Source organism: Bos indicus x Bos taurus, chromosome 17 (assembly GCF_003369695.1).
Source record: "Bos indicus x Bos taurus breed Angus x Brahman F1 hybrid chromosome 17, Bos_hybrid_MaternalHap_v2.0, whole genome shotgun sequence".
Taxonomy (NCBI): domain Eukaryota; kingdom Metazoa; phylum Chordata; class Mammalia; order Artiodactyla; family Bovidae; genus Bos; species Bos indicus x Bos taurus.
In genome coordinates, this window is record NC_040092.1 from 70779740 (window position 1) to 71068097 (window position 288358).

General features: G+C 37.2%; 1 protein-coding gene across 1 annotated transcript; it reads right to left on the reverse strand.

The window, feature by feature from the left end:
- Positions 1–17476: 17476 nt before the first annotated feature.
- TLL1 (tolloid like 1) lies at positions 17477–188432 on the reverse strand (the record flags this gene model as incomplete). Its single annotated transcript, XM_027513518.1, has 20 exons — positions 17477–20726; positions 21883–22133; positions 36332–36545; positions 64026–64153; positions 66968–67093; positions 74776–74956; positions 78021–78181; positions 80190–80315; positions 82189–82384; positions 93646–93791; positions 94985–95101; positions 98846–98948; positions 143912–144027; positions 155690–155814; positions 160827–160932; positions 167890–168068; positions 181532–181649; positions 182166–182318; positions 183822–183902; positions 188327–188432. Coding segments are annotated over 20 exons (2868 nt in total), but the record flags the coding sequence as incomplete, so codon positions are not given.
- Between the last annotated feature and the right edge of the window lie 99926 nt (positions 188433–288358).

Here is a 288358-nt window from a genome sequence, read left to right on the forward strand (position 1 = left end):
ATTTCCACATAAGAAGCAGTATCCACTGAAACCTGAAGTTAAGGAAGGGTTAAAACCCATCATCGAAAATTTAAAGGAGCAGGGACTATTAATTCCCTGTAACAGTCCTTGCAACACTCCTATTTTGGGTATAAAGAAATCGAATGGTAAATGGAGACTAGTTCAAGATTTACAAATAATAAATGAGGCTGTAGTTCCTTTACACCCCGTGGTGCCTAATCCTTATACTCTATTGTCTGAAATTCCTGAATGGGCCAAATATTTCTCAGTAATTGATTTAAAGGATGCCTTCTATTCAGTGCCTTTGGCAGAAGAAAGTCAATTTCTATTTGCCTTTGAAGACCCTACGCAGCCAGCTTCTCAGTTAACCTGGACAGTTTTACCCCAGGGATTTTGTGACAGTCCTCACTTATTCGGACAAAGTTTGTCACGGGATCTACAAAACTTTAATAGCTCTGAAGCAGTGGTGTTACAATATGTAGATGATATTTTGCTCTGTGCTGAGACAGAGGAAGCTTGTTCATGAGCCTCAGAAGATTTCTTAAACTTTCTGGCAGACTGTGGTTACAAGGCATCAAGAGAAAAGGCTCACCTTTGTCAACAATCGGTTACATATCTGGGCCTAATCATATCAGAAGGGACTAGGGCCATAGGCCCTGAGAGAATTAAACCTATACTAAATCATCCCCTACCTAGGACTTTAAGACAATTGAGAAGATTTTTGGGAATCACAGGTTACTGTCACATTTGGATTCCGCTTTACAGGGAACTTGCCTGGCCTTTATATAAACTTATAGCTGAAACTCAGCAGGCCCAAACAAACTGGTTTGGTCTCCAGAAACTCAAAAGGCTTTTAAGGTTCTTCAGACTGCTCTCCTGCAAGCTCCAGCTCTGAGCTTGCCCACTGGGTCAGAATTTAATTTGTTTGTCACTGAAAGAAAAGGTGTGGCATTGGGAGTTTTGACACAACCCCGAGGGCCTCACCAGCAACCTATTGTTTATCTAAGCAGAGAATTAGATGTAGTTTCACGTGGGTGGCCCCACTGCCTAAGAGTAATTGGGGCAGCAGCTTTATTAGCACCTGAAGCTTTAAAAAAAATTAATGGACGAAACCTTACTGTACTGACTTCTCATGATGTGAGTGGAATCTTAAATTCTAAGGTTATTATTTGGATGACAGACAGTAGGCTTCTTAAGTATCAGTCATTGTTGTTAGAAGGGCCAGTAACTAAGCTTAAAGTTTGTGGAAATCTAAATCCTGCCACTTTCCTTCCTGAGAAGGAAAATGAAACACCTGATCACGATTGTTCTCAATTCCTAACTTTAAACTATGCAGCTCAGGAGGATCTAAAGGATACCCCACTAGACAATCCTGAATGGAAATATTTACAGATGGCAGTTCTTTTGTTCAGGATGGAAAGCATAAAGCAGGTTACGCCGTGGTGACTGCTGAACAGGTTTTGGAAGCAAAATCTCTCCCCCAAGGAACCAGTGCTCAGTTAGCGGAGCCTGTGGCTCTGACCCGAGCTCTAGAGTTAAGCAAAGGGCAGCGGATGGGCCTGATAACCTATGTGAGCTTACTTCTGCTGACTCCAAATATCCTGAGTCTGCTGTTGGATCCTCAAGACAATGTCTTCCTGTCCTGGGCTCACTCCTATGCTGCATTCCACAATTGGTCTAACTGCTGGGTCTGTGGAGCACTCCCCTCTTCATCAGTGGAAGGCTTCCCATGGTGGACATCCCCACTTCAAGGAAAAGACTTTCTCCAAGTCTGTGAATACCTTTGACAACAATCACATGTGATGCCTCTTCTTCATCTGATGACATCTACCAACCCTAAAATGGACTGGTGCAACACTTTGTACTCTAACTATGGACATAATGTGACTTTTAATTTTGATTATACATTGTCTCAGTTCAATGACTATTTTGCTACATATAAGGTAAATAGGTCTAGATCTAATGGTTTTTTACCTGACGTTTATCAAATATGGGATGAGGTTACATGGCTAACTCCTGAAAAAGGACGTTTAATATCTACTGCCTCTATATGCTGGGAACAAACAGGGCCATCCCCAAAAGTTAGCCAACAACTTAATTACAATAATTCTTATTGTTTTGTTCTTGCTGTTTGCTCCCTGCATCTGTAACTGTATAACTGGATTTGTTTCTAGCCACATGAAAGCTTTTAAGTTACAAATGGTTGCTCAAACTCCTGCTACTGCTGTAGCTTCCTCCAGCTACTATTTGGGGCCCTGGATCAGATATCCTCAATATGAGGATTAGGAGAATATGTTGCCTCACCAATTTAGGGGACAATGTCCCTTGTCAGCTCGGAAGTAGTTATGGAATGAGAACAATGCCCCTTTTCCCTAGGCAACATAATTCTCCTAAAAGAAAAGGGGGGAATGAGAGAGTCAGTTCCTAGGCAGGTTGATAGGGAGTTTAGGGGTCCCCAAGGAGAGAGGGGTCTGGAATTCTCAAGGAGGAAGAAAGGACAAACTTTTTTCTTTCTCCACATTACTTAGGATTATATAACAATAATGTATCCTGCCTAAGGACAGTCTTTGGATTCAACCTTCTGTTATCTTAAAATGTAAATTATGGGAGTAGACCTGGTCTTTACAAGGATGTATCTTGCCTGAGGACAGTGTTATCTTAAAATGTAAATTATGGGAGTAGGTCTGATGAGGTCTTTACAACCTCCAGATATTCTTTGGATTATATAACTTCATTGTTAACACTAGTAAGCGGATATTCTTTCTGCCCCCTTCTGATGCCTATGTCAGAAGCTTTCTCTATCTCCTTTATACTTTAATAAAACTTTATTACACACACACAAAGAAAGTTTAATTACATCCCATTTGTTTATTTTTGTTTTTATTTCCATTATTCTAGGCAATGGGTCATAGAGTATCTTGCTGTGGTTTATGGCAAAAAGTATTCTGTGTTTTCCTCTAAGAGTTTTATAATTTATGGTCTTACATTTGGGTCTTCAATCCACTTGAGTTTATATTTGTGTATGGTATTAGGCCTTACAAATAACCGAGAAAAGAAGAAAAGTGAAAGACAAAGAAAAAAAGAAAAGATATACACATCTGAATGCAGAGTTCCAGTGAATAGCAAGGAGAGATTAGAAAGTCTTCCTAAGTGATCAATGCAAAGAAATAGAGGAAAACAATAGAATGGGAATGAGTAGAGATCTGTTCAAGAAAATTGAAGATACCAAGGGAACATATCATGCAAAGAATGGCACAACAAAGGGCAGAAACTGTATGGACCTAACCGAAGCAGAATATATTAAGAAAAGGTGGCAAGAATACACAGAAAAATTATGGAAAAAAAATTTAATGACCCAGTTAACAATGATAGTGTGATCACTCACCTAGAGGAAGGCATCTTGGAATGTGAAGTCAAGTAGGCCTTAAGAAGAATCACTATGAACAAAGCTGGTGGAGGTGATGGAACTCCAGCTAAGCTATTTCAAATCCTAAAAGATGATGCTGTTAAAGTGCTGCACTCAATATGCCAGCAAATTTGGAAAATTCAGCAATGGCTACAAGACTGGAAAAGGTCAGTTTTCATTCCAATCCCAAAGGAAAGCAGTGTCAAAGAATGTTCAAACTATTGCACATGTGCACTCATCTCACATGCTAACAAAGTAACAAAGCTCAAAATGCACTAAACTAGGCTTTAGTAGTATGTGAACTGAGAACGTCCAGATATCAGGCTGAATTTAGTAAAGGCAGAGGAACAAGAGATCAAATTGCCAACATCCGTTGGATCATAGAAAAAGCAAGAGAATTCCAGAGAAATATCTATTTTGTTTCACTAAAGCCTTTGACTGTGTGGATCACAACTAATTGTGGGAAATTCTTAAAGAGATGGGAATACCAAACCATCTTACCTGCCTCCTGCAAAACCTGTATGCAGGTCAAGAAGGCAACAGTTAAAATCGGACATGGAATTCTCTGTGTCTACTGGGATGATCATATGGTTTTTATCTCTCAATTTTTGATATGGTGTATCACATTGATTGATCTGCATATGTTGAAGAATCTCTGCATCCCTGTGATACAGTCTACTTGATCATGATGTATGATTCTTTTAATGTTGGATTCTGTTTGCTAGAATTTTGTTGAGGATTTTTGGATCTATGTTCATCAGTGATATTGATCTGCCATTTCTTTTCTTTTCTGGCATTTTTGTCTAGTTTTTGTATCAGGGTGATGGTGGTTTGGTAGAAGGAGTTTGGGAGTTTTTCTTCCTTTGCAGTTTTTGGAAGAGTTTGAGCAGGATAGATGTTAATTTTTCTCTAAACTTTTGTTAGAATTTGCCTGTGTAACCATCTGTCCATGGGGGTTTTGGTTGTTATAAAATTTTGGTTTCTGTGCTTATGATTGGTCTGTTCGTATTTTCTATTTCTTCATCGTTCTGTTTTGGAAAGTTATACTTTTCTAAGAATTTGTCAATTTCTTCCAGGTTGTCCATTTTATTTTCATATAATTGCTGATGCTGTGCTGATGTGCTCAGTCATGGCTGACTCTTTGCAATCCCATGGACTGTAGCTCATGAGATTCCTCTGTCCATGGAATTTTCCAGGCAAGAATACTGGAGTGGGTTGTCATTTCCTTCTCCAGGATAGTTGCTGATAGTACTTTCTTATGATCATTTGTATTTCTGTATTATCTGTTGTAACTTCTCCTTTTTCATTTCTAATTTTATTGATTAGGATCTTCTCCCCAAATTTTCTTTTTCTTTCTTTCTTTTTTTTTTTAATGAATCTGGCTAGTGCTTTCTCAATGGTTTATCTTCTCAAAGCACCAGCTTAGTTTTATTGATATTTGCTACTGCAACAGACTGGTTCCAAATAGGAAAAGGAGTACATCAAGGCTGTATATTGTCACCCTGCTTATTTAACTTATATGCAGAGTACATCATGAGAAACGCTGAGCTAGAAGAAGCACAAGCTGGAATCAAGATTGCTGGGAGAAATATCAATAACCTCAGATATGACGATGACACCACCCTTATGTCAGAAAGTGAAGAGGAACTAAAAAGCCTCTTGATGAAAGTGAAAGAGGAGCGTAAAAAAGTTGGCTTAAAGCTCAACATTCAGAAAACTAAGATCATGGTATCTGGTCCCATCACTTCATGGCAAATAGATGGGGAAACAGTGGAAACAGTGTCAGACTTTATTTTGGGGGTCTCCAAAATCACTGCAGATGGTGATTGCAGCCGTGAAATTAAAAGATGCTTACTCCTTGGAAGGAAAGTTATGACCAACCTAGATAACATATTCAAAAGCAGAGACACTACTTTGCCAACAAAGGGTTCGTCTAGTCAAGGCTATGGTTTTTCCAGTAGTCATGTATGGATGTGAGAGTTGGACTGTGAAGAAAGCTGAGCACCGAAGAATTGATGCTTTTGAACTGTGGTGTTGGAGAAGACTCTTGAGAGTCCCTTGGACTGCAAGGAGATCCAACCAGTCCATTCTAAAGAAGATCGGTCCTGGGTGTTCTTCGGAAGGAATGATGCTAAAGCTGAAACTCCAGTACTCTGGCCACCTCATGCGAAGAGTTGACTCACTGGAAAAGACTCTGATGCTTGGAGGAATTGGGGGCAGGCAGAGAAGGGGACGACAGAGGATGAGATGACTGGATGGCATCACGGACTCGATGGATGTGAGTTTGAGTGAACATCAGGAGTTGGTGATGGACAGGAAGGCCTGGCGTGCTGCAATTCATGGGGTCGCAAAGAGTTGGACACGACTGAGCGACTGTACTGAACTGAACCGATTGTCTCTTTAATTTTTTTTTTCCATTTATTTCTGCTCTTGTATTTATGATTTCTTTCCTTCTACTAACTTTGTGGTATTTTTTGTCCTATTTTTCTAGTTGTTTAAGGTGTAAGGTTCTGTTTTTTATTTGATGTTTCTCTTGTTTTTTTGCAATAGACTTGTATTGCTATAAACTTACTTCCTGGCATTGCTTTTATTGATCCCATAAGTTTTTAATTGTTGTGTTTTCATTGTCATTTGTTTCTAGGTATATTTTGATTTCTTTTTTTTTCCTTCTTCAGTGATCTATTGTTTATTCAGAAATGTATTGTTTATAGCTTCCATGTGTTAGTGTTTTTTGTAGTTTTTTTTCCCCCTGTGAAAATGAAATTCACTCAGTCGTGTCCGGCTCTTTGTTACCCCATGGACTATGGTCCATGGAATTCCCAAGGCCAGAATACTACAGTGGGTAGCCTTTCCCTCTTCTAGGAGATCTTCCCAACCCAGGGATCAAACCCTGGTCTCTTGCATTGCAAGCGGATTCTTCACCAGCTGAACCACTAGAGAAGCCCAAGTTAGCATCTCATAGCATTGTGGTCAGAAAGGATGCTGGAAATGATTTCAATTAAAAAAAAAATGTTTCAAGACTTGATTTGTGAGCCAGTATGCGATCTGTCTCAGAGAGTATTCCATGTGCACATGAGAAAAATTGAAATCTGCTCTTTTTCATGGAATGCCCGGTAGATATCAATTATGTCCAAATGGTCCAATGTATCATTTAAAGTTTGTGCTTCCTTAGTAATTTTCTGTCTGGATTATCTGTCTTTTGGCATGATTGAAGAATGAAAGTCCCCCACTATTATTGGGTTACTATCAATTTTCACTTTTGCCTTATGTATTGAGGTGCTCCTATGCTGTGTGCATATGTATTATAATTGTTATATCTTCTTCTTGGATTGATTCTTGATCATTATGTAGTGTCCTTCCTTGTCCCTTGTAATGCTATTTATTTTAAAGTCTATTTTATCTGAGTATTGCTACTCCCACTTTCTTTTGATTTCTGATTCCTCAGAATATCTTTTTCAAGCCCCTCACTTTCAGTCTGTATGTGTCCCAAAGTCTGAGGTGAGTGTCTTATAGACAGCATATATAGGTTTTGCATTTGTATCCATTCAGCCAATCTGTGTCTTTTGGTGGCAGCATTTATTCCATTCATGTTGAAGGTAATTATTGGTATGTATAATCCTATTACCATTTACTTATTGTTTTGGGTTTGTTTTTGTAGGCCTTTTCTTTCTCTTTTGTTTCCTGTCTAGAGAAATTCCTTTAGTATTTGTTGTGAAACAGTTTGGTGATGCTAAATTCTCTTAATTTTTGCTTGTTCATAAATCTTTTGACTTATGGACAAATCTGAGTCCATATTGAGTCTTAAAATCTGAATGAAATCCTTGGCGGACAGAATAGTCTTGGTTGAAATTTGTTTTTGTTTTTGTTTTTTTTTTCCTTTCATCACTTTAATTATACCCTACCCCTCCTTTCTGGCCTGCAGAATTTCTATTGAAAGGACAGCTGTTTGCCTTATGGAGATCCCCTTGTATGTTATTTGTTGCTTTTGCCTTTCTGCTTTTAATATTTGTTCTTTGTGTTTAATTTTCATTAGTTTAATTAATATGTGTCTTGGCATGTTTCTCCTTGGGTTTATCTTGTATGGGACTCTCTGGGCTTCCTTGACTTGGGTGACTATTTCCTTTCCCACTTTAGAGAAGTTTTTGACTATAATCTCAAATATTTTCTCAAACTCTTTCTTTTTTCTTCTTCTTCTGGGATCCCTATATTTCTCAAGATGGTATGCTCAGTATTGTCCCAGAAGCCTCTGGGACTGTCCTCATTTCTTTTTATTCTTTTTTCTTTATTCTGCTCTGCTTCAATCATTTCAATCAGTCTATCTTCCAGATCACTTATCCATTCCTCTGTCTCAGATAGTCTGCTGTTGGTTCCCTTTAGTGTCTTTGTAATCTCAGTTATTGTGCTGTTCATTGCTGATTGTCTATTATTTAATTCTTCTAGGTTTTTTCAAACATGTCTTGAGTCTTCTAGATCTGTGCTTTCAGTTTCTTTATCTGTTGGTCCATTTTATTTCCTAAGTTTTGCTTCACTATTACTATAATTAATTCTGAATTCTTTTTCATGTGGACTGCTTATTTTCTCTTCATTTGTTTGTTCTTATGGGTTTACACCATGTTTCTTCATCTGCTGTATTCATCTGTTGCATGTTTCTTTGTCTTTTCATTTTGTTTAATTTACTGTGTTTGGGGTCTCTTTTCTGCAGGCTGAAGGTTTGTAGTCCCTCTTAATTGTGGAGTCTGCCCCCCTCCATGGGTGGGGTTGGACCAGTGCTTTGTGAAGTTTTTCTGTTTGGGAAGATTTGTGTTTGAGATCTGATGGGTAGTGCAATGTTCAGTAGTGTGTTTTAGGGTGTCTATGGACTTTTTATTACTTTGAGTAGTAATAAAAACTTTTTATTACTTTTTATTACTTTTTGCTAAAGGCAGGGCTGTGTTTCTGTTTTGCTAAAAGTTTGGCATGAGGATTCCAGCACTGGAGCTTTCTGGACTTTGGGTGGGGCTTGGTCCTACTGTTGAGTTGGAGACCTTTCAGTGAGCTCTTGTCAATTGATGTTCCACATGATCACGAGTTCTCTGGTGGTCCAAAGTCTTGTACTTGTGTCTCCCACCTCAAGGGTTCAGGCCTGACTCTGTACTGTAGCACCAGGATTTCACAGGTCTCCCAGCACAGAAGATAAAACCCCAAGACTAAAGATGAAAGCAACAGTCAGTAGCCAAGAACACCCAAATAATCCCATACACTTACAAAGAGAGAGGAAGAGAGAAAAAAGACAAAAATAACAGTGAAAACAGGAGTCAAAAAATAAGAGATCAAAACAATAAATGAACCCATAGTAAAATGAATACTAAAAACAAGATCAGCAAAAATACAAAATCAAAAACATGGGGAGAATGCTATATAATTAAATAGTACTGTAAAAATAGGGAAAATAATAAAACGAGTTAATTTAAAAAGAAGATGTTCTAAAAATTGAAAAAGTAGGTTATAAAATAAAATTAAAGAAATAGTGAAGAACATGAGAACAACATAAAAAAGAAAAGACAGTTTTAAAAAAGATTTTTTAAAAAAAGGAGAAAAATGTATATAAAGTCATAGTTCAATCTCTGCCTCTCTAAGAGGCCCTCTAATACTGGACTGTTCTCTGGACCTGCTGTGGGGACAGCTCAGACTCTCATCTAGCCCTAGTCCTGTATGTACTTGCCTCCGGTATCCACGGTTGCCAGAGCTAGGGATTTTACTTTTGTGTGAATATTCTGTCCTTTTATGCATTTCATGGACACAGAGTCTACCTAGTTGGTCATGTGGATTTAATCTGCAGTTTATACAGATGGTGGAAGAGTTTTAGATCCTATTCTTTAACCACTCTGTCCTATAATTCAATTGTGTTTTATTTACACCTCTGCATGTGGGTCATCCACAGGAATTTACTCCTGAGTCTCCCCAGAGGACTTGAGACTGCCCCATTGAGGAGCAGGTGTGGAGGCAGCACAGATGCTTGGATTAACAGGTCATTAGCAGAGCCAGGTGGAGAAGGCCATGGCACCCCACTCCGGTACTCTTGTCTGGAAAATCCCATGGACAGAGGAACCTGGTAGGCTGCAGTCCATGGAGTCGCGAAGAGTCGGACACGACTGAGCGACTTCACTTTCACTTTTCACTTTCCTGCATTGGAGAAGGAAATGGCAACCCACTCCAGTGTTCTTGCCTGGAGAATCCCAGGCACAGGGGAGTCCAGTGGGCTGCCATCTATGGGGTCGCACAGAGTCAGACATGACTGAAGTGACTTAGCAGCAGCAGCAGCAGAGCCAGGTGTGCAGGGAAGCTGACAGCCATAGGCAGAGGGGATATGGTTCCATTAGAGTTTTCCCTAGCCTCTGTCCATTCTGCCCTAGTGAGGAATGAGCATGAAGGTGGTGCAACTGCTTGGATCACAGGGAACCTAGTGTTGCCAGGTACACAGGGGAGCCAGTGACCACAGACACAGGAGATAAGATGCTATATGAGCCTTTTTCTAGCTTCTGGCAGCAGTGTTCAAAAGGCTTCCCTGGCTGGTCCTTCTTTGTTGCTTGGTGCGGCAGGCACTCAAAGGGACCATCCTGGCTGGGGTCCTTCTCTATTGTTCATCACAGCAGGCACTCAAAGGGCCACCCTCTCTGGGGTCTTTCTCTATTTATCAGCTGCCAGTGCCAATGTGTGGAGAGAGAGAGAGGCTACAGTGATGGCTCCACCCTGTGCCTGACTCAGCAGTATTGCCTTGCCTCCATGGCTGTCCAATTTCCTCCAAGGGCATTCCCTGCAGTAATCTCCTCCCTCACATCCTGTTGGGCCATCTTCCTGCAGTCAAAAGCCATCCTTGTCCTGGGTTTTCTCTCCAGTCCCTATGCCCCAGCTTCCAGCCACTGTGTGTACTGGGGGACCTGCATCCCTGTCTGCAGTACGTAGGGCTGCAATACAGATTGTCTATGTGGTTCTCACTCTATTCAGACCATCACAGATCAGCTGCTTCACTTCCTAGTCCTTTCAAATGCCTCCCGTCTGTCCCAAACTATTGCTCTGATGTGGGGAATCTTACCCCCGCTTCAGTTCCTCCATTCCCCAGAGGCAGATCCAGTCCATACATTTTCCTACTCTTTTTCTCTTCCTTCCTTCATCCTACTTAGTTTTGCTTGAGTTTATATATTCCTTTCCAGTGGTCAGGGACTCTTGCCATCTCTCAGCTGGTGCTCTGTGAGATACTAGTCTTTGTTTTAAAGTCTATTTTGTCTAATATAGATATTGCCACCAAGTTTACTTTCAGTTCCATTTACATGGAATACCTGTTTTCATCTCTTCATTTTCAGTCAATCCAAAGTGAGTCTCTTGTAGGCAGCATATATGTGGATATTTTTTAAAAATTCATTAAGTCACTCTGTGATTTTTTGATTGGAGCATTTAGTCTATTTACATTTAAAGTAATTATTTGTAGTTATGTACTTAGTGTCATCTTGCTAATTGTTTTCAGGCTTGTTTTTCTTTTTTTAGTTTTTATTCCTTTCTGCTCTATTCCCTTGTGATTTGATGACTATCTGTACTTAGCATTGCCTTTGGATTCTTTCTTCTTTTATTCATGTGTATGTGTTATCCATTATAATTTGGATGTGGTCACCATAAGGTCATATATAACCCTATATGTGCTGTGAGCTGTGCTAAGTCACTTCAGCCGAATCCAACTTTTTGTGACCCTATGGACTGTAGCTAGGCTCCTCTGGAATCCATGAGTAATAACACTGGAGTGATTGCATATCCTCCTCCAGGCAATCCTCCTGATCCAGGGGTTGAACCCACATTTCTTATGTCTCCTGCACTGGCCAGTGGGTTCTTTACCACTAGCCCAACTGGGAAGCCCTGTAGTCCGATATATGGTTACATATATGATTATTTTAATATATTAGTTTGATACTTACTATGATAGTTTGATGTGATAATCTGTGTGATCTGGTGGTAGGGTGAAGCTTGGTGAGTAGGGCTGGGTTCATGACCTTAATAAAAGCAAAGGAGGATTCCCAAATTGTGCTTTCAGTGTCAATGTTTTACCATTAGAATGAGCTCACACATCTGTTTCAGTTTTCAGGTTCCCAGGAGAGTTCCATTTGCCTCCTAACCCTGTGGGAAACTTTCCAAGATCAGGAAATTGGTTTAACCAAGGCTTCTTTCAAACTTCTGCTTCTGCACTGGGTCTCATACCATGTGAGATTTTGTGTGTGCCCTTTATGATTGGAGCTCTATTTCCTACAGCCATCTGGCTCTCCTGAACATAAACTCCATTGATTTTCATAAACAGATAATCTGGGGGCCCATGTTTCTGGCATAGGACCCGCCAGGCAGGGTGATTTGATGTGAGTCTTAGAGTTTTGCTCTAAATGTAAGTAAAAAGATAGTGGAAAAAAATAAGGAAAAGAAAAGGATACTTATGTTAATACTTATCTCAAAATCCAAACCATGCTGTTTGGAAAAATGTTCTCAAAACGGTAAAATGCACATGTATTTTTGGTTTTTTGGCTGTACCACAGGGGCATGTGGGATGTAAGCTCTCCAACAAGGAATCAAACCCATGCCCCTGCAGTGAAAGCGTGAAGTCCTAATCACTGGACTGCCAGGGAATTCTGCACATGGATATTTTATATTGCAATTATGCCTTTCTGTTATTTACCTTTAATTAATATTAATATTTATCTCTGCAACTAGAATTTAACTTGCAAGAAAAAAAAAGATGGTGAGTTATTCCTTTTAAAATCTCATTAAAGTCTTAATATTTGACATTGTGCTAGTATTATAGGTGCTAAACAAATATTTGTTTAATAAATAAATGTCTATGAATCAAGGCAAATTGGAAGTGGTCAAACAGCAGATGTCAAGAGTGAACATCGACATTTTAGGAATTGGCAAACTAAAATGGACTGGAATGGGTGAATTTAATTTAGATGTATCTACTACTGTGTGTAAGAACCCCTTAGAAGAAATGGAGTAGCCATCATAATCAAGAAAAGAGTCCAAACTGGAATACTTTGATGCAATCTCAAAAATGACAGAATGATCTGTGTTAATATCCAAGGCAAACCGTTCAATATCACAGTAATCCAAATCTATGCCCCAAGAAGTAATACTGAAGAAGCTGAAGTTGAATGGGTCTATGAAGACCTATAAGGCATTCTAGAACTAACACCCAAAAAAGATGTCCTTTTCATTATAGGGGACTGGAATGCAAAAGTAGGAACTCAAGAAACACCTGGAGTAACAGGCAAATTTGGCCTTGGAGTACAAAACTAAGCAGGTCAAAGGCTAACAGAGTTTTGCCAAGAGAATCCATAGCAAATACCCTCTTCCAACAACACAAGAGAAGACTCTACACGTGGACATCACCAGATGCTCAACACCGAAATCAGATTGATTATATTCTTTGCAGCTGAAGATGGAGAAGCTCTATACAGTCAGTAAAAACAAGACCAGGAGCTGACTGTGGCTCAGATCATGAAATCCTTATTGACAAATTCAGACTGAAATTGAAGAAAGTAGGAAAAACCACTAGACCATTCTGGTATGACCTAAATAAAATTCCTTACAATTATACAGTAGAAGTGACAAATAGATTCAAGGGATTAGATCTGATAGAGTGCCTGAAGAGCTATGGACAGAGGTTCATGACATTGTACAGGAGGCAGTGATCAAGATCATCCCAAAGAAAAAGAAATGCAAAAAGGCAAAATGGTTGTCTGAGGAGGCTTTACAAATAGCTGAGAAAAGAAGAGAAGTGAAAGGCAAAGGAGAAAAGGAAAGATATAACCATTTGAGTGCAGAGTTCCAAAGAATAGCAGGAGAGATAAGAAGGCCTTCCTCGTTTCATATATGATATAATACATGTTTCAATGCCATTCTCCCAATACAGTATTGTAAAGTAATTAACCTCCAATTAAAATAAATAAATTTATATTAAAAAAAGAAAGCCTTCCTCAATGATCAATGCAAAGAAACAGAAGAAAACAATAGAATGGGAAAGAGTAAAGATCTCTTCAAGAAAATTAGAGATATCAAGGGAACATTTCATGCAAAGATGGGCACTATAAAGGACAGACATGGTATGGAACTAAGAGAAGCAGAAGATATTAAGAAGAGGTGGCAAGAATACACAGAAGAACTATACAAAAAACATCTTCATGACCCAGATAACCATGATGGTGTGATCACTTACCTAGAGCCGGACATCCTGGAATCCAAAGTTAAGATGTCTTATCAAGCATCACTACAAACAAAGCTAGTGAAAGTGATGGAATTCCAGTTAAGCTATTTCAAATCCTAAAAGATAATGCTGTTAAAGTTCTGCACTCAATATGCCAGCAAGTTTGGAAAACTCAGCAGTGGCCACAGGACTGGAATGGGTCAAGTTTCATTCCAATCCCAAAGAAAGGCAATGCCAAAGAATGTTTTACCACTGCACAATTTCACTCATCTCACATGCTAGCAAGCAATGCTCAAAATTCTTCAAGACAGGTTTCAATAATATGTGAACTTCCAGATGTTCAAGCTGAATTTAGACAAGGCAGAGGAACCAGAGATCAAACTGCCAACATCTACTGGATCATAAATAAAGCAAGAGAGTTCCAGAAAAACACCTACTTCTTCTTTACTGATTATGGCAAAGCCTTTGACTATGTGGATCACAACAAACTGCAGAAAATTCTTCAAGAGATGGGAATACCAGACCACCTTACCTGCCTCCTGATAAATCTGTATTCAGGTTAAGAAGCAACAATTAGAACTGGGCAGGATATAATAGACTGGTCCCAAATCGGGAAAGGAGTATATCAAGACTGTATATTGTCACTCTGCTTATTTAACTTATATGCAGAATACATCATGAGAAATGTTGGACTGGATGAAGCACAAGCCAGAATCAAGATTGCTGGGTGAAATATCAACGACCTCAGATATGCAGATGACACCACTCTTATGGCAGAAAGTGAAGAAGCGCTAAAGAACCTCTTTTTTTTTATATATTATACATGTCTCAATGCCATTCTCCCAAATCATCCCACCCTCTCCCTCTCCCTCTCCCACAGACTCCAAAAGACTGTTCTATACATCAGTGTCTCTTTTGCTGTCTCGTATACAGGGTTATTGTTACCATCTTTCTAAATTCCATATATATGCATTAGTATACTGTATTGGTGTTTTTCCTTCTGGCTTACTTCACTCTGTATAATAGGCTCCAGTTTCATCCACCTCATAGAACTGATTCAAATGTATTCTTTTTAATGGCTGAGTAATACTCCATTGTGTATATGTACCACAGCTTTCTTATCCATTCATCTGCTGATGGACATCTAGGTTGCTTCCATGTCCTGGCTATTATAAACAGTGCTGCGATGAACATTGGGGTACACGTGTCTCTTTCAGTTCTGGTTTCCTCAGTGTGTATGCCCAGCAGTGGGATTGCTAGATCATAAGGCAGTTCTATTTCCAGTTTTTTAAGGAATCTCCACACTGTTCTCCATAGTGGCTGTACTCGTTTGCATTCCCACTAACAGTGTAAGAGGAAGAACCTCTTGATGAAAGTGAAAGTGGAGAGTGAAAAAGTTGCCATAAAACTCAACACTCAGAAAACTAAGATGATGGCATCTGTTCCCATCATTTCATGGCAAACAGATGGGGAAACAATGGAAACAGTGACAGACTTTATTTTCTTGGTCTCCAAAATCAATGCAGATGTTGATTCCAGCCATGAAATTAAGAGATGCTTGCTTCTTGGAAGAAAAGTTATGACCAACTTTGCACATTAAAAAGCAGAGACATTTTCGGCTATGATTTGGGAGAATGGCATTGAAACATGTATAATATATATGAAACAAGTCGCCAGCTCAGGTTCGATGCACGATACTGGATGCTTGGGGCTGGTGCACTGGGACAGCCCAGAGGGATGGTACGGGGAGGGAGGAGGGAGGAGGGTTCAGGATGGGGAACACGTGCATACCTGTGGTCGATTCATGTTGATATATGGCAAAACCTATACAATATTGTAAAGTTAAAAATAAAATAAAATAAAAAGCAGAGACATTATTTTTCCAGCAAAGGTCCATCTAGTCAAAGCTATGGTTTTTTCAGTAGTCATGTATGGATGTGAGAGTTGGACTACAATGAAATCTGAGCACTGAATAATTGATGCTTTTGAACTGTGGTGTTGGAGAGGATTCTTGAAAGTCCTCGGACTGCAAGGAGATCCAACCAGTCCATCCTAAAGTTAATCAGTCCTGAATATTCATTGGAAGGACTGATGCTGAAGCTGAAACTCCAATACTTTGGCCACCTGATGCGAAGAACTGACTGATTGGTAAAGACCCTGATGCTGGGAAAAAGTGAAGGCAGGAGGAGAGGGGGACGACAGAGGATGAGTTGATTGGATGGCATTACTGACTGGATATACATGAGTTTTGAGTAAGCTCTGGAGTTGGTAATGGCCAGGGAAGCCTGGCCTGTTGCAGTCCATGGGATCATAAAGTGTCAGACATTACCGAACGACTGTATTGAACTGAAATAAATATCTATGTCTTTTGGTATACAAATCACAAAAAAATATTAGGAGACTCTTTATTCCCATGAAATTCAAGCACAACTAATAGGCATGGAGTGGTATAAAAGTGATTTTAACAAATTTGTTATATTCCTTTGAGAAATCTTTCTGTAATTTAATTTTTAATTATACCCCTCTAAGTAATGTCCACTAAATATTGTTTTAGGATAGATTGACTTATTGAAGCCTCATTATCTATAATCCTTTCACTCTATTTGTCCTTTTCAGGTGTTCTCATGTTTAAATAATTTTAATGGCACTCCTTTAAGTAGATCCCTCCTGCCACTCCAGTAAAAGCAAGAGAAGACCCAGCTGCCATTTCCTTCTAGCTACATATCTCATGATGCATATTTAGTGCTTGCTTCTGTTTTCATAGCCTTTAACCAAAGTATATTTCTACCTACACGTCTTCCAAAGTTAGAAGTTGAGATTTATTGCATTGACTTTTTATTCAAAATATTGGATAAGAGGGGGATTATATATATGAGACAGGGTCAGGGTCTTAAACAGTGTTTGGAATCACCATGTATTGACCTCTGCACCAGGTAGATGTCATGGTATTGACTAGAATATATGGTAAGCCTGAATTCAGTTTGAGTACACTTGCAGGGAGTGAAAAGAACGTAGGTTCAAAGCTGGACAATTTAAAAAGTACATGTCAAAACAAAGTTTGGAGACTAATAATATTTTACCATGTATAGCAGCCAGGCTTTTCATTTCCTAAGCTAATGACAAAATTTGTCAATTTTATAACAATAAAAATAAAAGACTAAGAAGAAAATATTTATAACCATTCACTATGCACCGATGTAAAAATGCATTCATAAAACACCTTTTCTTTCTCTATGATAAGCTCATGCTACCTATTTTTTCTTATCAAACAAAAAGCATCACTGCAGTTCAAGTTACAGATCTTTACATGGTAATTTATTTTTCCTGTTTTCTTCCTCCCATGGTAGATTTAATAAATGGCATTATATGTTTTCCTGTATCCAAAATATTCTTGCTAAATAAAAGTATAGTTAAATAAAATTTCCAAACATTTTGATAATTGTTTTAATTGAAAGTTCTTTCTAATTTGCACATGGCTGTAGTTTACCATTTTAAACAAACTGACAATTCAATGCTTCTTTTTAAAAAATTTACCCTTGTGAAGAATAATAAATGCTTTCAGATATTTTCTACATATGAGAATAAAATTTCATTATTTGAGGCTTATTATCAAAAATAGAAAAAATAATAATCAAATGAAAGACTAACATATTTAAAACATAATTGAACAGAATTTGAATCTGATATTGTGGTATACTGAAACTAATCCAAGGTAGCAAAAATTCAGTCAGTACAAGCAGAGGACATCTAGGGATTTTGGAAATAGAGCTGCTGTTTCTCATATATTTCTTTAAAAATATTGTTTGTGCAGTTATGTTAAGTCATGATCTTCTAAATAACTAGAGTAATATTCAAAATTGACTTTTAAAAATAATTTAATAAAATCATATTAAGTGGGAGCAGTTTTTTTATATGTAGAGTCAGTGAGGATTGTATAGGAGTTAGAACTTCAGCAAATAGACAGTATTAATACAACAAAGACTAATGTAGAAGTTGATGCAAAGGTTGAAAATAAATTTACAAAAGCTAATAAAATGCCTAGAACAGTAACTAACCATTATTACCACAATAACAATGAAGCTGTTTGTGTTTGAATTTAACAATACACCTAAGCCAAAGTTGAATTAATATAAAAATAATATGCAGTGAGCAGATATCATACATAAGGTACAATTTAAAAAATTAATGTTCCCATTGAAGACCTAAGTTATGACAACCTCTTTGAATGTGCCTTCTAAATACTTTACTTCCCAGTTGTGTGAGGGAAGCTCATTGAGGCCTTATAAGATATCAACCAGAAGAATATTCACAGTATTTCTTAAAAACACTACATTTTCCCTATCATATCAGGTAAAATAATTTAATGTACTTATTTTAACAAAACGCCCATAGTTACTAACTCCAAACTATATAGTAGCTTTTTTTGTTTCTTAAATTTCTAGCATTAACTGTGGTTCTTAAAGATATCTACAGTTGATATTTTAATTGTCATGCTATTACTGAAAGTAACCAAGTTTATTCTGAAAGTTCTACTGTAATTCACCTCTAAAACTGACTTTATGTGGAAAGTTTCAGTATAAAAATATATCTACTATATATATATATATATGTCAAGATTGATTCTACTACATTTTTAGAATAAGCACAGAGTTTTATATCAGACAATTTGAGTTTTAACATCTAACTTTACACTGTAACCCTGGGAACATTATATTCTTTCTTTATCAGACAATTTGAGTTTTAACATCTAACTTTACACTGTAACCCTGGGAACATTATATTCTTTCTTTGAGCCTCAGTTCCTAAACCATAAAATGAGACCATCACCACAGTTCTCAAAGGGTGGCATGAAGTTAAAAGAGCTCGTGTATGTGCTAACTACTGGGCTGGGCACAGCATAGTATACCAGGTTTAAATGTTTCTTCTTTTCTCCTCTCTTTCCTATTCCTAATACTTTGGCTCACTGGAGATTGGTGAAAAAAATATAGAAGAAGTTACTGGAATAAATCAGCTCCACTAAAAAGCTCCTTATATTGCAGGCAATATTTATACATTTCCAAAGTAATGTTCCATGAGATCAAAAGATTGTTTTTAAAAATGTATTTACATAATACAGTTCATACACAAGAAAAGATTTTCAAGGCAACAATGGAAAAAAAACAAGCTAAATCTATGTGTATAGTTTAATTTTGTAAAATGAAGAAAGATTTTTAATTTTATTAAATATTGAATGTTCATGGACAGACAACAGAACCAAAGCTACTTCATACAGCAATCTATATCAACATAAAAAAATATCAAAATAGAGTTTCTCTGAAGGAAGGAGCCTTTTTTAAAATGGGATTGATAATAATGAGAAATTCCAATTATTTGTCCATGAAACAGCTTATTAAAGTTGCTACTTCAAACAGGATTCTAGCAGAACTTGGCATGTAAATTTAAACTTATCAGCCACCCACTACTTTTCACCTTCTTGTAGCTTCACTCATTCAGACAATCTCACATATACATACATTAATATTTTAAAAAATCCTGGCTTCAAAGCAGAAAATTAATTTTCTACAATAAAAGTAGGTCACCATATTTATAGGTAAAGATCTCAGTCACAGAAATTAATTTTCCTCATAGAGATGCTAACTAACATATACTACTATACTCAACTTTTCAAAAAAGGTGTGTCTCTTAGGAGGATCTGCTCAATCATTCACAATAATTCTAAGGCATTATAAGCAGTTGTTCCACAGGACAAGAGCTACCCTTGCAATGACATACTTTTGATACATTTAGCAAGTCTTTAGTCTTCAAGTGCTACCAGCCAGACAGAGACATTTGTAGTCTACAGGTGGTTGGCTCAAAGGTCAAAAACTTTGTTTAAAAAAAATGTTTATGGAATAGCACCATAGAAAGTCTTTCAGAAACATGTCTTTTTTTTTTTTTTTCAACATACATTTTAAAAACCTGAATTCTAGGAAGAAAAAGAAAAATTTCAGTTCTAACAAGGCTTACCCACTTCATTTCATTAAAAAAAGAAATTAACCTTGACAACATCAACATTAACAGCTACAACAGATCAACAACAAAAGGGAGAATAGCAGCAGTAGAACTTGAGCATGAGCCATCTAGGCAGTCACTTTAAAATGATCCGGTTCACACCTGTTGGGAATTATCTCACCAAGTTCATAAGACATCATGAGGTCTCTTAAATTTGGTGTGAAAAGGCAGCATTTCTCACTGAAAGAATTAAGTTTACCGATAAACTGGGCATTTTCCAGCACTTAAATAAAATTATGTCTAGAATTAACTAAATGATAGACAATACTGACATTTCAAACTTGTCAAAGGTCAGGAAAATGAAATGGTTTCAAGATCGTTTATGTTTCAAAGAGGTAAATTTAGCCTGCAAGTGAAAATAATGAAGCTGAAATATTCCAGTTTCCAAACACTGGTCATACCCATATTTAAAGTATAAACCACCCTTAAAAGACTTCCACTTCACAAAAACTTATATGGATCTGGTTTACATTGTCTTTAAGATGCACAGTCAAAGCAATTATCCTAAGATTCAAGGAGAGAGTTTTCCAGTTTATAACCTGTAAGATCATTTTATTTCTCCCATATATTGAGAAATTGTCAAAAAGAACATTCTGCAGGGTCACAGACCCTGAAAGGAACTATTTGAAGTGTGAAGCATCTGTGTTGTGCTGTGAACAAATTGTGAAGTCTTCTTTGAATCATGATGCTCTTTCACCAACTTTATTTCTATTTATACTGTCAAGAATGGAGTTCAAATATCCTGGTAATGCTCATCAGGATTAGCTGGAAACTTCTCTTGTAGTGCAGAGATAATTCTGGTCTTGCAGTTTTCTTTTGCTCAAACTCATATGAAACGTTTGTGCTAAAATCTTCATTTAAAAAAGAAGTACATCTTCTCTGCATTACACACATTCCTTTATGTTCTGATGGAGGTTTTGGTTATTTTTTGGTATGTGTGGAATCTGGATATCTGATGCTTTTGTATCTTATATGAAATCCTTTCTTGCTGATTGTGTCATCAGTGTGAAAATGAATTAAAACTGTATCACCAATTGAATAGATTTCTTCTGGTGGCTGAAGACAAAGACAAACAAAGACACACAAACAAAAAACAATAAAATGAATTATTTTTTCTTCAATGTCATTCATATTTGGAAATTTGGTATAAAATTGAATCCTCCTAACAACCTTGAAAAGTAAATGAGTGACTTTATTTTACAGGTGAGAAAGCTTGAGTTTCAGAGAACAGATGATGTGCTCAAGATCACAAAGTTGATCAGTGATATAGCTGAGCTTTGAACATAATTAATTCTGCTTCCAAGTTCTGGAACTTGGTGTTTTCCCCCAAAATTTTAAACCAAGTCCCTTTGATTTACAAATAATTAAAGTGAAGCTCAGAGAGAAAAAAGAGACATTAAAATTATTTCAGAAGCTGCTCTAAGGCAGAGCCACTTCCTGAATCCAAATTGTCCATTCCTTCTTGTTTTAGTAATCTAAGTACTGAGAAGCACTTTCGTTTCATTTCAGTAGTAATTTGGACAGGAGTTCAATATTATTCAAATTCAGTATTATTTAAGTAACAGTTATTGGTAGACATTTGAAAAATTGAACTAAAGCTTTAGAACAAAATATGTATTCAGAAGAACATTTGATATTAATGTGCTGAATCCTGGGGGAAAGCATTGAGAAAACCTTAAGCTTTCCTTTTTCTTATTTATCATGTTGATGCCCTCTAACCTATTTTTGGTACTGTGTCCTGTGCACACTGCAGTGGAGCAACATTCAATAGGCTAAACCTCCACGCTGGTGGCAGATCCTGCCACCTATCAGATATATGTTGAGGGGGGATCTCAATTTGAATTGTGCATATTCTTTTTCTTCTATGCTTTAATTTAAAAGTTTGCAAAACTGTCATGGTGTGTGTTAAGGTATATTGCTTTTAGATAATTAAATATTTTGTGCAAAATTAAAAGCATGAATTAAAAAAGTTAGAATGTGGACAGTAACAAGAATTATAGTTACTGAATTCATCTGTCTTGTTCGATGTTATTGAGCAATTCACTAGCAATAGAGAAGGGAAGAGACATGTTGTAACTTATCAAGCCATTAATAATATAATGTCACATTTTTTTGTAAAAGCATTGCTGACTTACACATCTTACATATATTGATTCACCAATTTATAGGTATTTTTATCATGTCTATGGTACCCTGTTGGTACTGTATTTACCCCTGATCCACAGAATCGACCAAGCCCCACTGCTGTTGAATCAAGACCATCAAAGAGCTCAACGTAGTCATAGCCACAGTCAGCTTCTTCTTCCACTTCAAAAATCTGGAAGGATAATTCGAGTCGAGAGCCCCGTTCTGACACTAAGAGCCATTCACAATCAACTTGTCCTGGGTAGTTGTTATCACCAAACTGAGCATGTGAGTACAGATCTCTGGGTTTTGATTCCACTTTCAGTCTGCCACCACACTCTGCCCAAGGAATAAAAATGAGATAAGTGAGCTCAATGAGCTTTAACAACTCCAATTTCTCTTTTAGTGTAGTATAACCACTCTCTAACTTCTGTATTCATTACCATGGTCAGTTATGCTTCCCATATTTGAAGATTCCAATGATGTAGTGGATACTGATAGGCCCTAGGTTTGGTAGGCTGGGTTTGGTATTTCAGCTTCACACTTACTAGTTCAGTGACTTTGGATAAGTGACATCGCTTCTCTGATACATAAGGTAAAGTGCAGATGACAACAATAGTACCAATCTTAGCAGGCTTTAAGGATTTAATTAGCACATGAAAATCGCTTAAAACAGTACCTGCCATATAGTAACCAGTCAGTCCTAAAGGAAATCAACCCTGAATGCTGAAGTTGAAACTCCAGTGCTTTGGCCACGTAATGTGAAGAGCCGTCTCATTGGAAAAGACTCTGATGTTGGACAAGACTGAAGGCAGGAGAAAAAGTGGGCAGCAGAGGATGAGATGGTTGGATGGCATCACCAACTCAATGGACATTTCTTGTTGTTCATTCTCTCGTCATGTCTGACTTTGCAAACCCATGGATTGCAACATGCCAGTCTTCCCTGTCCTTCACTACCTTCTGGAGTTTGCTTAAACTCACATCCATCAAATCAATGATGCCATCCAATCATCTCATCCACTGTCACCCCTCTCTCCTCCTACCTTCAGTCTTTCCCAGCATCAGGGTCTTTTCCAATGAGTCGGGTCTTCCCATCAGATGGCCAAAGTATTGGAGCTTCAGTTTTAGCATCAGTAGTTCCAATGAATATTCAGGGTTGACTTCCTTCAGGATTTACTGGTTTGATCTCCTTGCTGCCAAGGGACTCTCAAGAGTCTTCTCTAGCACCACAATTCAAAAACATTAATTTCTCACTGCTCAGACTTCTTTATGGTCCAACTCTGACATCTGTACATGACTACTGGAAAAACCATAACTTTGACTACACAAAACTTTGTTAGCAAAGTGATGTCTGTTTATTAATACACTGTCTAGGTTGGTCATAGCTTTTCTTCCAAGGAGCAAGCATCTTTTAATTTCATCCCTGCTGTCACCATCTGCAGTTATCTTAGAGTCCAAGAAAATAAAACCTGTCACTTTCCATTTTTTTCCCCATCTATGTGCATGAAATGATGGAATTGGATGCCATGATCTTAGTTTTATGAATGCTGGATTTTCAAGCCAGCTTTTTCACTCTCCTCTTTTACCTTCATCAAGAAGCTTTTTAGTTCCCCTTTGCTTTCTGCCATAAGGGTGGTGTCATCTGCATATCTGAGGTTATTGATATTTCTCCTGGCAATCTTGATTCCAGCTTGTGCTTCATCCAGTCTGGCATTTTGCATGATGTACTCTGCATATAAGTTAAATAAGCAGGGTGACAATATACAGTTTTGACTGATTTCCAAATTTGAACCAAACTGTTGTTCCATGTCTGGTTCCAACTGCTGCTTCTCAACCTGCATACAGGTTTTTCAGGAGGAAGGTAAGGTGGTCTGATATTCCCATCTCTTTAAGAACTTTCCACAGTTTGTTGTGATTCATGCAAAGACTTTATCATAATCAATGAAGCAGATGTTTTTCTGGAATTCCCTTTCTTTTTCTATGATCCAATGGATGTCAGCAATTTGACCTCTGTTCCTCTGCCTTTTCTAAATCCAGTTTATACATCTGGAATTTCTTGGTTCACGTACTGTTAAAGCCTAGCTTGGAGGATTTTGAGTGTTACTTTGCTAGCATGTAAAGTGAGTGCAATTGTGAGGTAGTTTGAACATTTCTTTGGCATGGCCCTTCTTTGGGATTGAAATGAAAACTGACCTTTTCTTGTCCTGAGCCCATTGCTGAGTTTCCCAAATTTGCTGACATACTGAGTGCAGCACTTTTACAGCATCATCTTTTAGGATTTGAAATAGCCTAGATGGAATTCCATCACCTCCACTAGTTTTGTTTGTAGTAATGCTTCCTAAAGGCCACTTAACTTTACACTCTAGGATTTCTGGCTCTAGGTGAGTGATCACGCCATAATGGCTGTCCAGGTCATGAAGACCTTTTTTCTATAGTTCTTCTGTGTATTCTTGCCACCTCTTCTTAATATCTTCTGCTTCTGTTGGGATCATATTGTTTCTGTTCTTTATTGAGCCTATCTTTGCATGAAATGTTCCCTTGGGATCTCTAATTTTCTTCAAGTAGTCTCTAGTCATTCCCATTCTATTATTTTCCTCTATTTCTTTGCATTGTTCACTTAAGAAGGCTTTCTTATCTGTCCTTGTTATTCTTTGGAACTCTGCATTCACATACATGGGTGTATCTTTCAATGGATGTGAGTTAGGGCAAACTCTGGGAGATAGTGAAAGACAAGGAAGCCTGGTGTGCTGCAGTCCATGGGGTCACAGAGTCAGACACGATTGAGTGACTGAAAAACAACTTATAGTAGCTCTCAATGAATATTTGTTATTGTTATACATTATACTGTTTTCACTCTTAAATAACTGTTTTCAAGGACAAGAAGGTCAGTGTTCAAGTTAAATCTTAATATTTTAAGAACCCAGAAGCCAAAGTAATAAGAAATAACTGAAAAAATGAACAATATAAAAATCCTGTATGTGTATATGTGCCGTATAGAATTCTTTACATAGAATATACAGACCAGTATTACTTTACTTAGGTTGAATTACTTATCTAACTTGATTTGGAATAACATACACCCCTCATAAATTGTAGTTTATCTTGTAGTTCTAGAACATTATGAATCATATTTTTTGTGTTTAACAAACAAAAAATGCTCTTTCATAGCTTTTTCAGAGAGATATTAATAAACATATGATTTACCAGTTATTACTTCTGTCATTAGAGGTAAATATAACAAATATAATATATACCTGCATAAAATTTACAGTTAATGTATTTTAGAGAATAAAAGTTTTCAAAAATTACTCTTTGTAGCCTGGGCCCCCAAATTTTACAATGACTAGAGAGGAAATGAATGTTCAAACTACTGTAAACTTGTGCTCATGTCATATGCTAGCAAGGTTATGCTCAAAATTCTTAAGTTAGGTTTCAGGAGTACATGAACTGAGACTTTTCAGATGTACAAGTGGGTTTAGAAAACACATAGAGGAACCAGAGATCAAATTGTCAACCTTCTTTGGATCATGGAGAAAGCAAGGGAGTTCCAGAAAAACATCTACTTCTGCTTAATTGACTACACTAAAGCCTTTGGATGTGTGGATCACAACAAACTGTGGTAAATTCTTAAAGAAATGGGAGTAACAGACCACCTTACCTGTCTCCTGAGAAACCTGTATGCAGATCAAGAAGCAACAGTTGGAATCAGACATGGAACAATAGACTGGTTCAAAATTAGGAAAGGAATACGTCAAGGCTGTATATTATCACCCTGCTTATTTAATTTATAGGCAGAGTACATCATGTGAAATCCTGGGCTGGATGAGTCACAAGCTGGTATCAAGACTTCTGGCAGAAACAGCAACAATTTCAGCTATGCAGATGAAACAACTCTTACGGCAGAAAGCAAAGGAGAACTAAAGAGCCTCTTGATGAAAGTGAAAGAGGAGAGTGGAAAAAGTTGGCTTAAAACTCAACATTCAGAAAACTAAGATCATGGCATCTGGTCCCATTAATTCATGGCAAATAGATGGGGAAACAATGGAAACAGAGACTTTATTTTTTCGAGCTCCAAAATCACTGCAGATGGTGACTGCAGCCATGAAATGAAAAGATGCTTGCACCTTGGAAGAAAAGCTATGACCAAAGTAGATAGCGTATTAAAAAGCAGAGACATTACTTTGCTGACAAAGGTCCATCTAGTCAAAGCTATGGTTTTTCCAGTAGTCCTGTATGGATGGGAGAGTTGGAATATAAAGAAAATTGAGCACTGAAGAATTGATGCTTTTGAACTGTGGTGTTGGAGAAGACTCTTGAGAGTCCCTTGTACAGCAAGGAGATCCAGCCAGTCTATCCTAAAGAAAATCAGTCCTGATTATTCATTGGAAGGACTTATGCTGAAGCTGAAACTCCAATATTTGGCCACCTGATGTGAAGAACTGACTCATTGGAAAAAACCCTGATGCTGGGAAAGTTTGAAGGTGGGAGGAAAAGGGGACGATGGAGGATGAGATGGTTGGATGGCATCACTGACTCGATGGAAATGGGTTTGAGTAAACTCCGGGAGTTTGTGATGGCTAGGGAACCCTGGCCTGCTGCAGTCCATGAGGTCGCAAAGAGTTGGACACAACTGAATGACTGAACTGAACTGAAAGGGTACTAAAGAATCTCTTAATGAGAGTGAAAGAGGAAAGTGAAAAGCTGGCTTGAAAATCAACATTCAAAAAACTAAGATCATGGCATGTGGTCCCATCACTTCATGGCAAATAGATGGGGGAAAAAATGGAAACAGTGACAGATTTTATTTTCTTGGACTCCAAAATAACTGCAGATGGTGACTGCAGCCATGAAATGAAAAGACACTTGCTCCTTGGAAGAAAAGCTATGGCCAAGCTAGACAGCATATTAAAAAGCAGAGACATTACTTTGCCAACAAAGGTCCTTATAGTCAAACCTATGGTTTTCCAGTAGTCATGTACAGATGTGAGAATTGAACCATAAAGAAGGCCAAAGGATTGATGTTTTCAAACTGTGGTGTTGGAGAAGACTCTTGAGTGTCCCTTGGACAGCAAGGAGATCAAACCAATCTATCTAATTGAAATCAGCCCATATATTCATTGGAAGTGATGATGCTGAAGCTGAAGCTACAGTACTTTGGCCACATGATGTGAAAAGCTGACTCATTGGAAAAGACCATGATGCTGGAAAAGAATGCAGGCAAAAAAAGACGAGGGTGGCAGAGGATGAGATAGTTAGATAACATCACTCACTCAGTGAACATCAGTTTGAGCAAACTCCAGGAGATGGTGGAGAACAGAAGAGCCTAGCATGCTGCAGCCCATGGGTTCACAGAGTCAGACATGACTTAGTGACTGAACAACAACAGAGAGTAGATAAAAGTAGAGGATGCCTACAGTCTCCTCCAACCAACATATAAGCATGACTGGGCCTAGGGAGAAAAAGGAAATGATATGAAAAGTGCCATGAGAAATTAGAGTTTCATTCTGCCCTTATTTGCAATGACTGAGAGGTTACTGGGAAGCAGAAATTTCATTATGAAACCAGGGAAGTCCCCAGAAAAGTGGGATGAGTCGGGAGAGAACAGGAACAAAAATACAATGTGGAAAGATTTGGACAGATAAACCAATGGTTATTGAAACACAATTTTAACCCTGGTGTGGTCTTCTGTGACCAGACAGTCCTTGGCAGCACCATGTGAGGGTGAATTAGGATAGCTAAAACTCTTACTTAGATTTTTTCAGATTGGTATATGGTTTACCCACATTGTGGCTTGGTGATTTTAACTAACAAAATATTTCTGAATCCCCAAGATGGAACCCTATTCAGATGTGTCTGAATACAAGTAGGCTCAGCCAAAACTCTGGGCATTGCTACATACAACTGCACATTCAGAGACCTTGGTGTGACTATAGATGCAAAAAAATTCCAACTAGTGTTTCAGTCATGAGAATGCCTTCCGCATCATGTTAAATGATAACAACTATGTATAAAAGAATGAAATTAGAACACTTCCTAACACCATACACAAAAATAAATTCAAAATGGGTTAAAGACCTAAATGTAAGACCAGAAATTATAAAACTCTTAGAGGAAAATATAGGCAGAATACTCTTTGACATAAATCACAGCAAGATCCTCTATGACCATATCCTACAGTAATGGAAGCAAAAACAAAAATAAATAAATGAAATTCAATTAACCTTAAAAGCTTTTGCACAGTGAAGGAATCTATAAACAAGGCGAAAAGACCACCCTCAGAATGGGAGAAAAAACAGCAAACAAAACAACTGACAGGGAATTAATCTCCAAAATTTATAAGCAGCTCATTCAGCTCAATACCAGAAAAACAAACAACCCAGTCAAAAGTGAGCAGAAGACCTAAACAGATATTTCTCCAAAGAAGACATACAGATGGCTAAAAACACATGAAAAGATGCTCAACATGGCTCATTATTAGAGAAATACAAATCAAAATTGCCATGAGGTATCATCTCACACTGGTCAGAATGACAATCATGAAAATATCTATAAACAATAAATGCTGGAGAAGGTGTGCAGAAAAGGGAACCTTCTTGCACTGCTGGTGGGAATGCAAACTGATCTATAATCACTATGGAGAATAGTGTAGAAATTTCTTTAACAAACTAGGAATCAAACCACCACATGATCCAACAATCCCACTACTGGGCATATATACTCAGAGGAAACCATAATTGAAAAAGACACATGTACCCTACTGTTCATTGCAGCACTATTTACAATAGCTAGGACATGGAACAACCTAGATGTCCACTGGCAGATGAATGGATAAAGAAGCTGTGGTACTATTAATACACAATGAAATATTACTTAGCCATAATAAGGAACACATTTGACTCAGTTCTAATAATGCGGATGAACCTAGGGCTTACTATAGAGAGTGAAGTCATAAAGAGAAAAACAAATATTGTATGCTAACGCATATATATAGAATCTAGAAAGATAGTACTGATGAAACTGTCTGCAGGGCAGCAATGGAGATGCAGACATAGAAAACTGACTGGTGGACACAGTGGAGGAAGGGGAGTTTGGGACGAATTGAGAGAAACATTGAAATATATACATTACTATATATAAAATTAGATAGCCAGTGGAACTTTGCTGTATGATGCAGAGAGTCCTAAACTGGTACACTGTGACAACCTAGAGGGTAGGATGGGGTGGGAGATGGGGGGAAGTTCGAGAGGGAGGGGACTTAGTATACATACCTATGGCTGATTCATATTGATATATGGCAGAAACCAACACAACATTGTAAAGTAATTATACTCCAATTAAAAATAATTAAATTTAAATAAAAATAAATAAATAAATATCCCTTTGTCTTCCAGTTTGTAGGACGAGTGTCTTGCACAATCTATTGATATAGGTCCCATGTGTGCTTATAACCACCCTCTCTGGAAAGCTGGAAATCTTATCAGTCTTGGAAACTATCTCTTAAGTCCCACAGACTGGAAACTAAGCATCCTTCCTTTTCCACCATGGTGGGTCTCTTATCCCTAACTCCAAGAATTATTGTCCTCTCCCTGTGACAGAACTCTACAGCCAAATGGCCTGGATACAAATCTGAATTCTACTAGTCATCAGCTGTGGGATTTTGTCCCCCAGTTCATTTCTAAAGTAGGGATCATACACAGTACTCAAGTGATAGGATCTAGATGAAGAGCTATAGGCTGCTGCTGCTACTGCTAAGTTACTTCAGTCGTGTCCGACTCTGTGTGACCCCCTAGATGGCAGCCCACCAGGCTCCCCCGTCCCTGGGATTCTCCAGGCAAGAACACTGGAGTGGGTTGCCATTTCCTTCTCCAATGCAGGAAAGTGAAAAGTGAAAGTGAAGTCGCTCAGTCGTGTCTGACCCTCAGCGACCCCATGGACTGCGGCCTTCCAGGCTCCTCCATCCATGGAATTTTCCAGGCAAGAGTACTGGAGTGGGGTGCCATTGCCTTCTCTGGAGCTGTAGGCTAATACATGTGAAATTATTGAAATATATATGAAATTATTGAAAGATACCTGGCACGCAGGAAAAGCCACCTAAGAATACACTACCATCATTTTATTATTTTCCAGCGAGAACATCTAAATGGCATCATCTGTACTTCTAGGGATCCACTCAGGTATGAAAAGAAAAACCAGAAAAATTAAAAAACAATTTAAAGCACCATTAATCTGTTTTCAGAAAGGAAGAATTATCTTTTTGAAGGCCAGTAAAATATTTTGTGACAATATTTCTGAACTCATTATATAAATGTATAAATCAATGTAATTCCATTTACAAATACTTAATAAATTTGCTTTATTCTCAAAGTTTGATATAATTGAGTGATTTGCTTTGTTTACAATTGTCAGTACTTGCATTACTTTTATTCCACAGTGCAGGAAGAGGTGAACTGTGGGAGAGGTGCTGGCTTCTGTATGCCTACTTTGGAGAAACAAGGTGGCAAAACAAACCAGGATCCAGAGGAAACAATTCTCTGAGGGACCTAGTTCAGAACAGAAGTCAAGAAGGAAATGAAGTATTTGAACAAAATGGGGAAAAGAGACTTAACAAAGCCCTTGTGAATCTGAAATGTGAGGCTTCATTATTTGATTTTACTGAAAACGTCTAGAAAATGACAATACTCAAATGACTTAAACTACAATTAAGACTGACTTGAATTGTTTCAGAAAAGGTGACCATCATTTTAATTTGGAAAGACATTTGTTTATTTCCTGGTAAAGTTCCTATGAGGGCCTGTAATCTGACCAATAAATGCTTTTAGTAGGCATAGAACTATAATTTAATTTAGTTTTATCAACATAATTTCAAAGGTGCTGAATAGTATATTATTTGATTTTTAAATGTCATTGACAATTATGATGATGCTTTACGCTGCAGAAAAATGTCCTGCCAGACATGCAGTGTTTTAAAATATTTTCTTCCACACTTTTCCTCTTTTCCTGTACTATATATAGCCTTATCTTCTGAGAGAATACACAGGATACTTTTTTTAATTAAAAAATTTTTTTCTTCAATAGTTTATTTAATAATACCATTTCTTTTACCTGATTAAAATAAATTTGGACTTAGAATTTGAACCCACCTTCAGAGGAAAATGGCACCTTTTTCAATAAAGTCCATTTCCCACGGATTTGGAATGTATTACTTGTAAAAAGAAAAAAAAAGGAAAACCATAAAGCAACATTAATATTTATATTCACCTAATTTCAAAATTCATAGTGTTAGAAACTTTCCTTGTGGATATAATTAAAATTGTATATAGAAATATAAATTTGTTCAAGCAAATTAAAATGTATACTTCAGGGCCCATTAATAATAATTACATGCATTCTAGAAAGCAGTAAATAATGAATAAATGCCTTATACATTTAGCAAATTTGACAAATGTAGTATTGGACTTCACCCCACTCCAGTACTCTTCTTGCCTGGAAAATCCCATGCATGGAGGAGCCTGGTGGGCTGCAGTCTGTGGGGTCGCTAGGAGTCGGACATGACTGAGCACTTCACTTTCACTTTTCACTTTCATGCATTGGAGAAGGAAATGGCAACCCACTCCAGTGTTCTTGCCTGGAGAATTCCAGGGACAGGGGAGCCTGGTGGGTTGCCGTCTCTGGGGTCGCACAGAGTCGGACACGTCTGAAGCGACTTAGCAGCAGCAGCAGTATTAGACTTCACTGTCTTAACAAAAACCCACCGCAAATCTTAAATTTAACTTCTCAGTCTATAGCTGTCAAAAGGTAGATATTGCTTCTATTTTTTCATTGTCATTATTCATGTTGTTTAGTTGCTAAATTGTGTCCAACTCTTTCCCACCCCATGGACTATAGTACACCAGGTTCCTCTGTCCATGGGATTCTCCAGGCAAGAATACTGGAGTGGGTTGCCATTTCCTTCTCCAGGGTATATTTCTGACCCAGGGATCAAACTTGCATCTCCTGCATTGGCAGGCAGATTCTTTATGCTGATCCACCAGGGAAGCCCCTATTTTCTCATGAAGTGAAGTGAAAGTCGCTCAGTCGTGTCTGACTCTTTCAACCCTGGACTACATGGTCCATGGAATTCTCCAGGCCAGAATACTGGAGTGGGTAGTCTTTCCCTTCTCCAGGAGATCTTCCCAACCCAGGGATCAAACCCAGGTCTCCTACATTGCAGGCAGATTCTTTACCAGCTGAGCCACAAGGGAAGCCCCAAAATACTGGAGTGCAAAGCCTATTCCTTCTCTGGTGGATCTTCCCAACCCAGGAATCGAACCGGGGTCTCTTATTATTTTCTCATAAGTTCCCATAAAATTCCCATTTGTTTTGCTATGAATTATTAATACTCTACAGTGTCTATTTAAAGTACCAAATAAATATCTGATGAAAGACTGTGGAATAAATAAACTTGTTAAAGAGAAAGCTTTCAAAGAAATAAATAATAAGCAGTACATAATATTTCAGTATGTATAGCTGCTTGAGAGTACCAGTAAAAAATAAATCTACCCCAAAAATTCAAAGATAACTAGTTAAGTGAGAGTAACAATTTACACATGAAGAAGAGAAAGAAACAGATAATGCCAAAAATTTTGACAAGAGCACAAGTAAGTAGAAGTTGGGAGAGGATTCTAGTTCCAGCTGTTATTTTTTTGTGCTACTTTGGTAGTCATTAAGTTTTAGCCTCAGAAGCCTCATTTCTGAGATGACAGGACTGAATCAAACAATATCCAAGGCATGTTTTGCCTACAAAATAATAGTGAGGCTGCTTACATGGGTATTTGAATGGATATGGAATGAACAGTGAAGTAAAATGAAACTAGTCTGTTAGTTACTTTGGACAGAGGACTTGTATAAGGAAGCATTCAATCTCTATATATTGTTTCAATTAACAGTTATCCAGTTTTGTATTGGTTTTCTTCCTAGTCCAAAATGGGTATGTTTAGAGAAAATATACCATAGTAGAAAGTACATGAGCTTTGGACACAATCAGAATTAGGATGAAATCCCAGGTTTGAATTTTAGAAATTGTTGCACATTAATGTCTCAGATTTTAAATTTCTTTATCTGAAGATAAAGATAATTCCTACATCATATAGCTCTTTTGAGAGCTCAATGTATGTAGTTGTTAAGTGTATGTATGTGCCTGAAATATCAAGTGCATGCTACATATACCATTGGATTTCAATATATGATCTCTGTGATGATGTAATTAGAGCCTACCAATGAATTCTTAATGGTAATACATACACAGAAATAGCATCTATAGCAGAAGCCATGTAAATTAAGGAGTCATGGAGTTTTATAGTTGCAAGAAAACTTGAAGTTTAAGGTAAAGGCAAAGATAAAAAGAGAAACTATAAAAGTAAGTGACTGATGCTAAAGCTGAAACTCCAATACTTTGGCCACCCCATGCGAAGAGTTGACTCATTGGAAAAGACTCTGATGCTGGGAGGGATTGGGGGCAGGAGGAGAAGGGGACGACAGAGGATGAGATGGCTGGATGGCATCACTGACTCGATGGACAAGAGTTTTGGTGAACCCCGGGAGTTGGTGATGGACAGGGAGGCCTGGCGTGATGCAATTCATGGGGTCGCAAAGAGTTGGACACGACTGAGCGACTAAACTGAACTGAAGAGGAATTTATAGGTGAGTAAACTGAAGGTACTATATCAGCTGTTTCAAGAGTTTTGAAGCATATTTTTACATTCCATTCTTAGAAACTGTGACAGCCAGGATTATTTTAAAAATTATGCCATTAACACTATGATGTCAGAAAAATATTGATCAAGTAATGAGATTTCAATTTTTCTATTCCTTCAACATGTGATAAGTTATCAGGAAAGTAAAGAGTAAATGTCAAAGGCATAAAAAGTTCATTAATATGGAATATTTTTAATCCATGAAAGATTTTTCTCAAACCAGAATATTTATATTAATGATGAGAAATAATGACATTGTATTATTTTTGAGTCCAGTCATTACTAGCACGAATCAGATAAAATCCACTTTCTCACAAATAGACTTCAATATAAATCTGCTCATAGCAGAATATACTAGAGTGGAAAATAAAATTGAACAATAGAATAAAGTTATTATTTCTAAAATAGAATAAAAGTGAAAGAAAACAATAATCAAGAGAGCATGACAAACATTACTGCACGAAATTTTTTTTATGGATTAATTTGTAGACTGTTTTTTTTTACACCAAGAGGTAGCGCTCCTGGTAAAGAACCTGCCTGCCAAAGCAGTAGATGTCAGAGACTGGGGTTCAATCCCTGGGTCGAGAAGATCCCGTGGAGGAGGGCACGGAAACCCACTTCAGTATTCTTGCCTGGAGAATCCCCTGGCTACGGTGCTGCTGCTGCTAAGTCGCTTCAGTCGTGTCCGACTCTGTGCGACCCCATAGACGGCAACCCACCAGGTTCCACCGTCCCTGGGATCCTCCAGGCAAGAACACTGGAGTGGGTTGCCATTTCCTTCTCCAATGCATGAAAGTGAAAAGTGAAAGTGAAGTTGCTCAGTCATGTCTGACTCTTAGCGACCCCATGGACTGTAGCCCACCAGGCTCCTCCATCCATGGGATTTTCCAGGCAAGAGTACTGGAGTGGAGTGCTGTGGCAAAGCGCTGGACACGACAGAAGCCGCAGATCTCTCCTGGGGTCTCAGCAGTGAACGCACTGAGCCTGGCACCAGGTGTCGCTATAAGCTGAGCGACTTCAGTGAGTGTATATTTCAACTGAAGGATTTTAAAGGACACTCACTGCACTTTATGTAATATATTGTTAAATTTGCTCCAAATTAAAAGTTATTTTACATTTTTGCCTAAAATTTTTCATATTTGTCTAAATTATATTTTATTTCTTAAAAACTTCCATTATAGTTCTAACCTGTAAGGGTCAAATTAGAGATTAGGGTTAGGAAAAAGATGTATTGCATACCAAATAAAAGGGGGAAAGGTAGGCTCTGTAAACAGAGAGTTGAATTCAAAATTTGAATCACAAAAATATATTAATGTGAAAGTTAGCTAATAGGTAAAGCAAAAACTTTTAGTCACTCAGGATTTTAGCAATAACAAAATTTTTGAATTTCTAGCTATAGATTTCTATCTGTTAAATATAACATATAAATTGAATTTCTAAAGTTAGCATAGAATATACCATATAAATATTTAAGGTAGTTCTTCTTGATCATACCACATTGATAAAAATATTAATATGAAAGTTAGCTAATCATGTAGGATTTTAGCAAAAACAAAAATTTTCAATTTCAAGCTACAGATTCTATCTATTAAACACATAAATCAAATTGCCAAAATTAACATGGAATACACCTTATAAATATTAAGAGAGAGTTTTCTTGATCTTTGGGGCTTCCCTGACAGCTCAGTTTTTGATTATGAATCAGATCAAATTACTGTGTTTCTTTTAATTAGTGCAACAGCTACAAAGATCCAGTTTCAGTTTCAGTTCAGTAGCTCAGTTGTGTACGACTCTTTGCAATATCACGGACTGCAGCACTCCAGGCTTCCCTGTCCTTCACCAACTCCTGGAGCTTGCTCAAACTCATGTCCATTGAGTCAGTGATTCAGTCCAACCTTCTCATCCTCTGTCGTCCCCTTCTCCTCCTGCCTTCAATCTTTCCTAGCATCAGGGTCTTTTCCATTGAATCAGTTCTTCCCGTAAGGTGGCCACAGTATTGGAGCGTCTGCTTCAGCATCAGTCCTTCCAATAAATATTCAGAACTGATTTCCTTTAGGATTGACTGGTTTGATCTCCTTGGAGTCCAGGGGACTCTCAAGAGTCTTCTCCAGCACCACAGTTCAAAAGCATCAATTCTTCAGTGCTCAGCTTTCTTTACAATCCAACTCTCACAACCATACATGACTACTAGAAAAACCATAGCTTTGACTAGATGGACCTTTGTTGGCAAAATAACGTCTCTGCTTTTTAATATGCTATATAGGTTGGTCATAGCTCTTCTTCCAAGGTGCAAGCATCTTTTCATTTCATGGCTGCAGTCACCATCTGCAGTGATTTTGGAGCCCAAGAAGATAAAGTCTGTCACTGTTTCCATTGTTTCCCCATCTATTTGCCATGAAGTAATGGGACCAGATGCCATGATCTTAGTTTTCTGAATATTGAGCTACAAAGATAGGACTTCCCTTTTGGCTCAGCAGTAAAGAAGCTGCCTTCCAAGGCAGGAGATGCGGGTTCCATCCCTGGGGTGAGAATATCCCCTGGAGAAGAAAATGGCAACCCACTCCAGTATTCTTGCCTGGAAAATCCCATGGACAGAGGAGACCATGGGGTCACAAAGAGTAGGGCACAACTTAGTGACTAAACAACAACTACAAAGATGTTTAGGTAGGTTGCTACATGGTTCTCAAATATTTCATACAATGTTTCAGTGGGATTTCTTTTAATCCTGTTAGAAATACCCTGCCTTCACTAGAAGAGAAACTTGGTACTTACTCAGAAAAGAGAAGCATCACCTAATTTACTCACCTGTAGAATGTGCGGCTTGAAAACCTTTTCTTTGAACAGATGCATCAGAGACAAACCGAACAAACATGTTATTTCCAGTAGCCACAAGGGGCTCTGGTATCTTGTTCCCACACAGTCGTCCAAGAACTGGTGATTTTTCTGTTTCTCCATCAAATACTTCCAAGTGATCATAAGCACATTCTTGATGCTGCTCAATCTCAAATTCAGTAAAGGCCTATTAAGAAAGAAAAAAAAGAAAATTTATAAAGCCACATATCACTCAAAATGGGTTCTTTTCTTCGCAGCAGAAAGAGAAAGACAAATATTGTATATTAATGCATATACAAGGAATTTAAAAAGACAGTACTGATAATCCTACATGCAGGACAGCAAAGGAGACACAGATGTAAAGAACAGACTTTTGAACTAAGTGGGAAATGGCGAGGGTGGGATGATTTGAGAGAATAGCATTGAAACATGCATATTACCATATGTAAAATAGATGACCAGTGTAACTTTCGTGCATGAAGCAGGGCACCCAAAGCTGGTGCTCTGGGACAACCTAGAGGGATAGGGTAGGGAGGGAGGTGGGAAGGGGCCTCAGGATCGGGGGGACACATATATACCTGTGACCAATTCGTGTTGATGTATGGCAAAAACCAACAAGGTATTGAAAAGTAATTATCTTCCAATTAAAATTAATTAATTAATTGAAAAAATATGTTCAGGGTTTGCAAATGATTTAATCCATCTAGCACATTACTGAAAAGGGGTGTGAAATCAGTAGAATATTAAGTCTAGGAAGACATAATGAGGAAAACAATGCAATAATATCATGTGAAATTCTATTTGACTATTGCAACTAATTCTACTATTGCAATTAAGTCTACTCCAGAAATTAGACAGATCATAATAGCAAAATGATATTTTATTCTGAATTTATTCTTAATGTATTAGAAAATTTTATTTTATTTTATTTTATTTTTTATTTTTTTTAAGTTATATTTAAAATGTGATTCCTTCTGGTGTTGATGATCATAAACTGTTGAACATCATCATACCATTGAGCATTTAAAATAAAAAGAAAATCTCATAATTTTAAAAGTAAGTATTTTCACAAAAATTAAATACAGTAAACCTTAATAGAATACATAAAGGGGTTTTTCAGCATATATTTATTTAGATTTTACAACCCATATTATTAGAAAATAACAATATGTCTTCAAGATAGATTATTTTTAATTAACTTTTCAGAGACTTATTACACTTATTTTAATATTTGGAGTGTTACAAATTTTAGTATGCTTTTTTATGTGTAAATGTTACAAATTCTTAAAAGTTTATTAAATATTTAATATTAAATTCAACAACAAAGAGTTTAATTGAGATGGGCTAAAAATAATAATTGTCCAAACTATTAATAATTCTAGGAATTCTAGGTTATTTGTGACTGCCAATTAAAGCTTTTTCATTTCCTCTTCATGTGTTCAAGAAATAAACCATTAGTCCTACCTAAGTGCAAAGAGCAAACCTAAAAAATAATTTGGAGAAAATATGAAATAAGCTTGAAAATGTATTAATTTTGCTACAATCCCTACAGCATAAAATTTTGCACATAAATGTTTTATATGAATATTTTTAAATGCAATATTGTGAAGGGATCATAATTCTAAATTGAAAACACAATTTTATATTTTTCAAAGAAAAAAGTGACTTAAACTTGGGTCTCCCTCAGTGATGACCACATTTATCTATTCTGTTCCACACTATCACTTGATCTCACTTCTATCTTTAGAAGAGTAAGGTAAGAAATGAAGGAAGCAATTTATATAATTAGGGAGTAGGAGAAAAGAGTGAAGAGACAAAAGAAAAGGAAGACAGCTGATCTTTTATGTCTCATCCCACTGTGCCCTACTTAAAAATATAAATTAAAAAGTTATAACCAATAAGTGTTAGTGAATCTCTATTTGTTATTATGAGTAAAAGGAATAATCATTTCATTCATCCAATAACACCAGATAGTACACAAAGGATTAAATACAGCATAGAGAATCTCACTGGAAACAAACAATGCAGAAAAATATAGTGAACAAGAAGACTTTAGCCGTTTATTTAATTTGAAGCACAACATTCAAAGTGTGCACCACTGAAGGATTTGTCACATATTAATCTCTGTAATCTAGTTGCAGAGAATGAAACAGAGTAGAAACACAGTGCTTGGAAAATAGAAAACCCTGAATGGACTGTTGGCTGGATGTCTGGATAAATCTGTTCAATCATCTATCTAACTACCTAAACCATGTTTATGGGCAATCCAATGAGTGGAAACACCAAGGATATGGCAAACCAAAACTTTTGGTTTTCTGCCTCTCATAAGAGGGTAGTCAGTCAGTTTCTATTATCTTTGTGTATATATAAATAGTCTCAATATCAGTTTGTAACTCTTAATAAAACAATAAGAGAAAATCAGCTTAACTTCATCCAGAGGGTTGTTTATTTATTTTTTTAGCTAAATATGAAACCAAACTTCTAAATACTAAGAAAAATATTGTATAAAGAGAAATAACATCTGAAAACTGTTGCATGTTGAATAATTGTCTCTTTGGAATGGACTTTAGAAGCATTCATCTATAAATATAAAGAGCAGAGAAACCCACTGTGTAGAAGAGAAAACTTTAAGAATGATGGAAGTAATGACATTCTAAAGCTTATCCTATAAGTAAAAGTTAACAATAGGATCAGAATCTACAGATCACACGAGTTTAATCCATTGATTGGTCCATTGAACATGAAGTGAATGAGATAACTAATGGGCTACTTCAATCTCTAGTGAAATGCAGGATGTCTGGAGTAAATCATAACATCTGTTTTACAGAACAGAGCAATACCACAGAAGGTGGCATTGAGCTAGTGGGCTAGGGACTAGGCTGACACTTGATCTGGAACCAACTGACTCCAGGTTTTTATCAAATTACTAACAGAATCAGACTGATTTTGTAAGAGTCACATCAAGCAGTTTGTGTAGCTGATACATTTTCAGTAATGCAAATAACTCTCATTCATTAAAGTATTGATTAATTTTCCCCTTGGAATTAATAGCAGCTTGTAAGGTCAGTTGCAAAGATTGGGTGGTCCTTTTGTAGAAGCCAGCTTAACCCAAATGCTCTACCACACACAAGCAAAATGTGACTAATTCACATGCTGAGATCTCATAAATCTGCCCTGTAATATGTTAGAGACATACATGTAGAGACATCTCCATATATAGTGAAAAAGTGAAAGTGAAAGTAAGTCGCTCAGTCGTGTCTGACTCTTTGCAACCCTGTGGACTGTAGCCCACCAGGCTTCTCTGTCCATGGGATTCTCCAGGCAAGAATACTGGAGTGGGTTGCCATTTTCTTCTCCAGGGTATCTTCCTGACCCAGGGATTGAACCCAGGTCTCCCGCATTGCAGGCAGATGCTTTAACCTCTGAGCCATCTGTACATGCCATATATAGTGACTTTACCTTAATATGAAATATTTCTAGGCCATAGAATGGTATTATAAGAGTCCATGGAAAAATGGAAAATCTTTAAAAACTGACTTTAGAGTTCCCAAAGGTAAAGTAAGATACAGAATTTATTGTTTTATTCTATCACACATTCTGAGGCATGGATCTCTATGTCTAAATGATGCAGAATGTGAACATTTCCAGTCACCAGGAATCAATCCCATGGAAGTGTGCCTCCCGAAGTCTCTCAAAAAATCTCCCGAAGATTCTCAAAAAAAAAAATTCCCCCAAAGTCTTCAAATTTACAATGAAGACAGGATAGAAAATTTGATGTGTGGAGCTATAAGGAACTCTGATTGCTGCTGAAACACTGCCCTCATTTTGGGGGAATTTTAAATACCTTTCTTAAGCATCTGCACTCAGACTTTACAAGACAGTTTGGTATTCAAACATTTAAACCTTATTCACTCCATTATTATACTTCTATGGTTTTAAGGTTAATGATCCATGTTTTAGAGAGATCAAAATGAGTGAATGACAGTACATTCTAGTAAGAAATTCTAAATCATTTAAAGAGAATCATTCAAAAGAAACAAAATTAACCTTTCATTTTAAGCTCTGGAAAGAATAACTGTGCTTTTTTGGAACATTCAAGCAAGCCTAATCTACCTTCCTAGCTTCCAGCCAAGCTTCCATATACAGCCCTTTCACATGCACATTATTTTGCCAACAAATGTCCGTATAATCAAAACTATGGTTTTTTCCAATAGTCCTGTATAAATGTGAGAGTTGGACCATAAAGAAGGCTAAGCATGGGAGAACTGGTGCTTTTGAATTGTGTTGGAGAAGACTCTTGAGAGTCCCTTGGACTGCAAGGAGAACAAACCAGGCAATCCTAAAGGAAATCAATCCTGAATATTCATTAGAAGGACTGATGCTGAAGCTCCCATACTTTAGCCACCTGATACAAAGCTAACTCATTAGAAAAGACCCTGATGCTGGGAAAGATTGAAGGCAGGAGGAGAAGGGGATGACTGAGGATGAGATGGTTGGATGCCATCACCAACTCAATGGACATGAGTTTGGGTAAACTCTAGGAGTTAGTGATGGACAGGGAGGCCTGGCGTGCTGCAGTCCATGGGGTCACAAAGAGTTGGAATAAATGAGTGATTGAACAACAACAACAACAAAGAGCTACTTTTGCCTGAAAAAGTATTCTTGTCTGAAAAATCTCTTGGACAGAGGAGCCTGGCGGGCTACAGTCCATGGGGTAGCAAGAGTTGGACACAACCTAGAGACTAAACTACCACCAGAGGTATATTTACTGAAAATAAAAGCACTAGCTAAAAGATAAGGCCATTCAAAGTCTCTACATACACTCAGAGAGGACAGGATAATAAAATAATAGTGCTTAATGTGGAAATAAAATTTAGCCAGGGTGACTACAAACTTAGAGAATTAAAGAGACTGATACAATGTGAGCAGCTGTGAGATGAGATTCAGACTTCCCTGGTTCTATCCATCCTTTGTGTTTTCCTGCCTTTGATGAGACCTATCATTTGGTTTTCCTCAAGATATTGGAAGGATTAGAGGCCACTGGAAAACAATGGCACAACTGAATTAAAACTCCGGTCTTCTGACAACAGTGATCAAATACACTTATAACAGATTTATGGTGGAGAATGATATATCACTGCGAGTGTTTTGTTTTCCAAATATCCCACATATGAAGCTGTAAACTACAACTATATAACTTAGCAAAGCTAGGATACAATACATAAAATTAAAATGGTATATTAGCCTATTGCTATGTGATCCTATGCCTAGATCTTTTTTCAGCTGTTTAAAACATTTTTTTAAATGTAGAGTAATTTGGAATATGAAAAGTACCAAAAATTTAATGATCAGTAGAGAGAGACTTTCAGAACAAAGACATGGTAAAGCCAGGAATGATAGAACACTATCCCTTTATTCATTCAGAACTTTATCCCTTTTTTAATAGGGAGACTTTTTCCAAGTATCTTTCAGCCAAGGTTTCTTTTACATTTTTTTAATATAAATGTATTTATTTTAACTTTAAAACTATTATGATGCAGTTAGCATTTAATGATTAACACACACACACAAATACAAACTCCAAAAACAAGGCAAATATATTCGTTTCCTCCAGCAAATTTGCTCCAAGAAATTGTGGCACACTTAGGGGCTCAATGCAATACACTTTTATTGTTCTAGAACTGTGGAAGTCAGTAGTCTAAAGTGGGAGAGGAAGCACTGTGCTGCTTCTAGGGGTCCTTGGTGTGAATCTGTTTCCTTTGATTTTCCTCAGCATCTAAAGGCTTCCCTCATTTCTTGGCTCATGTTTGCTTCCTCCATGTTCAGATCCAACAGTATAACACTTGACTCCCTCTTGTAAGGACCCTTAAGATTACTTCAAGCCCATCTAGATATTCTAGGATAATCTTTTCACTTGAAGACCCTTGATTTAACCACAGTGCCTTTTGGCATTTAAGATAATGTATGCAAAGGTTCTGAGAATTAGGAGATGGTGATCTTTGGAGGATGGGGAACATCATTCTGCCTACCATAGAAAGTAAAGCCAAATTCTTTCACCCTCTGTGATTTTCAGGGGAAATGAGGACAAAAACTTATAATTTCATTTCAAACTTTTTTATATGTGAATTTCTTAACTCAGGTCAGCAAACTAAGTCCCACAGAAGAACTCTGAGTTGAAGCCTGATTTTTTATAATTAAACTTTTACTGGGACACAACTATGTCCATTAACATGTTGACTGGCTCCACCCATCAGCACACAGGGTACTTAAAGACTTCCTGAACCCACAGCCACCTCTGCACACAGCCCTGCCCAGCAGAGGGCCAGGGCCCAGCTCTACCTATCAGAGAGCATAGATGCCAGAAACTCACAATCCTATAACCTGTGGTCCTAATCTGTCACAGTAGGTCAAACCCTGCTCTGGGATCAGCTGGACCCCAGCCCACTAGCAGGCCAGTGCAAACTCTGGGACATCCCAAGAGCCTGTATCCACCTGTTTCAGGAACTGCCCTTTCTTCTCCTACCAGTGACCTTATATCAACTCTGGGATTCCTGGACCCTGGAACCAGAGTCCAGGGTCTGACTCTGCCTGCCAGTAATCCTGCACTAACACCAGGACCAGGTTTCACCCACCGGTGGGTGGGCCTCAGCCCCAAAGTCTTATGGACTCTAACTCTTTCCATCAGTCAGCCAGCACTAGCCTTGGGACACCCTGGATTCTGCAGCTGGCCACCTCATGACCAGGCCCCTGTGTGGAACAGCCAGCAGCCTCCATACAAGGCAGGCCCAAGCAATCAACCAGACCCGGGGTCAACCAAGCCTAACAGGCCACCCGCATATTCAGCCTGCCACAACTAGAAGACTTATACAGTCCTAATAGGGAGATACCCCAGAGCATACAGTTTGGGTGATGAGAAGGGAGTGCACTGCTGGGACACATAGGACACCTCCTGCAAATGGTCACTTCTCCAAGATCAGGAAACATAACCAAACTATTAGATACATAAAAATAGAGACAGCAACTTAGACAAAATGAAGCAACAGATGAACATATTCCAGATGAAGGAACAAGATAAAAATCCCAGAAGAACTAAATGAAGTGGAGCTAGGCAATCTACCTGAGAAAAGGTTCAAGGTACAGATTGTAAAGATGATCAAAGAATTTGGGAGGAGAACGATGCACAAAAAAAGTTAGAAGTTTTTAATAAGTTAGAAAATAATAAATGACAGTCAGACAGAGATGAAAAATATAGCTGAAATGAAAACCCACTAGAAAGAATCAAGTGTAGACTAAACAATAGAGAAGCAGAACAGAAAGCTGGAAGAAAGAGTAGTAGAAATCACTGGTAATGAACAGAGGAAAAAAAAAAGAATGAAAAGCAATGAGTACAGTTGAAGAAACCTCTGGGACAACATCAAATGCACTAATATTAGCATTACCATCTCAGAAGGAGAAGACAAAGAGAAAGGGGCTGATAATATATTTGAAGATATAATAGCTGAAAACTTTCCTAACATGGAAAAGGAAATAGTCCAGAGAGTCCAGGAAGTATGGAAAGTCACATATAGGATTAACCCAAAGAGGAATGCACCAAAACACACTGTAATTAAAATGACAAAAAGAAAAACAGAAAATATAAAAAGCAGCATGGAAAGGCAACAAATAACATACACAGGCCATGAAATTAAAAGATACTTGCTCCTTGGAAGGAAAGCTATGACAAACCTAAACAGCATATTAAAAAAAAGAGACATTACTTTGCTGACAAAGGTCTGTATAGTCAAACTATGGTTTTTCCAGTAGTCATGTATAGATGTGAGAGTTGGACCATAAAGAAGGCTGAGTGCTGAAAAATTGATGCTTTTGAATTGTGGTGCTGGAGAAAACTCTTGAGAGTTCCTTGGACTGCAAGGAGATCCAATGAGTCCATCCTAAAGGAAATCAGTCCTGAATATTCATTGGAAGGACTGATGCTGAAGTTGAAGCTCCATACTTTGGCCACCTGATGCAAAGAGCTGACTCGATGGAAAAGACCTTGATGCTGGGAAAGACTGAAGGCAAAAGGATAAGAGGACAGCAGAGGATGAGATGGTTAGATAGCATCACCAACTCAACAGACATGAATTTGAGCAAACTCTGGGAGATAGTGGAGGACAGAAGAGCCTGCTTGCTACAGTCCATGGACTTGCAAAGAATTGAACATGACTTATCAACTGAATGACAACAAACATAGAAGAGAACTCTCATAAGACTATCAGCTGATTTTTCAGCAGAAACTCTACAGGCCAGAAGGGAGTGGCATGATTTATTTAAAGTGATGAAAGAGAAGAAAAATCTATAGCCAAGAATACTCTACCCAGAAAAGTTTTTTTCCAACTTAATAGATAAATTGAAAGCTTTACAGAAAAGCAAAATTAAAAGAATTCAGCACCACCAAACCAGTTTTACAAAAAGTGTTAAAGGAAACAGTCTAGGTGAAAAAGACAAGGCCAATGCCATTGGCGGATTCATGTTGATATATGGCAAAACCAAAACAATATTGTAAAGTTAAAAAAAAAAAAAAAAAGACAAGGCCATAACTAGAAACAATAAAATTACAAAATGAAAAAATTTGATTAGAAGATAGAATGGTAGAAATAAATGAATCAGAGAGGATAAAAGAAAAACGAATTAAAAGAAATGAGGACAATCTCAGAGACCTCCAGGACAATATTAAACGCTAGAACATTTGAATCATAGGGGTTCCAGAAGAAGAAGACAAAAAGAAAGACCATGAGAAAATACTTGAGGAGATAATAGTGGAAAACTTCCCTAAAATGGGGAAGGAAATAATCACCCAAGTCCAAGAAACCCAGAGAGTCCCAAACAGGATAAACCCAAGGAGAAACACCCCAAGACACATATTAATCAAATTAACAAAGATCAAACACAAAGAACAAATATTAAAAGCAGCAAGGGAAAAACAACAAATAACACATAAGGGAATTCCCATAAGGATAACAGCTGATCTTTCAATAGAAACTCTTCAAGCCAGGAGGGAATGGCAAGACATACTTAAAATGATGAAAGAAAATAACCTACAGCCCAGATTATTGTACCCAGCAAGGATCTCATTCAAGTATGAAGGAGAAATCAAAAGCTTTTCAGACAAGCAAAAGCTGAGAGAATTTTGCACCACCAAACCAGCTCTCCAACAAATACTAAAGGATATTCTCTAGACAGGAAACACAAAAACAGTGTATAAACTCGAACCCAAAACAATAAAGTAAATGGCAACGGGATCATACTTATCAGTAATTACCTTAAACGTAAATGGGTTGAATGCCCCAACCAAAAGACAAAGACTGGCTGAATGGATACAAAAACAAGACCCCTACATATGTTGTCTACAAGAGACCCACCTCAAAACAGGGGACACATACAGACTGAAAGTGAAGGGCTGGAAAAAGATTTTCCATGCAAATAGGGACCAAAAGAAAGCAGGAGTAGCAATACTCATATCAGATAAAATAGACTTTAAAACAAAGCCTGTGAAAAGAGACAAAGAAGGTCACTACATAATGATCAAAGGATCAATCCAAGAAAAAGATATAACAATTATAAATATATATGCACCCAACATGGGAGCACCACAGTACGTAAGACAAATGCTAACAAGTATGAAAGGAGAAATTAACAATAACACAATAATAGTGGGAGACTTTAATACCCCACTCACACCTATAGATAGATCAACTAAACAGAAAATTAACAAGGAAACACAAACTTTAAATGATACAATAGACCAGTTAGACCTAATTGATATCTATAGGACATTTCATCCCAAAACAATGAATTTCACCTTTTTCTCAAGCGCACATGGAACCTTCTCCAGGATAGATCACATCCTGGGCCATAAAGCTAGCTTTGGTAAATTCAAAAAAAAATAGAAATCATTCCAAGCATTTTTTCTGACCACAATGCAGTAAGATTAGATCTCAATTACAGGAGAAAAACGATTAAAAATTCCAAAATATGGAGGCTGAACAACACGCTGCTGAATAACCAACAAACCACAGAAGAAATCAAAATTTGCATAGAAACGAATGAAAATGAAAACACAACAACCCAAAACCTGTGGGACACCGTAAAAGCAGTCCTAAGGGGAAAGTTCATAGCAATACAGGCACACCTCAAGAAACTAGAAAAAAGTCAAATAAATAACCTAACTCTACACCTAAAGCAATTAGAAAAGGAAGAAATGAAGAACCCCAGGGTTAGTAGAAGGAAAGAAATCTTAAAAATTAGAGCAGAAATAAATGCAAAAGAAACAAAAGAGACCATAGCAAAAATCAACAAAACCAAAAGCTGGTTCTTTGAAAGGATAAATAAAATTGACAAACCATTAGCCAGACTCATCAAGAAACAAAGGGAGAAAAATCAAATCAATAAAATTAGAAATGAAAATGGAGAGATCACAACAGACAACACAGAAATACAAAGGATCATAAGAGACTACTATCAACAATTATATGCCAATAAAATGGACAACGTGGAAGAAATGGACAAATTCTTAGAAAAGTACAACTTTCCAAAACTGGACCAGGAAGAAATAGAAAATCTTAACAGACCCATCACAAGCACAGAAATTGAAACTGTAATCAAAAATCTTCCAGCAAACAAAAGCCCCCGTCCAGACGGCTTCACAGCTGAATTCTACCAAAAATTTAGAGAAGAGCTAACACCTATCCTGCTCAAACTCTTCCAAAAAATTGCAGAGGAAGGTAAACTTCCAAACTCATTCTATGAGGCCACCATCACCCTAATACCAAAACCTGACAAAGATGCCACAAAAAAAGAAAACTACAGGCCAATATCACTGATGAACATAGATGCAAAAATCCTTAACAAAATTCTAGCAATCAGAATCCAACAACACATTAAAAAGATCATACACCATGATCAAGTGGGCTTTATCCCAGGGATGCAAGGATTCTTCAATATCCACAAATCAATCAATGTAATACACCACATTAACAAATTGAAAAATAAAAACCATATGATTATCTCAATAGATGCAGAGAAAGCCTTTGACAAAATTCAACATCCATTTATGATAAAAACTCTCCAGAAAGCAGGAATAGAAGGAACATACCTCAACATAATAAAAGCTATATATGACAAACCCACAGCTAACATTATCCTCAATGGTGAAAAATTGAAAGCATTTCCTCTAAAGTCAGGCACAAGACAAGGGTGCCCACTTTCACCATTACTATTCAACATAGTTTTGGAAGTTTTGGCCACAGCAATCAGAGCAGAAAAAGAAATAAAAGGAATCCAAATTGGAAAAGAAGAAGTAAAACTCTCACTATTTGCAGATGACATGATCCTCTACATAGAAAACCCTAAAGATTCCACCAGAAAATTACTAGAAATAATCAATGACTATAGTAAAGTTGCAGGATATAAAATCAACACACAGAAATCCCTTGCATTCCTATACACTAATAATGAGAAAACAGAAAGAGAAATTAAGGAAACAATTCCATTCACCATTGCAATGGAAAGAATAAAATACTTAGGAATATATCTACCTAAAGAAACTAAAGACCTATATATAGAAAACTATAAAACACTGGTGAAAGAAATCAAAGAGGACACTAATAGATGGAGAAATATACCATGTTCATGGATTGGAAGAATCAATATAGTAAAAATGAGTATACTACCCAAAGCAATTTATAAATTCAATGCAATCCCTATCAAGCTACCAACAGCTACAAATAATTTCACAAATTGTATGGAATTTCACAATTTCACAAATAAGCTACAAATAATTTCACAATTTGTATGGAAATACAAAAAACCTTGAATAGCCAAAGCGATCTTGAGAAAGAAGAATGGAACTGGAGGAATCAACCTACCTGACTTCAGGCTCTACTACAAAGCCACAGTTATCAAGACAGTATGGTACTGGCACAAAGACAGAAATATTGATCAATGGAATAAAATAGAAAGCCCAGAGATAAATCCACACACATATGGACACCTTATCTTTGACAAAGGAGGCAAGAATATACAATGGATTAAAGACAATCTCTTTAACAAGTGGTACTGGGAAATCTGGTCAACCACTTGTAAAAGAATGAAACTAGACCACTTTCTAACACCATACACAAAAATAAACTCAAAATGGATTAAAGATCTAAACGTAAGACCAGAAACTATAAAACTCCTAGAGGAGAACATAGGCAAAGCACTCCCTGACATACATCACAGCAGGATCCTCTATGACCCACCTCCCAGAATATTGGAAATAAAAGCAAAAATAAACAAATGGGACCTAATTAACCTTAAAAGCTTCTGCACATCAAAGGAAACTATTAGCAAGGTGAAAAGACAGCCTTCAGAATGGGAGAAAATAATAGCAAATGAAGCAACGGACAAACAACTAATCTCAAAAATATACAAGCAACTCCTACAGCTCAACTCCAGAAAAATAAACGACCCAATCAAAAAATGGGCCAAAGAACTAAATAGACATTTCTCCAAAGAAGACATACAGATGGCTAACAAACACATGAAAAGATGCTCAACATCACTCATTATCAGAGAAATGCAAATCAAAACCACTATGAGGTACCATTTCACACCAGTCAGAATGGCTGCGATCCAAAAGTCTACAAATAATAAATGCTGGAGAGGGTGTGGAGAAAACGGAACCCTCTTACACTGTTGGTGGGAATGCAAACTAGTACAGCCACTATGGAGAACAGTGTGGAGATTCCTTAAAATACTGGAAATAGAACTGCCTTATGATCTAGCAATCCCACTGCTGGGCATACACACCAAGGAAACCAGAAGGGAAAGAGACACGTGTACCCCAGTGTTCATTGCAGCACTGTTTATAATAGCCAGGACATGGAAGCAACCTAGATGTCCATCAGCAGATGAATGGATAAGAAAGCTGTGGTACATATACACAATGGAGTATTACTCAGCCATTAAAAAGAATACATTTGAATCAGTTCTAATGAGGTGGATGAAACTGGAGCCTATTATACAGAGTGAAGTAAGCCAGAAGGAAAAACATAAATACAGTATACTAACGCATATATATGGAATTTAGAAAGATGGTAACAATAACCCTGTGTACGAGACAGCAAAAGAGACACTGATGTATAGAACAGTCTTATGGACTCTGAGGGAGAGGGAGAGGGTGGGAAGATTTGGGAGAATGACATTGAAACATGTAAAATATCATGTAAGAAACGAGTTGCCAGTCCAGGTTCGATGCACGATACTGGATGCTTGGGGCTAGTGCACTGGGACGACCCAGAGGGATGGTATGGGGAGGGAGGAGGGAGGAGGGTTCAGGATGGGGAACACATGTATACCTGTGGCAGATTCATTTTGATATTTGGTAAAACTAATACAATTATGTAAAATTTAAAAATAAAATAAAATTTTTAAAAAAATGAAAAAAAAAAAAAAAGAAAAAATTTGTCAGTAACACAATAATAGTAACACCTTACTTACATCAATGGACAGATGATCCAGATGAAAAATCAGTCTGGAAACATTGCCCTTAAATGGCCCATTAGACCAGATCCATCTGAAAGCATTTTTAAGTGCACATGGAATATTCCCCAGGATAGGTCACATGCTGGCTACAAAACAGGTCTTAGTAAATTTAAGAAAATTGAAATCACATCAAGCATCTTTTCAGACCGCAATACTTTGAGACTAGAAATCAACTACAAAGAAAAAAACTACAAAAAAACACAAACACATGGAGACTAAACAATATGTGACTAAACAATTAGTGGATCTCTGAGTACTGAATTTCAAACTGATAAGGGTACACACACACTTGAATATGGTTGAATTTTTAATAAAAATTTAAAAATTAAATTATTGTCATATTATTGTATCATACATCATTGTTTATTGGCACTTAATAAAGTACTATGCCAAATACTTTGTGTACAAGTTCATGTCTATATACACAAAATCTGAGTAAGCAGCAGCTTCAATTTTCAGATGAAGAAATTAAGGTTTTAAAATGGTAAATATCTTCCAAGATAACACAACTCATAAGCAGAAGTGCTAGGATCTAGGCACAAGTCTTTGGCAACCAAACTATATGTTTCTAATCCCTCCATATTTCCCTGATGTATACATTTGCTTAATAGTTTATTTAATCACGGTAAATTTGTTAGGATTTTATTCTACTAAATGTTCCTAATCATAGTAAGAAACATTATTTTATATTTAAATTATTACATAAGTGTACATAGCAATTATGGATCTCTTTCTTCTCTGATGTAAGATGTTATAAGGAAGAATAAGATTTTTTTGTAGAGACAGAATGGCTGTGCTTGAAGGTAATTAGGCTGTCTGAGGAGGCCTTACAAATAGCTGTGAAAATGAGGGAAGCTAAAAGCAAAGGTATGACCTAAATCAAATCCCTTATGATTATACAGTGAAAGTGAGAAATAGATTTAAGGGCCTAGATCTGATAGATAGAGTGCCTGATGAACTATGGAATGAGGTTCGTGACATTGTACAGGAGACAGGGATCAAGACCGTCCCCATGGAAAAGAAATGCAAAAAAGCAAAATGGCTGTCTGAGGAGGCCTTACAAATAGTTGTGAAAAAAAGAAGCAAAAAGCAAGGGAGAGAAGGAAAGATATAGGCATCCGAATGCAGAGTTTCAAAGAATAGCAAGAAGAGATAAGAAAGCCTTCTTCAGCGATCAATGCAAAGAAATAGAGGAAAACAACAGAATGGGAAAGACTAGAGATCTCTTCAAGAAAATTAGAGATACCAAGGGGACGTTTCATGCAAAGATGAGCTCGATAAAGGACAGAAATGGTATGGACCTAACAGAAGCAGAAGATATTAAGAAGAGAATACACAAAAGACCTGTACAAAAAAGGTCTTCACAACCCAGATAATCACGATGGTGTGATCACTCATCTAGAGCCAGACATCCTGGAATGTGAAGCCAAGTGGACCTTACAAAGCAGCACTACAAACAAAGCTTGTGGAGGTGATGGAATTCCAGTTGAACCATTTCAAATGCTGAAAGATGATGCTGTGAAAGTGCTGCACTCAATATGGCAGCAAATTTGGAAAACTCAGCAGTGGCCACAGGACTGGAAAAGGTCAGTTTTCATTCCAATCCCAAAGAAAGGCAATGCCAAAGAATGCTCAAACTACCACACAATTGCACTCATCTCACACGCTAGTAAAGTAATGCTCAAAATTCTCCAAGCCAGGCTTCAGCAATATGTGAACTGTGAACTTCCACATGTTCAAGCTGGTTTTAGAAAAGGCAGAGGAACCAGAGATCAAATTGCTAACATCCGCTGGATCATGGAAACAGCAAGAAAGTTCCAGAAAAACATCTATTTCTGCTTTATTGACTATGCCTAAGCCTTTGACTGTGTGGATCACAATAAACTGTGGAAAATTCTGAAAGAGATGGGAATACCACACCTCCTGACCTGCCTCTTGATAAATCTGTATGCAGATCAGGAAGCAACAGTTAAAACTGCACATGGAACAACAGACTGGTTCCAAATAGGAAAAGGAGTATGTCAAGGCTGTATATTATCACTCTGCTTTTTTAACTTATATGCAGAGTACATCATGAGAAACGCTGGACTGGAAGAAGCACAAGCTGGAATCAAGATTGTCAGGAGAAATATCAATAACCTCAGATATGCAGATGACACCACCCTTATGGCAGAAAGTGAAGAGGAACTAAAAAGCCTTTTGATGAAAGTGAAAGTGGAGAGTGAAAAAGTTGGCTTAAAGCTCAACATTCAGAAAACGAAGATCATGGCATCCAGTCCCACCACTTCATGGGAAATAGATGGGGAAACAGTGTCAGACTTTATTTTTCTGGGCTCCAAAGTCACTGCAGATGGTGACTGCAGCCATGAAATTAAAAGACGCTTTCTCCTTGGAAGGAAAGTTATGACCAACCTAGATAGCATATTCAAAAGCAGAGACATTACTTTGCCAACAAAAGTTTGTCTAGTCAAGGCTATGGTTTTTCCAGTGGTCATGTATGTAAGTGAGAGTTGGACTATAAAGAAAGCTGAGTGCTGAAGAATTGATGCTTTTGAACTGTAGTTTTGCAGAAGACTCTTGAGAGTCCCTTGGCATGCAAGGAGATCCAACCAGTCCATCCCAAAGGCGATCAGTCCTGGGTGTTCATTGGAAGGACTGATGTTGAAGCTGAAACTCCAATACTTTGGCCACCTGATGTGTAGAGCTGACTCATTGGAAAAGATCCTGATGCTGGGAAAGATTGAGGGCAGGAGGTGAAGGGGACGACAGAGGATGAGATGGTTAGATGGACTCAATGGACATGGGTTTGGGTGGATTTCGGGAGTTGGTGATGGACAGGGAGGCCTGGCTTGCTGCGGTTCATGGCGTCACAAGGAGTCGGACATAACTGAGTGACTGAATTGAACTGAACCATCTTTATAAACTTTCCAAGTTATCTAAAATGCCTGGGACTGCTTCCTTATTGATGTGTCATTTATGACATCAACTTCAGGTAAAATACAAGATACCACTACAAAACTATTGGGAACTATACACACAGTCTTAGACCAGATACATTTTTAGGAGGTACAAATGTGCCTGGTCAAGCTACATTTTACTATTTGGAGAGCACTTTCAAGGAATGGAAAACCTAAGAATAGTCATATTTTTATTTGTAGAATTTCATATGAGAGAGGGACTATTTTAGAATTTTTTAAATGACACTCCTAGGCTCTTTGGATCCCAGTTATCTAGTTTACTGCATTTAAATGAAGATAATATTCCAGGGTCTTATAAGAGAAAGTATGTGCAAGAATACAAGAAATCCTCAAGAACTGATATAATCACTCATACACACAATTCTACTTAATTTTCATATTCTGCTTTATAACAGAAAAATCATTATTATTATTTTTTAATATAAATTTATTTATTTTAATTGGAGATAAATTCTTTACAGTATTGTATTGGTTTTGCCACACATCAACATGAATCCGCCACAGGTGTACAAATGTTCCCCATCCTGAACCCCCCCTCCCTCTTCCCTCCCCATAAAGACAAAATTTAATGAATATGTCCATGGGATTTCCCAGGCAAGAACACTCTCCAAGAAAGAAGACTAAACCTTTCAAAATTGTTTCAGCCATGAAATTAAAAGACACTTACTCCTTGGAAGGAAAGTTATGATCAACCTAGATAGCATATTCAAAAGCAGAGACATTACTTTGCCAACAAAGGTTCGTCTAGTCAAGGCTATGGTTTTTCCTGTGGTCATATATGGATGTGAGAGTTGGACTGTGAAGAAGGCTGAGCGCCAAAGAATTGATGCTTTTGAACTGTGGTGTTGGAGAAGACTCTTGAGAGTCCCTTGGACTGCAAGGAGATCCAACCAGTCCATTTTTTTTTTTCTTTTTTTTCCTTTCTTTTTTTTTTAATTTTATTTTATTTTTAAACTTTACAATATTGTATTGGTTTTGCCAAATATCAAAATGAATCCACCACAGGTATACATGTGTTCCCCATCCTGAACCCTCCTCCCTCCTCCCTCCCCATACCATCCCTCTGGGTCATCCCAGTGCACCAGCCCCAAGCATCCAGTATCGTGCATCGAACCTGGACTGGCAACTCGTTCCATATATGATATTATACGTATTTCAATGCCATTCTCCCAAATCATCCCACCCTCTCCCTCTCCCACAGAGTCCAAAAGACTGTTCTATACATTCTAAAGGAGATCAGCCCTGGGATTTCTTTGGAAGGAATGATGCTAAAGCTGAAACTCCAGTACTTTGGCCACCTCATGCGAAGAGTTGACTCATTGGAAAAGACTCTGATGCTGGGAGGGATTGGGGGCAGGAGGAGAAGGAGACGACAGAGGATGAGATGGCTGGATGGCATCACTGACTTGATGGACATGAGTCTGAGTGAACTCCGGGAGTTGGTGATGGACAGGGAAGCCTGGCGTGCTGCAATTCATGGGGTCACAAAGAGTTGGACACAACTGAGTGACTGAACTGAACTGAAAAGCAAAGGAGGAAAGGAAAGATATACCCATTTGAATGCAGAGTTCCAAAGAAGAGCAAGGAGAGATAAGAAAGCCTTACTCAGCCATCAATGCAAAGAAATAGAGGGTTCAGGATGGGTAACACGTGTATACCTGTGGTGGATTCATGTTGATATATGGCAAAACCAATACAATATTGTAAAGTTAAAAAATAAAATAGAATTAAAAAAAAAACATTAAAAAATAAATAGAGGAAAACAACAGAATGGGAAAGACTAGAGATCTCTTCAAGAAACTTAGAGGTACCAAGGGAATATTTCATGCAAAGATAGGCTCAATAAAGGACAAAAGTGGTAGGGACCTAAATGAAGCAGAAGATATTAAGAAGAGGTGGCAAGAATACACAGACGAACTGTACCAAGAAGATCTTCACGACCCAGATAATCACGATGGTGTGATCAGTCACCTAGAGCCAGACATCCTGGAATGTGCAGTCAAGTGGGCCTTAGAAAGCATCACTATGAACAAAGCCAGCAGAAGTGATGGAATTCCAGTTGAGCTATTTCAAATGCTGAAAGATGATGCTGTGAAAGTGCTGCACTCAATATGCCAGCAAATTTGGAAAACTCAGCAGTGGCCACAGGACTGGAAAAGGTCCTGTGAACCCCTTTGGGGTTCATTCCAACCCCAAAGAAAGGCAAATGCTGAAGAATGCTCAAAGTGCTGCACAGTTGCACTCATCTCACACGCTAGTAAAGTAATGCTTAACATTCTCCAAGCCAGGCTTCAGCAGTACGTGAACCTTGAACTTCCAGATGTTCAAGCTGGTTTTAGAAAAGGCAGAGGAACCAGAGATCAAATTGCCAACATTCACTGGATCATCAAAAGAGTAAGAGAGTTCCAAAAAAACATCTATTTCTGCTTTATTGACTATGTCAAAATCTTTGACTGTGTGGATCACAATAAACTGTGGAAAATTCTGAAAGAGATGGGAATACCAGACCACCTGACCTGCCTCTTGAGAAACCTGTATGCAGGTCAGGAAGCAACAGTTAGAACTGGACATGGAACAACAGACTGGTTCCAAATAGGAAAAGGAGTACGTAAAGGCTGTATATTGTCACCCTGCTTATTTAACTTATATGCAGAGTACATCATGAGAAATGCTGGACTGGAAAAAACACAAGCTGGAATCCAGATTTCCGGGAGAAACATCAATAACCTCAAGTATGCAGATGACATCACCCTTATGGCAGAAAGTGAAGAACTAAAAAGCCTCTTGATGAAAATGAAAGAGGAGAGTGAAAAAATTGCTTTAAAGCTCAACATTAAGAAAACTAAGATCATGGCATCTGGGCCCATCACATCATGGCAAATAGATGGGGGAACTGTGGAAACAGTGGCTGACTTTACTTTTCTGGTCTCCAAAATCACTGCAGATAGTAATTGCAGCCATGAAATTAAAAGATGCTTACTCCTTGGAAGGAAAGTTATGACCAACCTAGACAGCATATTAAAAAGCAGAGGCATTACTTTGTCAACAAAGGTCCGTCTAGTCAAGGCTACGGTTTTTCCAGTGGTCATGTATGTAAGTGAGAGTTGGACTATAAAGAAAGCTGAGTGCTGAAGAATTGATGCTTTTGAACTGTGGTTTTGCAGAAGACTCTTGAGAGTCCCTTGGCATGCAAGGAGATCCAACCAGTCCATCCCAAAGGCGATCAGTCCTGGGTGTTCATTGGAAGGACTGTGTTGAAGCTGAAACTCCAATACTTTGGCCACCTGATGTGTAGAGCTGACTAATTGGAAAAGATCCTGATGCTGGGAAAGATTGAGGGCAGGAGGTGAAGGGGACGACAGAGGATGAGATGGTTGGATGGACTCAATGGACATGGGTTTGGGTGGACTTCAGGAGTTGGTGATGGACAGGGAGGCCTGGCTTGCTGCGGTTCATGGCGTCACAAAGAGTCGGACATGACTGAGTGACTGAATTGAACTGAACCATCTTTATAAACTTTCCAAGTTATCTAAAATGCCTGGGACTGCTTCCTTATTGATGTGTCATTTATAACATCAACTTCAGGTAAAATACAAGATACCACTACAAAACTATTGGGAACTATACACACAGTCTTAGACCAGATACATTTTTAGGAGGTACAAATGTGCCTGGTCAAGCTACATTTTACTATTTGGAGAGCACTTTCAAGGAATGGAAAACCTAAGAATAGTCATATTTTTATTTGTAGAATTTCATATGAGAGAGGGACTATTTTAGAATTTTTTTAAATGACACTCCTAGGCTCTTTGGAGCCCAGTTATCTAGTTTACTGCATTTAAATGAAGATAATATTCCAAGGTCTTATAAGAGAAAGTATGTGCAAGAATACAAGAAATCCTCAAGAACTGATATAATCACTCATACACACAATTCTACTTAATTTTCATATTCTGCTTTATAACAGAAAAATCATTATTATTATTTTTAATATAAATTTATTTATTTTAATTGGAGATAAATTCTTTACAGTATTGTATTGGTTTTGCCACACATCAACATGAATCCGCCACAGGTGTACAAATGTTCCCCATCCTAAACCCCCCCTCCCTCCTCCCTCCCCATAAAGACAAAATTTAATGAATATTTCCTTGGGATTTCCCAGGCAAGAACACTGGAGTGGGTTGCCATTTCCTTCTCCAAGAAAGAAGACTAAACCTCTCAAAATTGTTTCAGCCATGAAATTAAAAGACACTTACTCCTTGGAAGGAAAGTTATGATCAACCTAGATAGCATATTCAAAAGCAGAGACATTACTTTGCCAACAAAGGTTCGTCTAGTCAAGGCTATGGTTTTTCCTGTGGTCATGTATGGATGTGAGAGTTGGACTGTGAAGAAGGCTGAGCGCCAAAGAATTGATGCTTTTGAACTGTGGTGTTGGAGAAGACTCTTGAGAGTCCCTTGGACTGCAAGGAGATCCAACCAGTCCATTTTTTTTTCTTTTTTTTCCTTTCTTTTTTTTTAAATTTTATTTTATTTTTAAACTTTACAATATTGTATTGGTTTTGCCAAATATCAAAATGAATCCACCACAGGTATACATGTGTTCCCCATCCTGAACCCTCCTCCCTCCTCCCTCCCCATACCATCCCTCTGGGTCGTCCCAGTGCACTAGCCCCAAGCATCCAGTATCGTGCATCGAACCTGGACTGACAACTCGTTCCATATATATTATACGTATTTCAATGCCATTCTCCCAAATCATCCCACCCTCTCCCTCTCCCACAGAGTCCAAAAGACTGTTCTATACATTCTAAAGGAGATCAGCCCTGGGATTTCTTTGGAAGGAATGATGCTAAAGCTGAAACTGCAGTACTTTGGCCACCTCATGCGAAGAGTTGACTCATTGGAAAAGACTCTGATGCTGCGAGGGATTGGGGGCAAGAGGAGAAGGGGACGACAGAGGATGAGATGGCTGGATTGTATCACTGACTCGATGGACGTGAATCTGAGTGAACTCCGGGAGTTGGTGATGGACAGGGAGGCCGGGCGTGCTGCGATTCATGGGGTCGCAGAGTCGGACACGACTGAGCGACTGATCTGATCTGATCTGATCTGATGGAATTGTTTTCAGGGAAAACTTCCTTTTCTTTGCTTTTATATAATAAAATACGTATAAATGATTTCTTATTTTTCCATGCAGCCTAACATAAGAGGAATAACTGTGAGTTGTAAAGAAAGCTCCGTGGCACACATGGGGCTACCACAGCTCTCTTTGTCGTTGTTGTTTTTTGCCTGGTCTATAAAGACACTGGAGAAGGCAATGGCACCCCACTCCAGTACTCTTGCCTGGAAAATCCCGTGGACGGAGGAGCCTGGTAGGCTGCTGTCCATGGGGTCGCTAAGAGTCGGGCACGACTGAATGACTTCACTTTCACTTTTCACTTTCCTGCATTGGAGAAGGAAATGGCAACCCACTCCAGTGTTCTTGCCTGGAGAACCCCAGGGACGGGGGAGCCTGGTGGGCTGCCATCTGTGGGGTCACAGTGACTTAACAGCAGCAGCAGCATAAAGAGACTAATTTGGAACTGAATATCTATCGGCAGCTCTTGAAATAATAGGATTAAGATATTTTAGAATTTTCTAAGTTTCCTTGGAATCTATTTTCCAGATTTAGTTTGGGTTCAAGTTCCTCCATTAAAATTAAGGATCTTAAAGAAATTAAGCAAAATGTATTTATTTTAAACTTGTATTTTCTTGATCAAATCTTCTATATAACAAATGTCAAAGCATATAGATAGGTGGTTGGTGGTTTGAATCTTATAACCAGGGTTAGCCAAATGTACATTGGCTGATATCTGCAAGAGATAGTGATTTCAGTTATAAAGTAGATAAGATTCATTAAAAATTATATTATAAACAAGGAGACAATAATAGCAAACATAAGGAACAATAATGCCAAAATGGCAAGAGTTAGAAGGTACAGCTGGAGAAGGCAATGGCAACCCACTCCAGTTCTCTCGCCTGGAAAAATCCCATGGACGGAGGAGCCTGGGAGGCTGCAGTCCATGGGGACACGACTGAGCGACATCCCTTTCACTTTTCCTTTCATGCACTGGAGAAGGCAATGCAACCCTCTCCAGTATTCTTGCCTGGAAAATCCCATGGACAGAGGAGCCTGGTAGGCTGCAGTCCATGGGGTTGCTAAGCGTCAGACATGACTGAGCGACTTCACTCTCACTTTTCCCTTTCATGCATTGGAGAAGGAAATGGCAACCCACTCCAGTGTTCTTGCCTGGAGAATCCCAGGGACAGGGGGCCTGGTGGGCTACCATCTATGGGGTCACACAGAGTCGGACACCACTGAAGCGACTTAGCAGCAGCAGCAGAAGGTATAGCATTAAAATAACACTTGTTGGTAGCAAATCTGTCACATACTTTCTGCTGATACTGATTGTTGAAGTGATACTGTGGGCCAGATTTTATATGAACATGATTAATGATGTAAGAGAGTAGAATCAATATTATGCTCTGATTCAGAAATCTCAGAATGACAAAAATGTGTTTTAGCAAATCTTTCAGGTAACTCTGATGCATGTTAATGTTGACAAAATCTGGCTTAGACTGCAACTACTTATACAAAATCACAAAGTCAAATACTTAAAAAGAGATAAGTAGTTGCATTAAAGCTCTTATTTTCCTTCTAAAAATTATCTTCTTAGCATACTAGCAGGTGTAATCATTGTTGACCAGACTGTTTCCTGATCTTCATGTGGAATATTTGCCTGTAATTTGTGAAGAAGCAGACTGTCCTAGAGTTGAAAGGGATGCTCAATAAGCTGACAGGTATATAATTATGTACAAATAAAATTATTGACATATTTTCAAGTTGATGTATATTAGAAGTTCTATTTCTTCTTGGATATATCATAGAATGCTGGGACTATTGTTATTCTACCCTACCTGTGCAAAGAGCCAACTCATTAGAAAAGACCCTGATTTGGGGAAAGATTGAAGAGAAGGGGATGACAGAGGATGAGATGGTTGGATGGCATCACTAACTCAATGGACATGGGTTTGAACAAGCTCTTAGAGACAGTGAAGGACAGGGTAGCCTGGTGTGCTGCAGTCCATGGGGTTGCAAACAGTCAGACATGACTGAACAACTGAACAACAACCTTACAAAAAAACCTATGTAAACAAAATCACAACTTTGCTGAACATATCAAAGAGCCAAAGTCACTAGCAATCCACTCACTCGCAGGCCCTGTCAAGCAAAGATGAGACACATACATCTGCTCACCAGTGACAGAAGACAGTTAGGGTGCCATATAATTAAGTTAGATGCATTTAGCTACAATTGTGATGTACTGTCAAGGTCAGGTGTGGAGTCGGATACAGCATCCTAAGATCTATAGACACAGGAGTTTTTACACACGTGCAGGCTCTTCCCCATGGACCTCAATCTCCTGCTCATGAGAAAGATGTGGGAAGAGCAGGAGATAGACAAGTACCTTCCTTCCTATTGTAGGCTTGGATGGGAAAGTGGTCACTTCTGGGAGAAAAGCATGAAGTTCTATTGCAACCCTTCTGTGGAAAATGAAATAAGCTTCTGGGGGAGGAATAGAAACCTGTCACTGCCAGGGCAAACATGTAGACTCCCTTTAGCAAGGTGAAAAACAAATGAACAAATAAAACTGGGGAAGTCTTGAACCCAGGAGCCTACTCCAATAATACCAGAGACCTTCTAACACATGGGAGAGGTAAAAAACAAAGAAAAAGACTCTCCCATGGAAGATCAGCCAGAGATATATGATGCTGTTTGGCTGTCAGGAACAGAAGAGGCAAGATCACTGGGAAAGGATATTTCTAACACCTAAAAACAGATCCTGTCTGAGGTGGAGAACCCCTTTCTCTCACCACCAGAGTACCAAGTACCAAGAAGCATGAAACTGCAGTCTTTCACTGGTTGACTGAAAAAAGTCTGGAGAGGTATATAGTTGTGGTAGACATGAATGAGGAAGCTAAAGCTAAAGATGAAATATTGAGAAAATGCATCTGAAATTTCAGCCTCCAAGCTAAAACAAAGGAATTAAAAGCCAATGGTCCACTGAAGGCAATCATAGGATAAAGACAATCCAAACTCAGCTGATTACTGACTATATTCACTCAGCAATATCCCTTCCCATGTACACATATTCACTAACAGCCTAACACAGCCTGAGCTGTGTCCATTTCCAGATGTAAAGTCTCTACTGTTAAATATATAATACATACTTGGTCGCTCAGTCATGTCTGACTCTTTGTGACCCCGTGGACTGTAGCCTGCCAGGTTTCTCTGTCCATGGTATTTCCAGACAAGAATACTGGAGTGGGTTGCCATTTTCCTCCTCATGGGATCTTTCCAACCCAGGAAGGGAAACCACGTCTCCTGCGTTTCCTGCTTTGCAGGTTGATTCTTACCTGCTGAACCATCAGGGAAGCCCCTTAAACACACATTATCTGATGATTAATAAAAAATTACATGACACACAAAAAGCCAAGGAAAAAAACACAGTGTTAAGAGAGAATATAATCATCAGAACAGACTCAAACATGGCTGCTATGTTTAATCTATCAAATGAGAAATTTCAGGAGAGAGAGTACTATAAATTGAATTGTGCCTCCTTGCCAAGTTTGTACACTGAAGCCCTAATCCCAATGAGGTCATAAGGGTGAGGCCTAATCCCACAGAGGTAATGTTCTTATAAGAAGATGAACAGACACAAGAGCCCACTTTCTTTCTCTGTCTCTCTTTTTCTCTCTCCACACACACACACACACACACACACACACAGAGGAAATGCTATGTGAGGGTGATGAAGCAACCATCTACAAGTGAAGAACAGAGGCCCCAGCAGACACCAATCCTCACAGCACTTTGATATCGAAGGCCTAGCCTCCAGATCTGTGAGAAAATACTTTTTGTTGTTTTAGACATTCAGTTTGTGATATTTTGTTATGGCAACCTAAGCAGACCAACACACATTGCAATTCTACTAATGAATCAAATGGAAATGCTAGAAATAAAAAAAGATAGATAAAGTTCACCTTTGACAAACTCATCAATAGACTGAAGACAGTTGAATAACAATCACTGAAATTTAAGATTGGTCTCTAGAAATTACTCAAATTCAAAAAGGGTGGCAAAAAATAACAGAATTCAAGAGTTATGGGATAATATGAAACAATATCACATATGTGTAAATGAGTTGCAGAAGAAGAGATAATAATGCAGGAGAATTGTGAAATAATGGGCAAGAGTTTTCAAAAATTCATGACAGATATCACAATGCTGATGCAAGAAATTTAGACTTCTCAAAAGGGCAAATTACTACACAGACAGACAACACTCCTAGATACATTATATTCAAAGTGCTGATAAAAAAAATTGTGAAAAAATTAGAGAAAAAAACCATAGAAATAAAATAAAGATTTACCACAGACATTAAAACCCATCATGAATGGTAAATAAAAGAGTCGGGAATCTAACATGCAGGTGGCGCTAGTGGTGAAGCATGGCTGGGAAGATCCATGGGAGGAAGAGATGCCCACCCACTGCAGCATTCCTGCCTGAGAAGCCCCATGGACAGAGGAGCCTGGCGGGCTGTGGTCCATGGGGTCACAGGGAGTCGGGTATGACTGAGTGACTGAGCATACATATTTAACATGCCATCTTAGAACTTTATACCCAAAGAAAATATCTTCAAAAAATGAAAATTTATAAACATACTCTATATAAAATACAAAAAGAAATTCTTCAGGGAAAATAAATATGATATGAATCAAAACTTGGATCTACATATACACACACAAAAATCTTCAGGAAAATCCATTTTCCCAACTCCCTTAGCTACTGCACTGATGAATGCAGCTTCTGTATCTCAGTCCATAGGCATCAGAGAGTGTTCCTCTCAACCAGGGCTTTGAACAGGACTGGAAAGCAATCAAGTTCCTACAGTGTTGTTATTTTAGCACCTAGGATCATTCCAAAGAATGGTTGAAATTAATTGATGTCTCTGTCTAGGAAGTCATTTACTGAGGTTTTACAAGTATGGTGATAGGAAAGAACTCCATAGTAGGAATATGAATGTCTCAATGACAGTCTCTAATATTATTATTCTTAGGCTGCATGTGAATAAAATACCTGTACTGGAAAAAACAAACAAACAAACAAACAAAAATCCTCACTGAAGAAAAGGATTCAAACAGAACTTTAAAATTAACTTTATGGCTGGATTGGCCCAATAAGCTACTATGGACTCGTAGCCTCATTCCTAACACAACTTCTTCGTCTTTATTATGGTTCTTGTTAGACTATCCTAAGCCTTGCTAGTTGGCATTCTTTCCTACTTTTGACAATAGCATAGTGCAGAAAACTGTCAAAATTTCTATATTCTATGATTCTGTTTCTTTAAACTGTACTCTTCAAGTATTCTGTAGTCTATTACGAAATATAAGATGTACTATCAGATGACCAGGACAGAAAGCAAGACTCAAAGAATATAAGAGAGAGGATGAACATTATATTCATTTTTGAATTTGGAAGAAGTCTAATGATATCAGTACTCATCTAAACAGGACAGCTACATTATGCAAAAATAACACTCCAGAAATCACAAGACAAAATTAGTTTTCTATTAAAAAGCACATATGCTTTGCATGTAGACATAGAATTGACACTATAGAATTTACTATGGTAAGTTGAAGTGAATACTTATAGTTTTCTTCTTGAATTTTTTTTTTGTTTACATCTCCATTTCAAAACATTATTTTCAATAACATATTAGGAAGTAAAACTTATTGTTTTGCAGTAACTTTGGCAATGCCTTTTAAAACTTCCCATCCAGGATAAGAAGACTGTATGAGAACTACACAGCTACCATTACTATCACTTTGATTAAGGAATCAGGAATTTAATCAATGTTAGTAGGAAAACATAAAAAAGTCTTTTCCATCTGTCTACTAATTCAATTCAATTAAATAAACATTCATTTTATTATTTTATTTCCACATACTAGCTGTGCATGTGCAAGACATTAGCAAGCAGCTTAACAGAAAAAGAGAAAAATGTGCTCACTTACTAATTTGACTCGATGACCAGGAGTGGCACTGATTTCCCATGTGCATTCTTTTCTGCTTGGGTACTTGTCTGGCCAGTTGGGACTAGTGATGAAGCCACTTGGACTGTGAATCTTCTGTTCACACTCAGCTGTGCCAATAACGATAGTATCAATTAGTGTGTAAATCTAGCCCAGGATTGGGCCATCCAGGAGGCAGCTTACTTGCACACTATCTTGCTGAAAAATTTTCCTGAATAACTAATCATCACTCTACCACTTATCATATTCATCTGCTTTGGCAAACATTTTGCCGCACATAATCGTAATTAGACAGTGACTGTTTTTGAATTCACATGAAAGTAAGTATTTATAATGAATTAGATAAATGCAATGAGAAAATGAATTATTTTTAACTGCTGGGTTTATAAGCTCAAAATTTAACAGAGTAATGTTATTGATAATCAAAGGTATCAACTCTTGGTATGTACAAAACATTTAATGCAATGTCACAACAAAAATCAATGGACTATGTCATTTTCAATTATTTTTCCTATTAACATAAACATCATTTATAGTTAACTAGGATCACTAAGCCACTTTATGAATCATATCTTTATATTTTTTCTCTCCCTTTGTTAAAGTATATGCTTGAATATCTAAATCATAATTTTAGCTGCTAAAGTAAATTCTTTGTAATTTCATCAAAGTAAAATGAAGCCCTGAGGGGAAAACAGCTACTAGCTTCAGAACTAATTTAGAAAACATGTCATTCAATTAATATGAAATTTCTTTTAGATATTACACAGTTTAAATAACTTCATCTTGGGGGAGGGCATCCAATATTGCTAATGCATGCGTGCACTGTTGCTTCAGCTTTGTATGACTCTTGTGGCCCTATGGATTATAGCCTGCCAAGGCTCCTCTGTCCATGGGATTCTTCAGGCAAGAATGCTAGAGTAGGTTGCCATTTCCTTTTCCAGGGCAGCTTCCTGACTCAGAGATTGAAACTGCATCTCCTGCAGCTCTGGCATTGCGGGCGGATTCTTTACTGCTGAGCCACTGGGGAAGACACAATATTTCTAATATCAAACTTCAAAACATGTAATACTGTGTCCTCAAACTGTGTTCTAACTATATAATTTATGAAGCATTATGCTGTGTATCCTGTGTAGACTGGAAATTATTTGTTGTATATTATGTCACCCATTCTAAAATATAATTAATTCTCTGAAAATTTCTAAGAAATCTCAGGGGAAACACTTTACTATATGAACAAAACACTTGTTAAATAGTAGTGCTGCACAATAAGGGTAAAATGACTGACACTACTGTGCTGTTGGTGCCTGCCTTCTTTCTAAACCCTTGCTTTAACTGTGCCAGCTTTCCACAGGGAATTGCATTTGTAACCAAGAAATGCAAAAAAAAAAAAAAAAAGATTGAAGTTTAGCTCGTTTTAAACAGCATAGGTTCATACAGCAAAACTTAAAAGTCTGAGTGCTGTCTTGATAAGGGTTTTCTAAGTTCCATTATCCCTGTCCTTGCCTTGCTCATATGAAATGTGGAATCTTCCAGATCCGGCAAATAGCCTATAAGACAAAGCCAAGAGGCTTGCTGCTGAAGTGTATAAGGTACAGAGTATCATAGCAGTAGTGAAACAAAATCCAGCCCCTTTACTGACAGAAAAGAGGAGTGTCATTAGGGGTGCCTGGAAATACTTCTATATAAAAGAAGTTTTCTAGAAAGTCCTTTCTTGAAAATATTTATTATAAAGAGAAACTTTGGATATCTAAATTTATTTGCTACCTGTGAGTCACTACATGCACACTCTGTAAACACTTTTTTTTTTCTAAATCATCTTCCATATCTCAAAATAACTGGGCCTATTCCCCAGCCTATTGATTTACTAGAATACCAAGTTTCACATATCAGAATCTCATTGGTTTATACATGAAAGTAAAAAGAGAAAAAAAAATCTTGCATATAATTCTGTGCAACGTCATTAATTTAGTGAAATAGAGGGGAAAAATATGATGTGACCATATTTGAATGAAACTAATGGAATGAGAGTCAATTCAGGGTATTCTGTAGGATTCAAATGTGCATACAAAGAATTACTATGTAATTGTGATTCTAGTCAGGCACCTACCACTCTACCTGTACTAATGACTAGTTATACACTTGTCTTAGTAATAAATCCAAGTTAAATAGAAAGCTTTATTTTCTTTTTAAACAAAATAGAAACAAGGAAGAAATAAAGGAAGAAAGAAATAAGATCTGAGTAACTATATCTTTTCCCCATGTAGCTCACACTGGCTGAGGAGATGAAGATAAATGTCTTTATAAAACCTTGGAATATAGTCAGAACGTAGGACCAAAAGCTGATAGGCTAATACTGCGCTACTAAGATGCTGTGTGTGTGTGTGTGTGTGTGTGTGTGTGTGTGTGTGTTGGGGAGTGGGGTGGGAAACCATGACTTCAAACTCTAAATGGCACAGTATTTTCAAATGTCTTTTTTATGGTAGGCATTTGAGTTTGAGATGCCTGGTATTTAAGTGACAGCATTCATGCATCACATATATAAGATATGTTGGGGAGGGAAATTAAACCAAATGCAAAGCATTTAGCAGCAGTTTAAATATGGAGACGGGTATGAGGCCTGTTATATGAAGACTGGTGGATAATGCAGTGCTTTCCTGGCTGCCAGACGGCATCATGGCAGCTCTTGCATCTGTTATACAGTTATTCTAATGCCACCTATGCATGATGTGCAGAACCTTGAGGTAATACAAAGTTTCCAATAGTGTGATTTGGATCTTTGAACACTGGGTGTATTTTTATTTTTGACATTTGAACAGTTAACAATTTCTACTCACTGATATGATTAACTCTACCTGGAAGCAGTGCTTTACCCAAATTGCATGAAGTTCTAGATATCATCAGAAAAAATGACCTTTCTTTCATACCTTCCTTGCAATCATGCTTATTTTCGTGCAGCACAAATCCATTTCGGCACTGACACAGGTAGCTTCCCATTGTGTTGACACACTCATGTTGACACCCGCCATTATCCTTAGAACACTCATCTTTGTCTAGCAAAGAGATAACCGCATAGATTAATAAGTAACTTTAAAAATGAAGGATATCAAAGGAGAGTCATTTAGTTGTAGTTAATATTGGCAAAGGGTAAGCTAAGTCACAGCTTTCCCTGTTCCCAAAATAAAGCCAAACAAAAAAATTATAGTGACTTAATTCTACCTAGTCCTTGTTTAGCTTGGAGCCTTGTGCCGTGAATTGAATTTCCGAGATCACTTACACAAGGATGACAACATGTAGTCCTCTTTCATTCCTCTATTGGAGAAGTTTTGAGTAGGGCAGAGGAAATAAACGAATCTTTTTCCAAATAATCCTAAAAATTTATTGTCAACTTTTAAAATCAATTAAAAATTGTGAATAATTTGATTAAATGCAAATAAGGGCATATAAATGGAGTGAAATCCTTCACTATGGCATGTAGACAGAGGCTAAACAAGGTTCCAAGATTTGTGTGCATTCATTTTTAAAAATCACTTGTTATAACTACTGTAGCTGATTTTTTCCATTAACTTTGCAGTTATGCTTAGCATTAATAAATCTGGATATTTTATAAGATTCCAAGACAGAAAAAGGCATCATTAGATTATCCTGAAGGAAAAACAATTAATATGTTTTAAATTAATCTACTCAAGCAAACCAGTTAATTAATAAGTAATTCCATAAAAGAGCTTTTAGTGTGCTAGAAGTAAAGGTTGCTGCTAAGTCGCTTCAGTCGTGTCCAACTCTGTGTGACCCCAGAGACAGCAGCCCACTAGGCTCCTCGGTCCCTGGGATTCTCCAGGCAAGAACACTGGAGTGGGTTGCCATTTCCTTCTCCAATGCATGAAAGTGAAAAGTGAAAGTGAAGTCGCTCAGTCGTGCCCGACTCTTAGTGACCCCATGGACTGCAGCCTACCAGGCTCCTCCATCCATGGGATTCTCCAGGCAAGAGCACTGGAGTGGGGTGCCATTGCCTTCTCCGTGAAGTAAAGGTTAGGATACGAAATATGAGCTCTAAGAAATAACCAACAAATTCACTACAGGGAAAAAATCCCAACTCTATTAGCAGGCAGTCAATTCAGTGAGAGGCATCAGCCACCACATTACATTGCTTAGCAGTCATTCCATGAATGGCTTGTCCATTAAAGTCAAAACTGGCCTCTGCTCCTGACACATAGATATGATAATTCTTCACTCAGACCTTCCCCACTCCCATAGTACAGTGAACAAAAAGCCACATGACAGTCACATCAGAGATTAGGCTGAATTCAAAAGTTACACCATCAATTGATTTTTTCTAGGGAGAGTTTGTGAGCTCATGGTGGCACACAAATAGCAAATACTATTTTTGCTTGTTTTATTTTATTTTATTTTATTTTTTTGCTTGTCTTAATCAAATCAGTATTCCCCCTATGGATATGGGTGTAGGAAAGCCATTTTATCCAAGAATCTGATACTAATATTTGTGAATACATTTATTTTTTCCCATTTTGGTGACTGATAACATGATATACCACATGCATGCTTCTGGGATATATTCATGCATTGGCAATATAGAATATACATATAGACAGTCTTGAAATTTTTAATAACATATCAGGATCAATATAGCTGCAGTTTAAGTGTTCTTTACTTGTCCTTAAGACTTCCATAACACTTTTAATACTTAATATTGAAGCTAAGCAAATAAGAAAAAATAAATAAAATAAAATTTATCTCTAAAAGAGCATCAAATATTAAATAAAGTGTATAAGAAATCAGAAATTAATAGAAAGTAGCCTTGCAAGATTAATTTTCAAGAAGTTCATAATTTGGAAGTACTTTTACCTTAACTGTGAAAACTACAGGTGATGTTTGTAAATGGCTCATGTGGAAAGGATGAGTGGAGAACTAGACTCCCTGCTCGCATGCTGTCACTACCCGTATTTCCTAGTTCAGACAATCAGGAGATGATTTATGTTTCTTATTTTAATATGCCTGTCCAGGGGCTGTTTACTTAAGATGGTTTGGAAAAATACTTCTTTATGAGTTGATGTCAAATACACTGCATCACTGTAAATGGGAAGAGCCAATTAAAAATTTTCTGGTGCTAGAATTACTCTGAAATAGATACATATTTCTTATAAAATATTTATCTAATGATTGTTTGGTAATCTTAAAATCTGATATAGTGAACTATGGCTGTATTCTAGGTCAACCAGATTTTTGAGAGTTAGTTGGATATCTAACAATTGTAAGTATTTTACATTTAAGAAATTAGTTTACATTTGCAATTGGCTGGTAAACAGGTTACTCAGTGAGAAACCTATCAGAGCAGGGACCACCTGAGTCATCCCTTCATTTGGATCTGTTAGACGCCATGCATGAGAGACAAAAAATGTTAAAAAAGAACACGGGTTAATATGCTAAATTTTTCAACCCATAGTCATTTTACAATGAAAATAATTCCAAAACATAGAATATTTCTAACATTTAAAGTTCCTCGTAGTATAAATATCATGTTGCTACATGATATTTCTAAGGAGAGTTATTTTCTTTAGATTTGATAGAACATAATCTGATTTGTAGTAATGGTAAGTACAGAGAAATAAAGTTGAAAGTGAAACAATTCATATTTGAATAATAGTTTTTGTAGCCAGATTTTCATATTTCTGTTGTGCTGGAAAAATAATAATAATTTAAAAATAATATTTAGAGGAGGAATAAGAAAATGAGGAACAAGAGGGAGAAGAAGATTTTATATATCATACTGTCTAAGTATCTTATTATTTTTCAGTGTCCCAATTAATTAATGTTTCCTTCTTCCCTACATCAAACATTGCTTAATATAATCAATGTCACATGAAATTAAGAGTTACCAAATATATTGCTAGAATATATGTGTAAGCTAATCTGAACTAAGCTAAAATTCAAACCTGGGCAAAAAAGCAGCATATAAAAGTCATCATGCCCAACAAAGCAGTGTATAAAACTGCCCACACACGCCAAATAGTCAATATGAAAAGAGAAAATTTCAGTAAACATTGGAATACTTGAAGTTATCCAGACTTCCTACATCACACAAAGAAAGCTATTTATTTAACTTAATGTCATTAAAGATGAGTTACACAAACATATTCTGAATTTTTTATAAAAATCATCAAATTTGAGGGAAAAACATTAGCAAATACAATTCTGTTTTCATTTTCTTTCCTTTTAATCTTCTTAGGACACAAACTACAAATATTTTGAACAATGAAAATCCCAAGGAAGAGAGAAGGAAGGAGGATACGGAGTTTTAAAAATTTCTCAGACTGTCTGCGGAATGAATTCAATAATTGATAATTCGGTCAATGATTCATTTGAAATTTTCTAGCATTTTCATACTGTCAGCATGGGATTTTAAGAACTGTTTTTATTAAAGAGAAATAAATGTTTTATTGAGTAGAAATCGAAACATTTAATTTTTAGGTGGAAATTAGCCTCCTTCTTTGGAATGGACATATCTGATTTCCATTCCTTCATGTTAGATAAAGGAAACGTCCATTATTAGGGAAAAAGGAGGTGGCATTTTCCCATCAGAGGCCTGCAGAGTATCTCTGAGACTATCAGAGACCATCAGTCTATGAATAATACATACTGGATGGAACTGAAGTGGCAACCTATATCAAGTTCTTGCAAGATTCAAAAATAAAAATTTTCTCTTTGCGGAACGCTTCCATGTCTGTAGGAAAAAGAAGTAAAGTGTCCACACACTAGACCAGAACAATATATGAGCAGATACACTTACAATAAATGCTCAGATATAAAACAAATATTGTACGCACTCATGTGTACACACATACACAATACCTCTCATGCATGTGTGCATGCATACAAGACACACAGTTTTCAACACAAAACTGTTGAAAAAATAATCACCTTCAAATGAGCTCTGATAAGCTCTGTTGAGAGCAACAATTCAGACAATTTTCTCTTTCTAAAATATGCAAGTATTTAAATATCATTAATCATGAAACTTGGAACTAGATTCAGAATCATAGAAGAGCTTTAATTGTGTTACTACTTGAAATTAATCACACTAATATTTAAAGTTTTGTTAGGATAATATCAGGTTGAATTTATTCTAAAAATATCTATGACCATCCCATGAGAAAAAAACAAAAAAGGTGTGTAGGAGAAACAGTGTAGAGAAATATCTATAAACACTGAAAGGTGGATAAGATGAGAATCAGGGCAGTTGAAATCACTTGAATATAGAGGAAGAAAAATCACACAAATCATTTTATCTGACTCCAATATTTGTAACAGACATAAAGGAACTCAGAGTCAAGAAATCCAGGCTTTAATGAGCTTATCCTTTAAGCCATCATTGCATCTTTTTACCACTACAGGGTTGCCTAAAGAAGGTGGAAGGTCTATGTGCAGCTCTCATTGCCTGAAGTTATTTGTTATATTATTTCCAAATAACGAACACTGTGATTAAAGTAAAACTCAAGCTTCCCAAATATAATTTTTACATGCATAAAATCCTACTAATATTTCCTTTAAGTTTAACCTATTTAAGGAAAAATAATTTTGTTCTTAGAATACAGTTAATTTTGCTTAATCACTTAAAGTAAGTAAACTATATCAAGTACACCTATGCAGATTTGCATAATTGTATTCAAATACAATATCATATAAAATTAAGTTAGGCTTTACTTCATATAAAGTAATTATTGTTATTTAGAAACAAACCTCATTCATTCAAGGAAAATAATGGTAATATAGTTGAACCAATGATAATATATTGTTGAACCAGCTATCTTCTAGAAAATGTCTATATTATTAGACATTTTGTTTGTTATATTCCAAAATACATAAAAATTTAATAGATATGTAATTCAATATCATTTTCAAATAACCTTAGTTTTATAGTCATAACTTCCTTATTTACTTGTACTATTTCATTACATTGCTTTATAACACACCCTTAATATCAGAAGTAAATAACACTAATTTTTGTAGAGGAGCTTATGGATATTTTGCTGTATAAAACAATAACTTCTAGATTTTCAAACTATAGCATGACTATTTTAAGACATTAAGAACTTATGCAATGATTTCTTACTTTGCTGAACATGAAAGTGACAGAAATCTGTATTATTTTGCTAATAAACTCTTAGAGTCATTCTTCTAATTCCATTTCTTAAAGTGCTTATTGAAAATCAAAGTTATGTGTAAACATTAGTAAAATCTCAATATGATTATTTCATTAGATATTAATAATTATATTTTAAAAATAATACTATAGTTTAATTTCATTTTATTCATTAAAAATCTAAGTATATATCCTTGTGTTTTTTCTCTTTTGATGCATCACTTAGTTGCAATAAAGCTAGAACATATTTATAAATATTTTTCCTTTCTATATAATACGAATTCACTTATAATAAATACTGTTTCTTTTTAAATTGAATTTCTTGATAAATTTCTGGGGAAAGTTATGTGGAAAAATAGCTAAACACTTCTCATTATGTTTTCATAAATCATAACCACTTCTGAACTTTTTAGAGAACTGGTTATAAACAGAACTACTTAAGATTATGTCTCCATAAAAAATTTCTGGATTAACATACACAATGCAGCAAATATTTATTCAATTGTCTATAAAATGTTACAAACTATAAAAATAAAAATTAGAAAATTTAACTCAATAAAAAACACATACTAATAGTATTAATTTGTATTAATACTTATGAACTAATCAATAGATGGATTTAAAGTTTCACAAGTTTCAGAATAATGTTTTTAAGAGGAATAATTTTGAAATTGGGAAATTTAGGGAATTTCACTGATGTTTACTTATTTTCTTAAAATGTAGGGGCTTTTAATCAAATTTCACCTCTTTAAGAGGGAATTTTTAATGTGAATTGGTTCAGTATAAGTCAGTCATGTCCAACTCTTTGAGACCCCATGTACTGTAACCCACCAGGCTCCTCTGTCCGTGGGATTTTCCAGGCAAGAATACTGGAGTGGGTTGCCATTTCCTCCTCCAGATCATTAACCTTATCCACTTCCAAAGTCATTGTATGAAAATATTGCCACAATAATTTTGTGTTGTTTTTACTAGGCTTTGATATATCTGATTAGAATGTATATAAAATCTAAGTCAGCAAATTTGGAAAACTCAGCAGTGGCCACAGGACTGGAAAAGGTCAGTTTTCATTCCAATCCCAAAGAATGCTCAAACTACCGCACAATTGCACTCATCTCACATGCTAGTAAAGTAATGCTCAAAATTCTTCAAGCCAGGCTTCAGCAATACGTTAACCGTGAACTTCCTGATGTTCAAGCTGGTTTTAGAAAAGGAAGAGGAACCAAAGATCAAATTGCCAACATTCACTGGATCATGGAAAAAGGAAGAGAATTCCAGAAAAACATATTTCTGCTTTATTGACTATGCCATAGCCTTTGACTATGTGGATCACAATAAACAGTGGAAAATTCTGAAAGAGATGGGAATACCAGACCACCTGACCTGCCTCTTGAGAAACCAGTATGCAGGTCAGGAAGCAACAGTTAGAACTGGACATGGAACAACAGACTGGTTCCAAATAGGAAAAGGAGTATGTCAAGGCTTATTGTCACCCTGCTTATTTAACTTGTATGCAGAGTACATCATGAGAAATCCTGGGCTGGAGGAAGCACAAGCTGGAATCAAGATTGCTGGGAGAAATATCAATAACCTCAGATATGCAGATGACACCACCCTTATGGCAGAAAGTGAAGAAGAACTAAAGAGCCTCTTCATGAAAGTGAAAGAAGAGAGTGAAAAAGTTGGCTTAAAGCTCAACATTCAGAAAACTAAGATCATGGCATCTGGTCCCATCATTTCATGGCAAATAGATGGGGAAACAGTGGCTGACTTTATTTTTCTTGGCTCCAAAATCACTGCAGATGGTGACTGCAGCCATGAAATTAAAAGATGCTTACTCCTTGGAAGGAAAGTTATGGGCAACCTAGACAGCATATTAAAAAGCAGAGACATTACTTTATCAACAAAGGTCCGTCTAGTCAAGGCTATAGTTTTTCCAGTGGTCATGTATGGATGTGAGAGTTGGACTATAAAGAAAGCTGAGCACTGAAAAATTAATGCTTTTGAACTGTGGTGTTGGATAAGACTCTTGAGAGTCCCTTAGCCTGGAAGGAGATCCAACCAGTCCATCCTAAAGGTGATCAGTCCTGGGTGTTCATTGGAGGGACTGATGTTGAAGATGAAACTCCAATACTTTGGCCACCTGATGCAAAGAGCTGACTCATTAGAAAAGACCCTGATGCTGGGAAAGATTGAGGGCAGGAGGAAAAGGGGATGACAGAGGATGAGATGGTTGGATGGCATCACCGACTCAATGTATATGGGCTTGGGTGGACTCTGGGAGTTGGTGATGGATGGGGAGGCATGGCGTGCTATGGTTCATGGGGTCGCAAAGAGTGGGACATGACTGAGCAACTGGAATGAACTGAAGATCTAAGTATTTGACAATTGCATTTCATAGGGCCATTATTATTAATATCCTAACTTTAAGTAAATAATTATTAAACTAGGATAAATGTTCATGGGTTCAGTGTACCTCCAAGCTCATTTATAGAAAACTATGAAGAATGGATAGCATACAATTTAAGCCAATCCACCTTGAAAGTCTGTAATACACATGCAACATGAGAATACTGATACCTGAGAAGAAATGTGCTTTGAAGCCCTTCTTGGATACAGTATTGTCAGATTTGAATTCTATTCTCATATTGTTGAAATGGGATGTGATCACTTCAGGCACTTCAGCACCACAATATTTGCCATGCAATTTAGACTCAGAAGAGAGACCACTCCAAATCTCCACATAATCATACTTGCATACCTAGAAATAAACAGGTTACTGTAATCACCAAATCTGAAAGCATCAGATAATTGACAGCTGTTTTTTAAAAATGTATTATGTTTTTCCCTTTTCACTCCTGTGGGTCAAACTGGATTAATAGGTCCAAATATACAGACTTCAGGAAAGCTGAGATGGGTGACGAGTATTTGTTTAACAATGCGTATGATTTGAACTCTCCACATTATGTGTGCCTTGTAATATGTCAACCTAAATTACTGGTTTTTTTGTGATATTAATTAGGTAATGAATAAGCAAAATGTTGCTAGGAAAAGTGAAATAAATTTTCTATCTATTTTGCTACCACTGCAACTTTTATTTAGAGAGGGCTCTGACACAAAAGTAGAATAATGTTACTGAGGTTAAAGCTGTTTCCTATTGGTTTTCCTTGTGGATATCAATATAATGAATGAAACAATGAAGTGATAACATAACCCAGTATTCTATAAGTCAAGATTTTGCTCATGCCTTTATTTTAAATAGCCAATAAGTTAAACTATGAAAATGCACAGAATTTTTTAACAACATTCCACACAGTAACCTCATCATAAATTTGAGATTTCCAGGATATGTTAGAGTCTGTAAAGCCTCCTTCCATGAATAAAGACTGCTACCATGAGAAAAATGTCTTCAACCACAATGCACCATTTATTTTAAAACCATCTACCTATCTTCCTTCTAAACATAAACTTCTATCCTTTGGAACTTTTACCAACTAGTGAATCAAAACGCCATTTCTGCCATAATTAACAGCTTTAGGGAAACTCAGAAAGTAGAAGCCACTCAATACTAAGCTCACATGACATTACAGAACTGGTAGGAAGAGTCCCATTTTCAAAACAGTGCTGCTCATGTGAAAGCTTTTCTAAGATTACTGTAAAAATACTTTTTTTAATTTTAATATTTCTCTAAATTTCAGATAATTATTAAATAAAAATGATGTTTCATGTGGATAAAGTATGTGAGAAAAATAAATTGCAGTAGTTTTTCCATCATAAAACTTATACATGTTGTGAAGAAGACCTCAAAAGGTCCCTAGAGGTCTAAAACTGTACAATTCTCTGAAACATCAGTTCATTGCATTTCAGACTTTAATTTCCTTAAGGGAAACACAAACGTCTGCACTTCTTTTCACCTCAAAGCCAGCTATTGTTTGTTTAGTTGTGAAGTCATGTCCAACTCTTTTTGCGACACCATGGACTATAGCCACTCCAAGCCCCTCTGTCCATGAGATTTCTCAGGCAAGAGTACTGGAGTGGGTTGCCATTTCCTTCTTCAGGGAATCTTCTAACTCAGGGATCAGACAGGTTTCTCCTTCATTGTCGGGTGGAGTCTTTACCGCTGAGCCTCTTGGGAAGTCCTACCTCAAAGCCATTAATAAGAGACTAAAAATGCACACAAATGCCTTCACTACTACAAATAAAAATTTTTAAAAATGATTAAAAAAGTAGGAAAAGTGGGAGGAGTAAAGAAGCAGCAAAGATACATATACAATACAAAATTATAGCATAAAACTCACAATTATTACCAATAATATTACCCAGGAGTACAGATACATTGGGCTTCCCTGGTGGCTCAGTTGGTAAGGAGTCTGCCTGCAATGTGGGAGACCCAGGTTCAATCCCTGGGTAGGGAGGATCCCCTGGAGAAGGAAATGACAATGCATTTCAGTATTCTTGCCTGGGAAATCCCAAGGACAGAGGAGCCTTGTGGCCTATGGTCCATGGAGTCACAAAGAGTCGGACACAACTGAACGACTAAACCACCACAGATACATTATATTTCTGTTCTCCACTTATTTGCAATCATTCAACAAATATACATCAAAGACAAAATACATTTTATGAGTGAATTTATCATACTTTTGAATCTTAATTCATTATAAATTGGGCTTCCCTGGTAGCTCAGCTGCAATTCAGGAGATCCTGGTTCAATTCCTGGGTTGGGAAGATCCCCTGGAGAAGGGATAGGCTATCCACTCCAGTATTCTTGGGCTTCCCTGGTGGCTCAACTGGTAAAGAATCTGCCTGTGATGTGGGAGACCTGAGTTTGATCCCTGGATTACAAATATCCCCTGGAGAAAGGAAACAGCTATCCACTCCAGTATTCCGACCTGGAGAATTCCATGGACTGTATAGTTCATGCAGTGGCAAAGAGTGGGCACAACTGAGCAACTTTCACTTTTACTTTTTCATTTTAAAATAAACAAAGAAAAAAAGTTTCTGGGATACAAGATGTGAAAGTTAGAAAGAGAAAAGGAAGCAAAGTACAAAAGCTCAAACAAACAAAAAAAAACTTTTGTTACATTTTCTCCGGACTTAAAACAATATTGACCAGTCATACAAGACACAGTTCTAAAAGTTGTCATTTCTAGGGTTGACATTCTGTTTGAATTTGGTGCTTGTGTACTAGCACATAGGAATTTTCAAATAAATGATTTCACTTGTTTAAAAGTGATCACCTAACAGAAAACTGGACTTTTACTATGGTAAACTATAAAGGTAAAGAAAGGAAAGATAGTGTCAACCAGATTCATCTTTTATTGAGGTTAAAAATTAATCTTTGTGAATCATAAGCATATTCATAATGCAAAACTAGTTATATAATGAAAATATACCCATTTCCACTAGTGAAATATACCAGGTTCTTCCAAAAAGGAATTTTTGCTACGATTCAACAAGTGAATTTTGGTTTGTTTTTCTAGAAAAGTCTATGTGACATGACCCTAATGTTTTAATAGTACTTCAGAAAATGAGGAAAATGCTGGGGAGTCATTTTCAATCTCCTAGAGACAGTCTAAATCATCCAGTGCCAACAGGAATTATAAGCAGTTGCAGAAATGAGAAACAGAGCAAAGGAAGACTAGAGTATCTATACTATCATATTGTTTCTTGTCTTCTTCTCTCCGTCTTTTCTGCCTCCCTGCTTCCCTCCCTCCCTCCTTCCATTCCTTCTTTCTTTCCTTTTGCCTTTCTTTTTTAGCTTTCCAGATCACCATTGGGGATTCCTAAAACGGTTTATAAAAACATATTTATTATTCACTTACTTCATTGCCTTCCAATTCAAAAAACTCAAACTTCACAGAAATTCTGTACTGTGTTGGTGCAACCACTTGCCATATACAGTGTTTGTTGGGAGGGTACTCCTTGGGCCATCCTGGAGTGGTTATGGTGCCATTCAGCTTCGTAAGAAGTCCGCCACAAGCCGCTGGAACGAAAGAAAAAGGAAAGTTTCTCCTAATAAATCTCTCCCCTTCTTAGCACCTTTCCACTAATAATTAAATATCTCAGCATTAAATTTCAACCATCTTCTGAATTTTTCAAAATCTAGAAAACTGCAGTCTTTAGTACAACAATTTGAATCATCTAATCCCATTTGTAAGTGTTATTTTGCAGGTTTGGAGCCAAGAAAGTGATTGCTGGACTACAAGAAAGTGATGGCTGAACTACAACATTTTAGGTCCTTTTAAAGTTGTCTGAGCAATATAAAGAAAACTGAGTGTCAGTTGTCTTATCTTTTATTTTTTTTAAATATAAGTTTATTTATTTTAATTGGAGGTTAATTACTTTACAATATTGTATTGGTTTTGCCATACATCAATATGAATCCACCAGAGGCATACACGTGTTCCCCATCCTGAACCCCCCTCCCTCCTCCCTCCCCGTACCATCCCTCTGGGTCATCTCAGATATAATATCTATACCATATGATTGCTGTAAGAATTCATAAAAATATATATAAAGAACAATACAGCCTATTGTAGTAAGACCAAAATCAATTGCTTATTTCTCCAAACTCTTTCATTTTTTTTTTCCAAGACAAGAAACTCTTAGGAAGAATTAGTTGAGCTAGAAGGCAAGGTAAACTATAGTAAATAGAGCGTATTTGTTACTCCCAAAACTCCATTTAAACTGGTTTTCTTTCCCTTTTGGGTGATCTATTTAAAAGAGGTACTACAAGGAGATCAAACCAGTCAATTATAAAGGAAATCAACCCTGAATATTTATTGGAAAGACTGATGCTGAAGCTGAAGTTCCAAATTTTGGCCATCTGATGAGAAGAGCTGACTCATTGGAAAAGCCCCTGATGATGTGAAAAACTGAGGGCAAGAGGAGAAGAGGGTGACAGAAGATGAGGTGGTTGGATGGCATCACTGACTCAATGGACATGAGTTTGAGCAAACTCCAGGAGATAGTGAAGGACAGGGAAGCCTGGTGTGTTGCAGTCCATGGGGTTGCAAGGAGTCCGACATGACTGAGCAACTGAACAACAACAACAGCTATTTATGTTACCTCTAATTCTTATTGATAGTGAGATTAGGAAAATTAGAGTATTTAAAAGCAAGTTAAGTGAAAGGAAGGACTTCCTTCATAGGTCCGTCGGTGAAGAACCTGCCTGCAATGCAGGAGACCCAGTTTCGATTCCTGGGTTGGGAAGATCCTCTGGAGAAGGAAATGGCAACCCACTCCAGTGTTCTCGCTTGGAGAATCCCGTGGACAGAGGAGCCTGGCGGCTACAGTCCATGGGATCGCAAGAGTCAGACACAACACAGTGACTAAACCACCACCATCAGTGAAAGGAATGTATTATACACAGTTCCTAATTAATTCCTAAGGAGTCAAGAGTTAGCTAAAGTAATTGGTCTCTTTACTTGCCTTTGTGTATATATGCATATATATGTGTATCTGTGTATGCAAGTCAACTAATATGATACTGGATGCTTGGGGCTAGTGCACTGAGATGACCCAGAGGGGTGGTATGGGGAGGGAGGAGGGAGAAGGGTTCAGGATGGGGAACACATGTATACCTGTGGCGGATTCATTTTGATATTTGGCAAAACTAATACAATTTTGTAAAGTTTAAAAAAAAAAAAAAAAAAAATAAAGATGTGGACCTAACCTAGGAAAAAAAAAGATTATCATATTTATACATATATTTTTAAAGCTACCTGTACTTTCAGGTTTACCATATTTGGCATATTTCTAAAGTGTAAAAATATTTATGTTAGGAGTCACATAGAAATAGCTACATAACTTTCTTTTTATCTTGTATGCAATATCCTCTGTTTTAAAGATACTATATTTTCTTTGTAACTGTGTCTATTTTATTCTTGCTTAAGAGGGAGGCAGAAAGAGAGAAAGAGAATGAGATTGCATGAGAGAAAGGCATGGGTAGGGTTTCAGGCAGGGAACACCATGTGCAAATCCAGCCCCACCTTCGCAGGTCCTTCTGTCGGGTCCCAGTTCATAGCCAGGCTCACAGGCGCACTGGTAGCTGCCCAGCGTATTCAGACAGTGCTGCTCACAGCCGCCACGGTCAGGCTTGGCACACTCATCTTCCTCTATAAAAGTGGCAACAATTAGAGACCAGCTATTTTGTTTTTATATACTAATGTGCAAAATTTTTTGAAAATGTGACGTTTAATAGTTTTTTTTTTTATAAGAAAATCTCTCATTGTGGTTTATTTATTTATTTATTTTTCCTAGGGAGATGAAGTAATTTTTTATTTTTTTTATTTTTATTTTTTAAATTTTATTTTATTTTTAAACTTTAATAGTTTTGAATGAAACTGAAACAATTGATTTCTTCAACAAAATAACAGGAAACACTTGCAAGCCTTTGATGGATGACATATAAGAATCCATGTCACTGCAACCTAAAAATTGTGTGAGAATCAGAAGGACTGAGCCAACTGATGATCACCTTATCTCAGACACAGCATGTGTTTTTTTCTGAATTTAAAGTTAAAGGAGATTACTACGACGTAGAGATTTTTCAGAATTAAATAGAAAACTTACTGAAAGAACATGAATTCATCTGTTCATTTCATAGTATAGTTTGCTAGGTAGCCTGAAAAATGCTTTTAGGAAATAGCATTATTAATAAATAAATTATGGTGGCAAACAATTAAAAAGGAAAAAAAAACTAAGAAAATTTCTAGACCTCTTTAAATTAAAACATTCAGTATTTTTTATATAGCAATGTTGATTCAGAAAATACATAATTCCATATTTTATAAACATTAATTATTTAAATTGTATGTGGTAACATAAAAAATATACAAAATAGACATGTGAAACATATATATTATTCTAAAAAAACACATGTGACAAGGTACTTCATAATCTCACTCTTTAGGAATAACCTACTCTGAATTAAGAAAACAGTAAAAAATATTCTCTGGAGAAACTGTGTATCATCCAACACTAAGCATTTTGATAACCAAATACAAACATCACATGAGAGACTCTTATAGTATGTTTCTTCTACTATAAAATATAACATGTGGGGAAGATTTAAAGTATGTAAATGAATATTTTAATTAATACTTTGGATACATATACCCTAAGTGCCAAGGTTCTCTGCCTTTCAATTCAAATGGTGAATAATACCCAGGGGAAATCAATTTGCTCTTCAAATAAGAAAAATGTCTAGATATTCTTCACACTTTGACATACACAACTGAATTCATCACTTATTCTTTAAAAGGTATCACAGAGGAAATTTATTTTCTCTATTAAAAGAATTTTATTCTACAATAACACAGTTAACCTAAATGTCTTTGAATTTTCAAGAAGCAAATCTGATACTATTATTTACACTGAAACAGCTTTCTTTTTATCCTACAGATATACATCATGCATAGGACATGAAAATAAAATAAAATGTGATTATACAATTCAAAATTAAAGATAATTAGTAATAATTCTTTGTCAAAAAGACATTTTAAGGGATCAGAATATCCTACTAAGGAGGCCATACATTATTTGTAATGTGGTAGAATGCTACTCGCTAAGGGATGGCATAAAAGTGCTGTCACCTGGAAATAAATTGATGAAATATATCTTAGTAATCCCCTTCTGGTTATAAACTTTTTGTTGATTATATTGCAAATATTTCCTCTTATCTGAATATCCCTTTCTGGATTTTGCTATTTTGACTGTTTCCTAAAAAACAGACGATAGAAAATCCTAATGGATTTCCTGTCCTGTGCTACAAATCTCCAGATTCTAGTTTTCTTTATTTTTTTAACCAGTAAACTTTTCCATCAAAAACCATAAAAATATTGATATATTTATGAAGACTGCATACTTCACCCTTCAGTATTACATTACTCTATTTCTTCCCTGCCTCAAAGCTAAATACATTTACTACATAATACTATATTTATTGTTGACAAAGTGAAGCTTACATTTTAAATGATTCTAAGTTACCTTTAAAAAAATTGGCAGCAAACCCTGCCTTGTTCACGGTTCCATCAGAAACAAACTTCATCCACAAGGTATTGGAGGTAGATCTGATATCTTCAGGTTTATCATAACCGCAAAAACGTCCTATCAAAGGACTACTTTCATTGGTTCCATCTCGAACTTCTAGGTAGTCATAGGCACAATTGTCATGTCTTTCAATCTGTAATAATAAAAATATGTGATCTATCTCATTAACAGACAAAACAATTTCTATAAGAAGAGCATTATGTATTCTCAGTGCCATGGTACTAACATGGCCATATAACAAATTATTTACACAAAAGAGAGCATTTCTGATGAATTGTGCATGGTAATACCATACTGTCCATGAATAAACGGTGTATTAATCTGGTAAAGACAGAGAAAATATCTATGAAAAAGTGCATCCACATGCATTAGGATCATAGAAGCTACTGCCTTTTAAAATGGAATAAAAACACAAGTAGTAATTCTTTGGAAAACAGAATTTTTAAAATTCCAGTTTTAAAATTATCATTAGAAATCTGGGCTAGATATCCTATAAGCAATGCATAATTTGTTCTGAAACATAACCAATAATTATAATAATTGCTCATAGCTGATCAACAAAAGCATTATTTTATCAATATGTTGCATAGTTTCAGGTTATACATATCTTTCTGAAGAAAAATCTGATAATATGAGACTACAATTCTTCTTAGTCTATGAACCCTTTATCCACAGTTAGCATAGCTGTGAGTGAGATGACTCCACTATGGAACTAGCACTAGCTGCCCTCTCAGAGTCACAGGGCTTGCTAAATGAGCCCTTTTACCCCGAATCTTTCCTTGCAACCTGTGCATCCTGGATGAGGTTAATCTCTTTCCTAAACAACTAAATGCAAATATTAGCTCAGACTATTGGCCTGTAAGGGGCTCCCCAGGTGGCTCAGTATTAAAGAATCCGCCTGCCAAAGCAGGAGATGCAGGTTCAGTTAATAGGTAGGGAGGATCCCCAGGAGAAGGAAATGGCAACCCACTCCAGTATTCTCGCCCGGGACAACCATGGACAGAGGAGCCTCGTGGACTACAGACCATGGGGTCACAAAGAGTCAGACACAAATTAGTGACTAAACAGCAGCACCTCCAGCAGCAGCAGCATTGGCCTTTATAAAGGAGTGACATTTGTTTTAGCCCTAAAATACTAAAAAAATCTGCAAATTGTTTTATAAATTATAAGACAATTTTTAAATAAATTCTTGCTTCTATATTTTATACAGAGTGAAGTAAGCCAGAAAGAAAAACACCAATACAGTATACTAATGCATATATATGGAATTTAGAAAGATGGTAATGATAACCCTGTATGTGAGACAGCAAAAAAGACACAGATGTATAGAATAGTCTTTTGGACTCTGTGGGAGAGGGGGGGGGATGATTTGGGAGAATGGCATTGAAACATGTATAATATCATATAACAAATGAATTGCCAGTCCAGGTTTAATGCAGGATACAGGATGCTTGGGGCTAGTGCACTGGGATGACCCAGAGGGATGGTATGGGAAGGGAGGTGGGAGGGGGGTTCAGGATTGGGAACATGTGTACACCCATGGTGGATTCATGTTGATGTATGGCAAAACCAATACAATATTGTAAAGTGATTAGCCTCTAATTAAAATAAATACATATATATATATATATAAATCCCCCCCCCAAAAAATGACTGACCCTAAAATCTTAGTAGAGTCAACTACTTATTAAGTATTTGAAGCTGGAAAGCATAGTCATCTACAGTTAATAAACCATGAAAAGTATCACATCTTTTCAACCATCATTCAACATACATTTCACTAATTTATGGAATTCTCCTATCACAAAACAAATGTCAGGGAACATGTTCATTCCATGAACTACAATCTGTATGCATGAAACTGGTGGCAGAGTTGGTTGAAGAAGTCATTTCCTGATTTGTCAGTACATTAGCAATGATAGTCTTCACATTAGGCAGCATGAAGACAAACAGAATATATTTTGAAGCAGATTTGGTTAGAACTAAGTACTGCATTTGCTGCTGTCCTTTTCCCAATCACAAATCAGGGTCATTCATTTCTTCATTGAATGTTCACTGCCTGGTTCTACGCTGGGCACTCTTCTCACTCAGTATGCATAGTGTGCTTAGTATACTTCTCACTGCTCAGCATGCATCATTTGTCAAAGTAATAGAGACTTGCAGTCCTGGAAATTATCCTGGCATGTAGAGAGCAAAGGAACAATAAACAAGGTAAATCATAATCATAAAATATTAGAAAGTAATATATTCTATAGAAAAACACAAAGTGAAAGAAGACAGGAAGCATGAAAATTGGGGGTGGGGTGAGTGAAAGTTGTGATTTTAAATTATACTATCAGTAGGAGTTCACTAGGATTCATAATTCCGGATTTTTCCATAAAAATGTACTCTCTTTGTATGTGGAATTATGGGAAAGAATTGGAAAGTATTTAACGTTAAAAATGTCTCACTTTTAAAGCATACTTCTGCGACAGTAGCTATTAAATAGGAAGGTGAGGGAGAGCTAGGAGTTGCACGAGGAGTGAATTCGTCACCAGGGGTGACAAGGCTATCTGACCAGGTAGAACATATCTTCTCTCAGTCTTTAACACACTCTCTTCAAAATCAGAATTCTCTATAAATATGAGGACATTTCCAGATGGCCAAAGGCTATTCTTTGGCTAAGGGGACATATAAAATAATATCTGAAACTTTCAAGGTATACAGCTTGATAGAAGAATAAGTGAAACTGAGCAGTAACAAAACTGTAGGGAAAATAACCAAAGTCTCAGCAAGCCAGCCTATCTTTACCTGCTTGAGCAACACAGAATGAACTGCTTGCAACTCATGAATCATGTTGGAAGTGGAGGAAAAGGTTATATCAGAAGAGGAAAGGGAGTGAGAACACACAGTGAGGAAAGAAGCTGCCTGCCAGAGAAGGTCAATTAATAGAAAAAAATCACATTGTTTCATATTAGAAGTCATACCAGAAGTAAAAAAAAAAAAAAAAAAAAAGGCTAATTAAAAGGCTTTGGGCTTTTAAATACAGTATGAAGAAAATGAGATAGACAATATTGAAAACAAATTACACTTCATCAATGATTACAAAGAAACAGGATAATGCATATTTCCCTGTATATAACACTCACTTTGTTCCTTTAACAGTTACACAAAAGTTCTCTTTAAATTTACAGCATATTCACTAGTTATACTTAGCAAAAATTTTAAATATTTTATATGATGTGAAGTGAAGTTGCTCAGTCCTGTCTCTTTGCAATCCCATGGATTTTAGCCTACCAGGCTCCTCCATCCATGGAATTTTCCAGGCAAGAGTACTGGAGTGGGTTGCCACTTCTCCAGGGGATCTTCCCAACCCTGGTCTCCTACATTGCAGGCAGACTCTTTACCATCTGAGCCACCAGAAAAGTCCATTTTTATATGATACACAAAGTGTAAATATCTCATGGGTAAAATGTATAAAAATGATCAATTTTAAGATTGATTCTACCAGTACTTATTTATGAATTACATGTTACTTACATATCAAGTATCATGCACTTGGTATCTTGGGTTAAACAATAGAAATAAAAACTATAGTCTCACATAGCCGATGCCACAGTTGTTGACCCAGATAGCTCACCTGTGACCTCCATGATTCCTGTTTACATATTTTTCTAGGTTAATTACATAAATCCTAATGCAATATCAGCACAATAAATCTGCTCTATTGGTGTTAATTACAATTAATATCTCTTTAGCTGTATCTGCATAGCAGTAATGATGGTGAGCACAAATGAGAGTTTGATTTATTTCATTTATGTTATTTGTGTGACAGTTTTAGAGAATGATGGTGGTAGTTTAGTCACTAAATTGTGTCCTGACTCTTGTGACCCTGTGTACTGCAGCCCTCCAGGCTCCTTTGTCCATGGGGTTCTCCAGGCAAGAATACTGGAGCGGGTTGCCATTTCCTTCTCCAGTATACAGAATAGATAGATATGTTCAAAGCTAAAAAGTGGATAAATTCCTTGATGTTACGTTACATTAGGGATAATGGGGAAAAGAACAGAAAAGTCAATAATTCATAAAGACAAAAAAAGAAAAAGTTTCTTCTTGCTTTGAAGCATGGACATAGTTCACAGATCTGGAACCTGAATGCAATGTTACGTACAATTACACATGTAGCAAATGTGATGATGATACGGACCTATTACAGACTTTAAGGTAATCAGAGCACAAACCGTATAGGAGGGTGGCAAGTTTATCTTAAAGTAAACAGACCTAATATGTATATATATAAAAAACAATAAAAGTGATATTAAGCTCTGAATATTTTTTTTTAGGAAACTGACATATAAATGGTACTGGAAGTAGATCCAATACACAAAGAAGGAAAAACAAGTACAAAGCTTAGGCACAAGAGATGGATATTACATTTCATTATTAAGTGGAGGGTCCATATCTTGACTGGTATGTTAGAGAAGAAGCATTGAAAAGCTAAGTCCTTTTATTTAGCAAGATCTGAAATCAATTAAATATAACTTAAAGTAGCCAGCCTCTCATTCAAACACTGCCAGCCAGTACAGAGCTCTGTGGTCAGTGATGCAGGGAGCACTAAGACTGAAGGAATGCTAACCCTGGAGCAAGATATCAGGCCCGGGCTTCAGGGCCATTCACACATTGTGCTTTCATTTTATAATCAAATTTCCAAATAAATTTGACATTCCAAAAACATCTACTGCAATATCTAGTTATTTGTAAAAACCTCTGACATGTCCAAATTTCCTAGGGAATAGTTTTAGTGAAAGCTTTCCCATACTGCTTGAAAAATTTAAAATAAAATTACCATATGATTCATCAATTCCACTTTCAGGTATACATTTGGAAAACTGAAAGCAGGGTCTTGGAGAGATATTTGTGCATCCGTGTTAATAGCAGCATTATCCATAATAGCCAAGGGGTGAACACAGTCCAAACATCCATCAGAGGATGAATGGAAAAGCAAACTGTGGACTATACATACAATGGGATATTAGCCTTAAAAAGGAAGGAAATCCTTTCATGTGCTATGGCATAGATGAACCTTGAGGATATTACAGTTAGTGAAATTTTAAAAGTCACACGAAATTCAAATACTGTATGATTTCACTTACACGAGGTACCTAGAGTAGTCAAATTCACAGAGACATAAAGCAACAGTGATTGCCCTGGTCTGGGGGGAGCATGGATGGGGAATTGTTGCTTGCTGGGTAAACAGCTGCAGTTTTGCAGCATGAACAGAGTTCTAGAGGTTGCTTACACAATGTGAATGTACTTAACACTACTGTGCGTACATATGTTATATCTATTTTACCGTGATAAGTCTTCAGTGAGTGGTAGGACATAATTTCAAAATATAATTAATACTATAACTACATAAATGATTAAACTTTTATAGTTAGTATAACTCAAAATTCTATACACTTGGAACAATTTTAAGTCATTAATGTTGCTTTAGGGGAAGATGTTAAAGAAAAGTATGACTAACAAAAACAATCAAGATTAGCATGTGTTATTAAAAATAAATTAATTTTAATAATGTGAAAAATAAAGTCGTGATAAAGCTATAACAAAAGGAATTTTAAATAAAAAGGAAAAATGTTTAATAGGATGGTTATTTTAAAATGTACTGTCATGTTTAATATTTTATTAGTTAATATTATTTTTATTAGTACATCTCCAGGATATCTTCCTGACCAACACTGAAGGATTGAACCTGGGTCCCCTGCATTGCAGGCAGATTCTTTACCACCTGAACCATCAGAGAATCCCTTATTATTACTATTAGTACTTAATGAATATTGCCAACTAAAAATTGTCACTTGCTATTGGCACTTGCCATCTACCTCTACAAGGATTAAATCATATGCTTCTGCAGCTTCTTATTTTCAATACTCTCTGAAAGGAGTTCAGGGTGGAGAGTAGAAACAAGTTACTCTGTACTTGAGGTGGGGGTAGGATGGTGGAGAACTAGCAAAGACAGGTCTTCAAATAGATGTTTTCAGGAACTGATTTTACAAGCCCAATTCTGGTATCTCCCCATATCTAGAAAAGCACTAAAATCCTTCATGGTGATGACTATTGCTCCTGACTAGCAAAAGCTTCATGAGACTAGTAGAAACCTTTTGGAAAATTGTGTGCTTGATTGCATGCATTCTCCCTTCACCAAAATAACATCTATGCTGACCTTTCCCCCTTGCCTCTTTGGAGCAGTCTCTCTCAGAGTCTGCAGTCCTAATTTTGCCCCCAATAAAACTAACTCACAACTCTCACACTGTGCATATTTTAAGTAGACAATTTTGACACTAGAGTGGAGAAAAAACAAACATGATTAAATATGTGGAAATCAAAACCATAAGGTGTGGTTAGGTTTAATTTCATATGATTCAGGTTTTTCAATGCTGCCATTTGAGTTTTTTTCTTCATGACACAGTATTTTTTAACTCACTCATAAATTTAGTAAAGAGTCATTGAAAATCTATAATGGCCAGATAATAAATATACACTTGATAGTATATAAACAGTGATAAACAAACAGACATGTCCCTGACTGATTGGCATTTATTGATTAAATAATACAAATGTACAAATGACAATAGCTATGAAGGGAAAGAATTTAATGCTATGAGAGAATATATATGCTTCATTTTGCTAGCAAGACAAAATGGGTGCGTGAGTGGCAGGCCATGGAATTGCACTGTTAATCTCAGTGCTACTAATTGAGATTTGTGTGACCTTGGGCAGGTTTATTTAATCTAATCTTTCAGAATAGACTGATAGCCTAAAGTATTCAATAAAATTATGGAGAGGTACTTAATTCTCTTTTATAGTTATTAACCAAAACAATGGTTAGGGAAGGCTAGTATCTACTCCAGTATTCTGGCCTGGAGAATGCCAGGGACTGCCTAGGCCATAGGGTTGCAAAGAGTCAGACATGACTAAAAGACTTTCACTTTCACCAATACATTAATGTATTATTAGCCAAATATCCAAAGAAATAGTGCAGGGCAAGCATAAAAATGTTAACTAATTAAGATCTCCTTGTCTTGGCTTCCTAGTTCACTCACAAAGATGAACCTACTTAATTTAAACTAATATAAAATATTTAAAGAATTAAAGGATTACTTTTAACTGAGTAATTTATAAAATACAGTTAACCCTTGCACAGTGTAGGAGTTAGGGGTGTCAGCCTAGTGCAGTTGAAAAACTGGAACGGCAATCTCTGCCTCAAAAATAAAGGAACTAATAAATGACACATTGAAGGGAAAGAGGCTGAAGCAGTTTGGAGATATTAGCCATTTATACCCTAGTTTTTTGACTTTATATATTGTGATCTCTAATCAAACACAAATTGCATATAAGTCGATAACTGTAGTTCAGACCTGTGTTGTTCAAGGTCAACTGTGCCACAAAAAACAAAAAACAAAAAACTTTTGTATGTGGTTTAGAAAGTTGCTAGTAAAGATGAGGAAAACTATTCCACACTATGGTTTTCAGAAGCAAGGTATAACCAAATCAGAATGTATAGAAAAACTGACAAGTGCCTCAAGTGTCATCCCACATAAATAAATGTATGTAGGGATTTTAATTAAACATAAGTAAGCTCTGGATTTGTTTCATTCACTTTCTGCTTTAGTGACATTTCTTTGAAGTTGTATTTATAGCCTCCCCAACTTTTTCTCTTATGTATTTCTGCATATTGAAAGTGCTCAAGTGAAACAGTAGTACCAAGCCTGCTTTACCAACACTACTGTTGAAAAGAAGACATGTTCTTCAAAATGATTTTAGACACTATTTACATTCATGTACAAATTCATTTCAGTACTGGTCTTAGGATCAATGTATTAGTAACTACTAGAGAAGAAAATTGTCCCAAAAGGTATGATTATAGATATATTAGGACTCTTATTACCACCCATATAGCGTCCTTTCCTGCTCAAACATACCTGAAATTCATTAACAAAAGCACTTGTTCAGATTTCTTTTGTATTACAATTAAAATCTAAGTAGCATTAGTAAAGGTGAATATTCATGACATAGATTCACAGAAAGGCATAAATAATAAACAGCGAGAAAGTTCTTTATAGTAGATTTCAGTAGAACTAGCTTATCTTAAGGGCCCTTTTATCTGAAAGGGGAGAGAGTAACACAGGGAATTAAAAAGTTATAAAAATAGAAAGTGTTTGAAAAACATCAAAGACTGATATCAGTAAATAAAAATGGTTTTGTCAGAAAAAGACATGAAACACTGAGAAACAGTAAAGACCATTTTTAAATTATACATTTTCAATATAAAATGTATAAACGGTATATTGAAAATATAATATGTAAACAAAATAAATTGATTTAAACAGATAACTGACTAACTGATACAAACCATCTAATGACCATTAGACCAAATTAAAAACATATACAGCCAATTCTCAGTATTCACCATAGTTGAGTTCAACTAATTCACTAAAAACACCGAGTTAGCGAATATTGATTTGTAGCTCCTGGGGAAATACAGGGTTATGTTCTTGAGAGGTTCTGGTCACAAAATTTTTGTAAACAAATCAACATTTAGCCTTGCTTTATGTGTGTTTCTGTTTAAAGTTACCTTCGCAGATATTCCAATTCATTAACCCTGAACTCAGGACCAGCAGTGCTATAACACGTGCCTTAAAATCTAACACAAAGATTTTCTCCATGAGGCATATGGACAGTAGTGTTTGATGAAACTTTAAGCAGAGTAGTGCTTGATATAACTCATGGTGTGAGAGCATCATCCTGGCTGTTGTGTGGGTGTCAGGATATGTAAGGCAAAAGTAGAGATGTGAAGAACTCACCAAGTTACGAAGCAAGCGGCTGTGATCAGAGCAGTGGTGGCAAGAAAGTAAATGTAAAGTGATCATATGTATAGGATATCTTGAATACAAAGCAAATGGAATATGTTGATGAACTGGCCTTGGGGTTTAAGAGAAAGAGTGGAATTAGAAATATTCCTTGAGGAAATAGTGACATGGGGAGTCCTCAGTGGCTCAGTGGTAAAGTATCTACCTGCAATCAAGGAAATGTGGGGTCAATCCCTGGGTGAGAAAGATCCCCTGGAGAAGGAAACGGCAATCCACTCCAGTATTCTTGTCTAGGAAGTCCCAGGGACAGAGGAGTCCATGGGGTTGCAAAAGAGTTAAACATGACTTGGTGACTAAATGACAATAGCAAAAGAGTGACATGCAGAAACATTAAATACTGAAATAGGAAGATGATTGGGTTAGTGTGAGTAAGACTAAACAATCAAAGACGGTGTTAGTGTTAGTCAAAGATAAGAGACCTACTAGACAATCAAATATGTCCAGTGTATAAATAAAGGAGGAAAAACATAAGGAAATAAAGCAAAATGAAGAAAGGACAGGGAACTGGAGATAATAAATAAAATATACTATCAATTGAACTATTATATGACATGACCTTACTTCAGTTTCAAAGCGTAGTAACAACTTATTCATCCACTTAATCAAGAAGTGTATATTAAATGACTACCATGTGTCAAGCATGGTTCTAAGTGCCTGAGGTATAAATATTTCCTATTTGTCCTTACATTATCCTATTCTTGAAGAATGCAACTCTTACTATATTGGTATATCGAAACAAAAAAAGAAACAAAACCAAAAAACTGCAAACCAGCTAAGCCAGCAATTTCTGCATCTCAGTTTTAGATGCCTCAAATGAATGCATTTGCTAACATCACTTCTGTAATAGAATTTTATAAAACACTGGAGTATTGTTGGAAGACAGTTCTTCTCAATGTTTTCAATAGCTCAAAATACATGTAATGTGGTCATTAGATAATTTTTCAGCGAACCAGTTGTTTTGGTCTAAAACGTGGGTGAATCCTAAAAAATTTTAGTACTCTTTACAATAAAATGGCTATTTCAATAATGTCTTCAATCCAATAAAAATTTAAAATTTAAATGTGAATCAAATAATCTCAGAACCAAGGCTTCCAAAAATGCAAAGTGGTCAGGGGCATAAACATCTTGATCATAGGAGAAAAGAGAATTTTTTTCATGATTAAAAAGAAATGAAAATTAAAGGTACAAGCAAAGGGGTAGAGAAGAACCAAAAAATATATTACAGAGATTACAGGTGAGGGAACAACATTTCTGGGCTTTCAAGTGACTCCTATATTCCCCTGGGGTTCCTGCTTTGGGGACTGAGACACCTCACATCACCAATTCAGTGGCAAGTACATCTTGACAGTAAGTGGGGTTCTCGGGAGACTTCTGATCACTCGGACAGTAAGTAGTACCTTTGCTGCAGCTAAGTCGCTTCAGTTGTGTCCGACTCTGTGTGACCCCATAGACGGCAGCCCACCAGGCTCCCCCATCCCTGGGATTCTCCAGGCAAGAACACTGGAGTGCGTTGCCATTTCCTTCTCCAATTCATGAAAGTGAAAAGTGAAAGTGAAGTTGCTCAGTCCTATCTGACTTTCAGTGACCCCATGGACTGCAGCCTACCAGGCTCCTCCATCCATGGGATTTTCCAGGCAAGAGTACTGGAGTGGGGTGCCATTGCCTTCTCCAGTAGTACCTCTAATCAGTAAGAAATAATCTCCGATAATGGCATCTTGATCTCTTCCTGGACCTACTGCCAACACCTCATCACTCCTACCTACTCTGCTTTGGGCTCTCAATTTCTAGCCTGATTCTATAATTTAAGCATACTCAGGAGTTCCGAACAAATTCTCATGTCTCTTGGCTTCTCACCTCTTACTCAGTTCTCCCCATCACACAAAAATGACTCATTAGCTAGCATAGTAGTTTGGATGCGGATTTTGCTCCAGGATTCTGATTGGCCTTTGGTTTATTCTGTCCTCATCTAATAATGCAATTTTGGTGCTGGTTTCTTCCTCAATAAATATTTTTGATGCAGTAAAAATCTCCTAAGAATATTTAAATCCCTGTTTTTGATATAATCAATTTTCTGCATAATAATAAAAAAGGTGTAAAATGGATTTTCCCCCTAAAGACAACAAAAAAAGATGAGCTACCTTTAGCCTCCTTCCTAGTTTAGAGGAGAAATAAGAGTTTTTTTTTTTTTTTTAATGGACTCTTCAAGCATTCTTGTGAAACAAGCCTGGCCATTTTTCAAAAGAAAGTATTGTCAGTACTTCAAACATTTTAATTCAAAAGCACAGATAATGTAAGCTCACTTTAATCTTCTTGAAAATGTCTGCAATGAGAGGAACAAAGGAAAAAAAAAAAAGCTCTCTTGCTCTTGATGTTGCATTTTATAGGCAATCTTTCTCTTCTTCACCGATTCCATAGTTCTTGCTTCCTTAAACGCACTGTCATTTATGGAGGATGTGCCCCACAAAGGCTGCCTGAAGGACTTTACCTCAAAGGCCTGAAAGATCAGGCCGACGTAGCAGTCTTCTGACACTGCTATTTTCCACACACATTCCTTCATTGGCCTGTAGTCATCAGGATAATTAGGAGACTGAATCTGTCCTTCATTTTTATGTATCTCACCTCCACAGATAGCTGAGAAAAGCAAAAAAATAAATAAATAAACCTAGACATGCCATTTCATTTCCATTTTCTTCTAAGATAGCATTTTAGTTCAGTGCCTATAGCTGAACATATAAAGACCAGGTTATAAAAATCAAGGTTGGCTGGTCACCAATACTTTTATCAACCAAGTATTTCATTGATTAAAAACAAAACAAAACAAAACTAGCCACTTAGCTATAAATATTAGATAACAGTCAGCAAAGGAAAATAAGATTTTTTAACCACTGTTAATTCACACCTTTACAAAAACAAGCCTCTCTGTTAGACTTTAAAAACTTTTTGAGATTTCAAAATTTATTCTATGTGAGTTTGCTCTGTGATTCCCTGAATGGCTTCTTTCGGTTTTTTGACCTCAGTCAGTGGAAGAGCTCATCAGGAGAGAAGCCCCACAGCACTCCCTGGGCCCCTGCTGTGAGCAGGCCTCTTGCGCAACATCTGTGGCTCCACCCAAGCCAAACCCTTCATGACCACACAGCTAATCTCTGAAACAAATGCTTCTGTTCTCTTAAAAGTCTAAGAGAAGCACAGACTGTCTCTCTTGTAAACTGCCTAAATTTCTGTGCTGTCAGAGGCAGGAGCAAAAAGGGTCATCTCCACCCATGGTCTGACAAGAAGAAGCACAATGCCAGTTTACTCTTTTAGAGACCTTATAGAACAAAGCATCTGGTAAATTCTTCTTGAGTTCTGACTCTCTCGTTTAGACAAAGCAATCTCCAGAACTGTGCACAATTATTTTCTATGCAGTTTCCTTTAACAGGACATTTCTGCAGTATAGGCATAAAATACACACAAACTCAGTACAAAGAGAAGTGGAAATTTCTTCATAATATTTAATATTATTATGAAAAAACAATCAAAGTTTAAGAATCCTGTGCCATTTGATGTTATTGTTGTTTTCCACACATCTCTAATGAGTTATTTTTTCCCCACACATCCCTGATGAGAACATTTATATATTACCACATTACTGGTACCAGAAAACAGGTTATTTTTGCATTTAAACTTAATGAGTAGTTTTATTAAAATCATCCCATGGACATCATGATGCAGTTTAGAAAGTTTCATAATTAAAATAAAATTACAATACTATTCAAATGAAATTGAAAGTACATTTCTGTTAAGAGGTCTAAGGAAAAGCCATCTCTAAGCACAAAGTTACTTGCCTTCATAGATTGCTGCAAAGCCCTTTCCCACCCAATTGCTGCTGCTGCGAAACTCAATCCACATTCTGCTTTCGGTAGAGGTAAGAACTTCAGGCAATTTGTCTCCACAGAATCTACCTAAAAGAAATAAAAGAATAAAGACAGACTTCTAAGTATGACTTTATTTTCTAACTGGTTTTCATACTACCTACAAATTACATACATAAAACCAGATTTGGTTCCTATCACCATGCCTAGTAACTAGAGCCATAGCTATGAATCCTTAATATTTACTTAATAAAGGTGTATAAGTAAAACTATTTCTTCTTATTTATTTATAGAATATCGGAACGTATCGCCCTTAGATTAAATGATTGATACCACTACCACTATCTGTGGAATTAGGAAACAGGTAGCTCAGAACATCTATTTGTACATGATACATGAGGGTAGGGAATATTATTCCACAGAGAAGAGAAAAGACCTCAAGTGATCCTGAAAAAATACTTTAACTGTCAGTCTGGTCATTAGTTGGGAAGTGACAGCTCAAGTGTAGTTCTTTGTTTAGCCAAGTTCAGTGGCCATTTGTCACAGAAACCTCCAGGCTGCCTAAGGATCTTAATTACTACATACATTCCATCCCATCTATAAAGCTATAACACGTAGTGTAGTACGCAGAATGGCAAACAGTATTAGAAGACTTGAGTATGAGTTCTGATATTTTTCTGATTGTGTACCCAAAGGCAAGTATAATACTGAATGAATATAATAATATCTGTCATTCCTTCTTCCCTCCCTCAACCCTCTACAAATATTCATTGCTTACTGTATGTTTGCTATTGTGCTCAAAGGTTTCATATTAATGGTAAAAAGGTAAATATGATAATACACATGAAATAATTCTACAAATAATAATATATTGTCATTCATTTTTGTGTATCCTTGTTAATGATTTCATATATAGTTTTAGTATATGAAAAAAGTCAAAACACATTTATACTAACAGCTAGCAGGCAAAAAAGAAAAAAAATGTCTTCCTAAATGGTATTAGGGGCATGTATTAAAAACTTAGGGCCATGTAAAAGAGAGTAATGTCTCTTATACTGCAATGTGTAGGAAAGGGAGGGGGAGAAGGATAAATTAGGAGTATGAGATTAACAGATGTGGATGCATGCTAAATTGCTTCAGTTGTGTCCGACTCCTTGTGACCTTATGGACTGTAGCCTGGCCAGGCTCCTCTGACCATGGAAATTCTCCAGGCGAGAATACTGGAGTGGGTTGCCATGCCCTCCTCCAGAGTATCTGTCCCATCCAGGGATCGAAACTGTGTCTCCTGCATTGAAGGCAGATTCTTTTCCACTGAGCCACTGGGGAAGCCCATGAGGCTAACAGATACACACTATTATAACATAAAATAGATAAACAACAAAGATTTACTGTATAGCACAGGGAACTATATTCAATATTTTGCAACAACCCATAATGGAACATAATCTGTAAAAATAATATATGTGTGTGTAGACAGATAGATAGCCAGATATGGGCTTCGCAGCTGGTGCTAGTGGTAAAGAATCTGCCTACCAATGCAGGAGATGTAAGAGATGCAGGTTCGAACCCTTGGTTGGGAAGATCCCCTGGAATAGGAAATGGCAACCTGCTCCAGAAAATGCCAGTGACAGAGGAGCCTGACAAGCTACAGTCCATGGGGGCTCAAAGAGTTGAACACAACTGAATGAGTTAGCATACATATATGTATATGGGCTTCCCTGGTGGCTCAGTGGTAAAGAGTCTGCCTCCAATACAGGAATTGGAGGAGATGCGGGTTTGATCCCTGGGTTGGGAAGATCCGCTGGAGGAGGAAATGGCAACTCACTCCAGTATTCTTGCCACTGGAGAAACCAATGGACAGAGGAGCCTGGTGGGCTGCAGTCCATGGGGTCACAAAGAGTCAGTCAAGCAACTTAGTGTGTGTGTATATATATACATATGAATCACTTTGCTATACACCTGAAACTAATACAATACTGCAAATCAACTGTACTTCAATTTTATTTCAATTCTGAATAAAAGGAAACTGGAAGACAGAAACCTGACTAAAAGAAAAAACTGTAATTCATATGAATTGCCAGGGTGTCTGTTAAAATGCCAAAGAAGGCAATGGCACCCCACTCCAGTACCTCTGCCCGGAAAATCCCATGGACAGAGGAGCCTGGTAGGCTGCAGTCCATGGGGTCGCTGAGGGTCAGACACGACTGAGCGACTTCACTTTCACTTTTCACTTTCATGCATTGGAGAAGGAAATGGCAACCCACTCCAGTGTTCTTGCCTGGAGAATCCCAGGGACGAAGGAGCCTGGTGGGCTGCCGTCTATGGGGTCACACAGAGTCGGATACAACTGAAGTGACTTAGCAGCAGCAGCTGTTAAAATGCAGTCTGTTTCAGAAGGTGTGGAGTGGAACCTGCATTTCTACATTTCTAACACCCAAGTACTCTGGTCTGCCAGTGTGGTGGCTACACTCTGAGGAGTGAGGTGTCAGAGGAAATAGTGCGGAAAGCTTTCCATATGAACACTGTGGTCAGACTGAACTAGTGTATTAGGCTATTATACCCTGCAGTATGTAATGCTGATGTTGCTGTAAAAAAGTGTTCTCGGTATTTCAGCTTTAGATTTGATTTTTAAATATGAATTTAATGAAATGTTTTATTAGGATCACACGTACATATCAATATATTATAAACAGCTTCATCTAGGCTAAGAAACTGGGGTTTCCCAGGTGGCCGTGTGGTAAATAATCCACTGTTGCCCGTGCAGGTGACACGAGTTCGATCCCTGGATGGGGACGGTCTCTTGCAGAAGGAAATGGCAACCCGCTCCAGTATTCTTGCCCTGGAAATCCCATGGACAGAGGAGCCTGGCAGTGGGATCACAGAGTCAGAGAGGACTTTTTAACTAAAGAACAACAACTACTACAAGGCTAAGAAGCTAAATGTTCAAGACAAGGTTTTCCTCAACCTGTCATCGAATTAGTTCAAATCTTTATGTTTCCTTATTTTTAAGCATTTCTACAGATGTATTGGATTTACTAAGGCTGCTATCACTTTTAATACAAATATGTTAATTCAGCAGGTTTTAGATGTTAAGAAGAAAAGATCTGTAGGCACTCAAAAACAACTGAGCAAAGCTACTTCTAAAAATAGAAGAGAAAGTTACAATTTCAAAAAAAAAAAAATCAATAGAGTAGATACTCACATGCTCACAGCAGCTCTCACCTTTAGCTGAAACAGAGGGCAACAGAAAGTGCCTCATGTAAGTTAATGTGTGGTCTGTGGTTAAAGGTTGGTAGGATACTTTGATGTGCACCAAATTTGAGCTACAATTTATGACACAAACTACATACACACCTTCTAAGCCACAAAAACCTGAGAGGCAAAACTGTGATGTCTACAGTAAGAACCAACATTTTTGGTGCAGAAAGCCAGCAGTTGAATGTGTACCTAACACCTCATGCTCTACTGCCTTAGCACAGAAAGAAAAACAAAACATATACACATATACACACAAACACACAATTTATCTGGTTTACCCATTAAAACTCTGATTTTAAAATTAAAAATATAGAATATGTGATGAGTATCCACTATAAGCTATTCTAAATCATCATGTTCAGATCCAAGCACCATCTCATAGTTGAAGCTGGTTTAAATTAATCTGTTGTCTATCTGTAAGTATTTTTGCTATGATTGAAAAAAGTATAATAAAAATTAAAATATTGGTCTCATGTACCTTAAACCCTAAGATGACTCTTGAAAGAACTGTCTCTGGATAAGACAGACTATATATATAGACACATAAAAAGGAAAATAAGAAAAAAAATCTCTTACCAAGGAGAGGTGACTTCCTCCAGTACCCATCTCTTACTTCAATATAATCATACCAGCACAAACTACTTTTGTATAGGTCCATTGTAGTAAAATTTAAAACAATCTGCAAAATGGAAAAAAAGAATACACAAATTAAAAGGATTATAATTTCATATGGCTAGGAACCCAGATCTACTGTGCAAACAGACTAATAGCAAATTCTTTTTTTTCTTCCTATATTAGTATCCAATATTTTTTATTTAATAAAACCTAAAAAAAAATCCATTTTCCCAACTTAATGTCTAACAATTTAGAAGCCCAATGCCAATAAATGAACTATACATTTCAGCAATTAAACCAAACTTCTATAAAGTTAACTGAACAATTGTGAGATGAGAAATCTTTATTTAAACATTTTATTCTGAATTTTCTTAGATAAACATGACAACTATGATTTTGTTATGACTGTGTTTTAATAATTTATTTCAGACATCTATAATTATGTTAAAATAACCACCATGAGCCATATTCCAGGAATATAATACCATTGTGTACTTGAAATGTTTTAAATACAGCTTTAGAATTAAAATTTCTCCATATAACTATAATCAAAGACAGATGTCACTATGCTTCTCTAAATTCAAGAACATATATTCAAAGACCTTTTAAGTTAGAAGATCTTGTACATGACCTTTTATTTTGTACTTTGCTTTGAAATGCTACTTTTCAAGATAATTCAAGGATAACTTAAGGAAAGACAGTTTTCTTACTGCTTTATAAAAAGACTTTACTTTTCAGATAATTAACATTTTTTCAGTTGATTACACCAAAAAGTAGAGGGAAAATGACATAAGAAATGTATATATCTGATGAGGTAAAATTCACTTGAACAATACTTTTTACATTGAAAAACTCATTCTAACTCTATTCTGCTAATAATATCTAAGATGCTTAGGGTGTATAGTGAATGCATTTTTTACGCTAGAAATCAAAATGGACTTTGGCTAAAAGTAAAAAATTATGAATGTTTGAAATACTTCTAATATAAAAATATAGTTTGTAACTGCATAACCAGAATGTTTTTGTGACAATACAAAATCTGAATATAGGAAGACTCTTAAGCATATGAAAAAAATAATGAGTCTTGAATTCCTATTTGCAAAAGTACTACAATTTTTGTGTCAGAAAGCATATACTTCTTTCTTGGCACACTATTTAACAGAAAGGTAAGTACAAACTGTTTCAAGCAATCCTCAACTAATTTACTTCTTCCTATAATGAAGATGGAAACAGTGAGAGACTTTATTTTCTTGGCATCCAAAATCACTGCAGATGGTGATTGCAGCCATGAAATTGAAAGACATTTGCTCCTTGGAAGAAAAGGTATGACAAACCCTGACAGCATATTAAAAAAACAGACATTAACTAGCTGTCAAAGGTCCGTCTAGTGAAAGCTATGGTTTTTCTAGTAGTCATTATGAATGTGAGAGTTGGACCATAAAGAAAGCTGAGAGCCAAAGAAATGATGCTTTTGAACTGTGGTGTTGGAGAAGACTCTTGGGAGTCCCTTGGACTGCAAGGAGATCAAACCAGTCAGTCCTGAATATTCATTGGAAGGACTCACTCATTAAAAAAGACCCTGATCCTGGGATTTGATTAAGGTCATACTTGAATGGTGTAGTGGTTTCCCATACTTTCTTCAATTTAAGTCTGAATTTTGCAATAAGGAGTTCATAATCTGAGCCAGAGTCATCTCCTGGTCTTGTAATTAAATTGAAGAAAGTAGGGAAAACCTTACTACTTACATGAGGAGGCCTTATAAACAGCTGAGAAAAAAGAAGCTAAAGGCAAAGGAGAAAAGGAAAGATATACCCATTTGAATGCAGAATTCCAAAGAAGAGCAAGGAGAAATAAGAAAGCCTTCCTCACTGATCAATTGAAAGAAATGGAGGAAAACAATAGAATGGGAAAGACTAGAGATTTCTTCAAGATAATTAGAGATACCAAAGAAATGTTTCTTTACAAGATGGGCACAACAAAGGACAGAAAAGGTATGGACCTAAAGCAGAAGATATTAAGAAAAGGTGGCAAGAATACCCAGAAGAACTGTACAAAAAAGATCTTCATGACCCAGATAATCATGATGGTGTGATCACTCACCTAGAGCCAGACATCCTAAAATGCAAAGTCAAGTGGGCCTCATGAAACATCACTACTAACAAAGCTAGTGGAGGTGATGGAATTCCAGTTGAGCTTTCAAATCCTAAAAGATGATGCTGTGAAAGTGCTGCACTCAATATGCCAGTAAATTTGGAAAACCCAGCAGTGGTCACAGGACTGGAAAAGGTCAGTTTTCATTTCAATCCCAAAGAAAGGCAATGCCAAAAATGTTCAAACTACCACACAATTTCACACATATCACATGCTAGCCAAGTAATGCTCAATATTTTCCAAGCCAGGCTTCAACAGTATGTGAACCATGAACTTCCAGATGTTCAAGATGGATTTAGAAAAGGCAGAGGAACCAGAAATCAAATTGCTAACATCTGCTGGATCATTGAAAAAGCAAGAGAGTTCCAGAAAAACATCTACTTCTGCTTTATCGACTACACCAAAGCCTTTGACTGTGTGGATCACAACAAATTGTGGAGAATTCTTAAAGTGATGGGAATGCCAGACCACCTTACCTACCTCCTGAGAAATGTGTATTCAGGTTAAGAAGCAACAATTAGAACTGGACATGAAACAACAGACTGGTTCCAAATTGGGAAGGGGTATGTCAAGGCTGTAAATTATCACCCTGTTTATTTAACTTCTATGCAGAGTACATCATGTGAAATGCTGGGCTGGATGAATCACAACCTAGAATCAAGATTGCCAGGAGAAATATCAATAACCTCAGATATGCAGATGACACCACCCTTATGGCAGAAAAAGAAGAAGCACTAAAGAGCCTCTTGATGAAAGTGAAAGATGAGAGAGAGAAAGTAGATTGAAAACTCAACATTCAGAAAACAAAATCATGGCATCTAGTCCTATCACTTCATGGCAAATAGAAGAGGAAACAATGGAAACAGTGACATACGTTATTTTCTGGGGCTCCAAAATCACTGCAGATGGTGACTGCAGCCATGAAGTGAAAAGCCCTTGGATCTATGACTAACCTAGACAGCATATTAAAAAGCTGAGACATTTTGCTGACAAAGGTCTGTCTAGTCAAAGCTATGGTGATAGTTGGACTATAAATAAAGCTGAGTGCCAAATAATTGATGCTTTTGAACTGTGGTGTTAGATAAGACTCTTGAAAGTCCCTTGGACTGCAAGGAGATCATACCAGTCAATCCTAAAGGAAACCAATCCTGAATATTCATTTGAAAGACTGATGCTGAAGCTGAAATTCCCAGTTTGGCCACCTGATGCGAAGAACTGTCTCTTTGGAAAAGACTTTAATGCTGGGAAAGACTGAAGGCAGTAGGGGGAGGTGACAATAGAGGATAAGATTGGATGGCATCACCAACTTGATGGACATGAGTTTGAGCAAGCTCCGGGAGTTGGTGATAGACAGGGAGGCCTGGGTGCTGCTGACTGAACTGAACTGACTGAACTGATGCTTGGAAAGATTGAAGGCAGGAGGTGAAGGGGACAACAGAGGATTAGAAGGTTGGATGGCATCACCGACTCGATGGACATGATTTTGAGCAAGCTCTTGGAGTTGGTGATGGACAGGAAAGCCTTTTGTGCTGCAATCCATGGGGTCACAAAGAGTCGGACATGACTGCGCAACTGAACTGAACTGAGAATGAAGAAACAACATGAACATAAATATTTTTATGGTATTTTATATCTTTGGAGAAGGAAACATAACCCACTACAGTATTGTTGCCTGGAAAATCTCATGGACAGAGGAGCCTAGCAGGCTACAGTCCATGGAGTTGCAAGAGTCGGAGATGAATTAGCAACTAAAGAGAGAGAGATTTTATATCTTAGCACCCCAATGATTATTGATGAAATTGTATGTCACAGTTGGTTTTAATTGCCAAATAAATAATCATTTCACAGTGGTAGAAAGTAAGAATTTGTCTAACTATAATGAAAATCGATTGCACCTTACAGTGGTATTAACATTTTACCATTAAATTCAACATTTATCAGTTTTTTTGAACATGTACTTTCTTGATTCCAAGTAGCGAAATCTATCAAGGGTGTGAAAATAGAGACATGATGTTGTTTAAATATAATAGAGTAGGCATGGCATAATTTGGTGTGTTTTAATAAAACTTTTCATTTATTTATTTTTATTTTAGTTATAGTTTTTCTTTTTCCTTTGTTTTTTTCTCTGATGTTATTAAGAATTTCCTAAATATCAAAGGACAAAAGACTTTTTTTCACTCTCTTTTTCAATAATTCTCAATACTTGATTACTAAAATGCATATTTTCTAAACTATTTTCCTGAAATATGTTTGCTCTCCCAACTCTGAATACTAATTCAACATTAGGTTATTCTTAGGATTTAACTGGAAAATAATTCATGGTTTCCCCCCTTAACTTTGTATTTAAGTTTGCTACAAATGTGGAATAATACCACTTTCTGATACGAAGTTTCATTCTCCATTTGTATTCTCCCTATAACAACCAGCAGGTTTCAACTATAATTGATGAGAACTTATTCATTATAGTAGAGATGGAAAACTAGAATACAGATACAAATGGTAGATCTCAAGGTTCTTTTGTGGCTTCCCTCTGGGATATAAAGGAGAGTTTTATAATGGCATGCAAAGAGTTTCAACTTCCTCCTTGGTGAGGAAAAATTCAGCTAAATTGGAGAGATGTGTATGATCAGAATTTACTCAAAATTGAAACAATGTGGTTGGATTGCTTACGATAGTTAATTTTTGAAGCCTGCAACACACACACACACACACACACACACACACGGTTGGAAGTGGGGCTAACTCTAAACAGAACAGTTTCCTATCTTGTTTTTAGTCTTCTATTTTAAACTCCAAGTACTGTGAAGGAACAAAACTGGCCTACTTAAATGTAAAACACAGAGTCCTTTAGAAGCAGAAAATGTAATAATGACAAGTTTTCTAAAGTCAAATCTTAGGGTTCTGATGCAGAAGTAAAACACTGGCCTTTGACTATGGTTACTAGCAGAAGCTATACTTGAATTACAAATCAAAAACACTTGAAAAATATTTGAGTGTTTTAAATTGTGCTATTTTATATAAATATGTTGCATCTTTTTTCAAACAATGATGAAATAAAAACTACCTAGCACAATTACATATATGTTTTATATGTATCTAGTTACCATTTATAATTTATAATTAATCATAGTTCCCTTGGAACGTGGGATTGAGGGAAATACAGGGGACAATTCTAAGATTTCCTGTGATCTATTTGGAGTCTTAGTTGGTATTCTACAAAGTTAAATGGATTCAACTGCGGTGGAGTTTGCTTATTAAGACTTTGTTTTACAATCCTAGAGAGTGAACTGTCTTGAAGAAAGGCAGATCAACAGTCAAGGGACCAGATGTCTGGAAGTCTCTAGAGAAAGATATAATCAGTGAACTGTTGTCAGCACAATTAAGATATTATTGACTACCTAAACAAATTCCATAAGCAGCATAAAAAGACCAATCAAAAAAAGATTTATACTTTATAGTGCTGAGGATGCTCCCCATTTTCAGCACTATAGAAATCTTGTCAATTAGACTATTATTAAATAGTTCTTTATAAAGAAACATTAGAATCAAAGCAGTAAAATAAAATTGATTTCTGGGCTCCATCCAAAAACAGCTTGGACAAGTCTAATAAACTCTCTAGGGGAGATAACTGTTTTCTACTCAGATATGAGACTAGGGGCAAAAGCAGTAAACTATACCCATGGGCCAAATCCAGCTTGCAGCCAGTTTTTGTAAAAAAAATTTTGTTGTACACATTGTTTATGACTGCTTTTATATAATAGTAGAATTAAGTATTTCAACAAACTGTATAGCTGACAAAGCAAAAATATCATTTTTTTACTGTATGTACTCTCTAAAAGATTAACCAAATTCTGAAATAATTAATAATTAAGGTTTTGTTCAGAGCTGAACTATATCATACTAAAGGGAAAATTTACATTTATTTTTATACTAGAAGTTGTTTGCAACTGGGATTCATAAAGCTGAGGTTCAAATTCTAGGTTCTCATTTTGCTAGTTTACTTAAGCTTTCTGAGTTTGAATGAATTCTTGTTATAAAATGGAGATCATCATATAAGACTGATCTCAGCAGAATTAAATCAGAAAAATTTAATTAAATAATGTGTAGAAAAACACTAAGGTAATCTAAATACGTTGTTAAGATTCTCACAGATTATTATTTTCATGGCACATATTTGAACATCTCTCACAATGTAACTCCTAAACAGTTCAGTTCAGTTGGTTCAATCGCTCAGTTGTGTCCAACTCTCTGCAGTCCCCATGGACTGTTAGCACACCAGGCCTCCCTGTCCATCACCAACTCCTGGAGTTTAACCAAACACTTACTAAATAAATAAAAGTATTAGGAAACAGATAGGAAATAAATAAAAACATTAATCTAATTTACCTAATTCAATTATGCTGGAAGACATAAAAACATTAATTTTAAAGTTTTGCAGGAAACTCTACGTGTTAAAGTAAGGGATTCTTAATCTAAAATCTAAAGAAGAATAGATAGGAGAATTTGAGGCCTTGGTTTAAGCCCCTGTTTTACAACAAACTAGTTGTATAACTCAGGCAGATGCTAATTCCATCAGGGATTCATTATATGACAGGTGAAAACCAGGAACTGGATTAGGCTATGAAAATAATTTTTTGCTTAAATGTATATGATAATATATATACATTTTGACATTATGATTTGTCATCACCAGCTGTTCATCAGAACATTTATTATACTTGCCTTTCCTTAATCCCCACTCCACCCCTGTACCTAATCAGTTGCCAATTTCTATAGATACTCTGCAATGCATTTGAAAATATTCTCCTACTTCTTTATCACTGTCAGTGCTCTCCATGCTTCTGTGAGTTAATCAATAGCTTCATAAGATATGTTTTGTTTTTCAGCTGTGCTCTTTTGCAATTTATCCTGTACTCTATTACCATTTTAATCCAGGTAAAGTTGAGTTCCCATCATGGTACTGGTGTTGGTGTTTGCATCCAGCCTTACAAATTTTTAAGCCTGGGCTCAAAGATTCTAGGTCATAATCTACTTTTGCTACCTCACTTTCACTATCTCAGAATCTTCATTCCACTCACCCCTGACTCTTGCTATTGGGTCCTGCCAAAGTACCCTGATTTGAGTATTCCTTTATTCAAGGTATACTTAATTCTACTTGGGATTCTGCTTCCCACTTTCCTATTTCTGGAAACTCTTCAAATCTCTCAAACTCTGAATTAAATAATATCCTCTCTTCAGTTGTGTCTGGATCTCCCAACAAGTTTTATCCCTGCAAATCCATGACAAGTTGAGTCTTGCTTTCCTTGGTTAGATTTTAGTTTGCCTATTAAGTTACTAGGCCTTTTTCTTGCTCTATGTTTATAAGATTCTTGATGGCAAAGATTTCTTTCACAAGCCAGAAGATGCATTTATTTTAATAAGATCAAAGATTTTTTCTATACCTAATAATTGCTAAATTTAAGCATTAGCCTTTGGCAATATAAATTTTATATTGTAAATTGACCATATATGTGTAAATCATTAGATTCTGTAAAGAGAGAGTTCTGCAAAATGAGAAGTCAAATGATAGTTTTTAAATAGGCTATACAGGGAAAGAAAAAAAAATTAACTCTAGTTAAGACAAAAGCAATATGCCCTTGTTGAAATGTCAATTGGTTCTAAGGGATGAAAGAATCGATGCTGTGTGCTTCTGTCAGCTCAATATAACTATGTTCCCAGAGGCACATTCTGGGCTACCTCTAGTATTTCCTGTACAGCATCAAGGACAGCCTGGGATTGGATAGGAACTTCTCAGGGGCTATCCAGGTGGCATTAGTAGTAAAGAATCTGCCTGCCAATACAGGAGATGTGGTTAGGTCCCTGGGTCAGAAAGATTCCCTGGAGTAGGAAATGGCAACCCACTCCAGTATTCTTGCCTGGGAAATTCCATGGACAGAGGAGCCTGGTAGGCTATAGTCCATGGGGTCATAAAAGAGTCAGACATGACTGAGTATACACACATGCACATCTTATCTCAGGAGGCTCAGTCCTAGCAAGACATATATGTACATCAACAATCTTATTAGTTTTTACTATGGAAAATAAACATAAAACTTAACATTTTAACTCATTTAAGTATACAGTTCTGTGGCATTAAGTACATTATTCACATTTTTGTGTAACAAAATTCTTATATAAAAATATTTCCCCTGCATATAATAATATATATTTATTGCAGAAATGAAAGGAAGAAGAAATAAAAACCTATCTATAAAACCAACAGGGAGAAATAAGCATTGTGTCAGTATATACTCATCTATAATTTTGTCTCTAATATATATAATTAAAAATAACATATTTTTAAACTGTATACTGAAAACTATAAGACACTGATGAACTAAATTAAAGATGACACAAACAGATGGAGAGATATTCCATATTCATGGGTTGGAAGTATCAGTACTGTGAAAATGCTACCAAATGCAACCTACAGATTCAAAGCAATCCCTATCAAATTATCAGTGGCATTTTTCACGGAACTAGAACAAATAATTTCACAATTCATATAGAAATGCAAAAGACCCTGAATAGTCAAAGCAATCTTGAGAAAGAAGAATTTAGCTGGAGGAATCAACTTTCTTGACTTCAGACAATACAACAAAGCTACAGTCATCAAGACAGTAACAGTTCAATTCAGTTTAGTCGTTCAGTCGTGTCCAGCTCTTTGCAACCCCATGAATTGCAGCACGACAGGCCTCCCTGTCCATCACCAACTCCTGGAGTTCACTCAAACTCACATCCATCAAGTCGGTGATGCCGTCCAGCCATCTCATCCTCTGTCATCCCCTTTCCTCCTGCCCACAATCCCTCCCAGCATCAGAGTCTTTTCCAATGAGTCAACTCTTCACATGAGGTGGCCAAAGTATTGGAGTTTCAGCATCATTCCTTCCAAAGAACACCCAGGGCTGATCTCCTTCAGAATGGACTGGTTGGATCTCCTTGCAGTCCAAGGGACTCTCAAGAGTCTTCTCCAACACCAGAGTTGAAAAGCATCAATTTTCGGAGCTTAGCTTTCTTCACAGTCCAACTCTCACATCCACACATGACTACTGGAAAAACCATAGCCTTGACTAGACGGACCTTTGTTGGCAAAGTAATGTTCGCTTTTCAATATGCTATTAGGTTGGTCATAACTTTCCTTCCAAAGAGTAAGCATCTTTTAATTTCATGGCTGCAGTCACCATCTGCAGGGATTTTGGAGCCCAGAAAAATAAAGTCTGACACTGTTTCCACTGTTTCCCCATCTATTTCCCATGAAATAGATGGGGACCAGGTGCCATGATCTTCGTTTTCTGAATGTTGAGCTTTAAGCCAACTTTTTCACTCTCCACTTTCACTTTCATCAAGAGACTTTTTAGTTCCGCTTCACTTTCTGCCAAAAGAGTGGTGTCATCTGCATATCTGAGGTGATTGATATTTCTCCCAGCAATCTTGATTCCAGCTTGTGCTTCTTCCAGCCCAGCATTTCTCATGATGTACTCTGCATATAATGTAAATAAGCAGGGTGACAATATACAGCCTTGATGTACTCCTTTTCCTATTTGGAGCCAGTCTGTTGTTCCATGTTCACTTCTAACTGTTGCTTCCTGACCTGCATATAGGTTTCTCAAGAGGCAGGTCAGGTGGTCTGGTATTCCCATCTCTTGAAGACTTTTCCACAGTTTACTGTGATCCACATAGTTAAAGTCTTTGGCATAGTCAATAAAGCAGAAATAGATGTTTTTTTGGAACTCTTCCTTTTTTGATGATCCAGCGGATGTTGGCAATTTGATCTCTGGTTCCTCTGCCTTTTCTAAAACCAGCTTGAACCTCTGGAATTTCACAGTTCACATATTGCTGAAGCCTGACTTGGAGAATTTTGAGCATTACTTTACTAGCATGTGAGATGAGTGCAATTGTGTGGTAGTTTGAGCATTCTTTGGCATTGCCTTTCTTTGGGATTGTAATGAAAACTGACCTTGTCGGGTCCTGTGGCCACTGCTGAGTTTTCCAAATTTGCTGGCATATTGCGTGCAGCACTTTCACAGCATCATCTTTCAGGATTTGAAAGCTCATCTGGAATTCCATCACTAGCTTTGTTCATAGTGATGCTTTCTAAGGCTCACTTGACTTCACATTCCAGGATGTCTGGTTCTACATGCATGAACACACCGTTGTGATTATCTTGGTCGTGAAGATCTTTTTTGTACAGTTCTTCTGTGTATTCCTGCCACCTCTTCTTAACATCTGCTTCTGTCCTTTATCAAGCCCATCTTTGCATGAAATGTTCCCTTGGTATCTCTAATTTTCTTGAAGAGATCTCTAGTCTTTCCCATTCTGTTGTTTTCCTCTATTTCTTTGTATTGATCGCTCAGGAAGTCTTTCTTATCTCCTCTTGCTATTCTTTGGAACTCTGCACTCACATGCTTATACCTTTCCTTTTCTCTTTTGCTTTTCACTTCTCTTCTTTTCACAGCTATTTGTAAGGCCTCCCCAGACAGCCATTTTGCTTTTTTGAATTTCTTTTCCATGGGGATGGTCTTGATCCTGGTCCCCTGTACAATGTCACAAACCTCTGTCCATACTTCATCAGGCACTCTATCTATCAGATCTAGTCCCTTAAATATATTTCTCACTTCCACTGTATAATCATAAGGGATTTGATTTAGGTCATACCTGAATGGTCTAGTGGTTTTCCCTACTTCAATTTCAGTCTGAATTTGGCAATAAGGAGTTCATGATTTGAGCCACAGTCAGCTCCCAGTCTTGTTTTTGCTGACTGTATAGAGCTTATCCATCTTTGGCTACAAAGAATATAATCAATCTGATTTCGGTGTTGATCATCTGGTGGTGTCCATATGTAGAGTCTTCTTCTGTCTTGTTGGAAGAGGGTGTTTGCTATGAGCAGTGCGTTCTCTTGGCAAAATTCTATTAGCCTTTGCCCTGTTTCATTCCATACTCAAAGGCCAAATTTGCCTGGTACTCCAGGTGTTTCTTGACTTCCAACTTTTTCATTCCAGTACCCTATAATTAAAAGGACATCTTTTTTGGGTGTTAGTTCTAAAAGGTCTTGTAGATCTTCATAGAACCATTCAGCTTCTTCAGCGTTACTGGTTGGGGCATAGACTTGGACTACGGTGATATTGAATGGTTTGCCTTGGAAATGAATAGAGATCATTCTGTCGTTTTTGAGATTGCATCCAAGAACTGCTTTCGGACTTTTTTGTTGACCATGTTGGCTACTCCATTTCTTCTATGGGATTCCTGCCCACAGTAGTAGATAAAATGGTCATCTGAGTTAAATTCATCCATTCCAGTCCATTTAGCTCACTGATTCCTAGAATGTCGACCTTCACTCTTGCCATCTCCTGTTTGACCACTTCCAATTTGCCTTGATTCATGGACCTAACATTCAAGGTTCGTATGCAATATTGGTCTTTACAGCATCAGATCTTGCTTCTATCACCAGTCACATCCACAAATGGGTACTGTTTTTGCTTTGGCTCCTTCCCTTCATTCTTTCGGGAGTTATTTCTCCACTGATCTCCAGTAGCATATTGGGCACCTACCGACCTGGGGAGTTCCTCTTTCAGTATCCTATCATTTGGCCTTTTAATACTGTTCATGGTGTTCTCAAGGCAAGAATACTGTAGTGGTTTGCCATTCCCTTCTCCAGTGGACCACATTCCGTCAGACCTCTCCACCATGCCTGCCCATTTTGGGTGGCCCCACAGGGCATGGCTTAGTTTCATTGAGTTAGACAAGGCTGTGATCCTAGTGTGATTAGATTGACTAGTTTTCTGTGATTATGGTTTCAAGACAGTATGGTACTGGCAAAAAAAAATTCCAGAAATATAGACCAATGAACAAGATAGAAAGCCCAGAGATAAACCCACACACCTACAGGAGGAGCATGGTAGACTGCAGTCCCTGGGGTCATGAAGAGTCGGACACGCCTGAGCAACTTCACTTTCACTTTTCACTTTCATGCATTGGAGAAGGAAATGGCAACCCACTCCAGTGTTCTTGCCTGGAGAATCCCAGGGACAGGGGAACCTGGTGGGCTGCCGTCTTTGGGGTCGCACAGAGTTGGATACGACTGAGGCGACTTAGCAGCAGCAGCAGCGTAGGTACCTTATTTTTGAAAAAGGTAGCAAAAATATACAATGGGGCAAAGATAGCCTCTGCAATAGTGGTGCTGGAAAAACTGGATAGCAACCTGTAAAAGAATGAAATTAGAGCATTTTCTAACACCATTCACAAAGATAAACTCAAAATGGGCTAAAGATTTAAAAGATCAGAAAGTATAAAACTCAGAGGAAAATATAGGCAGAAGACTCTATGACATAAATCACAGCAAGATCCTCTCTGACTCACCTCCTAGAGTAACTGAAATAAGAACAAAAATAAATAAATGAAACCTAAGCAAACTTAAAAGCTTTTGCACAGCAAAGGAAACTTTAAAAAAAAAAAAGTAGAAAAACACTGAGGAAACCAGAAGGGAAAGAGACACGTGTACCCCAATGTTCATCGCAGCACTGTTTATAATAGCGAGGACATGGAAGCAACCTAGATGTCCATCAGCAGATGAATGGATAAGAAAGCTGTGGTACATATACACAATGGAGTATTACTCAGCCATTAAAAAGATTCATTTGAATCAGTTCTAATGAGGTGGATGAAACTGGAGCCTATTATACAGAGTGAAGTAAGCCAGAAGGAAAAACACCAATACAGTATACTAACGCATATATATGGAATTTAGAAAGATGATAACAATAACCCTGTGTACGAGACAGCAAAAGAGACACTGATGTATGGAACAATCTTATGGACTCTGTGGGAGAGGGAGAGGGTGGGAAGATTTGGGAGAATGGCATTGAAACATGTAAAATATCATGTATGAAACGAGAAACCAGTCCAGGTTCAATGCACGATACTGGATGCTTGGGGCTAGTGCACGGGGACGACCCAGAGGGATGGTATGGGGAGGGAGGAGGGAGGAGGGTTCAGGATAGGGAGCACATGTATACCTGTGATGGATTCATTTTGATATTTGGCAAAACTAATACAATTATGTAAAGTTTAAAAATAAAATAAAATTATTAAAAAAATAAATTAAAAAAAAAAAAGAAAAGAAAAAACAACCCTCAGATTGGGAGAAAATAATAGCAAATGAAACAACTGACAAAAGATTAATTTCAAAAATACACAAGTAGCCCATACAAGTCACTACCTGAGAAACAAATAACACAATCAAAAAGTGTGAAAAAGACCTAAACAGACATTTCTTCAAAGAAGATATACAGATGGCTAACAAACACATGAAAAGATGCTCAACATTGCTCATTATTAATCAAATCAAAACTAAAATCAGATATTGCCTCACACCTGTCAGAATGGCCATCATCAAAAAATCTACAAACATTAAATGCTGGAGAGGGTATGCAGAAAAGTAAATCCTCCTGCACTGTTGGTGGAAATGTAAATTGATACAGCTACTATGGAAGACAGTATGGTGATTTCTTAAAAACCTAGGACTAAAACCACTATATGATCCAGAAATCCCACTAATAGGCATATACCCCAAGGAAACCAAAATTGAAAAAAGATGCATGTATCCCAATGTTCATTGCAGTACTATTCACAATAGCTAGGGCATGGAAACAATCTAGATGTCCACTGACAGATGAATGGATAAAGAAGCTGTAGTACATATATGCAATGGAATATTACTCAGCCAAAAAAAGGAATGCATTTAGGTCAGTTCTAATGAGGTGGATGAACCTAGAGGCTATTATACAGAGTGAAGTAAGTAAGAAAGAAAAACAAGTATCATATACTAATGCATATATACAGAATCTAGAAAGATGGTACTATGAAGTTATTTGCAGGGCAGCAAAGGAGACACAGACATAGAGAATAGATTTATGGACGTGGTAGGGGGAGAAAGGAGAGGCTGGGATGCGTGGGGACAGTAACATGGAAATTTACATTACCATATGCAAAATGCCAAAAGGAATAGCCAAAAGGAATTTGCTGTATGACTCAGGGAACTCAAACTGAGGCTCTGTAACAACCTAGAGGGTTGGGATGGGAAGGGTGATGGGAGGGGGATTCAAGAGGGAAGGGACATATGCATATCTATGATTGATTCATGTTGATGTTGGCAGAAACCAACAAAATTCTGTAAAGTGATTATTCTTCATTTAAAAAATAAATAAATTAAAAAATTTTTAAATTAGATCTTTTCATGCCCATAATTTTTAACCTGTTATTAAATTTACCAATAATTTGAAAACATAACCCTTTAATACAAGGAAATGAAGTCAATTAAAAAAAATAATGTTTGTAATAAGGGTGTCACAATATTTTAAAATAATAACTCTTGTTCATATTCAGAGAGATAAATTTAGTGACAGTCTTCTAATTTATACCATGTATTATTCCTTCCTCATAAAATAACTTGATAAAGAAATTATCAAATAAATGTTTCACTTTTACATTGGCCAATATGTATTTTTTTGTAAAATAGAACATTTAGTCCTTAGAAACTCAATCACTGCTCTCTTTTGCTTTCAAATTTTATTTTGTTTTCAATCTTTCATTGTTGTAAGTAGCTATACCTGCACATAACCAGATAATTGCTATAGGATAAATTTCTAGGATAAAGTGTAGGCATGTTTTGCAAAATGTGATACAGGTTACTAAAGTTCTACAGAAAGGTTATTTAAATGTTTAGTTCTAGGAGTTGGGTACTCTTACAATCATTTGATATTGTAATTTTATCTCTTCTTTGAAAATTTGATAAATGAAATACAGCATATCATTTTTGGCTCAATTAGCATTGCTTTGATAAAGAATGACAGTAAACAGTTTAATACATTGATTAAATATCTATTTACCCTGATACAATAAATATTCTACATTCTTAGTCATTGTCTAATATAGTATAAATCTTAATTTATAATAGCTCTTTACATATGTGTAGGTTTAATGTTCTCTCATCCATTTGTTTTATAATATTCTTCATTTTGATTTTAATATGTATGTTTTCAGTTTTGTAAAAAATTTAGTTGATGTAAGTAGCTCAAAATATTTTACACTTTCTTATTTTCAATTATGTACTCAAGACATCTTTTTCAAAATAAAAAACAAATCACTTATGCTTTCTTGAGAAAAAAAATATACAGTATAAAATGTTTGTTTTTTCAAAAATATTAAAATTATTTTATTCCATATTAAAATTATTTATGGAAATTTCAATCCCAAAGAAGGACAATGCCAAAGAATGTTCAAATTACCACACAACTGCACTTATTTCACATGCTAGGAAGGTTATGCTCAAAATCCTTGAAGATAGGCTTAAAAGTATGTGAAGTGAGAACGTCCAGATAGATGTGCAAGCTGGATTTAGAAAAGGCAGAGGAACGAGAGATCAAATTGCCAATATCTGTTGGATGATGAAAAAAGCAAGGGAATTCCAGAAAAACATCTACTTCTGCTTCATTGACTACACTAAAGCCTTTGATTGTGGAGATCACAACAAACTGTGGAAAATCCTTAAAGAGATGGGCCACCTTAACTGCCTCCTGAGAAACCAGCATGCAGGTCAAGAAGCAGCAGAACCAGACATGGAACAACGGACTGGTTCCAAATTGGGAAAGGAGTACATCAAAGCTGTATATTGTCATCCTGCCTTTTAACATTTATGCAGAGTACATCATGCAAAATGCCAGGCTGGATGAACCTCAAGCTGGAATCAAGATTGCCAGGAGAAATATCAATAACCTCAGATATGCAGATGCCACCACCCTTATGGAAGAAAATAAAGAGGAACTAAAGAGCTTCTTGAAGAAGGCAAAAGAGGAGAGTGAAAAATCAGACTTTAAAAAGCATTAGAAAAAATAAGATCATGTTATCCAGTCCCATCACTTCATGGCAAATAGATGGGGAAACAGTAGAAACAGTGACAGACTTTATTTTCTCGGGCTCCAAAATCACTGCAGATGGTGTTTGCAGCCATGAAATTAAAAGACATTTGCTCCTTGGAAGTAAAGCTATGAGAAACCTAGACAGCATATTAAAAATTAGAGATATCGTTTTGCTGACAAACGCATGTATAGTCCAGTAGTCATATATGGACTTGAAAGTTGGACCATAAAGAAGGCTGACAGCTGAAGAAGATGCTTTCAATCTGTGGTGCGGAGAAGACTCTTGAGAGGCCCTTGGACAACAAGGAGATAAAACCTAAAGGAGATCAGTCCTGAATATTCATTGGAAGGACTGTAGCTGAAGCTGAAGCTCCAATACTCTGGCCACCTGATGTGAAGAACTGACTCATTGGCAAAGACCCTATGCTGGGAAAGGATGAAGGCAGAGGGAGAAGGATGCCACAGAGGATGAAATGGTTGGATGGCATCATCAACTAAATAGACTTGAGTCTGAGCAAACTCTAGGAGATAGTGAAGATCAGAGAAGCCTGCTATGCTGCAGTCCATGGGGTCTCAAAGAGTTGGACATTACTGAGCAACTAAATAACAACAGCAAAATTTATTGAAAAATTATTTCCCCAATTTCTTTCAGAAATCATCTCTTTAAATGTGTAAATTACAAATCTAATCCCAGAGGCATAATTCTGAGCTTTTTAGGTTAATTCCAGAAGCTTATTTTGACATTACCACAGAATTTGAAATATGAAACAATTTTCTACGATCTTATAGTGTAATTTACTTCCTTTCATCAATTATTTTCCAACTTGCCTTGGTTATTCCATACCTTTTATTTTGTAAATAAACTCTAGAAAAATTTGGTCTGGGTATGAAACAAAATTCTATTGGAGAGTTATTTGGAATTACCTTAAAATTCTACATTAGTTTTGGAAAAACTGACAATTGTAATACATCCTACTATACAGTATATAGTTGTGTGTTAGTCCCACAGTAAAGTTTTCTGCTTTCTAAAATCTATTACATTTTAATATATCTGTTTTTATTTGTTCACCTCTATACCTGTTTTCTAGTTCATTCTCCTTAATTTTTGAAATAGGAAAACTGGTATTCTTTATAAGTAAAAACATGTAATGATTAGCTCTGCCAAATGCAGTCTATATAATATTAGGCAGATTATTCAATCTTTTCTTAGGCTTAATTTTCTTTATATGTAAAATGGAGATTGCTGCTGCTAAGTCACTTCAGTCGTGTCTGACTCTGTGCGACTCCATAGACCACAGCCCACTAGGCTCCTCTGTCCCTGGGATTCTCCAGGCAAAAATACTGGAATGGGTTGCCATTTGCTTCTCCAATGCATGAAAGTGAAAAGTGAAAGTAAAGTTGCTCAGTCATGCCCGACTCTTAGCGACCCCATGGACTGCAGCCTACCAGGCTCCTCCATCCATGGGATTTTCCAGGCAAGAGTACTGGAGTGGGTTGACATTGTCTTCTCTGAAAATGGAGATTACTGTCATACTAAGCTCACTGAGGTATGAATAGTTTAGAGATTTGGCATAGCACCTAAAAGCACTTAATAAAGATTAAGTCTATTTATTGTATTAAAAACAAAACATTCTAGTCCTAAACCATCTTTTCATTGTTAAATATATATTAAATTCTAGTGTTACCAGCATTATGGAAAAACTTTTCTTTTCCATTTTGAAATTATTGTGTCCTAAGTCGCTTCAATCATGCCCAACTCTTTGCGACTCTTTGGACTGTAGCCAGGCTCCTCTGTCCATGGATTCTCTAGGTAAGAATACTGGAGTGGGTTGCTGTGCCATCCTTCAGGGGATCTTCCCAACCCAGGGACTGAAGCCATGTCTTGTTTCTCCTGTGCTGGCAGGCAGGTTCTTTACCACTAGTGCCACCTGTAAAGCCCTTTAATATTACTATTTGATGAGCTAACTGATTTTATAAAAATGAATTACTCTGAAATTACTAAATAAAAACATTTGCAATTTTATAAACTATAGAGATTGACCTGATGATATATATAATAAATATATATAATCATATATAATATATATAGCATACATATGCTATATATATTATATATAGCAATAATGTGTTTGTATTTGTATGTGAAGCATTTCATAATTTTTTCATACGTGATATATGAGTGCACCTATCAAAAACATGTATAATATCATATATGAAACGAATCACAAGTCCAAATTTGATGCATGATACTGGTTGCTTGAGGCTGGTGCACTGGGACGACCCAGAGGGATGGTATGGGGATGGAGGAGGGAGGGGGTTCAGGGTGGGGAACACGTGTATACCTGTGGCGGATTCATGTTAATGTATGGCAAAACCAATACAATATTGTAAAGTATTTAACCTTCAACTAAAATAAAATAAATTTATATAAAAAAAATTTGACTAGCTTTGTCAAACCAATGAAAAGGTTACACACTGTTTCTACAAATAAATTTTATTATATTAGAAGTATCTGAAATTTTACAATTTGAAAAAATTTCATCAGTGATTAGCATCACTCTAAACAAGTTGTTAGCTTATTTTTATATTGTTATTAACTTATTGAATTTTTGCACTCATTAAATCAGTTTTGATAACTTGAATTTCCAGGATTCTACCCTAAGAAATACTATTTGCAGGGCAGGAATAGAAGTGCGGACATAGAGAACGGACTTGTGGATGCAGTGGGGGAAGGCGAAGGCATGAGGGACTGTGAGCAGCACTGACATATACACACTGCTGTGTGTAAAATAGATAGCCAGCAGGAAGCTACTGTACAGCGCAGGGGACTCAGCTCGGTTCTCTGTGGCCACCTAGAACAGAGGGTGGAGGTGGGAGGGAGACTCAAGATTGAGGGGGTGTGTATATACATATATATATATACACATACATATGGCTGATTCATGTTATACAGCAGAAACTAACACAACATTGTAAAGCAATTGTATTCCAATTAAAAAATAAAAAGTATTCCTGCAAATTTTGATTTCTAAGTTGAATATATAGCTAATTATATCTAATGAAATTATATTATCATGAATTCAAGTAGAATTTCTAAAATGGAATATAATATATATATAAAAATTGTAGAAGTGAATGACAATCCACTCCAGTATTCTTGCCTGGAGATTCCTGTGGACCTCTAGAAGAGCCTGGCAGGCCACAGTCCATGGGGTCGCAAAGAGTCAGGTTCAACTGAGGGACTAACACTATATTATATAAAAATATTGAATCACTGTTGTACTTCTGAAACACATAATACTGTAAATCAACTATAATTCTTTAAAATTCACATTTCAAACAGGAAAAATATCACTAAAACAAGCTAAACTGAAAAATTGAATCTAAAATATAAACTATAGATTAGACAAAATGAGATTTGATGGAAGTCTGAGATGCGAGAAGGAATACTGGATAAAAATATTTGGTAAATCTTCAATAAATGTTGTTGGGAAAAATAGATCTTTATATGTAAGAGTGGAGAAGGAAATGGCAACCCACTCTAGTATTCTTGCCTGGAAAATCCTAGGGACAGAGAAGCCTGGCAGGCTACATAGGATCACAAAGAGTTGGACACAACTGAAGCGACTTAACACACACACACACATACGTGTAAGAGAATGAACTAAGGCTACCATCTTAAGCCATACACAAAAGTTAGCTCGACAATGGATTAAAGACCTATACATAAAAGTCATAATACTAAACCTCCTAGAAGGAAACACAGGGGAAAATCTTCATTAAATTGGATTTGACAATGATTTTTTTGGTTATGACTCCAAAAGAATAGGAAACAAGCAAAAAATAGATAATCAGTACTACATTAACTAAAAAGCTTCTGTGAAGCAAAGGAAAAAAATCAACATTGTCAAAAGGCAACTACAGAAAACGACATAATATTTGCAGGTCATATATGTGGGGTAAATACATATAAAGAATATATGAAGTACTCATACATCACAACAAGAAAATTTAAATAATCCAGTTTAAAAAATAGGCAAAAGACTTGAAGAGGCATTTCTCCAAAGATGATGTACAAGTGTTGAATAAACAAAGATAAAGCTTTCAATCATCAGAGAAATGAAAATCAAAACCATAAGGATGGTGACTCACATCCATTAGGGTGGTGACTGTCAAAAGATATGAAAATAATACCTGTTGGTAAAGATTTGGAGAAACTGGACCCCAAGTGCACTGTTGGAGAGATTCTAAAATAGCGCAGCCACTATGAAAAACAATATGAAAGTTCCTCAAAAAATTAAAAATAGAACTGTCAAATGATCCATCAATCCCTGAGAACTTAATATGCATGCTACGGAGAGAGGCTGGAACCTGGACACTTTGCTGTAGTACTGAAATGCTTGTACCTGGACACATTTCTCCTTGAGCAACAAAATACAAAGAACCAATATAGGGCTCAAAATAACTGCATAAAAGTTCAATTAGGGCAATTTCTGGGCAAAGCATAAAAAGAGACCAAAAAGCCCAACTGCCACTTCTGAAGAGCCTAGAGCAAAAGCAGGGTACTGCATATGACCCCTGCACTCAACACCACCAGAAGCGGGGGGGCAAACCACTTAAGCCACCCCTCAGGTCTGACCCCTGGACACACTCCTACTTTCACTCCATATAAGTAACAAGCTTACATCCCCTTGGGGAATGAGCAAGCAAAGGAAGCTGTTGTTTGTTCTTGCTTACCTCTGCTGTAACAGGGGCCCATAAAGCCTTGCCTGAATTACTTATCTGGCCTCTAGTAGATTTCTACTTATGGAGGAAAGCCAGGAACTGTGGTAAGTATCACTACAACATGAATAAGATTTGAGGCCATTATGCAAAGTAAAATAAGCCCTCTACAAAAGAATAAACATGGTGTGACTTACTTATATAAGGTATATAAAGTAGTCAGATTCATAAGAAACAGAAAGTAAATCGTGCTTATCCTATCTGAGGGAAAGAAAATTGTTAAAGATGTTTCAGTTTTGCAAGATGAAAAAGTTCTGGAGATATGTTTCACAAAGGGTGTATGTAATTACCACGGCTTAATTGTATGTTTAAAAATGATTAAGGCAGCAATTCACATTGTATGTTTTTTTTATCACAAAAAATGTTAGGCAAATATCTGCATATAGTTAAATGTTAATCACAGAAAAAAAAAAAAACCATTTCATTTATTTCAAGAAGAAAAGAAGCTTGAAAACAAAACAAAACAATAGGATGTAACAATGTGAATCATAATCTTATTTTTAGAATCATTTAATGGCTTGGGAGAAGGATAAAGATACTAATTATATATGACTCCATTAAAAGAGTAGGCTAGTAGGAAAAGATACTAAATAACAGAATACACATGTAAAACTTCCAAACCAGTACAGAAAAGAAAAATATAATGAGGGAATTTAAACCATAATTCAATACATAAGAAGGCAAAACAGAAAAACAAACAAACAAACAAACAAAAAACAAAACAGCTGGGACACAGAGAATGAAAAAAGGAAGCCATAATACATCAATAACCATAATAGATATAACTACAATAAGCACTCTATTTAAAAACAAAACTTGCTCTCTTAGATTCAAATAAAAAAATAAAATCAAACTATTTTCTGTCTAAAAGTGACATACCTGAGAAATATATCTTGAAAGACTAAATGTGTAAAGTAAGATAAAGATATACCAGGTGAAACATTAATCAAAGGAAAGAAGATTTATTAATATCATAAAAACCAGAGCTTTAACTAAAACATGATTAATGATAGTTTCCTTATATAATGATACATTTTATCAGAAAACCAATATTCTAAACTTTAAGTATACAGTATATAATATAGTGTAAAATATTTTAGAACTGTTGTTCCTCAGTCACTAAGTCATATCCAACTTTTTGAATGCCAGTCTCCTCTGTCCTACTCTATCTCAGATTCGCTAAACTTCATGTCCATTGAGTTGGTTATACTCTGCTGCTCCCTTCTCCTTTTGCCTTCAATCTTTCCCAGCATCAGGTCTTTTTCAAGGAGTCACCTCTTTGCATCAGGTGGCCAAAGCATTGGGGCTTCAACTTCAGCATCAGTCCTTCAATGAATATTCAAGGTTGATTTCCTTTAGGAGTGATTGGTTTGATCTACTCCAGTTCAAAGGACTCTCAAGAGTCTTCTCTGACACCACAATTCAAAAGCATCAATTCTTTGGTGCTAAGCCTTCTTTAAGGACCAACTATCACATCCATACACGACTATTGGAAAAACCATAGTTTTGACTCTACCAACATCTGTGGCAAAGTAATGTCTCTGATTTTTGATATGCTGTCTAGGTTTCTGATAGCATTCCTTCCAAAACAAATTAAAATGTGTTTTAATTTCATGGCTGCAGGCACCATTCACAGTGATTATGGAGAATAAGAAAGTAAAATCTGTCACCATTTCCACTTTTTCCCCTTCTATTTGTCATGAAGGGATGGGAATAGATGCCAAGATCTTAGTTTTTTAAATGTTGATTTTCAATACAACTTTCTCACTCTCCTCTTTTACCTTCATCAAGATGATCTTCGGTTCCTCTTCACTTTCTGCCATTAGTGTAACATCTGACTATCTGAGGTTGCTGATATTTCTGCCAGTAACCTTGATCCCAGTCTGTGAGTAATCTAGTCCAGCACTTTGCATGATGTGTTCTGCACAGAAGTTAAACAAGGAGAGCAACAATATACAGCCTTGTATATTGTACTCCTTTCCCACTTTTGAAACAGTCCATCGTTCCACATCCAGGTCTAACTGTTGCAGTTTCTTGACCCTCATACAGGTTTCTCAGGAGACAAGTAAGGGGGTCTGATACTCCTATCTCTTTAAGAATTTTTCAAAGTTTCTTGCAACCCATTTAGTTAAAGGCTTTAGCATCATCAATGAAGCAGAAGTTGATGTTTTTTTTGAACTCCCTTGTCTTCTCCATCATCCAAAAAGTATTGGTAATTTGATAATTGGTTCCTCTGCCTCTTCAAAATCCAGCTTGTACATCTGGAAGTTCTTAGTTCACATTCTGCTGAAGCCTTCTTGTTGTTCAGTCACTAAGTCATGTCTGACTCTTTGTAACTCCATGAATTACAACACCACAAGCTTCTCTGTCCTTCACTATCTCCCAGAGTTTGCTCAAATCCGTGGCTATTGAGTCAGTGATGCTGTCTAACTATCTCATCCTCTGCCACCCTCTTCTCCTTTTGCCTTCAATCTTTCCCAGCATCAAGATTTTTTTCCAATGAGTTGTCTCTTCCCGTCAGATGGCTAAAGTATTGGAGCTTCAGTTCAGCATAAGCCCTTCCAAGCAATATTCAGGGTTGATTTCCCTTAGGATTGACTGGTTTGATCTCCTTCAGTCCAAGGGTCTCTCAAGAGTCTTCTCCAGCACCACAGTTTGAAAGCATCTTCTTTGGTGCTCAGTCTGCTTTATGGTCCAAATGTCACATGTGTACATGACTACTGGAAAAACCAGAGCTTTGACTACACGGACTTTGTTGGCAAAGTGAAGTCTTAGCTTTTTAATATGTTGTCTAGTTTTGTCATAGCTTTCCTTCCAAAGAACAAGCATCTTTTAATTTTGTGGCTGCCATCAACATCCACAGTGATTTTGGAGCCACAGAAAATAAAACTGATCTCTGTTTCCACCCTTTCCATTAGCTAGGAAGTAATGGGAACAGATGCCATCATCTGAGTTTTTTTGAATGCTGACTTTCAAGTCAGCTTTTTCACTCTCCTCTTTCACTCTCATCAAGAGGATCTTTAGTTCCTCTTCACTTTCTGCCACTAGAGTAGTATCATCTGTGTACCTGAGGTTGCTGATATTTCTGCCAGCAATCTTGATTCATCAAGCCCAGCATTTCATACGATGTACCTGATGTGAAGAGTTGACTCATTAGAAAAGACCATAATTCTAAGAAAGACTGAAAGCAGGAGAAGAGGACAACAGATGACAAAATGGTTGAAAGGCATCACCAACTCAATGGACATGAGTTTGAGCAAGCTCCAGGAGATGGTGAAGGACAGGGAAGCCTGATGTGCTGCAGTCCATGGGGTCACAGAGTCTGACACGACTGAACAACTGAACAACAACTCTGCATAGAAGTTAAATAAGCAGGGTGACAATATATACACCCTTGTTGTATTCCTTTCCCAATTTGGAACCAGTCTGTTGTTCTGTGTATGGCTTTAATATTGCTTCTTGTCCTGGATATAGGTTTCTCAGGAGGCAGGTAAGGTGGTCTGGTATTTCCATCTCTTTATGAATTTTCCACAGTTTGTTATGATCCCCATAGTCAAAGGCTTTAGAGTAGTCAATGAAGCAGAAATAGATATTTTTCTGCAATTCCTTTACTTTTCCTATGAACCAATGTATGTTGGCAAGTTGATCTCTGGTTCCTCTGCCTTTTCTATATCCAGCTTGTACATCTGGAAGTTATCAGGTCACATACTATTGAAACCTAGCTTGAAGGATTTTGAGCATAATCTGGCTAGCATGTGAAATACAGGCAATAGCATGGTAGTCTGAACATTCTTTGGCACTGGGCTTCTTTGGGATTGGAATGAAAACTGACCTTTTCCAGTCTGTGGATACTGCTGAGTTTTCCAAATTTGCTGACATATTGAACGCAGAATTTAAACAGCATCGTCTTTTAGGACTAAAAATAGTTCAGCTAGAACTCTGTCATCCCAACTAGCTCTGTACTAATGCTCCCTAAGGTGAGTGACCACATTATGTGGTTACCGAGTCATTAAGACATTTCTTATAGAGCTCTTCTGTCCCTGTCATGTCCTCACTATTTCTGTTATCATGCCCATCTTTGCATGAAATAGTCCCTTGATATCTCCAATTGTCTTGAAGAGATCTTAGTGTTTTCCATTCCATTGTTTTCTTCTATTTCTATGCATTGTTCTTTTAAGAAGGCCTTCTTATCTTTCCTTGCTATTCTCTGGAACTCTGCATTCAGTTTAGGGTATCTTACCTTTTCTCCCTTGCCTCTTGCTTCTCTTCCTTTCTCAGCTACTTACAAATGCAAAGCCTTCTCAGACCATTCTGCCCTCATTCATTTTTCTTGGTGATTTAGGTCACTGCCTCCTGTACAATGTTACCAACCTCTGTCCTTAGACCTTCAGACACTCTCTTCCAGATCTAATCTCTTGAAACTATTCATCACTTGTGCTGTATAATATAAGGGATTTGATTAGGATACCTAAATGGTCTAGTGGCTTTCCTTACTTTCTCAGATGGTAAAGAATCCACCTGCAATGGAGGTGACTCAGGTTCAATCCCTGGGTCAGGAAGATCCCCTGGAGAAGAGAATGGCAAACCCACTCCAGTATTCTTGCGTGGAAAATCCCAGGGACAGAGGAGCCTGGTGGGCTATGGTCCATGGGGCCACAAAGAGTTGGACACAACTGAATGACTGATCCTTTGCAATAAGGAGCTTATCATCTGAACAGTGGTCAGCTCCAGGTCTTATTTTCACTCTCTGTATAGAGTTTCTCCATCTTTGGCTACAAAGAACATAATCAATCTGATTTCAGTGTTTACCATCTGGTAATGTCTAAACAAATGGAGATTACACTGTTGTTTTTAAGGTTGCATCCAAGAACTGCATTTTGGACTATTTTGTTGACCATGAGGGTTCTTCCATTTCTTCTAATGGATTCTTGCCCAAAGTAGTAGATATAACGGTCATCTGAATTAAATTCGCCAAATTCCCATCAATTTAAGCTCACTGATTCCTAAGAGGATAGTGCCTCTCCTTCTTGACCATGTCTAATTTATCTTGATTCAAAGACCTAACATTCCAGGTTCCTATGCAATATTGTTTTTTACAGCACTTGACTTCACTTTCACCACCAGACACATCCACACCTGAATGCTATTTGCGTTTGGTCCAGCTGCTTCATTCTTATTGGAGCTATTTTTAATGGCCTTCTGCTCTTCCCCAGTAGCATACTGGATACCTTCTGACCTGGGGGGCTCATCTTGTGGAGTCATATCTTTTTGCCATTTCATACTGTCCATGAGGTTCTCCAGGCAATACTACTAAAGTGGGCTGCCATTTCCTTCTCTAGTGGACAATGTTTTGTCAGAGCCTTCATTATTATCCATCCATTTCAGGTGGCCCCACACGGAATGGCCAATAGCTTCACTGAGTTACATAAGCCCCTTCACCATGACAAGACTGTAATCCGTGGAGAGGAAAATTCTAAGTTGTATTTGACACATTTGTGGTCCCAATGACTGTAACCCATCTCCTCTGTTCATGGGATTTTCCATCAAGAATACAGGAATGGGCTTCTCTTTCCTTCTCCAGGGTATCTTCCTGACCCGGGGATTGAGTCCATGTCTGCATTGCAGACATCCTGCATTACAGGTGGATAGTTTACCACTGTGCCACCCAAGCTTCCCATTAAATCCGTAAAGACCAATTAATAAATCTAGTAAAAGTGGCAAATAATATTTTAATATGTTAAAACGTATCTTTCTACTATTTGATAGTTGAAGCAGTCAAAAGCAATACTATAGAGAATATAAAAATAGAATAAAAAGATTAATGTGACTGTAGAAAAGATCGTACTGAACCATTGCACAAAACACATTTTCAAGCAAAGATTTTTTGTGTTTTAATTATTATTGGTCAATTCCAATTTCATACTGTCAGCCTCAATATATTTCAAACACTGACTTCATACAGACTACAGTCTTTCTTCAAAAACTGACTAAAGAGAACTTGATAAGAAAAGGAAGACTGGGAAACAACTTATGTTTGTGAATAAAAAATATGTTACTAAAAATATGTGAGTTTAGAAAAAATATTAAAAGATGAAGCAGATTATTAAAATTGAAAACTAAAAATACTATATGTCAAGCTGATGAAATTCAGACAAAGTAGCTCATAAAAGAAAAATTTATATCCTTAAATATTTGTATCATAAAAGAAAAGGTGCTTGAAATTAAAACATTAAGCTTACAACCAAAGAAGTAAAAGTGATCCATTAATCTCTAGATTTAATGCAATCTCTATCAAACATCCATGACGTGTTCCCAGAGAAGTAGAACAAATAATCCCATAATTATATCGAACCACAAAAGACCCTGAATTGCCAAAGCAATCTTGAGAAAAACAACAAAGTTAAATATTTCACAATCCTAGACTAGACACAAAGCTACAGTAATCAAAACTAGTATCTGTTGCATTGGCACAACAGATATATAGAACAATGCAACAGAATGGAGAGCCCAGAAATAAACCCACATAAAGGTCAATTCGTCTCATAAAGGTCAACTCGTCAAAAACAAAGGAAGTGTGAATATGCAATGGAGAAAAAACAGCCTTTTCAATAAATGGTGCTAAGAAAACAAGACAGCTACATTTAAAAGAATGAATTTAGAACACTTCCTCACACCATATACAAAAAGAAGTTCAAAATATATTAAAGATCTAAATGAGAGGCCTGAAATCATAAAAATCCTAGAGGAAAACATGGGCCAAGCACTCTTTGACATATATAATAGCATTATTTTTTTGTCTGTTTCTTAAGGCAAAGGAAATAAAACAAAAGTAAACAGATGAGACCTAATTAAACTTAAAAGCTTTGCCACAGGAAAGGAAATAATTAAGAAAGCAGTCAATGTACTGAATAAATGTTTGCAAGTCGTACTGCCAGCAAGGGGTTAATATTCAAAATATATAAACAGATCAATACAAAAAGGCAATACAATCCAAAAATGGACAGAATCTTTTGACATATTTTTGCAAAAAAGAAACATAGATGGCACACAAGCACATGAAAGGATGCTCAATATCACTAATTGAGAAATGAAAATCAAAATTGAGATATCACCTCACACCAGTGAAAACGGGTATAGTCAGAAAGTCTATAAATAGCCAATGTTGGAGAGGATGTGAGAATAGAGAATCTTCTTACACTGTTCTGTGCGTGCACGCATGCTCAGTCGCTACAGTCATGACAGACTGTCTGTGACAAGGGACCATAGCCCTCCAGGCTCCTCTGTTCATGGGATTCTACAGGCAAGAAGACTAGAGTGTGTTGCCATGCCCTCCTCCAGGGGATTTTCCCCCACCCAGGGATAGAAACTGCATCTCCTGCACCGCAAGGGGATTGAGCCAGCAGGAAAGCAACCTACACTGTGGGTGGGAATGTAAATTGGTGCAGCCATTCTATTAAACACTAGGGAGTTTCCTCAAAAAACTAAAAATAGAACTATCATATGGTCCAACAATTCCATCCCTGGGTATACATCTGGAAAAAATGAAAACACTAATTTGAAAGGACACATGCACCTCAATGTTCGTAACAGCACTAATTATAATAGCCAAGATACAGCAGCAAGCCAAGTGCTAATCAACAGATGGATGGATATAGAAGATGTGCCATATATATGAATATTACTCAGCCATAAAAAGAATGAAATTCTTCCACTCGTAGCAACATGGTTGGACATAGAGAATGCTATGCTTAGTGAAGCAAAGTCAGAGAGAAAGACAAATATTGTATGAAATCACTTCTTCACGGAATCTAAAAAATAATACAAATTAATGTGTACACAAAAACAGAAGCATACTCACAGATGAGGAACATAAACTTGTGCTTACCAAAGGAGAGAGGGAAAGAAGGAAAGACAAATTAGGGGTGTGGGATATAAAGGTAAAATCTATCATGTATAAAAGGAAGCAGAAACGGTACACTGTACAGGACAGAGAACGGTAGCCGTTATAGTTTAATGATTTTAAGGCAGTGTGATCTGCAAAAATACTGTACGCTGTACACCTGAAACTAATATAAAATTGTAAGCTAACAATAACTCAATACATAAGTAAAAAGCAAAGACGTAAAGAAAACCAGAATGAGCATAAATGTTAAATGAAAGAAAATAAAAATATAAGAAAGAAAGATGAGTATGTTTCATTCACCATTTGTAACAATAAATTTGCTTATCATTGTAAACAATATTAAAAAACATAGTAGAAAACTGATAGTTTATTTTTTCCTATTTTTCAACATTTTGGAAAATACCATTTTATTAGTAATCCTGCATATAAGAAAAGTAAATAAACTTTGAATGCTGATGTTATGGGTACTGCAATTAGATACGAGAAACTTTTTCCAGATATTATCTTGCTTGTACTAACTGATTTAATTTGATTAATCTCATTCCAAAGCTTTCCATATTCTATAATGCTTTGTTTTAATAAAATATGTATATTGTGGAAACATGGATGGATCTAGAGATTGTCATACTGAGTGAAGTAAGTCAGACAGAGACAGACAAATATCATGTAATGTGGCTTATATGTGCAATCTAATCTGAATATAATTTATTTAAATTTAAATCAGATGATCATTATTTCTACTACTGTGGACAAGAATCCCCTAGAAGAAATGGAGAAGCCCTCATAGTCAACAAAAGTTTTGGTGCAATACTTGGTTCAGTACTTGGTGCAATCTCAAAAATGACAGAATGATCTTGGTTCATTTCCAAGGCAAACCATTCAACATGACAGTAATCCAAGACTAGGCCCCAATCATTAACGTCAAAGAAACTAACATTGACCAGTTCTATGAAGACCTACAAGACCTTCTAGAGCAAACACCAACAAAAGATGTCCTTTTCATCATAGGGGACTAGAATGCAAAAGTAGGAAGTCAAGAGATACCTGGAATAATAGGTAAGTTTGGCCTTGAAGTACAAAATAAAGTAACACAGAGGCTAACAGAGTTTTGTCAAGAGAACACACTGTTCACAGCAGACACACTTTTCCAACAAGACAAGAGACAACTCTACACATGGACATCATCAGATGGTCAATACTGAAATCAGATTGATTATATTGTTTGCAACCAAAGATGGAGAAGCTCTATAGAGTCAGCAAAAACAAGACTTGGAGCTGACTATGTCTCAGATCATGAGGTCCTTATTACAAAATTCAGGCTTAAATTGAAAAAAGTAGGGAAAACTGTTAGGCCATTCAGGTATGACCTAAATCAAACCCCTTATGATTATAAAGTGGAGGTGATGAATAGATTTAAAGGATTAGATCTGGTAGACAGAGTGCCTGAAGAACTATAGGTGGAGGTTCATAACATTGTAAAGGAGTTGGTGATCAAAACCATCCCAAAGAAGAAGAAATGCAAGAACGAAAAGTGATATGAGGAGGCTTTACACATAACTGAGGAAAGAAAAGTGAAAGGCAAGGGAGAAAGGGAAAGATATACCCAGTTGAATGCAGAGTTTAAGAGAATAGCAAGGAGAGATAAGAAAGCCTTCTTAAATGAACAATGAAAGAAATAGAGGAAAACAATAGAATGGGAATGACTAGAAATCTCTTCAAGAAAATTGGAGATATCAAGGGAATATTTCATGCAAGGATGGACAGAAGCAGTAGGGACTGAACTGAAGTAGAAGAGATTAAGAAGAAGTGGCAAGAATATACAGAAGAACTATACCAAAAGAGTCTTACTGACCCAATAACCATGATGCTGAAGTCATTCACCCAGAGCCAACTATCCTGGTGTATGAATTCAAGTGGGATTTAGGAAGGATGTTAAAGCTGAAACTCCAGTACTTTGGGCACCTGATGCGAAGAGTTGACTCACTGGAAAACACTCTGATGCAGGGAGGGATTGGGGGCAGGAGGAGAAGGAGACGACAGAGGATGAGATGGCTGGATGGCATCACTGACTCGATGGACGTGAGTCTGAGTGAATTCTGGGAGTTGGTGATGGACAGGGAGGCCTGGCGTGCTGCGATTCATGGGGTCGCAAAGAGTCGGACACGACTGAGTGACTGAACTGACTGACTGACTGACTACAAACAAAGCTAACAGAGGTGATGGAATCCCAGCTGAGATATTTCAAATCCTAAAAGATGGTTAATTCAGTTAAAGTGTTGCACTCAATATGTCAGCAAATTTGGAAAACTCAGTGGCCACAGGACTGGAAAAGGTCACTTTTAATTTCAGTCTCAAAGAAGGGAAATGCCAAAGAATGTTCACTACTGTACAACTGTGCTCATTGCACATGCTAGCGAGGTTAAGGTCAAAATCTTTCAAACTAGGCTTCAGCAGTACCTGAACTGAGAACTTCCAGATGTATAATTTGGGTTTAGAAAAGGCAGAGGAAACAGATCAAATTGTCAACACTCTCTGGATCATAGAGAAAGCAAGGGAATTCCAGAAAAACATCTACTTCTACTTCATTGACTACTCTAAAGCCTATGATTGAGTGGATCACAACAAACTGTGGGAAATTTTAAAGGGATGGGGAATACCAGGCCACCTTACTGGTCTGCTGAGAAACTTGTATGTAGGCCAAGTTCATATTCATTGAATCAGTGATGCTATCTAACCATTTCACCGTATGCCACCCTCCTCTCCTTTTACTTTCAATCTTTCCTAGCATAAGGGTCTTTTCCAATGAGGGAGTTTTTCCCATCAGGTAGCCAAAGTATTAGAACTTCAGCTTCAACAACAGTCCTTTCAATGAACATTTAGGGTTGATTTCTTTTAGGATTGACCAGGTTGATCTACATGAAATCCAAGGAACTCTCAAGAGTCTTCTCCAGCACCACAATTTGAAAGTATCAATTCTTCAGCCTTCAGCCTTCTTTTCTTTGTTTCTTTGGTCCAATTCTCACATCCATTCATGACTACTGGAAAAACCATAGCTTTCACTATATGGACCTTTGTCAGCAAATTGATGTCTTTGTTTTTTAATATGCTATCTAGGTTTGTCATAGCCTTTCGTCCAAGCAGCAAGTGTCTTTTAATTTCATGGTTGCAGTCACCATGCCCAGTGATTTTGAAGCCCAATAAAATATGCAGAGTACATCATGTATAATACCACACTGGATGAATCACAAGCTGCAATCAAGATTGCTGGGAGAAATATCAACAACTTCAGATATACAAATAATACCACTATAATGGCAGAAAGGAAGAGGAATTAAAGATCCTCTTGATGAGAATGAAAGAGGAAAGTGAAAAGGTTGGCTTAAAATTCAACATTCAAAAACGTTGGATCATGGCATCCAGTGCCATCACTTCCAGGCAAATAGAAGGGGAAAACAGTGATAGATTTTATTTGTCTGAGCTCCAAAATCACTGCGGGCAGTGATGACAGCAGCCATGAAATCAAAAGACACTGAAATCAAAAGGACTGATGCTGAAGCTCCAATACTTTGGCCACCTGATGTGAAGAATTAACTCATTGGAAAAGACCCTGATGCTGGGGAAGATTGAAGGCAGAAGGAGAGGGGATGACAGAGGATGAGATGGTTGGATGGCATCACTGACTCAATGGACATGAGTTTGAGCAGGCTCTTGGAGTTTGTGATGGATAGGAAAGGCTGGCGTGCTGCAGTCCATTGGGTCACAAAGAGCTGGGCATGAGTGAGTGACTGAAGTGAGTCTGAGAGGCAAGGGAGGAGGGATAAATTGGAATATTAGGATTGACATACTGAAGTGATTTAGCAGCAGCAGCACACATACTTCTATGTATAAATAAATAATTAGTATGGACCTACTGTATTGCACAGGAAACTCAATACTCTGTAATGGCCTATTAGGGAAAAAACCTAAAATAGAGTGGTGGAGATAACTCTGTGGAGTTATATAATAACTCTGTGGAGATATATATATATATATATATATATACACACACACAGAGTGTATATACAGTATATATATATACAGTATATATATATATATATATACAGTGTATACACAGTGTATATATATATATACACACACACACACAGTATATATATATATATATATATATATATATATACACACACAGAGTGTATATACAGTATATATATATACAGTATATATATATATATACAGTGTATATACAGTGTATATATATATATATACACACAGAGTGTATATACAGAGTGTATATATATATATATATATACACACAGAGTGTATATATACAGAGTGTATATACAGAGTATATACAGTCTATATACTGTATATATATACAGTGTATATACAGTGTGTATATATATATATATATATATATATATATATATATATACAGAGTGTATATACAGAGTGTTATATATATATATAACAGATTCACTTTGCTATATACCTAAAACCTACACAACATTAGTTGTGAACTGAACTAAACTGAACTGAATGATTTTCACAATATATTTTCCAGGGCTTATTCAAAGACTATAAGTAGAAATTGATCAACATCTATAACTTATGTTACAACATAGACTCATAATTCTTAAATTAAAAATAACTATATAAAGAATAACATATGCATTCATGTATTACATGTCTTTTGTAACTTTTTATGTGTAAAATCTATTTATGCTACACAAAAGTTTCATTTAATTTTCATTGTAAGAACAAACTTGTTGTTATCAAGAGGGAGAGAGAAGGAAGAATGAATAAATTATGGTATGGGATTAAAATATAAAAACTACTATGTATAAAGTTTAATAAACAAATAGGCATATTGTATAACACAGAGAATGAGAGTAATATCCTGCACAACTCCATACCCATCATACTCATAACACCACTCAATTATCAGGGATACGAATTTTTCTTTAACTGCATTTTCATTTTCACCAAAACTAAAATGCATTTGAGTCATTCCAGATGAACTAGTGAAAAACAAAGGACAAAAATAATTTAACAACTTATAGAAAGGAATCATTACAATCTTGGTCTGGAAAGATGTTTAAGAAAGAATCTAGAAATTAACATTTATTTATTTCACTTCTCAATAATTTAAAATTCTGTAACAAACAATCTGATAAAGGGAAGTTTACATCTTCCTTTTTAATCATTATATGTGTAATTTCATTTTCTTGCCTTAATGTGCTACTACTTCTACCAAAACTTTTTTTAAAAGGGTGGGGAAACTGGTGGACACACTTGATTTTTTACCTATTTCAAAAGAAATATTTTCAGAATGTCACCAATAATAATGGTGAAAATGAAAGTGAAAGTCAATCAGCCCTGTCCAACTTTTTGTTATCCAAGGACTGTAGTCTGCCAGACTCCTCTTGTCCATGGAATTCTCTAGGCAAGAATACTGGGGTGAGTAGCCCTTCCCTTCTCCATGGGATCTTCCCAATCCAGGGATCAAACCCAGGTCTCCTGCATTGCAGGCAGATTCTTTACCATCTGAACCACCAGGAAAGCCCAATGATAATGGTACTTGGATTAGGTTTTGTTGATTTTCTTCATAAAATTAATGAAATATTTTTATTTTTCTAATTTCCTGAGGGTTTGTCGTTGCTGTTAAATCATTAATAGATCTTTTTCTTGATTTAACTGAGATATTCATTTAACTGTGCTTGTATGTATGTACATATACATATAAACACAAACATATATATATGATATAACACACATATATATACATATCCATGCATATATTTGCTTTTGAAATATATAATAATAGTAATATATTTTATATGGTACTTATATATTTATAGATAGATACATATATACATATACATGCATAGATATTTGCACTTGTTTTGGTAATGTGGGGAGGATTTTACATACATATTCAAATGTGAGTCTGGGTTAAAATTTTCCTTTCTTACACTGTTTTTGTCATCAGAATGGCTATCAGGTTTTGCTAACTATATAAATTGTTGTTGGTGTTGAGAGAGTCATTTCCTAGGGAGGTTGATAAGAAGTCTAAGGGTCCCCAAGGAGAGAGGGGTCTGGAATTCTCAAGGAGGAAGAAAGGACAAACTTTTTTCCCTCTACATTCCTTAGGATTATATAACAATAATGTATCCTGCTTGAGGACAGTCTCTGGAAAAAGCCTTCTGGCTAATCCTATTATCTTAAAATGTAAATTATGGGGGTAGGTCTAGCGAGGTCTTTACAACCTCCAGACATTCTTTTGATTTACTGTAATAACTAATTAGAGAGTATATAACTCCATGGCTAACACTAGCAAGTGGGTACTCTTTCTGCCGCCTCCTGATGCTTATGTCAGAAGCTTTCTCTATCTCCTTTATACTTTAATAAAACTTTATTACACAAAAGCTCTGAGCACTCAAGCCTCTTCTCTGGCTGCAGATTGAATTCTTCTCCTCCGGAGGCCAAGAATCCTGGCGCCTTTGCGTCGTTCAGCAACAACCTTTCATCTTGGGGGCTCATCTGTAATTCTTCAGGACAAGGTAAGGATGTTTGGAGCTCAAATTCTTTGTTCTCCTAGTGAACACGTTTTCTGCCGTACTTTACTAAGTCTGCGGTGTGCTTGCATGAATGAATGAAATGCCCTGCACGAAGCAAATGAGGAGCCCTGCTCTGCGGTTCTGTGGCGACCTCACACGGCTTATGGCAAAAGCCTGTCGGGGGTTCATACTGACCTGCCAATGCCAAGAGGCACCCAACGTCTCTTTCAGGGACCGCCCAGAAATGGGCAAAGTGTGTGGATTGAATTCTCCTTTCTCGGTCAAACTTTTCAGTCTCTTTGACGATTTCATAACTCCTTGGAATTTAGAAGTACGAACCTAACCTGTCAGATCATAGACTTGTGATCTATGCTGTTACTGTGTACTGCTATTTAGGTCACAAACTTGGATTGGTAGTCAGGAAGCGCCTAGCCTTGTTAGGCATGGAAAGTTTGGAAGCTAGATGGAGCTCTATCTCCAAGAGCATCTCTGAGGCTAAAGTTTACTCAGATTGGAACTACAGTGGAGTTTTTTTTTTTTTTTTCCCTTTGGTAACGCTGGCTCTTAGTGGACCAGAGGAGACTCTTATACTGGTGTGGTGATGCTTAGGAGGCTCTCATACTGGTGTGGTGACACTTGGAAGGAACATCTCAATTTTATGTTCCAACCGGTCTTATTGTGGTCAGGAATATACTCAGGGTCGTGCACAGGCACTCAGGTGACGAAAGTTTCCCCCAGCGGTTTAGCCTGGGAGGCATTCTGGAAGGATACTCTGATTGCACCCCGGGTGGCATCAGAGGCAAGCAAGGTTTTAATGGTGAGGAGCTGGACGTCAGAGATGCCATCAGGTCTACCCCTGGTGCATCCCGACCCCGTCTTGGTGGTAGAACTGGGAGGGACGAGTATATCACCTGCATAGGTGAGGGACAGACTAAGTCTAACCGGGAAAGAAAAACTTTGGTGTAAAGTCTGTCTACAACCCCACCTAGAGCAGGGAGGGACGCCTCCAGTAGAAAGAGGGTGCTGGTCGCTTTTTTTCTCTCTTACAGATGGGAGCTAACAATTCCAGCCTCACTCTTTTGAACTGTATCCTGAAAAACTGGGATAGATTTGATCCACAGGGCTTAAAGAAGACACACCTGGTCTCCCTATGTGATACTGCATGGCCACGGTACCCACTGGAGGATGGCAAATGGTGGCCAGTTGGAGGGTCTCTTAAGTATAATACTGTTTTACAATTAGATCGGTTCTGTAGAAAACAGGGGAAATGGGTAGAAGTAGCCTATGTGTTGCCCTTTTTCTCTCTACAAAATATGCCAGACTTATGTCCTAAGGGTATAGATTTGGGTATGACTCCTTCAGCTCCCTCCTGTCCTCCAACTTTGCTAGATGAGATGGAGGACAGGAGACAAAAAGTTAAAGAAAAGCAGGTTTCTCCTAGGATAATATGCACAGAGCAGCCAGAGAGACTGAGGAATAGCCACACAAGCTTTTACTTCTTCATGAAGCACTCACCAGGAAAAATAATCAGTCTATGAGAGTCAATAAGCCTTTTTCTTATCAAGAAATACAAAGAATCAAGGGAGATCTGGGAGACTATTTAGAGGACCCAGAAAAATATATTAGAGCTTTTAAAGGTGTTACTCTGCTTTATGACCTTACTTGGAAAGATGTGATGTATATCTTGGGACAAACACTGACTCCCGACTCAAAGACTTGAGTTTTGGGGAAAGTGCTTGCTTATGGAGATGAACAGTTTGGTAATGAATCAGTAGGGAAGAGGGAGGACGAGATAGCCACCCTCCCCACTGGGAGTCAGGTGGTCCCAACTACAGAACCAGATTGGGACTACAACACAGCTAAAGGAAGATGGGATCAGAGTCATTTTGTCAGATGTATTCTTGAAGGACTGAGGCAGGCGCATGCTAAGCCTTTAAACTATGGCAAATTGGCAGACATAGAATAGGAGGAGAAGGAAGCTCCTGGTAAATTCCTAGATAGACTGAGAGAAGCCCTTCGCAGATTCACTGAGATTGATCCTGAAAGTGAAGAGGGAAAAGTGATCTTAAAAGATAGATTTCTCACTTAGTCGGCTCCAGATATCCGCCATAAGCTATTAAAATAGGACCAAATCAGTCTTTGGATAGTCTGTTACAGCTGGCTCAGACAGTCTATTATGGTAGGGAATATGAGGAAAAGAAAGGCAGAAAAAGACAAAGGAACAGGCAGAAGCCCTCGCAATGGATATGAGAACTATTCTTAAACAGCCTGAGAAAAATGCCCAGAGGGACCCAGGGGAAAAGGGATGGGCTTGCTATTACTGGGGAAAAGATGGGCACCTTAACCGGGATTGCCCTCAGGCATCTAAGCCGCCCCCGGCTCCATGTCTGGTCTGCAAGGACCACACTGGAAGAGAGACTGCCCTCACAGGCGTAGGTTTCAGGGGTCGGACTCTCAAGACAATCAGGACTGAAGATGCCCTGGGGTCCCCAAACAAGCTCCCATCCTAATTACACCTGAGGAACCCCAGGTATTAATAACTGTGTGTGTGTGGGGGGGGGGTGGCAATCAGTCAATTTCCTTTTAGATACTGGGGCAATTTACTCCGTGCTTACTGAAGCCCCTGACCCACCTTCTTCCCGATCCACTTCCATAATGGGACTGTCTGGATGAGCCAAAGGGTATTACTTCAGTTGTTCTTTAAGCTGTAACTGAGACTCTGCTATTTTCACACAAGTTTCTGATCATGCCAGAGTCTCCCTCACCCCTTTTGGAAAGGGATATACTGAGCAAAAGAGAAGGCAATGGCAACCCACTCCAGTACTCTTGCCTGGAAAATCCCATGGATGGAGGATCCTGGTAGGCTGCAGTCCATGGGGTCGCACAGAGTCGGACACGACTGAAGCGACTTAGCATACTGAGCAAGGTCCATTCCTCTGTTTTCATGAATAAGGAGCCTTCCCTTTCTCTCCCTTTAATTGAACAAAATGTAAATCCTAGAGTATGGGCTGATGGAAAATCTGTGGGTTGAGCACAAAATGTTATTCCTGTAGTTGTCAAGCTCAAAGACCCACACTTATTTCCACATAAGAAGCAGTATCCACTGAAACCTGAAGTGAAGGAAGGGTTAAAACCCATCATTGAGAATTTAAAGGAGCAGGGACTATTAATTCCCTGTAACAGTCCCTGCAACATTCCTATTTTGGGTACAAAGAAATCAAATGGTAAATGGAGACTAGCTCAAGATTTACGAATAATAAATGAAGCTGTAGTTCTTTTACACCCCATGGTGCCTAATCCTTACACTCTATTGTCTGAAATTCCTGAATGGGCCAAATATTTCTCAGTAATTGATTTAAAAGATACCTTCTATTCAGTGCCTTCTGGGAGGAAAGTCAATTTCTATTTGCCTTTGAGGACCCTATGCAGCTAGGTTCTCAGGTAACCTGGACAGTTTTGCCCCAGGAATTTCGTGACAGTCCTCACTTATTTGGATAAAGTTTGTCATGGGATCTACAAAACTTTAATAGCTCTGAAGCAGTCGTGTTACAATATGATATTTTGCTTAGTGCTGAGAAAGAGGAAGCTTGTTCATGAGCCTCAGAAGACTTCTTAAACTTTCTGGCAGGCTGCGGTTACAAGGCATCAAGAAAAAAGGCTCAGCTTTGTCAACAATCTGCTTCATATCTGGCCTAATCATATCAGAAGGGACTAGGGCCATGGAAAAACAGACTGGTTCTGAATAGGAAAAGGAGTATGTCAAGGCTGTATATTGTCACCCTGCTTATTTAATTTATATGCAGAGTACATCATGAGAAACGCTGGGCTGGAAGAAGCACAAGCTGGAATCAAGATTGCTGGGAGAAATATCAATGACCTCAGATATGACGATGACACCACCCTTATGGCAGAAAGTGAAGAGGAACTAAAAAGCCTCTTGATGAAAGTGAAAGAGGAGAGTGAAAAAGTTGGCTTAAAGCTCAACATTCAGAAAACTAAGATCATGGCATCCGGTCCCATCACTTCATGGAAAATAGATGGGGAAACAGTGGAAACAGTGTCAGACTTTATTTTTCTGGGCTCCAAAATCACTGCAGATGGTGACTGCAGCCACGGAATTAAAAGACGCTTACTCCTTGGAAGGAAAGTTATGGCCAACCTAGATAGCATATTCAAAAGCAGAGACATTACTTTGCCAACAAAGGTCCGTCTAGTCAAGGCTATGGTTTTTCCTGTGGTCATGTATGGATGTGAGAGTTGGACTGTGAAGAAGGCTGAGCGCCGAAGAATTGATGCTTTTAAAGTGTGGTGTTGGAGAAGACTCTTGAGAGTCCCTTAGACTGCAAGGAGATCCAACCAGTTCATTCTGAAGGAGATCAGCCCTGGGATTTCTTTGGAAGGAATGATGCTGAAGCTGAAACTCCAATACTTTGGCCACCTCATGCGAAGAGTTGACTCATTGGAAAAGACTCTGATGCTGGGAGGGATTGGGGGCAGAAGGAGAAGGGGACGACAGAGGATGAGATGGCTGGATGGCATCACGGACTCAATGGACATGAGTCTAAGTGAACTCCCGGTGTTGGTGATGGACAGGGAGGCCTGGTGTGCTGCCATTCGTGGGGTCGCACAGAGTCGGCCATGACTGAGTGACTTAACTGAACTGAACTGAACTGAACTGAACTGAAATCATTCCCTATCTATGACTTTAAGACAATTGAGAGGATTTTTGAGACTCACAGGCTACTGTGATTCCAGGTTATGGGGAACTTGCCCAGCCTTTATATAAACTTATAGCTGAAACTCAGCAGGCCCAAACAGACAAACTGGTTTGGTCTCTAGATACTCAAAAAGCTTTTAAGGTTCTTCAGACTGCTCTCCTGCAAGCTCCTGCTCTGAGCTTGCCCACAGGGTCAGAATTTAATTTGTTTGTCACTGAAAGAAAAGGTATGGCCTTGGGAGTTTTGACACAACCCTGAGGGCCTCACCAGCAACCTATTGCTTATCTAAGCAGAGAATTAGATGTAACTTCACGTGGGTGGCTCCAGTGCCTAAGAGTAATTGGGGCAGCAGCTTTATTAGCACCTGAAGCTTTAAAAATAATTAATGGATGAAACCTTACTGTACTGACTTCTCATGATGTGAGTGGAATCTTAAATTCTAAGTTTAATATTTGGATGACAGACAGTAGGCTTCTTAAATATCAGTCATTGTTGTTAGAAAGACCAGTAACTAAGCTTAAAGTTTGTGGAAATTTAAATCCTGCCACTTTCCTTTCTGAGAAGGAAAATGAAACACCTGATCACGATTGTTCCCAATTTCTAACTTTAAACTATGCAGTTCAAGAAGATCTAATGGATACCCCATTAGACAATCCTGACATGGAAATATTTACAGATGGCAGTTCTTTTGTTCGGGATAGAAAGTGTAAAACAGGTTACGCCATGGTTACTGCTGAACAGATTTTAGAAGCAAAATCTCTCCCCCAGGGAACCAGTACTCAGCACAGCTTGTGGCTCTGACTTGAGCTATAGAGTTAAGCAAAGGGCAGCGGGTAAATATCTACACTGATTCTAAGTATGCTTGTTTGACTTTACATGCTCATGCTGCAATATGGAAAGAGAGACAGTTTATAACAGCGACAGGAGAACCTATTAAACATTTCAGAGAGATCAAGAGACTTTTAACTGCTATATGTTGTCCTAAAGAAGTAGCTGTTATGCATTGCAAAGGGCACAGCAGGGATGGGAGTAAAGTAGCCAATGGTAATCAGTTGGCTGACTGTCAAGCCAGAAAAGCAGCACTTTAGGAAAGCCCTTCACTACAGACGCCTTTGATCTGAACAGGTCCTGTGGAACAGGAAAAACCACAATATATTGAGGAAGAATTAGGAAGATACGAGAAAAGAGGAGCAAAGATTACTGATAAAGGATGGTTACATCTGAGGATGGACAATTAATAATTCCTGAAAGTGCTCAATAGAAAATTCTTAAGGGTTTACACCAGAGTTTTCATTAGGGTGGAGAGAGTACTTACCAGATGGCTTCTCGTTTGTTTGAAGGTAAAAATGTAATGAAAACTCTAAAGAATATTATCAAAAGGTGTGATGTTTGTCAGAAAAATAACCTAAGGACTGAAAAGCTAGCAAAATCTGGGTTACAATGAAATGGAAAGTATCCTGGAGAGGACTGGGAAATTGATTTTACTCATATGCCAAAAGCTAATGGATATTCTTGCTTACAAGTTTGGGTGGATACTTTTACTGGATGGATTGAGGCTTTTCCCTGTAGTAGTGAGCAGGCTAAGGAGGTTATAAAGGTTTTAATCCATGAAATTATCCCCAGGTTTGGGCTGCCACAGAGGCTTCAGAGTGACAATGGCTCCGCCTTTAAAGCTGCTATAAATCAGGGGGTGTCTAAGGCTCTAGGAATAGAATATCACTTACACTGTTCCTGGAGACCCCAATCCTCAGGAAAGGTTGAAAAAGCTAATGACATTATCAAAAGACATATGTGCAAATTAACTCAAGAAACGCAGGACAATTGGATTAAAGTCCTACCCATAGCTTTAATGAGGGCTCGAACTGCCCCCAAAAAGGAGGGATTGTCCCCCTTTGAATGTATTTATGGAAGGCCTTTCTTATGCACAGACATTGTTATAGACCCCAAAGCCTTGGAATTAACTAATTATGTAACTCAGCTCTCAGCTTTTCAACAGGCATTAACAGAACTCTGGTAGATGGCTCCTGATCCAGCCTCTTGAATCAAGCAAGCCTCTATTTGAGCCAGGAATTGAGGTCCTCATAAAAACATTGGGGTTTGGGGGCCCATCCCTTGAGCCCCTCTGGGAAGGCCCTTACCAGGTTATTCTTTCTTCTCCTACAGCTGTCAAAGTGTGAGGAATTGATTCGTGGGTACATCACACTCGAGTTAAGAGGTGGCACCCTGACCAGAGCTATGTGACTTCATTTTATGTCTTTACTTTCTATGCTTTGACTTTGCACTTTTTAAATGGGCCTGATAATCTATGTGAGCCTATGTATGCTGACTCCAAAAATCCCGAGTCTGCCGTTTGAGCCTCAAGACAATGCCTTCCTGTCCTGGACTCAGTCCTACGCAGCATTTCACAATCAGTCTAACTGCTGGGTGTGTGGAGCACTCCCCTCTTCATCAGTGGAAGGCTTCCCGTGGTGGACATCTCCACTTCAAGGAAAGACTTTCTCCAAGTCTGCAAATACTTTTAACAACAATCGCATGTGATGCCTCTTCTTAAACTGATGACATCTAACAATCCTAAGATGGACTGATGTAACTCTGGACATAATATGACTTTTAATTTGATTTTAACTTGTTTTAAGGACTATTTTGCCTTGCATCTATAACTGTGTAATTGGATTTGTTTCTAGTTGCATGAAGGCTTTTAAGTTACAAATGGTTGTCCAACCTCCTAAGAGTGCCACAGCCTCTTCCAAATATTACTTAGGGCCCCTGGATCAGAGACCCTTAATATGAGGGTTAGGAGAATATATTGCCTCAACAATTTAGGGACCACACCCCTAAATAGCAGGAAGTAGTTATGGAATGGAAATGACGCCCCTTTCCCTTAGCAACATAATTCTCCTAAAGGAAAAGAGGGGAATGAGAGAGTCATTTCCTAGAGAGGTTGATAAGAAGTCTAGGGGTCCCCAAGGAGAGAGGGGTCTGGAATTCTCAAGGAGGAAGAAAGGACAAACTTTTTTCCTCTACATTCCTTAGGATTATATAACAATAATGTATCCTGCTTGAAGACAGTCTCTGGAAAAAACCTTCTGGCTAATCCTATTATCTTAAAATGTAAATTATGGGGGTAGGTCTAGCGAGGTCTTTACAACCTCCAGACATTCTTTTGATTCACTGTAATAACTAATTAGAGAGTATATAACTCCATGGCTAACACTAGCCAGGGGGTACTCTTTCTGCCCCCTTCTGATGCCTATGTCAGAAGCTTTCTCTATCTCCTTTATACTTTAATAAAACTTTATTACACAAAAGCTCTGAGAGATCAAGCATCCTCTCTGGCCCCAGATTGAATTCTTCTCATCTGGAAGCCAAGAATCCCGGCATCTTTGCATTGTTCAGCAACAACCTTTCAGTGTTTAGTGACTAAGTCATGCCCGACTTTCATAAACCCATGAATTGTAGCCCTCCAGGCTCCTCTGCCCATGGGATTTTCCAGGCAAGAATATTGGAGTGGGTTGCTATTTCCTTCTCCAAGGGATCTTCCTTACCCAGGAATCAAACCCACATCTTCTTCATTACAGGTGGATTCTTTACCACTGAGCCACCTAAGAAGCCCTAAGCATATAAAGAGTAGAGTGTATTTTTTATTTGATTCTCTGGAAGACTTTATGCAAGACTATATTTATTTCTTACTGGGATGTTGGGTAGAACTTATTCATGAAGCCATGTAGCCTGGGTTTTCATTGTCAAGAACTTTTTGACTAATAATTCAAATAAACAGTAATTTGATTTCTCTAGTGGTTATAGAAACATTCAAAATTTTAATGTCTTCTTGAATAAGAGCTTACTAAGTAATATTTTGTAGTGATTTTCCCATTTCATTTACATTTTCAAAGTTATTGGCATAATGTTCAAAATGTTCTTTTGGTGTCTAAAGCATCTATGGTTATAACAATCATTTTATGTTAATTACTGGATAATTGTGCTTTCTCTGTTAATCTTTTTTTCTTGATCTTTTTCATCCATTTCTCTAAATTGTTTTCTAAATCTAATTGTTTTCTAAATCTATTTTCTAAATTGTTTCAAAGTACCAACTTTGTCCATACTTTGTACATATAGTTTCATGCTTTTAAATTTATTTTTTATTTCTTCCTTTATGTACTATTCCATTTATTTTATTGCTCCTTTTTCTAGTGTCTTTATATGGATGTCTATCTCTTTAGTTTGGAGTATTTTTTATTTCCTAATATGAGTATATAAGTTTGTGATATTCCTTCTAAATACACTTTAGATATATCTTGCTGCTAAGTCACTTCAGTCGTGTCCGACTCTGTGCGACCCCATAGACAGCAGACCACTAGGCTCCGCCATCCCTGGGATTCTCCAGGCAAGAACACTGGAGTGGGTTGCTATTTCCTTCTCCAATGCATGAAAGTGAAAAGTGAAAGTGAAGTCACTCAGTCGTGTCCAACTCTCAGTGACCCCAAACTGCAGCCTTCCAGGCTCCTCCATCCATGGGAGTTTCCAGGCAAGAGTACCAGAGTGGGGTGCCAGGGCCTTCTCCATTGGATGTATCTTACAGACTTGCAATTCTCAGTACTTTTGTTATAATTGAAAATAATTTCTAATTTTTATCATAATTTCTTCTTGAATGAATGGGATAGTTGATATATATTTTTCAATTTTAATATGTGTGGGATTTTTCTAGTTATCTTTCTGATACTGATTTTTAACTTAATTCCATTGTGTCTGAGAATATAACTTGTATTATGTCAACCCTTTTAGATCATTTACTATTTTTTTCAAAATTATATCTTTCAAAAAATTCCTGGAGCTTGAATAATACCCATCATAAATTTTCTGAGCTATTCAATTAATCAAATAAGAATAAAAACAAAGTAAAATATATTTGAAAGAAGATGAACCTTTGCATCTGAGACTAAAAGAGAACAGTTGATGGGATAAACTACCTTCTCTCCTGGGGTCACAGAGACTCTCCAGATGCAGTGTGTATAAGATGGATAGCCATTTGGAAATCCTGGGGAGGAAAGATTGCCATTGGATTCTTGTAAGGTTTCTCCACATGCTGAAAGAAAGAAAAAAACAACATATGTTTGATTTTTTTTAATGAAAAAGATAAAATTATTCATTATTTTTTATAAGAGACATTTGCATCCCTAATGAATCTTGAGCCTTTTGGTGTTAGAGAAGGATATATATTTGTATAACACTTTTCCTTTATAAGTAATTTTTAAAATGTCTTTCTTACTAGAATTTCAGTATACTTAAAGGGATTGCTATAGCTAACCGTATAACAAGATTATGAGATAAATAACCTGATGAAACACAAAATTCTTCCTTATGGAGACATTTCTCATTCATTCCCAAGGAGCAAATAGCCAACTTATACATCACCCATACTCAGATTCAAGCCAGTGGGTACCTATTTGATGTGATTCTGGGACCTCATAAAACATTTTATTATTATATTTGGTGTACAGTGAAGTTAATTTTAATAATGAATATTGTATCAAAGTTGGGAAAAATAAAATGTAAATAATAATGAATAAATATGCCGTAAAAGTGGTGCCAAAATGACACACAATGAAATATTTTTTTCAAAATAAATTGGAATAAATTGAAACATAAAACATTATGGAAGACAAATTTTCCAATGAGATATAGATATTTATCTATTTTCTGTTTTCTCCCTATTATAAGTAGAAATGACTGGTAAAGCAATTTTATTTTTCTTTTACTACCCTTATCTACTGGAGAATCCCATGGAGAGGAGCCTGGCAGGCTACAGTCCATGGGGTCACAAGAGTTGGACACGACTTAGCGACTAAACAACCAAACAACCAACAACCCTTATCTAACTTCTTGGTAGTAATTATCAGTCATCTGATGTAGCAAACAGTCAGCTGTACGGCCTCAAGATCAGTATGACTAATATCTATAGGCCAATTCAACAAAGGCAAGGTCAGAGGATAATTAGCTCACTGGTTCAGCCAAGGTTTGTAGTCAGAAGCATTCTACAACGGACTGTCTTGTTGCTTTTGCAAGACATGATCTGAGTCAAATGAATCTAAGCTGATTTAAGTATCCTTAATTCATGAACAATTCCCATACACCAGTTAGTTTATATAAATATTTATATAAAGCTGTTTATAACTTTCATTCAACAGTTTGAAAGAATAACTCCTTCCTTCTGAAGAAGACTGAAATAGAACCTGATATATTACCATATTATAGAGCCAGCAGGTGAACTCTAGCAGGTGAACTCTTGTCTCATCAAAACAATACATTATAAATGGCTCTGCATATCTTGATTTAAATGAAGAAACAAAAATAATGGCTTGGAAGACATAAAATAGAGATGTAAAAAGAGTTTGATATGATATAAATATTTATGCAGCTATGAAATTAAAAGACACTTGCTCCTTGGAAGAAAAGCAGTGACAAACCTAGACAGTTTATTAAAAAACAGAGACATTAACTACAAACGTCCGCATAGTCAAAGCTCTGGTGTTTCCCATAGTCATGTATGGATGTGAGAGCTGGAACAATAAAAAAGGCTGAGCACTTAAGAACTGATGCCTTTGAACTGTCATGAGGGAGAAGACACATAAGAGTCCCTTGGATAGAAAGGTGATCCAACTAGTCAATCCTAAAGGAAATCACCCTGAATACTCATTGGAAGGACTGATGCTGAAGCTGAAGCGCCAATAGTTTGGCCACCTGATACAAAGAACTGACTCATTGGAAAAGAGCCTGATGCTGGGAAAGATTGAAGGCAGAAGGAAAAGGATAACAGAGGATGAGATGGTTGGATAGCCTCACAGACTCAATGGATATAAGTTTGAGCAAACTCTGGGAGATGGTTTAGGACAAGGGAAGCCTGGTATGCTGCAGTTCATATGGTCACAAAGAGTCGGACATGACTGAGAGGCTGAACAATAACAAATAGTGTTTGTACAACAAAATAAATTTAAAATAAGAGCAAGCAATATTTATTCTGATTAACAGGTAGATAGAAGCAACTTGAGAATAAAAGAAAAATGCTCAAGGTAAAAATATATAATCAGCACTTTTCATGAATCATCTAAGGATACTTGATAAATGTGACATTACAAAAACCCTTAGAAAAATGAAAATTTGTTAAGATTTATTAATGCAACCAATGTGCTTCTAATTATGATCAGTTTAGGTGCTAAATAGCCATTGGGGGATTTAGTGTGTTTCAATGAAAAAAGCTACAATTTACAGCAATTTAAAAATAAATTCTGTAATTCTAAGCCTCATAGAATGTTGGTACTGGATTTCCTCAAGTGGAATTAAAACAATTAACTCACAATTGTAAACAAACATTATTATACTGATAAAATGATAAAACAGAAAGTTCTCTGAAAGGCAAAAAAAATGAATATAGTTCAAAAATCTAACAAATGTATTATATAACACTTACTTATAATGCAAGAAGTGTGGACAACAATTGCCAAGTTGTAATCATTTGTGCATTTCCCTCAGTACATGTGGCTATCCCAGGCTACCTGATCCCTATTTCAGAAGATTCTCATAAATTTTCCTGGGCATTTGTTGATTCATGTTCAGGTATAAAAAATAATTTTATAGCTAAAACAACTAAAGGAAAATTAGCAAGGCAAAGATGGCACTACTAAGTTAAATACATAGTCTCTTCATTTACACAGTAATCTATTTAGTATATGGATGAGAACTGAGAAGTTTGACTCATGGCATAATCCCTTGTTATGTCATACAAGCAAGTCTCAAAACCTTCAACCTCAGTTTTCTGTTCTTTAAAGTGGCTATCTTATTAATATGTACTTCATAAAGTTGTTTTGTAGGGGTCAAGTATTGTGATGCCCAAAGTCCTCTATTTAACACTTAGATACCTCTGACACAGGTAGGGAAACTGTGGGCTTAATTTTTATAATGTATCTTTGAGCTAAAAAAAAAAAAACCAGTCTTATGTAAGAGAAAAAAAAACATACATATACAAAGAAAAATTATCATCATCTCCCAATAAAAATCATTCTAAAAACAATTTACAAATTGAATTTTCATCTCTGTAGGCAGATGACATGATCTTATATGTACAAAACCATAAAGATTCCACAGACAAAAAAAAAAAAAACCAAACTGTTAGAAGTAATAAAAACAATTATACAAAATTGTAGAATATAAAATCAATACACAAAATTCAGTTGCATATCCATTAACTATCAATAAACAATATGAAAATGAAATTAAGAAAATAACTCTTTTTATAAGAAACCCCCCTCAGTAATAAAATATTTAGGAATGAAAGAGGCAAAATAAACTTGAGGCAAAAGACATGAAGATTGAAGACTACTAAACATTGACAAAAGAACTTTAAGAGGACACAAAGATGTGTTCATGGATTGGAAAACTTAATATTGTTAAAATATTATCCATCCTAGTCAAAGCATGGATAAATTTCTAAAATTCAATGCAATCCCTATCAAATTCCCAGTGGCATATTTTTGTAGAAATGGGAGGAAAAGTCTTAAAATTCATGTAGAATCACAAATCCTAAATAGCCAAAACAATGTTGAGGGAAAACAAAAAAACAGAGCTAGAAGCTTCATTGTTCTTAACCTCAAAACATACTACGAATTAAACCAATACAATATTGTAAAGAAAAAAAATTTAAAAAAAAGTATGATACTGGCATAAGAGAGGCATATAGACCAATGGGACAGAATAAAGAGCCAAAAATAAACCCACACCTAAACAGTAAAATGGGATCTTTGATAAAGGTGCCAAGATCTTTCAATGGTGCAAAGATAGTCTCTTCTATAAATGGTGTTAGGGAAACTAGATACATACATACAAGAGAATAAAATTGAACCCATTTTTCCACTATCCACAAAAATCAACTCATAAGACTGATCTATACATCAGTGTCTCTTTTGCTGTCTCATACACAGGGTTATTGTTATCATCTTTCTAAATTCCATATATATGCATTAGTATACTGTATTGGTGTTTTTCTTTCTGGCTTACTTCAGTCTTATGGACTCTGTTGGAGAGGGAGAGGGTGGGAAGATTTGGGAGAATGGCATTGAAACATGTATAATACCATGTATGAAACGAGTTGCCAGTCCAGGTTCGATGCACGATACTGGATGCTTGGGGCTTGTGCACTGGGACGACCCAGAGGGATGGTATGGGGAGGGAGAAGGGAGGAGGGTTCAGGATGGGGAACACATGTATACCTGTGGCGAATTCATTTTGATATTTGACAAAAAAAATACAATATTGTAAAGTTTAAAAATAAAATAAAAATTTTAAAACAATCAACTCAAAGTGGATTAAAGATCTAAAAGTAAGACCCCAAATTGTAAAATTCCCAGAAGAAAAACATAGGTGAAAAACATCATAACAGAGGTCTTGGCAATGATTGCTTAGATATGAAACCAAAAGCACAGATAATAAGAGTGAAAATAGACAAGGGGACAACAGCAAGCTAAACAGCTATGTAGCAAAGGGAAGAATTGATAAAATGAAAAGAAATCTTTGGAATGGAACATTTGCAAATCATGCATCTGATAAGGGGTTAGTATCCAAAACACAGAAGGAACTTACCAAACAAACAACAAAACAAACCCCAAGTAACCAAATTTTAAAATGGGCAGAGGACTTGAATAGACATTTCTCCACAGAACACACACAAATGGCCAATAGATACATGAAAAAAGTGCTCAGTGTCACTAATAATCAGAGAAGTGAAAATCAAAACCACAATGAGCTATCACCTCACAATGGCTGGTTGGCCATTATTAAAAAAAAAAAAACAGAAATAGCAAGTGTTGGTGAGGATGTAGAGAAACCACTTTACACTACTGTTAGGAATGTAAAATGGTGCGGCCACTGTGGAAAACAATGTGGAGTTTCCTCAGAAATAATAAATAGAACTACCAAATTATACAGCAACTTTACTTCTGGTAATTGATGCAAAAGAATTGAAAATAAAGTGTTGAAGAAATATGTATACTCACATATTCATTTAAAATATTACTGAGAGTAGCCATAGAAACAAACTGTCTTATCATTAGATGAATGAATAAATAAAACATGGTGTATGCATACAATGGAATATTATTCGACCTTAAAACAGAAAGAAATCTGTCATGTGCTACAACAGGGATGAACCTTGAGGACCTAATTCTAGTGAAATAGGCTAGGCATACACAAAAAGACAAATATCACATGAGATTTCTAAAGAGATCTGCTGTTTAACAATGTGTACATAATTGACAGCACTGTACTGTACAATAAAATTTTGTTAATAGGACATATGTTATATGTGTTTCATCAAAATTTAAAATTATTAATAATAAAAAGTAAACCTAAATATTGTATGATCCATCTCACTTGTGCAACAGATGGTTCTCATGTGTGCTTTACCTTCCAAGATAGAAAATTGTTTTTGAATTATATAAATGCTTCTTGGATTGTGTGTGGCTGAGAAATTATTACAAATTCATATGTTATAATAACATGATTAAATTTATAGTTGTTTGTATTCCCATCTACAGATATTTTTTGTAGCAAATGTCTATAATATCCACCAGATATCAGGATTGAGAATAACTTTTCCATATTCTAAAAGAATATCTTTATAATGTTACTAACTCAAAAAAGTACAATAACTTGTAGTAGATAAATCTCTTCCCTCAAAATCTTGATAAACTATACAGTAGGGAAAGAAATAAAACTATATCTAAACAACTTAGCACTACCTAATTAACTTCATACATCCATTGCTCTCTCAAACTTCTAAATGTAATAAATAAAATATAGATTTAAAATGATTTTAAGGTAAGAAATGTTAAAATGAAATACTGTCATCTGAGCCATAATGGTGAAATTAATTACTGAAATATTTTAAAATATATTTCAACAGTAACTCCCTAGCCAAGTCCGATACCAGTTCCAAGAAGTCTTCCTCATTCCATGGTGCAGCTCAGTTCAGGTACCCCTCTCAGAACTGCTTTAGCATCCTTTTACTGATGAGATTTACTTCCTTGACAAGTAACATTGTCTGGAGAATTGTACAGATGATTGGCTATTTGTGTGCATAATCTGTGCTTCCTTCTACCTAGCCATAATATCTGGTGTAGTACCTTTCACATATTAAAGCAACTATTTCATTCATACAGCAACTACTTACTGAGCACTTAATTAATATTTAATTGATATGTAGATGCTGCTGCTGCTACTGCTGCTAAGTCGCTTCAGTCGTGTCTGACTCTGTGTGACCCCATAGACGGCAGCCCACCAGGCTCCCCCGTCCTTGGGATTCTCCAGGCAAGAACACTGGAGTGGGTTGCCATTTCCTTCTCCAACGCATGAAAGTGAAAAGTGAAAGGGAAGTTGCTCAGTCGTGTCCGACTCTTTGCGACCCCATGGACTGCAGCCCACCAGGCTCCTCCGTCCATGGGATTTTGGCAAAAAGTGAAGAGGAACTAAAAAGCCTTTTGATTAGGGTGAAAGAAGAGAGTGAAAAAGCTGGCTTGAAACTTAACATTAAAAAAACCAAGATCATGGCAACTTCGGGATGCCCCTGGGGCTCTCCTGATAGCTCAGCTGGTAAAGAGTCCACCTGCAATGCAGTATACTGACCCGACTCAATTCCTGGGTCAGGAAGATCCACTGGAGAAGGGATAGGCTACCCACCCCAGAATTCTTGGGCTTCCCTTGTGGCTCAGCTGGTAAAGAATCCTCCAGCAATGCAGGAGACCTGGGTTCGATCCCTGGGTTGGGAAAAAACCCTGGAGAAGGAAAAGGGTATCCACTCCAGTATTCTGGCCTGGAGAGTTCCATGGACTGTACTTGGGGTCACAAAGAGTCAGACATGACTGAGTGACTTTCACTTTCACTTTCATGGCATCTGGTCCTATCATTTCATGGCATCTGGTCCTATCACTTCATGGCAAATAGAAGGGGAAAATGGGAAAGCAGTGACATATTTTATTTTACTGGGTTCCAAAATCACTGCTAACAGTGACTGCTGCCATGAAATTAAAAGATTCTTGCTCCTTGGAAGGAAAGCTATGACAAACCTAGACAGCATATTAAAAACCAGAGATATCATTTTGCTGACAAAGGTCCGTACAGTCAAAGATACGGTTTTTTCAGTAGTATTGTACAAATGTGAGAGTTCGGCCAGAAAGAAGGCCGAGAGTTGAAGAACTGATTTTTTTGAATGATGGTGCTAAAGAAGACTCTTGAGAGTCCCTTGGACTGCAAAGAGATCAAACCAGTCCATCCTAAAGGAAATCAATCCTGAATATTCATTAGAAGGACTGACGCAGAAGCTGAAGCTCCATTATTTTGGTCACCTAATGTGAACAGCTATCTCATTGGAAAAGACTCATGCTGGAAAGATTGAGGATGGGAGGAGAAGGGGGCAACAGGGAATGAGATGGTTGGATAGCATCACTGACCCAATGGACAGGAGTTTGAGCAAACTCCAGGAGATAGTGAAAGATGGGGAAGCCTGGTTACTGCAGTCCATTGGGTTGCAAAGATTTGGACACATAGTGACTAAACAACTACAAAATACCCTGAGGGAAAAGTCTACTTCCAGTCCTAAAGATTACACTCTAATTGGGAAATGACAAGTGAATTGATGGTTTTAGGAATTAGACATGAAGGCCAGAGCAAATAGGGCATTTACTACCATGGGAATCCTGGGAGATCAGTTAGTTTTTAAGTAGGAGGTTACATAGAAGCTAAACCCTGAATATTAATTAGGACTTGGCCAGGAGTCAGTAGGAGTTTTCTGGATTGAAGAAGCAGCAGGAGGTAAGCACACTGTAGTGTCAGGTGCTGGATGAAGTAGAAGGGAGAAACTAGGCTGTAAGTAAAACACCTAGCAAAGAGGCTGGGAAGAGACAGGGGAAAGAAAACCAGTCTTTATGCTGAGAGAAGCAGAGTAGGATCTGCGTATTGAAGTGCCACTTGAACAGCAGTATGGCCAGAGAACTAAAGAGATGTAAGAATAGAGGGAAGAGGTTAATTAGGAAGCACTGTAGTAATCCAGACAAAAGGTGAGGATCCCTAGGATAGGGGATTCACTTCAAGAATGTGAGATATGTACCATAGCTTTCTTATCCATTCATCTGCTGATGGACATCTAGGTTGCTTCCATGTCCTGGCTATTATAAACAGTGCTGCGATGAACATTGGGGTACACGTGTCTCTTTCCCTTCTGGTTTCCTCAGTGTGTATGCCCAGCAGTGGGATTGCTGGATCATAAGGCAGTTCTTTTTCCAGTTTTTTAAGGAATCTCCACACTGTTCTCCATAGTGGCTGTACTAGTTTGCATTCCCACCAACAGTGTAAGAGGGTTCCCTTTTCTCCACACCCTCTCCAGCATTTATGATTTGTAGACTTTTGGATCGCAGCCATTCTGACTGGTGTGAAATGGTACCTCATAGTGGTTTTGATTTGCATTTCTCTGATAATGAGTGATGTTGAGCATCTTTTCATGTGTTTGTTAGCCATCTGTATGTCTTCTTTGGAGAAATGTCTATTTAGTTCTTTGGCCCATTTTTTGATTGGGTCATTTATTTTTCTGGAGTTGAGCTGTAGGAGTTGCTTGTATATTTTTGAGATTAGTTGTTTGTCAGTTGCTTCATTTGCTATTATTTTCTCCCATTCTGAAGGCTGTCTTTTCACCTTGCTAATAGTTTCCTTTGATGTGCAGAAGCTTTTAAGGTTAATTAGGTCCCATTTGTTTATTTTTGCTTTTATTTCCAATATTCTGGGAGGTGGGTCATAGAGGATCCTGCTGTGATGTATGTCAGAGAGTGTTTTGCCTATGTTCTCCTCTAGGAGTTTTATAGTTTCTGGTCTTATGTTTAGATCTTTAATCCATTAAAAAGAATACATTTGAATCAGTTCTAATGAGGTGGATGAAACTAGAGCCTATTATACAGAGTGAAGTAAGCCAGAAGGAAAAACATAAATACAGTATACTAACGCATATATATGGAATTTAGAAAGATGGTAACAATAACCTGGTGTACGAGATAGCAAAAGAGACACTGATGTATAGAACAGTCTTATGGACTCTGTGGGAGAGGGAGAGGGTGGGAAGATTTGGGAGAGTGACATTGAAACATGTAGAATATCATGTAAGAAACGAGTTGCCAGTCCAGGTTCGATGCGCGATACTGGATGCTTGGGGCTGGTGCACTGGGACGACCCAGAGGGATGGTATGGGGAGGGAGGAGGGAGGAGGGTTCAGAATGGGGAACACATGTATGCCTGTGGCGGATTCATTTTGATATTTGGCAAAACTAATACAATTATGTAAAGTTTAAAAATAAAATAAAATTTAAAAGAAAAAAAAAAAAAAAGAATGTGAGATAGATACCAAGAAGGCAGCAGGACTGATTAGTTGTAGGAAGTGTGGCAGAAAAAGGGGTGAAGAGAGAATGCCCTCCACAGTTTTGGCTTGGAACGATCTGTGTGTAGTACTGTCAACTGAACTAAGAAATGTTTTATGAACAAATGGGTCTGTATGAATAAATAAGAAAGTGACTATTTTTTTTTTTGCATGTTGGCAACATATTTGAGCCAAGAATTATATATAAACACATATAAGTGATATTCTCTTTGAAATTTCAGAGAATTACATCAGGAATTACAGATTTTCTGTAACTAAAAAGAACCTCATATTAATTTAAAAAATAAATTTAATGTTCAAGTGTTTAAAAAATTGCCAGTATTTAAATTCCCTGCACAATGAAACTGGTCTTCCATCCCTACAACCTCTACACAGATGTACATCCAATAGATGTAGATATTCTGTATATACACTGTATGTTTAACACCACTTTTAAATTTGTAAACCTCTATTGTGACTACATCTATGAGTGACTACACATACACTTTTACATAACATGATTCTAATCTTCAAAAGTCTCTTTATTTTTAGATATTTATTTTTTCTTAATTTCATTATGTTACTTTACATTTAATTGATGAAGATTTACTAAGAGAATATTAGGGTTGACAGTTGTATAGGTATGAAATATAAGGCAAAAGGTTATGGGACTATAGAAAAACTATCTTAAGAGTAAATGCAAATAAAGATCAGAAACTATATTAGAAGAGCTCAGTATCAGGAGTTTAGAAATAAAAAAAAAAATTAGATCAAATAATTGGAGAATATATTTAGAAAATGGGAGTCACAAGGGAAAAAAGGCCCCCAAAAAAAGAGAGACCAAGAGAACAAATGACTTATTTATAAAGACACACCACCACTCACACATCCCAGTGAGTATCTCTTTCACCAGCAGACTGCTGACTACTGGGATAAAGGGAAGATGAGACCATTTTCTGCCCCACGTGGACATTTCTATATGTCAATGAGCAAATATTACATTTTGTGAATGAATCAGCTACCCAATCAGAAAGTTTCCTAGACTGGTACCACAGTAAACTTAATTAATATAACTTCCCAATAATTAAATATATATAAATAAAATTTAAACATGAGAATCTATTTAAACTTCAATGATTAATTTACCCATCTTATCCTGAATGTCTGTATAAATTATTGGAAAAGCAGACAACTAAAACTTTTAGAACTATTTTACTATTTATGATATTAGTATCTGGAACAAAAACTGAATTTCACAGGTATTAGTTTCCCATAAATAACAACAACAACAAAAAAGAAAATGCTGTGTTAAGCAAAATTAAGCATGTATCTTTGATATAGGCTATTTCAAAGCATGTTGCATATACAGGAGGTACTAGGATATGAAGAAATTCCAATTTGAAAGCAGAATCTTTTTTTTTTTTTTTCCCCATTGGAGTATAATTGCTTTATCTTTTCTTTCTTAGACCAGTAAGGCATTAGTGATCCCTTGGAACATTAAGACCTGTCTTTAATCTTTTTTCACAAACGTATCTAATAGGAAACATATTAACAAACTAGCAAACAAACGTAAAAACAAACTAGTAGTTCACTAGTAACATGATTAGAACTTTGTTTTTTGCAACGAAGTTATAAATTCCACCTAATGAAATTTAAATTTATATACTGTTAATGATCAGTTCAGTCGCTCAGTCGTGTCAGACTCTTTGCGACCCCATGAATCACAGCACGCCAGGCCTCCCTGTCCATCACAAACTCCCAGAGTTCACTCAGACTCATGTCCATCGAGTCACTGATGCCATCCAGCCATCTCATCCTCCGTTGTCCCCTTCTCCTCCTGCTCCCAATCCCTCCCAGCATCAGAGTCTTTTCCAATGAGTCAGCTCTTCGCATGAGGTGGCCAAAGTACTAGTACTTGCTATAAAAGATCATTCAGGATAGAATTCTGAAGTTGAAATAAAGGATATTCTTGTTATGTTGGCAAGGAAACTCATAATTTGACTATGAAATCATGCAACTATTTAATAACAACTATATTTTCTTTATTCATTAAATTAAAAGAAATAAAGCTTACTATCCCTGCTTTTGAAATTTGATTTCTAGCAATTTGTTTTTAATTATACCAATGGGTATTCCAGAGTTATCTTCTATTTCATTTTATGATTAGTAACTTTGAACTGAGCATCTCAGTTACTCGCGAGCATGAAAAGAGACAAGTAAACAGCTGAGTTAATTGTGGCTCATTCATCTGGAAACGCACTATCAGACTCAATTATGCTTCTGAGTTTGGGTGGTGCAGTACCTGGACATCTATACAGCTTTCTTGCCTGTGCAATATCTCCTTTGCTTAAGCGGGTTCGCTGACCAATTGCTGGACGAATGCCATTATCATCACGTGAGGGGAGAATGGTATCCAGAAACATCCCCCTGAAAAAAAAAATCAGAAACAAGTCACACATAAGTCATCAAATTAAGACACATATGCCTTACAAATATATATATTTTTCAAACTCAAACCAATCAAAGGAGAAATATATCAGTGTTTAGATTTAAACTGTGTGTCCGTCTTTTAAAATACTTTAATCAAAGTAGAAGAAAATCATGTGCTAAATGTGTATGATGAACTTGGATTGGCGATCTATTTCACATATGGTAATATACATGTTTCAGTGCTATTCTTTCAAATTATCCCTCCCTACCTTCTCCCATAGAGCCCCAAAGTCTGTTCTTTACACCTCTGTCTTTTTTGATGTCTTGCATGTAGGGTTGTCATTACCACCTTTCTAAATTCCATGTATATGCATTAACATACTGTATTGGTGTTTTTCTTTCTGACTTACTTCACTCTGTATAAGCCAGTGCACTGGCATGACCCTGAGGGATGGGATGGGGAGGGAGGTGGGAGGGAGGTTCAGGATGGGGGACACATGTACACCCATGGCTGATTCATGTCAATGCATGGCAAAAACCACCACAATATTGTAAAGTAATTAGCTTCCCATTAAAATAAAATAATTTAAAAAATGTATATGGTGAGTATAAAGTTAGTGGTGGCATTCAAATTTTCCCTAGAAAAAGTATATATTTTTTTCAAAATCTAAAATTCATTTTTAAAATTTATTTTTAATTGGAGAATACTTACTCTATGATACTGTGTTGGTTTCTGCCACATATCAACATGAATTAGCCATACCTATTCTTGAATCTCCCTCCCACTTCCCAGCCCATCCTACACCTCTAGGTTGTCACAGAGAATTAGATTTGAGTTGTGTGTGTCATAAAGCAAATTCCCATTATTTTACATATGGTAATATATATATTTCAAAGCTACTTTCTCAATTTGCCACCCTCTCCTTCCCTCAGTTTCTACAATCTGTTCTTTATGTCTGCATCTCCCTTGCTGTGCTGCAAATAAGTTCATCAGTATCATCCTTTCTAGATTACATATATATGCTTTAATATATATTTGTCTTTCTAACTTACTTCATTACTTCACTTTGTATAATAAGCTCTATTATTATAATATGCTCTATAGTGAGGCTCCATCTCATTAGATCTGACTCAAATGCACTAGTTTTATAGGTGAGTAATATTCCACTGTACCACAACTTCTTTATCCATTCATCTGTAGATGGACATCTAGGTTGCAGCCATATCCTACCTATTGTAAATAGTGATGAGATGACCACTGGGATTCATGTGTCTTTTTCAAATATTTTTTCCTCAGTATATGCCCAGTAGTGAGATTGTTAGGTCATATGGTAGACTTATTCCTAGTTTTTTTTAAGGAATCTCCGAGCGGTTCTCCATAGTGGCTGCATCAATTTACATTCCCACCAACAGTGCAAGAGAGTTCCCTTTTCTCCACAGCCTCTCTAACATTTATTGTTTGTAGATTTTTTTAATGATGGTTATTCTGACCAGTGTGAGATGGTACTTCATTTAGTTCTGATTTGCATTTCTCTAATAATGAGGGATATTGAGCATCATCTTTTCATGTGTTCATTAGCCATCTGCATGTCTTCTTTGGAGAGATGTTCACTTTTTGATTGGTTTGTTTGTTTTTCTGGTTTTGAGCTGCATGAATAGGTTGCATATTTTAGAGACTAATCATTTGTCAGTTGTTTCATTTGCTATTATTTTCTCCAATTGAGGATTTTCATTTCACCTTATTTACAGTTACCTTCACTGTGGAAAAACATTTAGCTTAATTAGGTCTCATTTGTTTATTTTTGTTTTTACTTCCATTACTCTAGGAGGTGGGTCAGAGAGGATCTTGCTGTGATTTATGTTAAAGTGTGTTCGGCCTATGTTTTCCTCTAAGAGTTTTATAGACTTTGGTTTTATATTTAGATATTTAATCCATTTGGAGTTTATTTTTGTTAGGAAATGTTCTAATTTCATTCTTTTACATGTATCTGTCCAGTTTTCCCAGCATCACGTATTGAAGAGACTATCTTTTATACATCATATATTCTTGCCTCCTTTGTCAAAGATAAAGTGCCTATGGCTGTGTGGGTTTGTCTCTGGGCTTTCTACCTTTTCCATTGTTCTATATTTCTGTTTTTGTGCCAGTACCATATTATCTTGGTGACTACAGCTTTGTAGTATATTCTGAAGTTGGGAAGGTTGATTCCATTTTTCTTTCTCAAGAATGATCTGGCTATGTGGGGTCTTTTGTGTTTCCATACAAATTGTGAAATTTTTTGGTCTAGTTCTGTGTAATATACTAAAGGTAGTTTGATAAGGATTGCATTGAATCTGTAGATTGCTTTGGATAGTATAGTCATTTTCACAATATTGATTCTTCCAATCCAAAAACATGGTATATCTCTCCACCTGCTTGTGTCACCTTTGATTTCTTTCATTAGTGTCTTATTGTTTTCTGCATATAGGTCTTTTGTCTCTTTAGGTAGGTTTATTCCTAGATATTTTATCCTTTTTGTTGCAATGTGAATATAGCAATGATTTCTTGGATATGATACCCAAAGCATAGGAAACAAAAGCAAAAATAGGTAAGTGGGATTGCATTTTTAATTAAGAGGCTTGTGCATAGCAAAGCAAACAATAAAAAGAGTGAAAAGGAGATAAAATATTTCCAACATATATATATATATATATATTTCAGTCGCTCAGTTGTGTCTGACTCTTTGCAATGACATGGACTGCAGCACACCAGGCTTCCCTGTCCATCACCAATTCCTGGAGTTTACTCAAACTCATGTCCATTGAGTCAGTGATGCCATCCAACTATATATATATATATATATATATATATCTGATAAGAGACCAGAATACACAAAGAAATCCTACAACTCAACAACAGAAAAATGAAGTAATCTGATGAAAAAATAGGCAGAAGATTTGAATATATATTTTTTCAAAGATGATATACAAATTGTCAAGCATAGAAAAATATTCTCAACATGACTAATCATGCAAATCAAAACCATAATGAGATATTATCTCATACCCATTAGGGTGGCTACTATCAAAACTTGAAAAAATAGAAAAGAAAACATGTTGGTGAGGATATGGAGAAACTGGAACCCTTATACACTGTTGATAGATTGCAAAATAGTGCAGCATCTATGAAAAAATTGAGGTTCTTCAAAAAACAATCATAGAACTACCATACATTCCAGCAATCTCACTTCTCTGTATATATCCAAAAGAAAGGAAAACAGGCTCTTGAAGAGATATTCACATACACATGTTCATGGTAGCACTATTCACAGTAGCCAAGAGGTGAAAGCAACTTGGATATCCATGAACAAATGAATGAATAAACAAAGTGTCAATATATATCCAATGGAATATTATTCAGCCTTAAAATGGAAGGAAATTTTGCTGCATGCTACAACATAGATGAACCTTAAGGATTTTATGCTAGGTGGGGAAAAAACAACAGTCACAGAATGATAAATATTGTGCAATTTTACTTGGTACCTAAACTAGCCAAATTCATAGAAACAGAAAGTAGACAAGTGGTTATCAAAGGTTGGGGTAGGGGTGCGGAGAGTGGAGAGTTTAATGAATGGATATAGGGTTTCAGCTTTGCAAGATGAAAAGTTTCTGGAGATCTGTTTCATAACAATGTGAATGAACTTAATACTATCAAATTGTACATTTAAAAATAGATAATATGGTACATTTGATATTGTGTGTGTGTGTGTTAGTCACTCAGTTGTATCCGACTCTTTGTGACCCCATGGACTGTAGCCCACCAGGCTCCTTTTTCCATGGGATTCTCCAGGCAAGAATATTGGAGTGGGTTGCCATTGATATTGAGATTTCTTTATTATAATAAAAAAAACTTTCAAATACTTTGAAGGTGGTGCCTGAGAACTGTGCCAAATATTTCCTCTCCTGTAATTTTTATTTCACTGTATGTATGAGTTAATAATCATCTTTAAAATCAGGAAAAAAATGTGAATTGGATCAGTTCTTCTCACAGATACATACAGTTTCTTTCACTATAGGAATATAAGTTTATTTAGGAAAAGTGACTACCCAAATTTTGAAACAATAAGAAAACTGATATGTCAAGGCTAGTTGTCATGCAACACCAAGGTAGGTGTAGGGGGTGATAAACTGCATGAACCTTGTGGTTTATGGAAAAGCAACCATTTAAAGACACAAAAGGAGTACAGAATAAGGGAAAATGTGTGTTTCAGATTGAAACATTGCCTTTAAACATAAACATTAATGAGTTGTGAAATGCACATCATGATAAAAAAAGAATGAGTGGAATGGACATATGAGTGTAAAATGGGTATAAAATGGGAAAAAAAAGAGATGACTTAAACAGCTTCATATTACTTACCTGGAAACTATTGCCTTGATGATAACTTCTTTAGAGTGAAATAGATCAAAACTCAAATTTATTACACTCTTAAAATTAGCATTCAGTCACTAACAAAATAATTCTAAGATTAGGAAATGGCAGAATTCTAAATTATATGAAGCAAAATATCTTTCTAAAATGTTTTCTGAGAATTATTTTACTATAGCTATTTTCAAGTATAATTAGTACTTGAGCAACAGAAAATATACAATAAAAACACAAATCACAAAAAGAATATAACATTCCAATTCAACAACTGAGCTCTGTATTTGCAATGCCTAATTTCTATTAACAGTGCTTGCCAATTTAACATGCTGATTGGTTTGGTAATCATTTCAATTGAACTTTTGTATGATTAGTAATATTAAATAATTTATACCATTAAAATTTTTACTTTGAATATATTTTGATAAGAAATGTGTTTTTAAAATCTCAAATGCCTGGTATTGGCTATAAATACCAAGCAAGTATTTTTTGTACTCTACAGCAGCAATATTTAAAAGTTGTTCTAGTTCTATGCTAAGCCTACTTTGTAAGGAGCCACACAGAGGAAAGGAATTAAAAGTCAAGAGGTATAACCTGAGACTCCAACCTTGAGAAGGTGTTCCTAGCATAATGCATGATGCTGTCAAAATCATAGCTTTCTCCGAGTGAGTTCACTTCCGCAGGCTCCATCTTCAGAAAATTGTACTCTTGACCTAGGAATCAGGCACAGGAAATGTTTCAGAAACCTCTTAACAGACAGAAAAGAGAACAGAAGAACCCTCCCAGTCCTCTAACTCCTCTCTACCGAAAGCTAATCACTGAGCTTCATGACGCTGCATTTACAAACAAACACCAAGTACACGCAAAAGAGGACATCCCCACTCCAGTACTCTTGTCTGGAAAATCCCATGGACAGAGGAGCCTGATAGGCTGCAGTCCATGGGGTCGCTAAAAGTTGGACAAGACTGAGCGACTTCACTTTCACTTTTCACTTTCATGCATTGGAGAAGGAAATGGCAACCCACTCCAGTGTTCTTGCCAGGGACAGGGGAGCCTGGTGGGCTGCCGTCTATGGGGTCGCACAGAGTCGGACACGACTTAAGTGACTTAGCAGCAGCAGCAGCAGCGCCACAATGTACACTTGAATATCAGCCTAAAAGAATATTAGTGAATTTCATTAAGAAGTTAATTTTCACACTGTTCATGCAGTTCTTGAGGCAAGAATACTGAAGTGGGTTGCCATTCCTTTCTCTAGTGGACCACGTTTTGACTATGCCAAAGCCTTTGATTATGTGGATCACAACAGACTGTGGAAAATTCTTCCAGAGATGGGAATACCAGACCACCTTACTTGCTTCCTGAGAAATCTGTATGCAGGTCAAGAAGCACCAGTTAGAACCAGACGTGGAACAACAGACTGGTTCCAAATTGGGAAAGGAGTAACTCAAGGTGTAAATTGCCACCCTGCTTCTATAACTTATATGCAGAGTACATCATGGGAAATGCCAGGCTAGATAAGCACTAGCTGGAATCAAGACTGCCAGGAAAAAATATCAATAACCTCAGATATGCAGATGACACCACCCTTATGGCAGAAAGCGAAGAAGAACTAAAGAGCTTCTTAAAGAAAGTGAAGAGAAGAGTGAAAAAGTTGGCTTAAAACTCAACATTCCAAAAACTAAGATCATGGCAACTGGTGACATCACTTTATGGCAAATAGATGGGGAAACAGTGAGAGACTATTTTTTCTGGGCTCCAAAATCACTGCATATAGTGATTGCAGCGATGAAATTAAAAGACACTTACTCCTTGGAAGAAAAGCTATGACCAACCTAGACAGCACATTAAAACGCAGAGACATTACTTGGCCAACAAAGGTTCATCTAGTCAAAGCTATGGTTTTTTTCAGTAGTCATGTATGGATGTGAGAGTTGGACTATAAAGAAAGCTGAGTGCCAAAGAATTGATGCTTTTGAACTGTGGTGTTGGAGAAGACTCTTGAGAGTCCCTTGGACTGCAAGGAGGTCAAGCCAGGCAATCCTAAAGGAAATCAGTCCTGATTATTCATTGGAAAGACTAATGCTGAAACTGAAACTTCAATACTTTGGCCACCTGATGTGAAGAACTGACTCATTGGAAAAGACCCTGATGCTGGGAAAGATTGAAGGCAGGAGGAGAAGGGGATGACAGAAGATGGTATGGTTGGATGGCATCACCGACTCAATGGACATGAGTTTGAGCAAGCTCCAGGAGTTGGTGATGGACTTGGAAGCCTGGCATGCTGCAGTCCATGGGATCGCAAAGAGTTGGACATGACTGAGCAACTGAACTGAACTGAATAAGTTAATTTTGGCAAAAAGGTAGATTACCAAAAGCATACTTTGGATTTTTCTTTGTATAGTCTTTCACTTTCTCTTAATATTGTTTTTTAAAAAAAATGACTATTTTTTTTTCAATATTGTGATTATAAAAGCTATGCTTTTTACCAAATGAGTTTCCCACTCTCTCTTATGACTCTATTGGCTTAGATAAATAAATCTTCCTATTTGTATTAAATGATTTCTATGAAACAATGGGAAATATTATATGTTGTATATACACACATTTCAAATGTTTGCTATGTGAATTTGTCACTAAAGATGAAATAACAACAGAATGTTTCACTCAAAACTGAAACAAGATTCTCTTTGATGAAAAGGAAGCTCTAATCAGAAGGCTTTTTAGAAGAATATGCTTCCGGATTTAATTTTTCTTTTTTTACTTTTCATGACTGCCATTTTAACTTATGGACATCTTCACATTAATAGATTTCTCAATTGCCTCTTTGTATCTGTATTGTAATATTATTTCTTGAAATCTGAAAAGAACATAGTGTTAAATGTGTAGATCTACATTAGTGGTTCAAGAAATGTTTCCTCAGATAGAGTTTAGGTTTCACTGATCCATTTTTCACAATTTCAGCAGCCAAAGAAGGCTGTTTTTATGGCTCATTCTGAAACATCTAAATGTAAAGTTGAGGTATTAAGATTCCAAATTCAAGGTTGGAGTCCAGAACAGAACTATTACAATGTTTATGCAACTATTTAAATTTTATTCCAATTGTTATATTATTACTAAATCTGAAAATATCACATTAAAAAGTTTCCCAAAAGCTAATAAAGAGAGTGAGTGATGTACAGAGCATAATATCTTTGGTACGGGTGATAAGAAGACTGACATACTCAGTTCAGTCGCTCAGTCCTGTCCAACTCTTTGCGACCCCATGGACTGCAGCACTCCAGGCTTCCCTGTCCATCACCAACTCCTGGAGCTTACTCAAACTCATGTCCATCGAGTCGGGGATGCCATCCAACCATCCCATCCTCTGTCATCCCCTTCTCCTCCCACCTTCAATCTTTCCCAACATCAGGGTCTTTTCAATGAGTCAGTTTTTTGCATCAGGTGGCCAAAGTATTGGAGTTTCAGCTTTAGCATCAGTCTTTCCAGTGAATATTCAGGACTGATTTCCTTTAGGATAGATTAGTTCGATCTCCTTGCAGTCCAAAGGACTCTCAAGAGTTTTCTCCAACACCACAGTTCAAAAGCATCAGTTATTCTGTGCTCAGCTTTCTTTATAGTCCAACTCTCACATCCATTCATGACTATTGGAAAAAACATGGCTTTGACCAGACGGACCTTTGTCGGCAAAGTAATGTCTCTGCTTTTTAATGTGCTGTCTAGGTTGGTCACAGCTTTTCTTCCAAGGAGTAAGTGTCTTTTAATTTCATGGCTGCAGTCACCATCTGCAGTGATTTTGGAGCCCCCCCCCCCAAATCACTTAAGCATTAAAGATGAAACAATCAGCCTTAAGTTGTAGAACCTGTAGCCCAGAGTAAAGTGTTTTGTGCTTAGTCACTTCAGTCATGTCCAATTCTCTCTGACCCTGTGGACCATGGTCTGCCAGGCTCTTCTGTGCACGGGATTCTCCAGGCAAGAATACTGGAGTTGGTTGCCATTTCCTTCTCTAAAAGTGTTTTAGTTCACCTTTACAATGAATTCACACATTAAATAGTTTTCAGTGAACTAACAGACCAAATAATAAGATACATGTTCTACAAATCTCTGTGGCCATTATTACTCTTCTCAGGAAATACTTCACATTGTCTTTAACCTCTGATAGAAGCAAGTGTTATAACTCTACCCTTCATTAAAAAATAGTAAGTATATTTTAGTATATCCAATTCTAAGTGTGATGTTTATAAAGCTATGGAGCTGATTTTATTAATATTAACCTATAATCTACTGGATATTTCAACTTCTAAGCACAATATGTGAATATACTCCTTAAGTAAAGCAAAATGTTTCATAAAAATTTCTGAAAGTGGAACATGAAGCAACTTTAGTAATACCTTCTGAAGCATATAATTGAGCATTTACCACGTATGTGACATAGTGGTCAAAAAGAACACAGCCATATATGGACTCCGTAAAGAAAATTAGACTTATTTTAGGAAAGAAGGGAAAAGAAAATCAGAGATACAAAGCACCAGAGAACTCATCCTAAACAATTTTTTTTAAAAAAATGAAAAGCCTCATTCTTGAAGGCCTCTTCTAAAATGGCTTAAAACTAATCTAAAAGTAATCCAATCCTTGTACAAAACTGGCTCCTATCGTACATACTCACTAATTTTGCATATGAATGCAAAGCTAAAGTTGACACTTACCAGACATTGCCCTAGAATAACACTTGATCTTAAGTTTCTGAGTAAGTCACAGATCTGTTGAAAGTTATTCTCCAACATGAATTCTTTCATATTAGAATTACAATCAGCCTTCAGTATCTGCATAAGATTGGTTCTAGGAACCTCTTGGATACCAAAATTTGTGGATGCTTAAGTCCTTTATATAAAATGGTTTAGTACAATGAATAAATTTTGATTCAAAGGTTGGTTGAATCTATGGATGCAAAACCCTACAAATATAGAGGGCCAACAGTTCATACATACAAATTATTGCAAGTGAATGAGAAAAGTGAGAATAGTCACATGTTGAGAATATTGCTGAATCCAAAAATGGGTGACAAAATGTGCACAGAGTTCCAAATACTCAGAACATCTCACTAAATAAATTACTCTTTTCTGTTGACCTGAATAGTGACTCAACAACAACAAAAAAGAAAAGCCATAATTAGTTTAGCACTATGTTAAGTATTATATATTTACATGCTTTTTTATACATTTCTTGCTTGTTGTAGGTATGTAAATTTATGTTGAACCAGAGTCCTAATTTTAAGAGCAAGAAACATTCTTGGAAGTTACTTCCTTTATAAGTTACTTTGTCAACATAATAGAGGAAACTTAATAACTGTAGTTAACAGAAAACTTTTTCTCATTTAATTGGTAGTTGGAGTAATCATCAGAAATACTATTTCCTCTTTGTCTCCCAGTGATAAAAAAGTATTAGATGAACCTTGATAGCTGCTCAGGAGTTAGTCTTCCATACTGAGAGTACAGATTTTATTTACTTCTCTTTCAACACTACAGAATACTTCTTTATTCTTGAAATGATCTCTTCCCTGTAACATTACACTCATAAAATTTTCTCCTACCCCTTAGACCAAACTTAATCTTTTGAGAGATTTTCTCCAACTGTAACTTAAATGGTGCTATTCACCATATTCTACCTGAAATCTTATTTCCTTCTTTCTCCAACATTTTCCTAAACAGTCAAATCCTGTATCAAATTCCTTTCTAGATATGTCCTAAAGTCTAGATTCACCTTTCCTGTGTCTGCTAAATATCTCTACTTCATTCATCTGAAGGCTTCTCAAATTCAAACATATGCTAAATGAAATTATTATTTGTCTTTTCCCTCTTAAAAGTATGCTTTTTGTTTTATCCATATTTCTTGGCTTACTTCATTTAATGGTGCCGCCACTCACCCTGTTGCCTAAAATAAAACTTTGAAGATCTTCCTTCACATCCTTCATATAGTGCTTCTCTTAAAATATTTTTGAAATGTTATTTCCTCATCTTCTTGGTCTACACCACCCTAACTGAGGACTCAGTCACCTCTTGTAGACTACTTATTTAAGCTTCTAATAGGTTCATTCTCCCTACTCCCATAACCCCATTCTCAGTTAATAATACCTACAAGCTGAAAGAAATCTTTTTCTCTTTTACATCTGAACTTGTTCTGCTTTCAATCCTTTGATTATTCTCTAGTAGCTAGAGGATAAAATCTCTAGGATAAAAGCCAGGATAAATTTCCTGGCTTCTTATAGAAAATCCTTATGATCTAATCCCCTTTGGTAATTACCAACTAATCTCCCACTTGTAACTTACTATGCAGCCCTATGAGCAGATGAAAATAATCTAATTATCTGTAATTGTAGCTTTGATCATGATCCTTTTTTTTTTTTTTTTCCCCCAGTTAGATATTCCATCAGTCTTTTCTGAACTTAGAAACCCTTTACTTCTAAATTTCAGTTCTTTTGTGACATCTTCCGGCTTGCTAAAGCACATTTTGTCACACCTTGCTTGGACTGACAGTATTCTCAACATATGACTATTCTCATTTTCTCACTTGTTTACAATGTTTATATATATATATAGGCATAGCTACACTAAGCTCTGTAATTTTTATGAAGTATCTCCAATATCCAATAGTGCCTCAATAAATAATTGGTACAAATATGTTGTGAGCGACTAAATAGGTCAATGCTGTTAATCACAGGAAATTCTTAGGAATTCAATGTTTGTATTAATAACTTAAAACTGGCTATGAATAAGGAAATAACACATGGCCTGCAATGCAGGAGATGCAGGTTTGATCACTGGGTTAGGAAGATCCCCTGGAGAAGGAAATGACAACTCACTCCAATATTCTTGCCTGAGAAATCCCAAGGACAGAGGAGCCTGGCGAACTATAGTTCATGGGGTTGCAAAAACAGTCAGAAACGACTTAGCGACTAAACAACAATGCTTGAAATACACACAATCTTATAAAACAATTCTAAACAATAGGGGTTTTCTTTTGGCAATTGAAATGTGCTTATCTTTATGAATTTATGAAAGGTAAAACAAATGCAAAACTATAAATGAGGTTATTATTGCACATTAACTGTCAGAGGAAATTAAATTTAAATACATATTAACTACTGAACTACTGACACTTGAAACATTCTTAAGAATTTGTCTTTAGGGTAGTCAAGATTGAGAGAAAATCTCAAGAAAATATTTGGGCTATCCTGGAAATGTCTCACTTTACTAGAATTTTCTCATGGAACTATCTGTGATATAATATAGATTTTTATGGTAGCAGCACATTTTGTGACAAACCCTGGACCCTTTTTAAATCCCAACAACATAAGTTATAGAACTAAGGATAGAAAATGCTTTTTGAAAATTTAACAATATTAATTTATGGTTCACCATTTTTTTTGAAAGAACCAAAGATATAAAACAGATAAATCTTAAAAAAAAAAAAAGCAAATCTAAAAATAGCATAAGATCATTTGATTTCCAGGAACAAATCAGCACCATAATAGGTATTTTTTAATCAAGGAAAATGTTGAGCCACAATATCAACAAAACCATTCATATTTTGTAAGAAATTAAAATGTAAACAGTACAGTCCTATTAAAAGATGTTTAGTCAACCTCAAATCTGACTCCCTGTACAGCCCCTCACCTGGCTGGATGTTTTCCCGTATGATAGTCACATGGTTATCTCTGTCTGGCCGCGTGTGCTCATGCCAAAAGCCTATCACATGGCCCAGTTCATGAACGACGATTCCAAATTTATCACAGTTCTTGCCAATAGAGATTGCCTGAGGCCCATTTCCACGCCGACCTACATAGGAGCAGCATCTGGAATAAAGTAGAAAATGTGAATGGTGGTAAACAGGCTGATGACAAGTTAATTATAATAGGGTGAAAATTTGTTAAAATTTCTGGTGAAATATAAAGTACAGCACAGTCAGAGGTAGAACAGTTTTTCATTAATGAACATAGTCAATTTCTAGTAATCCTGGTAAATTTATATGACAGTCTCTAAATAATCAATTGCAGTGCATTTGTACTAATTTATATATTAGAAGATGTTGGATATATGCCTTAAATCATTTTTAGGAGTATTTAGAAGATAATAAGATAATAAAATACTTATGGTGATTAATGGCTATTGTGCATATAGTTAAACTCAAGACTTCAATTCACATTTATTTCTAATATAATTTTTGGTCCCCACAACCCATGTAAATCACTTAGGTTGGTTATCTAGCAACAATACATTATTTCACTATTAAGCATAAAAACAAACTTTATTTTTCTACTTTGAGAAAAACAATTAAATTTGTGAATGATGTTGGTTAATTAAAAAATGAATTATTTCTCCTCCTTACGGGAGAATTTTTTAAAAAGGAAAACTTTTAAAAGAAGTCAATACAGGAAAATTATTTTCAAGAGGCAAATTATCTAGGGTTAATGGTTGACTGGTGAAGAAAAATCAATAACTGCCAAATGGTCAGGTGTGATTAGTCCATTTCACTTTCTGAAAGAATGTCTTGGACTGTCAGAGTGTGAACTATCCAGAGTATCTTCCTGAAAACTTTCCTCAATTTACTGATATTTATACATATTCAATGATACTTTTCTACCCAAAACGTAGAAATTCCATTTTGTGTGTGTGCATACATGAAACGTGTCAGTGTGCATGAAAGAGTGTGTACACACATGCAAGCTTGGACACATAAGGACATTGACTCCAAAATAAGTTTTAAATGTACAATAATACAGTAACTACAACTAGAGCTATCAATAAAATTACACTTAAAACTTCAGCAATTAGGGTTTACATTATAATAGCTTATCTAAGAGCCACCCCTCTGGAGAGCTATACAGGATGTAAATAATTGGTCTTGAATAGATGGGGATTATGATGTGCCAGACACCAAAACCTTTTTCTAATTTTTTAAGTTAAAAGAGGAAATTGTTCAAAATTAATTTGCCAAAATATTATAAAATGCACGTCATTATGTTCAGTTTTCAGAGAAAGAACTTTTGATAGTCTTTTTGAGTGTTACAAATATTTGTCATTCCTATTATTTCTGTAGGCTTTAAATGATTAAATGTCTTACCTTATTCCTTAGTTGCTGTTCAGTCACTAAGTCATGTCCAGTTCTTTGCGATCCTATGGACTGTAGCACACCAATCTCCTCTGTCCTCCACTATCTCCTGGAGTTTGCTCAAATTCATGCTCATTGATGTTATCTAAACATCTTATCCTCTGAAGCACCTTCTTCTTTTGCCTTCATTCTTTTCCAGCGTTAGGTCTTTTTCAATGCTTCAGTTTTTCGCATCACTGGCCAAAGTATTAGAGCTTCAACTTCAGCATCAGTCTTTCCAATGAATATTCAGGGTTGGTTTTCTTAAGGATTGACTTGTTTGATCTCCTTGCAGTCCAATGGACTCTCAAGAGTTTTCTCCAGCACCACAATTCAGTTTTTGGCACTCAGCATTCTTTTTGGCCCAACTATCACATTTGTTCATAGAAAAACCTTAGTTTTGACTCTACAGACCTTTGTTGGCAAAGTGAAGTCTCTACTTTTTATTGTACTATCTAGGTTTGCCATAGCTTTCCTTCCAAGGAGCAAATGTCTTCTGATTTCATGGCTGCGGTCACCATCCATAGTGATTTGGGAGCCACAGAAAATAAAATCTGTCACTGCATCCAGTTTTTCCCCTTCTATTTGCCATGATCTTAGTTTTTTCAAGTTGAGTTTCAAGCCAGCTTTTCCACTTTCCTTTTTCACCCTCATCAAGAGGCTTTTTAGTTCCTCAAAACTTTCTGCCATTAGAGTGATATCATCTGCATATCTGAGGTTGTTGATATTTCTCCCAGCAATCTTGATTCCAGCTTGTGATTCATACACCCTGGCATTTCACATGATGTATTCTGAAAATAAGTTAAATAAGCAGGGAGACAATATACAGACTTGCTGTACTTCTTTACTAATTTTGAGTGGGCCAGTTGTTCAGTCCAATTCTAAGTGTTGCATCTTACCTGCATACAGGTTTCTCAGGAGACAGGTAAGATGGTCTGGTCTTACCTCATCTCTTTAAAAATTTTCTGTAGTTTGTTGTGATCCCCATGATCAAAGGCTTTAACATAGCCAATGAAGCAGAAATAGATGTTTTTCTGGAACTCCCTTGCTTTCTTCAGGATCCAATGAATGTTGGCAATTTGATCTCTGTTTCCTCTGTCCCTTTGAAAACCCGGCTTGTAGATCTGGAAGTTATTGGTTCACATACTGCTGAAGCCTAGCTTGAAGGATTTTGAGGGTAACCTTGCTAGCATGTAAAATGAGTCTAATTGTATGGTAGTTGGAACATTCTTTGGCACTTCCCTTCTTTGACATTGGAACGAAAATTGTCCTTTTCAGGTCCAGTGACCACTGTGGAGCTTTCCATATTTGCTGACATACTGAGTGCAGCACTTTAACAGAATCATCTTAACAGCATCATTTTTAGGACTTTAAAGAGTTCAGCTAGAATTCTGTCACTTGCACTACCTGTAATGCTTCCTAAGGCCTACTTGAATTCACATTCCACAAATCTAACTCTATGGGAATAACCATATCATCGTGGTTATCCAGGTCATTAAGAAATTTCTTGTATAGTTCTATGTATTCTTGTCATCTCTTCTTAATCTCTTCTGCTTCTCTTAGGTCCTTAACATTTCTCTATTTCATTGTGCCCATCCCTGCATGGAATATTCTTTTCAGTTCAGTTCAGTTGGCTCAGTCATGTCTGACTTTTTATGACCCCATGAACTGCAGCACGCCAGGCCTCCCTGTCCAACACCAACTCCCAGAGTCCACCCAAACCCATGTCCATCAAGTCGGTGATGCCATCCAACCATCTTATCTTCTGTCATCCCCTTCTGCTCCTGCCCTCAATCTTTCCCGGCATCAAGGTCTTTTCCAATGAGTCAGCTCTCCGCATCAGGGGGCCAAAGTATTGGAGTTTCAGCTTCAACATCAGTCCTTTCAATGAACACCCAGGACTGATTTCCTTTAGGATGGACTGTTGCAGTCCAAGGGACTCTCAAGTCTTCTCCAACACCACAGTTCAAAAACATCAATTCTTCGGCGCTCAGCTTTCTTTATAGTCCAACTCTCACATCCATACATGACCACTGGAAAAACCATATCCTTGAAGAGACGGACTTTTGATGGCAAAGTAATGTCTCTGCTTTTCAATATGCTGTCTAGGTTGGTCATAACTTTCCTTCCAAGGAGTAAGCGTCTTTTAATTTCATGGGTGCAAATCACCATCTGCAGTGATTTTGGAGCCCAGAAAAATAAAGTCAACCACTGTTTCCCCATCTGTTTGCCATGAAGTGATGGGACCGGATGCCACGATCTTAATTTTCTGAATGTTGAGCTTTAAGCCAACTTTTTCACTCTCCACTTTCACTTTCATCAAGAGGCTCTTTAGCTCTTCTTCACTTTCTTCCATAAGGGTGGTGTTATCTGCATATCTGAGGTTATTGATATTTCTCCCGGCAATCTGTACTCTGCATATAAGTTAAATAAACAGGGAGACAATATACAGCCTTGATGTACTCCTTTTCCTATTTGGAACCAGTCTGTTGTTCCATGTCCAGCTCTAACTGTTGCTTCCTGACCTGCATACAGATTTCTCAGGAGGCAGGTCAGGTGGTCTGGTATTCCCATCTCCTTCAGAATTTTCCACAGTTTATTATGGTCCACACAGTCAAAGACTTTGGCATAGTCAATAAAGCAGAAATAGATGTTTTTCTGGAACTCTTGCTTTTTTGATGATCAAGCAGATGTTGGCAATTTGATCTCTGGTTCCTCTGCCTTTTCTAAAACCAGCTTGAACATCTGGAAGTTCACGGTTCATGTATTACTGAAGCCTGGCTTGGAGAATTTTGAGCATTACTTTACTAGCACGTGAGATGAGTGCAATTGTGCAGTAGTTTGAGCATTCTTTGGCTTTGCCTTTCTTTGGGATTGGAATGAAAACTGACTTTTTCCAGTCCTGTGGCCACTGCTGAGTTTTCCAAATTTGCTGGCATATTGAGTGCAGCACTTTCACAGCATCATCTTTCAGGATTTGAAATAGCTCAATTGAAATTCCATCACCTCCACTAGCTTTGTTCATAGTGATGGTTCCCAAGGCCCACTTGACTTCACATTCCAAGATGTCTGGCTCTAGGTGAGTGATCACACCATCGTGATTATCTTGGTCGTGAAGATCTTTTTTGTATAGTTCTTCTGTGTATTCTTTTAACATCTCCAATTTTCTTAAAGAGATCTCTAGTCTGTCCCATTCTATTATTTGTCTCTATTTCTTTGCATTGTTCATTTAAGAAGACCTTCCTATCTCTCCTTGCTATTCTCTGGCACTCTGCATTTAGTTGGGTATGTTTTTTCCTTTTTTCCTTGCCAGTTAGAAGTAGTATTTCAACTTATTATTTATGGATCTATTATAACAGCTAATTATATATACTAAATCGATAATAGAAAGAAAAGTGAGGTAAGTGGTAGGGAAAAAAATCAAGGAATTGTATTTTTGCTCCCAGTTAGATTTTTTAGTAGCACATTTTAATTTATACCTACATAGGCAGCTCAGATGGTAAGGAATCTGCCTGCAATGCAGGAGACCAGGGTTTGATCCCTGGGTCAGGAACATCAGCTGAAGAAGGGAATGGCAATCCATCTTAGTATTCCTGCCTGGAGAATCTCATGAACAGAGAGTTACTTGGTAGGCAACAGTCAATGGGGTTGCAAAGAGTTGGACATGACTGAGTGACTAAGCATATATACATAGTTATTATTACGTACTGATATAGTAAAATATTAGATGTATCAAAATTTGCAAATTTTAGGAAGATTTAAACTGAAACATTTGGTACCATAAAACAATGATAATGAAACTGAAATATCTGAGGATCATAGAGCAACTAAATTACCTACATTGAGTCATTCTTGCTGGTTAAAGTCAGAGAAGAAAATACTTTGCAATTCAAAATCCAGGAGACAGATAGACAAGCAATGAAGTTGATTTTTTAAATCTAAAATGGTCAATTCTTTTAATCTGAAACATCTTTTATTAGCATAACTTTACCCATAAAATTTCTAATAAATAAAATGAGGTTTCATAATAGAAAGCAAAAATACATTTCACACTGGCTTTTACAATGGTCCTATGAAGAATGGGAAATGCATTGGTTTAGGAACAGAAGAAATCTAGATGCTCAAATGACTAAATAGCTAAATATATGCATATACAATTATGTATGACACTACAGGTTTATAAAAACATGGCTTTAAGTTGTCTTAGTTTCTTTCTAATGTCATCCAGATTTGATGCTGTTTTCTTGTACATAGCTTTTGATTTTTTTTATTTCAAATTTCAGTCTTCCTTTTAAAGCTTAGCCATTATAAGATCTACTTACCCTCTCAGAAAACTTTCACCACCTTTAGAAAAACCCACTAAGCCATAGAGAGTAAGAAGGTAACTCAAAACCCACTATTCTCTACTTTGACCTCAGACTAGTGGAGCAAAGTCAGTAAGTACAAAGGAAGTTCTCTATAAGCTTTGTGCCTTCCTCACAGCAGTCTCTTCTTGGCATAGATACAATTTTTAAATGTCCAGTCAGATTACTTCTGTGCTGAATATTATCCAATGAGTGTATTATAAATTGTGTCAACATTTAAAAATTATTGATTATTACCCCTCTCTAGGAGATAATTATACATCTCTACCCTGCTGACTGGGCTTAGTCATGTGACTTACTCTGGACAATGTCATGTGAGCACAAACTGTGTTTTTGTGTCTATCTCTAGAGATAATTTTTAAGAGCAAATATGGTTGATTAAATTGCTTCTATTCTTTCTGCTATGATTGCAATGTTCCAAAAAAAGGCTTCTCCATCAGACTGGATACTGTATTAAACCCTCTTAAGTGAGCTACAGGCAAACAATGGCAGACATACAATAAGAGTAAGGAGTAAGTGTTTTTTGCTCTAGTCACCGAGATTTGGGAGCTGTTAACTCATCATAAGGGCTTACCTGGTGGCTCAGAAAGTTCAGAATCCGCCTGTCAATGCAGGAGACTCAGGCTCAATCCTTGACTCAGGAAGATCCCCTGGAGAAGGGAATGGCAACACACTCCAGTATTTTTGCCTGGAGAATTCCAGGGACAGAGGAGCCTGGTGAGCTGCAGTCCATGGTGTCACAAAGAGTTGGATACAACTGAGCCTCTAACACTTTCAGTTTTCAGTTTTATCACATCATAAATTGCCTAAGCTGACTGATATAGGCTCTCTGTTTTGCTCAGAGGGAAATCTAAAGTACTTATATATATATACATATATATATATGTATATATATATATATATAAAGCCTATAAGATAATACAAAATCTTCACACATAAATATCTTACTATATATGTTGTTGTTTAGTTACTCAGAAGTATCCTACTCTTTGCAACCCCATGGAATGAAGCATACCAGGCTTCCCTGTCCTTCACCATCTCCCGGAGCTTGCTCAAACTCATGTCAGTTGAGTTGGTGATGCCATCCAACAATCTCATCCTCAGTCATCTCCTTCTCCTCCTGTCTTCAATCTTTCCCAGCATCAGGGTCTTTTCTAATGAGTCAGTTCTTCCCATCAGGTGGACAAAATATTGGAGCTTCAGCTGCCTCATCAGTCCCTCCAATGAATATTCTGGATTGATTTCCTTTAGGATTGACTGGTTTGATCTCCTTGCTGTCCAAGGGACTCTCAAGAGTTTTCTTATTCTCTATATCTCATCTCATGTTAGCATTCCTGTCACTCCACTTGAGCCATGAAGTTTCCTTGCTGTGTCCTGAGCATGCAGATTTACTCTTACTTCATAGTCTTTTTACAGTCTTTTTCTTTTGTCAGGAACTCTGTTTCTCAGATATCCACATGGCTTGTTTCACTTTTTCAAATTCTATACAAATACCTTTCCATCCCACTTTCACTACTTTTCTTTTGGTCCTAGAATTTATTGTCTATTAATATATTTCATATTCCATTTATGTTCATAGGTTTTTTTGCCTGTGTACAAAAAATGTAAGCTTTTTGTGGGCAGAAAACCTATTTTGTTCACTGTTTTGGTCACTGCCAAAATGCCAGCTCCTAGAATACAGCCTGGCACATAATAGAGCTCAATAGATACAGAGAACAGTTGTTGGTTGCCAGAGGCAAGAGCTGAGGGTGGGTGAAATGGGTAAAATGTGGTCAGAGGTACATACTTCAGTTATTCCTGAGGAGGTAATACGCAGCGTGGTGACTAAAGGTGACGACAGCAAAAGAGACACTGATGTATAGAACAGTCTTATGGACTCTGTGGGAGAGGGAGAGGGTGGGAAGATTTGGGAGAATGACATTGAAACATGTAAAATATCATGTAAGAAACGAGTTGCCAGTCCAGGTTCGATGCACGATACTGGATGCTTGGGGCTAGTGCACTGAGACGACCCAGAGGGATGGTATGGGGAGGGAGGAGGGAGGAGGGTTCAGGATGGGGAACACATGTATACCTGTGGCGGATTCATTTTGATATTTGGCAAAAATAATACAATTATGTAAAGTTTTAAAATAAAATAAAATTAAAAAAATAAAAATAAAATTAAAAAAAAATACCATATTGTATATTTAAAAGTTGCTAAGAGAGTGGATCTTAAAAGTTCTCATCACAACAATAACAACAACAAAATGTGTAAGCTATATATAGTGGTGGATGTTAATTAAATATTGTGATGATCATTTCACAATATACACAAATCTAAACGCATGTTATACACTTAAAACAATATGTTATATGTCAATGATTAACATATCTCAATACAACTGGAAAAAATAAAAAGTCAAAAAAATAATAAATAAATATTTATTGAAAGAACAGAGCCCCAGAGTGCACGACAGAGCTTAGACTCTAGTAGTTAGGAGCAAGCATCCTTAGAAGTCATGGAAATGCTCAAGGTGAATAATTCAACATGCTCTTGCTGAGATTCCTCCTTCAGTTTGTCTCTTCACTTTTTCTATTAGTCTAATTCTATAAATTCCTTGCAAAACTTTTAAAAAATAATTTCCTTATATAAATAATAATAAATTTGCTCCTATTGTTTTCTGTTTAAGTTAGCCAGTCTTCATTGTTTGAGAACAAGAATCATGGCTAGCACACTTCCTCTGCCTAACTATAACTTCCTAGCATAGAGAACCCCTTAAGTGTCTGGTAAGTTGCTCCAGTCGTGTCCAACTCTCTGAGACCCCAGACTGTAGCCTGACTAGCTCCTCTGTCTATGGAATTATCCTGGAAAGAATATTGGTGTGGGTTGCATTTTCCTCCTTTAAGGGATCTTCCCAACCAGGGATCAAACCCTTGTTTTCTGCGGCTCCTTCATTGGTAGACAGATTCTTTACCTCTAAGCCACCTGGGAAACCCAAGAAAACACCTTACACTCAATATTATAGGCCCCAAAGTTAGGATAAGTGACATGAAATGAGAATTCAATAGAAAAGGATGGGTAAGTGACTACTGTCATAATCTGAATAAACAAAATTACCAAAGAGAAATGCAATTAAAACACATAAAATCTAGAAAATAAGAAAATAAGTTAATTCTAAGTCTGATTGTTTTTTGTTTTTTAAAAAATTATTATGATGATGATTTTATTTATTTATTTTTTTTACTTTACAATATTGTATTGGTTTTGCCATACATCAACATGCATCTGCCATGGGTGTACACGTGTTCCCCATCCTGAGCCCCCCTCCCACCTCCCTCCCCATACCATCCCTCTGGGTCATTCGGAAATCATTAAAAATTAGCATATAATAATTAAAGATAAAAATTCAGTTACATAAATCTCTGACTTACAAAGAATAAAATCAAATAACTTCTGTTTTAAAATGGTCTCACTTTTTTCTGATAATAATTAGTAATATTGTAAAATAGATAAACACCAAAGAAGGTAATAGATATTCACTGAAAAATATTTATTGCTCAGGTTAAACCTTTTGCCAATATAGAGATTAAAGCCTATGACCACTGTAGATGAAGCAAAGATATCATATATCTAGAAACATGCATATGAATATATATATGTATACACAGATATGCAGAACATAATGTATAGTTATAATTCAACTTAAAAATAGGAAATACACTAGAGTTAAATAGCAAAAAGTTATGATTTCTACATTTTTCTTTTAAAAATTTTATTTCCACACTTAATAGCTTGATATGGAATTAGACACCCAATAAATATTTATTGAATAAAAATTGACTGTAGCAGAATACTAAGGGAACTTTATGCTCTAAATTATATAGTCAATTCCATATTTAATAATGGGCTTCCTTGATGGCTCAGTGGGTAAAGAATATGCGTGCAATGCAGAAGACACAGGAGATGTGGGTTCAAGCCCTGGGTCAGGATGATACCCTGGAGGAGGAAATGGCAACCCATTCCAGTATTCTTGCCTCGAAAATCCCATGGACAGAGGAGCCTAGTGGGCTACAGTCCAAAGTGTTGCAGAGTCAGACATGAATGAGTGCAAGCACAGACAGATAATTTAATAACTCCTCAACTCCTAACTTCCCTGGTTGGGAAGATCCCCTAGAGGAGGAAATGGCAACCCACTCCAGTATGGAGATTATTTCAGGTTTTATTTTTAAAATTTGCAAGAGTTACAAGTTGTCTGACTTAATAGGTAAACTCAGTCAAAGTGATGATAAGAAGAAGTAATAAGATGCATTTACCTTCCAAATTAAAGCTAGAAACAGAGCAGACAAATGTTGCCTTTCATATCAATGGCACCACCTTACAGGTTCTTCATATTCAACAATACTAGGTATTGTTAAATGTGATATATTATATGTCACATCTCTTATAAGGAAAAAAAACCCATTACTGAGTCCAGTAGAGCATTAAGTGTTTGACTCAAAATATATCTTATTTTAGATGTTTTTCACTATATTGTGCAATATTAACTGTCAAACTCTGATAATTTAAATTAACTTTTATGAGCTATAAATGCAGCAGCATCATGGCAAAATATCACTATTTCATGAAATTTTGGCCAATAATGGCAATTTGAAATAAAATTTAGAAATCACAAAATGATTAGAATGATTAGTAGGCCCCGATTAACTTCAATAAAAAGTATCATCCATCCTATCATTGAAAAAAATAATATGGGGCAAACTTTGATCTGGAAAATTAGCACCAAAACTAACCACCAAAGTGCAACGTTACTATTATAACAGTAACAAGTAAACTCAAGGGTCTAATTTCAGGAATGTAACTACAGATTTAAGTATCCTGGGGAAAGTCAACCTCAGTTTTCAAATCCCTAAATTATTGAATACATGTTTTTCAAAACCCCTTTAAATTCTTACATTGTTTTATTTTAGGATTATACACAATGAACTTCAGCTGACACGTAAATTGCTGACACTCGCCTGATAGCCACCTCTAAAGCAGTGTGCTGGGTGTCATGAGGAACACAGATAAGCTCCCTGCCCTCATCATTGACGAAGGCAGACATTTGAGCCAACAGTGGAACTGGAGTTATGATAGCTGTTGTACAGCAAAGTATCACTGTGGATAGCTCAAAAATGGGTGAGAATGAAATCTATGAAATAAAATAGCTTAGCAGGGCAAAACAAGTGAAATGGAAAACTTTGAAAAGAGCCAAATTAATAAAACGAAATGAGTATATATATATATATATGAATTTGTTACAAACAGAAATTGATCAATAAAATAATTAAGTGGCACTTTGAATGTATTTATTTTACAAAATTAAAGGGTGGGTAAAGAAAAGATGTACTGATCTGAATATGTTGTATATTTAGAAATATGTAACCTGAGCTATCGGAGAAGGCAATGGCACCCCACTCCAGTACTCTTGCCTGGAAAATTCCATGGATGGAGGAGCCTGGTGGGCTGCAGTCCATGGGGTCGCTAAGAGTTGGACACGACTGAGCGACTTCACTTTCACTTTTCACTTTCATGCATTGGAGAAGGAAATGGTAACCCACTCCAGTGTTCTTGCCTGGAGAATCCCAGGGACGGGGGAGCCTGGTGGGTTTCTGTCTATGGGGTCACACACTAAGTCGGACTGAAGCGACTTAGCAGCAGCAGCAGCAACCTGAGCTATATCCACTCCTATTAGATAACCAGAAGGAAGGAAGGATAGTCTAGATTTAGACCTTTATTCCCTTGTAGCTCAGTCAGTAAAGAATCTGTCTGCAATGCAGGAGACCAGGGATCAATCCCCGGGTTGGGAAGATCCACTGGAGAAGAAAATGGCCACCCACTCCAGTATTCTTGCCTGGAGAATCCCCATGGACAGAGGAGCCTGGCAGACTACAATCCATGGGGTTGCAAGAATCCGACACGACTTAGCGACTAAACCATTATATATAAAGAATTAGAAGAGACTTCAAACATAATCAAAACTTATCAAGAATAAATAAAGTAAGTTAGAAGAAAACACTGTAAATAATTCGTAGGTAAAACATTAAGGCATAATCCAAAATAAATAGAAAAATAAAAATGTATCTTTTTCCTTAATGTCAATTAATAGGACCAAAATTAAACTCATTACTTTTTAGGTTAATTTAAATGTTCTAAGAAAATATGATGGGACAAAGCCAGATGATGTAGTGCCCCCAGTACCTAGTGAAATATATATTTTTCCCAACTCAAGAATATATGTCATTAGGGCAAGAATTATTTCCTCCAAAGGATTTAAGCATTTTATTTAAATTCCCCATATGAACAATAATAGAAGGTATCAAATAGCTATAGCTGATTAGAGATAATTCCTCTTTATAGAAGAATTTCAGCTAAATGTAGAAAGAATAAAAGAAAACAACAACATGAGAAAATGACTATTTTCCAGTGATGGGGACTTAAAATTGAGGGATGTGGCTGTCACCACTTGAATCCACTGATAAATCTTCGCATCACTAAAGTGGTAGGTGAAGGAACATGTGCCTCTTGATGTGATGTGGTATAAAGTAGACAGTGTGCCCTATCAACTAATTTCAGCAAACAAACAAAAATGGAAACAATTTAAATACTCAAATATTTAAATATAAGTTCCAATTAACTGGAAATACAGGGGGAAAGGTTTTCCCTGGTGGCTCAGACAGTAAAAGCATCTGGCTGCAATGCAGGAAACCCAGGTTAAATCCCTGGGTCAGGAAGATCCCCTGAAGAAGGAAATGGCAACTCACTCCAGTATTCTTGCCTGGGAAATCCCATGGATGGAGGAGCCTGGTGGGCTATAGTCCATGGGGTCGCAGAGAGTCGGACTCGACTGAGTGACATCACTTTCACTTTTCACAATGAAAAGTCTTTCTTACACTATACAGAATTGCTTGGAGGACTGCTATTACTGTAACTTGGCTAGATTATGGGATTTGTGAAGAGATGTGGTGGCAGAAGAAACAGTAAATGCAATTTGTGGTAAATGTTATATCCAAGAATCTAGATTTTATTCTCAGGCTGGCATTTCCCAAAATGTGCTCTGGGATACTGATCACATTCTTCACTATTAGAAGGATGAGACGGCTGTTCCCATTTTAAAATAAGTTTAAGGGACACTGTATTCTATATTCCTTTAAATTGGCTGAATAGTAGCAAGGTATAGCACCCTACTTGTAGGAATACTCACTGAAATTTAACACAGCATTTTCACAACTTACAGGACAGTTGTGAAGAGTATTGTTATCACCCTATAAGAAGCAAATCTATGAAACACCACTGTAGGTTGTTAAAAACACTGAGGAATCTCAAAAAGTGGAGCATTTTGCTCTAACTGGTATTTTTTGAAGTTAATTCTAATGGCAGTGAATTGATAAGACAGGAGAGCAGTTGAAATAGACCAGGTGTGAGAAGACAAAGGCATGAATAGACAAGAGGACTGACACGGAATAAAAGTGGAAACAAAAAGATACAGTGGATATCAACAGAAACAATGTGTTGAAAACTGAAAATCACTGAAAACAAAACTGAGGTTTCTAACTCAGGTTAGTGGGCAATGCTATCATGTATTTGGAACAGAAGGAAGGGCAGCTGCCATGGTGGAGGATGCACAGAGGTCTGTGATCAAAGAATACATTTCTTTAAAACATAGTATTCATTTATTCATACGTTTTTATGGGCAAAAGACTAAGCAAATATTTAAAAAGTGAATCTTACCTATGGATTTTTTCCCTCCTATGTTTATTTAACTCATTCCCTGGTTCTACTTACCCACAAGGCCTATACGTGAATACAATGTAACTCTCTTCATCCCCTCTTTCAATGAAAGTCACACATGTGTGTTTTTCCCAGTGCCTCATGGCCTGCTTGAACATGGCTCGCTGGCTGCCTGGAAAAATGGCATGACATTAATAAAACAGTGCCTGTTCCAAAGAGAAGTCTGCATGTGGCTCTTCTGTCCCGAGTCTGGCTGCACAGATTAGATGCCACCACTATAATCAAACCAAAGAATACTAGCTCCAGGCACCACAGTGAGCCGTTGTTGAGAGTGGACACTGTCTTCAGAATCAGTAGGCATGAGCTTACTGTCTCGACAAGTATGTGTGTACAAGGCTCCATGAACAAAGATATGTATTGTTCTTGTCAACTGAAAAGAGCTTCTAGATTTAATGGGCACATTTGAAACTCCTTTTAAAAACCAGAATAGTTCTTTAGATTCTTAGAATTAAAGACTATATCTATGTTTTTAAATTTCAAGATATGCTGACAACTGAGGTGAATGGAATCTTTCTCATATTTGAGTTAATACTACATTTTATGTATTAGTATTCTATAAAAATATATACCTAATCTATGTAATAATCGTTATTTCATTATCAAAATAGACCCTCTGGGGATATCTTACCAGTGAAGTTGCCTCCTATGACGTAAGGAATAACACCTCCAGGCCACACTCTTTCAGTCCTTGATGTAGCAGCCCTGGGAACTCTATTTTTCTCACTTTGCCCTGAGAATTTTAGTGGTAATTTTTCCTTAACTGTGTTGTTTTGCTCCAAGCCTGCAGTGACATTTAAAACATTCTGTGAAACAGAAGTCCTTGGTCAGAGAATCATTTACCTCTTAAAGGACAAGTTAAAATGTCTTATTTACATATTTATATAAATATGCCTGAAATCAAAATGTATTAAAGAAAAACTTCATTTATATTATATACTTGAGTAAAGTGTTAAAATATTTAAGTAGTTTAAAAAATACTATTTCCTAATGCTCTCTCTATAAGCAAATTTTGATGACTTTCCATACAACAGCTTACAGTGGATAGAAGCCAAGTAGACTCTGTAAGGTGCAGAAAAATTATTTTATGTATTCTACTTTACTAGAAAACTAAGAAAGTCACCAATAGAATTAAAAAGACATTTTAAAAAAGTCTTACTTTGTTCAAAACCTTTCTTAGTCCTGCGAAACCTCAAATCCTTTAAATCAGAATTGATATTCTATAGTACAGATAAAAACTGAATATTACACAATAGAGATAGTAAATGAAATAAGGATAATACAGATATGGTCTCAGATTCTGGGACAATGGGCTACATCTATTTCAATTTCCTAGGGATTCATATCCAGACAACAGTATGATTTAGAGAGCAGCACACAAGGTGAGCAGGCCCACATAAAATGCAGTCTGCTGTGGAGCAGCTTTCAGGTCTGCAGTCACGAACTTTTCTCGGTAGCCTTTCACAATTTTTTGTTATGGTGTTATTTTTCCTACACTTTCGTATTTACTTTTCTTATTGATATATCATTGTTGATACAAATGGCTTACAGCTTCCATACACTTCAAACACAATGAACATTGAATGTATGCCCCTGATATTTGTGTCCCTAACATATCTAATTTTTTAATATCCTAGAGCAAAGCATCTTCACTTGGAAAAATTAATTCTTGGCATAATTAATTAGTATCAATCAACTGAAGGAAAGTTAGGATATGAACTTTGAACAGGAGACTTTAAAAAGAAACTCTAAAATCCACAAATAGTGATTAATAAATTCAATATTAAAATATTTAATATTTTAAATATTAACTAATCATTAATCCAGAAAGCAGGTTCCCTGAATCTTTTCCTATACATAGTTTTGGAAGAGTTAAAAGTATTTTTAATTGTTTTTTAATCTAATTTATCAGTTTGCCAATTTATTTTAAGTGGATTTTGTTTCAAAATAAGCATTCATATTTTTTCATTTGACGAAAACTGATGTAGCTCCATGCTTGATAAAATCACCTTACTGTGATACCAATTTTTTGGAAATAAATATCAACAGTAAAATAAACACCTAATGCATTTCTTATTAAGGAGGAGCTGAAAATAAGTTAAAATAAATGTCCCCAACTAAGTTCCAAAATCTTCCATCACATATCAACTAAATAAAAATGAATAAAGGACTCTCCCTTAGCATATATCTTTCCATACTTCGAATCTTAATGGCTAACTGAACTGCTATGAGTATAATATTCACTGTATAGCAACTCAAGAGTCTGCAACTTTAAACATTGATATACCAGAGCCAATTCTTCTTATTCTGTCTATAAGTTGGTAGAGGGCCCCTCGTTTCTTTGACATACCATGGTCTCCAAATCCACCTTAAAGAGTAAAGGAAAATAGTTAAGTTAAATTCACTGTAAATTAAAGTTCTTGTAAATAAGCAATAGTAACATGTTACATTGATTTCTCCTTGGACATCTCTTTTTATGTGGTCTTATGTAATTGCATTAAAGTAATAATATCCATTAATCTTGGAAGAGGGTAAAAATTTTGCAATATGTTCGGTAGGAACCAATGAAATACTGTAAAGCAATTATCCGTCAATTAAAAAATTTGCAACTAAAACTAAAGAGGTAAGAGAAAATCAGAGAGCAATCTAAATGACTTTATTTGGACATCGTAGCAATTGAGTCATCTATTGACAATTTAAAACATTTTTTTTCACTGTGAACTTTACAACACATAGTATTATATAGGAAGAGAACCAAATTGTTCTGCCATGTTGATTGCATTCCAGCTATTTTCCCAATGCAAACTAAATACTTTCAGATGGCAAATCAGCAAATGAAATAAAAACACTAAAAGAGCATGAGGTATGTCATTTTTTTTTCAATGAAACTGGAAAAAGAAAAAAGCAAGTATATAGTGTAAATTTTGCTCCAAAGCTTGGAGCAAGTTTGAGACATTTCTAATAGCATATGTAATGAATATAATGCATTCAAATAAATTTTGAAAATTAGTTTCTATAATTTATAAAAACCAATAACATAGCTTTTAAAAAAGTCACAAGGTGAGAATCTGTAAGGATGCCCAGCTGCAAAATACATTCTATTATGTTGGTGCAATTTACAATCTTTATAAAAAAAGATATAAAGAATTTTATAGCTCACAATGTAGAGGAGGGGTTTGGGGATAAAAAAATATATTTTCTTGCAGCTTTAAGAACAAAGTCATAATCATAAAGCAGAACATTTGATGAAAATCCAAGTCTTCTGATCCTCATTCCAGGTCTTTAACAAAATGCTTTCTTAATTTTATCACCTAGTTTGCCTTCTCCTTGAATTCTGATAGACAAATACAAAGAGTTATTACTGAGCAAACAACTAATATGATCACTAAAGATATCAGAACAAGAGGTTCATGAGCCTGTGGACAAAGCCAATGAAAGAGTACCAGAAATTCATGCAAACAACAATATGTTCTTGCATTTTGAACTATTTCCTTTCAGTATCTCCTTTCCCTTTGAAATTAATTCTAAAATGTAATTACCTAGATTGAAGCTAATAAAAAGTAATAAATATTGTTAACATATAAGCATCTTTTAGGAAATATCAATTAAGTCCGTATAAGGCAGATAAGTTAAAATGCTTGTTTATTGAGTAACAGTCTGCTTAATTATTTGAATTACATGGTCACATTCTTGCTATGCTCCTTGAGAAAAATTTTTGAAATATTTTTCATTGACTATTTTAGAAAGATGAAGTAGTACTTAAATGTATTCATTCCTAAGCAGTTATAGCAAATATTTTTAAAGGATGATAAAAATGTATTTGAAATGACCATTGCATAACAATTATATGGTATATTAGATAGGCCTGAAACACATAGCTATAGATATAGAAGGAGGCTAATTATGAGGAAAAAATAAATGTCTTAGTTAATATTAAGGTAAATTATAAGCATAAGAATATTATAGACTAGAAAAAACATTTCAAGACTATCAAAGTCAATAATATTTTAATATTTTAGCAAGTTTGAAAATTTTTATAGCAATATAAATAAAATTATGCATAGATAGTTTATTGAAATAAGAAAATTCATAATATGTATTTATTTCTCATATTTTAAAAATTCTAAAGTGGATATATATAAAACAAATATTTATGAAAAAGACAATATATTTTCAAATAAGCAAATAAGAAATATAGTCAATGCAGCACAAACTAACAAGAAAGGGAAAAGACAGTAAGAAAAAACTATAGAATTCTTTTATGATGTCAGAAATTCAGCTGAATAGTGCAAATTACTTTGAAGCATGTACTTTTCACATACATATTTAGAATATGTCTTTATGACAGTATGATTCTGTTTTATGCTTTTCTTTTTTTTTTTTTTTAATTCTCCTGGGGGCGGGGGCTCCATGTGCTGCCCCACCGCCCCCCAGGCCCGGGCTCCCTGTTTTATGCTTTTCTGTAAATAATAATTTACTTTCAAATATTAGCATTTCAGATCTTAACTATAAATGAAATGACAAAATTATATGCTGGGTTGACCAATATATAAAATTGAAAAACCTGAATGAACCCCTGCAAAACATGAACAAACTTTCTGGCCAACCCAATAGTATTAATTTTCTAAATCACAGAAAATTAACACCTCTAGTGCAAAGAGAGGACAATGGGCTAAAGAAATCACTTTAATAAAGCATAAATCTAACAAAATGTTTAATCAAACCTGAGAATGTAATGTGATAAATTTAAGATTCTGCTGAGTTGTCTCATTGCTGTCTTTTTTGAAATCCACTGTTGCAGGGGACAGCGACAGTGTTAAGTGTGAGATAGTGTCTGCAGTGTGTCAATAAACATATCCTATAGGAATGTACTATCTGTGACTACACTGCAAAGCAGTTTCCTCATATATTTGGTGTATGTTTCAGAAAAGACTCACTATATATAACAAAGACTAAAGGTTATTATTTTTAAGTACCATATTCATTTAAATAAATTCCTTAAGTTTTATTACCTTACATAAATTTCTCATATGTAATATTTGCATTTTGATTATGTACAATAATGTCTTTATTCTTAAAAGGGCATACTAACCTACTTAACATTGAAAAGCTATTTTGTGTTCATGTGTGCATATGTGGTCAGTTAGTCGTGTCCTACTCTTTGCAGTCCTATGGACTGTACTCCGCCAGGTTCCTCAGTCTATGGAATTTTCCAGGAAGAACACTTGCCATTTCCTACTCCAGGAGATCTTCCTGATTCAGGGATCGAACCTGCATCACCTGGGGCTCCTGCATTGGCAAATGGATTCTTTACCACTGGTGCTACCTGAGAAACCTATGTTGTCTGCAATTAACTTCAAAATATTTTATACATACTTATGCATGCATACACACACACACACATACACAGAATATGGTAAACTGAACAACTGTTGAATCTTTGAGGTGATGGGTGTTGCCTGCATCATCCCATCAACTTTACTATATTTTTGAAGCTTGTCAAAATAATCTCTGGGAGTTGGTGATGGACAGGGAGGCCTGGCATGATGCAATTCATGGGGTCACAAAGAGTCAGACACGACTGAACAAATGAACTGAACTGAACTGTCATAATAAAAAGTTGTGGGAAAGAAAATTGGGAAAAAAGATTTGTTAATTCACAGTAAAGAGTCTTAAGACTAAAATATATTTGTCTTCTAGATACCACAAAGGGACTATATATTTTCCATGGAATACAAGAAGGAAATAAAAATAGCATTAGCAGGAGGAGAGATCAATGAAATCAAAAAGCATAACTGAATAAATGCTTTAGCTATAACTACAAAAAGAAATTTTACATTTTTAACCTTTCAATTTTTCTCCAAAGTAAAATACAGAATAAAAATTGTATCAAAATAATATAAAATAATTTTCAAATTTTAATTAAAGTATTTTAATATGAAAACCCAAATATCTTTGAAATATTGCAAGTCACATATAGGCATAATTCAAACATGTGCAAACAGCTAAAATTGAAACTGTCTTCCAGGTTTTCATAAAAGTTATAAAAATAGATATACAATTTTTTCTAAATATATTTGTGTATAATCAGTCAAGAATACTTTACCTTCTGCATCTCAGTATTCAAATGGGAGGCAATTGAGTATAATGTTTGAGAGTATGAAATTTAACCTTCCTCAGAAGTGAATTTTGGTCCTGACTCAGTCATTTCCTGCTGTGTGACAATAAGAAACTGTGTATGCATGCTCAGTCACTTCCATCACGTTTGACCCTTTGCGACCCTATGGGCTGTAGGCCACCAGGCTCCTCTGTCCTTGGCATTCTCCAGTCAAGAATACTGGAATGGGTTGCTATGCCTTCCTCCAGGGGATCTTCTTGACCCAGGGATTGAACCTCCATCTCCTGCACTGCAGGCAGAGTCTTTACCACTGAACCACAGGGGAAGCCCCAAGAAAAGTACATAACCTTATAAATCTCCTCCTCGTAAATCACAATAACATCAGCAGCTACTCATTATGTGGTCATTATGAGTATTCAAAGAGTTAACACCTGCAAAGTGCTTAAGCCAGGCCTTGTAGATGGTGAACACTACATCTTTCTTAAATACATTACATAATAAAGTTAAAATTATGAATTTATGAATAAAACTTAAATTTATAAATAGACTAATCTGTATCAAGGAAATCAAATTTGATCACCAGAACATTAAAAATGATCCAAATTGTATTTTAGCATTTCAAGAGTATATTTTCTTCTAAATAAATGCAAACCAAATCAAATAATCAAACGTACCTGTGATGTGTCCAAATTTTCCAAAGGGGTTCTGTGTAAGGTCAATTGTCCTATCAATTTGAAAGATATTTAAATCTTCATCATCTAAGGCAATGTCACCCCAAAACACAGCTAAAAAAGAAAATTTCAATTAAAATACAAATTATTTAAGAGCAAAAAGCAATGTGAACAAAGCTAATAAGAAAAAAATACTGCTAAAAATATGGAAATTTGGTCCTTATAACTATAGAGATATTTCAGAAAATAAGTGTACCTGAACGTACTGGGCCTGTTTGGGTGTAATGTGAGCCACATGTGAAAGGATGGATCCGCTTTTCTCACTTTGATGTTTTAGACGAAAGGGAGAAAGTCATTTTTCGAGTGAAATGATCTAAGGTTTATTGGGGCTGGGGTGGGGCTGATTCTTAAGGGTGTTGGTGATGGACAGGGAAGCATGGAGTGCTGTAGTTCATAGGGTCACAAAGAGTCAGACATAACTAAGTGAATGAACTGAATTGACCTTCAGGGAAGAGAATTCAGCGACCATGGCTAATTTGCAAACAAGTGAAAAAGAATGCTGGCATTTACAGCAGATGCCTGAGATAAGCAATTCCTCACCAACAGGTGGAAGAAGACGTAGTAGCAATTAAACCATGTGCTACTTTATAATTTTATAAAGTGAGGTGCAATTGAGTCAAAAGAATCAGATCAGATCAGATCAGTCGCTCAGTCGTGTCCGACTCTTTGCGACCCCATGAATTGCAGCACGCCAAGCCTCCCTGTCCATCACCAACTCCCAGAGTTTACTGAGATTCACGTCCATCAAGTCAATAATGCCATGCAGCCATCTCATCCTGTCATCCCCTTCTCCTCCTGCCCCCAATCCCTCCCAGCATCAGAGTCTTTTCCAATGAGTCAACTCTTCACATGAGGTGGCCAAAGTACTGGAGTTTCAGCTTTTGCATCATTCCTTCCAAAGAAATTCCAGGGCTGATCTCCTTCAGAATGGACTGGTTGGATCTCCTTGCAGTCCAAGGGACTCTCAAGAGTCTTCTGCAACACCACAGTTCAAAAGCATCAATTCTTCGACGCTCAGCTTTCTTCACAGTCCAACTCTCACATCCATACATGATCACAGGAAAAACCATAGCCTTAACTAGACGAACCTTTGTTGGCAAAGTAATGCCTCTGCTTTTGAATATGCTGTCTAGGTTAGTCATAACTTTCCTTCCAAGGAGTAAGCGTCTTTTAATTTCATGGCTGCAGTCACCATCTGCAGTGATTTTGGAGCCCAGAAAAATAAAGTCTGACACTGTTTCCACTGTTTCCCCATTTATTTCCCATGAAGTGATGGGACCGGATGCCATGATCTTTGTTTTCTGAATGTTGAGCTTTAAGCCAACTTTTTCACTCTCCTCTTTCACTTTCATCAAGAGGCTTTTTAGTTCCTCTTCACTTTCTGCCATAAGGGTGGTGTCATCTGCATATCTGAGGTTATTGAGATTTCTCCCGGCAATCTTGATTCCAGCTTGTGCTTCTTCCAGTCCAGCGTTTCTCATGATGTACTCTGCATATAAGTTAAATAAACAGGGTGACAATATACAGCTTTGACGTACTCCTTTTCCTATTTGGAACCAGTCTGTTGTTCCATGTCCAGTTCTAACTGTTGCTTCCTGACCTGCATACACGTTTCTCAAGAGGCAGATCAGGTGGTCTGGTATTCCCATCTCTTTCAGAATTTTCCACAGTTTATTGTGATCCACACAGTCAAAGGCTTTGGCCTAGTCAATAAAGCAGAAATAGATGTTTTTCTGGAACTCTCTTGCTTTTTCGATGATCCAGCGGATTTTGGCAATTTGATCTCTGGTTCCTCTGCCTTTTCTAAACCCGGCTTGAACATCAGGAAGTTCACGATTCACATATTGCTGAAGCCTGGCTTGGAGAATTTTGAGCATTACTTTACTAGCATGTGAGAAGAGTGCAATTGTGCAGTAGTTTGAGCATTCTTTGGCATTGCCTTTCTTTGGGATTGGAATGAAAACTGACCTTTTCCAGTCCTGTGGCCACTGCTGAGTTTTCCAAATTCGCTGGCATATTGAGTGCAGCACTTTCACAGCACAAAGAATATACTGCTAAATAGCAACTCATTCAATACATTTTGATAAAGTGGTAAAGTACCTTCTCTGAAGATGGTATTGCTTAAGTATCTATAAAATATATAGATTAACTCAACATTTATTAGGCAATGGCTAGGTGCTGGCCTTTCATCATTAATAAAAAATAAGACATTTGTTTGTATTTTCAGGAGCTTCAAAAACTTTACCCTAATCCCAGAAATACCCTTTTATACTCAGAAGTTTAGGCTACTTAATAAAGGAAAGCTCTATAAACCATTGTGAATGAATTTACAACTAGTAAGCAAATTATTATTTTTTAAGGTCAGAAATATACATTTGCATAACGAAAAGCAGCCTCCTTGTTTATTTGAGCCCCAAAGTAGATTAATCAATTCTTTTGTACTATCAGATATCAAAATATAATAACTTTAGGAAATGTAGCAAATTTATGAGAGGATAAATTAATCATGAAATAGTAAAGAATTGACAAATGCCTTGGAAATTCTGGGATATTTAAAATTTTTTCTTCAGATTTTTCTTCTACAACACCAAAAAGGAAAGAAGGAAATTACATTAAAAATTATAGAAGGAGTCCTAATCAATATTTTGTAATAACCTATAAGGGAAATGAATATGAAAATATATATATATCTGATTCACCATGATTTACACCTGAATTTAACACAATATTGCAAATCAACCATATTTTAATTTTAAAAATTAATAATTTAGAAAATGACAAAATCCATTTCAAATCACTTTTATTAAATTCAAACCTAAATATATATGAATTTTAGCTATAAAAGCTATTTAATAAAATTAATTAATTCATAAAATTAAACTTCAGTCCTGAAAGCTATATATTGCTTCCGCCTTTGATCAAAGGTTTATGATATAAAATTCTGTACTTAGTTTAGTTCACTTATACAAATCTGACATGAGATAAGGGGTTTCTTTATTTGTAAATCTAGAAAGAAAGAAAATAGAAATTAGTTCAAGGTGGGTAATCAGTTCCATATATGAAAAAAACCTTTATTAGAATTAGAATTCTGTCATCAACATGAATCAGCTACCGGTATATGTGTGATTCATGTTAATGTATGGCAGAAACCATCACAATATTGTAAAGTAATAGTTCTTCAATTAAAATTAATTAATTAATTTAAAAAATAATTCTCTCATCAAACTCTGTCTTCTTTCATCATGGCCCTACTATCAATGAAATGGCAGTTTGCAGAAGGAAAGGGATGCTTGCCTGTGTGCGTGCTAATTTGCTTCAGTCATGTCCGAGTCTTTATGACCCTATGGATTGTAGCCTGCCAGGTTCCTCTGTCCATGGGATTCTCCAGGTAAGAATACTGGCATCGGTTGTCATGCCCTCATCCAGGGCCTCTTCCCCCACCCAGGGATCGAACCACTATCTCTTACTTCCCAGGCATTAGAAAGTGGGTTCTTTACTACTAGTGCCAAATGGGAAGCCCAAAGGGATGCTTACTGTCTTTTAACATCAAAGAGACAAAGCAGTCTGTAGAAGACTTAATAGCGCTAAGAAGTTGGTCTTGATGCCTGAAATTGAATACAGATTCATACACATGAAGCATGAATGTCTGAGTCTTCATCATCATCCCTAAAGCCAGACATCCTAACAAAGAGATGGCTTACCTAAATAAAATATTTTGGAGTTATATAAAAGACTTGTTCTTTTAAAAAAATAAAATTTGCACTTTTAGTTTCGAGATTTTTTGCTATTCTAAGTAAATAAAAGCTTGCTAGTTATTTAAATCTTCATCATGTGTATTTACTAGGCACATAGTTGGGGACACTGAATGGTGCTCTCAGTCTGCCTATTTCTTTCCAAGTGCTAGCAGACAACTAGAGACACTAAAAAAGTGCTTCTCTAACATTTTGTTTTGCCCAGGAATCACAGAAAATCTGGTTAAAATGCAGGGTCTGATTTAGTACCTCTGTGGAGTGATCTTCAGTTCAGTTCAGTTCAGTTGCTCAGTTGTGTCCGACTCTCTGTGACCCGAAGGACTAGAGCACGCCAGGCTTCCCTGTCCATCAAAACTCCTGGAGCTTGCTCAAACTCATGTACATAAGTCAGTGATGCCATCCAGCCTTCTCATCCTCTGTTGTCCCCTTCTCCTCCTGCCTTCAATCATTCCCAGCATCAGGGTCTTTTCCAATGAGTCATTTCTTCACATCAGGTGGCCAAACTATTGGAGATTCAGCTTCAGCATGTCCTTCCAAAGAATAATCAGGACTGATTTCCTTTAGGATTGCCTGGCTTGATCTCCTTGCAGTCCAAGGGACTCTCTAGAGTCTTCTCCAACACCACAGTTCAAAAGCATCAATTCCTTGGCACTCAGCTTTCTTTTCAGTCCAACTCTCACATCCATATGTGACTACTGGGAAAACTATAGCTTTGACTAGATGGACATTTGTCTGCAAAGTAATGTCTCTGCTTTTTAAGATGCTGTCTAGGTTGGTCATAGCTTTTATTCTAAGGACCAAGTGTCTTTTAATTTCATGGCTGCAGTCACCATCTGTAGTGATTTTAGAGCAGAAGAAAATAAAGTCTGTCATTGTTTCCCCATCTATTTGCCATGAAGTGACAGGACCAGATGTCATCATCTTAGTGTTTTGTTTTTTGTTTTGTTTTGTTTTTAAAATTTATTAAAAAAATTTTTTTAATTTAAATTTATTTATTTTAATTAGAGGTTTGATGCAGGATCCAGGAAGCTTGGGGCATCTTAGTTTTTTGAATGCTGAGTTTTAAGCCAAAAATTTCTCAATAAATTTTCTCAATTTATATCAAGAGGCTCTTTAGTTCCTCTTCACTTTCTGTCATAAGGGAGGTGTCATCTGTGTATCTGAGGGTATTGATATTTTTCCCAGCAATTTTGATTCCAGCTTGTGCTTCATCCAGTCTGGCATTTCGCATGATGTACTCTGGACAGAAGTTAAATAAGCAGGGTGACAATGGCCTTGACATATTCTTTTCCATATTTGGAACCAGTCTGTTATTCCACATCCAGTTCTATCTGTTACTTCTTAACCTGCATACAGATTTCTCAGGAGGCAGGTAAAGTGGTCTGATATTCCCATCTCTTGAAGAATTTTCCACAGTTTGTTGTGATATACACAGTCAAAGGCTTTGGTGTAATCAATAAAGCTGAAGTAGATGTTTTTCTGGAACTCTCTTGCTTTTTCTATGATCCAACAGATGTTGGCAACTTGATCTCTGGTTCCTCTGCCTTTTCTAAATCCAGCTTGAACACTTGAAAGTTCCAGATTGACATACTTTTGAAGCTCTGGCTTGGAAAATTTTGAGCATTACTTTGCTAGCATGTGAGATGAGTGCAATTGTGCAGTAGTTTGAACATTCTTTGGCATTGTTTTTCTTTGGGATTGGAATGAAAACTGACCTTTTCCTGTCCTGTGGCCACTGCTGAGTTTTTCAAATTTGCTGGCATATTGAGTGTGGCACTTTCACAGCATCATCTTTCAGGATTTGAAATAGATGAACTGGAATTCCATCACCTCCACAAGTTTTATTCATAGTGATGCTTCCTAAGGCCCACTTGACTTCACATTTCAGGGTGTCTAGGTGAGTGATCACACCATCGTGGTTATCTGGGTCATGAAGACCATTTTTGTACAGTTCTTCTGTATATACTTGCTACCTCTTCTTAATATTTTTTGCTTCTGTTAGGTCCATACCATTTCTGTCATTTATTGTGCTTATCTTTGCATGAAATGTTCCCTTTGTGTCTCTGATTTTCTTGAAGAGATCTCTAATCTTTCCCATTCTATTGTTTTCCTCTATTTCTTTGCATTGATCATTGAAGAAGGCTTTCTTATCTCTCGTTGCTATTCTTTTGAACTCTACATTCAAATGGGTATATCTTTCCTTTTCTCCTTTGCCTTTCACTTCTCTTCTTTTCTCAGCTATTTGTAAGGCTTCCTCAAACAATCATTTTGCCTTTTTGCATTTGTTTTTCTTGGGGATGATCTTGATCACTGCCTCCTGTACAATGTTACGAACAATGTACAATGTCCATAGTTATTCAGGCAATCTGTCTATCATATCTAATCCCTTGAATCTATTTGCCAGTTCCACTGTGTAATCATAAGGGATTTGATTTAGGTCATACCTGAATGGTCTAGTGATTTTCCCAACTTCTTCAATTTAAGTCTGAATTTGGCAATAAGAAGTGCATGATCTGAGCCACAGTCTGCTCCTGGTCTTGTTTTTGCTGACTGTATAGAGCTTCTCCATTTTGGCTGCAAAGAATATAATCAATCTGATTTGGTATTGACGATCTGGTGATGTCCATGTGTAGCATCTTCTCTCGTGTTGTTGGAAGAGGGTGTTTGCTATGACCAGTGCATTCTTTCAGCAAAACTCTGTTGGCCTTTGCCCTGCTTCATTTTGTACTTCAAGGCCATATTTGCCTGTTACTCCAGGTATCTCTTGATTTCCTACTTTTGTATTCCAGCCCCCTATAATGAAAAGGACATCTTTTTTGGGTGTTAGTTCTAGAAGGTCTTATAGAACCATTCAACTTCAGCTTCTTCAGCATAGACTGGGGCATAGGCTTGGATTACTGTGATATTGAATGGTTTGCCTTGGAAACGAACACAGATTCTGTCATTCTGTCATTTTTGAGATTGCATCCAAGTACTGCATTTCAGACTCTTGTTGACTATGAGGGCTACTCCATTTCTTCTTATATCTATATTTTTAACAAGCTCCCATTATCACAAATAATTATCACCTTCTTTTCATCTATTACTTTTACTTTTTCCTGCAAGTATAAATTTTGTTCCTCTGAATAAACTGGTAAACATTCAACCAAGTAAAAGGCATTTTGTCTGTAGCACATTTATATTATATGAGTAATAATAAAATAAAACTCAAATGTTTTAGATTTTTATTTTCTTGTAATGACTTTTCACATGCAATAGGATTCATGTCTTGATGGATTATATAAAACAAAGATCAGCAGTCCAAGTTGATATAACACCTCAGAGAAGAAAAAACTCAGTCGGTAAAGAATCTTCCTGCAATGCAGGAGACCCAGGTTTGATTCCTGGGTCAGGAAGGTCCCCTGGAGAAGGAAACGGCTACCCACTTCAGTATTCTTCCCAGGAGAATGCAACGGACAAAGGAGCCTGATGGGTTACAGTCCACAGGGTCGCAAAGGGTCAGACAGGACTGAACGACTGAACCCCGGCCACGGTGGAGGAAGTGGCGTAAGACCAGATGATTTTCACAAAGAGACGAAACTGCTCTGGAATACATAAGCCCATCTTTTATTGACTGCTTTTTTTCCTGAACTGATGTCTTCCGTAGCTTTGCAGTTATGAATATGCAGTGAACTGATTCAGCAGCAAACAAATATTTCTTTGAGAACAATCAATAGTGAGTGACTAAGCCTATTCACTTCTGTGTAGCCTTGATATACTATAGACCTTATAACCGTATATATCTTTATATCTTGATGTTATCAACAGCAACAAAATTGGACATCTTAGAATTTTCAACGTATCACATAGTTTAAAATGCACAATTTCTTCCTTTTTTGGCACACATTTGAACATTTCTTTAATTCACCTTCCACTTCAGTCTATGTCTTGTGCAAGCGTGAGTGCTAAGTCAATTCAGTCATATCTGACTCTTTGCAACCCTATGGACTGTAACCTGCCAGGCTCCTCTGTCCATGGGATTCTGAAGGCAAGAATACGAGAATGGGTTGCCATGCCCTCTTCCAGGAGAATCTTCCAGACTCAGGAATCAAACCCACACATCTTTTATGTTTCCTGCTCTCACAGGTGGGTTCAGTTACCACTAGCACCACCTGGGAAGCCCGTGTCTTATTTCATGTTAAACATTTACTTATGCATTGGCATAGTGAAATAAATGATGAAAATTTATATTAATGACAATAACATTACAATTTGCATTGTAATCAAACATATTTTTATATAGATTCCAAGATATTTGTAATTATCAGGTATATGTTGGAGCCTTTTGTTTTTCTTTCTATGATATTTTCTGTTTATTTTACATAAAAAAACACAAAAATTGAAGAGAAATATTTTTAAATTATAAATCATCAATCATTAGCCCATTTAATACAGTGATTTGTGTTCAGTGATATCAGATGCAGAAATTAATACAAAAAAACTTATTATAGATTATGATATTAGGGAAATAGTACAATTAGAATATTTATTATCTGGAATTCTGCTCAGATTCTTACAAAAAATTGGGTTGTAGCTAACGAATAGGCCAAAATAAAATGTCAAAAAGTACAATTTTGACATTACATGGAAAACCACAGATTTTGTTTTTCCCCTGAAGGCTATTTGCATTCATTGTACTACAAACATTTTTTAAATCAGAGACCAAAAAAAAAAAAAAAAGAGAGAGAGCTTTTACTGCAGTACACAGAGTAAATACATTTTATAAAGGAATATATAGTGAGAATAAACAATCCAATGTTGCGATTCCCTATACTCTAATTTTAAGTGATGTCTCTTTCACCAACTTTCTGATTCTGCAGCGAGCTACAGTCCTTCAATTCTGAAGCTGAGGTCCAGGGACCAGCTTTAAGGAGACTTTAAGTCTGTGATTTCCTAAAAGCTGTATGCAAAAAAAAAAAAAAAAAAGATGTAAGAGTTTATAAACACAGTCACCACATGTTTTTCAGAGAAGAGGTCCACAGCAGATTGTCAAAAGGGATCACACAAGGTAAAGAACCACTTGTTGCTGTTGTTTAAGAGCCAGTACTTTAGACAAACGCAAAGCCTTTCCATGCACTTGGGAGAAAATACTCCCAAGTGCGCTGAACAGCCTAAAGAAAATTAATATATTTTCTTGACAGCTGATTACTACTTGGGAGTGCACTGTAGTAGACAAGATGATAGAGTATCCTCAGACATTACTTACAGAAAGTTCTAGAAATCCCCTCTCCTTACCTAACCCCATTAGGTGTTTCATCTGCTTCCATGTCCTGCTTGTCTTGCCAACACACAAGATTTCATAACATGCTTTCAATTGTCAGATTCTTCCATTTAATTTTGAAAATACCACAGGAAGCATTGTTGCTTAATACTCATTGCCAACCTGACATAAAGTAGGTTCTCAGTATATGTTTTGAGGCACAAAAGATGTGAATAAGTAAGTGAATTGGGGTATAGTTTTATATAACAAAAATGAGGCTAGGAATGTGGTAGAACTCACAAATTTGCCTTATGACCCAAAATACTAGATTTCAATCATTCCAAAGAATATTTCAAATCCTTTCAATCCAGAGTGAATTACTATTTTATACTTTAAAGAAAGAAAAAAAAAAAAAAAGGCAGCTGTCTTTCTTTTTTATTCCAGTAGTATATATTATTAAATGTAGTTATGGGAAATGTATCCTTTTTTTTTCAAAACACCACACTTGCATGTTCAGGAAATACATGACTGAACTAACAGATCAGTTATCTTGAGACATATAGGATTTGGAGAGATTGTTTAAAGATTCAACAATAGCCAAGAGGATTGCTTATTATGTTTTATCAGTTTAAACTTTATGTTGTTATTGATATTGGATTTAGGGAGGAAGAATGATATCATGTGAAAACTGGCAAAACAAAACTGCTTGACAAAACTGCTCTGGCTGCTCTAGGCTAAAATAAAAGCCTAGTGAAAATTTCCTCAGACAAGGGCAACAGTGAAGGCTTAAAGTCAACTATTTTTACATGATTGACAACCATTAAGCATATTCCCAAGGAAAAGGAAGACTTGGCAAAAGCTCCAACGTATACATTTTGGAGACAATGTTACATTACTCAAAAAAGAAAATAACTTTCTGGTGGCATTTCATATACACAGAATAAAAATGTTCCCCAAAATGACAAACATGAAATTTAAGTTCCAATTTGGGAAGCAATTATTTAATATTTTAAAAAGCTCTTGATACAATATAAATATAAAGATATACTTTTATGTAGACTTAGAAATTATCTTCAAAAAATAAGAAAAAGAAAAATTTTCACATGGTACATTTCTTTCTTAAATTTCTAATAATAAGAAAGTATTTATAGTCCAATTACTTTAGTGACTATTTATTTTTAAAAAAATCATATACATTACTTTATTTAAAATATAAGGGTTATTTCCCAAATCTGCATTTTAAATTATATCATATACTATCACATAAGCTGAAAAAAGTCATCCAATCTACAAAAAGGGTGATGTAATGAAGTACAAATGCTGAGTCATATAAAATGGTTTACTCGTCCTTCTCTGATAAACTGGATTTAAAGGTGCTTTTGTATAACATAACTCTAATTTGCCACCTTAAAACAAGATACCTCAATGGACCAAAAACAGATTTTTTGGAGGGAGAGGGTGTGGTGCAATATAAAAATCTAACTGTTTGGGTCATTATTTAAACAAAAAAAAGTTGTCCAAACATACTCCTAATTTAGATATTACTTTAAAGAACACAAAACTGCTGCTACAGTTAAACACAAAGTTTGATTGTTTCTTGAATCAGGAAACAAACTACAATCTAAGCACAAAATCAAATAAAATCTAAGCACAAAATCTGAAATGTAAAACAAATAAGTGTATATATACATATATATATATCTGTATATATATATATACATATATATATAAACACACACACACGCACATACCATGCAAAGAATATTCCTCCAGAATATGGAGAAATTTGTTAATAATGTCACTTTTCAAGATATTAATGATTTTCAGAATGAATCTAGATTAATCAATATAATCTGAATACAGAAAAGAAACAGCAACTAATCTTTTTAATATATTTTTCTTTTTAAAACTATTTTAAAAATTGTTTACATGCAATTTTACAATATGGATATGATTAGTGCTAAACTTGAAAATAAATATATCTTCTTTTTTAAGTCAGAAAGCAAAATTTTTCCCACAGCAAAAGATCCATCAAAATACTATGTCGATCTTTGTTTATAGCCCACAATGCCCAGGGATAGGGTTTCTCAGGAAATTTTTTAAATGTCACCCACACCACAAATACTCATTCTGAAGTTTTTGACTCAAAAGAAAAAACACTGACAGAAGAGTACTTTGATCAAGAAATGTAAAAAAAAATGTTGAAACTATTGTATGGCCTAATGTCTTCTGTCATGAGCTTTAAAAATGGATTATTATAGCTCATATTTTTTTTAAAAACCATCATTATCATACTGTACATATAATGATTATATTTATAATCAACCATTACCAAGATTTGGTTGATTTCTATTTTCCAAGTCCTCCATCTTATAACAATAGGGCTAAAATCTGTGTTTTCTTACCTTAGGCTTATAATTGTCTACATTTGTGGTAGTCTAGGAGTCACTCTGATGCTTCTTTTTAAGTTCATTTAAATTTTTAAGTTAATTTTGTTTATTTTCCAAATGTTGACCTTAGTTCTTTGAATAAATTTTGATGCCTTCCTGCTAGTAAGACCATTCATGAAAATGCTATTTTCTATGTTCTAACTATGTTTTATTCACTGGCTGGTCACTTTTTCACAAAAATAGAATGTTTTTTTTTTCTCACTTTTCCCAATTTTGTTAGTGGTAGACTTCCCTTGTGGCTCAGCTGGTAAAGAATTGGCCTGCAATGCAGGAGACCTGGGTTCAATCCCTGGGTTGGGAAGATTCCCTGGAGAAGGGAAAGACTACCCACTCCAGTATTCTGGCCTGGAGAATTCTCAGAGTCAGACACAACTTTCACTTTCAATTTTCACTTTCACCATTATAATAGGTTAAGAGAGAAAAATGTTGCATTGCAACCTTTCCAGTTATTATTCATCTTTGTAAAAGATATCCTCCAGGGCACAAGTTAAAGGTTGGAGTCTTTTTTCTTTGCTTAATTTATGTCATCGCACAGCCCTCAAGTCAACATGGGCTCAGTGAAAAACCTTTACAAAATTTAAAAGCTCATTGACATCCTAAATACTTGACTCCACATACTGATTTCTATTTCTTCTCTTCATAATCTCAGAGACCTTCAACAATTGAAAGAATAATTAAGGAGAACTTTATTCACACCAAAACAAGCAAAAGCTTGAACTCTCTGTGAAATATCCCTCAGTTCAGTTCAGTTCAGTTCAGTCACTCAGTCATGTCCGACTCTTAGCGACCCCATGAATCACAGCATGGCAGACCTCCCTGTCCATCACCATCTCCTGGAGTTCACTCAAACTCACGTCCATCGAGTCGGTGATGCCATCAAGCCATCTCATCCTCTGTTGTCCTCTTTTCCTTCAGCCCCCAATCCCTCCCAGAATCAGAGTCTTTTTCAATGAGTCAACTCTTCACACGCTGTGGCCAAAGTACTGGAGTTTCAGCTTTAGCATCATTCCTTCCAAAAAACACCCAGGACTGATCTCCTTTAGAATGGACTGGTTGGATCTCCTTGCAGTCCAAGGGACTCTCAAGAGTCTTCTCAACACCACAGTTCAAAAGCATCAATTCTTCAGTGCTCAGCTTTCTTCACAGTCCAACTCTCACATCCACACATGACCACTGGAAAAACCATAACCTTGACTAGATGGACCTTTGTTGGCAAAGTAATGTCTCTGCTTTTGAATATGCTATCTAGGTTGGTCATAACTTTCCTTCCAAGAAGTAAGCGTCTTTTAATTTCATGGCTGCAGTCACCATCTGCAGTGATTTTGGAGCCCCCAAAAATAAAGTCTGACACTGTTTCCACTGTTTCGCTACCTATTTCCTGTGAAGTGATGGGACCAGATGCCATGATCTTCGTTTTCTGAATGTTGAGCTTTAAGCCAAATTTTTCCCTCTCCTCTTTCACTTTCATCAAGAGACATTTTAGTTCCTCTTCACTTTCTGCCATAAGGGTGGTGTCATCTACATATCTGAGGTTACTGATATTTCTCCCAGCAATCTTGATTCCATCTTGTGCTTCTTCCAGCTCAGCGTTTCTCATGATGTACCCTGCATATAAGTTAAATAAGCAGGGTGACAATATACAGCCTTGATGTATTCCTTTTCCTATTTGGAACAAGTCTGTTGTTCCATGTCCAGTTCTAACTGTTGTTTCCTGACCTGCATACACGTTTCTCAAGAGGCAGATCAGGTGGTCTGGTATTCCCATCTCTTTCACAATTTTCCACAGTTTATTGGGATCCACACAGTCAAAGGCTTTGGTATAGTCAATAAAACAGAAATAGATGCTTTTCTGGAACTCTCTTGCTTTTTTAGATGATCCAGCGGATGTTGGCAATTTGATCTCTGGTTCCTCTGCTTTTTCTAAAACCAGCTTGAACATCTGGAAGTTCACGGTTCACATATTGCTGAAGCCTGGCTTGGAGAATTTTGAGCATTACTTTACTAGCATGTGAGATGAGTCAATTCTGGGTAGATTGAGCATTCTTTGGCATTGCCTTTCTTTGGGATTGGAATGAAAACTGACCTTTTCCAGTCCTGTGGCCACTGCTGAGTTTTCCAAATTTGCTAGCATATTGAGTGCAGCACTTTCACAGCATCATCTTTCAGGATTTGAAATAGCTCAACTGGAATTCCATCATCTCCACTAGCTTTGTTCATAGTGACGCTTTCTAAGGCCCACTTGACTTCACATTCCAGGATGTCTGGCTCTAGGTGAGTGATCATACTATTGTGATTTTCTTGGTCATGAAGATCTTTTTTGTACAGTTCTTCTGTGTATTCTTGCCACCTCGTATTAAGTTCTTCTGCTTCTGTTAGGTCCATACCATTTCTGTCCTTTATCAAGCCCATCTTTGCATGAAATGTTCCTTCGGTATCTCTAAGTTTTTTGAAGAGATCTCTAGTCTTTCCCATTCTGTTGTTTTCCTCTATTTCTCTAGTCAATATTATTTCTAACATTATAAAGTTTCCATAATGTATCATCAACTTATATTTATATTAAATGTACGGTGCTTAATGTTAATAAAGCACCCTCATAAACACTATTCCAGTTGAGCCTTAGAATATTCTAGGATATAGATTCATATTACTAGCCTGCCAATAAAAGTTACATTTTTTAAAAAAGCTTACCATTTCTTATTGTCCATCATTTTATACTATCTCTCTTTACCTCATTTGGGAGTTATTGGCATTAACTTTAGGTAATATTTTAGAAATAAAAGGTTCTAAGTGAGAAGCAGTGTCTGTCTAAAAATTTCAATTTGAGGTGATGCTGATGTCGTTCACCCGCATGTGAACCACATCACAGTCTCTTATAGCAAACAAAGAAATGGGCAAGGTTTTTCTTTTCAGATATAGAGAAACAAGGATGGGCTGAATTGTCATAGGAGATGGTATGCTTTATTCACAAATGGAAGTGATCTACACAAGAAGTAGTATAAAACTACTGGGGGAAAAAAGGAGTTAATTATAGCTTGCATGTTGGAAGGAAAAAACCACCCCAGACTCTGCTTAATATCTAATGGTAACTTTGTTATTACTGAATAATCTGTCTGTAATGTTTCAAGTCTTATTTTGGATAAAAAATTAGAAGGAAATAGATGATGAAATGTAAAACAAAATACATGCATATTAGATAAATAAAATCTTTATCAAGGCCAAAAGAAATAATTATTTAAATCTAAATGTTAAATAACTTAAATAAATAGCTAAATTATTTCAATTTAAATATTTGGAAATGGCATAAGTCTTAGCTAATAGATATAAACTGGGAAACTGGCCATTAAATCCTTCAATTTCTCTTTTTATTAAGAGAATAACTTAGAATTTAAATAAACTACAATTGTGTAACATGAGCAGAAATTATATATTTAATTTTGAGAAAAAGAATTCAGTTGAAAAACATTAATTAACTTTCATAAAGTCATTACAATCTTATAAAACAAACAACTGTCTGAAAAACGCAAAGGAAGTTCATAAATAAATCTGCATTTTTACTATCCCCACATGATATATTTCTTTGACATCATATTTTACATCATTCTGTTTGTGTATCCCTAAACTGCTTATTGTGGATATAAGTGATTTCACTAACTTTGCCTTTAATCTTCCTTTTAGCTTTAAAAGTAGATAATATACTATATTTGCCATATATTTATTTCAATGAGATTTTTCTTTTTTGTAATGTTCATAATTTATTTCATCAACATAAAATAAGCACATACATGATTACATGGAGACTAAATAACATGTTGCTCTAAAAACAATAATGGGTCAATGACAAAATCAAAGAGGAAATTTAAAAATACCTTGAGACAAATAACAAAGAACAGACAACCATACAAAATCCATGGAATAAACAAAGGCAGTTATTTCAGAGAAGTTCATAGCAATACAGGCCTTCTTCAAAAAACAAGAAAAATCTCAGATAAATAATCTAATCTGCCACTTAAAATCATTAGAAAAAGAACAAACAAAACCTACAGTGAGTAAAAAGAAGGAAATAAAAGATCACAGGAGATATAAATAAAATAGAGACTAAATAAAATAGAGAAAAATCAATACAGACTTTCCAAAATAGTAGAGGGGCAGGAGAACATGGAGTTCATTTCTCCCCACAGATACATCAAGAATACCTCAAAAACAGAAAGATTCTCACAGAGTACCTGCTGAATACTAGCAGAGGACTTCAAACACATAAAGGAAAATGAATGATTCCCATATAACCAGGCAGGATGAAAGACAGAAGGGAAAAGGAAGAGCAGAGGAGGCAGGATGAAGTCTCGACTTCTGGAAGGAAGCTGAAGTAAGAGAGGATTTTTACATCTGAAGTCCCTTCACCAGTAAGGAGATCATCTGAGACAGAAGGGGTGTTTCAGGGGCTTGGGAAAGAGCACAGCACCTGGGCCTGGGGCTGACAGAGTGAGATATGCACAGACGGTCCGTGCTACCGCCCCGTGCGCCCCAGCCTGAGATGGGCATCTGCGGGTGCACACAGGGTCTGGGTGCTGGGATCTGCAGCTTGGAGAGCCAGCCCAGGAAGCAGACTGATATTGGCAGCGAAAAGACAGCATGAGGTGACAGGACTGAGGAGCTCTGTAGCAGGGGATTCTAGGAGGGAAGCATGGACCACTGCAGAGGCAAAGTCCAGAGGCAACGTGACATGCAAAGGGTGGGGCTGCCGTCACAGCCTCTCTTAGTGCTCTGGCCCTTGTCTCCGCAGGCACTAAGGAGGGCTCCCACTGGAGCCAGGTCATGAGTCCTTGCTCTTGCCTCCTTCCCCTCCCTACTTGGGTACCTCAGCACTCCCTCAGCACTGCCTAAGAAGTTCAAATGTTCCGATTGCTACTCCAGGACCCTCTCACCTGGGTGGCCTGCTTGCCCTGTTCTTCACCTTGTCTCCCTCCTGCCTGATGGGACAGGATGCTCGGCAACTCTAGAGCAGACTCCACTGGGAGGAACACATGCAGAGGTGGGGCTGAAACCATAGCTATGCCCTAGGGGTTATGTAACTAGGGAAGAAGAGCTGAAATCTCTCCTAGAAGGTGTGTGAGCTGCAGAGTTACGACTCTGCAGATGGCTTCCTAAATTCATCACCTGCAAAATAGCAAAAGAACAGCAAATGCTCCTGCAGCTGGGATGGGTCTGCTTTAGCAGCTGTGGGCCTGTGGGTACATATTCACAGAGGCTGAGCCAGGCCAAACTCTGAGCTGGCTATAGCTCCCACAGCAGGTCCAGGTGCATGACTACTGCAGTCCTGAGACCTGAAGTCAGTGCGTATGAGCTAGTGGCCCGGTGAAAACGACACCTGAGAGTCACCGGGCCAACAGACAGCACACCCACAGTTACACTGGGGCCGAGACCAGTGCCAGTAGTGAAGGACTGTGTACTTTGTGAGCCCACACCATAGGCTAAAGGGGACACAACAGAGCATGTTTACAGGTGAAGAACTCCAGTTGAGGAATACTCAGTGAGTTCTCTCCCACTGGGAGCGTTCCAATCCTGCCTAGCTCACACTACACATCCGAAATACAGTTAAGAAAAAAATGGAGGGACCTATACTCACAGATGGTGACTGCAGCCGTGATATTAAAAGACACTTGTTCCTTGGAAGAAAAGCAACGACAAACCTAGACAGCATATTAAAAAGCAGCAACACCATTTTGCTGACAAAGGTCCGTCTAGTCAAAGCTATGGTTTTTCCAGTAGTCATGTATGGATGTGAGAGTAGGACCATAAAGAAGACTGAGCTTTGATGAACTGATGCTTTGGAACTGTGGTGCTGGAGAAGGCTCTTGAGAGTCCCTTGGACTACAAGGAGATCAAACCAGTCAATCTTAAGGAAATCAACTCTGAATGTTCATTGAAAGGACCTAACCTGAAGCTGAAGCTCTAATACTTTGGGCACCTTGTGTGAAGATCCATGAAGAGGTGACTCATTGGAAAAGACTCTGATACTGGGAAAGATTGAGGGCAAGAGGAGAAGGGGATGACAAAGGATGAGATGGTCGGATGGCATCACCAACTCAATGAGCATGAATTTGAGCAAATTCCAGGAAATAGTGAAGGACAGAGCAGCCTGGCATGCTGCAGCTCTTAGGGTCCCAAAGAGCTGGACATGACTTAGTGACTGAACAACAATAATAATACTCAAACAAGTAGGAAGCAGATCCTGTTGCTCGTGGGGAAGTGACAAGCACAGAGCAAAGGGGGAGACCCTGGTCAATATTCAAAGCAGTTTCTGGTCACCACAACAGCGGTAAACCCACTACCAAGGGGACAATGGCAAAAGCCGCTGGACCAACCTCACTCCCTGGAGGCAAACAACAGAATAAAGAGGAACAACTATCCTGCAACCTGCAGAAAAAATATTCTTGTTGTTCAGTCACTCAGTCATGTCTGACTCTAGGTGACCCCATGGACTGTAGCACACCAGACTTCCCTGTCCTTCACAACCTCCTGGAGCTTGCTCAAACTCATGTCCATTGAGTCAGTGGCATGTGTCATCCAGCCATCTAGTCCTCTGTCATCTCCCTCTGCTCTTGCCCTCAGTCTTTCCCAGTAACAGGGTCATTTCCAATGAGTCGGCTCTTTTCATCAGGTGGCCAAAGTATAGGAGCTTCAGTTTCAGCATCAGTTCTTCCAATGAATATTTGGGATTGATTTCCTTTAGGATTAACTGGTTTGATTTCCTTGCAGCCCAAGGGACTCTAAAGAGTCTTCTCCAACACCACAGTTTTAAAGCATCAATTCTTCAGTGCTCAGCCTTCTTTATGTATATCACATCCATTCATGACTACTGGAAAAACCATAACTTTGACTGGACGGACCTTTGTTGGCAAAGTGATGTCTCTGCTTTTTAATATGCTAGGTTTGTCATAGCTTTTCTTCCATCTATTAATTTCATGGCTGCAGTCACCATCTGCAGTGATTTTGGAGCCAAAGAAAGTAAAATCTTTCACTGTTTCCATTGTTTCCCCATCTATTTGCCATGATGGGACCAGATGCCATGGTCTTAGTTTTTTGAATGTTGAGTTTTAGGCCAATTTTTTCACTCTTCTCTTTCACCTTCATCAAGAGTAAAAATTAAATACAATGAAGCAATAGGAAAAGTAAAAGCAACGAGAAAAGCAACAAATAACATACAAGGGAATCCCCATGAGGTTATGAGCTGATTTTTCAGCAGAAACTCTGACATGACATACTTAAAGTGATGGAAGAAAAGAATACTCTAACCAGCAAGAATACTCTAACCAGCAAGGCTTTCATTCAGATTTGATAAGGACAACAAAAGTTTTGTATACAAGCAAAAGCTAACAGAATTCACTATCATCAAACCAGCTTTACAACAAATACTAAAGGAACTTTTCAAGGTAGGGAGAAAAAAGAGATCACATCCTACAACTAGAAACAAGAAAATCACAAATGGAAAAGCCCATTAATAAAGGCAAAGATACAGTAAATGCCGGAAATCATCCATACACAAATGATATCAACACCAGCAACAGTGAGGAGGATACAAATGCGGGAAACAGAAGTTGCATTCGAAATTAAGAGATCAGCAATTTAAAACAGCCTCATATACATATACATCCACATACATATATACATATACATGGGCTTCCAGGTGGCACTGCTGTTAAAGAACCCACCTGTCAAAGCAGGAAACATAAGAGACTTGGGTTTGATCCTTGGGTTGAAAGATCCCCTGGGGAAGGGCATGGCAACCCACTCTAGTAGTCTAGCATGGAGAATCCCGTGGACAGAGGAGTCTGGCAGGTTACAGTCCATGGAGTTGCAAAGACTCAGACATGATTGAATGATTTAGCTCATACATACATACTAATGGGCATCTTAGGTGGCTCCATGCTAAAGAATCTGACTGCCAGTGCACAAGATGCAGGTTTGACTGATGAGTCAGGAAGATCCCCTGGAGAAGGAAATGGCAACCCAATACCACAGTTCAAAAGCATCAATTCTTCGGCGCTCAGCTTTCTTCACAGTCCAACTCTCACATCCATACATGATCACTGGAAAAACCATCGCCATGACTACACTGACCTTTGTTGGCAAAGTAATGTCTCTGCTTTTTAATATGCTGTCTAGGTTGGTCATAACTTTTCTTCCAAGGAGTAAGCATCTTTTAATTTCATGGCTGCAGTCACCATCTGCAGTGATTTTGGAGCCCAGAAAAATAAAGTCTGACACTGTTTCCACTGTTTCCCCATCTATTTCCCACGAAGTGATGGGACCAGATGCCATGATCGTTTTCTGAATGTTGAGCTGTAAGCCAAATTTTTCCCTCTCCTCTTTCACTTTTATCAAGAGACGTTTTAGTTCCTCTTCACTTTCTGTCATAAGGGTGGTGTCATCTGCATATCTGAGGTTACTGATATTTCTCCCGGCAATCTTGATTCCAGCTTGTGCTTCTTCCAGCCCAGCATTTTTCATGATGTACTCTTCATATAAGTTAAATAAGCAGGGTGACAATATACAGCCTTGACGTATTCCTTTTCCTATTTGGAACAAGTCTGTTGTTCCATGTCCAGTTCTAACTGTTGCTTCCTGACCTGCATATAGGTTTAGCCATACTCATTAAGAAAAAAAAGGAGAGGACTCAAATCAATAAAATTAGAAATAAAAAAGTAGAAGTTACAATGGACACCAAAGAAAAACTAAGGATAGTATAAGTCTATTACAAGCAACTGTATGCCAATAAAATGGACAACTTGGAAGATATGGACAAATTCTTAGAAAGATAAAACCTTCCAAGACTGAACCAGGAAGAAACAGAAAGTATAAACAGACCAATCACAAGTACTGAAATTGAAATGTGATTTAAAAACTTTCAACAAACAAAAGGCCAGGACCAAATGGCTTCATAGCAATTTCTATCAAACATTTAGAGAACAGTTAAAACCTATACTTCTGAAACTCTTCCAAAAATTTCACAGGAAGGAACATTCCCCAAACTCATTCTATGATACCATCATCATCTTGTTATCAAAACCAGACTAAGAAATTACAAAAAAAGAAAATTAAAGACCAATATCACTCATGAATGTAGATACAAAAATCCTGAATAAAATACTAACAAACCAAATGCAACACTGTATCAAAATGGGATTTTAATATAGGCAATATATACTATATTCTTCAATATAGACAAATTAATTCATGTGATACACCACATTAACCAATTGAAGAATAGAACCATATAATCATTGCAATAGATGCAGAAAAAGCTTTTGGCATCATTTAACACCCATTTATGGTACAAACTCTCCAGAAACTCTTTGTAACTCCATGGACTATAGCACACTAGGCTCACACTAGGCTCCTCTGTCCTCCACTATCTCCTGGAATTTGCTCAAATTTATGTCCACTGAATTGGTGATATTATCTAACCATCTCATCCTCTGCCACCCTCTTCTCCTCCTGCACTCAATCTTTCCCAGTATCAGGGTCTTTTCCAATGAGTCAGTTATTTGCATCAGGTGGCCAAAGTATTGGAGCTTCAGCTTCAGCATCAGTCCTTCCAACAGCTGTTCATGGTTGATTTCCTTTAGGATTGATTGGTTTGGTCTCCTTGCAAAGAGTCTTCTGCAGCATCACAATTTGAAAGCATCAATTCTTTGATGCTCAACCTTTATGGTCCAACTCTCACATCTGTACATGACTACTGGAAAAATCATATACAGTGACAATACAGACTTGTCAGAAAAGTGATGTCTCTATGTTTGAATATGCTGTCTAGATTTGTAACAGCTTTTCTTCCAACGAGCAAGCGTCTTTTAATTTCATGGTTGTAGCCACCATCTGCAGTCATTTTGGAGCCCCAAAATTAAAATCTCTCACTGTTTCCATTGTTTCCCCATCTATTTTTCATAAAGTGATGGGACCAAATGCCATGACCTTAAAAATTAGTATACAAATAAATTTGACAGAAATAGAGTTACATATGTAGAACTCAAACTTATGATTACCAGAGGGAAAAGGGGAGAGGAAGAACTTGGGAGATTGGGACTGACACACACACTACCGTATAGTGATTAGAATGAGCACGCCTGTCAGGCAGGGAGGAGCCGAGGCTGAGATCAAAGAGATCAAGTCACCCAGATGGGAGGTGGCTGGCAGAGGAGGCGACTATAAGGACATGCAAGTGAGACTGCATGGACATGCAAGGACTGCTCCAAGTGAGAGTTCCTCTCTAGGGCTGTGGAAGCAGGGTCTGGTATGTGAGGAGAGATGACATGCAACAATGGCACTTTGCTTCTATGATGGTCTGGGTTTCCTCCATGAGCATTTCCCATTGCAGAGGCCCTCACTCCTGTCCCCTCACAGCCAACAGCAGTCCCCTCTGTGGGTCTGCTCTCCACACCCCATATTCTAGCATCCAGCCCCTGTGCAAATCATCGGACACCCTTCTCAGGCTGGGGCATGCATGACTGTGGCATGGATCATCTCTGTAGATCTCACTTTGTTGCATCTACTACAGACTGGTTGCTCCACTCTCCTCCAAGCCCCCGAACCTCCTCTTCTGTCCCAGCTGATCACCCTAATAGTGAGGGGATTTCACCAGATATGCTTATGAAATATCACTTATTTGTTGTTGCTCAATAGCTAAGTCATATCCAACTCTTTGCAGCCCCAAAGTAGGAACCTCTCATCTCCTTCAGCTCCTCACCAATGTTACAGGCCCCATCTTGCTTCCTATCCTCTTCCTTTTTCCTTCTTTCTTTTATCCTACCCAATTAAAACCCCTAAAAAGGATCTTTCTTGTCCTTTTAGATGTCTGAGGTTCCCTGCTAGTATTCAGCAGATGCTCTGTGAGAATTGTCCCATTTGTAGATATATTGTGGATGTGTTTGTGAGGAGAGATGAACTCTACTTCCTTCTACTCCTCCGCCATCTTAAGAATTTCTAAAGAGAAGACTTGGAAATGGCAACCCACTCCAGTGCTCTTGCCTGGAGAATTCCATGGACAGAGGAGCCTGGTGCACTACAGTCCATGGTGTTGCCAAGAGTCAGACACCACTGAACGACTATCACTCACTCACTCCTAGGCGGTGCTAGTGGTAGAGAACCTCCCTGTCAATGCAGGAGATATAAGAGGTGCGGCTGGATCCCTGGGTTGAGAAGATCCCCTGGAGGAGAACATGGCAACGCATTCTGGTTATTCATGCATGAAGAATCCCATGGACAGAGGAGCCTGGTGGGCTGTGGTCCATAGGGCCGCAAAGAGGCAGACACAACTGAAGCTGTTTAACACACTGCTGCTAAGTCACGTCAGTTGTGTCTGACTCTGTGTGACCCCATAGACGGTAGCCCACCAGGCTCCCCTGTCCCTGGGATTCTCCAGGCAAGAACAATGGAGTGGGTTGTCATTTCCTTCTCCAATGCAGGAAAGTGAAAAGTGAAAGTGAAGTTGTTCAGTCGTGTTCAACTTTTAGCGACCCCATGGACTGCAGCCTACCAGGCTCCTCCGTCGGTAGGATTTTCCAGGCCAGAGTACTGGAGTGGGGTGCCATTGCCTTCTCCCGTTTAACACACATACACACACTTTTAGCTAAAGGATTATGGTAGATATTTTATTATGTCAAAGCATCCTCTTATGTTCCTATTTTGAAATTTAGCATTTTGATTTATAAAAGAATTTGGCCTGTAATATTTTTCTCTTATTTTTGTTGTTTAGCTTTAAAAATCAAAGTAGTAGTAACCTCATAAAGTGAGTTGGCAGACACCATTTCTTTTCAAGTTACTCAGACAACTTGTATAAAAGTGGGATTATTTATTCCTTAAATAGTTGGCAGAAATGATTTCTACCTGTGACTGAGCATAAATAATACATTTAAGATATATATATATATATATATATATATATATATATATATATATATCTCAACAGTAGCCTAGATGTTGCCTGGCTCCATGGCCCCTATAAATATGGAGTGGGATGGGAGTTGGGTACCACTTCTAGAGTCTTTTCCATGTTTTTTAAATAATATATTGACATGTTACTTTCAGGTATACAACATAGTAATTTGAAATTTTCATAAATTACACCCAAAATTACTATAAAATATTAACTGTATTCTGTGCTTATATCACATCCCAGTGACTTATGTATTTTGTAAGTAGTAGACTGTACTTCTTGATCATTTCATCTGTTTAGTTCCTCCTCCCATCTCTCTCCAGTAGTTTGTTCTGTATCTGTCAGCCTGTTTCCATTTTGTTCATTTGTTCGCATTTTAGATTCCACACATAATTGAAAATATACAGTATTCATCTTTTTCTGTCTGACATTCATTAAGCATAATGGTCTCCAGGTCCATCCGTATTGTTGCAAATGGCAGAATTTTATTCTTTTTATTTTCCTGTGTGTGTGTCACACACACACAGACATACACACATATGTAATATCTTCTTTATCCAATCATCTGCTGATAAACACTTAGGTTTTGTTCCCCATATCTTGGCTATTGTAAATAATGCTGCTATGCCTATGGTGTTGCTTAGAGGATGCTTTGTTGAGCTGCTGGGATCCGACCTCCTGTTTGAAGAGTTCATTTCCCAACCCTGGAAAGGTTTTTGACTTAAATACTTCAGCTACCTGTCCTGTTGACTGAAGACTTGCCCCATCCATAGCCAAACTCACTTTGTGTCGGTAGCCAGCATCAGATAACTGATAGAGCAGAGTACATAATGGTGTAGCCCCACTCTGGCCCAACTTGGGACATCTCTGATGAGTCTTCCTAGATTTGTCTGGGACTTCCACTGGACTACATTATAGTCCAATACCTTCCTTTACCCATCTATCTTTCTTCCCTTTCTTTCCACAGGTGATACACCCCACTGGGATTATCCCTGATAAACCCCTACATGTTAATGTCCATCACCAAGTCTGCTTCCTGAGCAACTCAACCTGTGACACTAGTACCAATACTGGTACACATAAGGAGACGCTATGATGAGGTCTGGCCGTGGAAAATTTTGGCTGACAATGAGAGCTTCGAAATGGATTGTAGGTAGAACACAAGTACCTAGTATAAAATAATAGTTAATTGTTAGACCTTTCTCCTGCAGTGATGAGGGAATGCTAGTGCAGTGTATCATGTTTTATGCAGTATAGGGGAAATAGTAATTCTAAGGACAACAAATTAGGTTTTTAACGCTAAACACCCCTGATGTTTGTTAACATTTAACAGAAGACTGAGAACAATTAATTAGTAATTGCAAGTGATGGTGATAGCCAGAAAGTTTTCTTAGTAGCATATAAATATGCTCTTGTCTCATAGGCTGAGGGCACAGAAAATTAAAGATGAGGTCCAGGACCAAGTACCAAGAGTTATAAAGCTGTAAGGAAGGGCTATCCTCCTATTCTCAACAAGTCAGCTATAACAAAGTCAGGTTCTTCTTGGGCAAAAAAATGGTACCCTGGCACAAAATGAAGAATTAGAAGTTGATGCACCTAAAAATCTTGAGCCTGTCTGAAACATTTGAGTCTGAAGAAGTAAGCTATTGATTCTAAGAAGTATTCGTGTTCTCCCCATATTTAAAGATGATACAGTGTCTCTACTTTGAAAGATAAAATACACCCCTCAAGATCTGCCCTCACCTCCCTTTCTGGCTACTAAACTAATAATAACTGTGGTTAAATCACAAAATAACCAGGATGAGTTGGACCTAAAATGAAAGGCAAGATACTATATCCAAAAGGATCTCCAGAACATAGCTGACTTGTAACTGGAGGAGCTAAGAGTACAGAAATACTCGTATCTAAGGATGGAACATGAAATCATATACGGGAGTTTATGCATTTGGAAGTGCTCTCTGGGGATATAGGTTTTAATACCTTTGAAAGGATACCAGAAGATGATATTATTTTGTGATATTATGGTATTATTATGTGTTATTTTGTGATTTAACCACAGTTATTATTAGTTTAGTAGCCGGAAAGGGAGATGAGGGCAGATCTTGAGGGGTGTATTTTATCTTTCGAAAATGCTATTAGCACTGACCTACATTAAGTAAAACAGAAATGGCAGAATTGTAGTGCCAGAGGGATTAAAAGGCTCAGAGAAATAAGTATGCATGAATGGGCATACTATGTTCAGCCATAAAACCCATCAGATGACTGTACTGGACCCTGTAAGGGTCCTTACAGATGACTGTAAGGACCCTGAAGACACATTATTTACCAAAGCTATAAGGAACATAGTGGTGAAAGGGCCAACATCAGTAAGAAATGATAATGCGCTGAAATCCAAGACAGAAGGCAGAAGATGGTATTGACAGGCTGGGGTTTCTGATAATAATGAATATAATAGAATCCCCCAAAATAGTCATAGGATAAAACTAAATTAATATAACAATTACTATAAGCCAGATGGAAGCAATTATCATAATTCTTGGCAAGGTTGTAGTCGTACCTATACATGATTACTGGAAAAACTGTAGCTTTGTCTCTATGGGCCTTTGTTGGCAACTCTGCTTTATAATATGCTGTCTAAGTTTGTCATAGCTTTTCTTCCAAGGCACAGACAACTAGCCAATCAGATCACGAGGACCACAGCCTCATCTAACTTAATGAAACTAAGCCAGAACATGCGGGGCCACCCAAGACAGATGGGTCACGGTGGAGAGATCTGACAGAATGTGGTCCACTGGAGAAGGGAATGGCAAACCACTTCAGTGTTCTTGCCTTGAGAACCCCATGAACAGTATGAAAAGGCAAAAAGGTAGGACACTGAAAGCCAAAGATGGAGTAGCTCTATACAGTCAGCAAAAACAAGACCAGGAGTTGACTGTGGCTCAGATCATGAACTCCTTATTGCCAAATTTAGACTTAAATTGAAGAAAGTGGGGAAAACCACTAGACCATTCAGGTATGACCTAAATCAAATCCCTTATGATTATACAGTGGAAGTGAGAAATAGATTTAAGGGCCTAGATCTGACAGACAGAGTGCCTGATGAACTATGGACTGAGGTTTGTGATGTTGTACAGGAGACAGGGATCAAGATCATTCCCAAGAAAAATAAATGCAAAAAAGCAAATTGGCTCTCTGAGGAGGGCTTACAAATAGCTGTGAAAGAAGGGAAGTGAAAAGCAAAGGAGAAAAGGAAAGATATAACTATTTGAATGCAGAGTTCCAAAGAATAGCAAGGAGAGATAAGAAAGGCTTCCTCAGTGATCAGTGCAAAGAAATAGAGGAAAACAAGAGAAAGGGAAAGACTACAGATCTCTTCAAGAAAATTAGAGATGCCAAGGAACATTTCATGCAGAGATGGGCTCGATAAGGGACAGAAATGGTATGGACCTAACAGAGGCAGAAAATATTAAGAAGAGGTGGCAAGAATACACAGAACTGTACAAAAAAGATCTTTAAGACAAGGATAATCATGATGGTTTGATCACTCACCTAGAGACAGACATCCTGGAATGTGAAGTCAAGTGGGCCTTAGGAAGCATCACTATGAACAAAGCTAGTCTAGGTGACAGAATTCCAGTTGAACTATTTCAAATCCTAAAAGATGATGCTGTGAAAGTGCTATACTCAATATGCCAGCAAATTTGGAAAACTCAGCAGTGGCCACAGGACTGGAAAAGGTCAGTTTTCATTCCAATCCCAAAGAAAGGCAATGCCAAAGAATGCTCAAACTACCACACAATTGCACTCATCTCACACGCTAGTAAAGTAATGCTCAAAATTCTCCAAGCCAGGCTTCAGCAATACATGAACCATGAACTTCCAGAAGTTCAAGCTGGTTTTAGAAAAGGCAAAGGAACCAGAGATCAAAATTGCCAACATCCACTGGATCATCGAAAAAGAGAGTTCCAGAAAAACATCTATTTCTGCTTTATTGACTATGCCAAAGCCTTTGACTGTGTGGATCCCAATAAACTGTGGAAAATTGTGAAAGAGATGGGAATAACAGACCACCTGACCTGCCTCTTGAGAAATGTGTATGCAGGTCAGGAAGTAACAATTAGAACTGGACATGGAACAACAGACTCATTCCAAATAGGAAAAGGAGTACGTCAAATCTGTGTATTGTCACCTTGCTTATTTAACTTATATTCAGAGTACATCATGAGAAATGCTGGGCTGGAAGAAGCACAAGCTGGAATCAAGATTGCCGGGAGAAATATCAATAACCTCAGATATGCAGATGACACCACCCTTATGGCAGAAAGTAAAGAAGAACTAAAGAGCCTCTTGATGAAAGTGAAAGAGGAGAGGGAAAAAGTTGGCTTAAAGCTCAACATTCAGAAAACTAAGATCATGGCATCCAGTCCTGTTACTTCATGGCAAATAGATGGGGAAACAGTGAAAATAGTGGCTGACTTTATTTTTGGGGGGCTCCGAAATCACTGCAGATGGTGACTGCAGCCATGAAATTAAAAGATGCTTACTCCTTGGAAGGAAAGTTATGACCAATCTAGATAGCATATTAAAAAGCAGAGACATGAATAGGAGTGATCTGCAAGCGAAGCAGGAAAAATTCATCCAAACAGAAGATTGGCATGTGCAAAACCCAACAATAAGAGTATAGTGTAGTCTTCCAGGATTTCTTGATGCAAATGTACAAAGACATGTAAACTTCTTGTTTCCCCAAAAGGTAGCAACATGTGCACATCATTCTCACCCTTCCTTTGTTAAATTAACCATATATTCTGGACATCTGCCTGTACAGGTTCATTAATTTCCAACTTCTTAGGAGCCCACTGTGTGGATACAGCTGAATCTAAGTAGCTAACTACCCCGATTGATCACTTGCATGATTTCGGATTTTTGCTATTGCAAACATGTTACTCTGAATAAAATAACAATGCTTTCCCAGTTAAAAAAAAAAAAAAAAAAAGCAGAGACATTACCCTGTCAACAAAGGTAAGTCTAGTCAAGGCTATGATTTTTCCAGTGGTCATGTATGGATGTGAGAGTTGGACTATAAAGAAAGCTGAGTGCTGAAGAATTGATGCTTTTGAACTGTGGTGTTGGAGAAGACTCTTGAGAGTCCCTTGGACTGCAAGGAGATCCAACCAGTCCATCCTAAAGGTGATCAATCCTGGGTGTTTATTGGAAGGACTGATGTTGAAGCTGAAACACCAATACTTTGGCTCCATGATGAGAAGAGTTGACTCATTTTAAAAGACCCTGATTCTGGGAAAGATTGAGGGCAGGAAGATAAAGGGATGACAGAGGATGAGATGGTTGGATGGCATCACCGACTTAATGGACATGAGTTTGGGTAAACTCCGGGAGTTTGTGATGGACAGGGAGGCCTGGCCTGCTGTGGTTCATGGAGTAGCAAAGAGTCAGACATGACTGAGCAACTGAACTGAACTGAACTTTCTTCCAAGGAGCAAGCGTCTTTTAATTTTGTGGCTGAAGTCACTGTCCACAGTGATTTGGAGCCCAAGAAAATAAAATCTACCATTATTTCCATTATTTCTACATATCATCCATGCAGTGATGGGACTGAATGCCATGTTCTAAGTTTTTTGAATGTTGAGTTTTAAGCCAGCTTTTTCTCTCTCCTTTTTCACCTTCATCAAGAGGTGCTTTAGTTCCTCTTTGCTTACTGTGATTAGGGTGGTGTCATCTGGATATCTGAGGCTGATCATATTTCCCCTGGATATCTTTTGTTTTTTATAATTAAATATTTTTATTTTTAATTGAATGACAATTGCTTTACAGTATTGTGTTGATTTCTGCCAAACATTCTTCTGGCAATCTTGATTCTAGCTTATGATTCATCCAGCCTGGCATTTCCCATGGTATATGCTGCATAGAAATTAAACAAGGAGAGTGACAATATATAGCCTTGACATACTCCTTTCCCTGTATGAACTCATTTGTTGTTCCACGTCCAGTTCAAACCATTGCTTCTTGACCTGCATAGAGGTTTTTCAGGAGGCAGATAAGGTGGTCTGGTATTCCCATCTCTTTCAGAATTTTCCACAGTTTGTTGTGATCCACACAGTCAAAGGCTTTAGCATAGTCAATGAAACAGATGTTTTTCTGGAATTCCTTTGCTTTTTCTATGATCCAGTGAAAGAAAGTGAAAGTGTTAGTCACGCAGTCATGTCAGATTCTTTGTGGCCCCATGGACAGAGGAGCCTGGCGGGCTATAATCCGTGGAATTCCCTAGGCAAGAATACTGGAGCGGGTTCCCATCCCCTTCTCCAGGGCTTCTTCCCAACCCAGGGATGAGCCCAGGTCTCCCACATTTCAGACCAATTCTTTACCATTTGAGCTACCCAGGATGTTGGCGATTTGATCTCTGGTTCCTTTGCCTTTTCTAAATCCAGCTTGTACATCTGGAAATTCTCAGGTTATGTACTGTTGAAGCTTAGCTTGAAAGGTTTTGAGCATTACTTTGCTAGTAAGTGAAAGGAGCACAGCTGTACAGTGGTTTGAACATTCTTTGGTATTATCCTCCTTTGGGATTGGAATGAAAACTGGCTTTTTCCAGTCCTGTGGCCATTGCTGAGCTTTCCATATTTGCTGGCATACTGAGTGCAGCACTCCAACAGGATCATTTTTAGGATTTGAAATAGCTCAGCTGGGATTATATCATCTCCACCAGCTGCATAGTAATGCTTCCTTAGGTCCACAGACTCCAAGAGGTCTGGCTCTAGGTGAGTGACCATACCATTGTGGTTATCCAAGTCATTAAGACTTTTTTTGTACAGTTCTTCTGTGTGTTCTTGCCACCTGTTCTTAAGCTCTTCTGCGTCTTTTAGGTCCTTGCCTTTTCTCTTCTTTATTGTGCTTATCTTTGCATAAAGTTTTTGCTTGGTATATCTACTTTTCTTTAATAGATCTTTAATCTTTCCCATTGTATTGTTTTCCTCTATTTCTTTTCTTTGTTCACTTAAGGCTTTCTTATCTCTCCTTGTTATTCTCTGGACCTTGGCATTTAGTTGGGTATATCTTTCCATTTGTCCTTTGTCTTTCACTTTTCTTATTTTCTCAGCTATTTGTAAAGCCTCCTCAGACAACTTAGCAGAATGGCTATCATCAAAACGTCTACAAATAACAAATGCTGGACTCTGTTGATGGGAATGTAAACTAGTGCAGCCATTATGGAAGACAGTATGGAGGTTCTTCAAGAAACTAAAAACAGAGAGCCACCATATGGTCCAGTAATCCTACTCCTAGGTATATATCTAAAAATATAAAAACACTAATTCAAAAAGATACTTGCACTCCCATGTCCATAGCAGCATTGTTTACAATAGCTAAGACATGGAAGCTACCTAAGAGTCCAACAACAGGTCTCTGGCTTAAGAAGATGTCACACACACACACACACACACACACACACACACTGTGGAATGTTGCACGCATGCCTGCTCAGTTGTATCCAACTCTTTGCAACCCCATGGAGTGTAGCAACAAAGTTATATCCTATATCAGGGGTTTCCAACCCTGGACCACACACTAGTGTTGGTCTGTGGGCTGTTGGGAACTGGGCCACACAGCAGAAGGTGAGTTGCAGGACAGCTAGTGAGATATTCTCTGTATTTACAGCCACTCCCCATCACTCCCATTACTGCCTGAGTTTCACCTCCTGTCAGATCAGTGGCAGCATTAGATTCTCACAGGAGCATGAACCCTACTGTGAACAGCAAATGAGAGGGATATAAGTTGTGAATTCCTTATGAGAATCTAATGCCTGGTGATCTGAGGAGATGCTGAGATGGTGACGCTGGCACTGGGGAGCAACTACAAATGCACATTAGCATTAGCAGAGAGGTTTGACAGCGGAAACAATAATAAATCAACTGCAGATTCATATCAAAACCCTGTCAGTGAGTGGCAAGTGACAATCAAGCTGCATCTGGTGGCAGGCTTTAAGACAGAATCCAGTGCTTTTAGTCTGCATGCAGCCCACTCATTATGTTATTTACCATTTCCATCTATGCCTCTTTCCTGCATTGCTCACTTGTTTCACTCACAGTTTGGTAAGCCCACAAGCTAACACAAGCCAAAATGAGTAAAAAGAAAATGTTGCTGGAGAGCTTCTTTGAAAAAGAGAAAAGACTCAATGACGAGAGAACAGAAGCCTGTAAGACTACCAACAAAAGAAAATATCAAGAGTCCTAGTTAAATTACAGGTTCATTACAACATATGATTCACATTCTCCAAGCCTGCTTTGTTATAATACGTGGTGACTAGATATCCAACAAAGCCATGAAACCTTCAAAACTGCTCCACCACATGAAGACCACACACCCTGCATTAAAAGATAAGCCTTTGGAGTTTTAAAAGAAAAAACATGAATGCAAAAAAACAGAAGAAATTATTGAAGGTCATCCCTTCATCAAATGTGTCTGCACTGACAGCACCATGCTTAGTGGCTAACCACATTGCTAAAGCTAAGAAGCCCTTTGCTATTGGTGAGGAGTTGATCCTGCCTGCTGCTAAGGACCTTTGTCATGAACTTTTAGGAGAGGCTGCAGTTCAAAAGGTGGCACATGTTCCTCTTTCAGGTAGCACTATAACTAGATAAATTGATGAAACAGCAGAGGATATTGAGGCACAATTGTTAAGATTAATGAGTCACCATGGTATGAAAATCCAGGCTGACAAGTCTACTGAGGTTGACAACAAGGCAACAATACTTGTTTGTGAGCAATACATTTTTGAGAGGATGTGTATGAGGATGTATTATGTGCAGTTTTGTTGCCAACCAACGCGACAGCTGCAGAACTATTCAAGTCTTTGAATGATTACATATCAGGAAAAGTGAATTGATCATTTTATGTCAGTATATGGATGGACAGAGTGGCTGTCATGACTCAGTGGTTTTCTGGTTTTACTACTTGGGTCGAAGAGGTCACTTCTGAATGTGAGTCTATGTACTGTATCATCCATGGAGAAATGCTGGCTAGCTGAAAAATGTCACCTGAACTTATGACTATTTTGCAGGGTGTGATTAAAACTATCAACCACATTAAAGTACATACCCTTAACTCATATTTGTTCTTGCTCCTCTGTGAGGAAATGGACGCAGAGCATACATGTCTTCTCTTTTACAGAGAAGTGAGATGTCTTTCTAAAGCTAGACACGTGGCCAGAGTTTTTGAATTACAAGAGACGCTCCAGAGATTTCTTTTAGAAAAAGTCACCACTGGCAGCACATTTCAGTGACACAGAATGGGTCACAAAAATATTCAACCTTCTCAACAAACTCAATCTGTCACTTTATGGGAAATGACAACTGTGTTCCAGTCAACAGATAAAGTGGTTGCCTTCAAAGCCAAACTGGAATTATGGGGATGATGAGTGAACCCTGGGATTTTTGATATGTTTGAAACATTAGCAGAGATTTTGAAAGAGACTGAGCCAGGGCCTTCTTGCTCCCAGCTGGTGTATGATCAGCTTTCTCATTTTTTCTAAAGAGTTTGAGCATTACTTCCCAACCACAAAAGACCCCCAAACTGGGAAGGAATGGATCTGCAACTCATTTGTGAATAAGCCAGGTGAATCAACTTTGTCTATGCTAGAAGAGAATCAAATGCTTGAGATTGCAAATGATGGTAGCTTTAAAAGTATGAGACAACTTCAAACCTCCATACTTTTGGTTAAAATCAATGAGAAATATCCTGAGATTGTCACAAAAGCACAAAAAGCCTCCTTCCATTTTTGACACCCTGTCTTTGAGAAACACAGCTTTCTGCAGTGACAGCAACCAAAATGAAATAATGGAGTGGACTGGACATAAGCAGTACACTTCAGGTGTCACTGCTTTTCATCACCCCCAGATGGGACCGTCTAGTTGCAGGAAAACAAGCTCAGGGCTCCCACTGATTATGAATTATGGTGAATTGTATAACTCTTTCACTAAATATCACAATGCAATACTAATAGAAATAAAGTTCACAATAAATGTGTTTGAATTATCCCAAAATACACACCCCCACCCTGGTCCATGGAAAAACTGTCTTCTATGAAACCCAAAATTGTACACAACATTACATAGAGTAAAACTCTAGGAATAAAAACTTTTCACAAGCAAACAAAATCCTTTAAAGGATGTTAGTGCTTTCAACCTTTTAATATGAAAAAGTCCTTGTAAGTACAGTGATTAATAATTCTGAATCTGTGTCTATCATTTATTTTCACAGCAGCAAGAATGCCACATGTTCATGAAAGGAAGAGAAAAGCAGACCCTGAGTAAATTCTGTTAGGTCATCTCTAAAATAATGATAAAAAACTATCAATTTAGAGTACTCTCTGCTATCATAAGTTGTGTTCATTTGAGGATATTTTCTATATATTTTTCTCAGAATTTTGTTTAGAGCTAGAATTTGCAGCCCATTTGAAACCACACAGCATATATACACATTTTTAAAAAAATGTGTGTACATAAGACTATTTGCACGTTATATACCCCAACTCTAGTAAATAAAGTTATAGATAATCTTGGTGCTTAATGGCTTAGGGTCCTGAACCCTTTCGAAATGAATGTCTGCTGAACATATTAATAAAGGTAAAACTACATATGCAGTGATAGGTTAGACTAACTAAGCATTTCAATATAATTAGATACAAACATACTGGGAATGACTGAAGCCATCTGGCCAACCATCAAGGCACAGATTAAAATTTTAAATTGAACTCAGTCTAGAATATAATTTGACATTAACAAGATAAAATGTCCAGGTTCAAATAAGAAGGCCCCACGGTTAACAGAAATTTCTCATAAAATATTAGAAATAAATTAGAAACTAAAATAATGCCTAAAATGTCCGGTTATAAACTCTTAAAAAGAAAGCAATTCTCAAAAATGTTTTGTTTTGCTAAACATAAAACATCTTAATGTGAAATTTAATTTTGCCAAGTTCAAAACATTTCCAGGTGCTTCAAAGATCAACATATATACATTTATATTCTTTCTTCTGGAAAGTAGCTTTCTAAAACAACAGCTGATATTTCTTTGACCCGAGGTGTCACAGCTCCTGATGTGGCTAATTCTAACTATTGCTACACTCATATGGAAGGAAAAGTTCTGACTTTTAATTTAAAAGATGAACTACTAAAACAATTCTGATCTCAAGGGTTGAAAAAAATAATATTTTGGTAGAAAATATTACAGATTGAATCTTTTTCTTTTTTAATGTAAATTTATTTATTTTAATTGGAGGCTAGAAATATCTACAAAAACTCATTTCTCTTTTTAAGGCTATTAATGTGTCTAAACTGGTTTCTATTTTCTCTGAGAGAAGGCCAACATCTCCATGTTTATTTTAATAATCATGTATTTAATACAACTATTTTGAGAAATAATGGTCTTCTAACATATATCCCAAAAGAGTAAGAGCTGAGCCTGAGACTGATAATCTCTTCCCTAAACAGCAGTGACAGGGCAATGTTTCACAATTTACTTACTTCTCTATCTTCCCAGGCAAAGAACTGACAGAGCAACTGGCAGTAAGAATTCAGAATTGAAAATGGGCACAAAAAAAAAAGTCTGCTTTGAAATCCTTTGGCCTAGAAGTAGTTTGTTTACTATTAGAATCATATGAGTCTTTTAGGCATACTATATGATGGCTATTAATGTAATATTTCTTCAAAAACAGCCCCCAAAACTCAGAAATTTAGATACACATTTCTTGTTTACAAGTCCTGTGTTGTGAAAGAAAACATGATGTGTACAAATAAAATTCTTGTTCTGCAGAGTTTTGAGTGAGACCAAAAACAAGTAAAGTACTCATAGATAGCTCTTCCCTGATGTTCACAAATTAGAGAAGGGATGCAAAAATGCTATGTGCTCAGTCATGTCTGACTCTTTGCGACCCAATGGACTATACCCCGCCAGGCTCCTCTGTCCATGGGGTTTTTCAGCCAGAAATACTGGAGTGGGTTGCCATCTCCCTATGCAGGCACCTAAATACTTCTAATAACAACTCTGTGAAGTTAGTACTCTTTTACAGATAAGACAACTGAAATTCAATTAAGTGAAGTAAACAAATGACTACAGAGTAGAATTCAAACTCAGGCATATTATTGCTATGTTATATTAACTTACAAACAAATTGAAGCCGGGTTAATTATAGTTGTATAGAGGATAAACCCAACAATTGCTTTTAAAATAGTTTTCCTTCCTAGTGATAGAGCATTGCTTTGTTAATTGCCTCTCTGTCTTGTCTACCCTGTATTGAATATGGATCACCACATTCTGTTGACCTCACCCTCTATAAACCCCCTAGTGACTTTTCTGTCTTTTCTAAAGTTTCAGGTTAGAAATGCTGGTTAGACTAACCAGCATGCCATCTGGTTAGTCTCATCATCTTCAGGCTGAACTAATTAGACACCTTCATATTGGCTTCTGGCATACCACTTTACCAGATTAATCTTTCTAGAACATTTTCAACATTGCTTTCTTGTGCAAAACCTTCAGTGGATGGCTCCATCTTTCCTGGTACCATTTCTCAGTGTGAGCTTCGGATTGTGCACATTAGAATTAGTGAGGAGTCAAAATTAAAAAACAAACAAACAAAAAACTGGAATATATTATCTGAAGATAGGACCCTAAATGTGCACTAAACTAGCACATTTAGGTCTTATAAGCACTCAAGTTGAGCGCCCCCACTCCTCAGAGTCTGGTTCCATCCTTTGCTCCAGGCTGTTCAGCCTCCCCATTGATTCATGACTTCAGACTTTGTTCTGCCTCTTTGTCTTCATTCACACTGTTTTCTATCACTCCTTCTCCTCTCAGCCTTGTACTTCCTAATTTTGAATCCATGGCTTTCATTCTGCCCCTCTAAATGTTGTAATGCATCTTAATATTCTCAGCAAGTGGACATTCCACATCAAATTCTTAAATGGCCATATAATAAAATATAATACATATATACCTATCTTTTATGAAGAGCTGACAATCTTTTCAGTGACTCATGGTAGGCATTGTGCTTATGGGTTATTGGGAACTGTAAAAATATAACTTCATGCTGACATTAAGGTCGTTGAGTCCTCCCCAGCTATTGGTATTCTTATTTCCAAAAGCTTTGCTCTGTACTCTTTGAGTTCTCAGATTCAATATAATGTGGTTCAGTAAGCTGATAAGTAAGCCTATTAAATTAAGAAGGCTCTGGTAAAAATTTCATAAAATAAAGTGTTCAACTAACAAAGAGTTTTGTGTCAGAGTTGTCTTACATGTTGGAGTCCTCATCTACTACTAGATTCAAAGGTCTGCTCTCTAGGATTGAAAAAAGATCTAAATCTGACTTTAGAATAAATAGGTGTCAATAAAATCTTTTGTAATTGGCTTTAATATGAAAAATGTCTTAAAGTAAATATAATCTGATGAAAATTATCCAAACACTTCTACAAAGAAACATTTTAAGCCTTTTGTGAGGCTGTATACCAACATGATACATTTGTATTATGATTTTCATTATTTTAATTTAACACAGTAATAAAGTAAAGGAAAGAGTAAAATATAATTTTAGACACCTTTTGATCTGAACATAACAACTAAGTAATATCAATTAAGACAGTTTCACAAATTAAAAATGCCACAAATTATGCAATAATAATTGAGATGGACGGATTTATTTATATTTGATTAAACTTTCAGAGCACCTCTTAAATACCCACACCACAAGCCTTTGAGGCAGGAATTGCAACATATGAGAGACTAAAGATAAGAGAGGTGTAATGAATCATCAGCATAGCAGCATAAAGGTGAGAACCAGAGTTTATATCTGTGTGACAACTTTACAGCCAGAGCTCCCAGGAGCAACTTGCCAAACAACACAAACTCACAGACATTCTCAGACATACAGAGTTTTTTGATGCTCCATAGCATTTTATTCATAATTATTCTTTAACTAACTGATTTTGTATAACAAGCACTAAAGATAGCATATTGCAATTTTGATATACTATAACTTATCAGGTGGGCTTCTCTGGTGTCTCAGACAGTAAAGAATTCACCTACAATGCGAGGGACGTGGGTTTGATCCCCGGTTTGGGACTATCCCTTGGAGGAGGGCATGGCAACCCACTTCAATATTCTTGCCTGGAGAATCCCTGACAGAGGAACCTGATGGGCTACAGTCCATGGGGTCTCAAAGAGTCAAACAAGACTGAGTGACTAAGCACACACTTATCAAGTAGTCCAATTTTCCTCAGATCTTAAAACAACTGGTGAAGAAACTAAGCCTTGGAGAAATCCAGCCAGCAAATCATCATAAAGGTTCAAACCCAGACAGCCTGATTCCAAAGCCCAAAGATTCAACTACAGTTATGTTTCTGCTATCTTTCTTTTATAGCACCTAATTCATTTAAATATATATGCCAAGATATGTCTCCCTAGTAGGTTATAAAATCTTAATGGGACTCCACCATATTTAGCTTAAAACCTTGAAATTCTGGCATATAGAAGTTTCTCATTAAGTGTTAATGATAACACAATTATAGCAAAGATATTACATAACACATGTTATTTGATTAATTAAGGATAGGTTCTACTGCACTGGTATCTCCTTCCATTTCTCCCAACCTTACTTTTTCACTTAATCCATTTTCATGCTGATTTCACAGCAGCTGTGAACTCACAAACCTCAGAGTTATCACCATGGAGACTCATCCTCTTCTACCAGATGAAGATAGAGACTCTTATCTATTGAGTTTTCATCCTTGCTCCACACAGTTTATGAAAAATTGTAGACAATTGCAATCCTTCCAGTCTTCCAGTAATATTACGTATTTTTCTCTTCTTCTGAATTATCTTTTGCTTAATATTCTTCAATCCTCACTATAAAAACCTTACAACTACAGAATCAAAATGCAGCCCTCCCTCTCTGAGCTTCAAGGAGATTTATCCAAAGAAAGAAAATATGATATATGATGAATACAAAATAGTGATAAGACCATCATGAAAAGAAATTAACCCAAATATGTGCTTATTTAAACATCTTTGCAATACTAAATCCTAAAAACTTATGGTCTCAGAATTCTGTCTTTCTTTTGTTATCATATTGCAATACTCTGCTTGGCTAAGTATCTATTTTTTCCCCTCAGTACTATTACTAACTTTGTGGTCAAATATTTTTCCATTTATTTTTTATAAGTCCACTAATATTTTCCAAATTTTTAAAATACCTTCCTTTTGAAGAATCCACATGCTCCCTCTAAATGATTTATCTCTTTCACTTGTCTCAAGTATTTAGGTATTCTGAGTATTTCAGACAAGTCAATAGATAATCAATCTTACTCAGACATCCTTAAAATCCTTCTCTCCCCATACACTTGGCACCTCCCACTGTTTTGGGGTAATATTGTATGGCCCTTTGCAATTATGCAAATCTAATTAATGAATATTGGAAAGAAGCTAGCAATCATTTGAAGGGTTAAAGTAATAATGATCCAAAGTGAGATACAATAAAAATAAATTTTGAGTTTAAAAGTAAAAACTTCAAGATAGAATTAAGAATTATAATTAAGAATTCTAACCATCAGTTTAAAATAGATAAAGTAGGTGAGCATATGTGTTTAATTACAAAAATCAGCTCAAGGAAAGTGAAAATTCAAGGAAATATTATAATTATTATAAGTGATTCTGCCACAATAGCCTTTCTTAGACCTAGAACCTCATAAAGATTTTCATTCCAATTCAAAACCACCTTCTCTCTAATTAAGTTATTAAAAAGAGATTTAAAGGAAAATATACTCTATGGTTAAATAAAGCTAAAGGCATTGTGCCCTTGAATAAACTGGGTGAAATTCACTCTCTTCATTTGTACAAAAAATATGACAAAGAAGGAATGGATAATCTATCTCAAAAGTGTTTTTAATGGCAAATAAACACCATTGCAGTTAATGTCTCTGCAAATGGAAAGCAGCAACAACAAAACCAGCTGGGTGCTGCAGCATGAGGTGATATATAAATAGACGCTGCATAGAGAGAACACAGCAGTGGAAAGGCAGGTAGAAGTTAGCTCCTGGGGCTGCAGCACTGGCACAGTTAATCAGACTCCAGATGGAGAAGGGAAGCTTGGGGGAGGCAGGTACTAGAGAAGCACCGGTTGCCCATCTGGCAGCTCCTCACGGTTCATGAAAACTGCAGGTTGAGTGAGAACTTAAGCAATGACAATAAAAAAAAAAAAAAAAAAAAAAAACAAAGGACAAGTACCAAACACACTCACTTGGGTTTGTCTTTATTACTCAAAGCCATGGTTATTGTCAAAATGTAGAAGTACTCATTGTTTCAGCATGACACTGGTAGTCATGATGTCAAACTGAATACTTGTACAACTATGCCTTGACAAGCCAGCAACTGTTTTAACGTCTACTTTTGACCTTCATTTTGACTTGAAATCTTTAGACATGTCAAAGTCTGTTTGGAAGATTGGCAGAAAAAGAGAATGTACCAGGATTACAATTTTATACATAAGCTGGAAATTAAGCAATAAAATCTACATAACCTTTCATATTTCCTTTCTCATTTTGAGCTCATTCTTGCTCTTTAGCCTAGGATTTTTCCAGTATAATTTTGAAGACAAAAAAGACCCATTTCCTTTAAACTATTGGACCTATTTGTCTTTGAAAATATTGATCTTTTTTGTCCCCACTCATATGAATTGGGAAATTAACATAGGTATTTTGGCAGACAGCTGACTCTATTGTGCCTTTCACTGATTATTAATATATTAGAACCATGAAAACAGTAATTCTGTATGTTCTTAGAAGGAACTCAACATCCTGTACATTCTATAATCCTATTATATATATATATAATATATATATATTATATATATAATATACTATAATCCTATTATTATTATCCTAAGATTATTCTATAATCCTTTATTTACCATGTTTTCAAGTACAAGTAAATCCACTTATTCTCATCAATCTTTATAAGAAATCTACAAGATGAAAAAGCAGCAATTAAGTAAAGGGTCCCAGGTCACAAAATAAGGAGCAAAATCTAACTCATGCTTTTAATTCCTTGCTCAAGTGATCTCCCCACTTCACTTTATCATTATTCAAATATCTGTTTAAAATATTCAAGGAAATGCACAATTCATAATTCACCCTGAAAGAAGTTTTCTTCAAAACCAGAATAAAGAATCATTCAAAGGTCTCAAATGTTTTCTCAAGATTGTAGAAAAATATTATGTTATATCTGATTCACAAGATTTCATAATTTTAATAAGGTACAGTATGAATCCTCTTAAGGTACAGGACTGGAAAAAGTCAGTTTTCATTCCAATCCCAAAGAAAGGCAGTGGCAAAGAATGTTCAAACTACTGCACAATTGTACTCATTTCATATGCTAAAAAGGTAATGCTCAAAATGCTTCAAGCTAGGCTTCAACAGTACATGAACTGAGAACTTCCAGATGTAAAACCTGGATTTAGGAAAAGCAGAGGAACCAGAGATCAAATTGCCAAATGCTGTTTGGTCATAGAATAAACAAGGGAATTCCAGAAAAACATCTACTTCTCCTTCATTGACTATGGTAAAGCCTTTGACTGTGTGGATCATGACAAACTATAGAAATCCTTAAAGAGAAGGGAATGCCAGACCACCTTACTTGCCTCCTGAGAAATCTGTATGCAGATGAAGAAGCACCAGTTAGAACTAGACATGGAATGATGACTGGTTCAAAATTGGGAAAGGAGTACATCAAGGCTGTATGTTGTCACCCTGCATATTTAAGTTATATGCAGAGTACATCATGGGAAATGCCAGGCTCGATAAAGCACAAGCTTGAATCAAGATTGCTGGGAGAAATATCAATAACCTCAGATATGCAGATGATACCACCCTTGTAGCAAAAATCAAAGAGGAACCAAGGAGCCTCTTGATGAAAATGAAAAAGGAGAGTGAAAAAGCTGGCTTAAAACTCAGCTTTCATAAAACTAAGATGATGGCATCTGGGCCCATTGCTTCATGGCAAATAGATGTGGAAAAAATGGAAACAGTGACAGACTACTTTCTTGGACCTCAAAAGCACTGTGGATGATGATTGTAACCATGAAATTAAGATGCTTGCTCCTTGGAAGAAAAGCTATGACAAACTTAGACAGCATATTAAAAAGCAGAGACACTATCTGTTGACAAAGATCTGTCTAGCCAAAGCTATGGTTTTTAGAGCAGTCATGTACAGATGTGAGAGTAGGACCATAGAGAGGGCTGAGTACTGAAACACTGATGCTTTCAAACTGTGGTGCTGGAGAAGACTCTTGAGAGTCCCTTGGATATCAAGGAGATCAAACCACTCAATCCTAAAGGAAATCAACCCTGAATATTCATTGGAAGGACTGATATTGAAGCTGAAGCTCCAATACTTTGGCCACCTGTTGTGAACAGTTGAGAAAGACTGAGGGCAGGAGGAGAAGCGGGAGACAGAGGATGAAATGACTGGTGGTATCACCGACGCAACAGACATGAGTTTGAGCAAACTCTGGGAGATAGTGATGGACAGGGAAGCCTGGCATGCTGCAGTCCATGGGGTCACAAAGAGTTGGGCACAACTGAGTGACTTAACAACAACAACAATAACAACCATATGAACAAACTAACAAGGAAACATTATAGAAATTTAGTATAATCTTTTGTTATGTTTCATAATTAGAAGAGCATCATTTCAATTTTCCTTGACTTGGCCAAAATCGTAGAGTTTTTTGGAATAATTTAATGAGCAAGAAATTCTCCATTTTGAACAATGTGAGAAATATTTTATAATAGGTACTATTTGTACCTGTAAAAAGTCAACCTTTTATTTCCACCAGTTCATAAAATACAATGGAGTAGATGTTTAGATTTATTTTAAAAAAAGTATAAAATAAGCAAACTGCTACACAAAATATTACAAAATAGATTAGCAGTGTTCTAACATTACACTCTTTAAGATCAACCACACTGCCTAAAAAGAATGAAAATTCGTGAGCCCCTGAAACTAAACCGACTTGATGGAAATGAACCAATGACTAACAATGTAATTAAACCACTTTCTGGAGTATTGCAAAGTGTTTGTATTTGTCAACTAAGGAAACTTTACTTCAGTGCACAACTCAATGGCTGAATAGGGAGCTTACAGAAGTACCCAATGCTAAAAGAAAAACTATCTTTGCTACCAGTACCACCAGAACAGAATTAAGTCAAAATTCTTTGCATATCCACAGTATCACTAGGGTAGTGAACATAATTAGTCCTTCATTTTTTAATGTGACACATTCCTTTTGAGATTTCTCTCCTTCAAAGACCACCTAGACCCTTTTGAATGTAGGTAGCTACTGAAGCTATGAGCCACTTGTGTCCAAGGCAGTCCTTATGTTAGTGGCTCATTCCTGCTATCAGGCTAGGTCTGGGATTTCCCCTTGGTGCAGTAAATCTGTTTGGTTACTGTACCATAGCTTGATTTGCACATTGTTCTGTTGGTCCCACTATCTTGTCCTAAATTCTAGCCCTCCTGTAGCTGAAATTTTCTCTCCTGGAAGGATCATAACTGGAATTTGATTTCTATAATAGACATAGGCTTCTTGGGTTACCACTTCTTCTTGGATGATATTTAATTGTCTGCATCTTTCAATGAATCAGTCCATTTCATCTAAGCTGTCAAATTTATGTGCATACATTTTTTGTGGCTGTCAATTTCAATAATTCTAGAATGAGTAGTTATATCCCCTCTTTCATTCCTAATGTTTGTAACTTGTGTGTTCTCTTTTTACTTGGTCAAACTGGCTATAAGTTTATGTTTTAAAATTTTTTACATTAATTTTTCTTAGAATCTAGATGCTTTACAATGTTGTTAGTTTCCACTGTATAGCAAAGTGAATCAGCTATACATACACATATATTCCCTCTTTTTTGGATCTCCTTCCCATTTAGGTCACCACAGAGTTCCCTGACTTATACAGTAGTTTATCAATATTATTTTTTTTCAAAGAATCAGCTTTTGTTTCTTTGCTGTTTCTCTAATGTCTGTCTCTTTCCAATTTAACAGACTTGTGCCCTGGTATTTATGATTTCTTTCCTTTTGCTTGCTTTACGTTTTTTCTCCTCCTTTTCTAAATTCTGGAAAATAGAAGTTCAAGTTATTGTTCTGAAATTTCCCCCTAAAACTGCTTTAGCAGCATCATAGATATTTTGATACAATGTAAACACATTATTTCAGTTCATAAATTTCTAATTTGTTTTGATATTGTTCCTTTGATACCTGGGAGAAGGCAATGGCACCCCACTCTAGTAGTCTTGCCTGGAAAATCCCATGGACGGAGGAGCCTGGTGGGCTACAGTCCATGGGGTCGCGAAGAGTCGGATACGACTGAGCGACTTCAGTTTCACTTCTCACTTTCATGCATTGGAGAAGGAAATGGCAACCCACTCCAGTGTTCTTGCCTGGAGAATCCCAGGGACAGCAGAGCCTGGTGGGCTGCCGTCTATGGGGTCGCACCGAGTTGGATATGACTGACGTGACTTAGCAGCACCAGCTTTGATACCTGAAGGCTAGTTATTGGTCTGTTACTTACATTGTTTAGTATTTCCAAATATTTAGAAATTTTCCACCTATTAGTCTGTTATCTGTTTCTACTTTAATTTCATTATAGTAAAAAACAGCTTTAATAATTTCATTTTTCAATTTAATAGGGCTTATTTGTGACCCACAATATGGTCTACCTTTGTAAATATTCCATCTACACTGTAAAATAATGTATATTCCTCTGCTGTTACATATTAATAGAATTTTCCACAAATGTCAGGTCAGGTTGATTTATTATGTTGTTCAAGTTTTCTGTATATATTAATATTTGCTCACTTTCTTTTTATTACATCAACTAGTGAGAAAGCAATGTTGAAGTCTCTAAATATAATTGTAGATACCTCTCTTTCCATTCCTTTAGTTTTTTCTTCACATGTTCTGAAGCTTTATGGTAAAAGATCTACATAAATTTTTATGCCTTAGTGGGTTGACCCTTTATCATTACATAATATTCCTCTTTGTTCCTGATACATTTCCTTGTTCTGAAGCCCTCATTGACTGATATTCTCTAGCCACTCTAGCTTTTGTTTTTATTTGTGTTTGTATGATATATCTTTTTATATCCTTTTATTTTTAACCCAATAATTTCATCATGTTTCAAGTGAGTTTCCTGGTAGATAGCATATAGTTGGGCCTTGTTTTTACATCTAATCTCATAATCTCTGTCTTTTAATGCTATGGTTAGACTGTTTAGTTTTAAAATAATTGATTTGGTTGGATTTATGTCTGCCATTTTAGTGTTACTTTTCTATTCATTTCTTATGCTTTGTCGTATTGGTTTTCTACTACTGCTGTAGCAAATTAGAATAAATAGAGAGGTTTAAAATAACTCTCATTAATTATACCAGAGTTTCCATAGGCCACCAGTCCAGGTACATTGTGGTTCAAATGGTTCCTCTGCTTAGAGCTTCACCGGGTTGAAACTGAATAACGCTTTGGGAAAGAATGAGCTTCCAACCTCTTTCAGGGGTTGGAAGAATTCACTTCCTTGCAGCAATAGAGATGAGGTTCCAATTTCTTGGCTGACTATTGTTTTTGACTGGGAGTCTCTCAGCTCCTTAATGTTACTTGCGTCCCTCATCACGTTGCCCTTCAAAGTCAGAACTTCTCACTTTAAATCTCTCTGGCTTCTATTTTTGTGGAATCTCTCACTTTTTTACCTTTCTCTTGTGCTTTTAAGGGCTCATGTGATTATACTGAGCCAATCTAGATAAAACAGTATGATAAAACAGGAAAATGGATAATAAAACAGGATAACTCTCAATCTTAAGATCAGCTGGTTACAGCTTAATTACAACTGCAATACCCCTTCATAGCAGTAGTTAGATTAACTTGACTGAATAACCATGAGAGTAGAATCATGGGAAAACATCTTATATCTGCCACAGTTTGCTTTCAGGCCCTAAAAGTTTCAAGTCCTTCCCAAAGGCAAAAGACACTCAAACTTTCCCCAAAGTTACCAATGGTTTCGTTCCATTATAACATCAACTCAAAGCTTAAAACTCTCATATAAATCTCATCTGCTCAAAAGTCCAAAAATCTCTCATTTAAATCAAGTGTGGGTGAGTAATCCATTAAATAGAACTGATGGGAATAATCTCTCTCTGTCTGTGAACCTGTGAAATTAAAGACAAACGCTATTTACCACCAGTATACACAAGTGAGACGGACACATGGTGTCAGTTACGAATGTGGAAGCTCCAAGAGGAGGAAGATGGGAGGTCAAAGCTAACCACAGTTTCAAAGCAGTTTTGATATGTAGATAGGAAAAAGTACATTAGATTTCAAGAGTTGGGAAAATTCTGTTTGGATCTTGGTTCTGCCTCTTAGGATCTCAACCCCAACCTTTGGACTTGGTACACCTCTGTTTTCTTTGAAAGGTAACACCAATTTGCAACTGACTAGTTTTATCTACCATTAGAATTTTTTTATCTACCATTAGATACCATTTTATCTACCATTTATCTACTTTTATCTACCATTAGAATTTGGGGGATCAAGTAGCCAGCCTTACATATTTTCATACTCTCTGTCCTTCTTTGTCCAGCCTGGCAGGGTTTTTACCATATAAAATTCTCAAAACCCATGTGGGCTTTCTGTGAATTTTACAGGGTTTTACTCTACTGACAAGACTTCCCTTTATAGATCTCTTCTAGATAATGCCTCCTCTAGCTTTGGTTTCTGCTGAGACTACTGAGGAATGACATTCTTAAGATTCATAGAAGCCCCTGGTTTAAATGAGGGGATCTCTTAATTAGACCCTTAATTTTTTCAAAGACTCTTCTATGTACCTGAAAATTTGATCTTTTGTAGAACCACATCCTTAGTCTTTTATCCAAAACACATTTTACTGGCAATAAGCTTTTCATGGCATGCATGAAATTAAAAGACACTTACTCCTTGGAAGGAAAGTTATGACCAACCTAGATAGGATATTCAAAAGCAGAGACATTACTTTGCCAACAAAGGTTCGTCTAGTCAAGGCTATGGTTTTTCCAGTGGTCATGTATGGATGTGAATGTTGGACTGTGAAGAAAGTTGACAGCTGAAGAATTGATGCTTTTGAACTGTGGTGTTGGAGAAGACTCTTGAAAGTCCCTTGGACTGCAAGGAGATCCAACCAGTCCATTCTAAAGGAGATCAGTCCTGGGTGTTCATTGGAAGGACTGATGCTAAAGCTGAAACTCCAACAATTTGGCCACCTCATGCGAAGAGTTGACTCATTGGAAAAGACTCTGATGCTGGGAGGGATTGGGAACAGGAAGAGAAGGAGATGACAGAGGATGAGATGGCTGGATGGCATCACCGACTCGATGGACATGAGTTTGGGTGAACTCCGGGAGTTGGTGATGGACAGGGAGGCCTGGCATGCTACAATTCATGGGGTTGCAAAGAGTTGGACATGACTGAGTGACTGAACTGAACTTAACTGATGCACTTATCATATGCTATCTCAATTCTCATAATTATCCTATGAGGGTGGATATAGTACTAAAGCCATTTGTACCACTGAAGAAGCAAAAGCCTAAAGAAGTAACATTCAATTATATCAACTTATAATTTAAAAGATTATATTCTTCTCTCAATTGCTCTTTGATACTGAAAAATACTCAGACTTAGTAATATTAATAGTAATAGGATGTAATTTTTGCCTCAGCCTGATTATGGTGGTAGACAAATATAGCAGTAAGTGTAAAGCAAAGTGAAAAGATAAAACAAAGAGTTCCTTGGGAGCCCAGTATCACTTTTTACACACAGCCATAGGTAAACAGAGGGCTTCCCTGGTAGCTCAGAGGGTTAAGAATTTGCCTGCAATGCAGGAGTCAGTCAGTTCAGTTGCTCAGTCATGTCTGACTCTTTGTGACCCAATTGACTGCTGCATGCCAGGCTTCCCTGTCCATCACCAACTCCCAGAGCTTGCTTAAACCCATGTCCATCGTGTTGGTGAAGCCATCTAACCATCTCATCCTCTGTGGTCCCCTTCTCCTCCTGCCTTTGATCTTTCCCAGCCTCAGTGTCTTTTCCAATGAGTCAGTTCTTTGCATCAGGTGGCCAAAGTATTGGAGTTTGAGCTTCCAATGAATATTCAGGACTGATTTCCTTTAGGATTGACTGGTTTGATCTCCTTGCAGGCCAAGGGACTGTCAAGAGTCTTCTCCAACACCACCCAGGTTCAATCCCTGGGTTGGGAAGATGCCCTAGAGAAGTAAATAGCTTCCCACTCTAGTATTCTTGCCTGGAGAATTCCACGGACACAGGAGCTTGACATCACAAAGAGTCAGACAAAACAGAGTGACTAACACATAGGTAGTCAGAGAAGGAAGATTTTCTTCTGGAAGTGAAGTGAATGCTGAAACTGAGTCTTGGAGGAGGATGAAGAGTTATTCAGAAAGAGAAATGGGCAGAGAGGTGGGAAGAATCTTGGAGATAAGTGCATTACAAAGTCAAACATATGTGCAATGGCAATTGCAAATGCCAATGGTGTTGGAAGTGCAGGCTTGGGTAGAGAAATGGCCAAAAATGTAACTGGTAAAAAAAAAATCAGCAGAAGTCCCTGATAAAGAAACTATGAATTATATTTTCTTGGAAAAGCTACTTAGTTGTTCTCCATGCTCCCATCTCCTCCATGATACCTTCAATTTTTGTGAGAATTAAATGGGTTAATAACCAAAATGTAAAAGAATGACCAGAACACAGTACATATTCAAATTTTTGCTATTATTAGCTAACAGAAGAAAATTAGCTGGGTCTAGATCATATAGCTAGTAAGTATCTTGTGTGTGTGTGCGCTTAGTCCCTTGAGTCATGTCTGACTTTGTGAGATCCTATGTACTAGAGCCCACCAGGCTCCTCTGTCCATGGGATCCTCCAGGCAAGAATACTGGAGTGGGTTGCTACGCCTCCTCCAGGGTCTCTTCCCCACACCCAGGGATCAAACCCATGTATCTCACTACTCCTGCATTGGCAGGTGGGTTCTTTATGACTAGAACCACCTGGGAAGCCCAGTAAGTATCCTAGCTAACACCTAAATTCAAATTGGAGGAATGCTAAAGCTACTGATTCTAACCCTAACTGAAGTCAACACAATTTAAACATGCTGTTTTTTCTCATTTTTAAATTACGAGCTCCCAAATATTTAAAATCCCAGAATTTACTTAAAGAAAGTCAAGGTGACAAGGAAAGAGAAAAACAATAAGAACGAGAACCTGAATAAGAACTGTGTTTTATGATATAGAAAAATTTTTCAAAAATATAAAAATGAGAGAGAGAGAAAGGAAGGAAGAAATAATGATAGGAAGAAAGGAAAGAAAGAAAAAAGCTAATAAAATTAGCTATGGGTAACAGCATTTACTCCTTATATGTGGAAGTACTTTGGACAATTATTTTCTATTTTCAACTAAATTTTAGGTCCTTTTTTCAAATAAATGTACTTCAAACTTAAATACATTTTCATGTTGGTATTGGGCCATTGGAGGGACTGAGTTGAAGCTGAAACTCCAATACTTTGGCCACCTGATGTGGAGAGCTGACTCATTTGAAAAGACCCTGATGCTGGGAAAGATTGAGGGGAGGAGGAAAAGGGGACAACAGAGGATGGGATGGCATCACCGACACAATGGACATGGGTTTGGGTGGACTCCGGGAGTTGGTAATGGACAGGGAGGCCTGGTGTGCAGCAATTCATGGGGTCAGAAAGAGTCGGACCCGACTGAGTGACTGAACTGAACTGAACTGAATTGGGCCATAAAATTCTCAATCTTCATTAAGGTATAATGCTAAGTTATATTAACTGATGTATTTCATCAACAATGAATTATTAAAATATGTCTTAGCCTCATCATTCATTAAACATTGTATCCTCTATTTCCCACCTCATAAATTATCAGCTATGCTAAAATGGTTTGCACTTTGTTTCATTCATACACACACAGTATACATTCTTTTTATATTTTTAAACAATTTCTTTTCTTCAATTTATCTGTACTTTTCTCCTAAGATTTAATTCTTACCTCATCATTAGAACAGGCTTAATTTGTTCTGCGGGCCTTAAGAGGAATCGTCTCTCCTCAAGCCCTCTCTTCTATAAACTAGTAAAGTAATTCAGTAAAGTCAATGTTCAGAAGTAAAGACAGTAGAACAAAAGTTACAGAAAATCAAATCACGTCTTTGAAACTTATGTACTGAGAAGGCATTCATTTTAAATTTTTATATAACCTGGACTCAATTACAAAGCTCTGAAGATATAGAAAATATATCTTATTTTCAGATCTAAGTGATATAAAGTGATCATGAAATCTCTGATACAACAAAATCATGCTAAATTTTGAGTTATTCTATATATATATAATGCAGTAAGCAATTCTAAGAGATAGAGTTGAGCAAATGTATTACATTTCCAGCTAAGCAGCAGGATATAGATCACCAAGAAGAAATAACCCAATACATGGTGAATGCTTACACAATGCAAGCAACTCTGGTGCAGTCCAACACTCTACTCAGTTGGGAAATTCTATAACAAAGGTTTCCATGTGCATTCTGCTCTTTAATAAAACAGATGATATATAATAAAAGTCATATCCTCTTTCATGTCTTTCTTAAAATAACAGGAATGTTCAAGACAGCAAAAAAAAAAATCTCATAGTATTTTGCTTGGAACAATATCTACTCTGCACATGTGCATATAATTGAAAAATCTTATTTTTTTAAACAAAGCAAGAAGTAAATTTCTCCTCTCCATACAAATTTGTTCATGATAAAATTACCAATTTCTTTGGATATTTTTATGCCTTGTGTATGTGTGTGTATATAAAAAGAGAGCTATTTTGTGCAGTTTTTAGGAATTTCAACTTCCTTACATCAGTTTGATGAAATTTACACTGAGCAGATTTCTTTAGTTATGCAAATGGATAATGTATATCTCAGAATAAAAGAAAAAATAGCTCAAATTGGATTCAAGCAGCAGCAATGGAAATAAAATGTTGAATGCAATTACATAAAACTAAAGCAAATCAAATGAATTGATTTAATTTCCAATTATAAATGCAGGCTATATTTAAAGGTACTTCTAAAATGTCAAGCCTGATTACATAGCAAAACTATTGTGTACTGGAGTAGGAAACAGAAGAGAAGCTCGTTTGGTTAGAAAGATATCTTTAATTTTATTATTTGACTTTCACTAAGATGGATATAACAGAGAAGTAAAAATACTCAGTAAGAAGGAGGATATACAGAATTGCAGTCTGGTTAAATCTGGATATGATCACCCAAGTGATCACTGATGTAAAGACAAAAGAGTGATAATTATAAATATTATGGATGAGTGGCATCATAAGAATATACAAAGCAAGGAAGATACAAGAGAATCAAGTAATGAAAACCATGAAATTCACATAACCTATAATGGAGTATAATCTAAAAAATACTGAATCAGTGTGTTGTACACCTGAAACTAATACAACAGTTGTAAATCAACCATACTTCAATATAAAATGAGTAATATGTTAGTTGTATCAAATGCTATAAAACACTGCAGTTTGTGAGAAGTCCATAGCTATATTTAAGGATATACTGTAGACTTCTTATTTCAAGATGGATTTTTAAAGACATCTCCATACTTCTCTATTCTGAAAAACATCTCATAAATAATAAATAGAACAAGAAAGCAAAGTTGAAACATGATCTTAAATGAAATTAAGAATTATCTTAAACCTAAATAGTAAGTAGATAGAGGATGTATAAGTGACTTAGCAAAATGGAAGAAAAAAAAACACACACAAAAAATAATGATGAGGAAGCAAGCCAATTCACCCTCTAGAACCCTAGAAAGGTGCAAGTATGGAGAGGTCCAAGGAGTCCGAGATGACACAGGGGCTGAACACAGGTGAGTCATTTGAAAATCTGGTAAAAGCACAGTTGGATACCCAAATCCTACCCCATCCAGATCTGTCAGGCTACCCAGAAAAAAATATTTTATAGATTCTGGAAAAACTAAGCCAACTGTATGCCAGATTTTGGAACACCAAGCAAAGAATAAACCCCAGATGAGATATGGCATTCAAAGCAAAATGATTAAATGATATTTTCATGTCTTTTCCTGCCCCTAATTTATAAGATCAGTATAGTAAGAAAGGACATGACAGGTTCATTCTTTGGAGATAGAAAAGCACACCAAATAAAACATTTACAAATAATTTTGGAGTTAAGAGTGAATACACTCACTCTGCAGTAAAGCCCCCTCAAACCCTGCAAGACCCACCCAAACACACAGAGCTTTCTATCAGCTTTTAAGTGCATATGTGCTAAGTTACTTCAATCATGTCTGATTCTGCATGACCCTATGGACTGTAACCTGCCAGGCTCCTCTGTCTAGGGGATTCTAGGCAAGATATTGGAGTGGGTTGCCATGCCCTCCTCCAGGGGATCTTCCTGATATAGGGGATCTTAGTTCCCCAGCCAGGAATTGAACTGCTAGCCCCTACATTGGAAGGATAGAGTCTTAACGACTGGGCCACCAGGGAAATCCCATCAGCTTTTCAGTATTTCACACTTAATATGATTGGATAGTTAAGAACCATCAGACATCTGAGGAATATATCCAACTTGGGGAAAAAAAAAGAAGAACAAATCAATAGGAAAAGGAAACTCTGAGGAAATGAAGAAAAGTCTTTCAAGAAACCTTAATATCCACAGAGAGAGAAAATGACATTGCAGCCATAAAATAAGAACAAGATGATAAGAAAACTTTAAAGTATACCTTAACTTAAAATTCTTATTAGAAGGGAAGTTAGAAAAACTATAAGTTCAGGAAATTTACAAGAAAATAGAACAAAAAGACAGAGATTTTAAGGGGAAACTCCAAGAATAGAAAACAGAGAAGTGGTTGCCAGGAGATTAGAACAGGGAAAGGGAATCAATGACAAAGGAGCACAGGGGAAGTTGGGATATCATGGTGGCAACTGAATGACTGCATGCATTTGTCTACACATGAAACTTAAACTTGAAAAGGGCGACTTTTATTGTATGTAAATTATGAATTTATTAAATTATTATTATTTTAATTAATTAATTAATTAATTAATTAAATTATTAAAAAGGCAAGAGATGTTGCCTTACTTCTTTTGGGCTGCTAAAACAGATTATTACACTCTGAGTGGTTTATAAATGACTGTTGTTTATAAGTGACAGTCATTTATAAGTGGTTTATAATTGACAGACATTTATTTTTCATGGTTTTAGAGGCTGGGAAGTCCAAAATCAAGGTGCTGGCTGATGAGAGCCTGTTTTGTGGTTTGCAGGCAGTAATCTTTTTGCTGTGTCATCACACAGCAGAAGAGGCAAGGGAGTTCTCTGGGTCCTATTTTATAAGGGCACTAATCTCCTTCATGAGGGCTGTACCTTCATGACATAATCACCTCTCACATGCCCTACCTCTAAATATCATCACATTGGGGATTAGGATTTCAATATATTAATATGAATTCTGTGAGAACACAGAGTCAGAATATAGCAGGTGAAAACTTGAAAAACAAAAGGAAAATAATTAGAAATGCAGGAAGCCAAGCACTCAACTAATATTTATAAAATAAAATAATTAAGAAAGGGAGGAGAGAAAAATTAAAGAAATAATAGAAGACACTAATCATCAGGGAAATGCAAATCAAAACCACAATGAGATATCACCTCACACCTGTCAAAGTGGCTATCATCAAATACACAAGAAATAACAAGTGTTAGTGAGAATGTGGAGAAAAGGGAACCCTCATGCACTGTCGGCAGGATTGTAAATTGGTGCAGCCACTATGTATAAATTATGGAAGTTTCTCAAACAATTAAAAATAGAACTGCAATATGATCCAGCAATTTCACTTCTGGATTGTTACCTGAAGAAAATGAAAACACTAATTTTAGAAGATATATGTATACCTATGTTCACCACAGTGTTGTTTATTCACAATAGATGAGATATAGAAGTAACCTAAGTGTCCATTGATAAATGAGTGGATAAAGAAGCTGTGGTAAAAATCTACAATGGAATATTACTCAGCCATATAAAAGGAAATTAAATCTTGCCAGGTAGACAGAGTACCTGAGGAACTATGGATTGAGGTTCATAATATTGTACAGGAGTCAGTTACCAAAACCATCCCAAAGAAGAAGAAATGCAAGAAGGAAAAGTAGTGGTCTGAGGACGCCTTACAAATAGCTGAGGAAAGAAGAGAAGTGAAAAGAAAGGAGAAAGGGAAAGATATACCCAACTGAAAGCAGAGTTCCAGAGAATAGCAAGGAGAGAAAAGAAGGCATTCTTCAACAAACAATGCCAATGAATGGAGAAACAATAGAACAGGAAAGAATAGAGATCTCTTCAAGAAAATCGGAGATATCAAAGAAACATTTCATGCAAGGATGGGCATGATAAATGGACAAAAATGGTAAAGACTTAACAGAGACAAAAGAGACTAAGAAGAGGTGGAAAGAATACATAGAAGAACTGCACAAAAAAAAGTCTTGATGACCTGGATAACCATGATGGTGTGGTCACTCACCCAGAGCCAGACATCCTGGAGTGTGAAGTCAAGTGGGTCTTAGGAAGCATTACTACCAAAAAGCTAGTGGAAGTGGTGGAATTCCAGGTGAAAAATTTAAAATACTGAAAGATAATGACATTAAAGTGCTACACTCCATATGTCAGCAAATTTGGAAAGTCCAGTAGTAGCCACAGGACTGAAAAAGGTCAATTTTCATCTCAGTTCCAGGATAGAAGGGTAGTGCTAAAGAATGTTGAAACTACCTGTCAGTTGCCCTCACTTCCCATCCTAGTAACGTTTTACTCAAAATCCTTCAAGCAAGGCTTGAGCAGTATATGAATTGAGAACTTCCAGGTGTACAAGCTGGGTTGAGAAAAGCAAAACCAGAAATCAAATTGTCCACACTCGATGGAACATAGAGCAAGGGAATTCCAGAAAAACATCTACTTCTGTTTCATTGAAAGGCATTGACTGTATTGATCACAACAAACAGTGGAAAATTCTGAAACAGATGGGGATACCAGACCTTCTTACTTGTCGCCTGAGAAACCTGTACACATGTCAAGAAATAACAGTTACAAACTTCCATGGAATGACTGTTTCAAACAATGCTGTATATTGTCACCCTGTTTATTTAACTTATATGCAGAATATATGCATAATGCCTGGCTTGATGACTCACAAGCTGGAATCAAGATTGCTGGGAGAAAGAGCAACAACCTCAGATAAGAAGATGATATCTCTGTAATGGCAGAAAGTGAAGAGGAACTAAAGAGCCTCTTGATGAGGGTAATGGAGGAGAGTGAAAAAGCTGGCTTAAAACCAGCTTCAAAACATTCAAAAAACTAAGATCATGGTATCTGACCTCATTACTTCATGTCAAATTGAAGGGAAAAAGTAGAAGCAGTGACAGGTTTTTCTCTTCTTGGTTTCCAAAATCACTTGAGATGGTGACTATAGCCATGAAATTGTAGACTCTTGTTCTGGGAAGGAAGGCTATGGCAAACCTAGACAGTGTATTGAAAAGCAAAGACATCACTTTGCCAATAAAGGTCTGCCTAGTATGGGTGTGATAGTTGGACCATAAAGAAGGCTGAACATGGAAGAATTCAAGCTTTTGTACTGTGGTCCTGGAGAACACTCTTCAGAGTCCCTCGGACAGCAAGGAAATCAAACCAGGCAATCCTAAAGGAAATCAATCTTGAATATTCATTGGAAGGACTGATGTTGAAGCTCCAAAACTTTGCCCACCTGATGTGAAAAGCCTGCTACTGCTGCTGCTAAGTCACTTCAGTCGTGTCCGACTCTGTGTGATCCCATAGACATCAGCCCACCAGGCTCTCCTGCTCCTGGGATTCTCCAGGCAAGAACACTGGAGTGGGTTGCCATTTCCTTCTCAAATGCATGAAAGAGAAAAAGTGAAAGTGCAGTCGCTCAGTTGTGTCCGACTCTTAGTGACCCCATGGACTGCAGCCTACCAGGCTCCTCCGCCCATGGGATTTTCCAGGCAAGAGTACTGGAGTGGGGTGCCATTGCCTTCCTACTCATTGTAAAAGACCTTGATGCTGGGAAAGATTGAAGGGGAAGAGGATAAGAGGGCAGTAGAGGATGAGATGGTTAGATGGCATCACTGATTCAGTGGAGATGAACTTGGGAGAATTCTGGGAGATGGTGACGGACAGGGAGGCCGGGATGATACAGGCGTGGGATCTCAAAGAGTTGGACATGACTGAGTGAATGAACAATAACTATAACAACGTTACAACAACTAAATACAGTTAAAAAAAAGTCTCAGTAAGAAGTTCAGATTTTTCAATAAGAGCAAAAATAAGAATACGGTAATGGAGAAAATAGTAGACTGAGTAAAGCTGGTTTTAGAAAAGGCAGAGGAACCAGAGTTCAAATTGCCAACAACCGCTGGATCATGGAAAAAGCAAGAGAGTTCCAGAAAAACATCTATTTCTGCTTGATTGACTATGCCAAAACCTTTGACTGTGTGGATCACAATAAACTGGAAAATTCTGAAAGAGATGGAAATACCAGATCACCTGACCTGCCTCTTGAGAAACCTAAATGCAGGTTAGGAAGCAACAGTTAGAACTGGACATGGGACAACAGACTGGTCGCATGTAGGAAAAGGAGTACGGTCATGGCTGTATATTGTCACCCTGCTTATTTAACTTCTATTCAGAGTATATCATGAGAAACGCTGGGCTGGAGGAAGCACAAGCTGGAATCAAGATTGCCAGGAGAAATATCAATAACCTCAGATATGCAGATGACACCACCCTTATGGCAGAAAGTGAAGAGGAACTAAAAAGCCTCTTGATGAAAGTGAAAGAGGAGAGGGAAATTGTTGGCTTAAAGCTCAACATTCAGAAAACGAAGATCATGGCATCTGGTCCCATCACTTCATGGGAATTAGATGGGGAAACAGTGGAAACAATGTCAGACTTTGTTTTTTTGGGCTCCCAAATCACTGCAAATGGTAATTTGCATCCATGAAATTAAAAGAAGCTTACTCCTTGGAAGGAAAATTTTTGACCAACCTAGATAGCATATTTGGAGAAGGCAATGGCACCCTACTCCAGTACTCTTGCCTGGAAAATCCATGGACGGAGGAGCCTGGTAGGTTGCAGTCCATGGGGTCGCTAAGAGTTGGATACGACTGAGTGACTTCACTTTCACTTTTTTCATGCATTGGAGAAGGAAATGGCAACCCACTCCGGTGTTCTTGCTTGGAGAATCCCAGGGACGGGGGAGCCTGGTGGGCTGCCTTGTATGGGGTCGCACAGAGTCGGACATGACTGAAGCAACTTAGAAGCAGCAGCAGATAGCATATTAAAAAGCAAAGATATTACTTTGCCAACAAAGGTCCGTCTAGTCAAGCTATGGTTTTTCCTGTGGTCATGTATGGATGTGAAAGTTGGACTGTGAAGAAAGCTGAGCACCGAAGAATTGATGTTCTTGAGCTGTGGTGTTGGAGAAGACTCTTGAGAGTCCCTTGGACTGCAAGGAGACTTTCAGTCCATTCTAAAGGAGATCAGCCCTGGGATTTCTTTGGAAGGAATGATGCTAAAGCTGAAACTAGAATACTTTGGCCACCTCATGCGAAGAGTTGACTCACTGGAAAAGACACTGATGCTGGGAGGGATTTGGGGCAGGAGGAGAAGGGGACAACAGAGGATGAGATGGCTGGATGGCATTACCGACTCGATGGACATGAGTTTGAGTGAACTCTGGGAGATGGTGATGGACAGGGAGGCCTGGCGTGCTGTGGTTCACAGGGTCGCAAAGAGTCGGACATGACTGGGCCACTGAACTGAACTGAACTGAAGAGTAAAGAAGCACTTGGGTCTCAAACTTTGCAATGGTGCTGATTGCTGTATCCATGTCATTCAGAATTCTTTGTTGTATGAGGGCAGCAACATTGTCTTATTCACCATTAAATTATTAATCAATAAATGTTTGTTGCTTAACTGAAAAATATAGTCAATTCACTAAGTAGTACACCTGAAACTACTAAAGTTCAACTAAAAAACTGAAATTAAAGAAGACAAATTTCCTGAACTGATGCTTTTATGTGGAAAATCTGAAGAACTAGACGTTCAACATAAAAAAAAAAGAAAAAAATGTTTAACCTAGTGCCTCACTTAGTGAAAGAATAAAAACTAACACTAAGGCAAGTGCTTGAGAAATTTCAGAATACTGGGGATGAAAAGAGTCAGGAAAAAGTCAGAAAAAGAGTCAGTAAAAGGAGAAACACACAGTAAAACAAGAATCACAATGGCTTCTGAATTTGTACATACTATTAGATGCTAAAAAGTAGTGAGGCAGTACTATCGACATAATTAAAGGAAATTATAACCACTCTATTATTTTGTATTTAGTCCCTGAAGGGAACAAAACAAATAACTAAAATTATAATAAAAAATCCTTAGATAAAAATGTTTTTAATTATACATTAAGAAAGCACATAATGTACCTTAGAGCATCAACCCATAACTACAATATCAATGGATAGTCTAGTAAAATCCTGGACTTGAAAGAAAATAATCCTGTTGACACTGAGATAAAAGGAGTATATGACATGCAAGGAAAGAAAAATTATATTTGAGAGTAGTGCTTTATTCCAGAAATAAATGAAGAATATGATTAAGATGTTCAAAGAAAATGAGAATGTGAGCCACAGATTCTTCCTAACTGACTTTTAGCGTAAACTGTTATCAATAGGAAAGAACTCACAAAAGGTGGTTTCTGTGAGCCCTTCTTGGGAATCTATCAGAGAACAAATTTCAGACAATCAAAATGACTAGAGAACTATCAACAGAAGAACTTGTATGGAGCATTTTCATTGTAGAACAAAGAAAACTGATGAAGCTTAGAAGGAAGAAAATACATGTTATGGCTATAAGATCTGACAAAAAAAATGAGGTTCATAGGTGTATCATAGGCATAGACATTTTGACTGATTATTTTCAGTAATCAGAATTGAGAACAGTAGTCTTAGTATTGTTATTCTGAAAATGTTGTATGTGACATGAGGGATAGTTAATCATGGAATACTCTAACAGCCTCTGTGTCCTTAAGAACCAAAATGAAATAAGGAGAGAAGTGAAAACCCCAAGATTCAACATTTCAATTGGCAATATCTTAATGAAATCATCAAGTATTTAATCTTTAAAACCATATGATATTTCCTAGTTTTTCCAGTGAATAGACCAAGAAAAAATGATAAATGATAGATGCAAGGGTCTTGGAGCATGAGGAAGGTAGGAAGAACAAGAGAAGGAGCAGAACTTGAGGGTATACACAGTAAAATCTCTTTCTCATGAGTTTTATAAATCATATTTGACGATTAAATGAAAATTACAATATTATCTGTTACTCAAAACAGTGATATTTATTTTCCCAGATTTATTGAGATAAAATTAACATTTGATATTGTGTAAATTTAAGGTATACAACATGTTGATTTGGAACCCTCATATACTGCAAAATGATGGCCACCATAGCTTTAGCCAACACCTCTATCATGTCATGTAATTATTATTTCTTTTTTGTGGTGAGAACATTTAAGAGTTACTTTCTCAGTATCTTTCAAGTGTTTGATTGACTTTAATCAGCATGTTGTACATTAAATCCTGAGAACTTATTCATCTTAAAGCTGGAAGTTTGTACTAGTGGACCGATGTTCCCTGTATCCCCCCCACCCATCAGGCCAGGTGATCAGCATTCTCCTGTGTATTTTTATGAGTTCAGCTTTGTTGTTGCTGTTGATTTGCCAAGCTGTGTCTGACTCAGCTTTTTAGATCCCAAATATAAGTGATATCATGCATTATTTAAGACAATGATATTCAAATTTAAATACTTAAATTTGTGGGAGGGAAAGAGACCTAAATGGAGAGGTCTTCACGTTTCTTTTTAAGAAGTAAAATGCTGATACCACTTGATGATGTCACATATGTATATTGTAATACCCAGAGCGAGCCACGTGGGCTTTCCTGGTGGCTCAGAGGTAAAGAATCTGCCTGCAATGCAAGAGATACTGGTTCAATCCCTGGCTCAGGAAGATCCCTTGGAGAAGGAAATGGGAACCCAATCCAGTATTCTTGCCTGCAAAATCCTATGGACAAGGTGGTAGGTGGGCTACAGTCCATGGGGTTGTAAAAGCGTTAGACACAACTTAACAATAGTACCCAGAGCAACCATTAAAAAACTGCACCAAAAATCACAGTCAAAACCACTATAAATAAAGTAAGACAGATTTCTAATTTTATATAATCACAGTGGACTAAAACATATCAACTATGTTTGAATTAGTTCATAATGGTCTTTATAAGCACTACTTGTTTGTATTTAGACGATGGATGACAGGGAATGAAATTGTTGCCTTTAAAATTATGTAAATAAAGGGAAGGAATCAAACATTTATCTTGCCTTTCCTGTATGAACTAATTCCTCCCTCTGGGTAAACAAAAAATAGAATAGTGGAAGGATTTTTTATAAAATTATATAAATAAAAAAAGAATATCATTTTGTAATTCTCAAGGAATTGATAATCATTATAAGCATGAAGTATCGACAGCTGCTAATATTTTGAAAAAGTTAAAACCAGACACGATGTGCACCCTGATGAAAGAACATACCATCTAACTTCAGTCTGATTACACATCTAGATTCAACTGCCAATAGAGAAATATCAAAGACAGAGGACCAGGTTGAATGCACCATGCACCTCCAAACCAACAAAATCACAGTCTTATTATGAGCTGTACCAGTTAAAGGGTGTAAATTCTTCCTCAAGTAGATGATAAGGAAAAGAAAGAAACTGAGTGGGAACCTGTAGACTAAAAGAGACGTAAAAGATATATCACATATTTAAATGGGCCTGACTAAACTAAAGTCAAGGAATGCACTCTTAGCTGATATAACGATAAGGAAAAGTCATTTTTATAAAAATCAAGGTGGTGATTAAATATGAGGAATGAGACAGGCCTATGACAGGTGTTAGGCACAGGGATAGCTTCTGAGGCCAGTGGAAATGTCTTGTTTTTTGATGTGGATAGTGCTTACAAAGTTATTCAGCTTACAATTCACTAACCTATATGTTTATTTTCTCTGGTTTACTACATCTGAGTTTTATTTATAATCTAAGTTCTAAAATGATTAAACTTTATTAATAGAGCATGTGCATTGTTAGTATCATTGTAGATTAACTTTATGTACAGTTACAGCAAGAGACTGATGTCAGACAGGTAATACTGACTTTCAGCATAACTTGCTCAGAGTGTTCTGCTGATAACTAAGCACTAAACACTGGTTGTTATAAGATTTTTTTTTTTTTTCACAGAAGTATTGCTAACATGATCTATGTACTGAACCCTAATGACTTGACAAGACACGGATTCCAACTTCAGACAGACCTAAATTTCAATCCAAATCCCATTACTTTTTAGTTTTGTGACTTATCCTTTCTGATTATCAGTTTCCTTATTTGCACAATGTGAATAACTACTGATATTGAAGCTTTTAAAGATACTAAAGAAATACTATCTTTTGATTATAGAAATTCCTTTTATAATTCCAATATTTACTTTAACAAAATAACAAGGTCCCAGATACTGACTGTTCCATAACAAAACACAGAATTTTGGTTATAATTTAATTAATATTAATAACTCTAGCTTCCACATACTTTGAACCAATAAGAAATTTTATAGCTTTTTATTAAACTATTTTTATTATTACATCTTTTTATCATGAGATCTTGTGGCCATGGTGACAAACACGTTAAAATGTAACAGATGCCTGGAGGCCCCTAATAAGAATGAGACCACAAGGAGACTGGCTAGAGGTGACCTGGAATAGTTGGAATGAGCTCTACTGAAGACTAAAGAGGCACATGGTGCCAGAGCTGGGGAATTTATTCTTGTGTCTGTTGCTTTTTCTTTCAAGTGAGTGTCTCACTGCCTTCACCTCTCTGGGTCATTTCTCTAAAGCTGGATGCAAGATTTTTTGTTTCTGATTTGTAAGCACAAGTGTGTGTGCTTGTTTTCCATTTGCATGGAACAAAGCTTGAAAAATAGGACAGAAAAAAGAAAAATGCTCTGGTTTTATCTTTTTTTTTTTTGGTTTGTCTTGGGGATTTGAGGGGCATATATAGTACAGTAAAAACTTATGACATTTTATACAAGAATTTTTTTGAAGAAGTTTGTGTAATTAGCCTGCTTTAACATTCTAATCAGAAGTGGTACCCATACCTAGATTATGTATTATGCTGTACAGCTGATAAGAGCAATAGTGTATCTGACTAACATTTACACTGTAGGTTCACAGATCTTTTTCATACACAAAACAGCTCAAGTCATAATTCATTCCACAGTGTAGTCAACATCATCTCAGAGGAAATTTAAATTTTTAAATCAATGTAAAGAAAATAGCTTCATTAACAGAGTCAAAAGAATAAGGAATACACTCCTGATATTAATGTCTTAAAATATATGGTGAATATATTAATAATTTAATGATTATATAAATAATATATAATTATAGTTGACATATAAAGTACATAAATAAATTTAATTATAGAGTATTATTAATGTTTTAAAATAAAATTAATGTTTTCATTGACAAATAATTCTAAATCTGTGCGGTAACAACATATAAATAAACTCTAAAGAACAGGAAGGAATCTGAATCATGAATGTCAAAATATCCAGCTACATGGTCTTCATGTTGAACTCAGTGGCTGATCTCCATCTCCTGAGTTAATATGTGGATATTGCATACATGGAAGAGTGTCCGTAATTCGAAAGGTTTGTAAATTATCTCTAACATGAATCTGCCATTTATCTAGAGGTAAACAGCTATCAAGATAGAACTTTATAAAGATAGGAATAAGGGATAAAAAATAACTTTGTTAGGAACATTAATTTTCTACACACAAAAATATTTCAAATGAGAATCTCCCAGTATAAATAAACAATCTAGAAGAGATGGTGGCAGAAGGAACAACTTAAATAACATTTTCAGAGTTAAAAGCGTATGGCAACATGCTAAACAGCTGCAACAACTGTGCAAAGGATTCAAGAAAAAGAGATATGGCACATGTTCTCAAATAGGGGATTTTCTCATCTCAATTGTCTTTGTCTTTTCACTATATTTTTTTGTGCTTCTCCAGACAAGTTCCAGGGTTCATAGAGATAAGTGGGATGAAATACTGGAGTTAAAACATCTCACTACCTATTCTATGGTATATAATCCTTGTCTGACTTTCGTGCAAGTTAAGTACCTTTTGGTGTTTCCACTTGTGTTCAAATTCTTAACAGTCACTCCTCTGACATGCTTAATGATCAATTTAGGACAGCTTCTGATTTACTACTAAAAGATACACAGGAAATCATACCCTTTGCTTATCATTTATCGAGCCACAAGCTAAGAACCTGTCTTTGCCTCAAGTCACTTCCTCTTTGAGTAATGTAGTATCTCAGAATGAACTGATGCATGGAGAACTCTCCCCTCCAGAGTATGAAGCCAGTCATATGAAGCAGACTCCAACATGCACTCATTTGAATGTGTTAACTTTGAAGGAATAGAAAAATAAACCCAACAGAAACTTAACTGTATAAAACAGTAAATTTAGAAGTTTAAAAAAAATTAAGCTCAGAACCAAACTACCAAATTACTATTCAATTTGCCCATGTTATTAAAACTATTCTCCAACATTCTTAATATTTTTCTCATGGAATATTGTCAGTGCCTTGGCTTTAGAGTCTCACAGAAATTTAACTATTCTTTGTAACAATAAACTCATGAAATATATTATAAATGATATTTTATTTGTTGTCTTTCTTATAAGTTAAATTATTCAATTGTATTCATGCCTAAACAATGTCATCTATACAATAAGGATAATAATTATCCTATTTCAAAGGGTTACTGAAGAAAGAAATTTAAAATTACTTATAACAGTATCTAACACAGAATAAACACATTATAAATATTTGTTATTATTATTTATTCAATTTCTTAATATAACTCTACTTGAGGTAACAGGTTACTAGAGATCACATATGTTTTTTTCTGGTGCCAACTACAAATTGGCACTTGCCATCTACCTCTACAAAGGTTAAATCATGTGCTGCTGCAGCTCCTGATTTTCAACACCCTGGAAAGGATTTTAGGACAGAGAGCAGAAATGAGGCAATCTGTGCTTAGGGGCAGTAGGAGAACTGGCAGAACAGGCCTTCAGACAGTTAAATATTTTCAGGAGCTAATTTTATGAGCTCCAATTTTTGTATCTCCTCATATCTAGAAAAGCGTTATCATCCTTAATGGTAACATCTGCTCCTCATGACTAGCAGTAAACTGCAAAAAATAAGTGCTTGATGGTATGCATTCCCCCTTCACCAAAATCACATAAATCTGACCTTCTTCCCTGCCCCTTTGGAGCAGTTTCTCAGGGCTGTCTGAAATAATGTCTCCCCAGCTATAGTCTTCATTTTGCCCCAAATAAAATCTGACTCAAAACTCTCACATTGCACACTTTTTAAGTAAAAAATTTTATGGTGACCACAAAGAAGGGACCCAGAGCAGACTTCTCTCCTTTGCCTGAGCTCTACAAGGAACAGGATCCTTGGTACCAGCAGAGGATCCTTCTACCTATCCACATCCCAGGAAAGTCCAGGCAAATTTGGTCTCTCTTGGTTTTGGGATCTCCCATATTTGATAATGCTGAGTTTTATTTGGCAGTATATACCAGGTACTTGAGGGTCTTTCCTGGTGGCCCAGTGGTAAAGAATCTTCCTGCAATGCAGAAGACCCAGGTTCAATCCCTGAGTTGGGAAGCTCTCCTGGAGGAGGGCATGGCAACCCACTTTAGTATTCTTAGCTAGAGAATCCCATAGACAGGGGAGCCGTGTTGCAGAGTCAAACACAACTGCAGCGACTAAGCAGCAGCAGCAACAGGTACCTGAGAGGAAGGCATGGCAACCCACACCAGGATTCTTTCCTGGAGAGTCCTATGGGGAGAGGAGCCTTGCAGGCTACAGTCTATGGGGTTGCAAAGAGTTGGACACAACTAAAGCAGCTTAGCATGTATGCATAAGCATGCACCTGTCCCCTCCTAGTTGAAAGATACTGTGTGGAACTCAGTTGAAAGATACCAGGGAATACCCACTCCATTGAAAGATACTTGGGTGAGTGACTTAGTTGCAAGATACTGGGGAAATCATCCAACTCAAAGATACTAGGGGAGATCTGGTTGAAAGATACTAGGTCTTTTTCAGTTGTAGGAGACTGAGAGGCCTGTGATGAGTGGTTAGGCAAGAGGCTGATTTGATGTTTTTCCTCAGTTCAGCTGTCTTAATAGAATCTGGGATAAAAAGTGAAGACATTATATATGAACTTTGTTCCAAAGAAAGGGACAAGAGTCCTCCTGGCCAATTATGGCTTTCTCAGACAACTGGGAAATTTATGGGAGTGGTGAAAACAGTTTTCAAATTGTGCGGGGTTCTCATTTAGAAATCCCACTCCTTAATTGAAACTCTTGTCCCAGAGTCATGAATAAGAATTGGTCATTCAGCAGTCTCAGCACCTGTGGTGGTCTTAGACTACCAAAGACAGAAACTCAGACATGTAAGAGGCTGAAATGACTGTGGAGTGATGCCTAGAGGATTTAAGCTCACAAGTAGCACACTGGTCCACCGCACAATTTCATTAGTGAACTTTATCCCTGACAAAGTCAACTTTAAAATGGAAAACAGAGCCTCTCAAACACACAGTCAAAGGGCATCAGAAAGTCAGCCAGTAATTAACACTCCAGCCAGGGCTATGTGCAAGCACAAAACTCATACTTGCAAGTACCTACTTACTAGGAAAATTATACTAAAGGAGATCTCAACCTAAAATGACCAAAATGGGGTTCTTCTGATATTCCAAAATTGATATTTTTGTGCCCACCATTAGAAAATTTCAGCCATAAGATCAAACAGACTGAACGGAATGCTTCCTTTGATTGATATCCAGAGGAAATGATATAGAAGCTTCTTTGGAGGAAACCAACAATTAATTGCTTGAAACTAAAATCAAGAGAGTTCCAGAAAAACATCTATTTCTGCTTTATTGACTATGCCAAAACCTTTGACTGTGTGGATCACAATAAACTGTGGAAAATTCTGAAAGAGATGGGAATACCAGACCACTTGACCTGCCTCTTCACAAACCTGTATGCAGGTCAAGAAGCAACAATTAGAACTGGACATGGAACAACAGACTGGTTCCAAATAGGAAAAGGAGTATGTCATGGCTGTATATTGTCACCCTGCTTATTTAACTTATATGCATAGTACATCATGATTAATGCTGGGCTGGATGAAGCACAAACTGGAATCAAGATTGCCAGGAGAAATATGAATAACCTCAGATATGCAGATGACACCACCTTTATGGCAGAAAGTGAAGAAGAACTAAAGAGCCTCTTGATGAAAATGAAAGAGGAGAGGGAAAATGTTGGCTTAAAGCTCAACATTCAGAAAACGAAGATCATGGCATCTGGTCCCATCACCTCATGGCAAATAGATGGGGAAACAGTGGAAACCGTGGCTGACTTTATTTTGGGGGGCTCCAAAATCACTGTAGATCGTGATTGCAGCCATGAAACTAAAAGACGCTTACTCCTTGGAAGGAAAGTTATGACCAACCTAGACAGCATATTCAAAAGCAGAGACATTACTTTGCCAACAAAGCTCCATCCAGTCAAGGCTATGGTTTTTCCAGTGGTCATGTATGGATGTAAGAGTTCGACTGTGAAGAAAGCTGACCACAGAAGAATTGACGTTTTGAACTGTGGTGTTGGAGAAGACTCTTGAGAGTCTCTTGGACTGCAAGGAGATCCAACCAGTCCATTGTAAAGACTGATGTTGAAGCTGAAACTCCAATACTTTGGTCACCTGATGCGAAGAGCTGACTCATTAGAAAAGACCCTGATGCTGGGAAAGATTGAGGGCAGGAGGAGAAGGGGACAACAGAGGATTAGATGGTTGGATGGCATCACCGACTCGATGGACATGGGTTTGGGTGGACTCCGGAAGCTGGTGATGGACAGGGAGGCCTGGCGTGCTGCTATTCATGGGGTCGCAAAGAGTCGGACACAATTGAATGACTGAACTGAACTGAACTGAAGCTCTAATCTAACTGGCCTAAAGAAAAGTAAGCCCTTACAAGTCAAACAATTTAAATGTGATAAAAATTAAGCTAGATGAATTTCAGGTTCATATGAACTGAGAAATATTTGATATTAAATTAATACCTGGTATTAATGTTTAAGTTTGTTGATCTAATTAATATGGACATGTTTTTGTAGTCATCAACATTAAGTATAATACTTTTATTGCATCTAGGTTTAATATAAGTTAAATAAAATCTTGTTATATACATTGTAAATTTGTCCACAAGGAAAGTAACAATGTGAAGAAGTTTTTAAGAAAAGAAAATATAAATGAGACAATAGCTTTTAGATAAACTCTATTAAGAATAATTATTCTTTAGGAATGTCTGTCTAAAATAGTTTTTTCAGATTCTGGTAACTTGAATTTCTAGAGTTGTGCTAAATTAAGAGATGGAAGTTTAATGAATAGGTGATTTCCAAATAAAATAAGATACCAAAACATTAATTACTGAACAATGACTTTCTTTTACAGAGGAAACAAAAGGTTTAGAACTATTAGTAAATAGGTTTGGTGCCACACTGAAATATTTTCTATACAAAAGTACATTTTTCAAAAAATAAATATTTGGATTCATGTTTACCAATCTATAGAGTGCTGATATAAAGGACAGTTCATGGTTATTTCAGGAAAGTAGGATGTGATTTCAGTTCAGAAGACATGAGGAATAGAGTTACATTTTCCTAAGAGAGAGGAAATGGGTCTGTGTTACAGTTGGCAGTTTCTAAATGGAAAAAAATAAAGTGATGGTACAGAAAGTGGCAAAAGGTTTGTGGAAAGTGGACCCAAAGAAGAAAGTTTTGTGCATGGTCAGGACTGAGAAAGTTTAAAATAAATTTAATTGAGTAAATGAATTTTAAACATAAGCTGGTAAAAAACTGAATTTGGCTTTTCTCTGTTAAGAGAACAATTTTTATTAAGATGTTGAACTGCTTTGACAACAGATTTTAAGTTCTTTACCTTTTTTAAGTGATCTGTTCTGCATTTGCCTTTGAAATCTTTTAATATTTCTTTGGCTAAGTGAATTACTGATGTTTCACAGTGACCTATGATCCTATCTGACTGTCTAGACTCTTTTTTTTGAATTAGATTTTATTTTATTTATTTTTTAAATATAAATTTATTTCTTTTAATTGGAGGCTAATTACTTTACAGTATTGTATTGGTTTTGCCATACATCAACATGAATCCGCCATGGCTGTACATGTGTTCCCCGTCCTGAACACCGCTCCTACCTCCCTCCCCATACCATCCCTCTGGGTCATCCCAGTGCACCAGCCCCAAGCATCCTGTATCCTGCATCTAACCTGGACTGGCGATTCATTTCTTATATAATATTATACATGTTTCAATGCCATTCTCCCAAATCATCCCACCCTCTCCCTCTCCCACAGAGTCCAAAAGACTGTTCTATACATCTGTGTCTCTTTTGCTGTCTTGCATACAGGGTTATTGTTACCATCTTTCTCAATTCCATATATATGTGTTAGTATACTGTATTAGTGTTTTTCTTTCTGGCTTACTTCATTCTGACTCTTTTAATATTATTGACAAAATTTCCTGAATCAAAACTTAGTTGAATCCTTTGACTTCTAGATAACTTTAGGTTGCTTCACAGGGCCCCTGAAACATCTCACAGAGAGATATTAAAACAATAACGTGGGGAGGAGCCAAGATGGCGGAGGAGTAGGATGGGGAGAACACTGTCTCCCCCACAAATTCATCAAAAGAGCATTTAAACGTCGAGCAAATTCCACAAAACAACTTCTGAATGCCGGCAGAGGACATCAGGCACCCAGAAACGCAACCCAACTCTTCGAAAGGAGGTAGGAAAAAATATTAAAGACAAATAAAAAGAGACAAAAGAGGGAGGGATGGAGTTCCGTCCCAGGAAGGGAATCTTAAAAAGAGAGAAGTTTCCAAACACCAGGAAACCTTCTCACTGCCGAATCTGTGCCGAGCTTTGGAAGCACAGAAGGCAACATAACAGGGAGAAAAAATAAATAAACAATTAAAACTCGCAGATTGCGAGCCCTACGGTAACTCCCCCAGCGGAGAAGCAGTGCAGACGCCTGCATCCGCCATTAGCAAGCGGGGGCTGGGCAGGGAGGCGCGGCGTGGGCTGCATCGCTGAGAGTAAGAATCTGGCCTGAATACCCTGAGCGCTATCTGAGTGAAATAATTTGGGCTAGCAAACCAGACTGTGGGATATCTACCATGCAAAAAGCCAGCCCTAACCTAAGACCGCCAGGCCCGTGCACGGAACAAAGGACTGAACAGAGATAGCCGGCTGCAGACCTTCCCCCTCCGGTGACAGGCAGCCAGAGCCGGAAGGGGGCAATTGCAGCCCCAGAGAGACATTATCTATAAAACTGTAAGCAGGCTTCTTTGCTAACTAAAACTTCTTGGGGGTCTGGACGGTCAACATCTGCCTGAGAAGGTGCGCCGGTTTTACACCCAGATAACCAAGTGGCGGGGAGGCGATAAGTCGCAGCATTGGCGCTCGCCAAACTCCTCATCACCTGAGCTGCTGGGACCTGGGAAGAGCACAAAACGCAGGCCCAACTGAGTCTGCGCCTTTGAGGACTACTCGAGTGCCTGAACCTGAGCGGCTTGGACCTGGGAGGTACATGCAGCCCAGGGCCGGCCTCGGATTGTTCCCGGCCGAACAACCTAGAGTCCGAGCAGTGTGGACAGGGAGGCTACATGCGCCGTGAGCGGGGGCAGACCCAGGGTGGCTGAGGTACTGTGAGCCCACGCCAGTGTTATTTGTTTGCAGCATCCCTCCGTCCCTCCCCACAGCGCTACTGAACAAGTAAGCCTAAAAAAAAAAAAAAAAGTGTCCTCCACCGTGCCCTTTGTGTCAGGGCGGAAACCAGATACTGAAGAGACCAGCAAACAGAAGAAGTTATAACAGAGGGAAACGCCTTGGAAGCTACAGGCAATAGATCAAAACCCTGTGGTTACTACGGACTACATAGGAAGGGGCCTATAGATCTTGAGAAATATAAATCTGACCAAGGAACTAGACAAAAATGAACTGAACCCACAACACCCACAAAAAAAAAAAAAAAGTCCTAGATATATTTTTATTATTTTTACGATCATTCTCTTTTTTTTTTAATTAAAAAAATTTTTTAAGTCCTCTATTGTCCCTTTAATTTTCACTTTTATAATCTATTACTTTGCAAAAAAAAAAAAAAAAAAGACCCTATTTTTTTTCTTCTTCAGCAAACTTCATATATATATATTTTATTTTTTGACCTTTTTTTTTGTTGTTGTTGTTTTTTTTTCTTCTTTTCTTTAACATTGTATTTTTGAAATTCCAAACTCTACTCTAGATTTTTAATTTTCGCTTTTTGGTATATGTTATCAATTTTGTACCTATAGTTTTTTTTATATAATTTCTGTGACTTTTTTTTTTCTTCTTCTTCTCTGTTTCTTTCTCTTCTTCTTTTATATAACATTGTATATCTGAAATTCCAAACTTTACTCTAGATTTTTAATTTATGCTTTTTGGTATTTGATATCAATTTTGTACCTGTATTTTCTTTATAATTTTTGTGACATTGTTTGTATTTGTTTGTTTGTTTTCTCTATTTTCTTCTTCTTCTTCTTTTTTTTTTTAACATTGTATTTTTGAAATTCCAAACTCTACTCTAGATTTTTAATTTTTGCTTTCTGGTATTAGTTATCAATTTTGTACCTGTACTTTCTTCATAATTTTCGCGACCTTGTTTGTTTTTGTTTGTTCGTTTTTTCTCTCGTTCTTTTCCTTCTTCTTTTTTTTAACATCGTATTTTTGAAATTCCAAACTCTACTCTAGATTTTTAATTTTTGCTTTCTGGTATTAGTTATCAATTTTGTACCTGTACTTTCTTTATAATTTTCGTGACCTTGTTTGTTTTTGTTTGTTCGTTTTTTCTCTCGTTCTTTTCCTTCTTCTTTTCTTTAACATTGTATTTTTGAAATTCCAAACTCTACTCTAGATTTTTAATTTTTGCTTTTATGTATTTGTTACCAATTTTGTACCTTTAAGGACCCAATCTTCAGGACCCATTTTTCACTAGGGAGCGAGATTACTGGCTTGACTGCTCTCTCTCCCTTTGGACTCTCCTTTTTCTCCCCCAGGTCGCCTGTGTCTCCTCCCTAACCCCTCTCTACCCTACCCAACTCTGTGAATTTCTGTGTGTTCCAGACGGTGGAGAACACTTAGGGAACTGATTACTGGCTGGATCTGTCTCCCTCCTTTTCATTCCCCCCTTTTGTCCTTCTGACCACCTCTGTTACCTTCCTCCTTCTTCTCTTCTCTGTATAACCCCGAGAACATCTCTGAGTGGTCCAGTTGTGGAGTGCACATAAGGAAGTGACTACTGGCTAGCCCACTCTCTCCACTATTGATTCACCTCATCTCATTTGGGTCACCTCTAACTCCCTCCTCCCTCTTCTCTTCTCCATGTAACCCTGTGAACCTCTCTGAGTGACCCTCACCGTAGAGAAACTTTTCATCTTTAATGTAGATGTTTTATCAATGGTGCTGTATAGAAGGAGAACTTTTGAAACTACTGTAAAAATAAGACCGATAACCGGAAGCAGGAGACTTAAGTCCAAACCCTGACTCCAGGGAACTCCTGACTCCAAGGAACATTAATTGACAGGAGCTCATCAAATGCCTCCATACCAACACTGAAACCAAGCACCACACAAGGGCCAATAAGTTCCAGGGCAAGACATACCAAGCAAATTCTCCAGCAACAAAGGAACACAGCCCTGAGCTTCAAGATACAGGCTGCCCAAAGTCACCCCAAAACTATAGACATCTCATAACTCATTACTGGACATTTCATTGCACTCCAGAGAGAAGAAATACAGCTCCACCCACCAGAACACCGACACAAGCTTCCCTAACCAGGAAACCTTGACAAGCCACCTGTACAAACCCACACACAGTGAGGAAATGCCACAATAAAGAGAACTCCACAAACTGCCAGAATACAGAAAGGACACCCCAAACTCAGCAATTTAAACAAGATGAAGAGACAGAGGAATACCCAGCAGATAAAGGAACAGGATAAATGCCCACCAAACCAAACAAAAGAGGAAGAGATAGGGAATCTACCTGATAAAGAATTCTGAATAATGACAGTGAAATTGATCCAAAATCTTGAAACTAAAATGGAATCACAGATAAATAGCCTGGAGACAAGGATTGAGAAGATGCAAGAAAGGTTTAACAAGGACCTAGAAGAAATAAAACAGAGTCAATATATAATGAATAATGCAATAAATGAAATTAAAAACACTCTGGAGGCAACAAATAGTAGAATAACAGAGGCAGAAGATAGGATTAGTGAATTAGAAGATAGAATGGTAGAAATAAATGAATCAGAGAGGATAAAAGAAAAACGAATTAAAAGAAATGAGGACAATCTCAGAGACCTCCAGGACAATATTAAATGCTACAACATTCGAATCATAGGGGTTCCAGAAGAAGAAGACAAAAAGAAAGACCATGAGAAAATACTTGAGGAGATAATAGTGGAAAACTTCCCTAAAATGGGGAAGGAAATAATCACCCAAGTACAAGAAACCCAGAGAGTCCCAAACAGGTTAAACCCAAGGAGAAACACCCCAAGACACATATTAATCAAATTAACAAAGATCAAACACAAAGAAAAAATATTAAAAGCAGCAAGGGAAAAACAACAAATAACACACAAGGGAATCCTCATAAGGATAACAGCTGATCTTTCAATAGAAACTCTTCAAGCCAGGAGGGAATGGCAAGACATACTTAAAATGATGAAAGAAAATAACCTACAGCCCAGATTATTGTACCCAGCAAGGATCTCATTCAAGTATGAAGGAGAAATCAAAAGCTTTTCAGACGAGCAAAAGCTGAGAGAATTCTGCACCACCAAACCAGCTCTCCAACAAATACTAAAGGATATTCTCTAGACAGGAAACACAAAAACGGTGTATAAACTTGAACCCAAAACAATAAAGTAAATGGCAACGGGATCATACTTATCAGTAATTACCTTAAACGTAAATGGGTTGAATGCCCCAACCAAAAGACAAAGACTGGCTGAATGGATACAAAAACAAGACCCCTACATATGTTGTCTACAAGAGACCCACCTCAAAACAGGGGACACAGACAGACTGAAAGTGAAGGGCTGGAAAAAGATTTTCCATGCAAATAGGGACCAAAAGAAAGCAGGAGTAGCAATACTCATATCAGATAAAATAGACTTTAAAACAAAGGCTGTGAAAAGAGACAAAGAAGGTCACTACATAATGATCAAAGGATCAATCCAAGAAGAAGATATAACAATTATAAATATATATGCACCCAACACGGGAGCACCACAGTACATAAGACAAGTGCTAACAAGTATGAAAGGAGAAATTAACAATAACACAATAATAGTGGGAGACTTTAATACCCCACTTACACCTATGGATAGATCAACTAAACAGAAAATTAACAAGGAAACACAAACTTTAAATGATACAATAGACCAGTTAGACTTAATTGATATCTATAGGACATTTCATCCCAAAACAATGAATTTCACCTTTTTATCAAGCGCACATGGAACCTTCTCCAGGATAGATCACATCCTGGGCCATAAAGCTAGCCTTGGTAAATTCAAAAAAAATAGAAATCACTCCAAGCATTTTTTCTGACCACAATGCAGTAAGATTAGATCTCAATTACAGGAGAAAAACTATTAAAAATTCCAACATATGGAGGCTGAACAACACACTGCTGAATAACCAACAAATCACAGAAGAAATCAAAAAAGAAATCAAAATTTGCATAGAAACGAATGAAAATGAAAACACAACAACCCAAAACCTGTGGGACACGGTAAAAGCAGTCCTAAGGGGAAAGTTCCTAGCAATACAGGCACACCTCAAGAAACAAGAAAAAAGTCAAATAAATAACCTAACTCTACACCTAAAGCAACTAGAAAAGGAAGAAATGAAGAACCCCAGGGTTAGTAGAAGGAAAGAAATCTTAAAAATTAGAGCAGAAATAAATGCAAAAGAAACAAAAGAGACCATAGCAAAAATCAACAAAACCAAAAGCTGGTTCTTTGAAAGGATAAATAAAATTGACAAACCATTAGCCAGACTCATCAAGAAACAAAGGGAGAAAAATCAAATCAATAAAATTAGAAACGAAAATGGAGAGATCACAACAGACAACACAGAAATACAAAGGATCATAAGAGACTACTATCAACAATTATATGCCAATAAAATGGACAACGTGGAAGAAATGGACAAATTCTTAGAAAAGTACAACTTTCCAAAACTGGACCAGGAAGAAATAGAAAATCTTAACAGACCCATCACAAGCACAGAAATTGAAACTGTAATAAAAAATCTTCCAGCAAACCAAAGCCCCGGTCCAGACGGCTACACAGCTGAATTCTACCAAAAATTTAGAGAAGAGCTAACACCTATCCTGCTCAAACTCTTCCAGAAAATTGTAGAGGAAGGTAAACTTCCAAACTCATTCTATGAGGCCACCATCACCCTAATACCAAAACCTGACAAAGATACCACAAAAAAAGAATACTACAGGCCAATATCACTGATGAACATAGATGCAAAAATCCTTAACAAAATTCTAGCAATCAGAATCCAACAACACATTAAAAAGATCATACACCATGATCAAGTGGGCTTTATCCCAAGGATGCAAGGATTCTTCAATATCCGCAAATCAATCAATGTAATACACCACATTAACAAATTGAAAAATAAAAACCATATGATTATCTCAATAGATGCAGAGAAAGCCTTTGACAAAATTCAACATCCATTTATGATAAAAACTCTCCAGAAAGCAGGAATAGAAGGAACATACCTCAACATAATAAAAGCTATATATGACAAACCCACAGCAAACATTATCCTCAATGGTGAAAAATTGAAAGCATTTCCTCTAAAGTCAGGAACAAGACAAGGGTGCCCACTTTCACCATTACTATTCAACATAGTTTTGGAAGTTTTGGCCAAAGCAATCAGAGCAGAAAAAGAAATAAAAGGAATCCAAATTGGAAAAGAAGAAGTAAAACTCTCACTATTTGCAGATGACATGATCCTCTACATAGAAAACCCTAAAGACTCCACCAGAAAATTACTAGAAATAATCAATGATTATAGTAAAGTTGCAGGATATAAAATCAACACACAGAAATCCCTTGCATTCCTATACACTAATAATGAGAAAACAAAAAGAGAAATTAAGGAAACAATTCCATTCACCATTGCAACGGAAAGAATAAAATACTTAGGAATATATCTACCTAAAGAAACTAAAGACCTATATATAGAAAACTATAAAACACTGGTGAAAGAAATCAAAGAGGACACTAATAGATGGAGAAATATACCATGTTCATGGATTGGAAGAATCAATATAGTGAAAATGAGTATACTACCCAAAGCAATTTATAGATTCAACGCAATCCCTATCAAACTACCAACAGTATTCTTCACAGAGCTAGAACAAATAATTTCACAATTTGTATGGAAATACAAAAAACCTCGAATAGCCAAAGCGATCTTGAGAAAGAAGAATGGAACTGGAGGAATCAACCTACCTGACTTCAGGCTCTACTACAAAGCCACAGTTATCAAGACAGTATGGTACTGGCACAAAGACAGAAATATTGATCAATGGAATAAAATAGAAAGCCCAGAGATAAATCCAGGCACATATGGACACCTTATCTTTGACAAAGGAGGCAAGAATATACAATGGATTAAAGACAATCTCTTTAACAAGTGGTGCTGGGAAATCTGGTCAACCACTTGTAAAAGAATGAAACTAGACCACTTTCTAAAAGCATACATAAAAATAAACTCAAAATGGATTAAAGATCTAAACATAAGACCAGAAACTATAAAACTCCTAGAGGAAAACATAGGCAAAACAGTCTCCGACATACATCACAGCAGGATCCTCTATGACCCACCTCCCAGAATATTGGAAATAAAAGCAAAAATAAACAAATGGGACCTAATTAACCTTAAAAGCTTCTGCACATCAAAGGAAACTATTAGCAAGGTGAAAAGACAGCCTTCAGAATGGGAGAAAATAATAGCAAATGAAGCAACTGACAAACAACTAATCTCAAAAATATACAAGCAACTCCTACAGCTCAATTCCAGAAAAATAAACGACCCAATCAAAAAATGGGCCAAAGAACTAAATAGACATTTCTCCAAAGAAGACATACAGATGGCTAACAAACACATGAAATGATGCTCAACATCACTCATTATCAGAGAAATGCAAATCAAAACCACTATGAGGTACCATTTCACACCAGTCAGAATGGCTGCGATCCAAAAGTCTACAAATAATAAATGCTGGAGAGGGTGTGGAGAAAAGGGAACCCTCTTATACTGTTGGTGGGAATGCAAACTAGTACAGCCACTATGGAGAACAGTGTGGAGATTCCTTAAAAAACTGGAAATAGAACTGCCTTATGATCCAGCAATCCCACTGCTGGGCATACACACTGAGGAAACCGTAAGGGAAAGAGACACGTGTACCCCAATGTTCATCGCAGCACTGTTTATAATAGCCAGGACATGGAAGCAACCTAGATGCCCATCAGCAGAGGAATGGATAAGAAAGCAGTGGTACATATACACAATGGAGTATTACTCAGCCATTAAAAAGAATACATTTGAATCAGTTCTAATGAGGTGGATGAAACTGGAGCCTATTATACAGAGTGAAGTAAGCCAGAAGGAAAAACATCAATACAGTATACTAACGCATATATATGGAATTTAGAAAGATGGTAACAATAACCCGGTGTACGAGACAGCAAAAGAGACACTGATGTATAGAACAGTCTTATGGACTCTGTGGGAGAGGGAGAGGGTGGGAAGATTTGGGAGAGTGGCATTGAAACATGTAAAATATCATGTAGGAAACGAGTTGCCAGTCCAGGTTCGATGCACGATGCTGGATGCTTGGGGCTGGTGCACTGGGACGGCCCAGAGGGAAGGTATGGGGAGGGAGGAGGGAGGAGGGTTCGGGATGGGGAACACATGTATACCTGTGGCAGATTCATTTTGATATTTGGCAAAACTAATACAATTATGTAAAGTTTAAAAATAAAATAAAATTAGGAAAAAAAATAAAACAACGTTTATTTCATATATTAAATTACATAGAAAGTATTGCCAAATGATTAATAAATCTTAGATTATACTGTAGGTTGTTGTTGAAATGCTACTGATATAGATATTCTAGAAATTATATAAACTTGCTAAAAATCTGGTGTGTGTATGTGCTAATGGACTATAGCCCTCCAGGCTCCTCTGTCCATGGGATTTTCCAGGCAAGAATACTGGAGTGGGTTGCCATTTCCTCCTCCTGACCCAGGGATCAAACCCACAGTTCTTACCTCTCCTGCATTGACAGGCAGACTCTTTATCACTAGTACCACCTGGGAAGCCCCAAAACTCTATGTCCTGGTCAAAATATTTTTCATAATTCTAGTTGTTATCTTAAAGAGTTGAATGTCACAAAATTAACCAAGTTTATTTGTCAATTGCATTGTAATCATATTTTAAATGTGTCTTAAGTCTTTTGTCATAAACAGTTATGGTTTTATTCTGATGCTTTTGTTAAGATGCTTCTACTTCAGGAAGATTTATAGAAAGGGCTTTTCAATAAATACAAGTTTCTGACTTTCAGATCAGACCATAACAGTAAACTGGGCAAAAAATTAAAGAATTCTAGTGGGAAACCTGATGGCTTCATAAAAATGTTAGCAAAACGGATTGGTTACATAAGACTGAGTGAGCTGGTGGTGAACATGGATGGCTACCTCACTAACAGATACAGAAAGCCCAAGGAATTTGGGGGACATTAAAAAGGGAGGGATTCACTTAGATCTGTTAGGCAAAATCTGTAATAAGCTCTTGGCATGACTTTCCTAGCCCTCAGAGGTCTTTTAAAAGTTCAGTCTGAGACTCATTATAAAAATTTCAACAAAGCAGAGAAAAAAGTCTATAGGATCATTTACAGTTATATAAAATCAACAGGCCAAGTTTATTGAGACCAGAACTTATTTTGCAGCAAATTAACCTTAATTTGATTATATTGTGTAAAAATGAGGGTAATTTTAGAGAGAGAAAGATTGTCTTTAATGAATACTTTTTAATTTTTTTAAGCCATCAGGATATGACTTTATTCTGGCCACTGTGTTTTTTTTCTTTTATTTATTTACTTTAATTGGAGGCTAGTTATTTTACAATATTGTGGATTTTGCCATACATTGACATGAATCGATGGCAGTTTTGCTAAAGGAGGTTTGTATTTACAAAGACCCATTTCCTGGGTCTGAATTAATGTAAGGTTTAATTGAATTATTAGAAAGACACTCATTTGTTTCTGAAGCTTATCTCAAAATATATCTTTGGATGAAAATCAGATGCCCCATGACCTACAACCAGGGGATTATGTATACTGGAAAGGTGGTGGGGCTTCCCAGGTTGCACTAGTGGTAAAGAGCCCACCTGCCAATGCGAGAGACCTAAGTGATTCAGGTTTGATCCCTGTATAGGGAAGCTCTCCTGGAGAAGGGAATGGCAACCCAGTCCAGTATTCTTGCTAGGAGAATCCCATGGACAGAGGAGCCTGGTGGGCTATAATCCATAGGGTTCCAAAGAGTCACACATGACTGAAGCAACTCAACACACACAGCACACAACCCTGATAGAAAGGCTCTCACTAGGTATTCTTAACTAGTTCACGTGCAGCAAAACTAAAGGGAATTGACTCTTGAATTCAAGAGTCAGTTCATATTTCCCACTTAAAAAGGGGCCCTGCACCAGACTAGTCTGTAGAGAGGACTGCTGACCGCAAATTCACTTTAAAATGACACCCAAACAGAGGAAACTATACTTACGCCAAGAGAAAAAGAAGATGATCTCGGAAGTAGACAGCTTACCCAAGATGTTGGATCTGATTCTTATGATCAGTCATGATGTTTTCTTAACTTCTTGGACCTCTGCATATGAGTCAAATGTATTCTATCACCTACAAGATCCAATGCTAGCTTTAAAAATCAATCCAATTGTTGAGCTTGTGGCCAATTACCTATATCTAGGCAATGGCACCCCACTCCAGTACTCTTGCCTGGAAAATCCCATGGATGGAGGAGCCTGGTGGGCTGCAGTCCATGGGGTCGCTAAGAGTCGGGCACGAGTGAGCGACTTCACTTTCACTTTTCACTTTCATGCATTGGAGAAGGAAATGGCAACCCACTCCAGTGTTCTTGCCTGGAGAATCCCAGGGACGGGGGAGCCTCGTGGGCTGCTGTCTATGGGGTCGCACAGAGTCAGACACGACTGAAGTGACTTAGCAGTAGCAGTAGCAGCAGTACTTCTAGATTGGCTTGGTGGAGTTTTATACTCCAAGGCTTTAATTGGATGGCTCTTAGGAGATTTATTTTAGAATAAAGAAAGTTGAGTCCTGTTCAGGCTACTCCTGATATTACTAGCTGGGATCCTCTCACCTGGCCAATTAACAATACCTGCTCTGTCCTTGGCCATAATTAAGAATTTTCTTTCAAAGTTACTCAAGCTCAGTCAGAGAAACAAGGAAAAATTCAGCCTCAGAATAAAACCTCCCATAATTATGGAATAATTTATGTAGTTAATACCAGGTTGTTGTCATTAAAGCCCCCACCCCTCGTCCTTTATCTTGGGAATAATTAAATTGGACTAAGAATAACCAGCCTAGTAACACTAGGAAATTGGACTGTGAGCTTTATGTGCCAATATGTAATTTTGTACCAATATGTAATTTTGTATCAAGCCTTATGTACCAATATTTAATTTTTCTGAAAGATAAAAATTGGTACAGGATACACTAAGCCAGATGACCTGAGGATATATTGGACTGCACCTAATGTAAGTTCTTAGCTTAATTCTTACTTATGACTTTAATAATACTGTAGCCATGTTATTTGTACTTTGCCTCTTTTATAAGATTGCTGTTTCTTGCATTACCAAATGTGACAGTGCCGCCATAAAATTATATAGTTTTATATGAGATCAATGATTGTAATGGTATAACTATAGATATGGGAAGATACAACAAGAAGGAATTTCTCTTGGACATAACAGATGAAGTAATACAGGGGGTCCTTGGCCCTTTCATTACTGTTGATGACACATAGTCCAGTAACAACACATTAAGTGGTCTATCAATAAAATATTATAATCTCAAATCTCACATATCTCTTCATATCCAGAAAACACTAAAAACCTTTCACATGGGACTTCCCTGGTGATCCATTGGTTAAGACTAATCAAACTGATCAAAATGTCTAACTCAATGAAAGTGAGAGCCACACAAGATGGATGGGTCACATGGGAGAATTCTGACAGTATGTAGTTACCTGGGGAGGGAATGGCAAACCACTTTTGTATACTTACTTGAGAACCCTGTTAACAGTATGAAAAGGCAAAAGGATATGACACTGAAAGATGAACTCCCCAGGTGGGTAGATGCAAAATATGCTACTGGAGAAGAGCAAAGAAATAGCTCAGGTAAAAAAAAAAAAAAAAAAAAGAGGCTGAGACAAAGCAAAATCAATACCCAGTTGTGGATGTGACTAGTGATGGAGGCAAAGTTAGATGCTGCAAGAACAATGTTGCATAGGAACCTGAAATATTAGGAAGATTAACCAAAGTAAGTTGGAATTAGTCAAACAGGAGATGGCAAGAGTGAACATTGACATTTTAGGAATCAGAGAACTAAAAAGGATCAGAATGGGTGAATTTAACTCAGATGACCATCACATCTACTACTGGGGCAAGATTCCCATAGAAGAAATGTAGTGCTCATAGTCAACAAAAGAGTCTGAAATGCAGTACTTGGATCCAAGCTCAAAAATGACAGAATGATCTCTGTTCGTTTCCAAGTCAAACCATTCAACATCACAGTAATTAAGTTGATGCCCCAACCTCTAATGTAGAAGAAACTTAAGTTGAACGGTTCTGTGAAAACTAACAAAACCTTCTAGAATTAACACCAAAAAAGATGTTATTTTCATCATAGGGAACTGGAATGTAAAAGTAGAAAGTCAAGAGATACCTGGAGTAACAGGCAACTTTGGCCTTGGAGAACAAAATGAGGAAGGGCAAAGGCTAACAGAGTGTTGACAAGAAAAAACACTGGTTATAGCAAACACCCTCTTCCAACAGCACGAGATGACTCCATACATGGACATCACCAGATGGTCAACACGAAAATCAGATTGATTATATTCTTTGCAGCCAAAGATGGAGAAGCTCTACATAGAGAAAACAAGTACTGGAGCTGACTTTGGCTCTGATCATGCACTTCTTATTGCCAAATTCAGACTTAAATTGAAGAATGCAGGAAACCACTAGACCATTCAAGTATGACCTAAATAAAATTCCTTCTGATTATACTGTGGAGTGACAAACATATTCAAGTGATTAGATCTGACAGAAAGAGTGCCTGAAGAACTATGGACAATATTCATAATATTGTATGGGAGGATGTGATCAAGATCATGCCCAATAAGAAGAATGGCAATAAAGCAAAATGGTTGTTTGAGGAAGCTTTACAAATAAGTGAGACAAAAATACAAGCAAAAGACAAAGGAAAAAGGAAAGATATCCATCTGAATGCAGAGTTCCAAAGAATAGCAAATAAAATAAAATAAAATATAAAAGAAAATGAAATAAAAACAGGTAGAACTACATACATACCCCACCCCACCCCACCCCACCCCCACAAAAAAAAGAAAGCCTTCCTCAGTGATCAATGCAAAGAAATGGGAAAACAATAGACTGGGAAATTCTAGAGATCTCTTCAAGAAAACTCAAGATACCAAAGGAACATTTCATGCAAAGATGGGCACAATGAAAGATAGACACGGTATGGACCTAACAGAAGCAGAAGATATTAAGAAGAGGTGGCAAGAATACACAGAAGAACTGTACAAAAATGATTTTAATGACCCAGATAATCATGATAGTGTGATCACTCACCTAGAGCCAGACATCCTGGAGTCTAAAGTCATGTGGGCCTTAGGAAGCGTCACTATGAAGAAAGCTAGTGGAGGTGATGGAATTCCAGTTGAGCTATTTCAAATCCTAGAAGATGATGCTGTGAAAGTGCTGCACTCAATATGCCAGCAAATTTGGAAAACTCAGCAGTGGTCACAGGGCTGGAAAAGGTCAGTTTACATTCCAATCCCAAAGAAAGGCAATGCCAAAGAATGTTCAAACTACCACACAATTGCTCTCATCTTACAAGCTAGTGAAGTAATGCTCAACATTCTCTAAGCCAGGCTTCAACAGTATGTGAACTAAGAACTTTCAGATGTTCAAGCTGGATTTAGAAAAGGCAGAGGAACCAGAGATCACATTGCTAACATCTGTTGGATCATCGAAAAAGCAAGAGAGTTCCAGAAAAAACATTTACTTCTGCTTTATTGACTACTCAATAGACTTTGACTGTGTCGCTCACAACAAACTGTGGAAAATTCTTCAAGAGATGGGAATACCAGACCACCTTACCTGCCTCCTGAAAAATCTGTATGCTGGTCAAGAAGCAACCGTTAGAACTGAACATGGACAAATGGACTGGTTCCAAATTAGCAAAGGTGTAAGTAAAGGCTGTATATTATCACACTAATTATTTAATTTAGATGCAGAGTAAGTCAGGCAAAATGCTGGGTTGGATGAAGCACAAGCTGTAAATCCAGATTGCCAGGAGAAATATCAAAAACCTCTGATTCACAGATGATACCACCCATGTGGGAGAAAGCACAGAGGAACAAAAGAACCTCTTGATGAAAGTGGAAGAGGAGAGTGAAAATGTTGGCTTAAAATTCAACATTCAAAAAACCAAGATCATGGCATCCAGTCCCATCATTTCATGGCAAATAGATGGGGAAACAATGGAAACAGTGACAGACTTTATTTTCTTGGGCTCCAAAATCACTGTAGATGGTGACTGCAGCCATGAAATTAAAAGACACTTGCTCCAGAAAAGCTATGACAAACCTAGACAGCATATTAAAAAGCAGAGACATTACTTTGCAAACAAAGGTTCGTCGAGTGAACTCTATGGTTTTTCCAGTGGTCATGAGATGAGTACCGAAGAAAGTCGGTTTTTTTTGTTTTGTTTTGTTTTATTTTTAAACTTTACAATATTGTATTGGTTTTGCCAAATATCAAAATGAATCCGCCACAGGTATTCATGTGTTCCCCATCCTGAACCCTCCTCCCTCCCCATACCATCCCTCTGGGTCATCCCAGTGCACCAGCCCCAAGCATCCAGTATCGTGCATCAAACCTGGACTGGTGACTCATTTCATACATGATAGTATACATGTTTCAATGCCATTCTCCCAAATCTTCCCACCCTCTTCCTCTCCCACAGAGTCCATAAGACTGTTCTATACATCAGTGTCTCTTTTGCTGTCTCGTATACAGGGTTATCATTACTTGTGGTGTTGGAGAACACTCTTGAGAGTTCCAGGCAACCCGAAAGGAAGTCCATCCTGACTATTCATTGGAAGGACTGATGCTGAAGCTGAAACTCCAATACTTTGGCCACCACAGAAGAACTGACTCAATGGAAAAGACCCTGATGTTGGGAAAGATTGAAGGCAAGAAGAGGACGACAGAGGATGAGATGGTTGGATGGTATCACTGACTCGATGGAAAAGTTTGATCATACTCTGGTAGTTGGTGATGGACAGGGAAGCCTGGAGTGCTGTAGTCCACGGCATCATAAAGATTCAGAGGAGTGACAGAACTGAACTGAAGTGAAAATCCTTCATGGTGATTATTGCTCTTTGTGACAGCAAAAACTTCACCAAACTAACAGAAACCTTCTGCAAAAATATGTGTTGGACTGTATGTACTCCCACTTCAACAAAACCACATGTATACTGACCTTACACCTTGCCTCTTCAGAGCAGTTTCTCAGAAATATCTGAAATGCCATCTCTCAGGCTACAGTCCATATTGCCTCAAATTAAAGTTGATTCACAACTCTTCTATGTGCATTTTTTAAGTCAACATTTGGATGCTTATAGACCATAAGAAACAAATTTCCATTATATATCATTTCAATATTTGCATTTTAAAACAATTTTTTCAAGTATTCTAGGCAAATGACATGAAAAAATGTTTTGGGGTTGCCACTTATTCAAAAGAAAAGCACTTCATTTTTTTAGGTGAATAGGACCCTAGGAGAATTTATCTATAGTTTTTGTTTACAAAAAAATTTCTTGAAAACAAGGGTCAGCATACATTTTCTATAAAGAGATAGATCATAAATATTTTACTTTAGTCTTTATGGGCCCTAAATTCTCTGTTGCAAAGATTGGGTTGGCCAAACAGTTCTAGTGGTTTTTTTCTATAAGATATTATTGAAAAACTGGAACCAAATTTATGGCCAACCCAATATTTGATCTTCACTGTAATAGCTTACATATAAATGAATGTGTGTGACTATCTCTTAAGCACGCAGCAGATGATTTAGTTCAGTTCAGTTCAGTTCAGTCACTCAGTTATGTCCAACTCTTTGAGACCCCATGTCTGCAGCATGCCAGGCTTCCCTGTCCATCACCAACTCTTGGAGCTTGCTCAAACTAATGTCCAGTGAGTCAGTGATGTTATCCAACCACCTCATCCTGTGTTGATCCTCTTCTCCTCAAGCCTTCAATCTTGCTCAGCATCAGGGTCTTTTCAAATGAATTAGTTGGCCAAAGTATTGGAGCTTCAGCTTCAGCATCAGTTCTTCCAAAGAATATTCAAGACTGATTTCTTTTAGGATTGACTGGTTTGATCTCCTTGCAGTCCAAAGGACTCTCAAAAGTTCTCCAACACCACAGCTCAAAAGCATCAATTCTTTGGCACTCAGCTTTCTTTATGGTCCACTTGTCAAATCCATACATGACTACTGGGAAAACCATAGCTTTGACTAGACAGAACTTCATCAGCAAAGTAATGTCTCTGCTTTTAAATATGCTAAGTTTGTCTAGCTTTGTCATAGCTTTTCTTCCAAGGAGCAAATGTCTTTGGATTTCAAGGCTGCAGTCACCATCTGCAATGATTTTTGGAGCCAAAGAAAATAAAGTCTGGCACTGTTTCCATTATTTCTTCTTGTATTTGCCATGAATTGATGAGACTGGATGCCATGATTTGGTTTTTTGAATGTTGAGTTTTAAGCCAGCATTTTCACTCTCCTCTTTCACTTTCATCAAGAGGCTTTTCAGTTCCTTTTAGCTTTCTGCCATTAGGATGGTGTCATCTGCATATCTGAGGTTATTGATATGTCTCCCAGCAATCTTGACTCCAGCCTGTGCTTCCTGCATCCTTCAATTTTGCATGATGTACTCTGCATATAAGTTAAATAAGCAGGGTAACAGTATACAGCCTAGATGTAGTCCTTTCCCAAGTTGGAAACAGTCTGTTCTTCCATGTCCAATTCTAACTGTTGTTCCTTGACCTGCATACAGATTTCTCAGGAGGCAGGTAAGGTAGTCTGGCATTCCCACCTCTTGAAGAATTTTCCACAGTTTGTTGTGAGCCACACAGTCAAAGTCTATCGCGTAGTCAATAAAGCAGAAGTAAATGTTTTTTTCTGGAACTCTCTTGCTTTTTCGACGATCCAACAGATGTTGGCAATGTGATCTCTGGTTCCTCTGCCTTTTCTAAATTCAGCTTGAATGAAGCCTGGCTTAGAGAATTTTGAGCATTAGTTCACTAGCGTGTAAGATGAGAGCAATGTGTGGTAGTTTGAACATTCTTTGGCATTGCCTTTCTTTGGGATTACAATGAAAACTGACCTTTTCCAGTCCTGTGGCCACTGCTGAGTTTTTCAAATTTGCTGGCATATTCGGTGCAGCACTTTAACAGCATCATCGTCTAGGATTTGAAATAGTTCAATTGGATTTCCATTACCTCCACTAGTTTTGTTTGTAGTGATGTTTCCTAAGGCCCACTTGACTTCACATTCCAGGATGTCTGACTCTAGGTGAGCGATCACACCATCATGGTTATCTGGATCATTAAAATCCTTTTTGTATAGTTCTTCTCTGCATTCCTGCCACCTCTTTTTATTATCTTCTGCTTCTGTTAGGTCCATACCATTTCTGTCCTTTATTGTGCCCATCTTTGTCTGAAATGTTCCCTCAGTGTATCCAATTTTCTTGAAGAGATCTCTAGACTTTCCCATTCTATTGTTTACCTCTGTTTCTTTGCATTGATCACTGAGGAAGACTTTCTTATCTCTCCTTGCTATTCTTTGGAACTTTGCATTCAGATGGATATATCTTTCCTTTTCTCCTTTGCCTTTTGCTTGTCTTTTTTCCTCAGGTATTTGTAAGGCTTCCTCAGACAACCATTTTGCCTTTCTGCATTTTTTTTTTTTTTTTTTTTTATTGAGGATGGTCTTTATCAATGGCTCCTGTTACAATGTCACAAACCTCTGTATATAGTTCTTCAGGCACTCTCAGATGATCTAATTACTTTAATCTTTTTGTCACTCCCACTGTATATTTGTAAGGAATTTTATTTAGGTCATACTTGAATGGTCTAGTGGTTTCCCCTACTTTCTTCAGTTTAAGTCTGAATTTTGCAGTAAGCAGTTCATGATCTGAGCCACAGCAAGCTCCTGGCCTTGTTTTTGCTGACCGTATAGAGTTTCTCCATCTTTGGCTGCAAGGAATGTGATCAATCTGATTTTGGTATTGGCCATTTGATGATGTCCATGTGTAGATGTCCTTTTCATTATAGGGGACTGGAAGGCAAAAGTAGGAAGTCAAGAGATACCTGGAGTACAGGAAAGTTTGGCATTGGCGTACAAAATGAAGCAGGAAAAAGGCTAACAGAGTTTTGCCAAGAGAATGCACTGGTCATAGCAAACACCCTCTTCCAACTACACAAGAGACAACTCTACATATGGACATCACCAGATGGTCAACACCAAAATCAGATTGATGATATTCTTTGCAGCCAAAGATGGAGAAGCTCTATACAGTCAGCAAAAACAAGAGCAGGAGCTGACTGTGGCTCAGATCATGAACTCCTTATTGCCAAATTCAGACTTAAATTGAAGAAAGTAGGGAAAACCACTAGACCACTCAGGTTTGACCTGAATCAAATCCCTTATGATTATACAGTGGAAGTGACAAATAGATTCAAGGGATTAGATCTGATAGACAGAGTACATGAGGAACTATGGCCAGAGGTTCGTGACTTGGTGATGGGCAGGAAAGCCTGGTGTGCTGCAGTCCTTGTGGTCACAAAGAATTGGACACAACTGAGCAAGAGAACCTTTCTCAGATTTCAATGCAAAGAAATAGAGGAAAACAACAGAACGGCAAAGACTAGAGATCTCTTCAAGAAAATTATAAATATCAAGGGAATATTTCATGCAAAAATGGGCTCAATAAAGGATAGAAATGGTATGGGCCTAACAGAAGCAGGAGATATTAAGAAGAGGTGGCAAGAATACACAGAAGAACTGTAAAAAAAAAAGATCTTCATGACAAAGATAATCACGATGATGTGACCACTCACCTAGAGCCAGACATCCTGGAATGTGAAGTCAAGTGGGCCTTAGACAGCATCACTATGAACAAAGCTAGTGGAGGTGATGGAATTCCAGTTGAGCTATTTCAAATACTGAAAGATGATGCTGAGAAAATGCTGCACTCAATATGCCAGCAAATTTGGAAAACTCAGCAGTGGCCACAGGACTGGAAAAGGTCAGTTTTCATTCCAATCCCAAAGAAAGGCAATGCCAAAGAATGTTCAAACTACCACACAATTGCACTCATCTCACACGCTAGTAAAGTAATGCTCAAAATTCTCCAAGCCAGGCTTCAGCAATATGTGAACCGTGAACTTCCAGATGTTCAAGCTGGTTTTAGAAAAGGCAGAGGAACCAGAGATCAAATTGCCAACATCTGCTGGATCATCAAGAAAGCAAGAGAGTTCCAGAAAAACATCTATTTCTGCTTTATTGACTATGCCAAAGCCTCTGACTGTGTGGATCACAATAAACTGTGGAAAATTCTGAAAGATATAGGAATACCAGACCACCTGATCTGCCTCTTGAGAAATCTATATGCAGGTCAGGAAGCCACAGTTAGAACTGGACATGGAACAGCAGACTGGTTCCATGTAGGAAAAGGAGGACATCAAGGCTGTATATTGTCAACCTGCTTATTTAACTTATATGCAGAGTACATCATGAGAAATGCTGGGCTGGAAGAAGCATAAGCTGGAATCAAGATTGCCGGGAGAAATATCAATAACCTCAGATATGCAGATGTTATCACTCTTATGGCAGAAAGTGAAGAGGAACTAAAAAGCCTCTTGATGAAAGTGAAAGAGGAGAGTTAAAAAGTTGGCTTAAAGCTCAACATCCAGAAAACTAAGATTATGGCATCTGGTCCCATCACTTCACAGGGAATAGATGGGGAAACAGTGGAAACAGTGTCAGACTTCATTTTGGGGGGCTCCAAAATCACTGCAGATGGTGATTGCAGCCATGAAATTAAAGGACACTTACTCCTTGGAAGGAAATTATGACTAACTTATATAGCATATTCAAAAGCACAGACATTACTTTGCCAACAAAGGTCCATCTAGTCAAGGCTATGGTTTTTCCAGTGGTCATGTATGGATGTGAGAGTTGGACTGTGAAGAAAGCTGAGCGCCAAATAATTGATGCTTTTGAACTATGGAGAAGACTCTTGAGAGTCCCTTGGACTGCAGGGAGATCCAACCAGTCCATTCTAAAAAACACATGTATAATATCATATAAGAAATGAATCGCCAGTCCAGGTTCGATGGAGGATACAGGAAGCTTGGGGCTGGTGCACTGGGATGACCCAGAGGGATGATATGGGGAGGGAGGTGGGAGGGGGGTTCAGGATGGGGAACACATGTATACTCGTGGTGGATGCATGTTGATGTATGGCAAAACCAATACAATATTGTAAAGTAAAAAATAAATAAAGAAAGAAATGAATAAATAAAATAAAATAAAGGAGATCAGTCCTGGGTGTTCTTTGGAAGGAATGATGCTAAAGCTGAAACTCCAGTACTTTGGCCACTTTATGTGAAGTGTTGACTCATTGTAAAAGACCCTGATGCTGGGAGGGATTCGAGGGAGGAGGAGAAGGGGACGACAGAGGATGAGATGGCTGGATGGCATCACCGACTTGATGGACGTGAGTTTGAGTGTCTTCATTTTGTACTCCAAGGCCAAACTTCCCTGTTACTCCATGTATCTCTTGAATTTCTACTTTTGCATTCCAGTCCTATGTGATGAAATGGACATCTTTTGTGGTGTTTGTTTCAGAAGTTTATATTATCTATTATTAAGTATTTATAATTTATTATTTTAAAAATCTAATAAAATCCATATAAAAGATGCATATATGGCATCATAATAATCTTTAGGAACTCAAAATGTTTGAAATCTCAGAAGACACACAGGATGGTTTGCCTACTTCTTCAGTATAATCCCTCTGCTATTACCACTACTGGTCCTGGTCTGTACATATCAATGGAGGACATGTTGACCCTCTTCTGCATACCTCCTCCTTCTTTAATCAACCTGATTTACAGCTGAACTGCATTGATTCTGGTAGAATGTACCCAGGCCTTGCCTTTTGCACCTTCTCACTTAGATCAATACAGATTTAGAAGTATTGATCTAATTTAGTGGCCCAGTTAGTGAAGTTACTGATTCATTTCTTCCTTTTCTAGTTGCTTTAGGTGTAAAGTTAGGTTACTTATTTGACTTTTTTCTTTTTCTTGAGGTATGCCTGTATTGCTATGAACTTTCCCCTTAGCACTGCTTTTACAGTGTCCCATAGGTTTTGGGTTGTTGTGTTTTCATTTTCATTCATTTCTATGCAAATTTTGATTTCTTTTTTGATTTCTTCTGTGATTTGTTGGTTATTCAGCAGCGTGTTGTTCAGCTTCCATATGTTGGAATTTTTAATAGTTTTTCTTCTGTATTTGAGATCTAATCTTACTGCATTGTGGTCAGAAAAGTTGCTTGAAATGATTTCAATTTTTTTGAATTTACCAAAGCTAGATTTATGGCCCAGGATGTGATCTATCCTGGAGAAGGTTCCATGTGCGCTTGATAAAAAGGTGAAATTCATTGTTTTGGGATGAAATGTCCTATAGATATCAATTAGGTCTAACTGGTCTATTGTATCGTTTAAAGTTTGTGTTTCCTTGTTAATTTTCTGTTTAGTTGATCTATCCATAGGTGTGAGTGGGGTATTAAAGTCTCCCACTATTATTGTGTCATTGTTGATTTCTCCTTTCATTCTTGTTAGCATTTGTCTTACATATTGTGGTGCTCCCATGTTGGGTGCATATATATTTATAGTTGTTATATCTTCTTCTTGGATTGATCCTTTGATCCTTATATAGTGACCTTCTTTGTCTCTTTTCACAGACTTTGTTTTAAAGTCTATTTTATCTGATATGAGTATTGCTACTCCTGCTTTCTTTTGGTCTCTATTTGCATGGAAAATCTTTTTCCAGCCCTTCACTTTCAGTCTGTATGTGTCCCCTGTTTTGAGGTGGGTCTCTTGTAGACAACATATGTAGGGGTCTTGTTTTTGTATCCATTCAGCCAGTCTTTGTCTTTTGGTTGGGGCATTCAACCCATTTACGTTTAAGGTAATTATTGATAAGTATGATCCTGTTGCCATTTACTTTATTGTTTTGGGTTCGAATTTATACACCCTTTTTGTGTCTAGAGAATATCCTTTAGTATTTGTTGGAGAGCTGGTTTGGTGGTGCTGAATTCTCTCAGCTTCTGCTTGTCTGTAAAGCTTTTGATTTCTCCGTCATATTTGAATGAGATCCTTGCTGATTCAACTTTATCCAAGTCAACTCTTTTCTGGGATATTTATTAGTTTAAGTGAAGTTGTAACATTCATAATGAGCAGCTAATCATGAATTTACATTCTCATAAGGAACAAAAAAAGAGGTTGCCAAATGTCATACTACTTAAAATTTAATCAAATTGGTAACTAACTGATATCAAGTGTGAAAAAATACTTATTTGTAAAGTAGAATCTTGTTCTTATCAAATACTCTATAGACGTTTCTTCTAAAATACTCCTGAGCTATGAACATCATGTATTATAACATTTATTTCTAGGAGAAGTTTAGATATCAAGAAGTTAAGTGTAACAGAATGTCAGCTACTTGACTGGAAAGAGAAGACAGTTTCCCTGAACTCTCCAGTCACTGCTATATCTATTACATAACTTCTTTTTATATCTGAATATTTACAAAGTAAAGTAGCAAAATGAGTTATTCAACTCAAGCTCCTTTCTCCCAAGAAAAGTCATATTTGCTGAGTGAAAACTCATGCAAAAATTGTCTACTTTCTTATAGCCAATAAAAGATCAATTTCTCTCAGAATACTCTCATTTTCTTTTATGACATACTATAAGGGAAGACACTGATTTTCACAGCTGCAAAAGAAAATTGAATGTGTGGTGGCTTAGACCAAGCTGAGAACCACTGGCTCAGCACTGCTGATCAGTGTTTTGTTATCACACCAAAAACTAGTGCTGATTATGGTCCATGTGTGGCAGAAACCTTGGCACTATTTCTGTCATCATATTCTCTGTTTTAGGAGAGTTGAATGGGCTGACAGGGCATTTGGCTTGCCTGCATTTATGAATTAAATCAGCTGTTTTCATTACCCAAGTCCATTGCCCCAAAGGAGTTATTAAAATTCTAAATTATTTCCAAAGTAACTTGATGAGTTTTCCCAGCACCACTTGTTAAAGAGATTGTCTTTAATCCATTGTATATTCTTGCCTCCTTTGTCAAAGATAAGGTGTCCATATGTGCGTGGATTTATCTCTGGGCTTTCTATTTTGTTCCATTGATCAATATTTCTGTCTTTGTGCCAGTACCATACTGTCTTGATAAGTGTGGCTTTGTAATAGAGCCTGAAGTCAGGTAGGTTGATTCCTCCAGTTACATTCTTTTTTCTCAAGATAGCTTTGGCTATTCGAAGCTTTTTGTATTTCCATACAAATTGTGAAATTATTTGTTCTAGCTCTGTGAAGAATACCGTTGGTAACTTGATAGGGATTGCATTGAATCTATAAATTGCTTTGGGTAGTATACTCATTTTCACTATATTGATTCTTCCAACTGGAAATAGAATTGCCTTATGATCCAGCAATCCCACTTCTGGGCATACACACTGAGGAAACCAGAAGGGAAAGAGACACGTGTACCCCAATGTTCATCGCAGCACTGTTTATAATAGCCAGGACATGGAAGCAACCTAGATGCCCATCAGCAGAGGAATGGATAAGAAAGCTGTGGTACATATACACAATGGAGTATTACTCAGCCATTAAAAAGAAAACATTTGAGTCAGTTCTAGTGAGATGGATGAAACTGGAACCTATTATACAGAGTGAAGTAAGCCAGAAAGAAAAACACCAATACAGTATACTAACGCATATATATGGCATTTAGAAAGATGGTAACAATAACGCTGTGTACAAGACAGCAAAAGAGACACTGATGTATAGATCAGTCTTATGGACTCTGTGGGAGAGGGAGAGGGTGGGGAGATTTGGGAGAATGGCATTGAAACATGTATAATATCATGTATGAAATGAGTCGCCAGTCCAGGTTCGATGCACGATCTGGATGCTTGGGGCTGGTGCAATGGGACGATGCAGAGGGAGGGTATGGGGAGGGAGGAGGGAGGAGGGTTCAGGATGGGGAACACAGGTATACCTGTGGCGGATTCATTTCGATATTTGGCAAAACTAATACAATATTGTAAAGTTTAATAATAAAATAAAATTAAAAAAAAATAAAATGCAATTCAGAAGAAAAAAAACAACAACAAAGTAACTTGATGGAGGGAGAAGGGTCTCCTCTCTCCCACTATACTTGCCTTAATTTGTGCCTGATCTTCTGTTTCATTGTTAAAGTTGTGAATTGTGATGCAGAAGAACCAGAAACAACACACCCAAAATTTTTAAAACGTGTCTGCTTCCCTTCTCCAGAAACTATATCTTCTGCTCTTCTGTATCGGTTCATTCACAGCACTTAGGGCTCCATTTGACACAAGGCGGTGCTTATGTGAGGTTGAATAAATGATTTAGTCAAACTATTTGGACTTTGTTGGGCTAGAAGAAACCTTAGATCTCATTCAGTTCTAACTGTTAAAGAAATGAAAGAATGTAGGTGACATGTCCAAGTTCACACAACCAAGTACAGATCTCCTGACCCCCTTTTCACTCTGTACAAGCCACAACTTAGGAAATAATTATTAGAAGATTACATTTAGTACAACACAGACAGACACTTACCATTCTCCACCAAGCTACAAATACCTATTTAAGTAAAAGGAATGGAAAAAGAAATAAGGAAAAGGAAAAAGGAAATCAATAAGGAGAGAGACAAAGTATAAACACTCCTAGATTCATTTTTCTCAGCCTTGACACTGTTGAAACTTTGGACTTGTTATTCCTTTGTTGAGGGCTGTCCTATGCATGGTACAATAGTTAGCAGCAACTCTGCCTTCTATTCCTTAGATGCCTATAGCAACCCACCTCTCAAACTGTGACAACCAAAAATATTTCCAGACATTGTCAAATTCCCCTGGGAACAAAATTGCTCTTTGACTGAGAATGATTGCCCCAGTTGAACAATCTCAGAGGAGGTAATCTTCTACATTACTTTAAGCAAAGTGCCAATAAATTAGTATGTATTGGCTTCAAACCAATACTTTTATATTAAACATAGAAGCCAGAATCTAAAATGCTTAATCCTCTTACATTTTATTAGTTCATTTTATTAAAAACGATGATGTTGTCACTTAGTCTAAGACTACCAATGCAATAGCTACAGCAAAGAAAAAAAAAAAAGCTAGCTAGTTTCCAGTTTTAAAGGGAATTAAACACAGTTAACACATGCTAGAGATAATCTTCATCATTTTAATTTTAGTTTTACTTTAAACTTGCTTAAAGGTCCTTGCTCGGCTAAGAAACACATATTCACTATTTCTATAAAACACAGTCTAAGGAATAAAAGGAGTGTAAAAATTTGTGAAAGAGTAAGCAAATATCCTTCATTTGATTTTAATATCTACTTACCAAAAAACCATGGCTTCCTTCATAGTAGCAAAAGTTTACAATTGAGATTTTTGAATACTTGTTTTTTTATTTTTTTAACTTTTAAAGGTGTGTGTGCTTAGTTGCTTAGTCATGTCTGATTCTTTGTGACTCTATGGACTGTAGACCCCCAAGCTCCTCTGTCCATGGGGTTCTCCATGCAAAAATACAGGAGTGGGTACCCATTCCCTCTTCCAAGGGATCTTGCCAACCCAGAGATAGAACCCAGGTCGCCTGGATTGCAGGCAGATTCTTTATCATCTGAGCCACCATTCTAAAAGAGTAATATAACATCAAATTTACATTTCAAAACTGTAATGTCAAACATGAATAGTCAATGGTCAGAGCTATGACTTTTTATTTTGATAAAGAATCTGGAATTGATTTAAAAAAAAATAGCATGAACCTAGTATTCTCCATTCATCTAATGCAATAAAGCCTTATACGATTTAATAAGAGTTCAAAACTGTAGCTGCTCAATGGTATAAGCCATAAGGTTCCAATATTGCAAAGTTAGTGCAATAACAGAGTCAGTCAGTTCAGCGATCTGGCTGGGGGTTCTTGGGGTCTGGCTTCCAGTTCCTGACTCTGTCATGGCACCATGGGTAGTCACACTTGAAAGCAAAGGTCTCTTTGTGTAATTATTCTGCTCAGAAGATACCCTTCTTCGTAATTTATTCAAGACAAGTTAGCTGATGATATTCCTACCTGAGAGACAGAGGTACACTACAGTAGCTAGAGAATTTTTCAAATGAAGAAAATCAGGCAAAAGAAGGAATGTCAATTGAATGTCAGTTAAGCAGAGGTCAGTCCTCAAATCCTGTGCTGGCTACCCTTAGAGAAGAGCAGCCTCTGTCTAAAGATCACATTCCACAATTTCCAGTTTTTACATAGATATAAATTCTGAAAATCATAAGACAATACTAACAAATAGCCCAGATTAGTGAAGTAATGCTCTGCTTCCTAAACTGTTTTGTCTTTGTCAACATTAATTTCTTTATGCAACAGGAAACATTGAAAAATTCACTGTGACACAGTAATCTCCTTTGAGTTTATAGTGCCCCTGATGACTTTAGCAGTAAAGAATCTACCTGCAATGTAGGAGATGCAGGTTTCATCCCTGGGTCAGGAAGATCATCTGAAAAAGAAATGGCAATGCACTCCAGTATTCTTGCCTGGGAAATTCCATGGGCAGAGAAGCCTGGTGAGCTACAGTCCACGGGGTTGCAAGAGTTGGACACGACTTAGCAACTAAGCCACCACCACCATGGTTGATTAGGTTTGAGAAAAATACTTGTGAGATGGCCCATTGTCCAATGATGACTTACAAATCTAAAGAAATCATTCTAGGGGCTTCCCTGGTAGTCTGGTGGTTAAGAATTCCCCTTGCAATGCAATGCAATGCAAGAGACATGAGTTCAACCCCCAGTCCAGGAAGAACCCATATGCCATGGAGCAACTGGTCTATGCACCATGACTACTGAGCCAGCACTCTAGAGCCCTCAGGCTACAACTACTGAGCCTGCATCCTGCAAATACAGAAGCCTGCACACCCTAGAGCCTGTACTTCACAACAAGAGGAGCATCATAATGCGAAGCCCGTGCAACTCGAGAGCAGACCCCACTCGCCACAACTAAAGAAAGCCTGTGTGCAGCAACAAAGACCCAGCACAGCCAAAAATAAGACAGATATGTAAATCTTGTAAAAAAGAAATTATTCTAAAATCTTGGGGTGGGAGAACTGAAGCAGAAACAATGGAAGAAAGAGGAAGATCAAGACAGGGAAAGAAAAGGATGACTATAGGAAATGAAGAAAAGAGAACAAGGGAGAAAAAGCAATCTGATTTTCTGCTTCAAGGTAATTACAGAATGGTAAACAATGTTCATGCAAATATTGAGCTTTTTAAACTATCCTTTCAGTTGCAGGCTTCAGAAACAGCCAATAACAAAGAATCACAAGAATATTTGATGGTAATAAGTTTAAATAGTTTTAAAACAGATACTCTTCTTAAATTTATAATGTTTAAAATATAAATGCCAAGATAAATGAGTTCCTTACCTCCTGCTACCCATTCATTTTTGGCTTTTGTGGGGAGAGAGCAAACCGGCTAAAATGTTGTGTTCAGGCTCTCTCGCCCCATGTTTTGTAATTGTAAATAATGTAACAGCTGAGATTGTTTATAGCAAGCATGCCAGAAGGTACTCACTTGGTCAAGGACTATGTGAGGTACACGTATATAAGAGTTCCACCTAAGAAAGCGGTGGCATTATTGCTGTGTCATGGCTATACTCATTGAGTCAGCCATGAGAGGGAATATAGCATGAATACTGCCTTGGCTGCAGTGTCAGCCAGGAGAGAATACTGTTATGGCTGCTGCTCACCCAGGACAGAGGTGGTGTGGAGTTACGTTCTGTTATGCTTATGTCTGCTGTTACAGCTGCTGTGCCAGCCAGAAGAGAATAAATGTGTCTGCAGTTCCTATGGCTCCTCTCCTCTGTTTCCAGCCTCTTAGCTTGTGCCTTGCCTATCCTGGATTCAGTGAGCAGTGCAGACAGTGTGAACAGCCAGACAACTGGTGCTGTGAACAGGATGAAGAGTGATACAACTGGTGTAGTCAGCAGGATACCCAGCGGGTGGAGGAGCCTGAGGTTCTACTGGATGGAGGAAGCCAGTGGCCAACATATAGCATGTGGTACAACGTGGCCACGATGATCTTAGTGTGGGCTCTGATGGGAAACTGGGAGGTAGTGGACAGGTCATTGGATAGCATGAAAGGGCATTACAGGCCATGAGTTACCATTTGCCAAATGAGGAGGCATGGACTGCCCCTGGCACCATGGGGCCCTGACTGTCTTGAAGGTGAATATGGATAGTGCTCTCTGTGATGCAGCACAGTGTTCAATGGGCAGAGACACTTGGAAGAACTAGAACAATGTATATTGGCATTAGAACAAGAGCTCTGTGACCCTGATGAACCCAGCATCTCTGACAGCAAAGCAGTGAGTGATGGAAATGATGAACGTTATGAGACTGTGGGTTCCTGCTTGGCAGTGAGATCCATTGTGCAGCAGAAAGTGAAGCATCAACAGTTTGTGGCCTGGGGGGGGGGACATCCTCAAGGGGCCCCCAATGTGAGATCAAAACGTATTGACCACATACTCAGGCAGAGTTGGTCAACTTTGTAAGCAGTTTGGGCAAACAAATGGAGAACCGTTGGCAGCTTGGCTTTTGTGACTTTGGGACACAGGGGTGGACCCAGTGCCTGTGGAGGTTTTGCAAGTCTTTACGGAGAGAAGTAGAGGGACAGCATGTGAGATGCTATTTTGGAAGTGTGAAGATCCAAAAGGGGGCCTGAGCTGGTAAAGGCCCCATCCAGGTGACACAGATGCAAATGTGGGGTGACTTGTGAGGTGTCCTATGATGTAGATCTAGTAGAACAGTGTACTGTAAAGCCTGCCCTATGATGGAGACAGTGTACTGTAAAGGCTGTGTCCTCAGATTTAGAAAAGTGTAAACATGTCGATGAACTGTGAATGCCACAAAGTCTCCTTCCTGAAGGGGTGGGCCCAGAGATTGTGAGGGGTTTTGAGGGTCCTTAATAAAATTCCGCAGGAGTGGAGTTGCCCCTGTGGAGGCTTTCCTGCAATCTCACAAGGACAGATGATGGACTGGACTTGGCCATGGAAGACAAAGGCACTCCACATGCCGTGGGTGGCTCTTCTAGCTCTGTGAGGGCAAGGACTGCAAGATGAGTTCCACATGATACCTGGCACTGAGTTTTGCTGTGTATTGGGAATGAAACTGTTTGGAACAGTTTGTTGTTGTAGCTACTGCTGTTGCAAGATGTAAATCCAAGGGTCAGTGTTACTTGCCAAGGGAATATCTCAGAAGATGGACTGAGCATAAAATGTGAGGTGAGAGACCCTGAAGGGGTGGAGTGTGAGGAGAGAGCAAATTGGCCAAGATGGCGTGTTCAGGCTCTCTTGCCCCACATTTTGTAAATAATGACTATGTAACAGCTGAGATCTTTATAGCAGTGCACATGTGCATCGTGAGGTACTCACTTGGTCATGGGTTGTGTGAGGTACACATATATATGAGCTCCTACATCATGGCTGTGTCTGTGGGATTAGTCATGTGAGGAGAGAATACAGCACGAATACTGCTATGGCTGGTGTGTCAGCCAGGAGAGAGGTTATGTGCATTTATGTTGTATTATGTCTGCTGCTACAGCTACCGTGCCAGCCAGAAGAAAATAGATCTTCCTGCAGTTCCTATGGCTCGTTGCGCTTCTTCAGGCCTCTTAGCTTGTGCCTTGCCTACCCTGGGTTCAGCCAAGAGGACAGTGTGAACAGCAAGATCATCATGAACAGGATGAAAAGCAATACAGCTTTTTTCTCCCTTTCAGTGTTCTTGGTGTGCACTGTCCCCAGCTTTCAGATCTCCAGTCAGCTTTCCTGAAATCAGCCCTGACAAACCACAGCAACCCTGGTATAATTGATAAGCTCTCTGTCTTTCTCTAATCCAAGAGTCTTCAGAACTCATCACCAACTGAAAAATTCACCTTTGACTGCTATCCTGTTTATACAATTCAGGTTTCTCTGTAATTTTCCCCATATTCGGCTTACTTTATTTTTTATGCATTACCTTTCTGGTTCTGTGCTTCTCTGAGTGTTCATTCTAAACCTGGTGTGATTCAGTAAATTTTTCTTTAGCTGTAAATGGTAGTGACAGATACAACTAAAGAGTTTCAAAGCACAGAACTGTCTCAGTTGATGCAAGGCTGACTGGTTTTGTTACTCATAGGAACCAAAGACTTCTGTCTTTTCTATGGTTCAGAGCTGAGAACTCCATCTTGTATTACTTGTGGTTGCTGTTGTTCAGTTGCTCAGTCGTGTCCGACTCTTTGTGACCCCATGGGTGGCAGCACGCCAGGCTTCCCTGTCCTTCTGATCTCCCAGAGTTTGCTCAAACTCGTGTCCATTGAGTCAATGATGCCATCCAACCATCTTGTCCTCTGTCATCAACAGAACACCAAAGGAAAGGTGCTCAAAGGCTTTCTACAAAACCTACCAGGATGTCTACACCACGTCATACTGACAAAGAGGGTCCACAGAGTATAAAACTTGAGATCAAGAGACAAGGAGGAAAGTACCAACTTTGGAAATTAGGAGAGAAAACAGTGGAGAAATAAAGAGATGGAAGTGGAGCAGTTAAAACAGGGGAGAGAGAGAATGGAGGGCTGACAAAGGCAGTCTGATTCTAGGATATGCCATGGCAGCTAAAGCTGCTTTTTGTAAATATTTTGATGTTGTTATTCTATGTATTTCAGCCCACTATATATTAATTACTGTGTGATTTACTACTTTTTTCATAGTTTTATTTCTTAGGCATATCGCATGGCATAGGAGATCTTAGTTCCCAAACCAGAGATGGAACTTGCACCTCCTGAACTGGAAATGCAGAGTCTTAACCAATAGACCACCAGGGAAGTCTCTTCTACTGCTTTTTAAATAAAAGTTGTATAAGGAAGACAACCTTCTCTAAAGTTGCTAGATAAAATACCCAAATTATTTTAAATATTTTGCTCTAAATCTTGCCCAAAGAGTAACAGATTTTCTACAGTCTTTTACAGTTAACAAAGTACTTTTACATATTTAATCTCATTTGTTCCTTACAATAAGCTAGGAGGGTCGGTAGGGCAGGGAATCAGATCTGATGCTCACAGAACTTAAATGATTCTATTAACCTGATTATGGGAAACTTAAGATACACCTGGGTCTTTTTGATTTACGTACCATGCCTTTCCAGTTCTCACTATTTTAATATGTTATAGATTGGATTCAATGAAGGAAAGTAGCAATACATATAACATTAATTTTTGATATCAGTTCGAATGTGTTTATCAGACTTAGATGTAAGCATTCAGACAGAAAACTAGAAAACAATTTGAAC